At 37.2% G+C, this 288,358-nt stretch overlaps 6 protein-coding genes across 10 annotated transcripts; 4 read left to right on the top strand and 2 right to left on the bottom strand.

Annotated features, from left to right (window-relative positions):
- Positions 1-13,382: 13,382 nt before the first annotated feature.
- Positions 13,383-25,411, top strand: LOC100024986 (interferon-induced protein with tetratricopeptide repeats 1-like). The gene is made up of 3 exons (XM_056802768.1): positions 13,383-13,399; positions 20,166-20,272; positions 23,654-25,411. The coding sequence occupies exons 2-3, from the start codon at positions 20,265-20,267 to the stop codon at positions 25,062-25,064; spliced, it is 1,419 nt and encodes a 472-aa protein (XP_056658746.1). The 5' UTR covers positions 13,383-13,399; positions 20,166-20,264; the 3' UTR covers positions 25,065-25,411.
- Positions 25,412-57,777: 32,366 nt separating this feature from the next.
- LOC100024963 (interferon-induced protein with tetratricopeptide repeats 5) lies at positions 57,778-66,800 on the top strand. Its single transcript, XM_056802757.1, has 2 exons — positions 57,778-58,467; positions 64,506-66,800. The coding sequence occupies exons 1-2, from the start codon at positions 58,463-58,465 to the stop codon at positions 65,941-65,943; spliced, it is 1,443 nt and encodes a 480-aa protein (XP_056658735.1). The 5' UTR covers positions 57,778-58,462; the 3' UTR covers positions 65,944-66,800.
- A 29,019-nt stretch (positions 66,801-95,819) lies between these two features.
- On the top strand, positions 95,820-112,962 carry LOC100024942 (interferon-induced protein with tetratricopeptide repeats 5-like). 2 transcript variants are annotated; one of them, XR_001626747.2, is made up of 2 exons: positions 95,820-96,360; positions 111,828-112,962. XR_001626747.2 is itself a non-coding variant. In XM_007478835.3 (2 exons), exons 1-2 carry the CDS (start codon positions 96,344-96,346, stop codon positions 109,270-109,272), a joined length of 1,458 nt encoding a protein of 485 aa, XP_007478897.2. In that variant the 5' UTR covers positions 96,148-96,343; the 3' UTR covers positions 109,273-110,009. The 2 variants fall into 2 exon arrangements, 1 of the variants encoding a protein (XP_007478897.2); XM_007478835.3 differs by lacking the exon at positions 111,828-112,962 and adding an exon at positions 107,832-110,009 and having other exon boundaries at positions 96,148-96,360.
- Positions 112,963-120,321: 7,359 nt separating this feature from the next.
- Positions 120,322-133,475, top strand: LOC100024923 (interferon-induced protein with tetratricopeptide repeats 5). The gene is made up of 2 exons (XM_007478834.3): positions 120,322-120,632; positions 128,686-133,475. The coding sequence occupies exons 1-2, from the start codon at positions 120,628-120,630 to the stop codon at positions 130,124-130,126; spliced, it is 1,446 nt and encodes a 481-aa protein (XP_007478896.1). The 5' UTR covers positions 120,322-120,627; the 3' UTR covers positions 130,127-133,475.
- Positions 133,476-146,280: 12,805 nt separating this feature from the next.
- SLC16A12 (solute carrier family 16 member 12) lies at positions 146,281-257,396 on the bottom strand. 4 transcript variants are annotated; one of them, XM_007478831.3, is made up of 8 exons: positions 256,966-257,395; positions 234,212-234,306; positions 169,995-170,249; positions 161,406-161,509; positions 157,195-157,338; positions 153,724-154,306; positions 149,319-149,578; positions 146,281-146,707 (listed from the first exon to the last, which is right to left on the bottom strand). In XM_007478831.3, the coding sequence occupies exons 3-8, from the start codon at positions 170,102-170,104 to the stop codon at positions 146,448-146,450; spliced, it is 1,461 nt and encodes a 486-aa protein (XP_007478893.1). In that variant the 5' UTR covers positions 170,105-170,249; positions 234,212-234,306; positions 256,966-257,395; the 3' UTR covers positions 146,281-146,447. The 4 variants fall into 4 exon arrangements, with proteins under 4 accessions (XP_007478893.1, XP_001376002.1, XP_007478892.1 ...); XM_001375965.4 differs by lacking the exon at positions 234,212-234,306 and having other exon boundaries at positions 256,666-257,396; XM_007478830.3 differs by lacking the exon at positions 234,212-234,306.
- LOC130457088 (elongation factor 1-alpha 1-like) lies at positions 173,404-257,492 on the bottom strand. Its single transcript, XM_056815472.1, is given in 4 exon segments — positions 173,404-179,546; positions 179,549-180,067; positions 256,966-257,353; positions 257,410-257,492. Coding segments are annotated over 4 exon segments (1,518 nt in total). The 3' UTR covers positions 173,404-179,018.
- Between the last annotated feature and the right edge of the window lie 30,866 nt (positions 257,493-288,358).

Below are 288,358 nucleotides of genomic sequence, written 5' to 3'. Positions count from 1 at the left end.
GAGCATGTCAAGGACCAGTCAATTTTGTAGAACTGTTTTTGCTAAAGAGTTTTCCTGTAGGAAAGAGATGGCCTTATGAGATGGCTTTAACCATGTCTTAAACTGATCTTTCAAACTCAGCTGAGATATTTCTAGTAGAGCCTATCACTTCCATCATTCCAAACTTTTCCAGGAGTGTCCAGAAAAACCTATATACTGCTGATGAGGATACTACTGAATTTGACCTCAATTTCTTAGGTGTAGAATGTCACCAAGAACCTAAGTTTCTGGCTGTGGACTTATCTATTATGGGCAATGAAATTTGGTTGTTTATCCTTGGTAGAGAAGTTTGTGAATAGGATTTAAGTGAAAAAGAGTTGCACAAAATAATCAGCCTTACTCTCTCTTTCAGAATCATCAAAGACCTCAGATACTTGCCTGGAAAGTCACTTTACCCTGTTTGTCTCAATTTCTTCATTTGTAAAATGAGCTGGAGAACGAAATAGCAAAACACTCAAACCACTCCAGGATCTCTCAGGAACACCTCAAATGTTTCTGGGAAAGCCATTTCACCCTGTTTGGCTCTGTTTCCTCATCTGTAAAATGATCTGGGGGATAAAATAGCAAAGCACTCCAGTATCTTTGTGAAGAAAATCACAAATGGTGTCACAAAAAGTTGGATATGACTGAACAACAGCAATGAAATGTTAACATTTATTAATAATGTAGAAGTCAGGGACTTCCGGGTAAACATGGCTGCAATCTAGACATGAATCACTTCCTCTCCCCGGCATCAAATGAAATAGACTACCTCAAAAGAGCAAAATAATCACCTTTGGAAGAATGGAGGGACTCTCCAGTACCCCACAGAAATGAAGGTATGTGGGGTTTGAACATTTCCACACTATAAGAAGGATGAAAAGCTTGCACAAAAAAGTGAATTGAGCCACCCTTCCCCCCCCCCCAAATCCCCCACCAAACCAGAGTAAGGTATCAGAGTGTTCACTGGGACAGCGAGTGAGTGAGGAACATCTCTGTCTTGGGGGGGGGGCACACCAGGGTCCTTGGGATATAAACACTACTAAGAAACGACCTCTCAGGACAGTTTCATGGGAGAATCCTGTGCTGAGCATAGGGGAGGCCTCGCTGAACACAGAGGTGGCCATGCTGAGCAAAGGAGAGGCCGCGATAAACACGGGAGAGGTTGCACTGAGCACAGGGGCCTTTGCTCTAAGAAACCTTGGAGGCTGGGAAGAACTAGTCTGAGGCAACCTAAATTCACAGAAAACCCACCCATACCACCCAGACCCCAGACCAAAAAGGAAAGGGGAATGAAACCACCAAAGGAATGGCTCACACAGCCCAAAAATCAAGACTCCAAGAAGAAAGGGAAAAAAGTGACTATTGAAAACTTTTATGGCAGGAGTACCCAAGGAAAAGAAGAGAAAGCGGATGAAATTGAAACAAAATCAAATCATGCCTCCCAAAATGGAAACTATCCACAAACTCTAGAAGAACTCAAATTGGAGTTTATCCAAAACCTGGAAACCTTCTGGAAAGAAAAGTGAGAGAAAGAGATCAGCAGTCTGATAGACAAGATTTCACAATTGGAGAAAGAGCTGGAAGCATCTAATAGAAGGGCAGACAAAGCTAAAAAGCAAAACCAGTCCCTAATGACCAGAATTAAGCAACTGGAAGACAGTGAGCTTGCAAAACAGCAAGAATTAATAAAGCAAAGCCAAAAAATTAATGAATTAGAAGAAAACACAAAATATCTCACTGAAAAGGTCACAGACCAGGAAAACAGAGGAAGAAGAGACAGCGTGAGAATTATTGGTCTGCCAGAAAAACCAGAGATAAACAAAAACCTAGATGCTATACTACAGGAGATTACAGAAGAAAATTGTCCACATGTTCTGGAGTAAGGGCGCAAAACAGAACTAGAAAGGGTTCATAGAACACCCTCTATACTAAATCCCCCAAAGACAACCCCCAGGAATGTAATCACAAAATTCAAGAGCTTCCAAGAAAAGGAGAAAATCCTACAAGAAGCCAAGAAGAGGAGCTTCAGATATAGGGGGGCTCCCATAAAGATCACACATGACTTAGAGGCTAACACACTAAGAGACCGCAAAGCATGGAACATGATATTTAGAAAGGCAAGAGAGCTGGGTCTCCAACCAAGAATCAAGTACCCAGCAAAACTGACTATATACTTCCAGGGGAAAGTATGGGCATTCAACAAAATAGAAGATTTCCAAGCATTTACTAAGAAAAGACCAGAACTTAGTGGAAATTTTGATATCCAATCACAGAAAGCAAGAGAAACATGAAAAGGTAAATATGAAAGAAAGGGAAAAGGAGATAAATCTTATCTTTTTCTTTAAGTCAAACCCTCTTCTATAAGGACTGCATTTACATCAAATTATATATATTAATATGTGGGGAAAATGTAATGTGTAACTCTCCAAAATTGTATGCATCATAAGAGTAGTTAGAAGAATCATGCATAGGGAAAGATTGGGGCATTAAGACGATTTGGTGAAAGGGGGGTGCAAAGTAAGAAAAAGGGAGGGGGGAATCATCGATAATACTAAGATTTATTTCAAGAAATAGGGGGGAACTAAATAGAATAATCTTTCCCATTCAAAGATACACATGGGAAGGGGAGGGGAAGAACTCTCATATGAGAAGGAGAGGAAGAGAGCGTGAAGTGGTATTACTTAAACCTTACTCTCAGTGAAATCAACTCTGAGAGGGAAGAACATCTAGATCCAGTGGGATCCTGAATTCTATCTTATCCAACAGGGTAAGAAAGAAAGGAAAATGAAGGAGGGAGGGTGGGAGGGAGTATAAAAAGGGAGGGAAGAAGAGGGGGGAGGTGAAGGGAGCATAAAAAGGGAGGGGCTAAAAAGGGAAGCATATCAAGGAAGGGGACTAGGGTGAATGACCTAAAGTAAATCACTGGTTCAAAAGGATATAGCTAGGGAAGAAAGGTCAGAACTAGGGGAAGATATCAAAATGCCAGGGAATCCACAAGTGACAATCATAACTTTGAACATCAATGGGATGAACTCACCCATAAAACATAGACAAATAGCAGATTGGATTAGAACCCAAAACCCTACCATATGTTGTCTTCAAGAAACACATATGAGGAGGGTTGATACTCACAAGGTTAGAATAAAAGGATGGAGTAAGACCTTTTAGGCTTCAACTGATAGAAAGGAGGCAGGAGTTGCAATCATGATATCTGACAAAGCCAAACCAAAAATAGACCTGATCAAAAGGGATAGGGGAGGTAAATATATTCTGTTAAAAGGCACTATAGACAATGAGGAAATATCACTAATCAACATGTATGCACCAAATGGTACAGCATCCAAATTTCTAATGGAGAAACTAATAGAATTGAAGGAGGAAATAGATAGTAAAACCATATAAGTGGGAGACTTGAACCAACCACTATCAAATTTAGATAAATCAAACCAAAAAATAAATAAGAAAGAGGTAAAAGAGGTGAATGAAATCTTAGAAAAATTAGAGTTAATAGACATATGGAGAAAAATAAATAGGGACAAAAAGGAATACACCTTCTTCTCAGCACCACATGGCACATTCACAAAAATAGATCATACACTAGGTCACAGAAACATGGCACTCAAATGCAGAAAAGCAGAAATAATAAATGCAACCTTTTCAGATCATAAAGCAATAAAAATATTGATCAGGAAGGGTACATGGAGAGCCAAATCAAAAATTAATTGGAAATTAAATAATATGATACTCCAAAATCGATTAGTTAGAGAAGAAATCATAGAAACAATTAATAATTTCAATGAGGAAAATGACAATGGTGAGACATTCTTTCAAACCTTATGGGATGCAGCCAAAGCAGTACTTAGAGGAAAATTCCTATCCATGAGTGCATATATTAAAAAAATTAGGGAGGGCAGAGATCAATGAATTGGAAATGCAAATCAAAAAACTTGAGAACAAACAAATTAAAACCCCCCAGAAGAAAACCAAACTAGATATCTTAAAAACTAAGGGAGAAATTAATAAAATTGAAAGTGATAGAACTATTGAACTAATAAACAAGACTAGAAGCTGGTACTTTGAAAAGACAGACAAAATAGACAAAGTACTGGTCAATATAATTTTAAAAAATGAAAGAATAAAGGCAAATTAACAGCATCAAGTATGAAAAGGGGGACCTCACCTCCAATGAAGAGGAAATTAAGGCAATCATTAAAAGCTACTTTGCTGAACTATATGGTAATAAATATACCAACCTAGGTGATATGGATGAATATTTACAAAAATAAAAATTGCCTAGACTAACAGAAGAAGAAATAGATTTCTTAAATAATCCCATATCAGAAACAGAAATCCAACAGGCCATCAAAGAACTTCCTAAGAAAAAATCCCCAGGGCCTGATGGATTCACCATTGAATTCTATCAAACATTCAAAGAACAGCTAACCCCAATACTATAAAAACTATTTGACATAATAACTGTGAACCTAAAAAATTCTGAGACCCTACTTCATAAGGTTAGGATTGTGAACCTTAAAAATTCCCCATTGGGACCATTCCCCATTGGGACCATTCCCCATTTGGGAAGTGAACTCTACTTAGATCAGGAATGTGAGAACTCTACTTCACCATACTTAAGTATGCCCTAGGGGAAGATAAAGTTGTAAACTCCTTGCTGAACAATGAAAAGTACTTAAACCCATACTTAAGCCATGCCTATTTTAGGACTAATACAAAGGGGTGCTAAGTACCTATAAAGGTCAGGCAACTTGTGAATTTACAAGGAACAGAGGTGAAAATTTATGCAGAGATTCTAGTCTACTCAGGAATGAATTACTCAAAAGATTAGTCTACTCAGGTGTGAACTAAGAATGGTCTGTCCTTTTAAAAATATCTACTGTGATTGGTAGATATAAGCACTTAGGGGAGGTGACATAGGAGAAAATGCCCTTTAAATTGGAGCTCAGATTCATTCAGAGAGTCATTCAGATTGAGGATTGAACTGGTGAAGTCAGCTGAAATGGAGCTGGCCTGGTATCACTAGAATCCATGCTTGGACAGATCTTGTGGTGAGTGATTAAGAACTGACTGATCTCTCTCTTAAGACTCAGGTCTAGGCCATATTGGCTTATGGCCCTTCATACTTATTCCTACTCTTTCTCTCTTTCTTTAATTCCTCAGTGTATTATTAATTAAAATCTCTATAAACCCAGTTAACTTGGGTATATTTCATAATTGGGAATATTTCCCTGGCGACCACCTTATATATTGATTTAAAAACAAGACACTGTAGTGAAAACATATTTTCTGTGGTTACAATTTACTCATACACTCTTTTATCTACAACAATTTATATCTTCCACTATTTAATCACTACAGTTTATGACCTAGCAACTATTCTAATTATTATAGTTTATGGCCTCAACTATTTTAATCATTACAGTTTATGGCGACCATGAGGTTGGTGAGAAAACCCTCAAAAAGTTTCTGTAAAATCTCTTTCCTTTATCTCTTTGCTTTATTACTTGCTCTATCAGTCAGTTTTGTTTTCTTTTTTAACTTTGCTTCAAAAATACAGCTGCAAGAACGGGTGAATAAAAAACCTTTTAATTTTCCTTAAATTAAGCTGTTTTAGATCTTAGCAACAGGGCCCTAAGGTCCTGGCTAGCAACTGCCTAAATTAGGACTAGAAAAACCTGGGAAAAAATTTTGGCCTTGTCCTGCTTCCCATGTGTTTACTTTAGAAATATGGAGTTACAACCAGTTCAGAACTTACCTAACAACTGGCATTTTGGTAAATACTTTGTTCTTTTCTTAGTATAAGCATTGGTCTGCAACTTACTTAACAGTGGCTCATCAGCTCCATGACCAATCTTATAAATACAGAATTCCTTGTCTCTCTGAAAGGGCTCATCCCATGGAACTTATGGCAAAATCTAATTGACATACTACTTTCCCCTGTTGTAATTATAATATTGGATCTTCTTGAAGAACTCATTTCTCAGTCAAAACAACCAATTGTTCCTTCTACTACTCAACAAAATGCAGAACAAAATACTTGGCTTGAACTTATAGAGGAAAGTTTGGGGGAGCTCATAGCTTTTATGAAAAACACTAACCCTCCTAGCCAACCCACCCCTCCCCCTTCCCCACACCACACCCATGCTTCTGACCCTACACAATCCACTCTAAGTTCACACCCTACCCATACTTCTGATCCAAATGCCTCCACTTCACACCTTACTGATTCCCCCAATCCTAACACCTCTATATTCTTTCACACTTCTTCCTTGGTTCCTCCTTCTCACCCTACACAATCAACTTTAAGTTCACATTCCAACCTAAATTCACACCCTAACTCTGATCTTTCTGGCACTATGGGACAACAACAAACCCCCTCCCTCAGTGTGCCCAACTCTTCTATTTCTCCTCCTTACCCAACTGAGAATGGAGCAAGCAGCCTAGAAACAGGAGTACCAAGTAATTCAGATAGCTTATTTCCTTTAAGGGAAGTACTCACTTTTAATAAAGATGGAAACTTGGTATCTGTGAGACATCATACACCTTTTAGCCCTGAGGATTTAAATAAATTGAAGGAAGATATGTCATCATTTGAAGATGAACCAATATTAATTATAAAAAAATAGAGAACATATTCAGAACTTTTGACCCCATTTGGTTGGATGTTGAGAATTTATTAGAAGCATTATTGACAAAGAGAGAGAAAAATAATATCGTCTTTCTGGCTAATCAAAAGCGAGGTAAAAAAAGGAAGTTATTGGACAACTAAAGATCCACATTGGAACCCAAATATTGAACTAGATCACACAAAACTAAACCAAGCCAGAGAAGCATTATTGACAGCCATGAGAGCTTGTTCGGATAGACCTGAAAAATGGTCAAAATATGAAAGAACCCGACAAGATATTGATGAAACACCCTCCAAGTTTATGGACAGACGTATTGACGTAGGAAATACATATATGGATCTTGATTTATCCAGAGAAAGAGACATTAGACAAATACATAGGCAATTCGTGGAGAATTGTTGTTCAGTGGTAAAAGACTACTTTAAAACTAGCTGTCCTAATTGGGACTCTATGGACCTTGAAGAATTGAGGAGAGTAGCAACCTATGTTTATAAAGGTCGTGTAAAAAGAACTGAGGAAGACAATACATCAGTGGAAAATTTAAAGAAAGAAATTGAAATGTTAAAGAGACAATTGAAAAATAAGTGAGAGACTATAGCCCCTTTGCGGGAATTCACAAATAAATCAGTAAGCTGCCACTTGAAGAAGGGTCACAAAATGATGGAATGTAGAACCTTTCTTAAGATGATTGGAAGGAATACACAATTTAATAATAACTTTAAAAATAATAACTATAGAAATGATGATAATGGTCATAGAAACCAGAATTTTAGAAATTTTAGAAATTATGATAATGATTATGGAAATAACTATAATGAATATAGAAATAAGAACTTTAGAAACAGGAATTGGGAAAATAATGACAATGCTCCAAATGAAGAAAATAATAATACCCAACAACAATATATAAGAAATGGTGCTCGTCCAAAACATACTCGAGGTGCTAATGACCCTCAGAGAGGGGCCCTTCAGGAGGGTGCCCAAGGAACTTCCCAGATATAATGAAGGTGATTCTTCTTGGACTCTATTGATTTTGTTGATATTAATTAACCTTTTTCAGTTTTGTCTCCATGCCAAATAGTAGAAAAGGATGAACAAAGAACTAAAAACTAGGATTGGAAAACTATGCACTGAGACACATTTAAAATGGCCTGAAATTCTCCCTCTGGCCCTATTTTATCTCAGAAGCAGGCCTAGAGGAGACCTACACATCTCACCATTTGAGATGCTTTTTGGACATCCGCCTATACAGGCTAAACCTTTTTCCCCTGCATATACATCACTATTAGGGGGAGATACTACTATTGCTTTCTATATACAGGAATTACAGCACAAACTACGTGAACTTCATGAATCCAGAGTATAGTACAAGCTGGACCACTAGACTTTTCTCTTTATGACCTGAACCCAGGAGACAAAGTGTATATTAAGAATTTCAAGTGTACTGGAGCAACTCAGCCTTCATGGGAAGGACCATTCCAAATATTGTTAACTACTCCAACATCTATAAAGGTTGGAGAAAGGGACTCTTGGATTCATTGCTCACATGTGAAGAAAGCATCTTCTGTTGAGACTGATTGATTGTACCCTATCATATGAATTGGAGATAATAATCCATAGACAAATGGATGCTGTTTTTTGAGAACACATTGAATTACTATTTCCTTAATTTTTATTATTGCTTTTCTTTATTTTTTATCAGAATATTTGATTTTTTCTCCTTTCTTGTACTAAAGGTACACATAATTAATATTAATGTTTTTTCTGCAGTAATAGAAGTTTAATATACATATTCTTGCTATAATGTTAATGCATACCAAAAAGCTTTAAACTATGGGAACCTGCCATTTATTGATAAAATGTTATAAGACTATGATCAATGTTTGTATCTGATTCCAGAAAAAAGGGATAAAAAACAAGGAGCACAGAATTAACCTGAAAAGTGCCAAAAAGATCACACAGGAAATACTAATGTGAGATTCGAGGTTGCGATGCTTGACATATGTTAAATCATAGGACTTCCTTGTATCTACACTCTTTGTGAAGTACTCATACAAGTACAAAATTTGACTATCATGCTGGCTCCCTATATCCCTGAGAATGTCAAAAGTCAGACGAGGGAATGATGCTTCCCTATCAAAATAGAATTCTAGTTTTTTATCTTCTTATATTATGGCAACTTCCTGTAGTCTTGGCTACAAATGGCTAAATGAAATATTACTGCATTCTGTCCTAAAGACTTGTGAGATAGAACTTACTTTAAATTGGACCTATACAAGGGCCTATTTTGAATTTTTTCCCTTATGTTTTTTATTGCATTTTTTTCTTCTTTTGATATTTGACTCATATGCCCCAATAACTTAACATTGCAGCCTGAGCTGAACTAGATGTTTTTAACACCTACTTCAGGGGGGGGTTGTATTTTAATTTAAAATCTAAGAATTTTGATTTTTTGTTTGAAATTGTATTTTTATAAAAATCCAAGATTTTGATTTTGCTCGAGAAAAGATCTTCAAGAAAGAAGTTTGCTAATTTCTATATCCAGAGAATGAACTGTTACAGAAAGATGCCAGAAAATCCACACTACATCAAGAAGATCAAGAATGAACTTTGGATATGGTTGATTGAACAGAACTTTGATTGAACATTTATTGTAATTATGCCAAAAGGGACTGCCCCTAATTTGGCTTTCTGTCAATGTGCCTAGCAAAACATTGGTTTTGCTTTTGTTCTTTTTTATTCCTCCCTAACTACTCTAATTTCCTCTTAGAAAATTGAATATTGTGTATATCTGTAGTTAGAAGTGCTTTTAGGACTACAAATTGTTTATGTCAAATGATCAATGGGGAGACTAGTCTCCCAATGATCATCAGGGGGGGATTGTGAACCTAAAAAATTCTCAGACCCTACTTCATAAGGTTAGGATTGTGAACCTTAAAAATTCCTCATTGGGACCATTCCCCATTTGGGAAGTGAACTCTACTTAGATCAGGAATGTGCGAATTCTATTTCACCATACTTAAGCATGCCCTAGGGGAAGATAAAGTTGTAAACTCCTTGCTGAACAATGAAAAGTACTTAAACCCATACTTAAGCCATGCCTATTTTAGGACTAATACAAAGGGGTGCTAAGTACCTATAAAGGTCAGGCAACTTGTGAATTTACAAGGAAAAGAGGTGAAAACTTACACAGAGATTCTAGTCTACTCAGGAATGAATTACCCAAAAGATTAGTCTATTCAGGTGTGAACTAAGAATGGTCTGTCCTTTTAAAAACATCTACTATGATTGGTAGATATAAGGACTTAAGGGAGGTGACATAGGAGAAAATGCCCTTTAAATTGGAGCTCAGATTCATTCAGAGAGTCATTCAGATTGAGGATTGAACTGGTGAAGTCAGCTGAAATGGAGCTGGCCTGGTATCACTAGAATCCATGCTTGGACAGATCTTGTGGTGAGTGATTAAGAACTGACTGATCTCTCTCTTAAGACTCAGGTCTAGGCCATGTTGGATTAAGGCCCTTCATACTTATTCCTTTCTTTTTATTTTTTTAAGCCAAATAGATGATTTTATTTTTTAATTGTCCTTTAAAGTTTAATAACTTATATTTAACATATCACATTGTTTTATCTTGGTTTTTATGGTTTTTTTTTTTAATTTTTATTTGGTCATTTCCAAAAATTATTCATTGGAAACAAAGATCATTTTCTTTTCTTCCCTCCCCACTTCCCACCACCTCTCCCACAGCTGATGCGCAATTCCACTGGGTTTCACATGTGTTCTTGATTCAAACCCATTTCTATGTTGTTGGTATTTGCATTAGAGTGTTCATTTAGAGTCTCTCCTCAGTCATATCCCCTCACCCCTGTAGTTAAGCAGTTGTTTTTCATCGGTATTTTTAATCCCACAGTTTATCTTCTGCTTGTGGATAGTGTTTTTTAGATCCCTGCAGATTGTTCAGGGAAACTGCATTGCCACTAATGAAGAAGTCCATTACCTTCGATTGTACCACAGTGTATCAGTCTCTGTGTACAATGTTTTCCTGGTTCTGCTCCTTGTTATCCTGAGTTTTGCATTATTAATCAGGATAAAAACCCAAACAAGAAAAGAATTTTTCTTTCAATAATCCAGCCTAATCCAACTCATTCACATCCAGAGAATAAAGTAACCTTGATGTGTCTTCTCCAGAGCTACTGGTTTAATTAATCCTTTCAATCTACCTTCCTCTAGAAACCAACACACTAGAGTAACAAAAGACAAACATAAACCAGTTTTGACTGGTTTGACTAGCTTTGCTTAGGCATTCAACAGTAAGGAATTTGCTAGTATAGAATATGTGGTAGAAAAATTCTAATATAGAATCTTGTTAAAAACAACCTAAGAGGTCACTTGGAGTCAAGGTGTCAAACTCAAATAGAAAAGGATGGTAGTGTGGGAGTGGAGGGGGTTAGGGTTATCGTGTGAGTGGAATTTCTTGGATTCTATATTCCCTATTTAATTCTTGAAGTTCAGCCCTGACCAAGGCTTTTTCTTGAACTGGCTGACTGGAAAGTTTGGTATCTCTTAGTTCCAGTCCTAATCTGAATCCTAGTCCTGCATCACTGCTGTCTTTTGTATATCTCCAACTAAATCTCCTCTTGGTATCCAGAAGGTTACAGGAAACATCTCTAGGGTGAGAAGTTTATCACAGAAGGAGTGGAAAATTCCAGAAAATAAAACATGGCATCTCAAAATCAGGGCAGCTAAATGGAGCAGTTGGTAAAGTGATGAGGTCAACTTCATCTTTTTGTCCTTTGAAAGTACAACTGTAATGTCATTGCCCTGGAAGCCAGAGAGTTGTAATTCCCATTAAAGAGGGTCCAGCAACTGACTTCCCTCTTTCAAGAAGATTATATTTTGTCATATCTCTATTGTATATGGCAGATGATATAACCAACCACCCATTCCATATACAGTGATAATAAGGACGGTCAAGGTTATCAGGTGAGGTAATATGACCCCTTAGCTTCAGAAACCCTTGGATATATTACAGGAAGCTGAAGGCATAAACAAACTCCCTTCAGTAAAGTGCCACAGGGAACTTTCCATACTATGTTTATTGATTACTGATTCTCAGAGATAGTTGCCTAATTATTACTTGTAATTATAATTTATCACTAAAATTCTGAATATTTAATAAAATTATATATAGAAGGCATAAAACTAAAGATAGGCATTAAACAATGACTATAAACTGAAGTTGCTTAATTAAATTATCCTTTACAGTGCTTTACAAATATTATCTCATTTGATCCTCATAACAATCCCAGGAGGGTAGTGTTACTATTGTCTCCATTTTATAGTTGAAGAAACTGAGGCAGACAAAGATGAAATGACTTGCCCAGGTTTACACAGTAAGTAAACATCTGAAGGAGGTTAAAGGGAAATCCAGAAGTGGGCAAAGAGGAGCAAAGAGATTTCTGACTCCCCTACAGTGACTAATGGGGGGAGGTTGTATGAGTGAAGTTGCAGCCAGGGCTAGAAAGAACAACCAGAGGTGCCATGTCACAGGAAGGAGACAGATCTCTGCAAGTGAAAGAAGATGAAAGGAGTGAAAAAAGCAAAAAAGATGAAATCAGAATTCTTAACTATGGAGCAGTAATTCTGGAGAGCATAGTGGAAGGGGTAAACCTAGAGGACAATGTTGTAGGGAGTCTGATTGGGAGGAATGGGAAAAAGAGAGCCACATAGTGAGGGACAAAAAAAGATTTATAGAATGACATCCAGGGGTTCAGAATCACTGGGGGTGGGAGAGTAGGACTAATATAGGAAACACTGAGAAATGAGTTAAAGCAGATTATTAGCAACTAGAAAAAAATCAATTGATGGAAGGAGGTGATTAGACTATTCGGGACCCTTTTCAAAATCCAATCTGGTGGCAGGTGGTGATGTTGAGTCTTAGGAGGCCCAAGAAGGTCACTGACAACAGGTGGGAGCATGCCAAGGTACAGTCTGAAGAACTGTACCAAAAAGTAGGAGCTGGCATTTCTAGATGGGTCTGGCCTGACCTTTGGAGCATTAGATAAGGTCCTATGGCAAAGAGAAAAAACAGAGGCTTCAGGCTTAGTTTAGGACTAAGCCAGGACACTGTAGAAAGACATGGGACTAGGAGATCACAGATAAATATGTTGGGTCAAAGCTGGTATAGGAGTGTAGACAAAGGTCACACAGGCAGGCAGGCTGAATCAAGGGCTCTAAGAGAAGGGAAAGGTGTGAGGGGAGAGACCACAGAGGAACTACGGATGAATTCCAGAAGCAGTACCAACAAAAATATGTGAGTTAAAAAAAAACACTCATTTAGATCTCCTCTTAACCTAAACTCTGTCAAAGCTCTCAAAATTCAGTAATCAAGTTTCCTTTTCCCCAAAGGCATTATGAATCAGTTTCACTTTCCAATTTCCACTGCAGTTTTCATTGCCCCAATCCCAGAATACTTAGTTTCACTTTCCAGTTTCTGTTCTGGTTTTCATTGATTGACCCCACACTGTCCCACTCACACACACACACACACACACACACACACACACACACACACACACACACACTTTGTCCTCTCTTTCCACCTTTGAAAAGCACTGAATTCAATTGCCCTGAGAGGTCACCAGACAAGTAAAGTAGGCTTCTGAAGAGAAATCAGATTCTTTCTTATCCCTTCAGAACCACAGAGATATAACTGGGAATCAATGGAGAGGTAAAGAGCGTTCTTTCTCTCTTCCATTGCTTTTGGGATGTTCTAGATGCTATTTTATCAGACTGAAAAGGAGGAGCATCCCTCATTCCACTGGAGGCAGATGTTCCTGTTGCCCAGTTAGGGGAGGGAGATCACCCTCCACGATAGTATATGATCCATGTCACATGAATAACGACGCTAATTGCTAGGGGAGATCAGAGGTGGAAGAGAAAACAGCAGGCTAAAGGCTTCCCAGAGAGTAAGACTCTAGCTGTACTTTGGAGGATGGGAAGGATTTCGAGAGCAGCCAGCTGGGAGGAAGGCATTTGAAGGGGGAGGGATGCAGGCACAGAGACACCATAGAGCTAGATGGACAGCTACAGAGCTTGAGAAGTATGAAGCAAGTTCTCAGCAAAGTGAGTGGGCACTGATTGGGTTGAAGGGCTTGTCTAACAGAATAAGGACCAGGATTTGATGGTCCAATGGAGGAACTTGGCCTTTGCCCTTTAGAAAGTAGGGAACCATTCAAGGCTTTTCAAGTGGGACATGACCTAATGAAAGGGCATGTTAGGCATATTAATCTGGTAGTGGTATGCAAGAAGGACTAGTGGCAGGAGAGACTTGAATCAATTGAGAATGTTTAGAAGGTTCTTGCAAAAGTCTAGGCATGAGATGATGAGTGTCTAGAAATGCAAAGGAAGGGGAAAAATGAAGGATCTGAGGGCCAGAGAGCAAGAGAGACTTGTTAGTTGGTGATAAAACTAGTATTACATCCTGACCCGTTACTAAATCTCTGAACACATTTGTTCATGAATGTATACATGTACAAAGATTATTTCCCCCATGCTCTGCTCATCACAGCCCATTTTCTGATAGCCAGGAAAATGCTGGATTTGTTCTGTGTTTACACTAGTTTGTGTAACTGTCTGGTTCACCAGTTCTTTAGCAGGAATCCCACATCTGGTTGATTCAGCTGCCTTGCTGCTTTCCCCTCTCCCAAATATGTAAGTCTGTATATCCTCCTCAGGTCTATGGTATATGTTGGTAATTTTCCCCACACTACCCAGTAGGTCATTTTATTTGTCCCTAAGAAAACAGAATTTCAGTGGGATGCTCTAGGGTCAGTCAGTCTATGATACAGAAGGAGACTATTCATTCTAGTACCTTAGACTCCAAAAGTCTGACCATATTCGTTTATAATCCAGGAAAGAATGTGGGGTTTCCTTAAAATGCTAATAGATTTTCTGAACTCCTGAATGTCAAATGCAGACACAAGACATTTAATAATGTCAATAATCATGAAGAAAGCTCTTTAGGTTCTATCCTTCCATGTTCAAGAACTCTGAAATTCCCTTTACTCTAATTGGTTGTCATTCCACCTCTCTGTACCTTGCAACACCTTAACCCTATTCTTGGTTCTCACCAAAGCCTCCAGTGCCTTTGTCCTTCAATGCAGAATGTTATATTCCTTCCAAGACACCAAACTCAGCCACCAGCATTGGCTATACTCTCTGCCTTTACCCATCTGGACTCTTTGGTTAACCAGTTCAACTCAACATTGTCTTCTTTTCTTGATTTTTCCTTGCAAAACCTCAACCTTAGATTACTCCCACCATCTACTGCTTTTACTCCTACTCAGAAGCTACAGAAAAAAGCTTTAAAACAATTACAAAGATGTGCTGACTCAACCAGTTCATATTTGTGTTACATAATTTCAATTGAGCACCCCCAATGCAAGGAAGATGTTTGATACTAACTATTCACTATCCTAACTGATCCCTAACTGATTCACTATCCCACTTAGGATGACATTTCTCCAAATCTTTTCATCCCTCCTGAACCTTTTCAGATGAGAACTTTTCCTCATATTTCACTGAGAAAAAAAATAGAACATTTGCCAGGAATTCCTCTTCCTAATCTTCCTCAGCCCAAATCACTCATTCCTTCTACCACTCTCTCCTTCAGGCCATCTCACAAGAAGAGGTGGTAGACTCACTTTATAACTCCCAGATGCCAGATTTCCAATCTCATCTTTTAGCTGCAACTGCTGTCTCTAAAGATACCAATAAATCTAATGACCTTTTCTTAAACTTTATCCATTATGACTTCTCTGTATCCTTTGACATCACAAGTCATCATCTTCTCCTTAATACTCTCTTCCCTCTAGATTTTATTGACACTTTTTTTCTTCTGGTTTTCCTCTTACCTATTTGACTAGCCCTTCTCAGTTATCTTTCCTGAAACCTCATGCAGTTTGTGCCTAATAATAGTGGATATATTACAAAGCCCTGACTTCAGCCCTTCTCTTTTCTTCACTATACTATCTTGCTTGGATATACTGAGTTGTCTATGGAATGTCTGGGTCAAGATGTTTAATAAGAAGTTAGATATGAGAACCATCTGCATTGGGATGACATTTGAATTTATAGGTACTGATGATTATCGTATCTTTTTTTCCATTTCTAGCCTTTGTCCTGACTTCCAATGTCATATTCTACTTTCCCATAGGACATCCCATAGACAACTCAACATATCCAAAAATGAGCTTATCTAATAGCATCATTCTCCCAATCATTAGTGCCTAGGTGCCTAGTTGCCATTCTCAACTCCTAGCTTTTTTCCCCACCCCTCACATATCTAATTATTTACCAACTTCTGTCAACTCTACCTTTATAATTTTTCTCATATAAAACATCTTCTCTTCTCTGAAACTACCACCCCATGGTGGGGGCACTCATCACCTCATACCTCTGGATTGTGGTAGTAGTTTCCAGTCTAGTTCCTGTTTACTCAATTCCCTATACCCTCTAATACATCCTCAACTCAGCTACCAAGTAGATCTGTCTAAAAAGTATTTCTAACTCATATTTGTTCAACAAACTCCACTGACTATCATTTTGTGGATAAAAGATGAAATACTTTGTTTGATATTTAAAACCCTTCCTACTTTCCCAGTCATCTGCTTTACTCCTACTTTGTGGTCCAGTAGTCTGGTCTACCTTCTATTCTATTACATTCAATTTGCTGGATCTGGGTCTTTTCCTTGCCATCCATCATGTGTGACAATCTTTCTCTCTTCATCTCTGCCTCCAGGTTACCATGACTTCTCTCATGTCCTAGGTTAAAATTCTCTCCTATAGGAAGCCTTTCCCAATTCCCTCTTAATTGGAAGTCTTTCCACTCTTGATTATCTTTAATTTACCCTGCAATATCTAATTTGTACATAGTTGTTTGGCATGTTTCCTCCACCATTACACTGTGAAGTGCTTGAGAGAAGAAATTATTTTTTCCCTTTCTTTGGGATAGTCTGGCATAGTGCCTGGCACTAGGTAGGTGGGTCATCTAATCAATGCTTGTTGACTTGCATGACTTTAGGGATTAGGACAATGCTATAGCTTTTTTCTCGTGGCTCATGTCACCTAGAACACTGCTGGGTCTTTGGTAGCAACTTAAAAAGAAACTGAAAGTCTCTCAAATAAATAACTTTGGAAAAAGAATTATTTTGATTAATTTACAGTATATTTCATTGATTTCATTATGGAGCTTGTAATGTTAGATTAGCTCACATTTCACAAAGGAATATAGAACTCTTTGAGGTACGAGGTATAGGAAGAAGAGCATTCAAATTAAACCTTGAGTCTACTAGAGTACAGAGTAGAATCTATTAGTCCAAAGTCCACCCCCTACACCAATTTTGAAGACAAAGCTGCTTTTTCATTTTTGTTTTGCATTTCTACCTTTTAGTATTATATCTTCACATAATAAGCAGTTAATAAAAGCTTGCTGAATGGGATTGAACTGTAATGAACAGAAATAGATTGTTCTGTCATTGCTGAGAGATCCTGACCAACTCACTTAAGCCCAGTGAGACTCAGTACTCTCAAATAATAATAATAATAATAATAATAATAATAATAATATAGATAGTATAAATGTATAGGTTTGGGTGGGATGATATCTAAGCTTCTTCCTTGCTCTAATATACTCTTACTTTTGGCTGGACACAGAGTTTAATGGCATTATAGTGGTATTAGGCATGGAGCATGGTATGTTGAGCAACTAGGTGGCATAGTGGATACAGCATAAGGCCTAGAATGAAGAAGATCTGAGTCTAAATTTGTCCTCAAGTAGTTACAAATTGTGTTACCTTGACAAGCATGTAGCTGGAGGAGACAGGATAGAATGGGATCACCTTTGCAGGCAGAATAGACTTAAACCTTGATAAGAAGTAAGACCACTTCTTCATGTGAGACAGGAATAGAGAAAGGAAATAGAGGCAGAAGGCATGTGAATGATATGAGATGAGGAAAAGAGGAGAAAAGGGAATTCATGGGAAATGTCCTCAATTTTTTTCTGTAAAATATGAAGTGATGTTCTCAGCTGAGTGGGTTGGGGAGGAGAGGAAAAAGAAGGTTTCAGGAGAAATGAAAAGATATGGAAGAATTACTGTGGCAAAATGGGATCATGACCACCTCCTTCTAATAGATTAGCTGAAAAAATGAAAGAGCATCTCCCTAGAAATCCATATGATTTGGTTTTTATGGTAGAGACATGGTGGAGGAAACCAGGTGATACGATACCTTGTGCAAAAGGTTGATCAAGAGGATTCAGTAACAACTTGATACGGTATAAGGAATAAGAACCTAGTTTAGACTATTGATTATATGTAAAAAAATGCCTGTATTAAGGCACACAGTTGTTTCCCTTTGATACAAGAGAGAATCCTAGTGGAATTGTTGACGTTCAATGCTAGATGATTATAGGGATCTAGGCTATGGAGGACTGTGGCTGCCTTGAAAGGGACACTTAGGTGATATAATGGATAAAGCCATGGGCCGAGAGTAGGAAAGATCCGAGTTAAAATTCTGGGTCAGATTCTTATTGGTTATGGGGGTCTGGGCAAGTCACACTTAAGCTCTATTTACCTCAGTTCTTAATCTGTAAAAAAAAAATGGGGACATGTTAGAAAAGGAAATAGCAAACCACTCCAACATCTTTGCCATGGGCAAGTTCATGGGGTCACAAAAAGTCAAAAACTATAAAACCAGATTTGCTCAGTCAGTCAGAAAAACATAAAACTCAGTAAACTCAGGCCAGGTTGAGGACCTGAGTACAGCCAGACCTTTGGTGATTGAGGCTTTTGTCCTCTTGTGCAATTTCCTTATCAAAAAACTTAGCTTTTGAAAATCCCCCAAGGTTCAATCTGTTCCATGTGAACCATGAGCTTTGAGTGCTGGGTCACAGATCATATGTTTATGATGAGGTCATGCATAAAGAAATTACTAAATAAATATTTGTTGAATTCCCTTGATTCTTCTCCTATGTTTCATTATTCTTCTGGCTCCTTCATAGGCCCTTCATCTTCATTTTTACCTCTAAACATCAGCCCTCTCTGTTCTGCCTTCTGCTCTGGGGAGCTTTGGAACACTCAGGGACACACATCTCTCAAACTACATTTCTAAGGAGATCTGTCTGTCCCATATCTCCAATAATAAGGCATTCCAATGGGAAAGTTTTCCTGTCCTTGCACCCTCAGGGCATCCCTTGCCAAATTCATCTTTAAAATGATAAGATGTTAGACCTTAGTCCATTTCGTCCTACATTCCCATTTGTAGGTAAGGAAAATGAGGTGAAATTTCCCAGATCAAAGAGTTGTCTGACTTCCTATTCTTGGTCCCTTACACCAGAAGTGTCTAGCTCACAACCCTCAGAGCCCAGCAAAACTTTCAAAGCATGAACCAGAGTATAACACAGTTGGCAGAGGGTGGGAAAAGAGTAGAATCTAGGATGCTAAGTGAATTAACTAATAGCCAGGCCTAGAGAAAGGAGGTCTTGGGTTCATATATGACTTCAGACACTTCCTAGCTATATGACCCTGGGCAAGTCACTTAACTTACCCCCCATTGCCTAGCCTTTACTGCTCTTCTGTCTTGGAACCAGTTCACAATATTGATTCTAAAACATAAGATAAGACTTAAAAAAAAAACCTAATTAAATGTGTAACAAAACAAATTAAAGTGTAATAAAACATAGATAACATTTGTTTGAGGTTTTCTCAGTCAATATGCAGCCCACAAAAATCCATTTTTCATCTGAATTTTAAGTCCACACTGCCTCATAGCACTTTGTGTACCATTCACCAATCTGGTTTTTTATAAAGTTCTCCTAAACATTTTCCAAATCAGTCTACCTCGGGTAAGAGTCCATAGTCGGCTATTATTTCTTTTACTTGTTTTTATTCTTAGTAACAGGAAATAATAGTTCCCTGGGTAAAAGAAGAGTGATATGGAGGAAGTTGGGATTTGGGGGGAAGTAAGAAAGGACAGAGAATGGGCAAATATTAGAAATAAAGGTGATGTGAAAACAAAAGACAGGAAAGATTAATTCTTTTCCGTTTTTGTTTGTTTGCTTCCATGCCTTTTATTATTTTTTTTTAAATCCTTACCTTCTGTCTTGGAATCCGTACTGTGTATTAACTCCAAGGCAGAATAAGGGTAAGGGCTAGGCAATGGGAGTTAAGTGACTTGCCCAGGGTCACATAGCTGGAAAGCATCTGAAGCCAGACTTGAACCTAGCACCTCTCAGTTCTAGTCCTGGCTCTCAATCCACTGAGTACGCAGTTGCCCAGAAACCCACGTCTTTTAAAGCCCCTCGGTTCCAAACTTCACCACTCCTTCGCGCCAGGGAGGGAGTTACTGTTTAGTTTCCTTATGAGTTTCACTTTCTATTTCCCTCCCTCTCCACCCCCGCCCCCACCCCTGAACCAAACACTTTACCCTATAAAAAGCCCTGCCTCGCTCAGCCCAGAGAAGAAAACCGGCTTCTGAAGAGGAAATCAGACTGTTTTCGCTTTCCCTCAGAACCACAGAGAAATAACTGGGAATCAATGGAGAGGTAAAAAGCGTTCTTTTTCTCTTCCATTGCTTTTGGGATGTTCTAGATGCTATTTTATCAGACTGAAAAGGAGGAGCATCCCTCATTCCACTGGAGGCAGATGTTCCTGTTGCCCAGTTAGGGGAGGGAGATCACCCTCCACGATAGTATATGATCCATGTCACATGAATAACGACGCTAATTGCTAGGGGAGATCAAAGGTGGAAGAGAAAACAGCAGGCTAAAGGCTTCCCAGAGAGTAAGACTCTAGCTGTACTTTGGAGGATGGGAAGGATTTCGAGAGCAGCCAGCTGGGAGGAAGGCATTTGAAGGGGGAGGGATGCAGGCACAGAGACACCATAGAGCTAGATGGACAGCTACAGAGCTTGAGAAGTATGAAGCAAGTTCTCAGCAAAGTGAGTGGGCACTGATTGGGTTGAAGGGCTTGTCTAACAGAATTAAGGACCAGGATTTGATGGTCCAATGGAGGAATTTGGCCTTTGCCCTTTAGAAAGTAGGGAACCATTCAAGGCTTTTCAAGTGGGACATAACCTGATGAAAGGGGTATGCTAGTGACATTAATCTGGCAGTGGTGTGCAAGGAGGACTAGTGGCAGGAGAGGCTGGAATCAAGTGAGAATGTTTAGACTGCAGCAGTCCAAGCATGAGATAATGAAGTTAGAAACAAAGCTGAAGGGGGCAGCTTGGAGGCTTAGTGGTTTGAGAGACAAGCCTATAGATGGGAGGTCATGGGTTTGAATCTGGTTACAGACACATCCTACCTATATGATCCTGGGTAAGTCATTTAAACCCCACTGCCTAGTCTTTAATCTCTTCTGCCTTAGAACCAATATACAGTATTGATTCTAAGACAGAAGGTAAGAGTTTAAAAAAGAAAGAAAGGAAAGAAACTAAGCTGGTCTTGAGTTGCTGGAAATAAGTGCATAGATATATGCTTATAAATATACATATTAATTGCTATATATGCATGCACATGCACATGCACACATTTAAATGTGCATACACAGTTTTGTTTTCAAGATTCATTGTTTCTCTAGTTCTAAATAATTTTCCTTCACTGGAGGTGGCAGGACAGAAAAATATGCTGTCATACCTAGGAGCTCCTAACTCCATTTAACAATAATGATCATGAACTCTTGAAAGCCACAGTTAAAAAGCTGCAGCAATAAGAAATATAAAGTGCAAAGATTTTTATTCCCCACCACCCACAACCCTGCCTCTGCTCACACACAGCTATCACTTCTGATCACCAGCAATATGTTGGCATTTATTAGGTATCATTACACTAAGTGATATGGCTGGCTGTTCCATTCATTCTTTGGCAGGACTCCCACATGTGGTTAACTTACTTTTCTCAGCTTTTCCACCTCCTTCTCCCTGGTGTGGGAGTCTAGTCTCAGACCTGAAGATGCATAGATCATTCTACCAATCTGCCTCAAATAAGTTTGTTTTATCTGTGTCCCTGGGAAAGGTGGCTTTCAGGGGAATGCCTTATGGATCAGTCTATATTATCACCCATTTCCAAAGCCCAAGCCTGAGACTACTCCTTAGAACTCAGAGAGGAATAATTAGCAACAAAAATTAATCATTATCTGCTAACATTTATATAGCACTTAATCTGTGAATCACTCAGCTAAATGCTTTGCAAATATTTCATTTGATCCTTAGAACATTCCTGAGAGGTAGGTGCTATTATTACTTCCATTTTACAGATGAGAAAATAGAGACAAACAGAAATTAAATGACTTCCCAGGGTCATGTAGCTGATAAATCTCTAAGGCTATATTTAATTCTGGTCCTTCTGAATCTAGGTCCAGTGCTCTATGCCACCTAACTATCCCATAGAAGACATATCAGATGTATTTGCTGTACTCCCAGATATAAAACGTAAACTTTTTACATACTTCTGTATACTTTTTATATACTGTCAGTGATCATGAACTAATCTTGAGGGTTCCAGACTATGTTTTATGTTTCTCTTGTAATTCATATCAACAAATACTTTGCTAAGATCACAAAGGGTGCTCAGAAATTCTTATGGATTGAAAGACTCTCAAAAAGTTTTGTGAATTGAAATCTATTTGCCTGACACTGTATACCTCGTGAATTGTGTCATTCATGTTATGAATGGCCCATTTATATAAGTTTTTAGAAATGGTAGAAACAGCCTTGAACTGAAATCCAAGTTGTAATAAGTCATCCAGTCATCTCCAGGCATGTCACATCAAACTCTTCACCTTTAGGTCAGGGGTGACAGTCCATTTTGTCCTTAATGCATATAGTGGATACCTAATAAATGTTGCTCAAGTAAATCAGATTGAAATGTCTCTACCCTATGCTATAATACTTCCTTAAAGCACTCTGGGGATTCACAGCTTTCTCTGTAAACCAATGAGTTTAGGTAAGGTGATGTCTAAGCTCCCATTCTGCTCTAATGCAGGATGACTATGACTACAGTTTGACACCAGATCCATGGTGCTGGATATTGGCATTGGTTTTGTCCCTGAGCATATCTGGAGCCTCTCAGCATGAGAAAGAGCATGGGATGTTAATGCTGGTGTTAATGTCTCAAATTCCCATAAACCCTATCTCTTTGCTATCATCACCAGAGGCAGAGAGCAATCAATTGTGTCTACTTCTCAATGCAGGAGTTAACAGTATTGAAGGGATTGTACCTCCAGGAAAATAGCCATTTCCATTCTATTCCCTGCTCCAAACAAGCAGGCCCAAAAGACATGATACCATGTAAAGTTCTAATGTACCTTGTAAATGTCTGTTATAAAGGGAGGATTACAATGATTGTGCCCTAGTGTGGAGAGTGAGCTCTACTGCGTGCTAATATCAGACTCCGCATAGCCAATGTAGCACAGAAGGGACAGAGGTATCGAATATATCAGGGACAAGATGTCCCCAATGATATCACATAGGAAAGGACAGGTTTTACTCAAATAGCAATGGGAGCACAGAGCCCCAGTCATGATTTTCTAAGAGAAACATGCCATATAATCACCAGAGAGGGTGAGATATCAGTTCCAAGATCAAAGGAGAAAATGAGGGATGAGGAGCTCTTGCTTCTCTCTTTCTGCTACATCCAAGCCCTGAGCAATCTACATATATCTTTAGTAGGGACTCCTACACTACTCCCTTGCCCCTCTTCCTTCCATAAAAAAAGAAAAAAAGAAATTAGACAGACAGAGCAAATTCAGCAGGGATAGGCTTCTTTGGACTCGGCCAAACATATAGATTCTTAGGGAATGAAGAAATGGGAAAATTTTTGAAGGACAAGCTAAATGTTTCTCTGTGGTCAGGGGTGGAAGTAGGTAGTGGTCATTCTGGTTTCTTTTCGGTACCTAATAATGAAATATCCTATTTTTATCCCCAGAGAGATGGACGAGAACACCATGATGGATGCCCTGACTGAGTTGAGATGCCACTTTACATGGGATTTGCTGAGAGTAGACAACATAGATTTGACTGATCTAGAAAACAGAATCCAAGATGAAATTGAATGTCTAGACACAAATTTCAGGATGAGTATTCACAACACATTGGCTTATGTGAAGCTTGTAAGAGGTCAAAATGAAGAAGCTCTTGAAAGCTTAAGAAAAGCTGAAGAATTGATCTGGGAGCATTATGGTGATCAAGCAGAGATAAAAAGCTTTGTGACCTGGGGAAACTATGCTTGGATCTATTATCACATGGGTGAATTCCCCGAAGCTCAGGCTTATCTGGAAAAGGTAGAAGCAGGTTGTAAGAAGCTTTTAAGTCCCTTCCGCTATAAAGTAGAACTTCCAGAAATTGACTGTGAGAAAGGATGGGCATTGCTCAAGTTTGGAAAGGAGTATTATGAAGAAGCCAAAGTTTCTTTCGAAAAGGCCTTAGAGTCAGAGCCTGACAACCCTGAATTTAATACTGGATTTGCAATCTGCATGTTTCGTCTGGATTTACAAGAGCAATATGATAAGAGTATTTCTCTAGAACCACTAAAAAAAGCAGTCAGAATCAACCCAGAAGATGCTTACCTTAAAGTTCTTCTTGCACTGAAGCTCCAGGCCTGTAAACAAGAAGAAGAAGGAGAAAAATACCTAAATGAGGCTTTAAATAGCATGGCATCAAAACCCTATGTCCTTCGCTATGCAGCCAAATTTTACTGCAAAAAAGGGTACCCAGATGCAGGTATTGATCTCCTAAAAAATGCTCTGCGAAGAACTCCAACTTCCAATCTTCTGCATTCTCAGATGGGATTTTGTTACAAGGCAAAAGTGTATCAAATCAAAAGGGCTACCAATTTCAGGCCACGAGGCAGGGATAAACAAAATCTTGAGAAAGCAATTGAATTATCTATATTTCATTTTAAAACATCAATAGAGTATAGACCCACATTTGAGTTAAGTTATTTAGAACTGGGTGACATGTATGCAGAAGCAGGTGACTATAACAAGGCAGAAGAAAGCTACCAGAGAGTTCTAAATCTGAAAGAAATTCAAGATAGGACAAGGCAAGAAGTCCACTATCGCTTTGGTCGCTTCAATGAGTTTCATAGGAGGTCTGAGGTTGATGCACTCAACCATTACTTGGAAGCTTTAAAAATAGGCAAAGGAAAATCATTGATGGGGAAAGGTCTTCCAAATTCTCTGGAGAAATTTGTTAAAAAGCGTCTTCGGCAAAATGAGTCAGATGTGGAGACTTTGAGTCTCTTGGGGTTCATCCATAAAATGAAAGGAGAAACAGAAAAAGCCTTAGAGGTGTATGAGGCAGCCCTGGGATTGGACTTCTCCAACTCTGCTTTCTGAAAAGCCTCTCTTCCTTGAAGATACTGCCCAAGCACCAGATTCCAATTGAAGTCATTTCTAACTCCTTCAGCTGCTAACGTTTTCTTTTCTCTCCAAACACCTTCCATTTATGAGGTTTATTTGTGTCTGTTCTGTTCATATCCATTTGGTATTTTTTTCATATTGACTTGTCTATTAGCATGCAAACTACTTGAGAATAAGGATTATTTCATTCATTGGATTTGATATCTAGCACAGTGTTTGGTACATACATAGGAGGCACATAATAAATGTCTGTTAACTGACTGTTGACTGATTGATTAATGGATTAATTGGCTGTTGGAAATAAAGCCCTCTATCAGCAGTGACATGATAGATTGTTTTCTCTGTAAAACTCCCTTTTGTGAATTCAGTCCCAAGGTGTAAAAATGGCCAGTACCTGATTTAACTACTAACAAAACTGAAAGTCAATATTATATAACTGATAGAGAATAAGTGTGGAAGGCAGTAGCACCAAATCCTCCTCCTGGCACCTATTTCACTTTTCTTTTGGGGGGGGGAGGATCTAGGCCATTCTCCAAGATTAAATGTAGCAGTGAAGATAGTGTATTGATCTGTGTTGGTAGAGGCAGTTTTTTCATCTGGGAGTCTTTTATATTGGTAAAATCATAGGACTAGTCTTTATGCAATAGAACTGCTTTCTATAAATACTTAATACTATGTACTATTGTGTAGCTCAGCACCAAAGACATAGTACTGTGAAAAGTGAGCTAGATTTAAGGAAATAAGAATTGGATTCAAATCCCACCTCTGTAATTTACTATACATATCGGTTCCTCTCTAGGTCTTCCTCAGTGTACTCATCTGAGAAAGGAGGCATTGAGCTAGATGGTCTTTTCAGACTCTTCTAGCTCTAAAGTTTTGTTTCTGTGATACTAATAAACTAAGAGTATAGAGTTTATTGTTCATAATAAATGGCCCTTCAATCACCATTTGAATGCCATGTCTCCTTGCTCCACCTTCTTCCCTAGCTTTAGACACAGACCCAGAATTCCAACCTCCACCCCTGAAACCTGGCTTGTGAGCCATCACTTAATCTTGTCCTGACCTAGACCCTGCCCCAATTCCTGACCACCTCTATGCCTTGATTTTAAAATTCTCCCACCTCCATAAACTTCTACCCCCTGCTTTCCAAGTCTAACTCTGAGAAGAAGTCATCAAATCAACCCTTTCATTTGAAGAAAGGACATGTTGGTGTATGGTCCTCTAAATCTAAATCCCCATTCCCTCTGACTTCCTTGTCTAAAATTCTTCTCCCTGGTTTGTAGCCCAAACATTTAGCACAGTACCAGAAATGTTATAAAATATTGTAAATATTTTATAAAATCTTATACTTATTTTAAAATATTATAAATATAAATATTGTAAAATATTTTATAAATTTTTTTCATTCATTCTAGCCCAGCTCAGGCCCCAAATAAGGCTCTTCAGCCTTTTTTCCTGCCATAAACTCCTACCCACCATCAACTTTTCTTCTCTAGATCTAGAAACAGTAATTAAAACTCCATGTTATCATTAGTACACTCATTTTGACCCAGACTTCCTCTTGTCAGGTTGTATCCAATCCCTTATTCTCACAAAAAAAACCATTCTACAACTTCACCCCTGTGAGTGTGAAGCCCCCTACCCCCTTTTATGATTATAATAATATTAGCCTTTATGATTATAACACAAATAATATTGTTTGCTTTGTATGAATTATAAGCATTAGCTAAGAAAAACACAGCTTAGGATATATTATATCTTGTTGACAGGCATTTTGACTTTAGGCCTGTAACCCAAAAGTTTCTACCAAGCCCATCATATCCTGCTCTATGTATGACAATACCATCAGTAGGGAGGTGGAGGGCTGCTCTTGGATGCAAATATCAGTCATCCAACTGCTAACTCCTAGTATTATACAATAATTGTCAGCAAAACAAACAAACAAACAATTAGACCCTGACCCTTTATTGCAGACCCTTGGAAAAGTCAGTTATAATAATAGACATAGGCTATCACCCATAGTGATTATTTTTGTATTTTCCAGCTGATTCAGCTGTGTCATTGTGTCATTGGTGTGGTAGAGGCATGGAGAGAGAGAGGACTTGTAAGCTAAGCATGCAAGAAACAAGCTGGGGACCTGATGTGCAAAATCAAGGAGAAGGTTCCAAATGGAATGTTCCCAGGAGGAGAAGGCAGTTGAAGCTGGAGGGGGAGGGCCTGATTCTCTGGCTCTGGGAGTTGAAGCTGACCAGGGGAAAAACTGGGACTTCTGACTTGGTTTCTCTCTCTGGGGTTTGACTGACCAAGGAGACTGGCTCTCTGGGATTTTCTGATCAAAGGAGGCAAGCCTAGCTGTAGAGAGAAGAAGCCCTGAACTGATCTTGTTAGCTTTTGTCCCAGGCTGAAGGTCCCTTGGGGGGGGGGGGGAGGAAGGCTTCTGAAATCAGGCTGAGAGACCTTGGTGGCTTTGTGAAGAAGAAAGAAGATTTTTAAACAGTTGTCCTCCATCCATCTCTCTAACTGTCCCTCTGAGTCACAGTTGTAACAAGACTATTTCCATAACCATCCTAAATTCTCCTTATAGTTTAGGGAAACCCTCATCCCTCTTTCCTCAGTTTCCCATCCTGTTGTTTCCCAATAAACCCCTTACCTGAGAAAGAAAACAAGAGTATCTTCATAGCCCACTCAGGGGGGAGGGGTGAAGCCACAAGCTTCAAGAAGATTCTGGGAGGAAGAAACTGGAAGAAGGGAGGGGGTAAGGGAGCTCCTCAGTATCTCTCTATCTCTGAAGTAGTACCTTCTATCTCCATTGTAACTAGGTACCCTCAGGTGTGTCCCCATACTAGTAGTCTGCCAGAGTACATCAGTCACTGCAACAAGAAATAGTCACAACAGATTACCATTTCTATTTCATTGGTTAGGACATGCCTTTCTGACAGATTTTTGCATCCATTCTATTTTAATTTTCACTTTTTTCTGTCACTATACCATCAGATTCCTTGGCATAAAAAAGGCTATCTCCTGAGACTTGAGGTCTTTCATCTTGATCTTGACCACAGTCTGGCTTTTTTATGAGACTGGCTCCCCTCTCAATAAAACCTATTAATTAGCTTGGAAATCGTATTGGTGTGACAATTTTTCACAACAACCCCCCATCCCCTGCTGGCCTCCAGAAAATAGTATATTACAGTATCTCTGACCACCACCCCCCATCATAAGTATAGGGTATGACTTTTCTTATGTCCTATTCTCCAATTCTTTTGGTCAGGATGGTAGACTAGGTATATGCCTGGCTCTTCAGTGCCACTTCCTAACTCCCACTCTTCTGCCATTATGCAAAAACTTATCTTCCTTTGAAATTCAGCCCATCCATCTCCATTGCCCATCCCAATACTGGTGACTCCTTTTTATGTGCTCCCCACTACATCATGCTCCCTCCATTCTCAAAGAGTTCAACTCTGACAGTTTTCCTTTCTACCCTAACTCCTTCCTTCATGCTTGGGACTTCTGTAGATATAATAATATCCCTCTCAAAAATCTGGCCTTTGCACAACATATCTCATAGAAATGCCTCTTCTCTGTTCACCCAGAAGAGATCTGTATATCACCCACATATCAACCTGCTGATCAAAGTTTGATTATTGGCTAGGAATTATTGATTAATAAGCAATTGTACAAATACTGATCAGCCTCTATAGTAAAAGATAGTCCCAGCTATTGACAGAATTAGAAGCTGTTTGGGCAATTCTAATAACTTAGGAGTAATGGTAGGCTAATCATTTAAGATATAATGTATTAACATAAGAAGATAATTATATTAATCATCTAGATATAAAAATGTATATCAGAGTGTCTGTGTGTTAAAAATCCCTATTATCAACAATCCCCCTCTCATCACCCTATTGAAGCTCCTTCTTAGTTTGAGAGCTAATGACCCCTCCCTTCTGAAATGTTCTTCCTTCTCTCATTTAGTTACAAGTCAACCATAACCTGGCCAGGAGGATAGGGATTTTATGTTTCACCTGAGACTTTAGAACCTCTTATCTAGGACTTTATATCTAGGACTATATAAGTCGCTTTTCAAAACAAAATATCCACATGATGGACTTATGTTCTAATCCAGTCCAGTGTTAGGATTATCAGCAATTCTACCTTTCCCACCTTGATTCTCCCTGGACACCCATTCTCCATTTGGCTTTGTAGTTTTGATGTAACCCCCAACTTTATTCCTCTTTTTCCCTATTAAAAATCACATTGATGCTAATGCTCATGTGAGAATGCCTGCAGACTCATTGACTTACAAACATTTTAAAGGCAATGTACTCAGAAGATTTGCTCCCAGTCTTTTTCTTTACACCCCACTCTATAAAATTTAATGATTCTCTAGAGCTTCTAGACAAAGTAACAATATTTTTTTTAGCTTTAAGAGACCTTAATAAGCTACCACCAACTTATCTTTTTAGGCACACCAGACCTTATTTCCTTTCCCTTGCTCTTCCATCCAGTCCAACTGGATTTTTCTGTGTTCTTCACTCAGTCTTTCCCATTTCCCATGCCTGGAAATCATTTCCTTCTTCCCTCTTCTTCATAGAATTCCTTTCTTCCTCTAAGGCATAGCTCAAGTCCTACCTTCTATAAGAAACCTTTCAATATCTCCCCAACTATTAAGACTGTTGCATAATTTTTTCTAACACAGGCACACAAATGATAAGCAAAATGTCCAAGTCATAAAGAGATTTATTATGTGAGGGCCAATCCCACAACAAAGCTGAACCCCTGGTCATGACCAGAGGACCTCAAGCACTGTAAGAGACCTTCCTTTATACCCCAAAGAATTAGACAACTTTTATACCAGTACAAAAATAGTATGAAATAGTCATACACCTCAAAGAATAGAAATACCCAGAAGCAATATTCATTGGTTAGATCAACTAGGAAGCATCCTTATTTGGTGAGATATATCTTCCGACCATCTTTTGACCATTACTTAAGAATCACTTAATGGAAAGGAGGAAACGATGATGCCTGGGCTAAGAGTGGATGGTGATACATAGTACCAGATTCTGAACTAAAGGTCAGGCATCCTGACGTATAACGGATTGCAAGTTAGGGTGCCTGAAATAACAGCATTGAAGTTTAAGGCTGGCACTAAAGCTTTGCAAAGGCAGTTATTTCCTTATTCCAAAATCTTAATACTTATACCAGAATATTCACAAAAGCTTGATAAATTCATGACTTATGCTATCTTAGAATTATAATTATGATTATCTCAGGACTATTGATAACATTAAAATCTAATCTTCATATAAGGAAGGGTGTAGGGGTCTTTTTCTCTCACAAGGCCTACCATCTCTAACTACCTTTTGCTTAACTACCTTGTATTTATTTTATTTAGTAATTTTATATGGGGGAGTGTATGTGTGTGCTTGTTTCTTCCATTAGAATTCAAGTTTTTTTGAGAGCAGAAGCTATTGTCATCTCTGTATTTGTGTCTGCAGTGCCCAGCACAGTACCTGGCAGAAAACATGTACTTAATAAATACCTAGTGATTAATTAATTAGAGTCTAGGAATGAAAATACAATCATCAATCTATTATATATGATTTTCTGTGTAAATCCTAGTCTGTGTAATCAACTCCAAAGTAAAATAAACATGTTCTTACCATAACTGCTTCATACAAATGTCGACATTACTAATGAACACTGACGCGGTACTCTGGATTTGAAGTTGAAGGAACTGGATTCAGATCTCACCTCTGTCACTTGCCATGGGCAAGGTCCTGCCTCACTCATGATTCCAGGGGTTCCCAACAGGGGACAGCTGTATCTTTAAGGCCATGGGAATGCTTTGCATCTGATAGCTGCTACGCCATCCCCAGGCTTGATGTTTACTTTTATACCCATTTTCTTGGCACACAGATATATTACCTAACACACATGTCTAAATGGAGATAATTGGAAGTGATACATTAACTTTTAACAAATTACTTGATTAGCATTCTATATTCTTGTAGCGTAATTATAGATAGCATAAAGGTTTCACATAAGATAAATTATTTTGTCACAGGTGACTTAATTTTCTCATTACCCTGTGAAGAGTTTTGAGCTTACAAACAATCAAGGAAATTTACTTACTAGAAGTAATCAATTAGAAGTTCTTAAAGACAATTCAACAATCATATCATTGAGGTTGAGAGGTACTGGGAACACAATTCAGATTTAATATTAGACTGAGCATTTTTTCAGGGTTTACTAGGGAGTTTCTGAGTTAATGGTTTGTGAAATCGAGCCACTGAGGCATATTGAAGCTTGATGTACCTGTATGTTTTGTATGGGCCTTTATGATTGATTTATGTGCTGGCTTCATGAGAATAGGTTTCTGTAAGTGGGAAAGTTCTGAGCTTGGCGTGTAGCTTTGGTTTTACTGGGAATTGTGTGCCTAAGTAAAAGTTAACCCATGGTAATATTTTAGGACTGGGCTTGAGGGTTTGATCTTTTGGTGATGTTTTAGAGACTTAGGGTACATGTATTTTGCTCTTGCATTATTCCTTCTGAGACTAGGGGGAATAATAATCATGTCAATTACATAGGTAAGGGACATTGATGAGAGAGGTCACGCAAGGGGGACTAAATGAAATGATGTGGAAACATGGGCCCAGTTTCCTATCCAGGAGACAGGAACATTAAGCATGTGACTCCCAAACTGCAGAATCAGTTAAAAATCAGTAAAGTGAACTATGATATAAAGTAGCAAAACTTAGACTTTATCCTATGCAACTGTCCAATTATTATTGGGATCGTACAAGTCCAATGGAAAGAGGATTGTCTCCCTAACAATACCAAGTTTGTTTCCCATTCTAGAAGGTTTCCAACCTTTAGGTTAAAGGTCTTTGAAAATGCCCAGGGTGATAAATGGTACTCATCAGAATGCAAAGGTTTGTCTCTCATCAACCCCAAGTTCATTTCCCTTCCTGGGCAAGGGAAATCCAAGCCTTTAAAACAGTATTATAAGGCTGGATAGCAAAATAAGTCACAAGAGTGGAATGTGGGATTCACATTGAATGTACATCAGATTTTCCACACTTTCTCTTTTTGTAGGGCAAAAGTCATTCTTGGATCCAATAGACAGTATTAACTTGAGAGCTCACAAAACAGCCTTGTCCCTTTCATCTATACCTGTAGAAATGAAATCGTGAGCTATATTTTGAGGCATCTAGCCCAGATGGAACAAAAAAAAATATGACTTTTGAGAATCCTTTCAAGGTAGAACCTATTTAATGTGAGCCATAAGATTTGGGTGCTAGGCCACAAGTCAGATAGGTTTGTGACAATGTCATTCCTGAAAATTTTAATTATTAAATGTCGAATTCCACTAGTTCTCCTCCTTTTTCTCTTTTAATTATTTTAGTGCCTTCAGAGGCTCCTCATCTTTCTTCTTACATTTAAAGACCAGCCTCCTTGTTCTGCTTTCAGTCTTCTCTGTGAGTGAATGCTCAGTGATACCTATCTCTTTCCAATCTACCTCTCTAGGGAATTTGTCAGCATTGTTCTAGTCTCATAACTTTTGGAATAACTCAGGACATTTCAGCTTACATATCTCAGCATAATTGTACACTCAATACACCCCCAAACCAAAGTCATCTTAGGAATTATAGTCCAGTTGGTCCAATGCTCTTTTTTTTTTTTTTACTGATAAGGAAATTGAGGCTTAGAAAGGTGAGGTCTCCCAAGGACAAACAATGACCTCGGTTCTTGTTGAAGTCCATTACACCACATTATCCCTCACTAGTTAGTTTGGCATTAAATAAAATTACTTTCTCCAAAGAGCTTCCAAGTCATTCTGCTGCCAAAGAAGAGTTTATATTATTAACTTCTTTATTTTTATTTTTATTTTTACATTTTGTAATGTTCTCTTGCTTAGTCTTTTTTTTTTCCTTTTAAACATTATTTTATTTGGTCATTTTCAAACATTATTCCTTGGAAACAAAGGTCATTTTCTTTTCCTCCGCCTCTCCCAACACCCCTCCCATAGCCAACTGGCAATTCCACTGGGTATCACATGTCCTTGATTGGAACCCATTTCCATGTTGTTGGTATTTGCATTAGGGTGTTCATTTAGAGTCTCTCCACAATCATGTCCCTTCAAGCCCTGAGGTCAAGCAGTTGCTTTTCTTCAGTGTTTTAACTCCCACAATTTGTCCTCTGCTTGTGGATAGTGTTTTTTCACCTAGATCCCTGCAGAATGTTCAGGGACATTGTATTGACACTAATGGAGAAGTCCATTACGTTTGATTGTACCACAGTGTTTCAGTCTCTGTGTACAATGTTTTCCTGGTTCTGCTCCTCTCACTCTGCATCACTTCCTGGAGGTCGTTCCAGTCTCCATGGAATTCCTCCACTTTATTATTCCTTTGAGCTCAATAGTATTCTATCACCAATATATACCACAATTTGTTCAGTCATTCCCCAATTGAAGGGCATCCCCTCATTTTCCAATTTTTTGCCACCACAAAGAGTGCAGCTATGAATATTCTTGTACAAGTCGTTTTCCTTATTATTTCTTTGGGGTACAAACCCAGCAGTGCTATGGCTGTATCAAAGGGCAGATAGTCTTTTATTGCCCTTTGGGCATAGTTCCAAATTGCCCTCCAGAATGGTTGGATCAATTCACAACTCTACCAGCAATGAATTAATGTCGCTACTATGCCACATCCCCTCCAGCATTAATTACTTTCCTTTGCTCTCATGTTAGCCAATCTGCTAGTTGTGAGGTGATACCTCAAAGTTGTTTTGATCTAATATCTCTGATTGTAAGAGATTTAGAGCACTTTTTCATGTGCTTATTAATAGTTTTGATTTCTTTGGCTGAAAATTACCTTTTCATATCCTTTGCCCATTTATCAATTGGAGAATGGCTTGATTTTTTGTATAATTGATTTACTTCTATAAATTTGAGTAATTAGACCTTTGTCAGAGGTTTTTGTTGTGAAGATTGTTTCCCAGTTTGTTATTTCCCTTCAAATTTTGGTTACATTGGTTTTGTTTGTACAAAAAAGTTTTAATTTGATGTAATCAAAATTGTTTATTTTACATTTTGTAACTCTTTCTAAGTCTTGCTGGTTTTGAAGTCTTTCCCTTCCCACAGGTCTGACATGTATACTATTCTGTGTTCACCAAATTTAATTATAGTTTCCTTCTTTATGTTCAAGTCACTCACCATTCTGAGTTATCTTGGTGTAGGGTGTGAAGTGCTGATCCATACCTAATCTATCCCACACTGTCTTCCAGTTTTCCCAGCAGTTTTTGTCAAATAGTGGGTTTTTGTCCCAGAAGCTGGGGTCTTTGGGTTTGTCATATATTGTCTTGCTAAGGTCACTTACCCCAAGTCTATTCCACTGATCATCCTTTCTGTCTCTTAGCCAGTACCAAATTGTTTTGATGACCACTACTTTGTAATATAGTTTGAGATCTGGGACTGCAAGGCCCCCTTCCTTTGTATTTTTTTTTTCATTATTTCTCTGGATATCCTTGATCCTTTGTTCTTCCAAATGAACTTTGTTATGGTTTTTTTCTAAATCAGTAAAAAAGTTTTTTGGAAGTTCAATGGGTATGTCACTAAATAGATAAATAAGTTTGGGTGGTCATTTTTGTTATATTTGCTTGTCCTACCCATGAGCAGTTAATGTTTTTCCAATTGCTCAAGTCTAGTTTTACTTGTGTGGAGAGTGCTTTGTAGTTGTGTTCATATAGTTCCTGTGTTTGTCTTGACAAATAGATTCCTAAGTATTTTATATTGTCTAAGGTGATTTTGAATGGGATTTCTCTTTCTAGTTCTTGCTGCTGAGCTGTGTTGGAAATATATAGAAATGATTATGACTTTTGTGGGTTTATTTTGTATTCTGCAACTTTGCTAAAGTTGCTGATTATTTCCACTAGCTTTTTGGTAGATTCTCTAGGATTCTTTAAGTAGACCATCATATCATCTGCAAAGAGAAATAACTTGATCTCCTCCTTGCCTATTTTAATGCCTTCAATTTCTTTTTGTTCTCTAATTGCTACTGCTAGTGTTTCTAGTACAATGTTAAATAATAGAGGTGATAATGGGCATCCTTGTTCCACTCCTGATCTTATTGGGAATGCTTATAGTTTATCCCCATTGCAGATGATGTTAGCTGGTAATTTTAGATATATACTGTTTATTATTTTTAGGAATGACCCTTCTATTCCTATGCTTTACAGTGTTTTTAGTAGGAATGGGTGTTGTATTTTATCAAAGGCTTTTTCTGTATCTATTGAGATAATCATGTGATTTTTGTTGGTTTGCTTATTGATGTGGTCAACTATGTGGATGGTTTTCCTAATATTGAACCAGCCCTGCATCCCTGGTATAAATCCTACTTGATCATGGTGAATGATCCTTCTGATCACTTGCTGGAGTCTTTTTGCTAGTATCCTATTTAAGATTTTTCCATCTATATTCATTAGGGAGATTGGTCTATAGTTTTCTTTCTCTATTTTTGACCAGCCTGGCTTTGGAATCAGCAACATATTTGTGTTGTAAAAGGAATTTGGTAGAACTCCCTCTTTGCTTATTATGTCAATTAGTTTGTATAGTATTGGGATTAACTGTTCTTTGAATGTTTGATAGAATTCACTTGTGAATCCATCTGGTCCTGGGGATTTTTTCTTAGGGAGTTCTTTGATGGTCTGTTGGATTTCTTTTTCTGATATGGGATTATTTAAGAATTCTATTTCTTCTTCTGTTAGTCTAGGCAATTTTTATTTTTGTAAATATTCATCCATATCACCTAGATTGGTATATTTATTGCCATATAATTGGGCAAAGTCATTTTTAATGATTGCCTTAATTTCCTCTTCATTGGAGGTGAGTTCCCCCTTTTTATCTTTGAAGCTGTTAATTTGCTTTTCTTCTTTCCTTTTTTTAATTAGATTGACCAGTACTTTGTCTATTTTGTTTGTTTTTTTTCAAAGTACCAGCTTCTAGTCTTATTTATTAGTTCAATAGTTCTATCACTATCGATTTTTATTAATTTCTCCCTTAATTTTTAGGATCTCTAATTTGGTTTTCTTCTGGGGTTTTTTAATTTATTTGCTTTCAAGTTTTTTGATTTGCATTTCCAATTCATTGATCTCTGCCATCCCTAATTTGTTAATATATGCACTCAGGGATATGAATTTTCCTCTGATTACTGCTTTGGCTGCATCCCATAAGCTTTGATTGATTGACAATCTCATGATTGTCATTTTCCTCAATGAAATTATTAATTGTTTCTATGATTTGTTCTCTAACTAACCAATTTTGGGGTATAATATTATTTAATTTCTGATTTATTTTTGATTTGGCTTTCCATGTACCCTTGCTGATCATTATTTTTATTGCTTTATGATCTGAAAAGGTTGCATTTATTATTTCTGCTTTTCTGCATTTGTATGCCATGTTTCTGTGACCTAGTGTATGATCTATTTTTGTGAATGTGCCATGTGGTGCTGAGAAGAAGGTGTATTCCTTTTTGTCCCTATTTATTTTTCTCCATATGTCTATTAACTCTAATTTTTCTAAGATTTCATTCACCTCTTTTACCTCTTTCTTATTTAATTTTTGGTTTGATTTATCTAAATTTGATAGTGGTTGGTTCAAGTCTCCCACTTATATGGTTTTACTATCTATTTCCTCCTTCAATTCTATTAGTTTCTCCATTAGAAATTTGGATGCTGTACCATTTGGTGCATACATGTTGATTAGTGATATTTCCTCATTGTCTATAGTGCCTTTTAACAGCATATATTTACCTCCCCTGTCCCTTTTGATCAGGTCTATTTTTGCTTTGGCTTTGTCAGATATCATGATTGCAACTCTTGCCTTCTTTCTATCAGTTGAGGCCCAAAAGGTCTTACTCCATCCTTTAATTCTGACCTTGTGAGTCTCAACCCACCTCATGTGTGTTTATTGAAGACAACATATGGTATGGTTTTGGATTCTGAGCCATTCTTCTATTCATTTACGTTTCATGGTTGAGTTCATCCCATTCACATTCAAAATTATGATTGTCACTTGTGGATTCCCTGGCATTTTGATATCCTCCCCTAATTCTGTCCTTTCTTCTTTAGTTATAACCTTTTAAACCAGTGATTTACTTTAGATCAGTCCCCCTAGTCCCCTTCCTTGATATGCTTCCTTTTCTAGCCCCTCCTTTTTTGTTCCCTTCCCCTCCCCCTTCCTTTGCTCCATTTTTATACTTCCTCCCCTTCCTCCTCATTAATTTCCCCTTCTCTCTTACCCTGTTGGATAAGATAGAATTCAAAATCCCAAAGGAACTAGATGTTCTTTCCTCTCAGAGTTGATTTCACTGAGAGTAAGGTTTTAGTAATACCAATTCGCACTCTCTTCCTCTCCTTCTTATAGGAGAATTCTTCCCCTACCCTTCCCATGTGTATTTTTGTGTGAGAAAGATTATTCTATTTAGTTTTTTTTCTATTTCTTGAAGTATATCTTAGTACCATCAACGATTACCCCTCCCTTTTTCTTTCTTTCCCCCCTTTCTCCATATCGTCTTGATGCCCCAATTTTCCCTATGTGTGATTCTTCTAACTACTCTAATGATGCATACAATTTTTGAGAGTTACACATTACATTTTCCCCACATATTAATATATATAATTTGATATAAATGTAGTCCTTATAGAAGAGAGTTTGAATAAAAGAAAAAGATAATATTTTTCTCCTTTTCCCTTTCTTTCATATTTACCTTTTCATCTTTCTCTTGCTCTTTGTGTTTGGATGTCACACTTTCCACTGAGTTCTGGTCTTTTCTTTGCAAATACTTGGAAACTTCTATTTTGTTGAGTGCCCATACTTTCCCCTGAAGTATATAGTCAGTTTTGATGGGTGGCTGATTCTTGGTTGGAAATCCATTTCTCTTGCCTTTTTGAATATCGTGTTTTATGCTTTGTGGTCTCTTAGCGTGTTTGCTGCTAGGTCATGTGTGGTCCTTATGGGGCCTCCTCTATATCTGAAGTTCCTCTTCTTGGTTTCTTGTAAGATTTTCTCCTTAGCTTGGAAGCTTTTGAATTTGGCTATTACATTCCTGGGGGTTGTCTTTTGGGGATTTAGCATGGAGGGTGTTCTATGAACCCTTCCTATTTCTATTTTGCCCCCTTGCTCTAGAACATTAGGGCAATTTTCTTCGATGACTTCTTGTAGTATGGCATCGAGATTTTTGTTTATCTCTGGTTTTTTGGGTAGACCAATGATTCTCAAATTTTCTCTCCTTCCTCTGTTTTCCAGGTCTGTCACCTTGTCAGTGAGATATTTTATGTTTTCTTCTAATTCATTAATTTTTTGACTTTGCTTAATTAATTCTTACTGTTTTGCAAGATCATTGTTTTCCAGTTGCTTAATTCTGGTCTTTAAGGACTGGTTTTGCTTTTAAGTTTGGTCTGTCCTTCTGTTTGTGGCCTCTAGCTCTTTCTCCAATTGTGAGGTCTTGTCTGTCATGCTGCTGACCTCTTTCTGAATTTTTTCCCATTTTTCTTGCCAGAAGGTTTCTATCTTTTGGATAAGCTCCATTTTAAGATCTTCCAGAGCTTGTGGGAATTTCCATTTTGGGGAGCATGTTTTGATTTTGTTTGAATTTCATCCTCTTACTCTTTTTTAGCCTGGGTTTTCCCTCCATAAAAGTTTTCAATCCTCACTTTTTTCCCTTTCTTCTTGGACAGTTGATCTTGGGCAGTATGAGCCATCCCTTTGTTGGTTTTCCCTTTCCTTTTTGGTCCGAGGTCTGGGTGATATGTGCAGGTTTTCTGTGGATTTAAGTTGCCTCAGACTAGTTCTTCACAGCCTCCACAGTTTGTTAATGCACCCACCCCTGGGCTCTTCTCTCCGATGTGCAGGAATTTCCTGTAAAACCGCTCTGAGGGGGTAGTTCTCTGGTAGTCCCTGTCAGTTTCCAAGGACCCTGGTGTGCCCCCTCCCTCACTACAGGGAGGAGCAGAGCTTTGACCTCAGGCAGTTTCTACAGTTTCTCGAGACTCCGCGCTGTTCACAGTTTGCAAGGGCCCCTGTGGTCTGCACGCTCTCCAGTGTGCAGAGTTCTTCAGTGAAACTTCCCTGAGAGGAAGTTCCCTAGCAGTCTTCCTTAGATCCAAAAGACCCTGGTGTGCCCCCCCCCCCGAGACAGAGATGTTCCTCACTCACTCACTGTCCCCAGTGAGCGCTCTGAGCCCCTACTCTGGTTCTGTAGGGGAGGTGGGGGAAGGGCAGTTCAATTCACATTTTTGTGCAAGCTTTTACTCCTTCTTATAGTGTGGAAATGTCCACTCCCCATATACCTTCATTGCTGTGGCATACTGGATAGTCCCTCCATTCTTCCAAGGATGATTTTTATGCTCTTTTGAGGTAATCTATTTTGTTCAGTGCCAGGGGAGAGGAAGTGATTCGCATCTAGATTGCAGCCATATTTACCTGGAAGTCCAACTTTTTTCTTTTTAAAAAGAAAATTCTTCCTTTTGGGGGATTGCTCAGTGGATAGGGTAGTAGGAGGGATGTAATCAGAAATGACAATGATTTTTTTAAATATCAATTTAAAATTGATTCAATAGTCTTAACCAACCCTCTTTCACAGCTTTTAGCATTCACTAATTTAAGTGACCTTTGCCCAAGCTCACCTCTAGCTCATGAGTTTCTATTCTAGATTCTTTTTCACTGACTACCCACCCCACTTCCTATGAGTAAATGCTTTGTAATTTTATTGACCATTTTCTTTGACTATAAAAGATTATACTCTATTTCCTTGAGATGTCATAGCAAGTTGCCCAGCTTCTTAAAGAGTAAATCAGACTCTATCCAATTCCTTCAGAGTCACAAATCAGAAAACAGGAATAATGAACTAAAGAGCTTTCTTTCTTTCTGAGCTATGAAATGATTTGCTACATTTAGAATTTTAACTGATTTTGTATTGGTTTTAAGTTGCTACAAATTCTTCATATCACTGATAGTAGATACTCATGTAACATCATTGGGTGAGAAAGTTTACCCGGTAGACAATACATGATCAAACTCAAATTATTAGTGGCATCACCAAGATCCTTTCTACTCTACATCTATTATCCTACATGAGTTATGTAAGTTCAGAGACAGGATAGAGCAAGGAGTCCAAAGGGTTCATACAGCATAAGATTTAAGCTGTCTTTGAGAAGGTGCAGAGAATTAATGTGAGTAGCTAGGATACGCAAAGACATTTGAGGGAGAAAAGCAGCAAGAACAGATACCATAGGTTGAGGCTACAAAAATGAGTAGGAACTGACTGGATTGAAGAATATCTACAAGAATAAGGGTAAGGTATGGAGTGTATAACTAAGGATTTTGGATTGTACCCCTTATAAAGTGGAGAACTACAAAAAGGTTTCTAATTGTGAAATGACTTGATTAAAGGAATTTGATAGAAATATTAATCTGGAAGGGGTTTGTAAGAAGAGTTGGATGCAGGTGATAAGGGTTAGAAAGCTCTTGTTACAGTTTACATGTGAGTCACAGAAAATCAGAATTCTAGTAATGATGGTAAGAATAGATAAAAGTAATGAAGGACAAAACTAAAGTCCAGAGAAGCAAAGAGACTCAATAATTACAAGAAAAACTGATACTAGGTCTTGATAATCTGAATATACATGTATTCATTTATGCATATTAACACATCCATATAGGCACATATACATTTACATATTACTCAATGTTATTTTTTATTCAAATGAAGCATCTTGACCAGGTTATGGAAATATTTTCTCATACTTGTGATATTTAAAATAGTGAAGCCCATAAACTGTAGTGAGTTAAAATGGTGGAAGATATAAATTGTGATAGATATAAGAAAGGGTGAGCAAATTTGACCACAGAAAATGTTTCACTACAGTGTCTTGGTTTTTAAATCAAATACATGTAACAAGGAAATCACTTTAAAAGACTGATATATATTAATTTAAGGTCGCCAAGGAATTCAGCTATGTAATTCCTAAATGAAAACTCAAGTCAGCAGTCAACCTTTTATGGAGTTTAATTACAAACAGGATGAAGAAAGGTATTAGAGATAGAGAGAGAGAGGGAGAGAGAAAGGGGAGAGAAGGGAATAGGGCTTAAATACCCCTTCTGTTTAGACTGGGCCAAAAGGCCCAAGCCCTTAGATAGCTGGGGCAAAGAAAGGAGATCAGTCCCTATTACTCATGTGACCAAAATGGAGAAACAGTCTCAGGGGCCTCCACCTCCAGCTTCCTTCAGAGCCAATCCTCAAAGCACCACCTCTCAGACCAAAAACCTCTCCAACCAACCACCCCTAGTCCTCAGACCCCTCTCTCTTTAAGGAAACCATCCAAGTTCCCTCCCCTCAGTTCTCACATCTACCGATCACTGTCCATGTCTTCCCTGTGCCAATGGTGGCTCTAGCTTAACCCAGGAGGTCTGTGGCTTTGCACATGTATGTTGAAGGTTATATTCTCAATAATTAAATCTTGATCCTTTGCTGCAGCCCTTCCTAAATCCTGTTAGGACTGAGGGGGGTGGAAATTGTATTTTCCAAGACCTGGTTCTGTCATTCCAAGTATCTCTATTGTATCAATTCTAAAATCAATCATGACTCAAAGAAATTCCTGTTCTATGCTTAAGCATAGGTCAAAGCCCTTTCCATTGTTCAGCAAAAGGTTTCTGTCCTAAAGTAATCTTAAGAAGGGAGGAGGAGGAACCTCCCATGCCAATGGGGTTCACATTCCAAGAGTTCCCACTATCAATAGGAAATTTTTCAAGTATGAAATTTCCCAATGGTGAAATTTCCAACATTTATAAGTCTAAGAAATTTTAAGGTTTACATATAAGGTGGTCACCAGGGAAATATTCCCAATTATTCAGATACCCAAGTCAACTGGGTTTTATAGAGATTTTAATTAATACAAATGTAGAATTAAAGAAAAGAGAGAAAAAGGAAATAAGTATGAAGGGCCTTAAACCAACATGGCCTAGACCTGAGTCTTAAGAGAGAGAGATCAGTCAGTCAGTCTTTTAACACTCACCACAAGGTCTGCCTAAGCAAGGATTCTAGTGACACCAGGCCAGCATCATCTCAGCTGCTTCCACCAGCTCCCTCCTCCATCTGAATGTTTCAGAATCAGTCTTCCTCAAAATGAGTCCTCCTCAATCTGAATGTTTCAGAATGAGTTTTCCTCAATCTGAATGTTTCAGAATGACTTCCTCAATCTGAATGTTTCAGAATGATTTCCTCAATCTGAATGTTTCAGAATGATCTCCAGCTCTTCTCTGAGCTGTTATTTTTAAGGGCAAAATCTCCTATGTCACTTCCCCTAAGTTCTTCCATCTACCAATCACTGTAGATATTTTCCAAAAGACAGCCCATTTTGAATTCACAGCTGAATAGATTAATCTCTTTAGTAAGTCAGAAAAAAAAATGCTGCTGTGTCGACTAATTTCATTAAGAGAAAACCTCTGAGTAAGTTTTCAGCTTTTAGGTCTAAGTAGTTTACAAATTGCCCCACCTTTATAGGCACCTAGCATCCCATTGTATCAATTCCAAACATAGGCATGGTTCAAAGAACTCCTTTCCTTTATAAGTATGGTTTTCAAGTACTTTTATTGTTTAGCAAGGAGTTTTCTGCCCTAAAGCATTCTTAAGTACGGGTGGAATAGAGGTCCTCCCATAGCAAGGAGTTTTCTCCCCTAAAGCAGTCCCAAGTAGGGATGGTGTAGAGATCCTCCCATAGCAAGGAGTTTTCACATTCAAGTAGAGTTCTCACTATCTGGTAGGGAATTATTTCAAGTAGGGAATTGGAGGATTCCTCAATGTGGAGTAAAAATTTTAACATTCATAAGTCTATGAAATTTTAAGGTTTACATACTGTAGCTACTTGTCCACTGAGTAGTAGGAATTACAAAGTTCCTCTGTTACCATTTATGATAACTGACAATATGTTAGGATTCATTCAGCATACTAAGTGAAGAGATTGGACAATGATCCTTCAGCAGGACTCCCACATCTGGCTCATTCACTTTTCCTCTTTCTAATTTTTTTAAAATTCAGAACTTAACCTACACCCAAGAAGATGAGCATTTCCACAGTTAAACAGAATAGGAAAAGAGGATTCTAAATGAAACTACAATCTGTATATGTATCTTGACTTTCTTTTTTAGGTACATAATAAATTCAACATGGTTGCTTTAGAAGCTTCCTTGATTAGTTCATATTCACTTTCATTTTATTTTCTTTTTTGTAAAAGATTCAATGGCCCTCTTTTTACCTTTATTTTTCATTTTGTTAATCCTATTGTTAGCCCCATTTCTTCCCCAGTAAAAGAAAGGGGGGGAGAGATAGAATGCGGTCAAGTGAAATAATTTCTCCCATTAACCATGTTAGAAAATACATGGTTTGTTTTGTGTGTGTGTGTGTGTGCCTTCAGTTCATGAACTCCTGTTCAAGAAGTATTGGTACAATATCTCATCCCTGATCCTTTTTCCTGTTCAAGAAGTATTGGTACAATATCTCATCACTGGTCCTTTGGAATCATGCTTGGTCATTGCTTTGATCAGTCTATTTAGATAGCTCTTGGTTGTTTTTCATTGCCATGTTGTTACTGTATAAATTGTTCTCTAGGTTTTGCTCACTTCATTCTGCATTAGTTCATGATTATTCCCAGTTTTCCCTGAAACAATGCCCTTAGTAATTTCTTAAAAGGCAATACTTGTCCATTCTATTCATATATTATAATCTGTTTAACTATTACTAAACTGCTGTACACTCATTTACTTTTTTTGACACTATGCAAAATCATCAGTAAATACTCTTGTACATATGGGTTCTCATCTTTCTTTGATCTCTTTGTGATATAGACCTAGTCGAGTCAAAAGGAATGTACAACTTAGTGCCTTTTGGGGTGTAGTACCAAAAAACTTTACAGAATGACTGATCCAAATAACAGTTCCCATAATAGTACATGTGTATGTCTCATAGTCCCTCTAACAACTCATTTTTTCTTTATTGTTATCTTTGCCAATATGATTATTGTGAGGCGAAACTTTAGTGTTGTTTTTTTATTATTCTCTATTACTCATTAGGAAGATCTTTTCCTATGTCTGATAATAGCTTGGATTTCTACTTTTGAAAAGTAATTTCATATTCTTTGACCTTCTATTATTTATTTGGAAAGACTCATTATATTTGAAATAATTTCCTATATATCTTGGAAAACAGGACTTTATCATAAGGTCTTGTAACAAATATTTTTTCCTAGTAGAATGATTCTCTTCTCATTGTAATTGTATCAATTGCATTTGTACAAAAACTTCAATTTTATGAAATTAAAATTATCTATTTTATCTTCTTTAAACCTCTCTATCCTTCTGTGACATTGAACAAATCACTCAACTTCTGTTTGCCTTAGTTTCCTCAACTCAAGGTTGTTGTGAAGATCAAATGAGATAATATTTTAAGTATTTATCACAGTGCCTGGCACATATCTGACACAAATACTTTTATTAAAATTGATTTATTTGTCTTTTAAATTAGTTTCCTTCATTTCCTATATAAGGGTTAAAATAGGGGTTTTGACAAAATAAGAGAATAGCTTTTAATAATTTAAATTTTAATGAAAATATAGTAGAGTTATAAATTAATATTATCTCTTTAATCCAGAGAAAATAAAATTTCTAACAGCTTTTAACAATTAACAATTTAATTTAATTAAAATAGAGATAGTAAAAGAATATAGTAAATATAGGAAAGAGGTAGAGTAAGAAATTTTTCTGTCTATACTAGTTATCCTATAACTACCTATAATTACTACCTAAAACTGCCAATATCTACCTATAATTGCCTATACTACCACTAATAACAACCACCCTACAAAGATCCAATAGATAGAAAAGAAGGAAGAGAGATTACTAATTTTATACCCTATAAATATTCCTAAAATTCCTAATACTACCTCTAACTGTCTTCTGAGGATAATTTCTTCTGCCTGGCACAACCCAGGCATAATATAACCTACTCTATCTATAAATGATTCACTAACTACCTAACTCCCTAAAATAATGGATAGCCACCACTCACTCACTCACTCCTTCAATCAGTTTTCTATAGCAGCGCAAACTGTCAGTAGCCAACTGGCAGCAGATCCTTGCCTATGAGAAAGACCTCCTGCTCTCCAGAGATCCCAGAGGCAAAAAGCTCTTTTAAGGCTAAAGCCAAAAACTCCATCATTAAGCTCAGGCCCACCTTTATATTCCAGCAACTAATCGCTAACCCACACCACCAGCAACCAACCCCCAACAACCAACTCACATCCAGCAGCCAATATCCACAAAACTGCCATCCCTGTCAGCAACTAACTCACCAAGTCAGCAACTGACAACCTGAAACTGACACTAGCTCAGCAGAATCCTACTTCCTGTAACTGTGGGCTAGTTAATCCCTACACATCTCTATGGTAAGAGGACCTCCAGTTCCCCCATTAAATCAAAGAAATAATAAAGAATTCCTTTTACAGCTATCCACAACTGTATGGTAGTGATTACCTTCATTGGTTCCTATGATTTCTTTGTGATGTAACTTTTTGCATTTAAGCAATATAAAAATTTGGAAAATATGTCTAATCTCTCCCAAACTACTTTTCCAGAGATATTGGTAAAGCAGTTAGTCATTAGCCCAGAATTTGGGATCTTTAGTTTTTCAAAAACTGTGCTGCTATGTTCATTTGCTTCTTTATGTTTGAACCTAACTTTCTCTTTGTCCTTGGAGTCTAAAAGGACTAGGAAGTTTCAGTCATGATACATTGAAATATACTATTCAGGCTCTCTTTGTTGCTGTGGCTTTTTTTGATTCATGTTTCTCAGTCGTCGGCCTTTCTACCCTACCTTTCACTTATAGAGGTGTGTGAATCTCTGTAGCCTCCTTAGAGTTGGGGAGGATGTAGATCATTGCCTTACAAGTAAGATTTTACATCTATATCAGGGTTTCAAAGAGGTGCTTAATTTGTCAGTTCATAATATGTAAGGGAGGGCATTCAGTTTCCTAGACTCCTTCAAGCCTAAGACCACATACTTCTAATATCCCCCCCCAAAAAAATCAATACTTATCCAAAGTATTGCCATACTGCCCTAATTCCCAGATGTGAAACATAGATATTTTTCATTCATTAATGGTAGTCATAAAGTGGTAAGCTCCATACAGGCTGGAAAAATGTTCTCTCTTCTTCATGAAACTGATGACACCTAATGCAATGCTATAAACTTTATGAGTACTAAATATGTGTGTGTGTGTGTGTGTTGATTGGAATCTGTTTAAAAGAATGACTTTGTGTTTATAGCTGCATGCACTATTTGTGGTGGCAAAAAAAATTGCATAATGATGGAGTGTCCATCAATTGGGGAATTCTCTAGATAGACCATCATATCAAATTCAAAGAGTGATACTTTGTTTCATCATTGCCTATTCTAATTCCTTTGATTTCTTTTTCTTTTCTTATTGCTATGGCAAGCATTTCTTGTACCATATTAAATAATAGTGGTGAAAATGGACATCCTTGCTTTATACATAATCTTTTTGGGAATGGTTTTAGTTCATGCAAATTATAGACAATGCTTGAAAATCACTTTAAATAGATGCCATTCATCTCTTTGAAGAAGATTCCATTTATTTATGGCTTGTTAAAATTATTCTTCTAAAACTGGTTTGTTTATATTCTCAAATGTTTGTTCTATTAACCTGGACATTTAATATTTTTATAAATCTTTAAATTAAATATATATTAATTTTATTGGCATATCTTTGGGGAAATTAGTTTCTAATGCTATCCTCTATTTCTCCTTCCTATGTTACAAAAACTGATCATGTCTTAGACTTTAAAAATATCATCAACAAATTCAGAAACACAGAAATATAAATATTATTTAGTGACCACAATTATATAAAAATTATAATAAATAAAAGTTCAATAAAAAGTACTAAAGTCAACTGGAGAATAAATAAATTAATCACAAATAATTGATCAAAGAATAAATCATAAAAATTATAATCTCATTAAATATAATGACAACAATGAGACAATATTCCAAAAACCTTAGGATACAGTCAAAGTAGTCCCTCTATCTCTAAAAATTTTTATTAACAAATAAAAAGAGAAAGATAGGTCATTGAATTAAGAATGTGACTTATAAACACTAAAAAATCAACAAATCCATACACTTTAAACACTAAAAAAAATTCTAAAAGTTGCTGAACATATGAGGAAAATTGAAAAAACCCAAAAACAAATCAATAAAATGATGGACTTTTTTAAAAAAATAAATAAAATTGATAAACAATTATCCAACTTGATAAAAAGAATTAAGAGGAAAACTAAATATAAAGGCTTTTAAGAAAACATTCCAATTTAAATGGAAAATAAATAATTTAATTCTAAAGAATTTGTGGGTGATTAAAAAACCATGGACACCTTAATTTCATTATGACAACAATGAGACAAATTACCAAAACCCTTTAGATTCAGCCAAAAACTGGTCTTGGAGGATATTTTATATTTTATATTTCTTAACATTTTCTAACATCAAAAAAGGGAAAGAAAAGATCAATAAAATAAATGCAATGAACATTTAACTATCATAAAAAGAAAACGATGTGAATCAGCATATCCCAACTAAAAGCCTAAATAAAAATTCTGAAAAATCAAATGAAATTAACAAAACTGAAAGAAAAAAAATCACCAAATTAATAAATAAAACTAGAAGTTATTATATTAGCTAATAAAATAGATATATCAGTACCTAGTCTACCTGATTCTAGAAGGAAAATAAAATTGACAGGATCAAAAATGAAAAAGGAGAAAATACAACTGTGTAATTAGAATCTGTTACCCTAAAAAAACCTATATTTCCCAGTACCCCTACCCTCTTCCTGGTATTATGTGCTAACGTAGACAGGATATAAATTCTGTAAAGTTCTGTCTCTTACTCTCTTTTCTTCCTGTCAAGGTGTTGGTGGAGTGGGCTTTTTGAGCAGATAGAAAAACTTGGTCACATGGTTCTATTTTGTTAGATAATAAACTTTATAAAATATAATACTTGAAGTAATGAACATTAAATTAAATCCTACACAACAAATGAAGGAGAAATAAAGTAAATCAATAGAAATTATTTTTTTCTAAATTATATTCAAGAAAACTTATTATAACAAAAGGAACAAATTTTCATACCAATGTAAACCACTGAGATTAACATAATATTCAATAAAATATTTTAATAATCTAATATTAGAAATATAAATTTAATAAGACTCATGTACAAGTTAATATTTATGAATTTTCAAAGAAAAAGGGTTCCAATTGGAATTACAGTTGAATTCTATTAAACATTCAGATAATAATTAATTCCTTTCATAAACTCTTGCCTAAAGTAAGAAAGGAGCATTTTCTAACAAATTCTTTCTAAAACAAAAAGATGGTGTTGATCCATAAACCAAGGATAAAACAGAGAAAGAAAAGTATAGACCAATAATCTTAGTGAAAATCAACATAAAAATAATAATAGTGAAGTAACACGTTAAAAAAATTTACAGTATAATGAAATTGCATTTTTAACAGGAATGCATGACTGGTTCAGTATTAAGAAAACTATAAAACAATATATCATATCTAATATCACAATAATAAAAACCACATTATCTCAATAGAGACTGAATAACCTTTTGATAAACATAACATTAATTCTTGCTTTTAAAAATATATTTAAAATTACAGAAGTAATTGAACATTTCCTTAACATGGTAAATCTAAAATCAATTGCTAACCTTTCTAAGAAGATCAGGAAAAAACAAGACTGTATATTATTACTATTTTACTCAAAATAGTGAAAGAAATACTAGCTATAGCAATAATATAATCAAAAGAGCTTATAAGCATTGATGAATAACAAAATTATCTTTTTGGTTTTGCTGATGAAATAGATGTTCTACATAGAGACACAACTAAAAATTAATTTAAAAATTACTAAGCAGCAAATTTGCAAAATTTAAAGTAAATCCACAAAAATCATCATTTCTGCATATTACAAATGAAACCCTTAGGAGGACAGAGCCAAGATGGTAGCTTAGTAGCAGTGAAAACTGAAATCCCTCTGACAGTCCTTCAAAACCAATCTTTTAAAAGAACCTCAAAATGATACAAGTCAAAAATTAATGGCAAAACAGAGTGAAGGGGCTCTCCCACTGAACACAACTTGAAAGTAGGCAGAGAGAGTCAATTTTGATGGGACTTTCACAGAATAAGGAAGAACCAGAATCAGAACTGCACATGGAAGAATGTTGGTCTATCATTCCCCCAGTCACTGTGCTAGGTTCCAAGCTTGGGCATAGACCAACTTTGGGATCCTGGGACCCTGTCTATACCACCAACAATAAACCATCCCAGAATCCCACCCCTTGAAATTCCAGGCCCTGGAAGCAGTCCACAGTGAGACCCAGAAGTCCATAGCACTTGCCCCCTTTCAAGCTTTCCTGGTGGTGCAGACATTAGCCCCAGGGCAAAATAGCTCTCAGTGCTAAGATCTGCAAACCATCAACAGAGGAGACTGAATCAGCAGCTGTAAAATCCCACAAGCAAAAAAAAAAAAAGTTGGGAAAATGAGCAAACTGCAAAAGAAAAATTTAACCCTAAAAAATTTCTATTGCAACAAAGAGCAAAGCACAGAATCAACAGGGATGGTGAGATCCAAGTAACGTCTTGCAACACTTCAAAAAAAAAATGAGAATTGGTCTCAAGCTTTGGAAGAACTGAAAAAAAAAACAAATTCAAACGTCAAAAAAGATAGGTCAAAGAAAAATGAGAAGAAATTTTAAAAAGAAATAAAAATAATGCAAAAAGAAAATAATTTCTAAAAAACAGAATTGCCTTACTGGAAAAAGAGGCAAAAAAAACCCAATGAAGAAAAAAGTTTCATGAAGAATCAAACAGCTCAAATGGAAAAAAGAGGATCTAAAGATCATGGAAGAAATTTACTTTTTAAAAATTAGAATTGGGCAAATGGAAGCCAATGCCTTTGTGGGATATCAAGAAATAATAAAAACAAAGTCAAAAGAATGGAAAAAAAATTTAGAAAATCTGAAAATCATTGAAAAAACAACTGACCTGGAAAACAGATCCTGGAGAGGTAATTTAAGAAATATTAGACTACCTGAAAGTCACAATTAAAAATAAGTATAGACATCATATTACAAGAAATTATCAAAGAAAACTACCCCGATATTCTTAACAAGAGGGTAAAATAGAAATTGAAAGAATCCACAGATCACCTTCTGCAATAAATCCCCAAATGATAACTCCCAGAAATGTTATAGCCAAGTTCAAGAGTTCCCAGGCCAAGAAGAAAATACTGCAAGAAGCCAGAAAGAAACAGTTCTAATATCATGGAACACATCAGGATTACACAGATTCTAGTAGTTTCCACATTGAAGGTTCAGAAGGCTTGGAATATGATATTCTAGAGTGCAAGGGAAGTGAGTTTATAACCCAGAATAACCTATCCATCAAAACTGACTATATTCTTTCAGGGGAAAAATGGTCGTTTAATAAAATAGAAGATTTTCATGTATTCCTGGAGAAAAGACCAGACTTAAACAGAAAATTTGATGCTCAAATACAAAATTCAAAAGAAGCATGTAAAGGTAAATAAGAGAGACAAATAGAACCCTGAACTAGGAAATATTCCATTCAATTTAAGGACAGAATGTAAAAAATATTTGGGAGTCCACCTGCTAAGTCATGTGTAAGAACTATAGGAATAAAATAAAGCATTATTTATATAAGGATAGATTTAAATATGGAGAGATGCGAATTACTCATGGTTGGACTGAGACAATATTTTAAAAATGATATTTCTATGATAATTTACTTATTAATTATAATACTAATCAAACTACTAAGGAATCCTTTTAGAGAAGTAACATAAATAATAAATTTTTCTGGAAAAACAAAAACTTAAGAATCTCCAGGGAAATTATGAAAAAAAGTGGAAAGGAAGAGGGTCTGGCATTATCAAAACTCCAATTATACTATTAAGCTGTAATTATTAAAACTATTTGACATTGGTTCAAAAAAGAGAACTGTTGATCATTGGAAGAGATTATAGCATACAGAATCAAAGGAGCATATTAGCATAGTATTCAACTAACTCAAATTCCCCACTTACTAAGGTAAAAACTCAAGTCTGGTAGTAGTTCCATTTACCAGCATTTCACACTATATACCACAGATAGTTCAGAATGGATACATGACATAGATGTAAAAGATCACCTCATAAACAAGTTAGAGGAACATGAGAAGAGATACTTTTTATAAGTGTGAATAAGGGAAGAGTTCATGTCCAAAGAAATTACAGAAAGCATCATACATGATAAAATGGATCATTTGCATTATCTAAACATGAAAGACTTCTGTACCAGGAGAATTGTTATAATTAGAAAGGAAATAATTGACTGAAAGAAAAAAAATTTTGTACCACATTTCTCTGATTAAGGTCAGATGTCTAAGTATTTAGGGAACAGATACAAATCTATAAGACCAAGAGTCATTCACCAGGAAAAAAAAAATTATCAAATATATGAACAGGCATTTCTCAAAAAAATAAATCTAAGCTATCAATAGATGTATGAAAAGATTTCTCCAATTCACTAATAATTTGATAAAGGTAAACTAAAACATCACTGAGGTTCTAAATTACATCCATCAAATTATCAATGATAACAAAAAAGAAAAACAAAATATTAGTGTCTATGGGCAGATGGCACACCCATGCATTGTTGGCAAAGCCCCTCCTTCCCTCATCCCCATAAAAAGAAAGAGTCAAGTCACCTCATCATTAAAATGTTAGTGGAAATGCAACCTGAGAAGTTACAAAAACCTAAGCATTGAACAGAGCAATGTTTATAACTGCACAAAATGAACTATAAAAAGTATTTTTCAAAAGGAACTGTATTTTGTGGGGGATTTTAAACAGTTAGTTTAAATTGTCACTGCTGGTTACATGATTTTAAATGGGTTTTGTTTTGTTTTGTTTCTGCTTAAGTAAATCAAATATGTTGCTAAGCCAGGATCAAAAAAAATTTTTTTAGGGATCTGTCTATTTCTGTGTCTGGACTGCCTCCCTCCCTCTAGTCTGGATCCTCTGGATTCCTCCACTGCCCCAGGCTAAAAAAATTAGGTCTTCTGTTGCTAGGCAACAGTGAAGACAGCTGTCCCTGGAGCTTATCACAGCTGTGTAGACTAAGGAGGGGTTGTGGGATGGTGGCCAATTTTTTCCAGAAATGTGAAACCTAAGAGGTTACAGAATTCTATTTAAAAATAGGGCTTATCCTTTCATTTAGTTGCTATGCAGGATATAAGAAAAAGAGACTGAATATCTTTTTTTACATTATTCCCCAACATTCTATTTGATTTTCTTATACTAAATCTAAATCCCAGGTCAATCTATATAAATGCTTTGCACTCTATGAGGACAGGCAGGAGCCATAACCTGGATATTGAACTACTAACAGTTCCTTGAGGCTGGTTAGTGACAGAAATTCTCTCCATCTCCTTCCCTAACCCTTCCAAAGAGCAGTATGAATTTGGGGCAGGTATTATCTAGTTTTTGTGAAGTGGAAGGCGGCAAGAAAGCTATATCCCACAATGAGTAAAACAGACCTAGGTGCCAGTTTCAGAGATGTGCCATGACACTCTCTCCTCTAGCTAATAGTTATACCTCCCATTAAAGTTTTCAAAGCATATTACATACATTATTTCATCTGAGGTAGGCACTGTTATTATTTCCATTTTACAGATGAGAAAATTTAAGCTTAGAGAAATTAAGTCACCCAGGGTTCTATGGCTAAAACATAGCCAAGGTAAGATATGAACTTCAGCCTTCCTGATCCTGATCCTGATCTTACATGAGGTAAATGTCTCAGAATTTAACTAGGAACCAACTATTCTGGAGAACAATTTGGAATTATGCCCAAAGAGCTCTAAATCTCTGCATAGTCTTTGATCCAGTAATATGACTACTAATCTGTATCTCAAAGAGATCTGAAAAAAGAAAAGGACTAATTAATACAACAATAATTATAGCAACTCTTTTTCATGATGGGAAAGTTTTGAGGGGATGTCCATCAATTAGAGAATGGCTGAACAAGTTATGGTATACCATTATAATATAATAATTATAATTATAATACAATGGTATTATAATGATAAGCAGGATCATTTCAGAAAAACCTGGAAAGAATTACATGTACTGATACACAGTGAAGTGAGCAGAACCAAGAGAATGTTGAACACAGTAACAGCAATATTGTAGGATGATCAGCAGTGAAAGACATATTCTCTGCAATACAATGAGCCAAGACAATTTTGAAGGACATGATGAAAAATGTGATCTACTTCCAGAGAAAGAATTGATATAATCTGAATACAAATTTAAACATGTTATTTTCCATTTTATTTGTGTATGTGTGTGGGTGCTTTGATGGGTGTTCTCTATAACTCTTTTTTTTTTTTTTACAAAATAACCAAGATGGGAAAATGGTTGGTGTGATCACACATATATAACCTAGATCAAATTGCTTACCATCTATCTACATGTTATCAGGGGAAAATAACCTATTTTTTTTAAAAAAAGAATATATCAGAGAAACCAAGAAGTGAATATGATTCACTGGAAGAGTTAGTACCTTACCTAGTGCATTAAAGGAATAGAGCCAAGCCTCATAATCATTAATTTCTTCATGAAAATCCATATCTTTGCACTTGGACAATTCCAAAGCAGAAGACCATATATTAAGCTCTCAAAATTAACACAAGTGAGAACACAGGACTATTAGCATCATAATAGTAACAGCTCAAATGTCTTTGATATTGAAGAGCTTGTTCCTAAGCTCTTTAGCACATCCTTTGATGCTCACAATAATTCTAGGAGACATAGTTAACTGAAGCAGATAAAGAAATAGCCTTGGAGTCAAGAAGACCTAGGTTCAAGTCTTGTCTTTGGTTGATATGGAATACTTAATTCTGGGCATGTCATTGAACCCCCTAGTGTTCCAGGCAGTCCTCTAAGACAATATTGTTGTTCATTGGTGCTGGTCTTTCATTTTTTGAAAAGGACTCAGTGATATCATCATGATGGTATTTTGACTTGCATGTGAATTGGATTTTAGAGAGATAGTATTGCACAAAGTTACCAAGTGTAACTCTCTCTTCCAGAGTCATCAAATTTCAGTGGCAAGACAAAAGTTAAGATGACTGATGATGACTTGGGATGCAGTGGGTTACCTTAAGTTCTTTGGGATATTACCAAGTTCTAAGCTCTCTACAGTACTCCCTTTGGCTGCCATCTTGGCCACTGGAAGAAATTTTTCTCATCTTCTGGAGCTAGTACTCTAACATAATAAGTCTGCAGAGCAAGTGCTAAGCTGAATTAATGGAGGGAATCTCCATAAATGCAATTCCACACCAAACAAGGCACTGGACAAGAAAAAAACAAAAACAAAAAAGCCTCTAAAGTAGATAGTATGCAAATATTTTCATCTCCATTTTACAGATGAGAGAAAATTGAAGCCAGTTGAGATCACACACAGTGATGAAGCTGGAACTACAAAGAATTCAGATATTCATGACTCTAAGATCTTCCCATTTTATAATGCTCTCAGTCAGCACCTCTACCTATCACCTAAAAATCCCAGTCAACAATCTCACAAGAGTAAAGCACAACAGTGTTTTTGAAAAACTCTGAGCCATCACTATATAAATTCCTCTGTAATTTTTGCCCATGATAACTCTATAGTAGTCATGATGTTTGGCTGAGTATTTGGGACCCTGGTATTTTAGTAAATCTCCTAGACATTTTATTTTTTTGAAATTTTATTTTATTTACATATAGGTATAATCATCAGGGGAAATCATTAGGGAAAAAAGACCGGGGGATGGAGCTACACAAAACTTATATCCTCCCTACATTAATATGTAAGGTGAGAGGGAACGTGGGAAGCTGAGATTTAGAGTTCTGCGGAGCAAACCCTAATTACACAGACTAACTTTATGTGGTAGATATGCATATCAATTCAACAATTCAGTTCAAGTCAGTAAAAAACAAAGCATTCTATATCATCAATAAGCTGACATTCTACTGAAGATATAGAACATATACACAAAGAAATAAGGGATAGATCTTTGGAAGAGGTTGAGAGCTTGAAAAAAACTTCACACAGGAGATGACAACTAAGCTGAGTTTGAAGGAAACTAAGGATTCTAAGAGGTAGAAAGGCATTTCAAAACAGAAGATGGAATGTTAAGTTTGGAAAACAGCTAGGAAGCAAGTTTGATTAGAATATAGAGGTTACAAAAAAAAAATCTGAAATGCGGTGAAAGGTGTAGCCTGAGTAGTGTGTATTACATTGCAAAGGCAATATAAAGTAAAAAAAAAATTTTTAAGGGAAGAGATATGTATCTCAAAAAGGTTATTCTGGCTATAATGTGGAAAATAAGCTTAGATTCTATTTAAGAAGACATAAAGAGATAGCCTAGGCCAAAGGAAATTAGAGCCTAAAGTACAGTGGTGGCCATGTGGACAAAGAGAAAAACATGGATACAAAAAAAAAAACTATTGTGAAGATAAAATCAATAAGCATTGGCAAATCATTGTATTTAGAGGAGAAGAAAAAATGAAGAGTTGAGAATAGACTGGAAAGCTCAAAAGAATTGTGATATTCTCAACAGAAACTTGGAAGTTTGGAGTAGTAGTAAACCAGAGGATGAAAAAAAGTGGGTTCTCTTTTGGAGATGCTAACAAATGAAAGAGAGGATATCTAAAACGTAGCTGGTGATGTATAACTGGAATTCAGAAGATATACTATGACCTGACCTAAAGATGTGGGAGTACTATTATCAGAGATAATAACTAAAATCATAGTAACAGATGAAATCACAAAGAAAAGAGAGGTTCTAGTATAAAATCCTATGAGATCCCCATAATTGGAGGATGGGAAATTCATAGTGATTTAGCTAATAGTTGTAGAAAGAGGTGTGAATTTTAAAATCTCCATCTTGCTTGGTCTAGCACCCAGGATTATGCACACCCACACTACAGTGGCATGTGCTAGTCAATGGCAAATCAGAAATAACTAACTGCCCACATGGGCTGTCCTAAGCCAAGCTTGAGCCACTATTGGCACTTGTGAGGCACAGGAAGTGACCTAGAAAGCTGCCCCTGGAATTCGCTGACTTCCTATGGACAGGGCTAGACACGAGTTCGAGTTCGTGCTAGGAGCTTGAGCAGGGTGGAGGCCCACAGACAGCTTCCCCTAAGATCGGTCACATGAGTCAAGGACTGATTCCTTCTCTACCTTGGCCCTTTGGGCCTAATCTCCCTCTGGCCAGAGGTTGAGTAACCCCTTTCCCTTTTCTCCTCTCTCCTCTCCCTCTCTCTTTTCTTACTCCCATTGTGATTAAACCACCATAAATTCCATACTGACTTGAGTGTTTCATTTTAGGAATTTCATAAGTAAATTCCTTGGTGGCCATAGTTTTAATATTATAACAACCTTCAAAGGTGATATTTTCATTACAACAATTGGCAGACCTCGAAGGTTTATCGAATTCCCTCAATACATTTCCTGAATTTTCTTGATTTTTCACCCTAATTCCTCCTCACTCAGTCAGTCCTTTTTACCAGCTAACTCGGCTTAAAGACACAGCTGTCAGAACAGATGAGTATAAAACACTTTTTCTCACTTCTTCCCATCTGTTTTAGAATCATATTGGTTCTGTGGTAGAAGAATGGTAAAGACTTGGCAATTGGGATTAAGTGATTTCCTAGGGACAGCTTTGGCAAAGACCTGACACATATGCAGAGCCCACACTGGGGAGATGCTCTGTTTCCCTGTCTTCCCAACTCTCCTGGACATTTTCTGTCCAGTGGCCCAAAGCAAGCACTAGCTCTCATCTCTCTCTTGGAAATTCAGGGGTTCAAAGGCATCTTGGATTTGCCCTCTGGACTCTCGAATTTGGAAAATTTTGCCAATGCTGGCCTAGGGTCATATAGTTAGGAAAAGTTCAGGTCATATTCGAACCCTGGACCTGGGCCTGGCTCTCAATCCACTGAGCCATGGATTTGCCTCTTGTCCTGCTTTTTTTAATAACAAAAAGACAGAAGGGGAGGAGGGGAGTTACAATTAAAATCCACAGAACCAGAGAAAAAAACATACCAAATAGCCATAATGTAAATACAAGTTGTTGTTTTTTAATTAGTGCTGTGTAATCATAATACCTAAACTTGGTCCCAGTAAAAGATAGACTATTTCTTTGTCCTTTCTTTGAAGAAATGGGAAGATCACATGTTCTGAATACTGCATATACTGACTCCAATTTAGTTTATATGTTGGTTAGTTTGGGGGAAAAGCTTCTGATTCCCCATTCTTTGTTGAGAGAAATGGCACTCAGGGTACAAGATGCAAATGATGATGGTGTAAAAACAAGATATCAATGACACCTTTTTTTTAAAGTGCATCCCTTTAAGCCTCTCTCTCTCTCTCTCTCTCTCTCTCTCTCTCTCTCTCTCTCTCTCTCTCTCTCTCTCTCTCTCTCTCTCTCTCTCTCTCTCTCTCTCTCTCTCTCTCTCTCTCCCCCCCTCTCTCTCCCTCTCTCTCTCCCTCTCTCTCTCTGTCTTATAAATACAGGATACAGGAGGTGGGATATTTAAGTCTGGGCCAATTCAAATTCAATCCCACTCTTGAGAAAAACCATGACAAGCACGAAATCCACTGGAAATGTCTCCATGGCAACATCTTTAGACAGGGAAGATGGATCTTGGACTAGCTGAGGCAAATATCGGTTGGCCCCTCAGCTCTTTTCCGACTCTTCCCCAGCTTCAACTGACACTTGTAAATTTCGCGAGATAACCATAGCCTCGCACTGAAACTTGCAATGGAACACTTGCTCCCTTAAGTTAGCTTGTTTCTTCTGAGCAGCGGCAGGGCCTCTGACAGCCCTCTGCCCAGAGCTCGCCACTCTCGCGTCAGATTCCACCCACCCCCCAACAGGATCCAGCTCACTTGGGAAGCAGTCTCACTTTCCGGTTTCCGTTTTTTTCCACGTTGCTCAACTTTAAACAAACAATAAGAAGTATTTTTTTTTTTAAGGCCAGAACAGCAACAACAACAAAACTCCCAAAAATTGAGTCAGTAACTTTCGTAGCTGAGAAACTGCGCGACGCAGCAGCCCGAAGGGCGGAGAAGGGATCCTGGGGCCACACTCATTCTGCAGCTACAGACCAGCTCCCAGCCAACATGAGGTAAATATACGCCTTTCTCAGCCTCCTTCTCTCTTGTGATCCTCTTTAGTCCCTTGGCAACTTTTCCAAATGAAGATTTCCTTATATTCAGGTGTTTAAGCAAGGAAAAATCTCAATGCAGGCACGGGCCATGGCTCTCTTTAGCTAGCCAGCACCCAGGGATAATGCCAGGCAGGATCACGAATGGCTGCTGTTTCTCATCCGTGGGACAGGAATCTCTCAGGGATCCTCTCTGCGGGATCGAGGCTGTCCAGCTGTCCTCACCATCCCCGGGGGAAGGGTGAGAGGCGAGAAGGGACCAAGTTCATCAAAAAGCCTGGGGAACCAGAGCCAGAAATGGAACTCCTCCCCCGAGAGATGCAGAAACCTTACCATGGGACTTTGGGGAACTTGGATGCTCCTGAAATAAAGTTTTTGGTGTGTGTGTTTTTCAAATTTCGGAGAAGAGTGGGTAACATTTTTGTATTAAAAACAAAACAAAACAAAGCAACTCTTTCCCAAAGGTCGGCGCTGTTTTGAGTTTTAGTAGCAAAAGAAATGCCTCACTTTTCCCAACTTTTGTAGTAATTGGGGTGCAGCCGAGAGTGTATGAGCAAGTAGCCTTGGGCCAGACAGCCTTCCAGCCCAGCTCCTCCTTCCATAGACAAAGAGCTGACACCTCGGGATGGGCAGGAACTGAAGCCTCTGGCCGCAGCCCACCTTCCCAGGCTCGGCCCCCTTGCTCCCACAATCCCTGCTCTCCAGACTGTTTGCATAGGACTCTGAACAGATTCTCTGGGTTGCTCTGGTTCTGCCTTCCCCGGCCGAAAGAAGGCAGCCCTGGGGTTCACAAAAGGGTGTGTGTGTGAGGCTGGAGAGGGAGTGGGGAGGAGCAATCTTGCTCTCTCTTTTGAGATTAGAGACAGCCATCTTTTCACCATCATAAAATATTTCTCTCTGTTCGGGCTGAGGTTGGAAGGAGGTGTAACAACAGCCCACCACCGTTCTGGTTATGTGTGGCTGCTGAGGTGGGGGCCCCCTCCCTGTATCAGGCGATTGCGAGGAAAGAGGTTGAAATCCTGCCCACGTAGGCAGTGTGGAGCCAAGTTCCACACTGTCTGTTTGCTCTCAGGGAGACCAAGCCCTGCTCCTTTGGAAATGAAGGTGCATTTTTGCTCCCCACCATCTCCTATTCCCCTTTTCCTCCTTCTGCCTTCTTCCCCTTCTCTTTTCTCCCTCCACCCCTTTGTCTCCTACTCAGAGTCTAAATACAGGTTTCTGCCACTGCCTGAGAATGAGGAAAGTTTCCAGCAGTCTCCATGGTCACAGAAAAGTTTATCTTAGTGAATGGAATTTAGGGGTGCCCTCCTACTTGTTGACTTTAATCCCATTATTTCAAGGCTTTTTCTGGGTCACCACTGAATGACTTAATGGTTAACCCTCTCACTTTCTCCTAAATTGGAAGGAGCAGCCCCATTCCAGACAAAACTCCCAAGTAAACTTTATCATTGGTATGCTCCTCTCACCCTTTGCTGGATCCCTGCCGTTTACCCATGTCCTGGCACCCCTACCCTCACAGTCCCACTGACACTAGGGTGCCCCCTGACTACCCAAAACATGGGTACAGAGGAAATAAATCTGAACTCTGTGCCCTGAATGAGAGCTTTGTTCCTAATTTACACTAAGCATGCAATGTGACAACACAAATGGGAGGAGCACGATATAGTACAGAGTGAAAATAAGAGAGCTTGGATTCAAACTTCAGCTTTACCAACTCCTATGTGACCTTAGTGCAAGTCCCCTAATCTTTCTGCTTCTCAGGTGCCTGATCTGCAAAATATAATGCAACAAAACAAACATTTATTAAATACCTACTATATGCCAGGCACTATGCCATGCTGGAAATGTGAAAAGAAGCAAAAGACAGTCCCTACCTGAAGGACTTCTAAGGTCCTTTCCAAATCTAGATCTGTGATTCTATGAATCTAAATTCTGTCTTTCCCCAAGATACCCATACACACCAAAATGATCCTTTCCCAATCTCAGGGCCAGCCTCTTTGCAGATTAATAGAAGAGAAGTAAGCCAATCTTGTGTATGAATTTTGAGTGACATCAATAGTAATGAGGCACACAGACATACAAGTTCCTTCCATACTTGGGGAATGGAGGCATCAGATATTCCTTAATGCTGCAATATTGCTGAGAGCCTTTGATCAAATAAACCTGAAAACAGTAGAGCCCATCAGTCAATCAACACACATTTATTATCTCAGTTAGCTCAAAGCAGTGGCTGCTAAGAATCACTAGGCACATTTAGATAGTCAGTCTATAAACTTGCAGGCTAAAGGAATAGTAATGATTTTCTCAATTCTCCCTGTACAGGCAGACCCTTCAAGACTCCTCCTTTGACACTGAACAGATCAAGGGGAAAAGAACTATTGAACTAGAAAGGGCAGTAGAGATTTTCTAGCCTAGTCTCTTCATTTGATAAAAGAGAAAATGGAGGTGCAAAGAGTTTAAAGGACTTAGTAGCCATTCCCCCTGAATAATAATGTCTCCCTGCATGGTGAAGTGGATTGAATGCTAGGCCCGTAGGCAGGAAAACTTGAGTTCAAATTCAGTCTTAAATGCTAGTTGTATGACTTGACCAAGTCACTTAATCTCCATTTATCCAGGTTTCTCACCTGGAAGATAGAGCTAATAATGGCATCTCCCTCCTAAGGTTGTTTTGAGGATCAGATGAGATATTTGTAAAGAGCACAGTATCTGGCACATGGTAGACAGTTAAATGCTTATTTCCTTCATTTGATCCTTAGGAAACAGGCAATCACTTCATGCCCTCAAGGAGCTTACAATGGAATACTGTCATTGTTCAGTTGTGTCCATTCCTTTGTGACCCCATTTGGGATTTTCTTGGCAAAGATACTAGAGTGGTTTACCATTTCATTCTCCCAGCTCATTTTTATATATGAGGAATTGAGGCAAACAGAATTAAAGTAACTTGCCTAGAGCCATATGATGGCTATCTAAATGTCTGAGGCCAGAACTGAACTTATGAAGATGAATCTTCCTGATTTTAAACTGAGCCTGTTATCTACTGCCCTTCTAGTGTGAGGGATTTTTAAGGATTACTCATCTATTTTCAGTGTTGTGACTCCAAGAAGCCACACAGTAGGGCCAAACCCTGTTGAACCATCTTAGCAGATGAGCTAAACCAGATTGAGGATAATCGATGGGCCACAAACCAATTGGTGATTTAGTGGGAGTGTCTACCTAAAACATGTGGAACTTCCTAGATGGAATAAACAGATGAAAACAATTCGTTCCAAGATCCACGAAGGTGGCCGAAGCAGTCTCTCTGGAGGGCTTAGAGTTTGGTCAAATATTAAAGATGCTTAGGGTCACCTACTCCATCCCAGACCATCACCAGTTTTCTTGACTTTTGTCTTGCCACTGAACTTTGATGACTCTGGAAGGGAGAGGGAGGCTGAAGACTTAGTGCAACTCTATCTCACTTAAATTCAATTCATGCACAAATCCAGACCTCAATCTGTGGTCCATTTCACCTATAAAATTCACTAATTCCCAATTTACAGATGGCAAAAAGTAGAGCAAGAGAGGCCTCGTACTTTTACCAAGGCTATAAATTTAATAAATATTAGATTAGAAATAGAATCTAGGCCTCTTGCTTGCTCTCTCATTCCTCTTTCAGTTAAATCAGACTAGCCTTCATGTCTACCTTTTGAACCCAATTCCACCTGTTAAAAAAATGGTAAATAAAGACAATGAATTGCTCAACTCTGCCTGTGTGAATGGCATCAACTATCTCCACTCCACTCCTCTAAGAGGGTTAAGTTTGTTAACCCACATGAATTTTTAATTGGCATAAGTTCAGATGGGCAGATAGGTGACTCAGTGGATAGAAAGCCAGGCCTGGACATAGGAAGTCCTAGGTTCAAATTTGACTTCAGACACTTCCTAGCTTTGTGATCCTGGGCAAGTCACTTAACTTCAATTGTCTAGCCATTACCACTCTTCTGTCTTGGAATTGATAAGACAGAAGGTAAGGATTTTTTAAAAACTTCAGGTCTAGTATAGGATATATTTATATATATATACACACATGTATATATATACACACACATATATATATATACATATTATATAATAAATATGTGTTATGTATGTGTATGCACACACATTTAAAAGTTTGGGATGTAGGATCTTCCATTTTCTCTTAAATTTCCACTTGACTTATCCTATCTATGTATAAGAAAACCACCACTAATTATGGTCACGTGCCTGGTCTCCTCCTCACCCCTACATTCAACAGGTACAACTCTGCTTTAAGCTAAATGGCTTTGAGAGCACAGAGGCCACCCTGTCCTTGTTCCTGACAACTAAGGACACATACACCTGTCATTCAGGAGTTCTTAAACTGTTTGGGCTATTGGCATAACCTGCTAGAGAAATAGTCTTAAGACTCTCTAGATTGCATATCACAGAATCTTTAGAAGGACCTTTAAATATCATGGTCATAGAGATCTCCCTCATATTATTTTGTGAACAGTTGAAGTCCAGGAAGAACTAACATGCCCAGTCCCTTAGGCTCCTTTTCTAGGTACCATTCTCCTCCTTTAACTGACCCCAGAAATACTTGGTTTGACTGAATAAACGCCGTGGCCATTGTACTCATGTACTTGAAGAGTTTAACATTTGTGTGAATTACCATGTCACTCAACAGCAATGTACACCAATAAATGTGTCATTGATTATGTTACAAATTTTATTTGATTACAGCTCTTACCTTTTTCCATACCTTCAGATTTCAACTTAAACTTCATAAAGTTAAATCGTTGGGGAGAAGAGTCAGGTTCTTGGACTATTGGAATCATAATTATATAGGATCTGGAATATAGAAATAAAATGCATTGAGAAGCCATATAGCATGCAAGATTAAAATTAATATCAAGTATTATATTTTATAAGATTTATTAATAATCACTTGAAGTAAAAGAAATAAAGAGAACGAAAGTAAAAACTTGAGTAAAGTTTTCCCAGATGCATTAGTGGGAAAAGAGAGCGAGGGGCAGGGTCACACACAAACTTTATCTACAAAAGGTAAGGACATAACATGAGAATGAAAGTGGCATGATGGGATTTAGAGTTCTAGGGAGCAGATTCTATTATACAAGTATAATTCCCTTCTTTTTAACATGAGGAAAATGGCTTGCTGGTTCAATATCTTGCCCATAGTCACACAGTAAATGGCAAGATGTAAAAATTGGGGTCCAGATTGACTAAGTAACTTCCCCAGGGTTACTCAGGAAGTGGCAAGGCTGAAATTCAAATCCTTGTCCTTTAATTCCAGAATCAACAAGCTTTTTCCATGTGATAAAAAACAAATTAATCCACATTGCTTGCTCATTAGTCCCCATGTCTTGTGTAAATGAATAATTATGTATTTTCTCCCATCCCAAGGAACCCAGAGAACCTTCTTTAAAAGACAGATGATTATGGACTTTCTTCTAGTAAATTACTTGTTAGTGCTTTTTATATCATTTCTGTAGTAAAATTCTAAATAGCTTTTCTACCAAAGACCCAAATCACTAATTAGTAGCTTGCAAAGCAGCACAGTTTTTATATAGATGAGCTGAAATTGGGTGAAATAATAGTTAATAGTATCTAGATTGAGTTTTAAGATTTGCAAAGCACTCTGCTTACAGTAGCCTTTTGGAGTCTCACAATAGCCCTGTGAGGTAGGAACTATTATGAATCATTTTATTGTAGACAAAGAAACTTAGATCCAGGCAAAAAGATCTGGCTTAGATCACAGACCTTGTGTGGGTGGGATTCCTGTTTATTGTTTTGTCTATTACTCCAGTAAGCTACTCTATTAGTTACCAGTTCAGGATCCCAAGAGGAGGGAAAAGTGTTATATGCAGGACAAGGAAAATCATGATAGTGTACATATGACATTTTACTATTGGGATATTTATTCAACCCTTGTCATTTCCATTTGCTCTTCTAAACTGAAACTGATTTTTTTTGTTTTGTAGTCAAATGCCTAGGAATTCCTTGAAAATTATTCTGAGGCAGCTGAAATGCCACTTTACATGGAACTTGCTGAAGGAAGACATTGATCTACTTAATCTGGAAGATACAATAATTGACCAGATTGAATTCCTTGATATGAAATCCAAAGTCACCCTTTATAACCTCCTGGCCTATGTCAAACATCTAAAAGGTCAAAATGAAGAGGCCCTGAAATGCCTAAGACACGCAGAAGAGAGAATTCAGGTGGAACATGCTGACCAAATAGAAATAAGAAGCCTTGTGACCTGGGGAAATTTTGCCTGGGTCTACTATTACATGGAAAGATTTCCCAAAGCCCAGTATTATGCAGACAAGGTGCAGAAAGGTTACCGGAAACTGCCCAATTCATCCCGCTATAAGATCGAGTGCCCGGAAGTTTATTGTGAGGAAGGGTGGGCTCTGCTAAAGTGTGGCAGGAAGTATTATGAAAGGGCCAAGGCATGTTTTGAGAAGGCCCTGAAGATAGAACCTGACAACCCCGAGTTTAATTCTGGCTTTGCCATCGCAGCCTATCGTCTAGACGATAAGGAATATTCGTGTCAAAGGGTGTCATCTCTTGACCCTCTCCGACGAGCGGTTGAACTCAACCCGGACAACACATTTGTCATGGCCCTTCTTGCCCTGAAGCTTCAAGACCTAAAACAGGAAGCAGAAGGAGAACGCTACATCAGGGAGGCCTTAGAGAAGATGTCCTCTCAGCCATATGTCCTTCGCTATGCTGCCAAATTTTATCGGAGACAAAACTCCCCCAGCAAAGCCCTGCAGCTGTTAAAAATCGCCTTACAGGCTACACCCACTTCTGCGTTCTTACATCACCAGATAGGCGTTTGCTACAAAGTCCTGATGATCCTGGTGAAACAGTCCACCAAGAAACGACCCCGGGAAAAAGAGAAAGAGAAGCGGGAGCTGATTCAGTCAGCCATCTTTCATTTTCGAGCAGCCATGGAACAGAATTCCATGTTTGTGTTTGCCTATACAGACCTCGCCAACATGTATGCCGAGGCTGGTCAGTATGAGAAGGCAGAAGATGTATTTCAAAAAGCGTTTCACCTGCAGCACGTGACAGACGAAAACAAGCAACAGGTCCATTTCCATTACGGTCGCTTTCAGGAGACTCACCGGAAATCAGAGGATGTCGCAATCTATCATTACTTGGAAGGCGTCAAGATAAAAGTAGAGTCTTCTATTACCTCCAAACTGATAAGTGCTCTGCAGAGACTGGCCACGCGGCGCCTTTACGAGAATGCCGTGGATGTAAAGAGCCTGGGCGCCCTGGGCTTCATTCACAAGCTCAAGGGACAAAAGAGACAAGCCATCGAGTGCTACGAGAGAGCCCTGAAGCTGGATCCTGAGAACGGGGACTTCATCAGTGCCCTGTTTGAGCTGCGGCTTTCCTTTTGAGCTTCCCAGTTGGTGCTGAAGAACATTTAGGAGCTTTGTTCCCAAGATGAAATGAAAAAACCAGGCAAGCCTAGGAAGTGTCAGGACAAAAGCCTTCGCATTAAATGGGGAGCTGGTGACTCGATACATCCCCTATTTGAGCTGAGGCATTGTCTGAATCCTCCAGTTTGTAGCATGAACGCTAAAAAAAATTTTTAGGTTCACAGAAGAATGTGATATTTCTTGGGGTAGCAATGGTAGCACAGTGTATGGAACACCAGGCCTGAAGTTTGAGGACCTGGGTTCAAATATGACCTTAGTCACTTCCTAGCTATGTGACTGGATAAGTCATTTAACCCTAGTTACCTAGCCCTTGCTGCTCTTCTGTCCTAGAACTGACGCTAAGACAAAAGGAAGGGTTTAAAAAAAAAAAGAAAGTGATATTTGTGATTATCCTCTATTAGGAGCATATGTTTCTACAGTATGAACATACAAAAAGACTAACATGCATGTAGTTTAGACAGTAGTTTAACGATTTCTTTTTAGTTTCTTTCAGCATGCATTTGGAAAAAGTAATTCTTGTAATTATAGATTTGAATAGAATAGACTGTGGAACTTTAGAAGTTCCCTAATACAAAATGCTTTTTTCATAAGGGAGGAAATTGAGACTCAGAGAAATCAAGTGATTGGCTGAGCAAGATAGTGACAGAGCCAGGAACCTGTTAACCCCCAGCCCAGTTCTCTTGTCCTGTGCCTGACTACCTTGCTCCTTATCACTTATAATGACAAGATCTGTGGGATGAAAAAATGCTGCTTAATTCTGCAATCTGTGCCTTGCATATTTCTTGTGTAAATAAAACTGCCTTGCCAACACAAAATCCTACCAGAGTCCATCTGTTCTTGTCATTCTATTTTGTTTACTTATGAAAATAAACCAAAAAGAAACTAAATCTGTTCTTTCTGATTTTACAAAGCTGTCCGAAATCTACATATCTCTCACTTTGAAGCAATCACCTTCTTGACACATGAACGGTATGAATATCATTGCATTGAGAAACATAACAGTGAAGCTTGGGCTTGGAAAGCTAGTGCACACCAGAATAAGAAAAGATCTCGCCAATCGTGTTGGAGCCAAACTGTAACAGACTTGTCTGTTGGCGCTAAAAACTGAGGAAACAGTGGTATGAATACAGGTACAGACATTCTGAAAGAATCTTGTTCTTAGCCTAAGAATAGAATAGAAAAATTGACCAGATCAAAGTTGATAACCTCATCATGTTTAGACTGTGTTGTTAAATCTGTGATGTTATCATTGTGGGTATGATTCAGAGGAAAGCTCAGTTATGCCTTCAATAAGCAATTAAGGACTACAGCATGTCTGGAACTGTGCTCAGTGCTCAGAATAGAAAAAGAAAAAATGAAAACAATCTCTTCCTTCAAAGACTTTACATACTATGGGAGGAAACAGCAGGTACATGGAGAATCTAGAATATCTCATCCTAAATCTATTGACTAGCTCACCTTGGTCACATCATGCTCCCATGAAGGCTCCTCTCCTGATCAGAACCTAAAACCCAAAACTCTTTTCAGGCAGAACCCCAGGCCTATTTTTAGGCTTTTACTGGCAGCAGCTCCTCTCATAGACCCCCTGATCCTCAACTCAGCAATGTCCATGAACCCATAGCAGATAAATTGTGCTATGGAGCAATGGATCAACAGAGTTGCTAGAAGACCACTGTGTGGATACTTAGATGCTAACTCATCAATAAATCCACACTTATTAAATGTCCATTCTGTGCCAGACACAGTGCACAGGGAGCTTAAAAATGAAAAACAAATGAACTTAAAAACTTCTTTAATCACCTGGCACTTGACTTATTGGTCAATAAGAGGCATCAAGGCAGCCAAAAAACTCAGCACCAATTTACAATATAATCTAATTTGTATAGTCTCAGGAAAAAGAGAGGTGGGAGATTATTGCATAATAAAAGTCAGAATCAATAAAATTGGTGGGGTAGGGTGGCAAGTGAGCAAGAGATTCACTTTTTAAAAGCTATCCTGTGGGTATTTAAAAATAAATCTGGAAGGAACAGAATAAAGATGTAAAAAGATTTTTATTACAAAATTTTCCTTCTTAGGGCAGGGAAATCACCACATTTGGATCCTTCTTAGTTCCAGTGTCCTTTTGTTAACTATTTTCTATTTAGCCTGTTTATTGCTTGTTTGTACTTACTCATTTGTTACTTCTCCCATTAGATTGTAAGCTCCTTGAGAGGGAAGATGATAAAAGAAAAACTCTACCCTTTGGATCCTTTTTTAAAATGTTTATTAAAGAAAAAACAAGGGGAATTTCCCTCAGTTGAAATTCACTAACTCTAAACTTTGAATCAAGTTCAGATTCCAAGTTTTTTCCTAGGCGGTCCTTATGTAGACCAATCCCATGCCAAGCAGTTGGGGGGGAGGGGGGGAGGGTGTCGTGGTCCCTCCCCCAGCAAGGGATTGGTCCATTTAAGACCAATCCCACACCAGGAAGTAGTAGGGTGGGACCCCTGAAGGACATTAGGGGATGCAGTTCCCCCAACCACAACATTTTAAAACCCACAAGGGCAGGGACTCTCTTTTACCTGTTTTTGTATCCCCAGTGCTTTGAGCCCCACACACAAAGCACACTAGTAGGTGCTTAATAAATGTGGATTGTTTAATTGATTTGGATGCCAGCACCACAGTGCAGAATATGCTCATTTAAAAAAAATTATTAAAATGGCACCAATGAGAACCAAGCCATGAAAAGCAGCTTCTGTTTATGCATAACCTTGGCTAATTGCATCAGCTTCTGGAAAGTTCAAAGTGGCTAAGCCCTGCCTTCATCCAGCATACAGATGGTATACGCTGAGTCTCATTCAGCTGTCACTCTGTTGAGTGTGGCTACATGGTTCCAACATGGTCCATCACACTGGGGACACAGGCCCAGAAAAGTCACTGACATGTAGTAAGCACCTAAACTATAATGGAACTTTTTGAAAGAATACATTGGGAAACTCCAAACCATCCCTAGAGCTATAAAGTGACCTCGGAAAAGAGTAACAGTAGAAAAGCTGTAGAGAGGCCCAAAAATTAACAGAAAACCATACCTATGAAAGGATCCAGCAAACTTTCAGGTAGCTAAATACAAATTAATAATAGTGAGGGGGCAACTGGAGTCATACCCAGAGATGGGAGACTATGGTCTCATACACTTCCTTGCTATGTAATCCTGGGCAAGTCACTTACCCCTCTTATTCCTCTTCTACTTAGAACCAATACTCAATTCTAAGATGGAAGGTAAGAAAAAAAATAATGAGGTGGGGAAAAAAGAATAAGTATTTGCCAAGTACCTATTATATGGCAGGGCACTGTGCTAAGCTCCTTACAAATATTGTTTCATCATCACAATTGAGGAAATAGTCAGAGGAAATCTGATTTGTTCAGGGTCACATAGCTAGTAAGGATCTGAGGCTGGAGTTGAACTCAGATCTTCCTGATCTCAGGCCCAGTACTTTATCCACTATATTACCTGCTTGTCTGTTGAGCAAACTGAAATAAAGGTCCTAAATAAAGGAGACCAATTTAACTTTCTATTAATCTGAGATTTAGAAGGATAAAACTCATGACTGGAATATGACTGTGAAGGAATTTAACACTCAAAATGAATAAGACAGGTAAAAGTGGAGATATAGGGCAAAGGGAGAGACAGACAAATAGCTCGGGAGACACAGAGAGAGACAGTGAAATGAAGAGATAGAGACAGAGCAGCATGCAAGTAGAGAAAATCCAAGATGTAGAATGAGGAATGTGTATGATAATCACTGGAGAAAGAAATAGATGCAATATATCAACATGTCCCAGAGTTCCTGGGTAAAGGGAAGAAATACATGGAAGAATCAGAGGGGAAGAGACTGTGAGCCTGCCTGAGAGCCAAGAAAAAGTAGTGACTGGGAACTTTGATAATCTCCTAGACAATCTGCTAGAGTGTCCTCTATCAAAAGCAGAAGTAACAATTTCTTGACATGTCTTCAGGACAATCCGTCTTCCAAAAGGTGGAGGCATCAATGACAGGGACTTCTCATTTGGATCTAATTCTTGGCAAAAAGGAAAAACTGCTTACAAAAGGAGTAGAAATGATGAGAAATGTAGGAAGTGATCACTATTTCCCAGATTTTGTGACAGAGAAAAAAGGGAAAGTAGAGTGGAGTCAGATATTCAATATCAATTTTGGAGAGCAAGTTTCAAAACATTCAGAAACAGGCTAGGTAGAATTTGTTGTAAGGGATTTTAGCAGGAGCAAGCTGAAAGCAGGAAGTACAGAGACAGAGAGAGAAAATTCCAGAATGCTGAGGAGACTGTCTCTCTGAATGACAGTTGGTGGAGTTGCTCTCTGAAGGAGATTTTGAAGCTGCCAGGAGACTGGAACTTTACTTCAAGCAAAATCATCTTCTGGAAATGATAGAGGATGGTAACACTCTGAAGAGGTGGACTGTGTGGTTGAAGCCATTTATCCCCTTCCTGATGCTGGAGCTGCTGGTGGTGATTTTCTCCTGGGATTTCTCCAGACCCAAGAGGACATCAGTTGTGAGACTTCCTTTGGCCTTGTTCCTGTACCTACAAGCCCTCCCCTAATCTTAAGTAGTAATTAAGGAATTAATTGACTAGTATAGAAAGTAGTTAGTGGGGTTTAGTACTCTGAATTTGGGGGTTAAGTTTAGATCTTTCCAATTCCCTTCCCTTCTTTCCTTTAGCTTAAATAAACTGTTAGAATCCCTTAGAACAGATCTCATGGACTAAAGTTATACAGCTTCTGATTTCTCATTTGCAAAATGGACCTACTAACAAATAAAACTTATATCTCAGGATTGTTGTGAGAATCACATGAGATTAGATAGATAGATAGATAGATAGATAGATAGATAGATAGAGAGCGAGAAAGCGAGAGAGCAAGAGAGTGAGACAGAGACAGAGAGACAGAGAGATAGACAGAGTGTTTTGCAAACCTTAAAATCCTATATAACTTATTCACCATCCTCATTGACTATAAAGAAAATCATTCTAGCAGGAATAGAAAACTTGCAAGAATGAAATTCTGAAGAAAGAAAGAAAAACAATTCCACTGATAAGAAAAGAATTTCTAAAGAGATAGGTGTGGATTACAGGGAACACATTGTCCAGAAGAGATTTTTTTTTACCTTTACCTTCCATCTTGGAATCAATACTGTGTATTGGTTCCAAGGCAGAAGAGTGGTAAGGGCTAGGCAATGGGGGTCAAGTGACTTGCCCACAGTCACACAGCTAGGAAGTGTCTGAGGCCAGATTTGAACCTACAACCTCCCATCTCTAGGCCTGGATTTCAATCCAATGAGCTACCCAGTTGCCCCCCAGAAGAGATTTTTTTAAGCAGGTGCAGAAGACAGAAACAAAGATAAATGATAGTGACCAATTAATAATATAAAATACTATCACAAGTGGGAAGATTGGATTTATCTATCTCCTGATTGTAACAATGAATATACTTAGCTCTTCCTTTATAGTGAAGCTAGAATTGTAAGCTACAATGTATTCTTAGATTTTAACTACAAAAAGGTATTAAGTAACTTCAAAAGGTGAATAAATCACAAAAAGGTGTTAAGTAACTACAAAAGAGGTATTAAGTAACCCAAAAAGATATAATCTAACCAAAAAAGGGGAGAACTAAAGAATGGATAGTCCTGGAGAAAAGCATCTGCTGTGATTGGTAGACATGAAAATTTAGAGGAGGTAACACAAGAGAAAAAGGTATTTAAATAGAGGGAAAAAAATACTGAATGGAAGCAGTCAGTCACCCGGGCTTGGAGTGAAGGATCAGTCATTCAGAGCTGAAGGGAAGATGGACATTCAGAGATTCAGACAATTGGACAGAGTTGGACTGGAGGAAGTGGACCCCTGGAGGAACTCCTGCAGGAGACCTCAGACTGCTTTCATTTAGATGGTGATCTTTGGTGAGTGAAAGGCTGACTTAGTGACCCCACCTTACCTGGAGGCGTGAAACCTCCAGGTAAGGCCCATCTTCGTGAGACTCTTTTCCCCTGGCGAGGGCTTAGAAATTCTAACTGGTATAAGAAGAAGCAAGAGTTTTCTTGCTCTCATTCCTTAATATCTTCCTTCTATTGTAAATATTGTAAACAAACTACAATAAATTCCATTTACTTTAGTAATGCATTTTGGGATTTAGAAATTAAATTCCTGGCAGCCACCTAATAAAACAACCTAATTAATATATTATCAGTTCAACCACAATTAATTTTAACTCAAGACAAAAGTCTTGTAAGAAAAATGACAGGAAGAATGTTTCCCACTTCTTTGACAGAAAGGTGATGGACTATAAGTGTAGTATAAGAAATCATTTTTCAAACACAATAAAGTATAAATTTATTTTGCTTAATTAACTTTTTTTACAAGGGAAAACTTGGGAGGAATTTATAAGAGATACTGATAATGAGGCCAAATAAAGGAAGGAAAAAAGAATTATTAATGAATCATTTAGAAATATGCAGAAGAGAGCAGAAGGAATTTCAGAAAGGGATACAGAAAGGCACAGCAATATTAAAATTGCCATGTTAAATTTGAAACAGACTTTTTATAAAAGCTATACAGACTGAGGATTCTCAATTTCATATATTCTTTTCTGTTCTTTGGAGAAAAGTTCAAGTTTGTCTATTGTACCTAGTTCTTAGGGTTGTGAGAATTAAATGAAATTAGATAAGTAAACATATTGTGATAATTAAATTAAATAATGATCGACTTAAAGGGGGGAAATTAAAGGAATAGTTTTAGAAATGTAAAATCTTCAAATAAACTGATGCTAGTAAAATTAAAAATCCAAGAATTACAAAAAGGATTGGTTAGATTAGGGAAAGTAGAATGAGGAGACTAAGAAGTGAGCAAAGGCTTTGACATGTGGGGGAAGGAAGATCAAGGAAATAATGAATGGACTCACTGCTCAAAGTGACTCATTACTTAAACCAGAATTACTGCTCAGGAAAGGACTACTGCTAATAACAGGATCTCTACTTAGGATGGGATCACTGTTTAGGTGACTATTCATTTCCCTTATTTGATAGAACTACCATTCTGGTAAATAAGGAGAACTCTGTAGCTATAAATCATCTCTAAGTCATTTGATAAGGTATTCCATATTTTCTCAAGGAAAAGGACAAATGTAAAGTAGATTGTAATACAATTAATATTTATAATAACTTGAATGGCTGGATTCAAAGAGTAGTGAAATAGAATGTCTTGTAGGTTCATATTTGACCCTCTACTCTATAACATTTATAGCAATGCCTTGGGAGAAAGGGCATAGATGGAATGTTAATAAGTTATGCAGATGGTACAGTGCTGGAATAGATAACTAACATAATAAAATTAAGACCCCAAAATAGCTTTAAGGACCAGAATATTGGACTGAATCAAAGAAGATATTAAATATGGCTAAATGCAAATTTTTATATTGGGGGTCAAAAAATCACCTTCACACGTACAAAACTGAAGAAGAATGGATAGAGACTAGTTTGCCTGAAAATGCCTAGGGATTTATGGAATACAAGTTCCTACTGAGTTATTATCTCTGTGATATAGAAGCACAAAAGCAAATACAATCTTGGACTGACTCAAGAATAGCACAAAATTCCAGGAAAATGGAGATGATTATGTCACTATATTCTATCCAGGTTGTATTACACCTGTAGTATTGTGTTTGGTGGTAGACAAACAAGAAGTCAGAGAACTTTACAAGGAGAGTGAACAAATTTTGCAAGGGCTTTGAGTTATTTATCCCAGAGAAGAAAAGACTAAGAAGAACATGATAGCCATCATGAAAAATTTGAAGTACAGTGTCTCATGGAAGAGATATTAAACTTATTTTGATTAGCTCCAAAAGGAAGAAGTAGAAGGTCTCTGCTAAGACAATTTAGACTTAGCATAAGGAAAAACTCTATACAATTCAAGTTATCCAGAAGTGGAATAGAAACAATTGGTAGTGAGTTAGCCCATCACTGGAAGTCTTCTACCAAAGGTTGAATGGCCTCTTCTTGATGTAGCCCCTGGTACATCCTTTCTTGTGGAAAAAAAATACTTTATGGTGTAATAGATGATATTGGAGGGTATATTAGATGGATACTAGATAACTAATGAATCAGGTAGTTATCTTCTTTTGGCCTACCCTCCTTCCCTTTATACCTCCCTTCTTCCCCTCTTCCAATCTTCCTTCCTCCCTTCTTCCCTTCAGTTTCCCCTTCCCCCTTCTTCTTCAGCCACTTTCTAAGTCTCTCAGGGTGACCTATCATGTTTCAGAGGAAATACTCCTTTTTCTTCTTTATCTCAAGTAAGGGTTTATTGGGGAAAACAGGAAAGATGGAGGATAAGGTAAGGGGGGGGGGATTTCCCTATTATCTACAATGAGTCTTAGGTTGGAGGATATTGAAAGAAATGACAATTCAGTCACTAGCATGAAACAGAGCAAGTCAGAGAGAAATATATGGACTATTGTCCTTATTCTTCTGCCTTCAAACCAGCCAGGCCACCTCCAGATTGATTATCCCAAGTCCCAGGGGTAAACCCAGTTTCTTCCTTCAGGGTCACCACCATCAGTGCAAAGCCTTCCACCTCATCCCAGAAAAACAGTCACCATTGGCTTGACTCCAAACTGCTTTTCCTGGTAACATTCCAAATGGAATTTTCCTTTGATTGACAGCTGACCCATCTCCAGCTTCTGTCCTTTGCGTGCATTTTCTTATAATTTCTCTCTTCTCCACATTCGTCCTTTTTTGTCTTAAAAATGGCACCCAGCAATTTTTATTGATACTTACCTTCTAGATATATTTTGTTATATATCTATCTAATTCTTAACCCTGTACTATATTAAATATTCCTTTGCCCTCCCAAAATAACAAATCTTAAACTTATCTTAGCAATTCTGCCTGTCTAGTTCTATGCTAAGTTTGGGTATAGGAAAATGGTTTAGGTAATGGGGATTTTACATGAACATGGTTTTGATATAATAACAACTCATGTAACAATTATAAACAATTTCAACAGTATTTTGAATATGTAACTGTCTTATCTCCTAATGTCTATAAATTCAATTAAGTGTAATTTCTATTACTAACAATTGCTAATCTACAATTTAATGTAATCTAACTTCTATACTTAAGTAGTTTTATGTCTGTCCCTACTTCCCTAAGACTTTGAACAAATTTTCTAAACTGTCCCTATAGTTTAGTCATTAGAACATAAATAAACTATTCTAATATGGGTAGTTTGTTAGTACATTAGTATTTACATGTGCACATAGGTTGTATTTATACAGATTTACATATATACATCCATAATACATTGTTCTAGATTTCTGTGCAAACTCAAAGTATTATTTGTCTGTTTGAATTTTCCACAGAAATTTATATATCAGTGTGACTTTTGTGTTTTGCAACACTATGCATATGTTGTATACTTACCCATTCCATGAAATATCTTTACATTATATTTCTATGTAGCATGTGTATGCATATATGTTATGTTAACATGTACTTCGCATTCTTACATAACCTCATGATCACAAGTCCAAACTTTCAAAGTCCTTCCATGTCCTTTGATTTTTATTGTAGAAACTCTGTGTGTCCTTCATCACCTGATCAGCATACCACTCTTGTCTGCTGTCACTCTTGATTGTAGTCCTATATTCTTCAATTCAGGAACAAACTGGAACATACATGCGTGTAAGCTTTTTACATGTGCATGTATGTAAGATTGAAATTTTCATTATTCATGGAAGTAAGCTATGAGCTCTTCATGTGTGCTTGTCAGAATTCATCAGTTATTCTTCATGTGTGGAAATAAGCATTACATATGTTCATCTTCATGGGTGGGTGTAAGCAGTATAGTATAATTTCTTAGGATTTTGTTAAGAATATGAATTTGAAGTTTGCTTATCTTTTTGATGTTTGAATTTTTCACAAGGAGATTTATTGTATGTTTTCTTTAGTTAGGTCTTGGAGATGGAATTTGGATATAATGTAATTCGTTTGGTCATGGAGTTATATATTCATTTGAAACAATTTTGTTACTTTCTTTTGCTGTTGCTATTGTAGGCAGAGAGTTTTTTGGAATATGTAAGGACTTTTTTCATTGGCGCTAATCTTTTAAATGCATATTTCTTTTACTCTGTTTTACTAGCTTTTGCATTGTTTTCCTTTTATATTTTCTATTCATAGGCTATCATTTTAACATGTGCAATGCTCTCTGTCTGTACTATCTGTTGATAAGTAGTCTTGGGTGGTTTCCTTTGTTTTCCATTCATAGGCTTTCATTCACAAGGACTGCTATTGACTTGTTCTAGGGCTACTTGTGTTGCTGCTCATGACTAGAGATTTTTTTTATCAGATGTCATTTGTATGTATCTTCCTTGATAACATGATCCCATTGTTGTTTCTTGTGAGGTATCTAAAACTATGAGGTAATATCTTCATGGTATACCCTCCCTCTCTTCCTTCCCCCAGTAGAGATTGTTTAAGGTGAAGGTTGAGAGATATTCATAACCTGTTTCAGTTCTCAAATATAACTTGATGTTAAAGTCTTTGATAACAAATTCATCCAATGTGAATCTATGCTTCCATAGCATTCTAGGTGTTTGTGTCTATCATAGTTATGAAGTTGGAGTTTTCTGCCACAAGCTTAGGAGTGTTCTTGTTGTTGTTGAATTACTTAGTTGTTCTTTTGCTGGAATATTTTCTTTTTTACCTGAGACTAGCCTTCATTCTGTTAAGGTCTTGTGTTGTATGTTACCCTATGGAACTCCAACTAATCTTGGTGTCACTCTTACTACATGAATGGTATTTGTCATGTTTTTGAAGTTAGAGAATAGATGTGAAATTGTATATGTATCTCTCTTCCTCTAGTTCTCTAATATGTTCCTTTATATCCTCCTTCCCATTCAAAATCCATATCTGTACAAGCCATGTAATTCAACTTCTCTATAAAGTCATCTTCATTTTAAACTGTAAAATGGAGATTTGAACCCCAGACTTCAATCCCCAGAAGTCTTGGCAGTTCCCAGAATGCCCTATAATCTCCCTGAGTCCTCACCTGAGTGCAATAACACAATTTGTATTTAAACTGACTCTCCGCCTACTTCGGTCTCTTTCTACTTCAGCTTCTAGGCACATGCGGCTCCCTACCTAGCAGGCAAGGTGTAGAGTAAGTGTCTGTGCCTAGGCACATGCTTTTCTTATTTTGTATTTTCTTTATCTCTTAATTCTAATCATCTTTAATAAACCTCTAAAAATATAATACTTTTAGTAGATAAACAAAATTTAATTTTAACACAACTCCTAATCTTGCATAAAGTTCTTCCAATGGTATACAACTTGTTCTGTGCCCAAAGAATATCTCATCATCATAATCTTGGTGAGATTTTGATTGCACTGGTTTCAGGTATTCAATTTTCTCACTTGTGTCCCACACATCCCCTTCTTCGTCTACCTCTTTATAAAGCTTATAAAATTGGTAAGGCATTTGTTCTAAATCATCTTGGTCCATTATTATTATACCCTCTGGTATTTCTTCTGACTATGTATCTGACTCTGACTCACTGAAATCTGCAAGCCTTATATTATTCATTGGATTTTGTTTAGTGCCATGTAAACTGGTGTCAGATGTTGCTAACTCTGGCTTTGTGTGTTTCCCAACTCAGTTTCTGGTTGTTTCTCATTGCTAAGCTTTAGATTTTTGTTTTGAGTTGGTAAACTTGATGGTATGGGGTTAGTTTCTTCTTGCAGATATTCAATGCTGTTACTAATATTTACAAACTCTACTCTATCATCAGCTAGATTTTTTTGTTCATTTACCCTCTCTTTTGCCTGTGTAGAGATAGAAATCTGTCCCTCTATGATGTTATTTTCTTCTGGGACTGAGTTCAGTACATCTGCATGTTCCCCTGCATCATTAGGATATGTGGCTTCATTCTTTCCCACAGTACTACATACATATGTTTCTGGTTTTGTAGCTAAGGTGTTTATAGTTATTGAGTCACTGTTCCTTTCTTTGCTACCCTCTGCCAGTTGTATGTTTGGATCAGTTAACTCTTTTTGATTTAAATAATTTCCTTTGAAGTCTTCATATGAGGCTGATTGTACTATATCCTTTACTACATTGGAACATGAATTTAAATTATAGCTGTTTATTTGGCCAAACTCCCCTTTGCCACTTAGAATGTTGGCTTCAAGTCAGCCATTTTAATCCTTGGTTGTTCTTTCAGTTACTAAGATTTCCATTCCATTCCTCTTTTCAAATTCAACTGTCATGTCACCTTCATTACATTGAATAGGATTATTGTTTTCAAATGTAATGTCAGCTTTATTTTCAGTAAATTTTGTATTATCTAAATCAATCATTGCTGGATGGAAAGTTTCAGCTTCCAGATTCAAAGTAGATGTTTTTCCAAGGGTATCTGTGCCATATAGCTATTTGAAGAATTAACTGAGTTTGGTGGGATGTCATGTAAATCAATAAATGATTTCAAAGTATTTTCATCTTTAGCAACAGTAACCTGTAGGGAATTGAAATTTTGTTTCTCTGTATCTCTCACTAACTCCTCCTTGAGATTTTGTGACTTTGTCTGTTTCTTTTACACAATTCAATCCCTGTTCCCTCTCTGCACTGAAAAAAGTTCTCCAAGAATGATTTGACTTGATTTGCACTTTTTTCCTGTGGTTACTATATAGTTTTTCTCTAAGACTCTTATTTCTGTTGCTATTTGAGAAATGATTTCTCTAACTTCTGCATCTAGCTCTTTTACTTGTCTCTGCCTGTCTCTTGATTTATTGAATTTGCTATCACTCAGAGGTCCACTGTCTTGCACAAATTTTTCATTGTTTCTCATCTTTTTTTCTACTAATTTTAACAGCAGCCTCTTTTTCACCATAACTTCTATCTCAATGTACCAAATTACATACACTATTGGCCTGGCTTCATAATTCTTTCCTAACTATGTCAGAATATTTAGGTTTGACTCCTGGTTTAATAACCTGTTGCATTTCCTCTAGATTAATTGCCAGTTTTGTGGATTTTAGCTTACAATGAGAACAGCAAGTGGAATTTTGCTTTCTGTATCTAGCTTGTGTGGCTTTGTTGTTTACTTCATATTTCTTTTTCAGAAAATAGTCTTTGATCAGGTGTTCTTTCTTATGGCAGAAAAAGCATTGCCTAGTTTCTCTCTGTATTATTTTTGGTTTATAAGTTGATTTTGTGTAAGTTCTAATAGTATCTAGTTTCTTGATTTCCTCAATATCCTTGCCTCTTAAAATTTTCTGTTACCTCTAATTTTTCTTTTAAATCTTGCATTTGTTTATGTTGTTCTGAATGATTTTCATAGAGGTAACTTATGGTTTCATGTAATTTGATCAGACTTACAGTATCATTCTTTGGGAAGTAATGTTTAAAAAGGTTCTTCAAGTGAGGTATGCACCCTTTCAAAAACTGTCTTCTCACTGTAAAAATGGACTGGAATCCAGGACTTCAATCCCCACAAGCCTTTGCTCCGCTTCCCCAGAATGCTTTGTAATCTCACCTGGGCCAAGATAGAGAAGGGATTTAACCTGATTGCAAAGGCTTTTGTGCTCTCTTTTGGACTTCCGTTTTGGGGCAGATGTGGCTCTTTCCATAATGTAGGTGAGGTCTTGTCTAGACCTCTCTGGCCTAGGCACATTTTCCTTATCCTGTATTTTCTTTAATCCCTTAATCTTCAATAAACCTCTAAAAATATAATACTCCTTGCAGAGAGAAACTAATTTCTACCTGCCTCGGTTGCCTAAATTTTAACTGTTACAGTTTTTGGTGACCATTAGATTGGATGAGAACTTCTCAAATTTTTTAGCCTAGATAATGATTTTTTTAAAGCCACATTTCTCCAAGATGCTTTTTTAGAAAACCATCTTGATTGGCTCCTGCTTTTGCTCCTGGCCCCTCACCTGGTGCCAGAGCTCCTGGCCCTGCTTTTCTTCTCTCCAGCTCCCAGCCCTGCCCACCCAGGCAGTCTGTCTCTCGCCCATTAGGTTTTTTTTTACCCTCGCAAAGCTGCTGCTCATTCCAGCCATTAGCTCCCAGCCCTGCCTGCCTGTTTTATGCTCACCTGGCCTCTGCCTGCCACTGCCATCAGACTGGTGAAGTGGATGGCTGCTTCTCCCTGCCTGCAGACCTCCCACCCCAGCTGCCGGCTCCGGCTCCAGGCCCCGCTTGCTTGCCTGGCCTACCCGGGTGTACCCGATCCTTGTTCAACCCAGATCCATGGCTGGTAATAAAATGGGGGGAGGGGTATTGGCTCCATGTGGATGGCCTGGGCTCCATGTGGACTGGGGCAGGAGGAGGGGAGCAGGGGAGAGAGAAAAGGGAGAGGAGAAGAAACAGACTTTTCAAACAGAAACTTAAAGAGCAATGGGCTATTTAAAAGGATACCTTTTGACTGTTCTGGTAATTTCATTGATTTCACCTGCATGCCAGAAGAAAGATTCAGCCCAAAGATTCAACTTTGAATTTGCAAATGGGTGGCACAGGGAACTGAGAGCCAGGCCTACAGACATGAGGTCCTGGGTTAATATCTGGCCTTAGATACTCCCCAGCTGTGGGGCCCTGAACAGATAGATCCCTTAGACCCCATTGCTTAGCCCTTACCACTCTACCTTTGGACAATAGACATTTAAATGGATAATTAAAAACAAAAAAAAATAACCAAAGAACTTTAAAGACTGGAGGTTATAAATTTTAAGGCATTTCAGACTCCAATGGTTTCTAAAAAAAAATTGTAGCAGTCCAGCCCATAGGTATTATGGAGAGACAAGGATTGTGAGTGAGCACATGGCCACCCTGTGCATGGCAATGAGCTCTATTCCCAGCATGGCTGAAGTTTAGGCACGAAACCTTGCTTCCCTTTGTCTCACTCACCTGAGGATAATAACCCCACCTTCGCCTTGTCATAAGTTGCAATTAGCCAATGGCAATACCCTAGGTAACTCATCCATATGTATTGAAGTATCATGTAACTGATCAATATGTATTGAGCTCATTTGTATATCAAAGAGAATAAATGGACGAAACACAGCCAGCCCGCCCACTGGGAGGACACCTACAGGTTTGCAAAGGAGCAACTTCTCCCCTTTCTCTCTCCTCTCTATTTTTCTCCCTGAGGCCTGGTCTTTAGGCCAGGCCTTCCTCTCTCTCTCTCTCTCTCTCTCTCTCTCTCTCTCTCTCTCTCTCTCTCTCTCTCTCTCTCTTCTAATGCTAATACCTAGCATTATCTACCTCCTTTAGTTCCTAATCTCCTTTCCTTCTGAGCTAGCATTATCCTCTGACCAGTGCAGTGTTAAATTGAGATCATTGGATGGGAATAGCCTGAATAGTAACCACCAGTGGTCGGAGCAGGCTGTGGCTCCCAAAAATTAATAATTGATTACTGACTCGATTATTTACATCTCTAAAACCGGCTCGTTCATGCCCTTCGCGGAATCCAAAACTTCTATCCTGTTTCTATCTTCTCTCCTTGAAACCTCTCGCGAGCCAGGAGGTTGTAAAAATCTTTGTATTGCATTTTCCTAATTGTTTTGTTTAAGGTTTAACTTTGTGATTTTAAGTTCATATATTCTGTTATACTGTTCATTTAATGTACTAAGTTTTAAAAATTCTGTTGCTTTTCCCCTATAAACATATATTAAATATATATATCATCGTGATAATTAAACCCATATAAGAAAAAAAACATTTTTTCTATTTTTCACTTTGTAAATTGTCACAGAGGATGGATGGACTTCAGAACTGGTTACATTTGCTTTAAAAACCTTTGGAAAATTTAATATGCTAAATATCTCAAATGATTTTAAGGGTTTTTAAAATATGATTTTTGGATTTTTTTAACAATCTCTGGTTATTTTGCCTGCCCCTACCACGAGGTAAGGCCCATTACAGTAGCTGAAGTGAAATACATTTGATAACCCCCAACCCTTCCGCATTTCTAAATATGTGAATGGAAGTTGGGGCAGTTAATCTCAGGGCATTTGTATCCCTAAAAAGCCTCCAAAAAAGGAGCATCTTTTATTTTTACTCTTCAGCTCACTACTTAACTTCCACCAGAATGATCTCTAGATTTCTTGATTATGTTCTTAACCCAAGATGAGTTTTACTTTGTTTTAAAAAATATGTTTGAATACCAAGGTTGAAAGATTGCTACATTTGTAAAAACTGTGACAAATATCCATCAATTCATAGGCTTTAAAAAATGCCATACAGCAACTTATGTAAAATATGAAAGTGTGTTTGTTTGCTATTGTAATTAATTGGGCTATTGAGAATTTTGGGGATATTGATACTACATATTTGTACTACTATTCTTTAAAAATGAAAAATATACCTTGCTCAATTTATTTGCCTTCTACTCACAGTGATCATGGCCACATGAAGAGGAAATGGATCTCATTTTTGGTGAGAAAGCCTTGTAATCTTTATTTTCTTAGCTGACACAATGTGTCGATGATTATAAGCTATATTTTTTTAATTTTTAAAGCTCTTTTATTATTATATTTTTCTTGCATGTGCAATATACTATTTGTTTTTTCTCTCTTTTTTATATTTCAAGCACATGTCACCAGCATTAAGATTTTCTTTAACCTTTTGATTTTTCAGTACTACAAGTTTAAGATACATTTGCCAGTGCATACCCCCAAAAAGCTAGAGACTATAAAAATGATGCCACTAATTATTTAAATAAATTATGGGACTTTGCTTAATGATTCTGTCTGATTCCAGGACAAGATATGCACAACAGAGCCATTGCACAGGGCCAAAGAAAAACCCAATCCAGGATGGATTTATGCACTTCTAGGCCAATACAAAGGTCTTGAACCTAGTGTGAAGACTCGAGGTTACTGTGTTTAACATTGTTAGACATAGGCTTTCCTTGTGTCCACACTCACTCTGAAGATACTCATAGAGGAGTATCCCCAAATTTGGCTCCTACTTGGCTTCTATAATCTGGTCCCCTTTTCTGCCTTTCATAGTGTGGTAACTTTCTGTAATCCTGGCCACTGACTGAGTAAATGCATCATTGCTTCAGTCATTTTAATTGGGCCCTGATTCAAGGACCTATTATAGATTTATTTTCTTTTTACTTGGAATTTTACAGACTTTGATAGTCTATATTTTCATCCAGAAAACTTTCTTTTTTTTTTGGATTTTTCTGATATCTTTTTAATTTCTCTTGCCAATTGATTCATATACCTCACACCTCAGCCATGCATCCCTAAGTGATTCTGTATTTGTCAATCACCCTCTTAATGGGGGGAATGTAAAAAAATATTATCATTTAAATTGTGAAGTTTAAATTTCTTTTGAGAAGAATTTTAGGTAAAGAAGATGCTACACCTCTCTGAATCCAGAAACTGAACTGTTAGAGAAGATACCATGAAGAAGCCTCCCAACCACAAGTGCACAAAAATGAACTTTGGGTGTAGTTGATTGTACATTTATTTGTATGTATACTTTCCTGCCAAAGGGGACTGCTCCCTAACTGGCTTTCTGTCAGTGCATCCAGCAATTATTGGTTTTATTCTTTTTTTTCTCTTATCCTCAAATTATTGTAATCTTTAAATTGATTATGTTTTCATGATCCTTTGGGAAAAAAATAATTTTTTTCAAAAGATCAAATGGAGAAATGTAAAAATGGACTGGAATCCAGGACTTCAATCCCCACAAATCTTTGCTCCACTTCCCCAGAATGCTTTGTAATCTCACATGGGCTGAGATCGAGAAGGGATTTAACCTGATTGCAAAGGCTTTTGTGCTCTCTTTTGGACTTCCGTTTTGGGGCAGATGTGGCTCTTTCCATAATGTAGGTGAGGTCTTGTCCAGGCCTCTCTGGCCTAGGCACATTTTCCTTATCCTGTATTTTCTTTAATCCTTAATCTTCAATAAACCTCTAAAAATATAATACTCCTTGCAGAGAGAAACTAATTTCTACCTGCCTCAGTTTCCTAAATATACATGCTGGCAGCCCAAAACGAGGAATAATTTCTTTTAAAAGCACTTAGCAACAAAAGCCGCTGTGGCTCGGGTCACAGGAAATGCTTCCGGTCATCTGGTCAGTTGGTCTACTATGACCAGACAAAATTTATATTGTCCAGCCTTTGGCATCGTTATGAAATCTATCTGCAAGTGCTCAAAAGGTGTGTAAACCAGAGGACGTCCACCAAAGGCTTTGCCATGAAAGGCGTGTTGGTTATATGCCTGGCAGGTAGAGCAGGCTGAACACACTTTAGAGGCTATGGTAGTTATACCAGGGGCTATCCATACTCTCTTAACAGAGTCCACGATGCCCTGGGTACCAAAGTGGCCATTATTATGAACAGATTGGCAAATTTGGTGATAGAAACTTCTAGGGAGCAGGGGTTTTCCTTCACATGACACCCAAACTCCATTGATTTGTTTTGCTTTAAATTTTTGTTTCCATTTTTCCACTTCCTTCTCATTATAGGAAAATGATAAATTTAAGTCATCAGTGGTTGTTAATGTTAAAAGTAATTCAGGTCCTTCTATGGCTGCTAGCTTTGCAGCAGTATCTGCTCAGTCATTTCCCCTAGAGACAGGGTCAGAGCCACCTATATGGGCAGAGCAATGAACTATAGCTAGGGCTTCAGGAAGCTGAAGAGCAGAAAGGACTTCATTAATAATTTCAGCATTAACTATAGATTTTCCAGCTGAGGTTAAAAATCCTCTCTGGAACCATAGCATCCCGACTGAGTGACAAATGCCAAAAGCATATCTAGAATCCATATAAATTGTTGCTCTTTCACCCTTGGCAATTATACAGGCATGTTTCAGAGCTATGAGTTCTACCCCTTGAGCACTAATATTAGAGGGCAATGAAGCTGACCACTCAGTGGCAAATTCTGTGACTACAGCAGCTCCAGTGTAGCGTATGCCATCTCTCATAAAAGAAGAACCATTAGTAAATAAGATCAGGTCTGAGTTTTTTAAGGGAGTGTCCAAGAGATCATCTCGAGGCTTTTTTGCCATGGACACTAGTGTTTCACAACTGTGTAATGGTTCTCCTGATGTTGGTAAGTCTGGAAGCAAGGTGGAAGGATTAAGGGTTGTACAGCATTTCAGAGTAATATTTTCGTTGTTTAGCAAGGTTATTTCATACCTTGTAATTCGCTGATCAGAAAATGCCTGTGTTCTCTGTCTTAGCAATAATGCTTCTACCTCATGTGGGCACATAATTGTTAGTGGGCATCCCAATACTAGATCAACGGTTTTTGTCACTAGTAAAGCAATAGCAGCCACGCCTCTAAGGCATGGTGGTGCTCCTGAAGCTATTGGGTCCAGCTGGGCTGAATAATAAGCAACTGGGTGCTGAGACGGCCCCAAAGTCTGAGTTTAAACCCCTGAAGCTACTCCTCTTCACTCATGTACATTCAAAGTAAATGGCTTGTTGTAATCTGGGATGCCTAGAGCAGGGGCAAACAGGATAGCCTTTTTCAGCTCTGATAGAGCTGACAGGTGTTCAGGCTCTAATTTGAGGGGTTCAGGGACCAAATCCCTTGTTAGGGCTATAAGGGGTTTAGTAATTTCCCCATACCAAGGAATCCATTGTCTGAAAAACCCTGTTGCTCCCAGAATTGCTCTTAACTGTTTTTTAGTGGTAGGAGCACTCAATTTTTGAATATTCTCAATTCACTTGGGAGAAATAGAATGGGCACCAGCTGTCAGAATGAACCCCAAATATTCTACTTTGGGGAGACACCACTGAACTTTATCCTTTGAGATCTTATGACCTCTTTTGTGCAATTCCAAAAGAAGGTGTTTACTATCTTCCTTACATGCTTCTGCATCTGCAGAAGCCAAGAGTAGGTCATCTATGTATTTTATTAATTTGCTGTTTTTAAATTTTATATTATCTGTATCTTGTCCCAAAATTTGTGCAAATAAGGTCAGGCTTTCTACATAACCCTGGGGCAGATGACTCCAGGAATATTGGGTGCCATTCCAGGTGAAAGCAAAAATATGCCTCGAGTTCTCATGTATGGGTATGGAAAAGAAGGCTGAGCACAAGTCTACTACTGTAAAGTATGTAACTATGCTAGGAATAGAAGAAATAATAGTATTGATATTGGGAACTATGGAGTGTCTCTTTATAACATGATTGTTCACAGCCCTCAAATCCTGTACGAATCTATAGAGGTGTTTGCCATCGGGCCCCCTTTTTGTTTTTTTAACGGGAAGGATGGGCGTGTTGTATTCAGATTTACAAGGGAAAATTATTCCTTGGTCAATTAATGAGTATATTATTGGGGTAATGCTCTCTGTTGCCTCCTTGGAGAGGGGATACTGAGGAATGCAAGGAGGTGGGCTGGATTTGGTTTTTATTTGCACAGGAACAGCTGATTTAAGTAAGCCTACATCAGTAGAAGATGTGGCCCAAAGAGACTCTGGTATATCTGTAGGTATTTCAAAGATAGGATGCTCCTTTGCCTCCTGGCTCTCTGAGAGAAGTACAGGGAGTAAATTTAAGGTTTCCTCGGGCACTTCTAAGGAGAGAGAGCCGTCTGGGGCGCACATTATTGTGGCTTGTAATTTGCATAGTAAATCTCTCGCCAGCAAATTTGTGGGGGATCCAGGCATTAAAAGAAAAGAATGTTCAACAGTTAGGGGTCCCACGCATACCATGCGAGGAGAAAGTTTTGGGACCTTTAACGGTTTTCCTGAAATACCTACTACATTTAGGGAGCCAATAGAATCACATTTCTCATCTGGTTTGCTTACTAGAACTGACCTAGATGCTCCAGTGTCTATAAGACAGTCATAGAATGAATTTCCTACCTTTAAAGTGACATGAGGTTCCTTACTATTTCGGGGGGGAGTGTATAGGTATTATTGGCATTAAAATATCAGGGTCTGGAAAATCAAAGGTTTCATTCTTTGATTCCAAGGCCCTCACCCCCCCCACCTTCACACCTTCATAAAGATGCTTGGGCAGTTTTTTTGGACCCTCCATGCTGTTGGGGGTGTTCACCCTGAGTGTAGCGTGGTTGAGCTCCATTTCTTATATATTGTTGTTGGGCATTGTGTTGGGTATTATCATTTTCCGTGTTTTGAGCACTGTCATTATTTTGATTGGCATTGTGTTTCCTATAGTTACTATTCCTAAAGGTGTTATTATTTCTTTTTTCCCATAGCCAGCTCCTACAGACCACTGTTGCATGGTCTCTCTTTCCACAGAAAAGGCATATTAAGGGGTATGTTAGTTATTTATCTGTGGATTCCTGCAAAGGGGCCATGGTCTCTCCCTTATTTTTCAATTGTTCCTTTAAAATTTCAATTTCTTTTTTTAAGTCTGCCACTGACTTATTGTGTGTCTCAGGGTTTTTTTTTTTTTTGTATGACCCTTATAGACATAGGTTGCTACTTTCCTCAGTTCTTTGAGGTCCATAGAGTCCCAGTTGGGACAGCAAGTTTCAAAGTAGTCTTTTACTGCTGAACAACAATTTCTAACAAATTGTCTGCGTATATGTTTGATGTCTCTTTCTCTGGTCAAATCAAGGTCCATATATGTATTTCCTACATCAATAAGTCTGTCCATAAAGTGGGAGGGGGTCTCATCAATTTCTTGTCGGGAGCGTTCAAATTTTTCCCATGTTTCAGGTCTATTAGAGCAATCTCTCATGGCTCTTAATAATGCTTCTTTGGCCAGGGCTAGTTTTGTATGATCTTGTACAACATTGGGGTTCCAGTTTGGATCTACAGTTGGCCAATGGTGAGCTCCTTTACCTCTTTTCTGATTAGCTAGAGAGATGACATTATTTTTCTCTCTCTTTGTCAGAAATGTATCTAACAAATTTTCCACATCCAACCAAGAAGGGTCAAAGTTCCTGAATATATTCTCTAATTTTTCTATAGCCAATATTGGTTCTGCCTCAAATGATGGAACATTGTGCTTGAATTTTTCTAAATCGTCAGGTTTAAAAGGTGTATAGTGTCTTACAGACACCAAATTCCCCTCTTTATTAAAGGTGGGTACTTCCCTCAATGGAAATAAACTTCTGTCCAAATTATCTGGTGTTACTGTTTCTAGGCTACTTGCTCCATTTTCAATGGGGTAGGTAAGAGAAGGGGAAAGGTTAGGATTATTGGCTGTTGGGGCATGGGAATTGGGGATGGGAGCATGAGCATGGGTGGGGGGAAGGTCCGGGACAGGAACAGGGGGCGGGGCTAAGGGGACAGGGTATGATGCATGGAAATGGGGAGGGACCAGTGTGGGAGGGGCCGGAATATGGGTCAGGGGTGGGACCAGGGTGGGAGGGGCATGAATGGGGGGCAGAGCTGAAGGGACAGGGAGGGGCAGGAACATGGGTTGGGGGTGGGACCAGGGTGGGAGGGGCATGAACGGGGGGGGGGGGGGGGGGGCAGGGCTGAAGGGACAGGGGGAGGGGCAGGAATGGAGGCATGGACAGGGGCTGGGTGGTCAGGTAGGGGAGGGGCTGGTTGGTCTAAGGGGGCTGCTATTTGAGCCAAATTGTTTAGAGCAGGGTGGGTCAGGGAATCTGATGACGATGGGGAATGGAGAGATAAATCACTCCTATTGCGGGATGTTCTTAACTCTCTTTTGATGTTTTGCAAGAAAGTTTTGATATCTTCCCATCTATCTTCTATAAGCTCATCTTGTCCCTCAAGTTGTTGAGTAAGAAAAGTATTCAGTTCCATAATTTGTTGATTAATAAAAGTATTTTGTTCCTTAATGTATTTATTAATAAAAGGAACAAGCAAGTGTTCTCTCTTAGAGGAGATTATGTATATTATTACAACTACAACAAGTACAATCACAAGAAAAAGGAGTGCAAAACTCATGTAGAGATTAATAGTCTCTGAAAAGAGCCAACCAATAGGAACACCTATTAGGAATCCCATGTACTTGGTTATTGAACTTATAAGACAATTTCTAAGCAAATCATGTACTGGCTGAAGCCACATTTTTTTCTTTTTTATTTATTTTCTTTTATTTATTTATTTTTTAAGGTCAATTACTAAGTTGCCTATAACTTTTTCTTCTTGTCAGTAGGCAGTTCTCTTTACTGCTTACTGCAAAGGGTCTATTCTGTTGTAAATTCTCCTATCTTTCTCTTAGGCTAAGCTTATTTGAAAGGTCTGGGAGGGGTCACAAGAGGGAGGAAGCCAAACAAAACAGTATGCCTGGAAGCAGAAGCTGTATGAAAAGGGGCTGATTAGGAGTGAATAGGCTGTAAACAAAGGATAGAGCTACAACTCCTACTTTTACAAAGTGTGTATATGAGAGGGTCCCAGCAATCTTCTTTAGCCCTCAGGCTAAAACTGCTAAGACCATGTGCTATCTACCTTAAGCAAATCCCACTTAAATTTTTAAGACTAGAAAGGTCAGGAAACAGAAAAATGGGCTTTAAGTTGGCTCCCTAGCTGTACTCAGCTGTTTTTGTTGTGAGGCAGGGGTTCTATTCTCCAGAGTTTCCTCCCTGCTAAGCATTTGATTAGATTTAGCTACCTATCTAGCTATCAGAGTCACACAGCTGGGAAGTACCTGAGGTCAGATCTGAACCTCGGATCTTCAGTCTCCAAGCCTACCCTGGCTCTCAATCCAGTGAGCCAGCCAGCTGATCCCTTAAGATTAAAGTGGGGAAGAAAAGAATAAAGCTACTGACCCCAATTTAAATTAAGGAGAGAAGAGAAGAGAGAAATAGTGTTTTATACTCACCTGTTCTGGCAGCTGTGTCTTTAAGCCGAGTTAGGAGGTAAATGGACTGAGTGATTGAGGAGGAAGTGGGGTAAAAAGGCAAGAAAATTCAGGAAATTTATTGAGGGAATTCAACAAACCTATGTGATCTGCCAAAAACTGTAATGGTGAAAATTTCACCTTTAAAGATTGATATAATATTAAAACTATGGCTGCCAAGGAATTTACTTATGAAATTCCTAAAAATGAAACACTCAAGTCAGAACGGAGTTTGTGGTGGTTTAATCACAATGGGAGTAAGAAAGGGAGAGGGAGAGAAGGAGAGAGGAGAAAAGGGAAAGAGGTTACTCAACTTCTGGCCAAGGCGGAGGGAGATTAGGCCCAAAGGGGCCAAGGTAGAGAAGAAGAATCAGTCCTTGACTCACGTGATCGATCTCAAGGGAAGCTGTCTGCAGGCCTCTTCCCTGCTCAAGCTCCTAGCACGAACTCCGGTCTCACTCTGTCCCCAGGGAGTCAGCGAATTCCAGAGGCTGTTCCATACCTCACTTCCTGTGCTTCCCAAGTCTCAGTGGTGGCTCTAGCTTGACCTAGGACTGCCCAGAGGTCTGTCCTTTTTTTGCACATGTCTGTTAAGGGCCATATTCTCAAATAATTAAATCTTGAGTTTTGCTGCAGCCCTTCCTAATTTCTACCTGAGTAGGGTGGAGACCGCAGTTTCCAAGACCTAACTCTATTACTCCAAGTATCTTCATTGTCATTGATCAGGAAATAGCTAAATCCCATCCTCCAAAGAATGGTCTGAACAGGGTGGAGTAGTTTTTAAATTCACATCACATGACTAGTAGATTCCTCACTATTTGCCTCTAAACCCATAAGTTATTCAGCCATTCCAGAGAAACGATCTATAAGCTGGATGTTCCCTTCTATTTTTCATGAGTTTATCAAATCTTGCCCATGCATTAGACTTTGAGCAACAGAGTTTAATAGCTTGGAGCAAGTCTTCCCTACATTTCCTCAAGCAGGTCATGCTTGTGGGATTTGCAAAATCAATGTCTTCCCTTTGCTCCTCTGTAGGCCAACTAGTCAGGTTGTTTTCTGACCTAGTCTTCTCAATGAATTGGCAATGCTCATGGGGGCAAGAGAAATTCTCCATCTTGGAAATCTGGATCAAAGATCTCAAAAGCACGTTTGAGTTCTTTCTTGGTCTTATAGGGTTGATCAATAAATTTTGGAACCCGTTTCTTCAGGGAATCAAGCTCCTGGGTTGTAAACTGTCTCTACACTTTTGATTGTAACACACCAGCTGTACTTGATAATTTAGTGACATCCTTTAGAAGAAAAATTTTTTCAGGTTCACTATCAGACTTAGTGTCCTTGTCACTGTCATTTCCCTTTGCATTAGCCTTTGTTTTCTTTGCTTTTCTGTCTTTCTCTTTGGGTGCACTATCTGTCTGGCCATTGTTCTTGTCCTTAATCTGGTCTAGCCCTTTAGCCTTGATAAATTCCTCAAACATGGTCTTAATAACATTTTTCAAGTTAGTATCCACCACTATTATCTTTGCTGCCTTTTGGGGGATTACAAATCTATAGATGTTCTTCAAATCAGTGTCTGAATGGTCACCATGGAGATGATATAAACTTAAGTCATAATGAGCCAAAGGACAGTTTCTTTTTGGAATGGCCATTGTAGTATGAGCATCATGGTGTTGCCCAGGTGTTCCACTGAATCAACTACCATGGTGGTCATTTTACTATATAGGATATTGTAAATCCAGTAGGCCATAAAGGCTTCCAGCACAACTACCCCATAGAGCACTTGCTTGAACATCTTGTTGTTTATGTTTAGAGATTGTAAATTCAGTCAGCCCAGGGTACCAAACTGTAGTATCATCTATTACAATGGGTGACTTGCTCTGTGGATTAACACTCTATTAATATGCTGGCTTTTACCAAACAGTCATAGGACATGTTTATTCAAATTAAAAATCAAGCACAGAGTGGATAAAATGACAAAAAAATGTTCCTCTAGAGCATGGATAGAGTATGATCTTTCACAGATTACCACCCTGCAAGTTGGGGTTTGTTACATGCTAAGAACATAAGTGACTGATATGAAGATATGTATTGCCAGGAAATGTATATAGAAAACACACACACACACACACACACACACACACACACACACACACACACACACACACACACATATATATAGAGAGAGAGAGAGAGAGAGAACACATGTATCTAGGGCAAGCTTTATTAAACACATATGTCAGACATTGTACTAGTTCTGGGGATCCAAATACAAGCAAAAAGAAAAAAAGTCCTGAAGAAGCTAACATTTTAATGGGGTAAGAAAAGACATGAAAGGGAGATGAAGACTGGTAGAAGCATGAGGAATAATATTTATGTGTGGACATGGTGGCCAAGTCCAGAGAGTCAGAAGCACAGCCAGGCAGATGGGAATGAAATATGGATGGATGAGGCCTATGGTGGCGACCCTACAGCATGTCTGCCAGAGAAGGCATGCAGCCCTCTCTGTGGGCACACGTGCTGTCACCAGTCAGAGTTCATTCCTGAAAAGGCAGAGAGACCAGGGCTAAGCTGGTCCTTTCCCCCTCTCTATCACTGAGGATATATATTTTTTTCATTTCACCCACTTCTCTGCCCAGTAGCCCAATGGGAGTGCTTCCTCCATTCTCTATCTGGGGTAAGGGGCAGGGCAGGGGGGCAGTGGCACTCAGCCTCTGGGGGATGGGGCATGGCATGTGGTCCAGGGGGAGCATGGAATGCAATCTCTAAAATGTTCACCATCACTGGACTTGGCCCATCCCCCAAATGAAAGTATAAGAAGGAACTCACCAATGGGAGAAGATTGTCAACATAGTATAGTGATGTTCCAAGGGAGGTCATGTCTCCAATACTGAAGAGCTGCCTGCATCCTCCAGATTTGTCATCATGCTACTCTGCTGCTTTCTGCTGGGTTTCATGTCTCCATTCTTCATTGCTTTGTGTGTTGCTTCTGCTACATATCACTTCTCTTCTCAAAATCACTTAACTTCTCTCTGCTATTAGCTTCTGACCACCACAGCTTCAGGGCTACCTGGTTGCCATCTTGGACCCTGTCTGCTAAGATATGGTAACTGGAAGATCTCTCCATGGTACTAACTTTAGTCATAACAAGACTATGAACCAACATATTAGGTAATTAAATAAAAGACAGTGTCAGATTAGATGCAAACCAATTCTTTGAACTCCATGTTTCAGAGGTCAAATGGAAGTCTGTTATACAATTAACTGACCTAAGGTTAGAAATTCCTTGAGACTCTAATCTAACTTTTCCTATATCTCCCTAAACCCATAAGTGGGTGTTACAAATCACATTTTCACTTCCAGTTTATTTTTGGAATGGCATACAAATTAGCTTAAGGAAGGATGGAGCTAAGCAAAGAAATCAAAGCTATCTTCTACTGTCAGACAACATTCCAACCTTTCTTATATAGGTAAAATGTTAGATATATATATATATATCCACATCCATTGTCTAGATGTTTCATACAGGCATCAAGAAATATCTCTAGAATCTCGTCTCTCCAAGGAAGACTATGAGCTTGACTGGAATAGAAGAAGGATCAAAACCTAACCTTTCTTCAACTCTCTGACAGATGTATTAGACTAGAATTACATCTATCTGTTTGTCTCTCCTAAATATTAGTGGTCTAAGAGAATAATTGGTTTAAAACACCACCTTCCTTTTCTCTTTAAATGAGAGAAGGTTGCCCTGAACTTCTACCTTCAAGCTTAATTCCTTTTCACCAAGTGATGGTTACATAAAAGACTATCACAAAGAGTGACTAGCTAGAAAACTCATATATCCAAGAGTTTTGGTAGACAAACTCAAACTATGAGATCTATGCATCTGGGTTTTTTATTTAACAGACACAATCCCCAATTCCCTAATTTCTTTGTGTCTTTGGACAGGAGAACAGAACAGAATTTGAAACTGACTCTTCCCCAGCAACCAGTTAGTGAATTTTGGTTCCTAGTTCAAGGAGATTATTCTATGCTATGGTTATCACTGTTGGAGCATTTCTATCATCTGCAAGGTTCTCATATCTGAGTTAAACACTTGACTTTGTCCACGAAGTGACACATACAACTTTTAAAGGTCTTGGAAAATTTCCAGCAGAATCCTGTTATCTAGGCAAAACAGCATGCCCTGTACCCTGAAGAATGAGTTGACATTTCCAAATGCATTTCGGAACTAGAAATTGAAAACAAATTTCAGTGGTTTCACTAATTGGACTGAAAGATCTAGTTGGATTCCAAAATTTGGCATTCAAATGTTTTGAGAACATGTGTTACATATCATATTCTTTCTCAGATGCTACCTCCTCTAATACCCAGTATGTAATTTTTATATACCGGCTATGCCTAAAATAGAGGTATTCTTTTTCACAATGTTAAAGTCAGGTCTTTTTCTTTTAGTCCTAGTAATTCAGGTACCAAAAGACACAGATAGAGATTTCTTTGGTAGCAGGCTGTATGAAATGTGGCAAATGGTTTAGCCATTCTGTAACCACCTTAGAAAGTTTAGGACTTACACCAGGCTCAGTATAAACCATATATATCATCCAACTGAAGAGTAAAGGATTGTCAGGTTGGACTATGTCCCCTAAGAGGGTGCAAATTAAAAGTCCCCTTAAGAATATTTACAATAGTCTTTTAAACTTAATTTTTAGGACTATAGTATAGTGGTATTTTTAAAAAAAAGATATAAAAAAGGGATGTATCCCCAAAGAGGGAGGCTTGGTCTGGCAAGGTCATTTCCCCCTACTGCACCTGATAGTGTCCCAGTATTAGTATTAGTAAATAAATCATCCTTATTAGTTTGTCCTGTCATGTCCCCAGTCTCCTCGTTGGTTCCCTTACCTATGCTTTGTTTTCTCTGCATTTAATCCTGGCAAATTTCAGTTATAATAGGGATCTGACCAAGCAATGTCTCTAATCTATTATCAATGACTAGAGCATGTACAGTTTTCTTTGGGAATATCAGGTTGGCAGCAGCTTTGATATTCTTTAAGATGTTAGTCACTGCCAAGAACACAACATAGATTTGGAGTATGATTTGCCAGAGGTAATTCATATCTAGAAAATTCATTGGCAACTGTGTCCATCCCATAGTCATATTGGTTAATGTCCCCAGAACATTGTCTATCATCCCTGCCACTGAATTATAAATGATACATTAGCCCCAATCAATGGCAATTATTCCTAGCACAGAAGACCACAGTATTAGTTGTAACATGTTTCCCAGTAGATCTTTTCTAGGTTCTAACTGCCAGGAGTTAACAGTTAGAAAATGGTTGTTTTCCCCTCAAGCTTTGCTTCTAGCTAGATAGTACAGTCTCCCTTTACAATAGCTTCACTCTCTCAGTTTCATAACTGACCAGAGTGGCAGTTGGTAACTGACTTGTTCTCCCCACCCCCCCACAAGGAATCAAGATGTTTTTGATCCTGTGTGGAAACTGCTAGCCAGAGTCAATGGCAAAGGCTGCTCGCCTCAGGAATTGTAATTGACAACTTCAGTTGTTGGCAGTTAGTGACAGTCACTAAAGGTTATTATTTTTTAAATAAATGGGGGTCCTTTTAAATCTGGGTTGTCAACTGTTTATATATATATATATGTATATATATATATATAAAAGGGATGTACCCCCAAAGAGGGAGGCTTGGACCTGAGGTATAGAGAGAGGGAAGAGAGAGGAGAACCCCCCTTCTCAAAGCGGGGTACAGGGGAGACAGCAGATATAATGGGTTGGCTCAGAGAGAGGAGAGGGGGTTTGAAGATTTCCCCCCCTTCTGCCTTCCCTCCTTAGCTAAAGCTGCTCTCCCCAATTCACTCTTGACTCTCTTGCCACCCCTCCACTACTTGAGTTCAAAAGGTCTCCTCTTGATCCGTTTACTCACACTCAGCTTGGGGAACAAATAACTTTTAATGTTAATTCAATCAGGTAATACAAAAGGAATAATAGGCAGGGAAGAATGGGAAAAGGAAAGTGGGAAAAGGGGGTCCCTGTCTCTATCTTAACCCTTTTCTCTCTCTTTCTTTCTCCCCCCTTTTCTTCTCTTTATCTCTTCCTTAGTATTTTCCCTCTACTGTAAAATAAACTGCCACAAATTCCATTCTGACTTTAGTAATTCATTTTTGGGATTTAGTAATTAAATCTCTGGCAACCAATTAAATATATTCAGTCCAACCATAAATTTAACAATGCCCAAACTAAAAAAGAATGGAATAAGTTTGCCTGTAATGCCATATTAAATATGGGACATCTGTGGATACATGGTCACTGGTAGAAGCTAGGAAGTTATAGAGGAAAAGGTATGTGATTAATAATAGGAAATCAGTAATAAGTTTTTCTTTCTAGTTTCCTTTTCTCTAGTCTCTCTTGGGGAGTTCCCTTTTGCAATGTTGGCAAGATTCCCAGGGAGAGATAAGGAACCATGAATTGAGCTCCTCTTCATTCCTGAGAAATCCAGTTCAGCACAGCCCTATAGAAAGCTATCTGAGAAGCAAAGACCAGTTTACAGGTCTACAGGACTGAGGACAATATGGCAACCAATCAGAGGTAAATGGCTCTTATTCTTTTATTCCTCTCTGTGTGAAATGCAGAGCAGTGCATCTGATTACCCAAACAAATTTTTTTTTCTTGAATTCTAATCTTAAAGCAATTCTGTTATTCTCTGAAGGCATGTGACTGTGTGTGTGTGTGTGCTATACCCTCCAATATTTGCTTTGTCATAGTTGAATAACAGAAATAATAACCTAATACCAGGCTGCTTCATAGCTTTTTTTGCTTTCCATCTTCTTTTCTAATTGAGGCTGCCAACTTTCCTTGAGAAAACTAAGAAAACAAGTAGCCTTGACAAGGATAGCTCTAGATTTCAGATAAAGATCAATTTTTGAGAAAGAAAATACTGATGGGACCCAGACCTAGAGACAGGAAGTCCTAGATTAGAATTTGACCTCAGATATTTCCTAACTGTGTGACTTTGGGCAAGTCACTTAAAACCCATTGTGTGACCCTTTCCACTCCTATCTTAGAACCAATACACAGTATTAGATATTAGTTTAGATAGATAGATACTGAGAAGAAGGGGTAGGGGGAGAGAGGAGGAGGAGGAGGAAGAGAGGAGAGGAGAGAGACAGAGACAGACAGAGACAGACAGAGACAGACAGACAGGCAGAGACAGACAGAAACAGAGACAGATAGGGAGGGAGGGAGAGAGAAAACAGAAACAGAGGCAGACAGGGAGGGAGAGAGAGAAAGAGAAAGGGGGGAAGGGAGAGAGGGAGGGAGGGAGAAAGAGGGAAAGGGAGGGCAGTGGAAGAGAGAGAGAGAGAGAGAGAGAGAGAGAGAGAGAGAGAGAGAGAGAGAGAGAGAGAGAGAGAAAGAGAGAGAGAGAGAGAGATTTACTTTAAAAAAAGAAAGTAATGATAGCAGGAGTCCTCTTAGTTCAGGGAGATGTAAGGGTCCTAAATAAGTGTTTGGAGGAATGGGTTTCTGCTTGTTTTTGTTATGAATGATGATTATGATGTTATGAATGAATAAAAGAGCAATGATAAAACTGATTGTCACTATGTCAAAAAGTGCCCCCTCAGAGACTGTAAACCTCTTGGGCTAGGGGATTTGTCTTACATATTTGTATAAGTAGGACTTTGGAATCTTCTAGCATTATGATTTTCCCTTTCTAGCAGTGGTAATCAATGTTATCTGAGTGTAGTGGGAGACAGAGTCATCAGTGTCCCTCCCTGTGATGGTAGGTAAATTCTCATGCCAGGGTAGGTATCTGTGCACAAAGGATAAAGCCAGGACTGCTCAGGGTCATGTCCAAACTCCTGGGATACAGCAGAGAGTTAACAGTTGCCATGTAGTTGTGTGCTGTCAATGCTGTCCTCCCTCTTTTCTAGTCAGCTCTCACCATTGCCTGTTTGTTCTAAGACCTAGCTCCTACAGATTTCTTTGCTCCTGAAAGATGTTCCTGATTAACCTAGCCCTGCTTTGATCTCTCCCTTACTTTGCATCCCATTGGCATAGGCCATTCTGCTTTTGAGGCATGTTGCCTTTTCTTTTCATACCTGCCAATCATTTCTCTCTAATTGCTTTGGAAAACCCTGGAGAGAAAAGAGGTTTTGACACTTTTTGTGTATCCCCAAAGAAGCTTGCATGAGAATTAGTAAATATTTCTTCCTTTCCTTTGTTCTTATCCTCAGAAGACTTTTATTGGTGTAACCCCTGAACACAGGTTCAAAATAAAGTCAAAAGGAAACCATAAGAGGGAAGATGGCTTTCTGGCTTCTTAATCCAAAAGAAGATACTAAGTTTTTTCCAGAATCTTGTGGGCTCTAGGTTTGTGTATATGGTAGCTAATGTTAGGTTTAAAATCTGCCAGTTATATATGGATGTCCCTTACTTAGGGTTGACTCTCTGGGTTCAAGTCCTTTAGCTATTTTACAGCCTATTCTAGACCCATCCCACTTTGATTCAGTGTTGAAGCTGTAAATATCCACTTGTAGGCTGAGGTTTTATGAGGTTTCATATGTCTTCAGAGGAAACACAACAGTGTTTCAGGGTAAGACAGGTTCTGTTTTTCTCCTATAAACCTACATAGCTGATCCCTCAGTATACCCATTCTGCATAGATCATAGGATCCTAGATCTAGAACTGAGCAGAAATTCAGAGGGGACCTAGGCTAATCCTTTCATTTTATATACAGGTCAGAAGAATTGATTGACAGACTCTGCATCACACAGACAAGTAATAGCTGACTTGGTTTTTCCCTCCTTTCTTTTTTTATTCATTATTTCTGGGTTAGAAGTCGGGGGAGGAGATGAAGAAAGGGTATGATTGGAAGTGAAAGTGATGTGAAAACAAAAGATTATTTTTTAAGTGTTGCTAAAAATATCCCAAAATAAAATATTACTCCTATTAGATTTATGTCCTCAGGTGATCAAAGGGAAAAGAAAAAGAACCTATATGTTCTAAAATATTTACAGTAGCTTTGTTGTGGCAAAGAACTGGAAATTGAGAGGATGCTCATGCTCATCAATTGAGGAATGGCTAAATGTGGCTAAGTTGGGGCATATGATTGTGGTGAAATAGTACTTCACTGTTGGAAAAGATAACATCTTAATTTTTTAAATGGACATGAAATTATGAAGAATGAAGTGAGCAGAATCAAAATGGCATTGTGTACAGCAATAGAAATATTGTTTGAAGAATGTGTGTCTGCCTCCAGAGGGAAATCTGAAAAATAGAAATAAACAAGACCTAGTTTTAAATATAAATGTATCTTTTTGGCAAATGATGCCTTTTGTAATGCCTATAGGAATAAACAAATAAACAAATAAATTAATTAAAAAAACAGTACCACTAAGAATATTCAAAAATAAAAATTTGACCCTACCATATGATCTTAGATCAGTGTCCAGCATTTGAACACAGGTTCTATTGAGTCCAGAGCCAAGGCTCTTTTTCACTATACAGTAATAGCAGCAAAAAGTGTATATCTGAATGAAGAAATTTATAGGAAAAATGCTCATTTTTTTCCAAATAATCCTATCCATGATAAGAGTCAGAGGAAAATTTTGTTTTTCTGAGAACTAGATTGTGTCAAAGGTTGATTAGAGAGAATAAATAGGGCAGAAACTGTGGTGTGGGCATCTTAGGTAGTCTAGTGTCAAGTCTAAAATGAAGAACATAAAATAGCAAGAACACCTCAAAGTGGGAAATGTGTCCCCCCCATTCACCATCATGTGTGACCTCAGCATCACCACATCTTTAAATGGTACTGAATCTCTCTTCTTTGCAAGGGTGAGAGTACAGTTATGTAGCATTCCTTATACTGTCAAATGTGCATGATTTGCTAGATAGTTTTCCTGAATTGAGTTTTTTCTCCTCTCTTTTTTATTCTTTATTCCGAGGATGAAGAGATGAAGAAGAAGTACAATTAGAAATGAAAGTGATATCAAAACAAAAATATCATTTTTAATGTTCAATGTAATTTTATTATTTCTGTATTTAATATCATATTAACTATGTATTGTAATAAATTAATTTAAATGCATTTATTTTATTTTTTAGTTCCTCCCCACCTTCCTCATATCACAAAAGATATCAAATGGGAGACTGACATGTTCATACAAATTAAGTCATTCAGGCTATCCTTTTCAGTTCACTTGCTGGAGGTGACATTCACAATTTATTCTTTCAGTATTAATTCTGTAGCTGTGCATTATGTTCTCTTGGTCCTACTCATTTCACTGTCCATTATCCTGTGTAGTTATTTCCAAGAGCCCATTCATCACTTCTTAGGGTGCATCAGTATTCCTTAACAATGATTTGTTAAGTCATTCCCCAATTGATGGACATCCCCTCACTTTCCAATTCTTTGATACTATAAATATTTTGGAACATAGGGATTGTTTTCCTTTTTCCCTGATAAACATGGGAAATAGACTCAGAGATGATATTGCTGAGTCTACAGGTATACACTGTTTTATAATTCCATGGATGTAATTCCAAATTGCCCTCCAAAACTGTTTATAAGTTCACAGTTCCACCAACAATATATTAGTGTCCAGTTTTTTATATTTCCTCAAGCATTGGTCGTTTTGCCTTTTTCTCATTTCGGCCAGTTTGATGAGTAGAAGATATGTCAGAATTGTTTTGTTTTGTATTTTTTCTAATCAGTAGTGATTTAGAGCATTTTTTCATATATCTATATATGGCTTTGATTTTGTAATCCAAAAATTGTGTGTTCACATCTTTTGCCCATTTACAAACTGAGAGGAGCTCTCATTCATTTAAATTTTTTTTATTTTTCTTTAAACCTTTACCTTCCACCTTAGAATCAATAAGGCAGAGGAGTGGTAAAGGCTAGGCAATGGGGGTTAAGTGACTTGCCCAGGGTCGCACAGCCAAGATGTGTCTGAGGTCATATTTGAACCTAGGACTTCCTGTCTCTAGGCCTGGCTCTTAATCCACTGAGCTACCCAGCTGCTCTCTCTCTCATTCTTATAAATTTGACACAATTCTCTCTACATTTTAAGATATGAGACCTCTATCCAAGAGACAATCTATAAAATTCCTCTCCCCAATTTTCTGCTTACCTTCTCATCTTGGCAACTTTGTTTTATTTGTAAAAAAAAAACTTTACAATTTAATATATCCAAAATTATCCATTTTACATTTCACAATGCTTTCCATCTCTTATTGTCTCAAAAATTCTCTGATAGATAGTGTAAATCTTGAAATTTCTCAGACTTGTGAATGTTAAAAATTTCCCTATCAGGGACTTCTCAATTGGAACAATTCCCTACTAGGAACATTCCCCATTTTGACTGTGAGAACTTGCCAGGATCAGAAATGGGAGGACCTCTACTCCACCTGTACTTAAGTCTGCTTTAGGGGAGAAAACTCCTTGCTAAACAATGAAAGTACTTGGACCCATGCTTATGATGAGGCAGGGAGTTCTTTGAGCCATGCCTGTTTTTAGAATTGATACAATGGGATGCTAGGTACCTATAAAGGTCGGGCAGGTTTTCTCTTCATGGAATTAGTCGACTCAGCTGTGTTTTCTCTGGTTCAGACTTACTGAGGGGATTAGTCGACACAGCAGTGTTTTCCCTGGTTCAGACTTACTGAGGAGATTAGTCGACTTAGCTGGAATTCAGATGGGCTGTCTTTTAGAAAACATCTATGGTGAGTGGTAGATGGAAGAACTTAGGGGAGGTGACATAGGAAAAAAACCCCTATATAAGAAAAGGAATCTCTTGAGCAAGGGATTCCTTGGAGATAGATCCTTTTGGAGGAGGCCCTTTGAAGATCTCTTGAAAAGAAGTCCCTTGGGTGGCTGACTCTGGCTGGAACTTCCTCTGGGGAGACTCTGTTCCCCAGACATCCTTGCTTAAGACAAATCTTGTGGTGAGTGATAACTGACTGGTTTCTCTCTTAAGGCTTAGGCCTGGGTTGGCCAGGCCTGCCCTGGGCCAACCTATTCTTTTCTCATACTTATTTCCTTTTTCTCTATTTCTCTCTTTTCTTCAATTCCACATTTGTATTAATTAAATTCTCTATAAAACCCAGTTGATTTGGGCATATTCAAAATGTGGGAATATATTCCCTGGCGACCACCTGATATTTGATTTAAAAACCAAGACACTGTAGTGAAACATATTTTCTGCAGTCAAATTTATTCACCCTCTCTTATATCTATCACAATTTATATCTTCCACCATTTTAACTCACTACAGTTTACAACATCAACCATTTTAATTATTACAGTTTATGGCAGACAACTATTTTAAATACGACAGTTTATGGCGACCACAAAGAGAAGACAAATACGTAGGCAATTTGCTAAGAATTGTTGTTTAGTGGTAAAAGACTACTTTAGAGCTAGCTGTCCTAATTGGGACTCTATGGACCTCGATGAACTGAGGAGAATAGCAACCTACGTTTATAAAGGTCGTGTAAAAAGACCTGAGGAAGATGATACACCAGTGGAAGATTTAAAGAAAGAAATTGAAATGTTAAAGAGACAATTGAAAAATAAGGTAGAGACTATAGCCCCTTTGCAGGAATTCACAAATAAATCAGTAACTTGCCACTTCTGTGAGAAGGGCCACAAGATGATGGAATGTAGAACCTTTCTTAAGATGATTGGAATGAATATGCAGTTTAATAATAGCTTTAGAAATAATAACTATAGAAATGATGATAATGGTCATAGAAACCAGAACAACTATAATGATGATAATGGTCATAGAAACCAGAATTCTAGAAATTTTAGAAATTATAATAATGATTATGGAAATAACTATAAAGAATATAGAAATAAGAACTTTAGAAACCAGAATTATAGAAGTAGGAACTGGGAAAATAATGACAATGCTCCAAATGAAGAAAATGATAATACCCAACAACAAAATATAAGAAATGGAGCTCATCCAAAACATACTCGAGGTGTTAATGACCCTCAGAGAGGTGCCCTTCAGGAGGGTGCCCAAGGAACTTCCCAATATAATTCAGATGATTCTTCTTAGATTGTATTGATTTTGTTGATATTAATTAAACTTTTTCAGTTTTTTCTCCACTCCAAATAGTAGAAGAGGATGAACAAAGAACTTAAAACTATGATTGGCAAATTATGCACTGAGACCCATTTAAAATGGCCTGATATTCTCCCTCTGGCCCTATTTTATCTTAGAAGCAGGCCTAGAGGAGACTTATACATCTCACCATTTGAGATGCTTTTTGGACATCTGCCTATACAGGCTAAACCTTTTTCCCTGCATATACATCACGATTAGGGGGAGATATTACTATTGCTTCCTATATACAGGAGTTACAGCACAAACTACGTGAACTTCAGGTATTCGGAGCTGCAGTACAAGCTGGACCACTAGACTTTTCTCTGCATGACCTGAACCCAGGAGACAAAGTTTATATTAAGAATTTCAAGTGTACTGGAACAACTCAACCTTCATGGGAAGGACCATTCCAAATATTGTTAACTACTCCAACATCTATAAAAATTGGAGAAAAGGACTCTTAGATTCACTGCTCACATGTGAAGAAAGCATCTTCTGCTGAGACTGATTGACTGTATCTTATCACATGAATTGAAGATAATAATCCATAAACAAATTGATTCTGTTTTTCGAGAGACACATTGAATTACTGATTTTTTCCTTAATTTTTTATCATTGCTTTTCTTTTATTTTGATCAAAATATTTTATTTTTTTCTCATTTCTTGTACTAAAGGTACACATAATTAATATCAATATTTTTCTGCAGTAATACAAGTTAATATATACACATATATTCTTGCTATAATGTCAATGCAAAAGCTTTAAACTATGGGAACCTGCCATTTATTGATAAAATATTACAGGACTGTGATTAATGTTTGTATCTGATTCCAGAAAATGGGATGAAAACAAGGAGCACAGACTTAACCTGAATAATGACAAAAAGACCACACAGGAAATACTAATGTGAGACTCAAGGTTGCGACACTTGACATACATTAAGTCGTAGGACTTCCTTGTATCTACACTCTTTGTGAAGTACTCATACAAGTACAAAGTTTGACTATCATGCTGGCTCCCTATATCCCTGAGAATGACAAAAAAGTCAGATGAGGGAATGATGCTTCCCTATCAAAATAAAATTCTAATTCTTTTCTTCTTATATATGGCAACTTCCTGTAGTCTTGGCTACAAATGAGTAAGTGAAATATTACTGCATTCTGTCCTACATACTTGTGGGATAGAAATTACTTTATATTGGACCTATACAAGGGCCTATTTTGAATTTTTTTCCTTATGTTTTTGATTGTTTTTTTCTTTTCTTTTGATAATTGACTCATACACCCCCATAACTCAACATTGCATTCTGAGTTGAACTGGATGTTTTTTAACACCTACTTCAGGGGGGGATTGTATTTTAATTTAAAATCTAAGAATTTTTTATTTTATGTTTAAGATTGTACTTTTATAAAAATTCAAGATTTTGATTTTGTTCTAGAAAAAGATCTTCAAGAAAGAAGCTTGAAACTTTTATATCCAGAGAATGAACTGTTGCAGAAAGATGCCAGAAAACCTACACTTCATCAAGAAGATCAAGAATGAACTTTGGATATGATTGATTGAACTGAACTTTGAACATTTATTGTAGATGTACACATTTATGCCAAAAGGCATTGCCCCTAATTTGGCTTTCTGTCAATGTGCCTAGCAAAACTTTGGTTTTGCTTTCTTTTCTTTACTATTCCTCCCTCACTATTCTAATTCCTCTTAAAAATCGAATATTGTGTATATCTATAGTTAGAAGTGCATTTAGGATTGCAAATTGATTATGTTAAATGATCAATGGGAAGACTAGTCTCCCAATGATCATCAAGGGGGATTGTAAATCTTTTTTTTTTATTTTTGTTTTTAATTTTATAGTATTTTATTTCATCATTTCCATGCATTATTCATTAAAGACCAAGATCATTTTCTTTGCCTCTCCCCCACCCCCGTAGCCGATGTGTGATTCTACTGGGTATCACATGTATTCTTGATTCGAACCCATTGCCATGTTGTTAATATTTGCATTAGAGTGTTCGTTTAGAGTCTGTCCTCTGTCATGTCCCCTCAACCGCTGTAGTCAGGCAGTTGCTTTTCCTCGGTGTTTCTACTCCCACAGTTTGTCCTCTACTTATGGATAGTATTTTTTCTCTTAGATCCCTGCAGATTGTTCAGGGACATTACACTGCCACTAATGGAGAAGTTCATTACGTTCGATTATACCACAGTGTGTTTGTCTCTGTGTACAATGTTCTCCTGGTTCTGCTCCTCTCGCTCTGCATCACTTCCTGGAGGTCGTTCCAGTCTCCATGGAATTCCTCCACTTTATTATTCCTTTTTGCACAATAATATTCCATCAACAACATATACCACAATATGTTCAGCCATTCCCCAATTGATGGGCATCCCCTCGTTTTCCAATTTTTAGCCACCACAAAGAGTGCAGCTATGAATATTTTTGTACAAGTCTTTTTGTCCATAATCTCTTTGGGGTACAGACCCAGCAGTGCTATGGCTGGATCAAAGGGTAGACATTCTTTTATCGCCCTTTGTGCATAGTTCCAAATTGCCCTCCAGAATGGCTGGATCAGTTCACAACTCCACCAGCAATGAATTAATGTCCCTACTTTGCCACATCCCCTCTAGCATTCATTACTTTCCATAACTGTCATGTTAGCCACTCTGCTAGGTCTGAGGTGATACCTCAGAGTTGTTTTGATTTGCATCTCTCTGATTATAAGAGATTTAGAACACTTCTTCATGTGCTTATTAATAGTTTTGATTTCTTTATCTGAAAACTGCCTATCCATGTCCCTTGCCCATTTATCAATTGGGGAATGGCTTGATTTTTTGTACAATTGATTTAGCTCTTTATAAATTTGAGTAATTAAACCTTTGTCAGAGGTTTTTATGAAGATTTTTTCCCAATTTGTTGTTTTCCTTCTGATTTTAGTTACATTGGTTTTGTTTGTACAAAAGCCTTTTAATTTGATGTAGTCGAAATTATTTATTTTACATTTTGTGATTCTTTCTATGTCTTGCTTGGTTTTAAAGTCTTTCCCATCCCAGAGGTCTGACGTGTATACTGTTCTGTGTTTACCCAATTTACTTATGGTTTCCTTCTTTATATTTAAGTCTTTCACCCATTTTGAATTTATCTTGGTGTAGGGTGTCAGGTGTTGATCAATTCCTAATCTCTCCCACACTGTCTTCCAATTTTCCCAGCAGTTTTTATTGAATAGTGGATTTTTGTCCCAAAACCTGGGATCTTTGGGTTTATTGTATACTGTCTGGCTGAGGTCGCTTGCCCCCAGTCTATTCTACTGATCCTCCTTTCTGTCTCTTAGCCAGTACCAAATTGTTTTGATGACTGCTGCTTTGTAATATAGTTTGAGGTCTGGGACTGCAAGGCCCCCCTCATTTGTGTGTGTTTTTTTTTCATTATTTCCCTGGATATCCTTGATCTTTTGTTATTCCAAATGAACTTTGTTATGGTTTTTTCCAAATCAGTAAAGAAATTTTTTGGAAGTTCCATGGGTATGGCACTAAATAGATAAATAAGTTTGGGTAGGATGGTCATTTTTATTATATTGGCTCGTCCTACCCATGAGCAGTTAATGTTTTTCCAATTGCTCAAGTCTAGTTTTAGTTGTGTGGCAAGTGTTTTGTAGAATCTCAGGGAGTTCCCCAAATCAGAGAAGTTTTTGGAAATCCCATAGGCAGCCCACCCACTTTTCTAATCTCTATCAATTTTCTATGTCTTTCTATTAGGCTATCTTTCCCTTCTTCATACCTTGATTACAGTGATACAATCCCACAAATTAGAACTGAAAAGGACTTTAGATTTCAATTAATTTAAACCATTCATTTTACAGATTTCAGTAGAAGCCCAAGAACAGCCTTCTCCCCCCCCCACTACTTTTCATTTCAGAATCCCTTAATATCATTTTCTATTTTCTCCTCTTTTCCCTCAGATAGCAAGCATAGACAGCTTTTCACAGAGGGCATCTAGGAAGAGGAAGTGACTTTGCCTAAATGTCACACAAGTAGTAAAAATATTCATTCTCCTTGTCTCTAGCCCTCCTCTAGTTTTTCCTATTCTTGATTGCCCACAATATAGAATTAATTTTTAAATCATATTAGTTAAATACAATTTTTTTGTTTCTCGTCTTTAATTTTAAAATCCAGTGGGTGGAAACATTTTTATTAAAAAATATTTTTTTCCTTCTGTGACCCACAATTTGTTCATTGGATCATGTGCCCTCAATAGAAAAAAAAATCCACTGTCCTCTCTGTTCCTAAGAATCTTTTGTCAATGAATAATAGGTATTTTATTGAAATATTTCTAAGCAGGAGACAAAAGTAATAAAAACACAATGAAACACAGGATGATAGTGATATGCCTCCAAATGTATTTAATGTATAAATGTTATATCCTTTATATTTCCTATGCTGAGTATGTATGGAATCTCTGACCCTCTCTACCTCAAGTTAAATGTCTTTAGGGCCAGGAAATCTTCACTATTCAATTGGTATCCCCAGAGTCTATCAAAGAAGTATTAGAATTTGCAGATCAAAGCACACCATCTTTCATTTTGTTTTTTATTGTATATGTGATATGTGTTTTCAGTTGTGACACAGGGAATATGAAAATATGTATTGCATTAAAGCATTGATATAAAACTGTATCCGATTATTTTTATTTCTTTAATTTCTTTTTATTTATTTGTTGTATATTTAACATTATTTATTTGGCATTATTTAGGGGGGTTGGAGGAGGGAGGTAGGAAGAGAATCTGAGTTACAAGATATCAGAAAATTTGTCAAAAATTATTGCTACTTGTAATTGAAAATTTTAACTAAAAAAAACTATAAGAAAAATATATAGTCATTTGGAATTACGAGTTCCTAACTATTTCCCCTCTTGTCTATGAAACTAAATTGGATTTCATCTCTTATAGGGAAATAACTAAGAATTATCTTAAAAACTCGCTGCTAGAGCTTGAATGTCACTTCACTTGGAACTTGCCCCAAGAAGCCACAGAGCTGCCTGAAACAGAAGACAGAATTGAAAACCAAGTAGAATATCTATCCATTAAATCCAAAATGACCCTTTACAATTTACTGGCCTATGTGAAACATCTCAGGGGCCAAAACCAGGAAGCTTTAGAAAACTTAGAAAACGCGGAAGAAAGCATCCAACAGGACTACCCTGAGCAAGTGGAAAAGCGAAGCATCATAACCTGGGGAAACTATGCCTGGATCTATTATCACATAGACAGACTTCCCGAAGCCCAGACTTACTTGGACAAGGTGGAAGCAAGTTGTAAGAAGCTGTCAAGCACCTTCCAGTACAAGGTGGACCTTCCAGAAATTGATTGTGAAAAAGGCTGGTCTCTGCTCAAATTTGGAGGAAGGAATTACGAGAGGGCCAAAGCCTCTTTTGAAAGGGCCCTGCAGGCAGACCCTGAGCACCCCGAATTTAACACTGGATTTGCCATCGTCATGTACCGGATGGATGACTTTCATAAAGATGGGACTAGGAGTAAAAGCCTTTCTCTGGGCCCTTTGAAGAAGGCACTCAGCCTGGATCCAGAAAGTACCTTTCTGAAGGTTCTCTTGGCACTAAAGCTTCAGGATATAGAGGAAAGTTCTCAAGGAGAAAAATACATTAAGGAAGCCCTTGACCAGGTGTCATCTGAGCCCTATGTTCTTCGCTATGCAGCAAAATTTTACCGCAGAGAAGACAACCCAGAGAAAGCTATTGAGCTCCTAAAAAAGGCCTTAAAGCTGGTACCAACCTCTGCTTTCCTACATCACCAAATGGGCCTTTGTTATAGGACTCAAATGATCCAAATCAAGAAGGCCACAAGGAACAAGCCGAGGGGAAAGAACAGAGAGGAAGTGGACAGGCTAGTCCGATCGGCTATATTTTATTTTGAAGCAGCCATTAAGCAGAAACCTTTGTTTTTGGTTGCTTACTTAGATTTAGCCAACATGTACTCTGAAGTAGGTCAGCTTAGAGAAGCAGAAGACCTTTTTAAAAAAGCCCTGGGCCTGGAGCCTGTCAGAAAAGAGGACCAGCAAAAAGCCCATTTCCATTATAGCCGCTTCCTGGAATTTCACAGGAGGGCTGGAGATGTGGCCATTCACCATTATTTAGAAGGGATAAAGATAAATACTGAGAATTGCACCAAACTCATAGAAGCTTTACAGAAATTAATTGCCAAACGGATGAGTCAGAATTCTTCAGATACAAAGTGTTTGGGAGCTCTTGGCTTCATCCACAAGCTGAAGGGAGAAAAGGGAGAAGCTTTAGAATATTATGAAAAGGCCCTGAAGCAGGATCCTGGTAATGCTGAATATATCAGTGCCCTGTTAGAGCTGCGCCTCTCCATTTAAAATCCCACATTTTAGAGTATGGAAGGAAGGAAAGAAGGAAGGAAGGAGTTTACATAGGGATGTGAAAAGAATGAGGATAGAGCAAAAAGAGTTTTGGAATTGAGAAAAAAATTGAGAAAGTTTTGATCTCATTGAAATAAAAATAGACTTGAGGAATCAGAGAATGATTGTAGGTATAATGGTAGGACTAAGTATGGAAAATAGAAAAAATTGAACTAGTTGAACTTTGTTTTGAAACAAAATATAAGAGCACTATATAATGTGAAAACCTCATAGCAATTCAATTGAACAAAATGCTCTTCCATTTCACAGGGCTCTCTTCATCATCATGGAATGTTAGCAAATTTGATTATTAGTTTCAGAAATTGAGTGCTACTGAAAAAAAAAAAAACTAAACATCTTAAGGTGCTCTAGAAAACAGGCCTCTTAAATTTCTTTAAAATTTAATATAAAATTGTGAAAAATTGAAAAAACTGTTCAGACTATTTAATTCCCATTTTTATGTAAAAGCCATTAGATCACAAATGTATCTGATACATTTTAGGAGCTCTTGGCTTCATCCACAAGCTGTAGGGAGAAAAGGGAGAAGCTTTAGAATATTATTAAGTGTGTGTGTGGCAACTATGTTTGAAAACTATTAATAGTTCATGAGGTATAGTTTGTTTACATTAAGAAAATAATAATGATGATAAATGACTTTACTGTTGGAAAAAAAGCATATCAAAATCTTTTTAAAACTTTTGGGGGGCAGCTAGGTAGCTCAGTGGATTGAGAGCCAGGCCTTAAGACGGGAGGTCTTAGGTTCAAATCCCAGCTGGGTGACCCTGGGCAAGTCACTTGACCCCCATTGCCTAGCCCTTACCACTCTTCTGCTTTGGAGCCAATACACAGTATTGACTCCAAGACGGAAGGTAAGGGTTTAAAAAAAAAAAAAGACTTTTTTCTGTTTGTGCGTTCCTTAGGACTTTCTGCCTGAGCTAGCAGAGTATGCTGGTTAACACTAAAGTGCTTACAGTTTGAGGAAATAGGACCTCCCCCAAAGTAGGGGAATTTGATTTAAATTTTAAACAATAGGTGATTTTCATCAGAGATCACTCATAAAAAATTGGAAATCATTTCTCTTAATTAGTATTAATACATTTTAGATAACCTGTTAACTGTGCATAAGCAAGTGTTTGCTGTATAAAAGTCCAGGGTGCAATATTTGAGCTACCTGTCCAACTTACCCAACATTCAAACAGCTTGCCTCTTTATCATTTCTTCTGCTAGTAATCTTTAACATCTGTGTATTGACTTCCTATGTATAACTAAGTCTGGTCCTTTATCCTGTCTACAGGGCAGACTAAGGGGATGTCTAAAGGGCATATCTAAACATTAAAACCCATCAAGTATTTATTTAAAAATGCTTTAGAAGCTCCAGGCATATAATGAATTTTGCCTGCAGCACAAGTCATATATGAAAACTTTCTCTGTTACTAAGTACTATAGGTATTTGTACCAACACCATTAAAACTTTTGTCCCATGAACATAAGAATTATGTCTTCTTTAACATATGATTGAAGACATTTTGCTATTTGAATCAGAATATTGTGGGACTTAGTTTGACATACTTTTAAGTTTCAATTTCAAGAATAAATGTTTAAGCTCTCATCAGACCACTCCTGTATCAATCATTCAAGAAAAATGCCGACAGCTCAATGGGAATGGCATCAACAAATTCCTACCAGTGGAAATCCATCCTTGGGAAATAGTTTGGGGAAGTATTTTGGGAAGACTTACATAGCTCTCTCTTGACTTAGTTTCCCAGACACTATTCCACCTAGTGAATTCTGAGTTTGATTGAGACATCCTGTCATACAATTGACCACCTATAACTCATACTTAAAATCATGCAAAACTAATGAACAGTTCTAATCCTGCTTTGCCCCTCTCGTTTGCCTCATATGCCAAATTCCATCGATGAGGGCAAGTGTGTGATAACGCTTCATTTTTTAATTATAATAAACATAAGAGATAAACCCAATGGGTGATTTTTGACTGAATAATATATGAGGAATATGCTACTGATCAAGGAATCATTTTAAACTGTCCTTTGAATTACAAATAATAGAGATCATGAGGTTTTATATTGATGAGGTACTTAGTTTATAGGAGAGCAATACTACAATATCTCATTATGAACATCTTTACATTATGTGAATATAATAATAATATCTTCAAAGGGGGGGGAATTGATGTGATGTGATGCATAGTTTTCAAATTTGAATTAAGAATTTTACATGTAAAATTGAATTAGTAGTTCTGAAGAGGGTGAAATTGTTTTCTTTTTTGAAATATCTATCTGATGATATTATTAGAGAGAAAAAGCTTATTTTCCAGTTTCAATCCTTATGATGTAACAAATGAAATCCTCTAAAGTTTGAGGTGGGTTGTGTGTTCTTAATTTAATATTCTTCTTGCAGCCCCATTAATATTATCTGAATTATTAAGCTTGAGCCAGAAAGAGGTATTAAATTATCTAAAGTTTATATTAAGTCTTCCTATATGCTCTTAGAACCTGAGAGATTGATCTAGAAGAAAGAGCCAATTCAAAGTTATCCTAAACTGTGGATTTGTTCCAGAAATGTACCACAATTACAAAACAGCTTGAAATACCTCCACAGCATGGAAACTTTAATATAGGTAAGAACTTTGAACTTTTTCATTTATCCATCCAACCATCAGAACTCAATAAAGGACTTTGTTCCCTTTTTCACCTTTGTTCTAATGGGGACAATCTCCAGAAAATTTTGTCAATGTGCCAGCCATAGTTACCAGGGTTTTCATCTGAAGAACAATTTCATCATCATGGATCTCTTGGTTCTCTTTCCAGGTTAACTGGGAGTGTCATTTTTTCTAATATACTAAGATGGGTTCTTGTCATTGTGACTGTCATCTTTTTGGTCCACTATTCACTCATATGTGTTCTAAATATTGCATTAAAGTTTGTTCAAATACCATTCCAACTTGACTGTGATAGTAGTTAGAAAGCCAACAGAGAATGAAAATGATATATAATGACTATGAATATCTAAACAATAGTCCATATGATTGGTATATGATCCTCATCATGACAATCCACAGGGTCTGTAGTACACCTATTTTTTCACATGTAACATGTATTCTGTAAGTAAAGACAGATGAATTCTAATCTTTTAACTCCAGACTTAAATTAGAATATTGTTTAAATCTCCTTATTCTCCCAGCAACACCTAGGAACATATCTCAACCATCTGAAACTACAATTACCACACCAGATGCCCTGGCTAGTCTATCAACCCCAGGAGCTTCCAAAGTCTACCCAGTGGAAGAAGCAAAATATCCATCAATTTTGCACTTTAATTTAAAATGTTATGTTTGTGAAGAACTTGCAATAGGCTATCATTATGGTATCATTTAGTTTACCACTCATGTTGTATGTTTTTTAAGATTATATTGGCAGAACTGTATGTTACAATGAGTAGTAAGTAATAATGTGAAACTTCTCTCCAAAAGGTTACATTTCTAGGCAAATCATGTGAGTCAATTTGTCTCTAAAAACATGAAATACATGGAGACATTAGAGACTCTTGCATTTATAAGTAATTCATGAGAAAAATATCAAAGGGGAGGGTTGAAAGAATTAAAATTTAGGAATTGTTAATATTGATTAATTCAGAGGTGGAGTCAAGATGGCGGCCTAGAAGGAGCAGAAGTTCAGACCTCTGAATACCCTTCCTAACTGATCACAAACTGAATGCTCCTAAGGGACTGAAAATCAAACTTAACAACAAGACAGAATCAAGGAACCCTCCTGCTGGACTTAATTCAAAAGGTATGCCCTCCCCCTCCCCCCCAAAAAGCCACAATTCAAGAACACTTAGGTTCAAGGGGAAGACGAAAGGTCCCAAGAGCCATCCCCCCTCCCACCCAGAGCACTGAGACTCCAGCGGTAGCGGGAACTTCTGGGCAGGCAAAGGTGCTGGTCTGGAGGGTGTACCTTGAGGGCAGGGCTGTGCCAAGTTCAGAGCATACAACATAGGCAGTGGGGAAGGAGCTAGAGTGGGAGCATAGACCTGGCAGCCTGGCCAGAGCTGTGGAGATCCATATTTGCTCCAGCCTTCCAGGAGGTTTTGGACTCAGAGCACACCCAGCCCAACTAAGCTGAACTTAATCCCATCAAAAGTCTTCAGAACTCAGGGAAGCCCAGGCTCCACACCCATTCTCATTGACTGCTAGACTTTAATCCAATCAAAAGTCTCCAGAGGACAGGGAAGATCAAACCCCCAACAACCCTCCCTCAGAGACTATACTGAGAGATCTTCTGTTAAAGTTCCAAGAGGAGAGACTGACAGAAGCCCCCAAAACAAAAAAAAAAATGATAGGAGCAAGAGCACAGACAAATGACAGGGAGTAAAGAAGGGATAAATATGAGCAAACAACAGAAAAAGAAGAAAGAAACTACAATAGACAGATTCTACTCAGCAAACAGAACAGAGGGGGAGAGATCAGCAAACAATAAATCAGAAATCCCAGCAAATTGGATACAGGCTGTGGAAGAACTCAAAACACAATTCAGAGAGGCTGAAGACAATTGGGAAAAGAACTTAAAAATTAAGATAAGTCATCTGGAAACAGAGTCACTTGAACTAAAATGAGAAAATAGTGTCTTGAAAGCCAAAATCAACCAGCTGGAAAATCAGGCAAAGGAGATGAAAGATGAGGTAAAGAAGATAAAAGACGACCTTCAAAGAAAATCAGACAAGAAGGAAAAGGATGACCAAAAATCCAGGGATGAAATCCAGTCTTCAAGAACCAGAATACAACAACTGGAATTAAGTGACCTCACAAGGCAGAAGGACACTATAAGACAAAATGAAAAGAATGAAAAAATTGAGGAAAATGAGAAGCATCTCATTCACAAAACACATGATTTAGAAAATCATTCAAGAAGAGACAATTTAAGAATCATTGGACTACCAGAAGACCATGACAAAAGAAAAAGGCTGGACATAATACTACAGGAAATTATTCAGGAAAACTGCCCTGATAGCCTAGAACAGGAGGGGAAAGTGAAGATTGAAAGAATCCACAGATCACTTCCTGTATTTAATCCCGAATTGACGACACCCAGGAATGTTATAGCCAAATTCAAAAACTACCAGACCAAAGAAAAGATATTACAAGCTGCCAAGAAGAAATCATTCAGATACCACTGAACCACAGTGAGGATAATGAAGGATCTGGCTGCATCAACACTGAAGGACCAAAAGGCATGGGATATGATATTCCAGAAAGCAAGGGAACTAGGTCTACAACCAAGAATCAACTACCCAGCAAAAATGACTATATTCTTGCAGGGGAAAGTATGGTCATTCAACACAATAGAAAAATTCCAAGCATTCGTAAAGAAAAGACCAGACCTGAAGAGAAAATTTGATGTCCAAGCACAGAACTCAAGAGAATCATCAAAAGGTAATTCTAAAAGAGGGGAAAAAGAAAAACAAAACAAAACAACAAAAATAATTTTTAAGAGAATCAATAAGTTAAAATGATATGTATCCCTATAAGAAAAGAGGCCATTGGTAACTCTTAAAAACTGTTGCTATCACCTTGGCAGCTAGAAGAATTATACTTAGAGGCAACAGTGACAAACTGTATAGGCTGAAAGGACAAGACATAAATAGGTATATAGATATATGCATGCATAAATACACATATATATGTGTGTGTATATATATATATATATATATGTACACCAGAAGGGTAAAGAGGTTGGATATAGGAAATACTCTACTCTTATGCTCTTTGAAACTGACCCAAAGAGGGAAGAACAATCCAATCCATTGGGGCAGAGAATAGATTTGAGCCGTATAGGGGAGTAAAAGGGTAACAAATGGACTGGTGGGGAGGGAAACAGTACAAGGGAGGGAGAGTGTGGGGAGGCATTTTTAAAAAGATTACAGGAAAAAATAAGGGAGGGGATAAGAAGGGAGGGGATAGAAAGGGAAGTAAAATAAAGGTGGGAACTAGGGGGACTGATTATGAACAAATATTGGTGTATAAGGAAATAGTGAAAGAAGAAAAGGCAGGACCAGGAGTAGAAATCAAAATGCTGGGAAATACACAGCTAGTAATCATAACTCTGAATGTGAATGGAATGAACTCACCCATAAAATGCAAGTGAATAGCAGAGTGGATTAGAATCCAAAACCCTACCATATGCTGTTTACAAGAAACACACATGAGGATGATAGATATGCATAGGGTGAAAGTAAGAGGATGGAGCCAAATCTACTGGGCATCAACTGATAAAAAGAAGGCAGGAGTCACAATCATGATATCTGACAAATCCAAAGTAAAAAAAAAATTTTTTGTTAAAAGAGACAGGGAAGGCAATTACATCCAGATAAAAGGCAGTAAAGACAATGAGAAAATATCTGTACTCAACATGTATGCACCAAATGGCATAGCATTGAAATTTCTAAAGGAGAAACTAGAGGAGCTCAAGGATGAAATAGACAGAAAAACTATACTAGTGGGAGACCTGAACCTTCCTCTATCTGAACTAGATAAAGCAAACCAAAAAAATAAATAAGAAAGAGGTAAGAGAAGTGAATGAGAGCTGAGAAAAATTAGAGTTAGTATACATGTGGAGAAAAATAAATAGGGACAAAAAGGAATATACCTTCTTTTCAGCAGCACATGGTACATTCACAAAAAATGACCATGTGTTAGGGCATAAAAACATTGCAAATGAGTGCAAAAGGGCAGAAATAATAAATGCAACCTTCTCAGATCATAATGCAATGAAAATAATAATTAGTAAGGGTACATGGAGAGGTAAGTCAAAAATTAATTGGAAATTAAACAATATAATTCTCTAAAACTGGTTAGTTAAAGAACAAATCAGAGAAACAATTAATAACTTCATTGAAGAAATTGACAATGATGAGACATCCTTTCAAAACCTATGGGATGAAGCCAAAGCAGTACTCAGGGGCAAATTTATATCCTTGAGTTCATATACTAACAAATTAAGAAGGGCAGAGGTCAATGAATTGGGCATGCAAATTAAAAAACTAGAAAGCGAACAAATTGAAAATCCTCAGATGAAGACTAAATTAGAGATCCTAAAAATCAAAGGAGAAATTAATAAAATTGAAAGTCAAAGAACTGTTGATTTAATAAATAAGACTAGAAGCTGGTACTTTGAAAAAAAAAACAAATAAAATAGACAAAGTACTAGTCAGTCTAATTCATAAAAGGAAAGAAAAAAACCAAATTGACAGTATCCAAGATGAAAAGGGAGACCTCACCTCTAATGAAGGGGAAATTAAGGCAAACATTAAAAACTACTATGCCCAAATATATGGCAACAAATATGGCAATCTAGGTGAAATGGTTGAATACTTACAAAAATATAAATTGCATAGACTAACAGAGGAAGAAATAAATTACCTAAACAACCCCATATCAGAAAAAGAAATTGAACAAGCCATCAAAGAACTCCCTAAGAAAAAATCCCCAGGTCCAGATGGATTCACAAATGAATTCTATCAAACATTCAAAGATCAACTAATCCCAATATTATACAAACTATTTGACAGAATAAGCCAAGAAGGAGTTCTACCAAATTCATTTTATGACACAAACATGGTACTGATCCCAAAGGCAGGCAGGCCAAAAACAGAGAAAGAAAACTATAGACCAATCTCCCTAATGGATATAGATACAAAAATTTTAAATAGGATACTAGCAAAAAGACTCTAGCAAGTGATCACAAGGGTTATCCACTATGACCAGGTAGGATTCATACCAGGAATGTAAGGATGGTTCAACATTAGGAAAACTATCTGCATAATTGACCACACTAACAAGCAAGCTGACAAAAGTCACATGATTATCTCAATAGATGCAGAAAAAGCCTTTGATAAAATACAACACCCATTCCTATTGAAAACACTAGAAAGTATAGGAATAGAAGGACCTCTCCTAAAAATAATAAACAGTCTATATCTGAAACCATCAGCTAACATCATCTGCAATGGGAATAAGCTAGAATCCTTCCCAATAAGATCAGGAGTGAAACAAGGAGGCCCATTATCACCTCTCTTATTTAACATTGTACTAGAAACACTAGCAGTAGCAATTAGAGAAGGAAAAGAAATTGAAGGTATTAACATTGGCAATGAAGAGACCAAGCTATCACTCTTTGCGGATGATATGATGGTATACTTAAAGAAACCTAGAGAATCAACCCAAAAGCTAGTCGAAATAATCAACAACTTTAGCAAAGTTGCAGGATACAAAATAAACCCACATAAGTCATCAGCATTTCTATTTATCTCCAATACATCTCAGCAGCAAGAATTAGACAGATCAATTCCATTTAAAATCACCCTAGACAATATAAAATACTTAGGAATCTATCTCCTGAGACAAACACAGGAATTATATGAACACAACTACAAAACACTCTCCACACAACTAAAACTAGATCTAAACAATTGGAAAAACATTGATTGCTCATGGGTGGGATGAGCTAAAATAATAATAATGACAATCCTACCCAAATTAATTTACCTATTTAGTGCCATACCCATTTAACTACCAAAAAACTTCTTTATTGAATTAGAAAAAGAAAAACATAACAAAGATTATTTGGAAGAACAAAGGATCAAGGATATTCAGGGAAATCATTTAAAAATGCAAAGGAAGGAGGACTTACAGTCCAACATCTCAAACTATACTATAAAGCAGTGGTTATCAAAACAATTTGGTACTGACTAAAAGTCAGAAAGGAGGATCAGTGGAATAGACTTCGGGTAAATTACTTCAGCAGGACAGTCTATGATAAACCCAAAGATCCCAGTTTTGGGGACCAAAACCCACTTTTTAATAAATACTGCTGGCAAAATTGGAAGACAGTATGGGAGAGATTAGGTTTGGATCAATATCTCACACCCTACACCAAGATTAACTCAGAATGGGTGAATGATCTGAATATAAAGAAGGGAACTATAAGCAAATTAGGTGAACACAGAATCATATACTTGTCAGATCTTTGGGAAAGGAAAGACTTTAAAACCAAGAAAGAGCTAGAAAAAAATCACAAAATGTAAAATCAATAATTTTGATTACGTCAAATTAAAAAGGTTTTGTACAAACAAAACTAATGCTTCCAAAATTAGAAGGGAAGCAACAAATTGGGAAACAATCTTCATTACAAAAACATCTGACAAAGGCCTAATTACTCAAATTTATAAAGAGCTAAACCAGTTGTACAAAAAATCAAGCCATTCTCCAATTGAAAAATGGGCAAGGGACATGAATAGGCAATTTTCAATTAAAGAAATCAAAACTATTAATAAGCACATGAAAAAGTGCTCTCAATCTCTTATAATCAGAGAAATACAAATCAAAACAACTCTGAGGTATCATCTCACAACTAGCAGATTGGCTAACATGACAGCAACAGAAAGTAATGAATGTTGGAGGGGATGTGGCAAAGTTGGGACATTAATTCATTGCTGGTGGAGTTGTGAATTGATCCAACCATTCTGGAGGGCCATTTGGAACTATGCCCAAAGGGCAATAAAAGACTGTCTGCCCTTTGATCCAGACATAGCACTGCTGGGTTTGTACCCCAAAGAGATAATAAGGAAAAAAGATATGTACAAAAATAATCATAGCTGCGCTCTTTGTGGTGGCAAAAAATTGGAAAATGAGGGAATGCCCTTCAATTGGGGAATGGCTGAACAAATTGTGGTATATGTTGGTGATGGGATACTATTGTGCTCAAAGGAATAATAAAGTGGAGGAATTCCATGGGGACTGGAACAACCTCCAGGAATTGATGTATAGTGAGAGGAGCAGAACCAGGAAAACATTGTACACAGAAATTGATACACTGTGGCACAATCGAATTTAATGGACTTCTCCATTAGTGGCAATGCAATGACCCTGAACAACTCAGAGAACCTACGAGAAAACCACTATCCACATCCAGAGGAAACACTGTGGGAGTAAAAATACCAAAGAAAAACAACTACTTGAATACATGGCTTGAAGGCATATTGTTGGGGATGTGGACTCTAAATGAACATCCTAGTGTAAACAACAACATAGAAATGGGTTCTGATCAAGGACACATGTAATACCCAGTGAAATTATGTGTTGGCTGTGGGAAGAGTGGGTGGAGGGCAAGGAGGGAAATAATGTGATTATTGTAACCAAGAAATAATGTTCTAAATTGACTAAATAAACTTATTGAAATGGAAAAAAAATATTGATTAATTCAATTTGCTTTGATGGTTTATTTTGGTAAGAGTCCTGGGGAAACTCGGTAACACAATGGTTAGAGTGCCAGATCTGGAATTGGGACGAACTGGGTTAAAATCTGACCTTAGACACTTCCTAGCCATGTGGCTTGGGTAAGTCATTTTACCCCTATAAGACTGGCTAACATGACAAAAAAATCATGTTGGAGGGGATGTGGGAAAACTGAGACACCAACACACTGTTGGTGGAGTTGTGAACTGACCCAACTATTCTGGAGAGCAAAGTGGAACCGTATCCAAACGGTAATAAAATTCTGCATACCCTCTGACAATATCATTACTACACCTGTATCCCAAAGAGGTCAAGGATAAGGGGAAAGGACCTACTCATAAAAAGACATTTATAGCAGCTATTTTTGTGGTGGTAACAACTTGGGGGATGTCCATCAATTAGGGAATAGCTAAACAAGTTGTGATATATGATTGTAATGGAATGGTATTATGCTGTAAGCAATTATGACCAGGACAATCACAAAAAACCCTGGAAAGACTTATATGAAATGATGTAAAGTAAAGTGAGAATTAGGAAAATGTTGTAAACAGTAAGAGCAATAATGTTCAATGATCAACTGTGAAGATTTAGTTATTATCAGCATTGCAAGGAACCAAGGGTTGGAAAAATCTATCCCTTCCACTGAAGGAACTATATGCTCCACCACACCACAAGTATATTTTCTGCCAATGCTCTGGTGACATAAGGCTCGGGGCTCCCTGAACAAGTTAGTCTCAGTTTCTATTTCCTAGTCAATAACCAATTTCACTATCTAGTTTCTGTTTCCCTCCCCCCATGGCTTGTTTATAAGTGACGTGAAAGGTTCTTTTTCTGCAATGCATGCGAGGATCACTCAGAGCAAGCTAAGATTCGACAAAAAGGTGCCCCTCCTCTTCCCTGGGAAACCTCCATTCAGAGCAGCCCAGCAGACCGCTGCTACCTGAAAAGCAGAGCAGAGCAGTCTTCAGGATTGCAGGACTTGGGACCACAGGGCAGCAAACATGAGGTAAATGTCTTTCTTTTTCCTTTGTTTCTCTCTCCCTGAAATGCAAATCACTGCAGTCAAAGATCGTCCAACCAAATATTTTTTCTTGAATTCTAATCTTTCAGCAATTCTGCTCTGCCATCAAAGCAGATTATTGTGCTTTGTACCTTCTGCTTAGTCACAATCCATGAATAGAAACAATAGCCCATTAGCAGGCTGCTTTATGCTAGTTATTTTTTCCCCGTTTTCAGTCATCTTTTCCGACTGAAGCTGTCAGCTTTCCTTGGGCTTGGGCTAACATAGCTCCAGGTTTCAGATAAAGGTCAGTTTTTGAGAAAGGAAATCCTGGCAGCAGGAGTCTTCTTTCCCACTTGTCAGGGTAGCACAGGGAGATGGCAGAGTCCTAAATCCTAAGTCCTAAGGGCAACATTTGGAGGAGAGGGTTTCTATCTGTTTTTGCTACTAAGAGCAACAATAAAACTGATTGTCACTGGGATGTCGAAAAATGGCTACTCAGAGACTGTAAAGCTCTTGGGGTGGGGGACTCGTCTTCCATATTTTTTGAAAGTAGGACTTTGGAAAGCATCTTTCCCATTGTAGCAACCTAATCAATATTTCCCGAGGGTGGGGGGAGGCAGAGCCGTTAATGCCCCTCCCTGTGGTCCTAGGTAAATTCTCGTGACAGGGTAAATATCTGTGCACAAAAGACAAAGCCAGGACTGTGCTCCGTGGCATACCCAAACTCCTAGGACCGCAGAGCGGGGAGTTAACGGTTGCCATGGAGCTCTGTGCTTGCAGCTGCATCCTCCCTCTTTTCTAGTCAGTGTCTGCTCGAAGACCCAGACTCAGCATATTCCTTTCCCCCTGGAAGATTTTCCCGACTAACCCAGCCCTGCCTCCATCACTCCTTGACTTTGCATCTCATCCGCACAAATCATTCTGCTTTGGGGGCAAGTTGCTTTGTCATCTTGTACATACCCATCATGTCTCTCTAATTTTCTTGGAAACATTGGGAGAGCAAAGGGTCTTTGACTGCTTTTGTGTCCCCCAACCGCAGCTAGCATGGGGCTCCTTCCTCTCTTTTGTTCTTATCCACAAAAGACCGTTATCAGGCTATTCGCTCAACGCAGGTTCAATGTGAAGTCAGAAGGGACCTCACAGGAAGGAAGCTTGCTTTCTCATTTCCTAATCCAAAAGAAGAGCTAGAAGGTTTATGCAGGATTATGTGGGCTCTAGCTGTGTGTATCTGGTGAGGGCCCCTCCTCCCACCGGAAGCAGCTAACGTTAGGCTTAAAGCCCGTCCATACTTGGGGCTGATTCTCTGGGTTTAAGTCCTTTAGCCACAGTCGCACCACCTAACCCAGACCTGTCTCACTTGGGTTCAGTGTTGAATTGTAAACATCCACTTGTGCATTGAGATTTTATTATGAGATTTCATTTTTCAGCAGAGGACACACAACAGAGTGTCAGGGTTAGACAGGTGGTGTTTTTCTCTCTTGAACATAGCTGAATCCTTCAATATTCTCATTCTGCAAAAATCATAGCACCTCAGGATCTAGAACGGAACAAGAATTCAGAATTGGACCTCATCCAACCTCTTCATTTTATAGACAAGGAAACCTCAAGCTCAGAAGGATCCACTGGCATATTCAACAATACTCATAAAGGCTGAATTGTTTTTTTTTCCTTTTTTCCCCATTATTCCTGGGATAGTCATCTGTGAAGGAGATGAAGAATGGATAGATACAATTAGAAGTGAAAGTGATGGCAAAACAAAAGCTATCAGCATTTTTAAATGCTACTAAAATATTCAAAAAATTTTAAATTACCCTACAATATAATCTTAGATCAAGGTGTCCAGCATTTGAACAAAGGTCTTTTGAGTCCAGAGTCTTTTTCACTATATAGTAATGACAGGCAAAGAGCTATTATATATGTAGAGATGAAGACATTTCTAGAAATCTGTGTGGAACAGAGGTGCAGATCACCCCTCATGGAGATCTGCTTCTCACAACAAAAGTTCTGAGTCAGAAACTTTGAGCAGAAAACACAGAGTTTATTTCTCTTTCATGAAATAGGGCACCACCCCTAATCATAAGGTAAATGCCCCCTTTTCTGGTTGTACTTGGACTTTTATTGGCTTTAACCACAAGCTCCCCACTTCTCCATCTCCTTTCACTGTCAGCCCTCCAGAAACTAGGGAGCCAAAACCTATGGGCTAAAGGTTTTTTTTGCCCAATCAGAAAATAGGACAGCCACAGTTTTAACACCTATACCTTGGCATAGAAGCTTTTGACCCAGTTAGCAAATAGCATACCCATAATTTGACACCTATATTCAGGGGGCACAGCCTAATAGAAGCAGGGGGTAGAGGTTAGGACTTTCCAGGGATGATACACATGTCAGCATGTTTAAAACCAGCACATTGCTTGGCCAAGGGGGGCTTTTGGAGAACATATTCTGAGGGCCACACATAGCCCACTCCTCAAAAATAAATGCTCCATTTTTTCAAAATGGTCTTGGTCATGGAAAGGATCAAGAAGAATTTTGTTTTTCTGAGCACTAGGTCATGGCAAAGGTTCATTGGAGAGAAAAAATAAGGCAGAAACTGGCACCAGCATCATAGGTAGTCTAAGATCAAGCCTGGATAGGAAGAGTATGATCCACAGTTGTCATGTGTGACCTCAAAATCACTATGTGTTTAGAGTGCTACTAAATCTTTCTTTGTTTTTTTTTTGTTGTTGTTTTTGCAAAGGTGAGATACTATGGCAATAGAACATTCCCAATTGCCTAGTCTTTAGCACTCTTCTGACTTAGAACCAATATTGGTTAAGTTAAGGTCTGGTTTTGTTTTTGTTTTTGTTTTTTAATGCCATTGCAATTTATATTGTCCTTTAAAAAATAAATTAAATTAACATTCTGGTTCTTAGTTTCCATAGAGTTTGTTAGTATCTACTTGAAATAGAGAGCATAGAGATAAACAAAGATGTAAGCCTTTTCTAATCTCATTCTACTCCAGCCATGTGGCGCTCTTCACAAGGCTATCTCAGCTATGGTTCTGCACTGCCACATCCAAGAGAATAGAGAGAGAGACCACTTCCTGGAACCCCCTCTTTTATTTCTTCTCCTTTCCCCCTGGATCCTAACCTGATCCTTTCTATTCTAGATCATCATGTCTAGGCCACTTCTCCCATTACCTATGTTTAGAGTGTCTTCATGTGATATCCACTCATATGACATAAAGCTAGCAGTCAGGGGAAACTGGTAAGAAGACCCCTGTATGTGATTTCTGGGGGAAGGAGTTCCCTTTACACAGTCATTTACTCAGTCTTTGGCTTCCTTTAACCCCTAAGAGCATTTATCACCTTTGACCATTCTTTACTTCATGAAACTCTTAATTCCCATGGTTTCTACTATACCACATTCATTTTCCTCCTCACTCCTAGACTCCTCTTTCCACATTCCCTTCAATGGCTCCCCTTTTTACCCCAGCCCCTAAAGGTAGGCATTCCCCAAAGTTCACCCTTATCTATCAACTCTTAATTCTCTCTAGTTTCTCCTATGGATATCTGACCCATTCCCATGCATCATCTCCATTCTGATGATTACCAAATTCATATCTCCAATCTGAACTTCTCTCCTAAGCTTCAGTCCATTGACTTCAAATCTATCCAGGAAACTTCTACCCATATGTCCCACCAACATAATGTGTATGCTTAAAATGAACTAAAATCAGAATCAACCTATTTCTTTCCAAAATGTCTTCTGTGCACTTCCCCAGTTTTGTCTTCTACTTAATAACCTCGATTGTGAATCAGGGAGTCAGTCTTGATTTTTTTCTCCATTGTTACCAAGTTTTGTTGATTCTTCTTCCATAATGGAAGTAGTAGTATGGTGTTTGTAACCTCCTGCAGTTACATATTAATATTTTCGTGGGCAGACATCTGAGAAGGAGATTGGAAACTGAGGGAAATGGATAGACGAGAGAGAGATTGTGAGATAGAGAGACAAAGGAATAAAGACTCAGAGACAAGGAGTTAAAAAATATTGGCTCCATCATGCATGCCCCTCTGATGGAACTGAGAGAGGGCTCTACACATGTCCTCCAACTTTTATTGGAGAATTTAGAAATGTGGAGTGGGAGGTAGCTAATGAACATGTGACATGGCATAAATTTTAACAGTGGCTCAATTGACAATCATGTAATCAAAGAGGAGGAGGTTAATCAAACATGTGACTTGGTAAGGAATGTGGTCTAACAAGGTGGGAACTAGGACCCTGTGGCAAATAAAGACATGCTCAGAAATTATTTTGTCCTTTAGACTGTAGATTTGGAAATACAATAATCAATAAGTAACATGACCATGAGTCTGGTATATGAACACATAAGATATAATATCAATACACCGATAATACTTTCAAGATGCTAATATACCCAGTATGCTACAGTGTAATAAGAAGATCACTAGAACTTGGAGGTAGAAGACCTTAATTCCAGGCCAGAATGTGCTAATAACCCACTGTGTGACTTAGATAGCCTCAGCTGCTTATCTGTAAAATAAAGATTTTGGACCATTTAATCTGTGATTTGTCTGCCATTATTATTATGCCATGATTCTAATCTATTTCTCCTAAATATGTTTTTTACTCTTTATTCCTAGATCCAGGTCCTCATAGTCTTAGGCATAAACTATTCCAAATTTCCTAACTGGTTCCCTTAGTCCCAATGCTGTATTTCATTCTACATACCACTCTTGGTTTAATCTCTAGAAAACACCATTTCATACACATCAAATGTCTCTTAGTAAAGAAGTTAGATTAGAAGACCCCATAAGATCATAAAATCATAGATACAGAGCTCTATAAGATCTTGGAGGTAGTTAATCCAACCCTTTTATTTTACAGATGAGAAAACTGAGGTTTAGCGAAGTAGAGTGAATTCCCCCAGGGGCCAGTGGTGATAAGTATTAGAAAAAAATTCAAACCTAGATCTTCCAAGTCCCAGTCTCCATTGGACCTTGCAGCTTCTATGGTCACTTCTCATTCTAAGATTTCATGACTTTATTCTAACTACATAGATCTCTGTTACTGATCATGCCTTGATGATCAAGGGCAAGAAACAGAAAAGGCAGGGATGTAATATTAAGAAGTGGTTTATTACCAAAATCTATCAAAAATAAGGTAGATGCAACATCTGTTTTTGCCATTCTCTTACCCCAAAATCCTCGTACCATATAAACTTATGTTCCTCTTTAAACTTCTATTCTTTTGTATATTCAATTGATATAACCACCTTCCCAATTAACCAAGACCCTCTCTTCCTAGGTCCTTTCAAATCATTAGACCATTTCAAAAAGGTCATTATGGTTCCTTAGGAACTTCAACTAAAATGCCATCTTAAAAGCTATAATTTTCAAGTTATTACCCTCCTTTAGGGAATCTTCACATATTTTTCCTATATTTCCATGTATCTGTGATCACATAGATGCAGATATTTTTTACAGCAGTACTATCATAATTCACCCTTGTCTGTTCATCTCTAGAGTTGATTGAGTGGGTCAGATCATGATTAAAGAAAATCACTTTGGCAACTATACGAAGGATAGACTGTAGTGGGGAGAAGGATGCAGCAATAATTTGGCCAGGAGGTAATGAGGACTGAAGTGAAGTGATAGTTCTATCAGGAGAGAGAATGCATCAGATCCAAGTGATACTGTGCAGGTAGAAATAGCAAGATCTACCAACTGACTGGATAGATGGGATGAAAGAGGATATGAGAATAATTCCAGGCTACAAACCATTGAGAATGGAAGAATGATGGTGCCTTTGACAGAGAAAACACTGGGGGTTAGTGTGAAGATATTGTGTTCTCTTTTGGACAGGTTAAATTTTAGATGCCTCTGAGGCACCACCCAGTTGGAAATGCCTATGAGACCACTGGTGATGCAGTGCTGAAGTTAAGGGAAGAGACAGGCCAGATATATAGGTTTGGGAGTCATCTACATAAAGATGACCATTAAATTCTATATCATGGTATCTGATGAGGAGGTCATGGAGAAGAAAAGGTAACAAGAGAAAAGATGAAGGGGTCCAAGGCAAAGTCTCAGGAACACCTAGAGTTAAAGAGATATGATACAAGGATGGGTCAGTAAAGGAGGATGAGGAGCAATTAGACAGATTAGAAAAGACAGAAGGAGGCAATATCATGAAAGCCTGCCTACAGAGAAGAAAGTGTGGTAAGAAAAGAGTTTGGTTAATAGTATCAAACAAGGAAGAGAACTCAAGAAGGAAAAGGAATGGGGGAAAAAATCAGCTAAGTTAAACCATTCATTTTACAGATTTGTAGTAGAGGCCCAGGAAGGACCTTCCTCCTTTTCTTTTCATTTCAAAACCTCTTGTTCCATATTATACTCCAGTCTTCCTTTTCCTCAGATTGCAGGACAGATACATTTTTGGAGAGGAGGCTCAAAGGAAGGAAGTGACTAGACCAAAATAAAATTCAATAATGAAAAATATTCTCTCTCCCTCTCCCCAGCACCCCCCCCAATTGTTTTTCCTTCTTTTGACTATTCATTAGTTCATAACTAATTTTTTAAAATTATGTTTGTTGAATATAATTTTATATTTCTTGCCTTTAATTTTAAAAATCTAGTGAGGGAAAGCTTTACTTTTTCTTAAATAAATAAGCTGTTTTTTAATGTGGTACTCGATTTGTTCATTGGATCAACTGTTCTAACTAGTTAAAAAAAAAAAGGTTCCCCCCAACCCTGTCTACTTCACAAGAATAGTTGGTCAATAAATGTTAGGTATATTTATGAAATATTTCTAAGCCTGAAGTAAAAATAATGAAAACAAAATTTAAAGGTATCTAATACATTCATAATATGCCTCATTTTATTTTATGCATACAAGCTCTAAACTTTTTTTTTCCCCTTGGCTATGAACATATCGAATCTTGATTCTCCTCACCCCAAGTCAAATGCTTCTAGAATCAGGGACTCTTCATTTTTGTTTTTGTATCTCCAGAAACTAGCACAGTAAGAAATTGGCAATAATAATAATAATAATAACAATAACAATAATTAACATTTGCATAGGGCTTACTATTTGCCAGGCACTGTGCTGAGTGCTTTATAATTATTATTTCTTTTGAGACTCACCGCAACCCTGGGAGGTAGGTGCTGTTGTTAACCTCATTTTACAGATGAGGAAACTGAGGCAAGAAGGGATTAGATGCCTTGCCCAAGGTGCTAAATGTCTGAGATCCAATCTGATCTCAGATCTTCCTGAATTCAGACCCAGGACTATATCCAATATGGTCAGAAGTGATGGTGGGAGTAAGGGGGGAAGAGAGGAAAGGAAAGTGTGGAAGGAAATAGAAGGGCAACAATTTAAGGAAAATGGAAATAAGGGGCAGCAAAGTAGTATAGTGGATAGAGTGCTGAGTCTGGAATCAGGAAGGACTGAGATCAAATCTAGCCTCAGACTCTTATTAGCTATGTGATTTGTGGCAAATCACTTAACCTCTTTGACTCAGTTTCCTTATCTGTTAAATGGATATAATAATAATCCCTATTGAGGGGAGCTAACTGGCTCAGTGGATCAAGAACCAGGCCTAAAGATGGGAGGTCCTGGGTTCATGTCTGGTCTCAGAAACATCCTAGCTATGTGACTCTGGGCAAGTCACTTAACTCCATTGCCTAGACCGTACCATTCTTCTGCCTTAGAAATGATACATACTGTTGATTCTAAGGTGGAAGGTAATAGTTTAAAATTAATTGAATAATTACAACAATAATAATAGCCATTATCTTTCAAGGTCATTGTGAGGATCAAACAAGATAATAATTGCAAAGCCTTTAGCATAGTGCCAGATACAGAGTATTACAAAGATGTTAACTATAATTGTTATTCATTAAAATTAATACCATTAATTTTATAATTGTTTTTATATATAATATATAAATAAATTGTTATTAATTAAAATTAGTTAAAATAATGCCATTTGGGGTTATGAGTCCCATTTTTTTTCTATTCATACCTCTGTAACTAAATTAGATTTCTTATCTTATAGTGAAGCATCTAAGAACTCCTTAAAATATCTCTTGCTGAAGTTGGAATGCCACTTTACTTGGAAGCTACAGAAGGAAGACATTGAGGTACCTTATACAGAAGAAAGAATTGATGACCAGCTGGAATATCTGACCATTAAATCCAAAGTCTCCCTTTTAAACCTCCTGGCCTATGTGAAATATCTGAAAGGCCAAAATAAAGAGGCTTTAGAAAGCCTCAAAAATGCAGAAGAAAGCATTGAACAGGACTACCCTGACCAAGTGGAAAAGCGAAGCATCATAACCTGGGGAAACTACGCCTGGATCTATTATCACATGGACAGACTTTCTGAAGCCCAGACTTACTTGGACAAAGTGGAAGCAAGTTGTAAGAAGCTGTCAAGCGCCTTCCAGTACAAGGTGGACCTTCCAGAAATTGATTGTGAAAAAGGCTGGTCTCTGCTCAAATTTGGAGGGAGGTATTACGAGAGAGCCAAAGCCTCTTTTGAAAGGGCCCTGCAGGCAGACCCTGAGCACCCCGAATTTAACACTGGATTTGCCATCGTCATGTACCGGATGGATGACTTTCATAAAGATATGCCTGGGAGTAAAAGCCTTTCTCTGAGCCCTTTGAAGAAGGCGCTCAGCCTGGATCCAGAAAGTACCTTTCTGAAGGTTCTCTTGGCACTAAAGCTTCAGGATATGGAGGAAAGTTCTCAAGGAGAAAAATACATTAAGGAAGCCCTTGACCAAGTGTCATCCGAGCCCTATGTCCTTCGCTACGCAGCAAAATTTTACCGCCGAGAAAACAACCCAGAGAAAGCTATTGAGCTCTTAAAAAAGGCCTTAAAGCTGGTACCAACCTCTGCTTTCCTACATCACCAAATGGGCCTTTGTTATAGGGCTCAAATGATCCAAATCAAGAAGGCCACAAGGAATAAGCCGAAGGGAAAGAACAAAGAGGAAGCGGACAGGCTAGTCCGATCGGCTATATTTTATTTTGAAGCAGCCATTAAGCAGAAACCTTTGTTTGTGTTTGCTTACCTAGATTTAGCCAACATGTACGCTGAAGCAAATCAGTTTAATGAGGCAGAGGAGATATTTCAAAAAGTCCTGGGCCTCAAGCATGTAAGAGAAGAGGAGAAGCAACAAGCCCATTTCCATTATGGCCGCTTCCTGGAATTTCACAGGAAGGCTGGAGATGTGGCCATTCACCATTATTTAGAAGGGATAAAGATAAATACTGAGAATTGCACCAAACTCCTAGGGGCTTTACAGAAATTAATTGCCAAACGGATGAGTCAGAATTCTTCGGATACAAAGAGTTTGGGAGCTCTTGGCTTCATCCACAAGCTGAAGGGAGAAAAGGAAAAAGCTTTAGAATATTATGAAAAGGCCCTGAAGCAGGATCCTGGTAATGCTGAATATATCAGTGCCCTGTTAGAGCTGCGCCTCTCCATTTAAAATCCCACATTTTAGAGTTTGTTTTTTTTTAATTATTAAAAAAATAAAAATAAAAAGTTTTAAATATTTTTTAAACATACCCTGAACTGTGGACAGCTAAATGGTCCAATAGACAGAGCATTGGGCTAGAGTCAGGAAGACCTTAATTGAAATCCAGCCCCAGACACTTATGAGCTCTCTGACACTGGGTAAATCACTTAACCCTATTGGCCTCAGTTTCCTTGCCTATAAAATGATCTGCAAAAAGAAATGACAAACCATTCCAGGATCTTTGCCAAGAAAATCCCAAATGGGATCATCAAGAGTGGGACATGACTGAAACAAATGAACAAAAACCATTTTAAACCTTTTATTGTTTTTTTTTACTTATTACTTTACATGTATAGCATACTATAAGGCACAGATGTTGGTCAAAAATTGGACATGTAGTTTTAGCATCTTGCTGAGAGACAGGTATCTGAGTCTCTTACTGAGAAAACACAGACAACTCCTCTGATTGATCCCGTGACTGGACTTGCCTCCTGATGATTGATTGACTTGGGACCAAGAGACTAGAGGAACTATGGTTCATAAGCATGGCTTGTGGGACTCCAGTCACCACTTGGAATCTTTCCCAGGTCTTCCTCTCTTTTAAGGTTTTCAGATTCCAGTGCATCAAGGTGAGGAGGTGAGGAAGGGCAGAATATTCTCTTCTACCATCTGGTTGGTTGTCAGAGGCATAAGTAGCAATGTACATAATAAGTCTTTAATCTAAGATTGAACCATCAATCAGACTATGAACCAGTGTCAAAATGATTTCAAAACAAACTCCTGAAAATATGAAAGAAAAACTGCCTCTGAGAATTTTCACAGTATACACTAAACCCCCAAATAACAATAAACTGGCCCCCAAATCTACCATAAGTGGAAAGTTGCTAGTGTTCAGTAGAAATGAAAATTTTATATTTCTTTTTACATAGCATTCATTATAAAATAATACTGTATCTTATAGCCAAGGAAAGATAAGAATGAATAAAAACAAGTTATTTCTGGATTTTCTAGCTAGAAAAAAAGGTTTAGCCAGATTCCAGATCAAAACTATTTTTTATCAATTTGAAATATTAAGAGAAAACAGAAGTTTCAGAAGTTGTTGGGCCATGAACAGCAAATAATACTGTATTTGAGCTAATCTGGACCCCTAAATGAGAATTATGAGGTTCAGCCTCAAATGGAATAGTAATCCTACTGTCCTACTTTTTTGGTCTTCAGTCAAATGTATATTTTGAGTCTTGCTGAGAAGTTTTTGAAGTGTTTTTCTTTTGACTAAAGACTTGAAAGGGGTAGCTTGGACCACCTGGGAATCTTCTGGGCTCTTTCAACTTCATAGCTTCCAAAATGCCATCAAGGAGCCAGTTGCTCAAGGGCTCTAAAACACTAGGGACTGCTTAATTCCTGTAATTCTTTCCCTGACTTTTTTTTTGCAATAAAACAGATTTATCTTCATAATCATGGTTGAATACTAGAATATTTAGAAAGTAGAATAACTGCACTTTCTCAAGTGAAACTCTCAAAGAATGAGAACAAGGGAAGCCATAACTAGGAATATTTTCATCTGAAGCCCAGGGGTGAGAGGAAGTTATGGTAGATGGCAGATATCACCAGCAGTGAGAACAATAGGTACAGACATCATTCTTGGATTTGGGGGAGTCCCTGCCTAAGCATTTCAGGGATTGGAGTAGAAGGGGTGCCCTGTGTGAAGCCTTAGATTAGGGGAGATATTATCCCTTGGATTGAGTGGGAGCTACTATAGGACCTTGGGATGAGGCATTCAGACAGCTGTTACTGCCCAGAGGTGGAGTGCTCTTCTAATGAAGAAATGTAACCCACCCCTCTAGATGTCAGTGCCTTGGGGCAAAGCCCCTGCTTTCTACCTCCCCCAACACCAGTTACAACTCTGTTATCAAATAGGACTAATCTTTCCTTAGCTCTAAGCAAGGGTAAGGGAGGGAATATAAGACCACTACTGCCTTTATTCCTTCATATCCATCATTACAAAACTCAAGGTCATCACCCTGAATCCCAACGAAGAAAAGAAAGATCCGTGGGAGACATTCAGCAACTCTACAAAAGGCTCTGGCTGACTAACAACCCAACCTAGAGACTTCAAGCTCATTTTTCTTTCCCTTGATGAACTATTGAATCAATCCAAAGAGAGAAAGTGAATCTGGTCAAACAAACAAAAAAGGTTAAAGAGACAAGGAGAAGGAGAGGGACATGAAGGAGAAGACCATCTATGAACTAGAAGTTCCTCAACAGGAGAGTCATGAGATGGGGGAAAGGAGGATAAAAGCTACTAAAGATAGGAAGGGAGTAGTGAATAGGCCACCAAAGCTGTAAGTCTGTCCATGGTATATGAACTGATGTTCAAATTGGATCTTTGCTGTCTGATAAAAAAAAAAAAAGTATTTCCCCAAAGGAGAATACTCAGCATTTGATCAACAATAGAATTTTAATTTTTCTGAGCTTTTATGAATTACAGCTTATCAGAGTTGGTTTCTATTAAAGTCCTTAATAGCAGTTATGGAATTTAGAGAAGGCTTCACAAAAGAATTAGATCAGCTATGAGTAAAGAAATAACATTGATTAATCCATCAGGAGGGTCAAGCACTACACTCAGAAGCAGGAACGGAAGCATAGAACCCTACAAGAGAAAAATACAGCCATGGTGATGACCACAACTTTGGAGGGACAGAAAGAACTGATAGTGGTGCTTTGGAGAGGCTGTCTTGTCATACCTGCCTCTATCAGACTTGTCATACCTGACTATCATTTTCTCTTGTCAAAGTTCTCTAGCTGAGTTCAGAATTCCTTTCATACCAAGGCAGCTTCCTAACAAGGCTGAAGGTCATGGATTTTGTAAAGAAGAACAGAGTCTGGCTCAGATCTATCTCCTGGATATTTGATGTCACAGGCAAGAAGACACAGTATTAGCTGAAAAAAGACTGGTTGTATCATATAAATAATAGAAGTGTAACAGGTTAGTAATAGAGAAGCAACCCTTCCAGTGTATTAAAGTTATTTGGAGTTTGGAGCCTGACTATACTCACTTATAAGTCTACTCACTCTCAGCTGACTTTTTGACTCATTGTAATATATTTACTTATATTCTCCTAAGCTCCATAAGAATCTGTTAGGATCATTTATTTCTCTTTAATAAACATGTAATCTCTTTTCAGTAAATGAATGAATTATCCAAAGTCCCTACTTTGGTTCATTAAATATGAAATATTTGATAAACTGGATAAACCTTTCCCCTGAATAATTACTCTCCTTTCTCTGTAATTCAATAAATATTAAAATGTTCAACTTGCTTATTTGTTTCTCTTGCTCTTATTCACACCAGTTCAAGCCTCCCCTACCTGGGCCAACTCCATATGCATTTATCCTTCTTCAAGTGCCCCCACATAATCCTTATGAAAGTCGGATAAGTCCATTTCATTGCAAACATACTGGTGTTTGAACTCAATAATTCAACCTCATCTGGCTTTCCTTTCAGAATAATCTTTCTGTTGCAGTTCTCTTAACAGGAGTCTGATCTTTCTCTACTAACAATGACAATTTTCACTAAAGTATGAGGCAACAATATCCAAAGGACTCAAGATTTGGATCTAGGGTTATACTCCAAGGAAGATGGGCTGACCCAGGATACATGGGCGTTGTGGGATAGGAAGGGAATATTAATAATTGACTTTACATAGCCTATTAAGTTTTATTACATACTTTTAATAATTCAGGTAAGTTTAGTACAAGTGCTATTTTCTCCATTTTATAGATGAAGAAACTAAGGCTCAAAAAAAATCGTTTGACTTGCCCATGGTGCCGAAGTTAGAAAGTTTCAGAACTAAATATGGCTCTTCTAACTCCAAACTCAACATACTTTCAACTCTGTCCAAACCAATTCCTCCATAGTTTTATACTGGGCCTTTTCCTACAACTCCACTTGATGACCTCATTTGCTTCCAGGCCTTTGATTATCATCTATATGCATATTAGTCCCAGATCTCTTTAGTAAGTCTCAATGTCTCCCTTGATCTCTGCCTCTGACATATGAAATTCAACATGTCAAAAACAGAAATCATTATGTCCATCCCTCTTTCCAAACTTTCCTATGATAATTGATTATTGACACTAACATTGGTTTAAAAATAAAATTGGGTTTAAAAGAAATCTAATTCTCTCTGCCTGGGATTTGCTGGTATGTGGGTAAAATAAGGTAAACCTCTTAAACTTTAAGTCTATACATAACTGATAAAAGACAAAAATGGTATGTTCAATACTCACTCACTCTTCCCTCTCTTAGCTGGCCACTGAGGCAGGGAAAAAGGGAAAATTAGAATGAGGAAAAAGGGGAATTAATTTTGAAGGTTAATATATATGACTTTGGGGAAACTACTAGTGGTTCTGAAATGTACTTGTAGAATTGTGAAGTAATTCAGGATTTGATTCTGTACAAAACTTAATGGTGAAAGAATTGTCTATTCTCACTAGGATTTTACATGAATATTGGTTACAGATTTGAATGTTTGGGCATACCTAGGATATTTGAGTTAACAGAAACTGGGAATATGACATTTTCTCTAATTGCTATGGTAATTGGTAAAAAGGATTTTTTTTTTTACTTTGGGAAGCAAACCTCTCATAAGAGCTGTCCTAGCCACTTAAGTGAAGATAAGGTCTAATATGATAAGTGTAAAGTGCATAAGAATTAGGACCAGCTTTATGAAAGAAAATGTAATGTAATATGGAGAAAATTCTGTATGATCAAAAATTTGAGTATTTTATTTTAATATGTACTGTTAAAGCAAGCAACAAGTGACAATATAATGAATATTGGGAAAGGACATCTTGCATCCCTCATATGGCCCTTGCTTTTTTGTATCTCTTTCTCTCTCTCAGTCTCTCTTTCTCTCTGTCTCTCTCTGTCTCTCTCTGTCTCTGTCTTTCTCTGTCTCTGTCTCTCTGTCTGTGTCTCTCTCTGTCTCTCTGTATCTCTCTCTCTGTCTCTCTCTGTCTCTCTGTCTCTCTGTCTCTCTGTCTCTCTGTCTCTGTCTCTCTCTCTCTCTCTCTCTCTCTCTCTCTCTCTCTCTCTCTCTCTCTCTCTCTCTCTCTCTCTCTCCCTCTGTCTCTCTCTCTCTCCTTTCAATGTCACACACCACTAACCACTCAGGTTTACAACCTAGGTGACATTCCCAACTTCTCATTCACACTCACCTCACTTTCCAGTCTATTGCCAAGAAATGTCATTTCTAACTCTAAAAGATCTTTAATATATATTCCTTTCTCTCCATTCAACAACTGATACCCTAGTACAAGCCCATCACATATAACTGGGCTACTTGCAATAGCTGGTTGACAGGTTTCCCTATCTCAAGATTTCCCCTGCTCTAATTCATTCTCCACTGAACTATCCATGATCTCCTTAAAGGAGAAATCTAACCACATCACCTCCCTATTCAATAAACTCCAATGGATCTCTTTCTACCTCCAAGGTGAAATATAAAATTCTCTGTTTGGTTTCTAAAGCCCTTTACAACCAGATCCCTACACTATTGCTTATATTTTAGTCCCTCCAATACACATTCTCTATCTTTCTCTGTCTCTGTATCTCTGTCTCTCTCTGCTCTCTTTTTGTCTCTCTGTCTCCCTGTCTCTTTGTCTCTGTCTCTCTCTGTCTCTATGTCTCTGTCTCTGTCTCTCTGTCTCTGTCTCTCTCTGTCTCTCTGACTCACTGACTCTCTTAATCTCTCTCGGTCTCTCTCCCTCTCTCTTTCTGTCTCTGTCTCTCTGTGTCTCTCTTTCTCTATCTCTCTGTGTGTCTCTCTCTGTCTCCCTGTCTATCTCTGTGTTCTCTCTGATCTCTCTGTCTCTCTGATTCTCTGTCTCTGTCTCTCTGCTCTCTGTCTCTGCTCTGTCTCTCAATTTCTGTCTTGCTCTCCCTCTGTCTCTTTCTCTCTCTAGAGGTCTCTCTGTTTCTGTGTCTCTGTGTCTCTCTCTCTGTGTCTCTCTGTCTCTATGTCTCTGTCTCTGTGTCTCTGTCTCTCTCTCTCTGTCTCTCTCTCTCTCTCTGTCTCTGTCTCTGTCTGTCTCTGTCTCTTTGTCTCTGTCTCTGTCTCTGTCTCTCTCTCTCTCTCTCAACAACACTGGACTTCCTAGTGTGTGTCCTACATGGTCCTCCACCTCCTGACTGCTTTTACCCTGGCTGCTGGTCTCTATGCCTAGATTGCTCTCTATATTCACCTCTATATTCCTGGCTTCTTTGGTTTCTTTCAAGACTCATTGTAAATCTTGACTTCTACAAGATATCTTCCTGGGTTCCCTCCGTTGTGCACACAACTTTTTTCATGTTATGTCTCTCATTCAAAGGTGAGTTTTTTGAAGTCAGGCATCATGTTCAAGATAAGTGTGTGTGTGTGTGTGTGTGTGTGTGTGTGTGTGTGTGTGATAACAGGTGGGAACTAAGGGGATTAGGTCAACAGTCGGCAGTACTTGAGGGGTAACATGCCCTGTGCATAGTAAATGTTTAAGAAATATTTATTGACTCACTGACTTTGGTTATTAAAAATCTTCGACTCATATCTCAATTTTGGTATGCATGGCTGAGGTTCTCAACCCCTGTGCTAGCTAAATGACCAAATTATAGATTTTAAAGTTGAAAGTGACCTTAGAGATCACCAAATCCAACACCTTCAAATCATGTCTGAGGCACGCTGTTAAAATTCATTTTACAGGGGGCAGCTGGGTAGCTCAGTGGATGGAGAGCCAGGCCTGGGGGGGGGGGTGTCCTAGGTTCAAATCCGACCTCAGACACTTCCCAGCTGTGTGACCCTGGGCAAGTCACTTGACCGCCATTGCCTAGCCCTGACCATTCTTCTGCCTTAGAACTAAAACACAGTATTGATTCTAAGATGGCAGGTAAGGGTTTAAGAAAAAAGATTTTACAGATGAGAATATGGATACACAGAAATTTTAAGAGACTTGACAAAGTTTTTAAAACCCATCTGAAATTGAAACCTAAGAATCTCCTGATTCTTAAGTCAGTCAGTGTTGAATTGGCCCCAGCACATGACTTCTTTACCTTCCTCAGTTTACGGAAGTCAGCCCTATCTAGCAGAACTGAATCATCAGGTTCTTTTGCCATTGGGACTGGCCAATTCTCAGTGAGGTGACCTCTCATTTCCAGTAGATGGCAGTGCTGCCTCTGATTTGACATGGATTCAGGCATGCCTCCTATTAGAGGATTTGAAATTCTCTCAGAGTACTGGAGAGAAAAAACCAATCCATCTTCTCTCACAAATGTTTCTACTCAGAGGTTGTACATTTTAGAGATGGGGAATATAAATGCAGTTCTTGCTTCATAAAACAAGAAAAACTGACTCTCAGCGTGATGCACTAGAGTTTATTCCTAATCAGAATGTTAGAACTGGAAGGAACTAAAATATCCCTTTGGTTTTGGTGTTAGTAGGTGGAGACACTTAGACTTTTGTCAAAGGATTAACCCCTTACTGTATTGTAGAGGTGACAGTCTGCAAACAATCCTGCTGGGCTCAGTAGCAAAGTCTGAGATATTACCCATGTCCCCAAGGACTTTCAAGGCCATGTTTACCAAGGTGAATTTAAAAATAAATTAATCCATTCCCTTCAGCATTGTCTAATAGTCCATCACTATTTTTGACAAAAGTACGACAGCAAATATAATTTATTCCAACCCAACACAGACTCAAGTTGGAAGAGATTCAGGATGTTATCTGGTCACTGGGGGGACATAAGACAGGAAGTCAGAAGTCTAGACTTGAGTCCCAACCTTGAGAGCTGGTCATGGGAATCTAGATTTACAGCTAGAAGGCTTTTCAGAGATCACCTAATTGGATCCCTTCATTTACAAAAGAGAAAACTGTGTCCCAAAGATTTAAGTAGCTTGCGAGAGGTGTTTCAGCTAGCAAAAAGAAGAGTCAGGATTTGAACCAGACTACTCAGATACCTCCATCCAATATTCTTTCTTCTACACCAAAGGATCTCTCACTGTATGTCTTTCTGTCTCTATCTTTATTCTGTCTTTGACTCTTTGTGTATATCTGTATCTCTGTCTCTCCCTCTTTTCTGTGTATATTTCTCTGTCTCTCTCTGTGTATCTCTCTGTCTCTCCCAGTCCCTGCTTCTCTTTCTCTCTCTCTGTCACTCTATTTCTTACTCTATCTCTGTCTGTCTCTGTCTATCTCTGTCTCTCTGTCTCTGTCTGTCTCTGTCTCTGTCTCTCTGTCTGCCTCTGTCTGTCTCTGTCTGTCTCTGTCTCTGTCTCTGTCTCTCTCTGTCTCTCTCTGTCTCTCTCTCTCTCTGTCTCTCTCTCTGTCTCTCTCTCTGTCTCTCTCTCTGTCTCTCTCTCTCTGTCTCTCTCTCTCTCTCTCTCTCTCTCTCTCTCTCTCTCTCTCTCTCTCTCTCTCTCTGTCTCTCTCTCTCTCCCTCCTTCTATTCCCTTACCTACAAAATGAAGAGATTCAATAAAGCAGGAATACCTCAATGATTTTTTGTGTCTTGGTCCCCTTTGGAAGTGTGATGAAGACTCATTCTCCCTTTTAAAAATAATGTTTTTAAATGCATGAAATAAAAATCAGAGGACTAGAAAGGAAATTCATTTTATTGAATTACAGTTTATCAAAATATTTTAAGACAATTCAATGGACCTGAGGATAAAATTTTCTGAAGATGATCTCTAAGGTCCCTTTCAGCTTTGATATTCTGCAGTAGATCAACCTCCAACCTCAAGGAGAAATTCCTTCTACAATGGTCCAGTGCAGATGTTCTAATTTCTTTATGAAGGAATTTCATTTTGTTTCTGCAGGGTTCTAATCTTTAAGAAGTTCTCTATATTGAGTCACAGTCTACCAACTATATAGCTTCTTCCAGCTCTGTCTTGCTAAATAAGCCTAATCTAAGTAAGTCTAAACAAATAAATAAATAAATAGGCCTAAGCCTTCTTCAGTACAGCAACAGACCAAATATTTTAAAATAGCAATTATGAGCCCCCACATGCTAAATGTATTTCTGTGCTTCAGTTGGTCCTCTTCTGATAAGTTCTCTATCTACAGAAGCTCTCTACTTTGTGGCTACCCTTTGGATGGTTACTAGCTTGTCAGTTTCACTGAAATGTGATGTTCTGAACACAACACCTTCAATGCGGTCAGTAGAGGACAATCCTCCTATAAGCATCTCCCCCATTCTGCACATTCCATGTGCAGATGGAATTTCACAATAGTTTTGCTGTTGTTTCATTTTTTATCAACTGGACCACGTCACATTTTCAGCATACAAAAAACTCAAGAACTTTTTCACATGAATAGATTCAGCTTAATTCCCAAATTCACTATAAACCCTTCTTCACGTATTCAGATATATCATGATCTCTCTCTAGGTCCCAGCAACCTATTACCTCTCTGAACAATATCTCTAAATGAGCATTGTGTAATGGAAAGATTGTTAGACCAAGAATGTAAACTTCTCACTGAATTCTAATCATAATCCCTCGAATCAGGCAATCAAAATAATTTTAAGTGTCTCTTATATGACAGTAATAATAAGTAATGAAGAGATAGATATGATTTCTTTAAAAGATAGTCCTTGGGGGTAGCTGGGTAGCTCAGTGGATTGAGAGCCAGAGCCAGAGATGGGAGGTCCTGGATTCAAATTTGACCTCAGATACTTCCTAGCTGTGTGACCCTGGGCAAGTCACTTAACCACCATTGTCTAACCCTTATCATTCTTCTGCCTTGGAACCAATACCGCATATTAATTCTAAGATGGAAGGTAAGGGCTTAAAAAAAAAAAAAGATAGTCCTTGCCCTCAAAGAGTGTGTAACATAATGGAAAGAATATATACAGAGGGAAGATGATACTAAGTTGCCTTGAGCAAGTTACTTCCCTTTTCTCAGCCCCAGTTTCCTCATCTGTAAAAAGAGAGAGATGAGGGAGGTGATCTTTCAATGTTCTGGCTCTTAAGACTATATAATCTATTCTCTATTCATCCCTAACACATGCATGAACATTTCCCAGAAGATCTTATGCATCAATGGAAAAGAAAGAGGCAGGTAGTCCTAGCTGAATTTTAATTGAACTTAACTAAGGCTATTTTGTAACTTGTATCACACTTCTCAGAGGCTAACATAGAAACCCAGCAGGATATATGAAATTGGGCTGATGCCAAATAACATTCCCTCATTTGGATGAAAGGGCTGCCTGAGGGTCAAGCCTGCCTTTCCTCCTTGCTTCTGCTCTGGTTCCCTCCAAGAACTGGGAAGCAGGAAGAATGTGCATCTCATCTTATGAGTGTTGTGGGTTATTTCTGAAAAAGCCAACTTTTCCCTCTGTTCCCCAGCCCTTGGAGAGAGCAGGAGTATATAGTAACTAGAGAACAAGAAAACTTCTGGAATTAGCCTTTCCAGGTTTGGGCCAGGAGTGCACATTCAATATGGCTTATCTAGTTAAGGGAACTTCAATTTTAAGACATGGTCAAGACCAAATCCTTCTCCTTTGACCCCTCAGGCTGTCTCATCTGAACAATTACCCACCTGCCCCAGTTACAAAGATAATTTCTCCTGGAAAACAGATTGTTCACTAACTATCTCCCACATTTATAACTACAGATCACTTTGACATAGGAAAACCTCCTCTGGACCTCCTCACCCATTGAACCACTTTGGGTGCTGCCATATGAATCTCTTCAGACATGTGAGCTTTAAGCAAAAATAAATACATAAAACTGTAGCTGAGTATCAACTCATCTCATTAACACAGAGGTTAATCCATAAATTATTTCTCCCTCAAGGCAAGTGTTCATCACTGTTTAGGAAGCTAATTATGTATAGAATCTGGGAACTGTACACTGACAGTTTGTCATAAGCAAATCACTACTGCCTTTGACAAATGGTAAAGTGCTAGATTTGGACAGGGACAAGCAGGTAAATGAAATCAAGTCCAACTTTTCAAAAATTACATTTCTAGAGTATTGGAGAAAGGAAGAATAATTCTCCCTTCAAAGATTGATGTCTGTTGGCCTAACTCCTTTAGTTTCCACCTGCTATTATACACATGCACTAATTATCATGTGAACAGATAAACATTACTCTTAAGAGCAAGGAATTTTCCTTCTCGTAGTCCCTTTCCTTATCTGTAAAGTAGGTAAAATACAGTAAAGTATTTTCACTTAAGACCTCACAGAATGCTTGTGAAGAATATGTAAGTAGATAAACCATTTTGTAGTCCTAAAACTATATTGTTATTTATTGTCTTATTATTATTAGTGTTCCTTTAATGCCTCTAGGGTTCCTCTGGTGCTTCATCCTGACATAGTGAAGACTGGAGATATTAAGATATTAAGAGGCTGAAGGGAGATCTTACCAAGTGGAAAAATTCAAAGATTGGTCCAAGGATGAGCCCAGACAGAGAACCTACCTAGCTAAGTTTAGAGATTTTCATCACCAGAAATATGATTGATTTTTTCAATATTAACTCCTTTAATTGTTTTCCAAGGGATGCACTTTGTGTCCAAGGAGTTGTTACCCACAGTGCTTAAGTCACTACTTTTTAGAAATATTTACATGATTTAAGTGTTTTCTGTTTTTCCTATAGATTCTAATTTTTAGTGGCACATACCCTCAGTCACCAAAACCCTTTTTATATATTATATTCTTTGGACCATTGTGGGTTCCCAGGCATTAAGGGGAAAATCGATTTGGGGTTTTCATTAAGAGACTGATGTTAGTGACAGGAGTGGCAATCCTGTCAGACTGCTTTGGGTGGAGCCTTGAGCTAAGGTCTTGCTTAGGAATTCTGTGAGATCTGAGGAGTTGGAAATCCTGTTAAGCCCAACTGTCTCTCTCTGGTGTGCACTCAGAGATCCCCAACCTTGCTCACTGAACTCAAACAAAAATATTCTGTATTGCTGGCTCTCTTTCAGTGTTTCAAAGTCCTTTTCCGTGTTTTCCATTTCATAAGTCCTCAGATGGTTGTGGTCTGCTGGGATGATGATTGGTGCAAAAGCACCAGTTACTAGACCAGAACAGAGCCAGGGAAAGCTTGTCAGCCTGTGATGAAAGAAAGGAGAGATTGATGCTTCTGCCAGGGCTGTGAATTCTAGGGAAATGCCTCTTTCCATACTTCCTTTCACCTCACTTCTTAAAAGGAAGATGTCTTCCATGGTTTATATTCATTATCACTATATGTAATAATTTCTCATATAACACACATTTAGCACACATTGAGAAATTATGTTCTTTTGACTTATTATGGGCAAGGCTAGGCACAGCGGGGTATATAAAAGCTACTACCACTATGTAGCAGGTAAGATGGAATGGATATAATTACATATTAACACAGAATAGAATAGGGAAGGAGCTAGAGTGACAGCTCTAAAGCTGGAAGGAAACTCAGAGGCTATTAAATTCAATCCCCTCATTTTACAGTTGAGGAAAATTAGGCCTAAGGCCCAAGTAACTTGTCCAACATGATATAGACACAAAATACATTTGAACCTAAACATGCTTCCTAAAGAAGACATTGGAGCTGAACTTCAGTGGACAATAAGGTGTATAATGGAGAATCAGTTAAGGAAGAATAAAAGAATTCCTTTACAGCAGTAAGGGCCCAGTGGGAAAGTGAACCTTTTCAGCATAGTTGGGCATTTTCAACATAGTTGTGTAACTTCCTCCAGTTTGGGTCTGAAGCATAAAAAGGGGGTCAGAAGAGGAGCTGATCCTTCATAAAGGGATTCTAGAATCCATGCCATAACTCTCACTGTTGGGGACAATCAATCAACTCAGCTTTGGGACACCACTAAGAGCTAAGCAGTCCTGATTGGCATATTAGTAAGTGAAAAGTCACCTAGACCACCATATTCAGTCAGCCCCAGACCATACGTTATACCCCAACTAGCTCCCCACTCAGATGCCTAGACTTGTCCATTCCCTGTCTGAACATCTTACCATCTGCACTTACACTGTGACCACTTGAGTACCTCCCCCTGCTCCCAACCCATAACCACTGGCACCTGATCTTTAATTTACTCTCACTCCCAAATCAGTAATTAAATCAGCAATGTTATGACTAGGCATCTAGTGAATCACTTTCTTACATTTTTCTACCTATAACTAATTCCATAGTACTGTATACAATGAGATAATGACATGTTTGAGATCAAGAACTCAACCCATCACAAATTGTTTCTAGAAAACCCACATTTCCCAAATGCCCTATGGAATAGCCAAAGGTCAGGCATATAGCAGCATTCCAAGAGTGGAATTTAAGTAATAAATAACAAAATGCCAGAATCATGAAATCTATCATTTCCCATGGAGTTTTTATTATGCTACTCCCCAAATTAATAAATATCAAAATGGATAATTGTTCATATTTGGAATCTACCGGAGGCTTCTGGTTCAGAAAAAGCTCAGAGGTCTATATTTTTCATTAACTTTCCTGAGATTATAAAGCAATATAGTAATATTTCTAAAGCAACATGAGCATTTCCCCTCAATTACTTTATTAAATATGTGTATGCAAAAAGGTTATGAATTCTTAATTCTCTATATATCTATAGTACAAAAACATGAACATTCTAGAAATTATTTTGTGTCCAACATGCTACTGAAAACCATATGTGGGGTTTTAAAAAATTTAACTGTAGGCTTTTACAGACTTTTTTCTCATTTTCAAAAAGATATAAATGTTTCAGTGAATTCATGGTCTCATCAGTCTGTGCTATCTGCTTCAGAGCCGAATGCATTCACATTCTGAAGAATTCTTCCATTTCCTCAGGATTCCTCCACAGAGGATCTCTTTAATGAGCTAAAACATGCCCATCTTTTTTTTTAAATATCTTAGAGACATGAACCGACTAAGGCTGTCAGTGCCATGACTGTCACCCTTTTTCTGTTCTTGCCTAAATGATCCTTTTTACATGCCTTCTCAGGTGCCAGCAGAAGAGTTGAAATCACATAAAGAAAACCAGCCTATGTTAAAGGAAAATTTTCAAATGTTTCCTCTGATATTTCAGCATTGGCTTTCCATCATGTGTAGTTGTTTCATTTTGAAAGCTAAGGAGAAAATATAATTTTTCTTCAATAATACCTTCCATTTATCTAGTATATTTGTAAAGTATTTTACATTCCTTATTTCTGCTGATTCTCACAACAACCCTGTGAGATAGCTGTTATTTTCATTTCCCCTTTCATAGATAAGGAAATTGAAACCCAGAGAAATAAAGTAATTTGCCTCTGATCAATTAGCTCAAGAGGGTCAGAGGCAGATTTGGAATCCAACTCTTTCTGGCATCAAGTACAGCATTCTAACTATGATGATGCCTCAGCTTTCAATCAAGTTTTATTAAAAAGGTATGATCTGAGCATATATACTGAGGAATGTGCATCTTATTCTCTTCTTTACTTGCAAGTATGATTACTTTTTAAATAACCCTTATACTAAAGATGCCCCAAACCTTCTAGAGCAGTGATGGTGAACCTTATAGAGACTGAGTGCCCAAACTGCAACCCACACACTGCATGTGAGCCCACCACCTTACCACAGAAAGGGGAGGGGAGAACCCTCCCATTGGGCTGCTGAGCAGAGGGGCAGCTCATGTGAGAAATATCCTCAGCATATATGGAGAGGGGGAAAGGAGCAGCCCTCTCTGGCATGAGTGCCATAGGTTCACCAACATGCCTCTAAAGTATATGTAAGGATATTTCTAGAGGAGTCTGAAATTGAAAAGGAATCCTTCACAAAATTTTGCTTGGAGATCAGGAATTAATAGTGTGATGAAAAGAATACTGAGCAAGAAGTCCATAATCCCAATGCTGCCATGAGAATTATCTGCATGATCTTAAGAAATAATTCAATCTCTGTGGGTCTTTGTCACTCATTTTCAAATTTACTGGTTTTGACCAGATGATCTCTCTTAACATTCAATTGCCATGCCATGAAATTCAGGTTAAGAATTACACAAATTCACAGAAGACAAGAGTAGAAAGGCAATTTAGGGTTCCTGCCTCTCCAACTCTATTTGAAAGAATTAGGGAAGGGAAGGACAACAGATTCTCCATTTTCTTCTTCCAAGTGAGGTCTCAAAATTTGATTTGTATTCCCATAGAAAATTCATCCTTTCTCTCTTCTTTAGCCAGTGCTGTAACAAAGGAAGCTAACTTGCCATTAACCATTAGCATTTTCTCACTCATTAAAAAGTCTCAGAAAGTTGCTAATATCTTATACACATATAGAAGAATAGCAACGGGACTATTAATATAGCATAAAAGACTTTTGTCTTCAGTATAGCATACCAAAAAAGACAATCTGATGGGAACTACCTAAAATTCTTTGTTTGAGAAGCAATGTGCAGAGCTGAACACACACAAAAATTGCCATAGAAGAGTTCACTAGTTCCATTTAGACCATCTCTGACATTTGGGAAATAAAACACTGCTAAATCATTGATGCTTCTAATGGAATTTCCAGAAATATAAATGAAAGATCTTGATATCTGAAAAGAAGGGGGGAAAGTGTTTTGTGTGATTTTCACATTGAAAGCTAAATTCAGAAGTCCTGAGGTAGATTTTTGCCTACCGCTAACCCACTACAAGTCATTTTTTATGTGTTTAAAGAGAAAGCTTAGCATTGGATAGTTATGGGAAAGTAGCCTTCAAGTTTAAAAGCAAAAGTCATCAACCTGATAGTCTGCAGGCATGGGCAGAAGGGAATGGATGAGAAACAATGAGAGAAAGGATCATAATGAGGTTTCTATTTGGGGTCTAGACCAGACTATATGATCACTCAACCATGAGAAAATTCTTCTCCAAGTAGCATAATAAAGACAGAACAATCTGCTAAATACTTCAGTTTGCCCCTTATTGAGGAAGGTCAAAGGCAGGGCATAAAATAAATCAAGAACTACAGTTAGGAGCACAAACATTACTATACACTAGAGCCCACTTCTTCAGATCTGTGATATTATTTTTTAATTATAAACAGTTATCTTGGCTACTTCCATACATTACCCCTGGGGCAGAGCTGATGAAATAATGAGATTAGAATTGACCAACACATATTAGGAATGTGAAAGAAAAACACCAGATGGATCCAGTTTTCCTTTATCATTTGCCTTTTTATATCCATTATCTTTTCCCCTATAAAAATATAACAGATAATCATTCACTTGAGAGATTGTGATTCAGGAAGAGAATGAATCTACACTATGGCCCCAGTTCTCACACCTCTGAATGGTTCCAGGCTTCATGTGTATTGGTCATGTGTTGTAACTTGGTCCTCCAGTGGTCATCAAGTCCCCATCCTTTTGGTCTACTTCTCCTGCTACGGAATAAGCTACTGTTCCATTAGGCCAAAGCTGCAGTTTGGGGCCAGGCTCTTTGTCAAGAGATTGTAAATGGGATGTTTTCATCTTTTTTATAAGTCTAGCAAAGCTAAGTAATATAGAACTGAAGATCATTGAAAATCCACAGAGAAGAAAAGCTGCAGTGTAGCTTCCAGTGGTATCGACCAGCCATCCTGTTGGTAAAATAAAATAAAACACGGTCTTTATTTAAGCATCAGTCCAATTACTTGCCCTTTCCTATTATCAGATTTGAGGCAATTACTAGAAACTGTGTTATAAGATCCAAACATTACAGAAAATGTAGGTCATTGAACTAAGAAACTTGCTTTAAGACACTGACTCTAAAGCCCAGTCTCTATTATACCATTCATTTCCCCTATTTACTCCAAATCCTCTATAGTTAGAAGATGTTAATGGACAAACTGTTACAAGTCCCAATGAACTTATTTTAATTCAAATTTCAGACTGTTTCAGAACAACAGAACACTAGGGTAGGTTTGGGAGGGAGAAAGGAATGCATTCTTCATGGAGGCCTTCAACTTTCATATATATGCCCCCTGTACATTGTGCAATATAGTAATAGGAAATGTAGGTCAGTCAACTAAGCAACTTAATTTAAGATCCTATCCTTTAAGGCAGGGATTGTTAATGGATTTTGTGTGTGTGTGTGTGTGTGTGTGTGTGTGTTTGTGTGTCCCAGGACCATCTGGCAGTCTTAAGGATTCCTTCTCAGAATAATGATTTTAAATGCAGAAAATCAAATACATAGAATTACAAAAGAAACCAATTTTATCAAAATATAATTAAAATACTTGTTTTTAATAATTAAAATATTTTCTTTTTAAAACAATTTAATACAATTTACAACTCTGAATTTACATTTCAAAGAAATTAATAGATGAAAATATATCCATCTACACTAAGGGAAACATCTCCATCTTGTTAAAGACCAGCAATTCTTTGGCCTATAACTTATATTTAAAGTGTTGCCACCAGACACTATAGACTTAGGTAACTTGTGTATGGTTATACTGCTAATATGAATCAGAGAAGGTCCTTGAGCTGTGGTCCTCCTGACTCCAAAACCTGATCACTCTCTGCTGTACCTCTCATTTCACCTACCCACTCCAAATCTTTTACAAATAGAAATGGTAATGAAGAAACAGTTATAAACCCCCACTTAACTTGTTTCCATTTCCATTCAAATTCCAGGGTATTTTAGAACCTTGGAGTGGGTTCAGGAGGGAGAATATAGAAGAATTCTCTATGGAGACCCTCAACATTCTTATGTATGTCTCCTCCTGTATATTGTGTAATACAATTAATTTGGATGAAAAATGATGTAAATTTTCCAGGTAATATTGATTAGGCAGATACCTTAAGGATTCCTTCTCAGAATAATGATTTAAATGCAGAAAATCAAATACATAGAATTACAAAACAAACTAATTTTATCAAAATATAATTAAAATATTTTCCTGAGTTTCCTGCTTAAGCAAGTGCCCATGGTCAATAGTGGTCCATTTGGGGTTCAAAGTAGAGATCAGAGATATTAGTTCTTTGATGAATTCTTATCCAATTCTACCCCTGATCTATGAATGTTCCTCAAGGTACTGAAGTAGGTCATTTTTCTCATTCTAAAGTGCCCCTCACTTCTAGTGGTTTTTCTCATTTCCTTCACCCATTATCCTTACTTGTCTTCTGAATTCCTTTCTTCTCATTGTATATATCCGCCTAGATGTCTTACTGACCTCTTCATAATTACTATTCTCCTTCCTTAAAAACTCAGCTCTCCCACTAATTTCCCAATTTCTATCAATGATGGCCACCAACTCAAAATTTCATTTTTTCCCTTCTTTCACTTTCAATTGAGGGTGTCCAACCCTTTTTCAGAAGGGACTTCTAGACTTAGCATTTCATAACTCCTTTCTCTAGTGCTCAGGGTTTGAAAACTACTTTTGTTGTTGTTAGTTATGTTAGCCATGTCCAACTTCTCAAGACCCCATTTGAGATTTTCTTGGTGAAGATATTGAAATGTTTGCAGTTTCTTCCTCTAGCTCATTTCACAGTTGAGGCAACTGAGGCAAACAGGGTTACATGACTTGTCCAGGGTCACACAGTTAATGTTTGTAATTATAAATTTATTAACATAGTAAATGTTTGGGGTTAGATTTGAACTCAGGTCTTCCTGACTAGGTGGGGCCTGGCAATGCCCCACCTAGATGTCCCCTGAGCTGGGGGAAGAAAAAAACCTATAAATGATTTTAATGTATTATAGAGACTAGGTAGGAATTCATTTCAATTGCATGAAATTTTGAATTACTTATATCAATGGCTCCCTTTATCAATTATAATTATATGCATAATTAATAATGATAATATAATTAAGAATGCCCTCTGGATGAAATTATGTTGTTAATGAAAATGATTTTATGACTTAAAGTGTATATTATATAACTACATGTACATTTTTATAGATGTGTGTATCATGCATGCACATATTTAATGAGAAGAGGGAAAGAAAAAGAAGGGGGAGAATAGGGGAGAGGAGAGAGGAGAAGAGAAGTGGGGGAAGTAGAGAGAGAGAGTAAATACTAGAATTTCTACTTAGTTTAAGAAAAGTCTATAAGTTAGGAATGTTCCATTTCATGACTATGTCTCTCCCCTATCCTAAATCTTCTGGCCCCTCCAATTTTGTGTGTATATGTATATGACTCCCAATTGTTCACCTATAAAAAAATTCATGGTTTAAGGCAATGGGGAACAGCTCTCTGTGAAACTGACCTGCAATGGGTGGGCTCACTAGGTATGGGACTGCATGGAGGAAGTACACCACACCAAGAGCTGATGACAAGGAGGTGGTCCCCACCACTTCGGCAGTTACTACAGGGATCAGGGTCACATAGGCACCATCAAAGTAGCCAAAGGTACAAGAAAAAGGCATGAGCAGGGGGAAACTTTGGAGCATTGGAAGGAAGAGGTAACAGAGACCATCTAATCCCACAGCAAAGAGGTAGCAAATGTATCGGGAGTTCTTCAGGCACCTGTGGATTGGAAGAACAAGAGTGAGCATGGCAGACAAGGATGTTGCTGTTTCCATGGAGGAATTTTTTATTATTATTTTTAATTCCTGAATTGTAAACTAGCAAACGCTGCAGTTACTTCTGGAGGCAACTTCTCTTTCATTTTTCTACCAAAAAAACAACAACAACAAAAAACATCAGTGTACATTCCTTTGTGTTATCTGATTTTCCCTCCCAACTTGTATGTGTGTGTGTGTGTGTGTGTGTGTGTGAGAAAGAGAGAGAGAGAGAGAGAGAGAGAGAGAGAGGCAGGTGGGACAGGAAGACTAAGGTATAAAAAAGAGGAAAGAGATTTGCCATCCATTATAAATAGACATTGGCACTAGCAGCAACTCATGCTACTCATGATATTATGCCTGTTATTAATGCCCCTTCCCTTATATTTTCTTTTGTTTCTGTGGCTTTATTTGTGATCCTACTTGAGTTACAGAGTCAGGTTAATGGAATTCAATTCAAGTCAACACACAGTTATTAAAACACCTACTGTGCACAGGGCTCTTCACTGGGCACTGAGGATTCAAAGATAAAAAAGAAACAGTTCTTGCCTATAAGGAGTAACATTGTATTTGAATTAGAGTTCACATGGACAAATTCACTGCAATTTGCCTAGCACGATACATCTACATCTCATTTCACTTTCAGCATCCTTGGGAATTTGGTGTTGATAGTATAATCTTCATTGTATAGAAGGTGGCTTATATATAGGGTCACACATTTTGTTGACTGTCTGACATAAGACTTGAATGGAATCCTTCCTGACTCTGGGTCAGCACTCTCTCCACTCCATCCTGCTGCCTCTGAGGTGGAGTTTTACTATGGTGATGCAAAATGAACAGAGACAAATAAATACAAAATGGATCTAAAGAGTCTACAAAACAAGTTCAAGTACTGAGAGCTAGGAGGGGTTCAGGGGATGGGGCAGGAGAAAAGGAACATCTTGGTTTAGAAGACGGACCCCAAGATATACTTTAGGAAGATTGAGTTAGGCCAATATGGATACAATAGAGAAGGTCCCCAAAGTCTTAAGTTTTAACCTACTAAAGGAAAGAAAAGCATAGAGGTGAGATAAATGAATCAGCTGTCATGATAGTCTGGTCAAGATCATCACTATTTATTACTATTTTACTATACTACTATTCATTATGTAACTATAATACTATTACTATTATATTATTAATAATTAATTCAAGATTCAGAACTTTCACAATCATTCATCACAAGTCATTCAAGGGCTCATCTCCCAAGCAATTATGCTACTTTGTCTTTATGTGAGGCAGAATAATTGATTGATTGAATCAAGGGCTGGTTTCAAATCCTCAAATACTTCTTAGCTCAGTGACCATGGACAAATCAGAGACTCAGTTTCCTCACTTGTAAAATGGGAGTGTGTTTCTCTAGTTCCCACCAAATGGGATTGTTGAGAGAATCGAATAATATATAAAATGACCTGTTAAGCTAAGTACTATACAAATAATGGGTATTGTGTTGATATTATTATTATCATTATTCAGCACTCTCTTCATTGAAAAATATTTTCCTGTCCATTATTTCATTAGCTCTCCACAACAAGCCCAGCTTTATGAGGTAGAAAGGGACATTCCTCTTTATCCAAGGATATTTGGTAACAGAAAAAAGTCACTTAAAGTGAATCTATTCAAAACTGGTACTACCATTTATTTCATAGTAAATAATGGGTGGGGAGGGAGAGTTAATTAGAAATTTTCCTTTAAAACCAAATCTAAAAATTATTTAAAAATTAGCTTATTCCAATTGATGTTCAAAAAATTTAGATTTAACTCCATCTATTCATATTCTTAGAAAGAACAAAAAATGTACCACATTGCAAACACTATACATCTACATTATCTCATTTCAATCTCCTTTCATTTTCAGCATCCTTGGGAATTTGGCTTTAATAGTATTATCTCCATTGTACAGAAGGTGGCTTTGATATGATTTTTCTGTTAAAATGATATGATAGCAGACATGATATCCTTCACTTCCTGGCTGAATATACCATACATTTAAATGAAATCACTGTTGAAACAATATTTGAGGACTTCATCTCTTTGACTAAATGCCTGACTCGATTCTTTGAGATTCAAATCGGTCTTCTTTGAAGCACTTCCAACAATCAAGGAGACTGCTCATTTTAAGTATGGATGGCTCTTTAGGGAAAGGAAAGAGTCAATTTGATAAGTAGTCAGTTCATTATTGAATATTTTTATGTCATGATGACTTTCGCTTCTCTAACTTTAAGGGGCCTCAGAGGAAAACAGATTTGGTGCAGTAGACAGATAATTGACCTTAGAATTAGGAAGCATTTAAAAAGGTTCCTCCAACACCTCCTTTGAAACACACTGGCAAGTCACTGAAACTCTGAATCCCCCAGGCAACTCTCTTAGACTTTAAATTGCTGGACACTTGCTGATGTACATTGGTAGAAGAAATTTCTTCAGTGATTAAATCACATACACATACAAGTCCCAACCTAAATAAAATGTGTTACTCTGGACACTCGGATATTAAGTATTCAGATAATGAGGTCCCTATCTTATTCCCTGGGGAAACTGAAATTTTTAACAGATAAATTGTCCAGATCACATGGCAAATAGCAACTAGGTCGCATGGCTAGAAGGTGATAAAGCCGAGTGAGAATACTGGTTTTATGATTCAATCCGGTTCCCTTTACACCTCTTTCTGGTGTTAGAGTTAATTATACAGCCCTAGCCCTTTCATGTTTATTATATATTTACCTATTGCATATATTTTTTTATTTTTATTTTCTAAACCCTTTACCTTCCATTTTAGATTCAATTCTGTATATTGGTTCCAAGGTAGAAGAGTGGGAAGGGCTAAGCAATGAGGGTTAAGTGACTTGCCCAGGGTTACATAGGTAGGAAGTGTCTGAAGCCAGATTTGAACCTCGAATCTCCTGTCTCTAGGTCTATCTCTCAATCCACTCAACCACCCAGCTGTCTCCTGCATTTTTAAATAGAAGGTTAATGTAAAGAAATCTTACACTGGTGAATGATAGTAAGTCCCTGCTAAGTGACAGATACAAGGATGACACAAAATAAGAAGCAATAAAAATTAATTTCCCTAACTCTTGGTCTTTTTCCAAAGGGGATTATTATTTGGATTTTTGGTTTTATTTTTTCAAGATAAATTTCCAATGAACTCTTTCCCCTGTTATTTTCTGTGAAATAAATATTGGTCCCTGTTTTAAGTGAACTTACTTTAAATAATCTTTTTTCTGCTACCAATATAAGAACCTGGGAGCAGCTGGGTGGCTCAGTGGACTGAGAGCCAGGCCTAGAGAAAGGAGGTCCTAGGTTCAAATCTGGCCTCAGACACTTCCCAGTTGTGTGACCCTAGGCATGTTATTAACTCCCATTGCCTAGACCTTCCCACTCTTCTGCCTTAGAATCAATAATATTGGTTCTAAGATGGAAGGTAAGTGTTTTTAAAAAATAAACAAAGAAAGAAACAAACAAATGAATGAATGAGTGAATGAATGAATGAATGAATAAATGAATAAATAGGAATAAATAAATAAATAGGAATTTCCTATATATAATCCTTATCCTTCCTACCTTATAAAACTGGAGTTGTTATGAAGATTTTATGAAATAATGGAGAAAAAAAGTATTTCGTAATGAATAGTGCTAAATAATAAATAACTGGATGAATGGAGTTTTTTTTCATGGCCTGAACTAATAAACTTCCATCACAAATTATATTTGCTTCTCACTCTTATGCATAATGAAGTAACTGCAGCTTAGGGAAGTTAAGTACTTTTATATCATACCTGTTTCTAAATGTCTTAAAGGTAAATAGTCTTATGATCACAGGATTTAGAATTATAAGGGACTTTGGAAGACTCATAATCCAATTCCATTTCACAGGTGAAAAACTAAGATTAGAGAGATGAAACAAGTTGTCCAAGGTTACACAAGTAGTAAGTAAGAAAGGCAGAATTTGAGCCCAAGTTTTCTTACTCCATATGTAGTGTTCTCACTACAGGCTCCCTATATGGGTACCTGGAAGAAATGGATTGTGGGTGTCCCCTAATAGACATAAAATTGTTATTTCATTTGTTTTACCTTCTATCTGTCAGCCATCCAAAAGTAACATTGCCAACAATGTTAATCACGCCAAGTATGGACATGAGAAATGCAGCTTGCTGATGACTCACTCCAACACTCAGAGCATAAGGCACCAGGTACACAAAGAGAGGGCTGCAGCCATAAGCCATGAACAAGATGGATGTGGCAAACACCACAAAGTCAGCTTTGAGTAAGAAGTGGTATTCTTGCTTCAGGGAGCAGCACAAACAGGGCTGAGTACATTCTTCCAGTAAAGGTGAACAGAGCGACAAAGGCAGTAAGTCCCCTTTCGGTGTTTTGGAGGAAGAGTCCTGTTCAGGAGGCTTTTTGTGGTCTTCCTTCAGGGTGATGGGTCGCATCAAGGCACCACAAACACAGAGGTTCAAAACAAAGCCTCCAAGAATGAGTAATGCCCCACGCCAGGAGAACTGCTCGATCAGAAGCTGAACCACAGGGGCCAAAATAAAGGTCCCAATTCCACTGCCTGACATAGCTATGCCATAGGCAAGGGCTCTCCTTTTGTTAAAATACTTGCCCACCATGGCTATGGCTGGAGAATAGCAAAGTGCAAATCCAAGACCTGGGAAATAAAGAAGATTCTGTTAGTACTGTTATACTATCTTTTTTTTCTTTTAAATTCAGACAGATCTATGATTTTTATCAGAATGGGAGAACTCCCAGTGTAGATTGAAAATTGACAACTTATCTACCACTTAATGATAGAAAGTTGCCTATGGCACTTGAGATCTTAAATTTCTTGCCTATGGACACACAGTTAACAAAAGTTAGAGGTATGGCTTGTATTCTGGTCTTCTTACTGGGGCAAGTAGGTAAAACAATATATAAAGTTTAGTGTCAGGAACACCCAAGTTCAAATCCAATCTCAGATTCTTTCTAGTTGAGTGGCCTTGGGCAAATCACTTAACTTGTTTGCCTCAGTTTCTTCATATGTAAAATGAAGATAGTAATAACACCTACCAGCCAGGGTTGTTGTAAAGATAGAATGAGATGACATTTGTAAAACATTTAGCATAGTTCTTGGTACATAGTGAACACTACATAAATGTTAGCTATTATTATCATTAATTATTATTGTTGCTGTTGTTCCAATACTACCAGACTCCCTCTAGTTCTACAAGCTATGGAAAAGAAAGGAAACAAGTATTTTTAAGGACCTTCTATGTGCCAAGCATTGTACTAAGCACTTTACAAACATTATCTCATTTGATAATTTAATCAAATAATACTATAGATAATTAAATGCAAAGTAATCTCATGTGACAACTTTCTTTGGGATAAAGTAAAAATTGATCTTTCATCTGTTCCCTATGTTATAGCTGTTTTCCACAACAACCTGAAAAAATTCTCCCCAACTAAAATCTAGCCTCCCCACAGTAAATAAGTATTATTCTTCTCTTAGGAAAAGAAAAAAAAATTAAAACTCTGACTTTGGAATCAACAGTAAAAGAAAAGACTTTAAAAATAATGTATTTATTTAATTGAGTCTAGACAAACTACTTGAATACTTCCAGTAGAAGAAATGTTTTCTTAAGGAGTTTTTTATTCCCTCAGATGATCCAGATATTTACTTCATTTCCCACTTGGCTTGACCTAAGAAGAGAGTCCTAATGTTCTGGACCTTTCTAGAAACCACATTGATAAATAGAATGCCTTTATTCCATATGCAATTAAACCAAAATTGAATACACACATAGGTGGAGATTTTCTAATCTGAGGGTTAAAAGTAATAACTTCATATTTATTGACTTATAGTTACTGCAAACAGACATTAGAAAAGAGATCAGGGAAATCTTTAGAATTCCCTCCTTCACTCCATTGACATTCTTTTTTTTTAACCCTTAGCTTCCATTTTGCTATTAATTCTAAGATAAAAGAACATCAAGGATGTTCTTGTTTGAGTATTTCTCGGCAGTTTTCTTTGATAATTTCTTGTAATTTGATGTCCAAGATTTTTTCTTGATCATGGCTTTCAGGTAGTCCAATAATTCTCAAATCGTCTCTCCTAACTGTTTTCTAGGTAAGTTGTTTTTTTCAATAAGATATTTCATGTTTTCCTCTGTTTTTTTTTTATTCCTTTGATTCTGCTTTATTGTTTCTTGATTTCTCATGAAACCATTAGTTTCTAGGTGGTAAATTCTGCTTTTTAAAGCCTGGTTTTCCTCTGTCAGTTTTTGGTTCTCCTTTTTCAATTGGCACATTTCTTCTTTTATCAGTTTCATTTCTCCTTGCAACACTTTCTTTTCTTCTTGTATCACTTTCATTTCTCTTCTCCACTTTTCTTCTGCCTCTCTTAATTGGTTTTTGAAGTCTTTTTTATCTTTTCAAGAATCTTTTGTCCAATCCATATTTTTCTTTTAGAGTTTGCATGTGTTTCCTTTGCTTTCACTGTCCCCTTCTGTGTCTGTAACTTGCTCTTTATCACCATAAAAATTCCTTAGAGTTAGGTTCTTTTTTGTTGTTTGCTCATTTTTTCCTATCTAATTATAAGTAGGCTCTGTTTTCTGGGAAGTTGGGGTACCTCTTAAACTTCCATCCTTGCTTGATGTTATTCTCAGCTTATTTTTTGGGTTTGAGAGCTGAGAGCTCTGGGAGCCCCCACTCCTTGCTGATTCAATTGACCTTAGCTTAAGGACTTGTCTCAAGCTTGAACATAAGCTTTTGATCTCACTCTGACATTGATCAGATCAGGGACTGGTCTAGCCCCAGACTTAGGCTCAAGTTTTTAGTCTTGCTGTGTATTTTATCCAATCAGGCATACCCTTGATTGTCCTGTCTTGGAGCTCCACCCTGAGCTTTAGGCAGAAATATCAGTACTTTGTACTTAGTACTATCAGATATCCTAAACCATGTACTATGTCATTATCCCAAGCCCAGACTGGAAATCCTGGCTTCACTATAGGCCCACATGGATCACTTCAGTCCAGAATGCCATGGACTGGGACTCCAGACTTCTCTACCGTTGAAAATTTCAAGGGGTGTGGGTTGGCTTGTACCACTATTTGCCCAGACAGGATCTTAAAATCTGAATGTTGGCTTGAACTTAGGTTCTGAACCTAGGATAACAGATGTAGGGTAGGGTAGGGGGTGGGTGACTTGCTCTTTGCTTGCTCTTCCCTCATATAGCCTTTTGCTGACTCTGCTTTCCTCTCACTCCAGTTGCCCAGATGATCTCTGCCTACCTTTTGAATTTTTCCTTTCTTGAAAGTTGTTTCACTCTGTCTCCTTATTGGTTTTTTCATTCCTATATTCATTTTCTGGCAATATTTTAATCTTGGTCAGAGAGGATTCTCCTCTGATCTTTTTCTTAATTATTAAATATGTAGAAATGCCAGCTGCTGTATAAGTTATCAAAGTAATAAGGTAAATATTTCATGAATTGTTTCTCTGATAATGTATTTGTCGAGCCCTAAGTGGCATGGGGAGAAAAGTGGGATGAATTGCCCTTACCTGTAAGAACTCCAAGAGTGAGGTAGAGGTGCTTCAGGCTGGTGGCAAATGAACTCAGGATGAGACCAGTAGAGGCAAGCAAGCCACCCAGCATGATTCCCACTTGACAGGATAAATGGTTACTGACAACACTCCCAAGTGGAGCTTCAAAAATAACAATAATTATGGTCATTATCAAGGGTATTTTGAAATGACAGAAGCTTTGAGTTAAAGGACCCATTCCTCCAAGATCTTAAAGCAATTTCCAAAATAACTAATTTATCTCTTGACCAGTAATGCTGCTAAGTTCTGTACCTCTTGTACTTTATGTTAGAATAAAATTCTTATACTGTTGGCAAAAAAGTGTCAACACCAGAATGATGAGAAAGATGTAGGGGGTACTATATGGATAGCTCAAGATTATGTAGGGAAAAAATACATCAAGGAGAAAACTTCAGTGTTGTATATTTTTCTTGGTTTGGAAGCAGCACTGTTTCTTCATCTGTAAGACAGGTATAAAAACACATGAAGAACGTACTCAAAAAAAATGGTGTAAGGCACAAGAAAATATATGTAAAGTATTTTACAAATCTTAAAGTACTTTGTGTGTTTATTAGTAGCATTTAGTACAACTTTCATATTTTTCAGTATGGGATAATGAGAAAAGCATTGGATTTAGAGTCAAAGGACTCTAGATTTGTATTCTGGCTTTGCCCATTATCATGTGTGTGTTCTTAAGTGAGTGATATCACCTCTCAGGGTCCTTGATTCTCTGCTATACAGTTAGGGCATAGAATTGCATTTACTTCCCAGGATGGTTACAAGGATAAAATGAGATAATATTTGTAAAGTATCTAGCACAGTGGCTGGCACTTAGCAGGCACTATATAAGTTATATTATTATTATCTCTAATGGTCCTTCCAGTCCTAAACCCTATTATTCTAAAATACATGGTCAACCAGAAATCAGCATTAAAGTCACTCAAAATTCCCAACTCCCAATAAATTGTTTAATAGGGATATAAGCTTCCCTACTATACCAAAGATGGTTGAGATTGGAGAAAAGGTCTTATTTATCTTATTATGTCCCAAGACATATTTTTTATTACCAAATATCTTTATTTTTTAAAGGAAGTTTTGGTTTTGGTTTTGCATCATTTAAGACTATTTTTGATGTGGTCAAAATTGAGATTAATAAAATTAAAAGAACCATTGCTCTTGACATTATACTAATATGACACTTTTAATATGTAAGTGATCCTTTCTTTAAATTTGTCCCAATACTCTTTTTGGAACGTTACTTTGCAGTTAGGACATTCTCTCTTTTATCATAAGTTTTTGTACACAAATCTTTTCCATAAATATTAAATGGAAATTTCATTGCTATCAGAATCTGTTTCCTATTTTTCTTTGTATTCAGAGTCCTTTCCCTACTATGCATTGAGTAGGTGCTTAATACAGATTTCTTAAATTAGATGAAATTATACTGCTGCTGCTAATATGGTCATATCCCTTTGTACAAAGTCCAATCAGAGTTTGAGCAAAAGATTCTATTGGTAAACTTCACTTGCCACAGTTGAAAAGATTGAACTGATATTCCTAGGTTATTGCCCACTTGAAGCTTTGTAGATGGTCTGTGAAGACTGAGGACAAGCATGTTGTTGTTTTATTCATCTTTGCCAAGTTACTTCAGCTATAGTAAAACAGTCAGGATTGCCAAGACTTTCTAATTTAAAGAAGATTTGCTCTTCTCATTTCTACAAACCTGGAAAATCACAGGCAAATGCCACAATTTCCAAAAGCACTAACTCTTCTCATTTGCTAAATGAAACATAACCATCGGCCATTTATCAAATATATATATATATATATATATACAGTGTAAAAACATTGGTCATACCTAGATGTCATTTTGGAGATGTATTTTCCCTACTCTTAATTTCCCTATTGTTAACATGTGATTATACCAAATTAAGTATAGCATGCCTGACCCAATGCCATACTGTAGAGTCTGAAGATTCCACTTACAAAATCATCTTACTTAACCTAATGCCTCAAATTAGCATTCTCATCATTAATGGTCACCAAGGGCTATATACTCCCAAATAGACCTTTCTTGAGCATGCTGTGCATCAATGGATATAACAGTGATGCTATTCATAGAGGTCACAGAATCTCAGTTAGAAAGTAGACCAGAGGCCAACTAGCCCAAACCATAACTGAACAATCATCCCCTCCTCACCATACCAAACATCTGTATGGATGAATGAATACATGACTGGAAAAGCATTTATTAAGCACTCACTTTATTGCAAAACTCTATACTGAATGCTACAGATACTCAAAGAAAAGCAGAAATCCCTCTTGCTATCTAAAAGTTCATATTACAATGTCTGCAGGCAACACAAATAGAGGCTTTAATCACAAATCAGTTGAAAAGATTCCATGATCCTTAAGGTGAAACAGCAAAGCTCACTGAAAATACTAATACAAAGACTACACAAGAGTGAGGAGTATCTTTTATTTGCCTTTGTAGGTCCCCTAACCTATTATGTTTTATATGTAATAGGCACTAAGTAAATATTCATTGAATTAAAAATCTCACTAAAAATATGAAAACAAATTACTATGGTAAGGTGGGTGGCATTTTTTCCTACAAAAGAAAGGCCCAGTAATGCTTATGTTTTAATAGATTTCCTCCCTTAAATTCTTTCAGTATTGTCCATGAAGAGGTGTTACCCTGTCCTCCTGAAACTCATTTTTAGACCCAAAATTGCCATCAAATTTCTTTACTAAAATAACCCATGTTTTGGTGCAGGACAAATTGTTTCTTGAACATATTTATGTTTTTTCTAAAGATAATAGCAGACTTGGTGCAAAGGACTCTACTACAAAAATTTTGTGAACTGCTGAGTTAGAGGTTACTTCTGCTAACAACAACCTGTGAAAGCCTGGTAAACAAGGAGATCTGGTGATTCTTTGCTTTCTTTTTTATGAAATGATTACACAAGTCTCAGGAGATCAAAGAAAAAGAAGGACCCAAATGTACAAAAATCTTTTATAGCAGTTCTTTTATGGTGGCAAAGAATTGGAACCTGAAGGGATGCCCATCAATTGGGGGATGGCTGAACAAGTTATGGTATATGAATGTGAAAGCATATTATTGAGCTATAAGAAATGAGGAAGGGTCATAGTTTCAGAAAGACTTGGGTAGACTTATATGAAGTAATGCAAAATGAGTAAGCAGAACCAAGTGAATAGTGCACATAGTAACAGCAATAATGTAAAACTGGGAAACAAGGAAAGACTTAGCAACTTTGATCAATGTAACAATCCATGATAACTCCAGAGGACTCATGATGAAAAATGCAATCTACATCTAAGGAGAGAATATATGGACTCACGGTACATACTGAAGCATATTTTTTCTTTTTATGTTTTTAGAACATAATTAATATAGAAATGTTTTACATGGTTTCATATATATAATGGATATAATATTTCTTATTTTCTCAGTGAGTCATGGAAGAAAAGAGAAAATTTAGGACTTAAAATACAGTTGAATTTTCAAAATATATTACCATAAAGTATGAACCTAATAGACCAGGAAGAAATTTAAAACCATTTGAAGCTCATTTAATTATAAGCTTCAATAAACTTTATTAAATTAATTTTGAAGCTTATTTAGTAATGAACTTTAAATTTAATTTTATGATGAACATCAAAGATAATTTAAAAATACATGGAAAAGAGGAGTTAAACACCTAATGGCATCTTACTTTCAAGATAATATATAGTCCCCAAGTCAAACAATTACTAGCATTGAGTCTCTGTCTCTGGAAGAACCATATAGTCTATATGTTTTTTTCTTATGTATTAACCACAAGGACACCAGCTGGCTTCAGCTCATACCTTATTCATAATAAGCTTCACTGAGTTTAGATGAGATGCAAAGATCATTGCTATGGAAATATGTTTTTCATGACTTCACATGTATAATGAATATCATATTGCTTGCCTCTTCAATGGATAGGAGAAGGACTGGAGGGAGGAAGAGAATTTGGAACTAAAATTTTAAATTAAATATTGAAAGATCATTGTTCAAATTCCCTTTATCAATTCTCAGCATAATCCTTATACTTAGAAAAGTCCATAATGAGAGCTGATGGGAAATTACTACTAGACACAATGAAATATTAGCCAGTTCTTTCTCCTTAGAGGGTAACACTCACCACAAAGCATGGTGACACAGTCTACAATGGAATGGATCCATGCTGTTTGTGCATAATCCTGAGCAAAATATGTCTGGAACTCCACAAAAAAAATGGAGATACATCTGAAAAACACAAAGCAATTGTTTTATGCCAAGGGTGGATTTCATGGGATCATAGACTTGAATTGACCATGACCCAAAGGTTTGGTGTAATTGACAGTTCAAGTCTTCGTGGATCTGAACTGGCACTCCCAGAAATTCTGACTTTGATTACCAGAAAAATAAAAAATGGAATAGAAGTATCTGTTCATATAAATCTCTAAGTTTACAGGCACCAAGCACTATGGCTTGGGCACATATAATGAACTTTTCACTGCTCATTTGTTTCCAGTGTTCAGATTCATGTCAACATAGACTAAAATAAACAGATTAATTAAAATAATAATAACAGCATTTATATGCTCTTTAAATTTTGCAAAGCACTTTACACACATCATCTCATTTGATCCTTATATTAACCTTGTGTAAGTATTACTTAAGCAATGTAAGTATTATTACATTGGGATTCAACTGGATAAAACTGGGATTCAGAGAAATTGTGACTTGTCCATGGTCACACAGTTGAGTGTCAGACTTAGAATCTGAACTCAACTGTCTCTTGACTCTGAGTCCAGCATCCTTTCAATGACATTATACTGTCCCTCTCAATAAAGAAATTCATGTATAGTATTTGTACTAATGAGATATACTAAGGCACTGAGGCATGGGGATAAAGCAGTGTGACCACTTGGTATTTATTTTTTACACACCTATCTTCATCCCACTTTAACAGTCCAAAGCATCATAGAATAGTCATTTAACTCTTTATCTTCACTTCAAGATGGAGTTAGCAGCAATCAAGGGCTGCAGCAAAGAGTAACAAAGTGGAGCAAGAATCTAGATAGGTAGGTTTGAGTGATCAGGATGATCAAGATAATAGAAAGAGGACACAGAGAAAAGCTCATGATCCTTTCTTCCTCCACTTCTAAGTGGTATTTGAAATAAATTTAGTCAAAAGATTTAAAATGTGGTGCTTTACCCCCAGATGAAGTCATTGTTTACCCAAGGTCTAATGCTGGAGATCCACACCATTACCATTACAGGAAGAAACAAAGTAAGGAAATAAACCAAGGCCATCTAGTTAGAGTTGGAGTGTTATCACACACAGAGCTATAGCATAACTTTCTTTGTCAATTGAACTAATTTAAGTTTAATTTAAAATATTTTTATAAATTTGAACTTTTAAAAAAAAATCGATGGGCAACTCCTTTTTTGTTATTCATTACCGAAAAGGTAATATATTGCAAAGGATATAGTGTAACAACTCTATGGAAAACCCAGGTTCAAATCCTCCCCATTCATACATGCTAGTTATGTGGTTGTCATTCAGTCACATATGACTCGGGATTTTCTTGGAAAAGATGTGGAGTTATTTGTCATTTCCTTCTCCAGCTTACTTTATAGATGAGGACGTTGTAAGACTCAAATGAGATGGCATGTTAAGTTCTTTGCAAACTTTAAAGTGCTATATAAATCTGTGTGTGTGTGTGTGTGTGTGTGTGTGTGTGTGTTCCTGCTCAGACCTATGATTTCATTAGTACAGAGAATTCTTGGTGAGGAAACTCCCTCTACCAATGAAGATCAGAAACTGGTCTGCAAGTTAAAATCTTAGGTTGTTTCCCAAGACATTTAAGAGATAAATGATTTACCCAAGGTCACACAGCCAGGCAGAACTTGAAACAAGTTGTTCCTGACAGAAAGGTCAATTCTTTAATGATTTCTCTTATATTGCCTTTCAAATGTCAGCTATTTTTACTACTAAATATTATTGTCTTTCCTAAAATATGATGCTCAGAACAAAATTAAACATTCCAGATATTGCCTGATAAGGAAAGAATACTGTGGGACCTTATATTTCTATTAATACAGCCAGAGATCAAAGTTACCTTTTTTGGAAACCAAGCCAAAAAAACTGAGACAATACCTATTTCTAAAAAGACAAAACAGGTACAAACCAGGGGGTGATTTTTCTGGCCAGAGTCAAGATGAATGATTTCCAATAACCCTTTTTCACCTGGACTTTTTCTCATTCTTATTCCCGAATCCCTAAGTAAGGTATTTTTTCATGTGATTATCTTTTTAAAAATATTATTTATTCATTGTTATTTTGAACTTGATAAATATTATCAAATATGATCATTTCCATATAAGGATGCAAAAAGTTCCAACTCTCCATTGTGCACAGCTCTTTAAAGTATATAAGTTCACCACATTCATTTACAAAACTGTCCAACTGGTTCTCCTATTCTTTTTGGTACATTTTCAAAAAATGCTTCACTGATTCTCCTTCATATGACTATAAATCTGGGATAACCCAGCCTTGGTTGGGCCTGACAGATCATATCACTGTAGAACATTCATGGACTCTTAACTTGAAATCTTTTTTACTTTGCACTGACTCATTTTGGGGAAGTTTGGTTTTTGCATCTGGCAAAGTAAACACATTTTCTTCACTCTTTTTATTTTTTCACTCTTCCCCCTCACAATACTCAAGATAATCAAACCAGTACATGTGACAATATATATAAACAGGATTCATAAGTTCATAACCTTTTTTGTGTCATAGTGGCTCAGTCTAGTGAAGCTTATGGATTCTTCAGAATAATGCTGTTAAAGACATGAATAGGATTTCCAAGGGAAACAATTATATCAAAATAAACATGTATTTCTTCCATCTAAATTCATAGATTCCCCCCAAATCCCCAGGGATTCCACAGGGGTCTATAGACCCCAGGTTAAGAACCCCTGGCTTGGACTAACTTGAGAGAAAAAATATATTTCAAGAACAACACTTGACCTTATCACCTACATATACAAGAATCCTAAGAACAAATCATTGAAATGTCACTGGTTCATTTCTTTAATGTTATAGTTTAAGGGAGCAGGAGAGAGGAAGTGCTATTCCTCTTTTAATTTGACTTCATGGGGAGAAAATACATTACTTTCTGAACAATGTTTTAGACATATGTTTCTAAAAACAAATTAATACCTCAAAGCTAAAAAAAATAACAAATATGTGCACACAAACATATGTGGATCTATTGATCTCTCTCTATAATATATGCATATTTATATCCACCTTATAAAATGGAAGGCACACAAAGCATACACACATACACACACACATACCCATACATATGTAAATATATAAGCAAGTGTACCAGCTCTCACTAGTTTGATATAGTAGACAGAGAGCTGGCTTTGTCAAGTCAGTAAGACCAGAAGTTCAAGTCTTGCTTCAGAAACATGGTGCCCCTAAATAAGGTCACTTAACATCTCAGTGTTCTAGGGAAACAACTCTCTAAGACTATAAGTTGCAGAGAAAGTGCCAGCCTGTACTGGAAGAGGGCATGTTCTCATCCAGGTATTTCCTGTGCCAACAAAATCAGAGATCCAGTCCTAATTACCATCTTTTAACTGAAGGGATCAGACTGACAGATCTTGAAGGCCCCTTTTGGTTCTCACACTCTGTGTCTCTAGCACACATAATGACTTTCAAATCTTCATGTATTTCACAACTGGCTGCTGCAGGAATAATCTTTCAAAACACTCAGCATATAGTGGTAATCAGGTATCTATGGCCATTAAATTTATTAGAAACAGTGGGAAACCTACTTGGGGATCATCACCTCAGCATCATTTACAAGGATTCTCCTACCACATTCATTACCATTTCTGTTGGTCAATTGCTTCATTGTGTGCCTATCTACAAATGGGTATAACAATACCTACCTCATAAGATTGTTTTGAGGGACAAATGAGATTATCAGTGTAGAGCTCTTTGAAAACCTTCAAGTGCTCTATAAAGGTGACTTTGTTATTTTTTATAATCTCAACACCAAGAGTTTTAGCAAAAGCTGAACTAAAGAGACATGTTAAAATAAAGTTTCTTTTCAAATATCAGTCATTTACAAAAAAGTGAATTTACAACTTACAATTGACCTTATCACCTAATATACAAGACTCCTAAGGACAAATTATAAAAATGTCACTGGTTTATTTCTTTAATGTAATAGTTCAAGGGAACAGGAACAAGGAAGGAAGGGAAAGTACTACAGAACTTTTTGAACAACAATGTTTTGGATTTATGTTTCTAATACAAATATGTACCCCAAAGCTAAAAAAATGAATATACATAGACATATATATGTGGATTATACATATGCATAAATATAAGATATGTTAGCCAGCTTCCAAAATCAGAAGCATAAAACACACACATATGCATATATAAATCTATAATCAAGAGTTCCAGCCCTTACTACTCTGATATGGTAGACAAAAATCACAAAGTAGAACAAAGTGAAAAAAGTATCTCAATTTTTTTCTTTTTTTAAAAGATAAATTCTATTCTATTCCCAATCAGTTCTTTCTAGATAGCTATCATATCTAGCTTGTGTATTTTATTTAACTCCCTGACTTCTTCTGTACTTATTTTTAATTAGATTTCTAATTCTGAGAGGGAAAAATTGAAATCTCCTACTATTATGGCTTTGTTTTTTATCCCCACCTATGATTACTTTAGCTTTCTTCTAAAAATTTGGATGCTATAATGTTTGGTGTAAATAGTTCTTGTATTGATAATGCATCATTATCTATGGTAGCTTTTAATATAATGTAGTTTCCCTATTCATCCTTATCTTTAAAATTATAATTTTTAAAATTAATAATTTTTACTTTTAACTTTTAAAAATTCAGCATGTAGGAACCAAGGGAGGAAATAAATATAATGTCTCAATAGTTTTCTATTACTTTAGAGTTCCATACACATTGTGTCCTGAAAAAAAGGTCCCCAGTGGAAGAAAGTACTTCATTCCATTATCTGATGGATAAGAATAAGAATCTGCTCATATAAACATATGAGCATGTAAATGAGATCATGGGTCCATTGATGTCATATTCAAGTAAGATCAGAATATTCTTATACAAAAATTTACTTATCTTTTGTACTGACTCAGACCTTTTTATTTGTATCATCTTATTCAATAAGTAGTAATCACCTTAAGTGGAACATTGTGTCTGAATTTTAGATTAAAAGACAAAATTTTTTTAAGGGTGGAGGAAAGGGCACAAAATTTAACTAGACTAAAAACTAAAATACTATGCCATAGTTTGAAAACCATAGCCATTAAAAGCCAAGTATAAGAAAACTTCATCTCATTGATGTGTCTGAATTTCAGTTTAATTTCATCCAGCATCTAAAACACAGAGAATCGTGGTATCATGTATGTCTATAGTTGTGAAAATGTAATATAATTTCCAAAAATCAATATAAAATACTAACATAAAAAGTGAAAAGAAGAAACCCTTTCCAGGAGAGGAGAGAATAGATTACCATTTCTTTGTATGGTGATATCAACTTTATAGAGCATGAGAATCTGTTAGAATCCATTTCCATAAAAGATTATGTATATGAAAGATTCCTGTGCTTTTAAAAAATAAACCTTTTAAAACTTTATGATAAACTGACAATATTTACCAATATTTTTCATATAAATTAGTATATTTTAAAAAAACCCTTATCTTCTGTCTTACAATCCATACTAAATATCAGTTTCAAAGCAGTCGAGTGATAAGTACTAGGTAACTGAGGTTAAGTGACTTGCCCAGGGTCACACAACAAAGATGTGACTAAGTCCATATTTGAACCTGGGACCTTTCACCTCTAGGCCTTACTCTCTATCCACTAAGCCATCTAGCTGCCACTAAATAATCCTATTTTTTAAAGATTATTAGTAAATAAATTAGATCTTTGCTTTTTAGTGCTTCGACCAATGATGAAGTCGTAAACCTCTTCCCTCTTTTTGCCCCAATCCCCATCTCTAACCCTATTACCCTCTTAATTTCTAGAAGTACAGAATCTCAAAGTTTGGGAGGAACTTCTGAAATCATCTAGCACAGTCAGTATCTGAACATGAACTCCTTTTGTAGTATCCCTAAGAACTGGCCACAAATTTCTCAAATTAGTCCATCCATGACACTTAGAGACAATTCTAACTGTCAGGTAGCATTATGTTATGCCTGGTTTTTCTTTTCTTGGCTCTTCTGCTTGTTTCTCCCAACAAAAACAATCCTAATTTCTCTTGCTGATGTTAGTCCTTTCAATTGTTGATATCAGGTCAAATGATCAATCAAAAAGCATTTAATGAATGTTTTCTATATGCCAAGAACTGTACTGTCAGCTAACAAACACTTATTAAACACTTACTATGTGCCAGATCAATATCCCTTGCAAAGATTTCTCTCTAGACTAAACATCCCCAGTTTTTTCCATGGATCTCTTGAATATGTGGTTGAAATCCCTTAATATTATGATCACCTTCTGTCTGAATATACTATAGCTTGTTCTTCCCAAAATGAAATGTCTAGAATGGAACGTAATATGCCAGATGTGATCTAAACTATATCTGCATAGACATAAAGACATATATATAGATGTATATGTTGTTGTTGCTTAGTCATTTTTAGTCAAGTCTGACTCTTCATGACCCCTTTTTGGAATTTTTTGGCAAAGATACTAGAGTGGTTTGCCATTTCCTTCATATATATGTATATATATGGAGGGATATATATTTATATCTGTATAGACATATGCATACATATATGTACATATACATGCACCTTTCAAAGCAGTATAAGATTATATTAACTTTTTTTGCCTTCTAAATCCAATAGATGATGCACTATTACAATTACAATCCACTCCCAAATTAAGCTACTAGTGAAGGTTGTCAGAAGTTATAACATCGTAAATGTATTTTCCATGGGGAAGGAAAATCCTATCCCTGGCAGTAGACAAGAGAAGAGAGGGTTAGTGTGCTCACTCTCCAGTGCTGTACAACTCCACCAGGTAATATGTTCAATAACTTTCCTTTCATTTTTCTAGGCTGAAATCAATGTTGTGGGAATGTGTCTATATACAAAGCTGTGCATTAACTCATTAACTTTATCCCCTTTCATTCTTGAAGAAGTGAAGAGTTGGAATGCATGAACTTGGTATCCTGATGCTTTTAAGGAGACTTTATGACCAAATGAATGCTTGATTGTTTTCAATCCTCTTACTACTCATGTAACCTCAGACAGTTCATTTATCTTCTCATTATTATCTACAAAATGAATGAGTTAAATATATGATATCCAGGATCCCATGCAGCTCTGAAACTTTGGATCCTAAATCCTTGAAAAGGGATTAGCAATGAAGTCATCAATAAAGTTGTAAGACAAAAAAAATCCTGCTTGCTTCTCTGCATTTCTTATTGGAGAATGTCTTACTCCTTCAAATGAGGATGCCATCAAATAATCTTCTCATTAGAGCAATCTAATTTTATTGCCAAGGTTATATCCAGTCAAAGACAATGAAACTTTTATTTCAGCTACAGCACCAGAAGGGAAAACATCTATATAACATATCAGTAGTCTAAGCATATATAGACTGCCTTTTTCTATTAAAAAAATCAGTCTTTGATCTGGTCCTCCCTTTTCACACATGTCTTGACTTTGGAATGGAATATCACAACAGCATTCTGACCGACCAGCAGCTTGTTTTCCCTTGGGGGAAGGTAGGGTTGAGAGTGTGGGTCCAGAGCTACACATTCAATTCACTCTCAGAGTCCCATAAAGGATCACTGAGAAAATTTTGAATGAACAAATAATAAATCAACTCTAATCAGAGGTCAATCTATCCATCCATTTGGATCTAAATAAGTTTTCACATATAATTTATCACAAAAAGCAAATGATTGCCTTTCTATTCCTAAAAGCTGTTCTTAAAGAGTTCTGAGAGACTGTAACAAGTCACTTCCTCTCTTTAAGTCTCAGTTTCCACATTTGTAAAATGAGAAGGTTGGATTAGATGATGTTTAATGGACCTTCTAGCATTAAATCTAAAGAACACACTTCCTATTGTGGGCAGCTGAATACTTCAGTGGATTGAGAGCCAGGTCTAGAGAAGGGAGATCCTAGGTTCAAATCTGGCCTCAGATACTTCCTAGCTGTGTGACCCTGGGCAAGTCACTTAACTCCCATTGCCGAGCCCTCCCACTCTTCTGCCTTAGAACCAATACATAGTATTAATTCTAAGACAGATGGTAAGAGTTAAAAAAAATATACTTCCTATCAAAGAAAATAATATGTAAACTCTATTAATAACTAAGAAGTTTATTCCTTTTTAAAAAGTACTTTCCTCATTTGCTCAGTTAATTGGAGAAAGGAGTGTTTAAACTATCTTTCAAAATATTGTCTATTGCTAATGAAGAAAAAAAGCTAAAATAGCCTCAAAACTCCAGTGTCTCTAAATACTAAAAAGTTTAGACTGAATATAGTTTAAATGGAATCAACTCAAGAACATTTAAGTAAATGTAAATATTTGAGAGAATAGGGTGCCTATAAGAAAATAGTTTTATTAATTGACTCAGTCTAAAAATCATGTGAACCTAGAGGGAAAAATAAAACAATAAGAGCCACTGGAAAATAAGAAAACTACCTTTAGGAATCAAGAATTTCTACCTACCTTGTGACTGCCCTGGTGCAGATGGTGACAAGGAAACAGCCAGCCACAATCATCCAACCCCACCCTCCATCAGGTGGGGAAATGTACAAAGTTCTCTTTGGTGCTGCCATATTTAGGACTGATGACTTCTATCCTTTGCCAAGTTACTCCAAACAACTCAGTTGTAGTTTCAAAGATGATTCGCTGTCCCAATGAATTCCTGTTGGCATTCAAGGGTGGCATGGAATGCTACCTGGCACACTGGTCACTGGCCATCTGAAATCAAAATTAGTCAAGGTTGCATTTAATCATTGCTAAATGATTAAATTCAGCTAAAGCTGAATTTCCTAATCTTGTAAAATTCCATTGCATCTTATATGTATTATATGATATGTACTTAGTTATTCCACCATGGAGAGGCAGTGTGGTATGGTGGAAAAGACACTGACATACAAGACAGGAAATCAGGATTCTAGTACTAGCTTTAGCTAATGACTTGAACAACTAAGCAATGAAAACTTTGACCAAGTCACTTCCATTCCATGGGTTTTGGCTTCTTCCTCAGTGTTGCCACAATGAGAAAGGCAATTTATCTGAATTATAGCAGCCATTATCACTAACCCTAATGAGGATACCATTCTCCTCCTAGTTTTTACCTTCCTATCAGCAATAGATAAATGCATAGAGGGCCTAGGAGCAGTTATTTAAGCTTGACTTTTATACTGGGGGTCAGAGAGCTGCATAACTTGCTTGGAAGGAAGGGGGAAAAACCAAGTAAAACCCCATCGTAGTAGATTATGGCTCTGATTACCTACATGAATTTTCCTGCATACTGATATTTATGTGTGTGGGGGGAAGGACTGAGTGCTTTGGGATGTGCTATGAACTGTACGGGGTCTTGGACATTGAATGCATTAAGGCGGTGATGCCAAATTCAGATAGAAAAGTGGGGTCAAGGTAGTACCCTGTATATAAAGACCATATGATGACAGTTTTAAAATGCAATATTCTCTGTTTTTGTTATGTATTAATTTATTTTGTTAATTTTTTTCCAATTACATTTTAATCTGGTTCATCATATAGTTGTGGGCTATATGCATATGTTTGATCCCTCTTGTGAAGATTGGATTTAGCTCTACCCTGATTGTAACAATGAAGGTACTTAGCTCTTCCTTTATTGTGAAAATTCAATTGTAATCCCCTGTATATTTTTAGATTTATGAACTAATCACAAAAAGGTATGAACTAACCACAAAAGGTGTGAACACCCATTTTATATATTGAGTGAGAAATCTATGACCCAGGTGTGAAAGAATGGGCAGTCCTGGTGTGGAGCATTGGCTGTGATTGGTAGACGTAAAATTTAGGGGAGGTGACACAAAAGAAAAAAGGTCTTTAAATAGTGGGAAAAGAGACACACAGGGAATGATCACTCATTTGGAGTTGGGCTGGAAGAGAGTCACTTGGAGTTGGAGTGAAGAGAGTCACTTGAGGAGATACTGGAAGATAGACACTCAGGCTTTGAGTGAAGACATTTGACTGTGGAACTGGACCCCTGGAGGAGTTCATGCAGGAGACCTCAGGCTGCTTTCCTTTTAGATGGTCTCTGTGGTGAGCATAAAGGCTGACTTCCTTCCTTGCCCTTTTTGGAGGAAGTGTGAATCTCCGAGAAAGGCCCATCATCTTGATACGTCTTTCCCCTGACTGGTGCCTTAGAATTTTTAACTGGTTCAGAGGAAGCTGGAGTGCTCTCTCTCTCTCTCTCTCTCTCTCTCTCTCTCTCTCTCTCTCTCTCTCTCTGTGTGTCTCTCTCTGTCTCTCTGTCTCTGTCTCTGTCTCTGTCTCTGTCTCTGTCTCTCTCTCTGTGTCTCTCTCTGTCTCTCTGTCTCTGTCTCTGTCTCTGTCTCTGTCTCTGTCTCTGTCTCTCTCTCTCTCTCTCTCTCTCTCTCTCCCCTTTTCTCTATTCCTTAATATCTTTCCTCTATTGTAAAATAAAGTACCATAATTCCATTTACTTGAGTAATTTTTACTTTAATAATTCATTTTGAGATTTAGTCATTAAATCCTTGGCTACCACCAATATAATATTCAGTCCAACCATAATAAATTTAACACTATGCAGTAAGGGGATAGGCAATGATGACTTTGACACAAGACTTATGAGAACTGTTGTTGACAGCATCTTGTGGAAGTTATAGAGACTCAGAATTTGGTTTGATTTAAGGAAAAGCTTATTAAAAATAAGAGCTGGTCTGCTTCAAGCGGTGGTGGGCACTAGATGTCTTTCTAGGAAAGACTACACCATCATTTTTTGTTGGTTAGTAATTTTCCAGTCATGTCCAACTCTTCATGACCCCATTTGGGGTTTTCTTGAAAAGATACTGGTTTTCCATTTCCTTCTCTCATTCATTTTATGGATGAGGGAACTGAGACAAACAGGGTTAAGTGACTTATCTAGGGTCACACAGCTAATAAGTGCCTGAGTCCAGATTTGAACTCAGGAAGATTAATCTGCTTGACTCCATGCTCAGAACTCTTATCTGTTGCAACACCTAGCTGCCTGCATGGCTACTTACTATTATTAGAGATATTATAGAAAGAAATCCTGTTCACATATGGGTTATAGAGATAAGTTCTGCAATTGTTTTGATTCTTAGCCCTTCTTTATTCTTAGTCATGCCTTCCTCAGAGATAACCTGTTGCAAGATCATTACCTTTTTTTTAAATGAGAAAAATGGATTTCTAAGGGTCCTTCCAAGACTTCCAGGACTTTAGAAACTTCTGACTATATGAGAATTGCCATCTCCCAAAGTGACCTTGTTTTTGTGATCATATTTATGTTGGTCATAATGTTAACAAGGGGAAATATTCTTCAAGTATAAAAATGTTATCAGCTCAACATATGGTTAAATAACATACCCAAAATGTACTGCCTTCAGAACTGGCAATTAGATGCTACCATCTTGTGAGCTTAAAAGTCAAGAGAGAGAATTATCAGGTCTAAAGAGGGAATCTATGCTGGAGTTTGTACTCAGCAATTATGCCACATTTGGGTGTGAATCTGTTGAGCCTAATGCTATGTGGAGAGTGTAGTTAGTCTGAACACATCCCCAGAAACTAAGAATGGAGAAAGTATATCCCTGAAGTCTTGGGAAGAAACATTTATAATTCCATCCTTATTATATCTTTTTTCCTCTTTTTAACATTTAAAAAGTTTTCAAGCAAGAGCTAGAGAAAGAAATTTCATTTAAAATATCTTTAGACAGTATAAAATTCTTAGGAACCTATTTTGCCAAGACAAACAGAAATTATATGAAAAAAATCACAAAACATTTTTACATAATTAAAGTTAGTTCTAAACAATTGGAAAAACATTAATTATTCATGGGTAGGCTAAGCTAATATAATAAAAACAACAATTCTACCTAAATTAATTTACTTACTCAGTGCTATACCAATCAAACAACCAAAAATCTATTTTATATAATTAGAAAAAATAATAACAAAATTTATCTAGAAGAGCAAAAAATCAACAATATCAAGGGAATTAATGGGGGGAAAATGTGGACAGTGGCCTAGCAATCTTATATCATTCTATGAAGCAATAATCATCAAAACAACCTGGTACTGGCTAAGAAATAGAATGGTGGATCCACTGAATAGATTCAGAGTAAATAACCTTTGCTATAATATAGTGTTTGAGAAATCTAAGGATCCAAGCTTTTGGTATAAGAACCCACTATTTGACAACAACTTTTGGGAAAACTGGAAAACAATATGGCAAAAATTAGGTATAGGCCAAGATCTCATGCCCTAAACCAAGATAAGGTCATAATGGGCATATGATTTAAACATAGAGGGTGATACCATAAGTAAATTATGTGAACATAGAATAGCTAACATATCAGAACTATGGAGAAGGGGAGAATTTATGTCTAAACAAGAGATAAAGAACATTACCAGATATAAGATAATTTGACTATATTAAATTGACATGTGAATAAACACTTTTCAGATGAAAAATCAAAGCTACCAATTATCATATAAAATGTTCTTAGTCCCTCTTGATTAGAGAAAAGCAAATTAAAGTACCTAAATTAACACCTAGTATCTATCAGATTGGTAAATATGACAGTTAAAGAAAGTGATAATGCCAGTAGAATTGTGTACAGATCCAACCATTCTGTAGGGCAATTTGGAACTACGCCCAAACAATACATATCCTTCCTTTGACCCAGTAATACCACTACTAGATCTGTATGCCAAAAAGAGAGAAAAGGACAAACTTGTACAAAAATATTTACAACTGCTCTTTTTGTGGTAGCAAAGAATTGGAAATTGAAGGGATGTCCATCAATTGGGAAATGGCTAAACAAATTGTGGTAGATTATGGTGATGGAAAACTATTGTGCTATAAGAAATGATGAACAGGATGATTTCAGAAAGAGCTAGTAAGACCTACATAAACTGATGCAAAGTGAAATAATCAGAATCAAGAGAATTGCATATAGTAACAGCAATATTATAGAATGATCAACTGTGATTGATTTAGCTGCTCTCGGCAATATAATGATCAAGACAACTCTGAGAATTGTATGAAAAAAGAATGCTATCCATATCCAGAGAAAGAACTGTTGGAGTCAGAATGCAGATGAAATATGTGATTTTTCACTTAGTTTATTAAGGTTTTTGTTTTATAAGATTATTTTCTTATAAAATGATCAATATAAAAACATGGCTTGCATGATAATACATATATAACCCAGATCAAATTGCTTGGCAACTCCAGGATGCAGGAGGGAGAAGGAGACAATTTGGATCATTTCAGAAAACTTATGTAGAAATTTGTTACATGTAATTATATGTAATTGATAAAATAAAATATCTTTATAATAAAAATAAAATTCTCTCCCTCCTTCCTTCCTCTCCCCCCACCCCATGCTGAGATGGTAAGAAGTCTGATACATATTTTACAGGTGCAATTATGTAAAACATTTTTCAGTATTATTCCTTTTATGGATGGAAGCCAGAACAAAAAATTTAAGGTCCTACAAGCATTAAAAGTCATAGATGGGATTTGTACACAGGTCTTCTGATTCTGAAGTCAATGCCCTTTTCACTGTATTACATGATCCAGGAATATTGGAGGAGAGAGATAAAACCTTCAGCTAAGGTAAAGGCTTTATTAGGAGGTGGCAGCTGAACTGAGCCTTTAGGGAAGATGGGGAATTTGAAGGTGGAGATGAGGGAGCAAAAGACAATTACAACTATGATGGTGGTCAACCTGTGTAGATACATTAAAACAAAAGATGGTCTATTAAATAAGGAGAACACCCAACAATCTAGTTTGTGAAGTAATAAGATAAGACAAGTATGTTGGATACTGATTGTAGTGGGTTTAAATGCCAAGCTAAGACATTTATATTATTTATTTTAGCTCACTATCAGCTTTTGAGCAGATAAGAAACCTAATCAGACATATTTTAGGAAGTTATTTTTGAAATTGTGTGAAGGAAGTAGGAAAGGGAAAGGAATAATCATTTAAATAGCACCTACTGTATGCCTTCTAAGCTCCTAGCATCTATCTCCAAGGTGCTGTTAATATCCCCATTTCATGCTTGAAGAAACAGACATAGAGGTTAAGTGTCTTGCCCAAGATCAAACAACTAGTGTATGAAATCAGAATGGAATTCAGATCTTTCTGATTCTAGGTTTGCCACTATATATGCCATAACCCTTAGCTACCCTAATGGATATGTCAAAGTAGAGAGAAACTAAAGGCAGGAAAATCATTGATTTTCCTTTTATGGGATGTTCATCTTTAGTTATTTAAAGGCAGAAGAGATTCAAGTCTTTCTGCCATATAGTAATACTAGTAATATGTTTACACTAAAACTATGGGAAGAATGGGATCAGTAAAAGTGTCTTGCAATTTCTCTAAAGCAATCTAGCCTGTTCACCTTTTCCTTTTTCAACTCTAGGCTTAATCTACTATATTTCTTACTCTTTACCTAAGATACTAGAGGAATGCTCTAGAGGGTGTCCAATCAGATCCATATTAAAAATGGACAAGAGATATTCTTCATTTATTTAGTCTTTCCTATGTAAATGGACAGACCAAATTCTTTTGAATGTTTGGACATTTCTTCAAGGAAATTCTATATTATCTTAGAGCTTAAAGAAATAAATAGAATGTCATCCACAAATGAACATCTGAAAAACCTTACTGTCTGCCAGGAATCCTTTCTCATTGTGAACTCTGTACTGTTTCTCCTCCATTTCCATAACTTTGCCAAATACTTTTGACAAAAACATGCATCTATCTCCCTGTATCTTGCCTAATATTTATTATCAAAGAGTCTCCAAATAGGTTTGTTTCTGTTATTACACCTTCCAAGAAAACCTGAATGATAAATGGTTGAGAGACTCTTGTGTTATAAAAGCATGTATAAGGCATCATCTTGTACTATCCAATAATTTTTTTCATAATCAACAATAAGCACAGAGTGATGCTATAGTATATTCTAAACTTTTCAGCCACTAGAAAGATGGCAAATATGTGGTTCATTATTGATATATTTGTATATTGATTCTCCACTAATTATCCTCTTCAAGGATGTCCTCAATTGGTATCTACATGAAGTAACTAAAATGAACTAGGAAAGACATGACCTTCAATGATTTTGTATAAATGGGAGAGTAGAGATATAGATCAATAGTAACTGATAATCTAAGTTCCTTTTTTTGTTTAATAATGTCCAAGATTATTTCCATGCTGTTTGTTATCTTCTCCTCCTTTAGATACCCAGGATTTATTGGTTCCTCAAAACTCTTCCAATTGTAATATCTCCAGCATGAATCTCTTCTTTCTTTACTTGATCAATGACTTTCTAATCTTTTTTCTCTTTAGTGCTACTTCTACTTCTTCTGTAAGCACCTCAAGGACAGTGAATTTTGAGGTCCAAGTATGGTGGTTCCACCAAACTTGATAAAGAAAACAATTATAATAGTTTTCCCAGGCTTTTCCATTTTTCTTCTGTCTGTAGTTTCTTTTTTTCAACTTGGAGTGACTCTACTTACTAGATATCTTGCCAAGCTTCTTTTAGACAATTATTGCCTTCTAATATTCCTGTTTTGTGATTTGAATAGAGGGACGATCTTTAAGAGTCAGGAAAACAAGAGTTCAAATCTTGCCTCTAACACCTATTAGTTATATGACTCTGCTTAAGTTACTCCAGTCTCTCAATGCTCCAGACAAAGCTCTAAGACTCTTAATTACAGATGTTCTACTAATCTGAGCCAATGGTGAGAATTTCTTTCTGAGGAATGCCCTGCATCATTGGCATCATAGGACCAGACCCTCATGTTCTCTTCCCCTACCCTCAAAATAAAACCAAATACAAATGTATCTATCATGAAGGCAAGTTTAAACTATGCAAAAGTAACAGAATTACAAATATACTTGGAAAGGAACAAACACAAAATATTTTTTTTCTTGGTGTGATAGAGGCATAGAGAGAGAGGGGACTTGTAAGCCAAGATGGTTCTTGCATCTTGGCTTACAAGTCCTCTCTCTCTCTATGCCTCTATCACATTGGTTAGTTTATTAAGTCGTTTGGCAACACTTTTAAATGATAAAAACTTTACTCCCTATTTTGTATTTTTATTTTGTCTTTTTTAACAGGTAAGTCTATTTTAAAAAAAACAATATTTGCATTATTTGGCCAATTTTGATCACATGGCAAAAAGCATCCTGCCTAATTTAGGAGAAAGACAACTTAATAAGACAAAATGGAAAACTTACACCAACAGCTATAACACATATAAGTCATCCCAAAATAAAGTCTAGGTGCCATGGAAAGCAACATTTTCTGGCATCACAATGATGTCCATTAATTATGCTGGCAAACCTATAAAAATTTTTCCTTTTACCTTTGAAGAAGAAAGATATCACTTCAACATTCTTCACAATCAATCAGTTAGTCAACTTGTCACTTTTCTAAGTAGGTGCTTGATGTCCAAACTTCTATGTGAAGGAGACTTCCATCTTGCAAAGTTTAGCACAATAAAAAACAACCTTCTAGCAAAACATCAATCAATATTTATGAGTATAGATAGTCATGGCAATGCCAGAGGACTTCTGCCCTGCCTCTCAATTCAATTTTCAGCTTTATTGCAAAGCACTTATTTCTGTCATCTTGGGGGGGGGGGGAGGTTTCTAGATGAAAGCAACCTGGTGGACTGTCAGTCATTTCTAGTCATGGGGAAACAACAAAGAGCCTAGAAAGACTACATCAGGTTTTGTTGCTTTCTTTTGTTTTGCTTTTGTTGGGGTGTTGGGAGAGAGCAATGTGATCCAAACCTGCAATTTTATCCAAATTGGAATCTCCCTGCATAGGCCTCTTTGACAAAAAAAAAAAAAAAGAATCCTAGAAGTTCATTCACAATACTTAAAGGTTAAAAGACTTGCACATAGTCATAGCCAGCAATTGTGGGAAGCAAGATTCAGATCCAAATCTTCTTGTCTACAAGGACAAACTTCATACCCTAAAAACTTCCTTTAGAGCAGAGGTTCTTAATATTTTAGATGGTGGTGATGTTATAACTCTCTAGCCTCCTATCCCCTCACTTCTCTCCAGTGGAGACTTTAATTTCTGCCAAGAAGGGTTGCAAAACATTGAGGCCAAAGGCTACTCTGTCTTTCCCAGAGAGAAGATATACCAGCCTAGAATTATGTCTATCTCTTAAATATTATTATTAGTGGAGGATACATAGTCAGAGTCAAGAAAAGAACTTTACTTTTTCATTTTGGGAAGAATAGAAGAACACCAACCTCTATATTCAAAGCATGACCCTTTTCGCATCTAATATAAATTCAAAACCAATTATGACCAAATATAGCAAGTAGAAAAGAAACTCATTTGTCCAAAATAGCAAAATAGATATCTGAGGAAGTGGTTGTACGTGTGTATGTATGTGTGTGTGTGTATACACACATATGTGTGACATCCTGAGACCCTTGGATCCAAAGACCCTCAACAAGACTTAGGCCCATAAAAAGCTCCCAGCCACGTTTCCATGGTGGACATCTTTGACAGACATGTTCTTAACATTAGAACCAACATTATCCCCAGGCAGAGCCTCACTCCAAACTTCATGGTGCATTTCAAGAAATTTTACTTCAGTTGTAACATTGACTAGGGCAAAGGTGACCACCATTCCTGGTTTTAGAACACCAGTTTCCACATGGCCAACAGGTACTGTACCAATATCACCAATCATGTCGACATCTTGGAGGGGTAAATGAAGGAACTTATCTGTTGGACAAGTTGGTGGAAGGATGCAATCCAAAGCTTCAAGTAATGTAGTTTCATTAGCATTGTCATCCTTACAGGTGACTTTCCATCCCTTGAACCAAGGCATATTAGAGCTTGATTCCAACATGTTATCACCATTCCAACCTGAAATTGGCACAAAAGCTACTATGTCAGGATTATAGCCAATTTTCTTAATATAGGTACTAACTTCCTTAACAGTTTCCTCATATCTCTTCTGGCTATGGGGGGGGGGGGGGGCTCAATAGAATCCATTTTGTTGATGCCAACAATTGGTTGTTTCATACCTAATGTATAAGCCAGAAGGGCATCCTCATGGGTCTACCCATTCTTTGAGATACCAGCTTCAAATTCACCCACACCGGTAGCAACAATCAGAACAGGACAGTCAGCCTGAGATGTGTCTGTAATCATGTTCTTCATAAATTCTCTGTGTCCCAGAGCATCAATAATGGTCACATAATACTTGCTGATCTCGGATTTCCACAGGAAGATATCAATAGTGATACTATGTTCATGTTCAGCCTTCAGCCTATCTAAGACCCAGGCATATTTGAAGGAGCCCTTTCCCATCTCAGCAGCCTCCTTCTCAAACTTCTCAATGGTTCTCTTATCAATTCCACCATATTTGTAGATGAGATGACCAGTAGTGGCGGACTTGCCAGAGTCTATATGCCCAATGATGACAATGTTAATATGAGTCCTTTTCCTTGTCCATTTTTGTGGAGGTTTAACAATGGTTTTCACAATACCTGTGTTCTGGCAGCAAACCCATTATAAAAATGAAAATATATACCAGACATTACAGAGAGAAGAAGCTCTCCCACTGGGAGTGAGATAGCTTGGTTCAACCAAGAGAGACTCCTTGGTCTCATCCAAGGGAAAACTCCCCTTCAGTCTCTAAAGTAGCAATCTGGGCATAGAGAAATTATGAAAAACACCAATTCCTTCAATGTCTTCCCAGGGTCCTTTCCTTCAGCAATCTAGAGTGGGATTGGCCTCCTCCATTTTCCCTTTCAAAGCTAGGAGACTTAAGCAACTAGAAACTTTGTGTCCCACAGAAGACTTGAAGTTCTAAGTTTTCTGAAGAGGACTGACTTGAAAAGACATCCAGGAGGACTGAAGAATATTGGAGCTCTTGGAGTTAGCCAATAGCTCAGTGGATTGAAAACCAAGCCTAGAGATAAGAGTTCCTGGTTTCAGGTCTGGATCCACATACTTCCTAATTGTGTGACCCTGGAAAGTCACTTGACTCCAATTGCCTATCCCTTACCACTTTTCTGCCTTGAAATCAATGTTGATTCCAATTCAGAAGATAAGGGATATAAAAAATAAAATAAAGAATACTCTCACATCTCTGCCTCACCCCTAATGCAGGGCAGGATATTTAACTACACCAATAAGAAAAGAATCCTATATCAATATGTTTTGGAGCAGGGCCTTTTTTTGTGTCATGGACCCCTTTAGCAGTTTTGTGAAAGCTATGCTCTGTTTCTCAAAAGAATTTTTTTAAAATACCAGAATAATATGTTTAAATTCATATAACAAAATACATAGGATGAGAAAGGATTGATTATATTGAAACACAGTTATAATTTTTTTAATTCAAGTTCCCAAATTCCAACTGGCTATAAAGTCAGTCTCCACCCTGCCTCATCATCTTTTCCTGTTCTATGAAGATAAAGAAGAGACAGAATATCTCACATCTACATGTACATGTTTGTCCATCCTTCATTTTCAAAGAGCACCAATGACATCATAAGGGTGATATCTTGACTTGCATGTGAGTAAATAAGGCAAAGTTGCAGGGTACTCAACCTCACTCTCTCTTCTAATCACTGAAGTCCAGGGGCATGTCAAAGTCAAAATAACTGGCAATGGTTCTGGACACAGTGGATAACCCTGAGGTCTTTGATGTCTGACTAAGCACTAAGTGTTCCACAGTGCTTACTTCAGCCACCTTCATGGCCATTGGAACAAATTATTCACATCCACCCTTTCTGCCATAAGTTTTCACACACTTGGAACAGGCCTTTCCACAAGTCATCCAATGGATTTGAGGACTGTCAGTTACCCTTAATTAGGTTTGGTTTATCTGCTGAGATAGTTTACTGCAGTGTGGCCACTGCAAATGCTTCAATTTTTTGGAGTCAGAGGTGAGAAGGAAATACCAAAGTAAATGAGCAGACCTGAACAGGAGTTGGCAAACCCTAAGGCTCCTTGAACAACCCATACACCCCATGAGTATGCAGAACATATTTATTATTAAACTCCTTGAGGGGAGGGATGGTCTTTCCCCTCTTTTTGTGTCCCCAAAGCTTAACACAGTGATTGGTGCATAGCATATACTTAACAAATGCTTATTGATTGATAATTTTGTTTTCAATTCATTCAAAGGAAGGTGAGAGAAAAATCTAATTGAACCAATTACTAGACCTATTGACTTAAAAATAACTGAATCAACCAGTGAATCCCATCAAAATTACAGGATGAAGCACATCTCAACAAAGCCATAGATTATATATTTTTTTAAAGTATTGGCCCCAATTCTGGAAAACTTTTAATTGTATAAAATAAGCCTGGGGTAAGGGAAGGGTAACAGAAGATGGGGAGTCTGTCCAGATCTGAGGATGAGGAACTCTCATCATGTAGAAAAATTTCTCTGTAGGTAAAATTGGCACCCTTTCCATAACTTGAAGTTTTAGAGAGCTGTCTAGGCACATACACTGATGGCCCATTGTCATGTAGCCAGTAACTCTGAGAGGCAGAATGTAGACCTATCATTTACAGACTCCAAATCTAACCCTCCATCTAATTTTCCACCCTGCTTTTTGCCTTCATATTTAAGTAAAGTGATAAAATAGAGGGGAAATAAGCTAAGTTTTATGATTCACAATCTAAATTGCAATAATGCAAAGGATAGGAATAAGTAAATAAAAAGACTACCCCTTATGACATATGATGTGCATTTACATCTAAGAAATCCTGTTTTTAGATAAATGTAAGAAAGAAAAATTGTGGAAATTTTCCCATGATAAATTAATCATACCAGATTAAATATGATTAGTCAGAATTATGAAATTATATAATGTAAAGCACTATGCGGACAACAATCCCCTGCCCAAAGAAAAACATTTTCTTTTTTTTTTCCAGGATGAATCACACATTGTTATTCTTATTTTATTCTCTGCTCTGGTCTGATGATTTCTTGCTTTTTGTTTTAGGTTAGTGTGGAATTCCCATATTTCATAAGCTAATATTTAGAAAAGAAATATCATGTGAGGTTCTCTAAGCAAAATATGCAATTTTACAAATCCCAAAACAAATAAAAGATGCAAGCAACAATCACAATCCTAGTTATTGTGGTAAGAGAGTTAGAAGCTCAATTATCCTTTGGGTCAGAGAGCATATTTTTGAAGGAAGCCTTCATTAAAAAATTTCCAGAAGGTGAAAATGCCTTCTTCTAAAGCACTTAAGCAATACACTTCAATCCAACAAGCATTTCTTAAACCCTTGCAGTGTGCCAGGCACTGTGCTAAGTGGTGGAAGTACAAAGTCAACAATAGCCAGCTGCTGTTTTGAATAGCACCATTATTAAGACCTTGCATTTTCAAAGTCTTGAAAACACTGTTCACAAGTCTGATCCTGTTTGATCCCCTTAATTACTACCAAATAAACAGGAAATGAAGTCCTAAGGAGCTTAAGTGAAATTAGGCAAGTTCAAATTTATCCAGCAGCCTCTGGTAGGAGTGTCTAGGTGTCCTAATAATTGTTTCCTTCTACGCCCTTTTAATAGAAATGGTATGTCATGTTAAAGCTTACAAACCAGCCATAAAAACTTGGGAAACTCAATATAAAACCAGAAAAATAGAGTATGGTTTTCCATTTAAACAGATAATGTCATTCAAAAATGCAAGATCTCACAGATTTTTGTTGCAATGGGAGATGATGTTGGGGTAAGTTAATACTATTTTAGTTACCTCAATATATTGGAGTAGTTGCCTTTTCATTATTAATAACCTGAGTCTTTGTGTAAAACAGATAAATAAGCAAATCTATATGATATTAGTTGAACATTTTGGGAGCATCTTGGTTAAGTTGCTCTACTGTGCTTATAGTTATAATCAAGGTACACCCCACCCCTGTCAGTGCATCAAAGAAATGGCCAATAGAAACCCATTCCTAGAGTTTGTAAATCATGTTTTGCCTACCATCAGCCCATGTGGAAGAGACTAGGATAGGGAGGTACAGGAGGGACAGCTAGGAGTCAGGAGAATCCAGGTGAAAATCTGGCTTCAGATACTTCCTAGCTATGTGTGACCCTGGGCAAGTCACTTAACCCCTCTTTGCCTTTTGTCCTTCTGTCCTAGAGTTGTTAATAGGAAAAAAGGTAAGGGAGAAGGAGCACAAGGAAGAGAAGGAAGAGGAGAGAGGAAGAGAAGACAGTGGCAGTGGCAGCTAGGGAGGCTTCACTTAGGAAGGAATAATAATGTGTAAAAGACACCTCACCAATTCACTTATAAGCCAGAACAGGAGTATAATCAAAGACACTCCAAAGGGAAGCATTTTCTTCCTTCCTGTTGGCAGGGGTCAGGAGAGGAGGCAAGGAATGCTATAAGCCTTTGGTAGTTTTGTTGATGCCTCCACCATATGACCTATGAGAACATGGCCTTGATGTGACTTCTCTCTGTTGTCTATTGTTTCTGCTTTTTGATGAAGATGTTTTGGAGATATCAACAACCTTGTAAGCTTCAAAAGGTCAGAATATTAGCCCCCAGAAGTCCAGGAGCTGAAGTCCATGCTGAAATTTGCCAGAAGCCAAGGTAACTGAGCTATAGAGATTCATCCATATGCTAAGGCAAATTTGGAAATGAATTGGGGGGGGGGGTGCTATATAGAAACCATTTAAAGTTTGTGTCTAGTCTCCCAAGGATCCAAGGTGGTATAGGAGAGAATATGTCCATGTAATGGGGGAATATATTTTGTAGCATCTGTTTTTGGTGTATCTTCAGAGTGAATACCACATTCTGAAAGCTATTTACGTTTGACAGACTAAATTGATTCTCAACTAATAATATAGAGAAAAATACAGAAGAATGGAACTCTAGCCAATAGCATTTTAAAAAGACAGAATCCCTCTTGGTCCCTCACAGGTACTACTGAACTTTAAGGGGGATTTTGTTCTGGAAATTAGGTCAGCATATGGGCTACAACAGGTAAGTGATTCCTTTACAGTACTAATTACAAAGTCTTTTTTTGTACAATTTGTACAAAGTACAAATTACTAATTACAAAAAATTACAGAACAGAGTTGAGAAGAATCTCAGAATCCACTGAGTCTAATCAATGGAGGAAAATATGTATGTCAGCTAGATGTGCATACACATCCAGTCACTCCATCAAGCATTTATAAACCACATATCTTATGCCAGGTATTGTGCTAAGCTTTGGAAATACAATAAGGAAAAAAAAGCATAAACCTGGTTCTCACACTTTAAGAGCTCACATTCTAGTGGGAGAGACAGCATGCAAATAACTATGTAGGTACATACAGTATGTAGACAGTGCAAATGAGAGGTAATCTCAGAGGGAAGTTACCAGCAATGCAGGGAGCAGGGAATCAGAAAAGATTTCTTGAAGAAGGTGAGATTTAAGTTGTCTCGAAGGAATGTAGATAAATCAGAGTATGGAGACAGAGAGAGAGAGAGATAGAGCTCTCCAGGCATGAAGAACAACTAGTAGAAAGGGGGAAAAAATTGGTAGATGATAGTCGTGTTTGAGAAACAGGAAGACCAAGGTCATTAGATCATAGTATGTGGAGGAGGAATAAACTGTATAAGACTGCAAAAGTAGAAAGAGGCTAGGCTATAAAAAAAAACTTGACAAGTTAAATGGAGTTTTGTTTTGTTTTATCCTAAAGGTAATAGAGAGGCATTGAAGTTTGCTGAGTTAGAAGTGACCTGGTCAGAACTGTGCTTTAGGAAAATTACTTTGGGAGCAGAGTGAAAGATAGATTGTAATAGGAAAAGACTTCAGGCAAGGATTCCACCCAAAAGACTATTGCAATACTTCAGGTCTAAGATGGATTAATGGTAGTGATTAAGGAAGTAAACATGTTGTAAAGGTTGAAATAACAAGACTTGGAAACAAGATGGACATGTAAGATACAAATAAGAGAAAAATCAAAGATGATGCTGAGGATTGTGAGCTTGGGCAAATAGCAGGATAGGATGGCAGTGCTTTCAACAGTAATTTCAACAGTAAGAAGCTGGGAAGAGAGGAGGGTTAAGTAGGAAAGATGAGTTCTGCTTAGATACGCTGAGTTTGAAATGAAAATGGGACATTTAGTTTGAGAATTTCACTAGACATTTGATGACATGAGACTGGAGATCAATAGATATGTTAAGATAGATAACTAAGTCCAACAATAATCTACAGACAGATGAAATTGAATTCTGAAATACCAAGTGATATAGTTACAGGGAGAAGAAAAAAGGGCCTAGAACAAAGCCTTGAAAGCATCTTTGATTAGTGGCTGGGATACAGGGAAGTTCAGGTGAGGGAGATCTAACAAATGAGAATAAAGAGTGGTCAGATCAATAGGAAGAGAACCAGGAGGGGATAGGTTTTTGAAATTCTAAAGAACATCGAGTATCTATGGTCAAGAATGATTGACAGTGTCAAAGGATAAAAAAGGGTAGAAAGGATGAGGATCAAGAAAAGGCCCATAGATTTGATAATTAAGAGATCTTTGTTAATTTTCAAGAGAGGGGTTTCATTGAATGAAGAGGTCAGAAGCCAGACTACAATGGTGACAAAGTGAAAGGAGGCACTGATTAAGGCAGGAGTTTAGCCATGAAAGAGAAGAAATATAAAATGGCAACTAATGGAGATGGATGAATCAAGTGGAGGGTTATATAAGGAGAGAAATAGGCATGTTTTTAGGAAGCAGGGAAGGAGCCAGGTGGCAATCTGCTAGAGAAGATAAAATGAAAAGAGATCAGGTGTGCCTGTAGAAGGTTTTACCTTGTCAATAAAAGTACTACCTGTTTAAAGAAGACAGTGATGAAGGAGAAGAGGAGATAATGGGGGGATTATCTGAGTGATCCAAGATGAGGAGGAAGGAAGATAAGAAAGCCCTCTGCAAATGACACCTTTTTTTTTTTGCATGTCAAGTATGAGGATAAATTTTCAGCTGAGAGAGTGGGGTGAAGGTATGCCATGAGAGATTTGAAGAAAGATAAAAAGGTCTATAATAAACAGTTGCTGTGGTGAGAGGGATAGCAAATCCATTAAAGAGGTATAAAAAGATTTCCTTGTCAGTAAGGGCCCAGTTGAAGATCATATAACATAAATTTGTAGTGAAACCGGTCAGCATGGTTTCATGATTTCCCTAATTATTCAACAACAAATGAATAGAAATAAAGTCAGTTGATGGAATGGATAATATAAAGTTAGGCAAGGAATGATAGGATAAGGGGAGCTAGAGACTTGAATGTTGAACTGGTTTCTCCAATGGATCAAGACAGGAAAGAAAGAAGATTGCAGCCAGTTTATGGATGTTAGCCTGGAGAAAAATAAAGGAGGGTAGAGAGATTATAGATCATAGTGAGGATGAATAATATGGCTTGGATTATGATCACATAAAAGAGTTTTGGAGTCCACTCACTATCCTGGGTATGGAAAATTTGTGGGTGATGGCAAAACCAAAGGTATGACCAAGAGTATCTGTAACTGAGGTGGATTGGTGAAGAAATTTAGAATTTATAACACTAAAGAACTAGAAATGCTTGAAGAACTAGGAATATGAATGATATATATATGTATATATATGTATATTTATATATATATATATATATATATATAGTAATGGAGGAGATAAAAGGAAGGAGGGAAAGAGGGGAGAGAGAGTGAAGGGATTTTTTCCTTTCTCCATTACTTATGAGGAGAGGTAAGCCAGGTACTGTCTCCTTGGAAAGGATGTGACTCCAATGAGATGTTGTCTTGAGAAATGGAGGGCAGGAGACTGGAGAGGGATGATTCAATGAGGTGGTACTATGCCTCTCTCAGAGGAGCTCAGGGCCCCTGAAGTCAAATCTGTCTCTGTGAGACAAGATTGTCATTTCCACCTCCCAAGGGGGCATCAACTGTCAGCCCCCAAAGTTTTAGATAAGGCCAACTGTCAAGGAAAGAATGGCAGTCTCCTTGGTCAGAGATACTGAGTCACAGGGATTTGGAATCAACCCCCTCCTTTTGAGAACCTGATTCCCTTGTTTGATATCTAAACAGGCCCAAACCCCAAATCCAATTATTTCCAGAATGGTGTATTTGGGGTTAAGTGAGGCAGGTAATGACAGAGGTATGAGGGGAAAAAAGGGAAGTGGGTGAAGGGGAGCCCTAAGAGTTGCCCCTCTTGCAGATTGGCTTTCAGATTCTGGAGGTCAGAGGCTTTTGGGGCCCTGGCCTCTCCTTTTGCCAACTGCTTCTTGATCTTGTTCTTAAAGCAAACTAAATCCTAAGGTACAATTCAAAGAACAAGTATGGGAGAGAGATATCCCAGGGAAGGATCTAGTTGGCTCTGACCAGAGAGAGTCCAAACTAAATCCTTCTTGAGAAGTTGTGTAGCTGTTGTTGAAGAGTCTCAGTGTAGGTATTTTGGGGACCGAGAAGGAAGACAGGTCCCAAACTGGTTGGGCTCTTGGCTCAGCTTCCAGAAAATCCACCTTCCTCCTTCACTTCCTAGGCTGGAAGACCTCCTGTCCTCTGGCTTCAAAGTTCTATGCAGCTCTCAGAACTGTTGGCATTCTCCTGACCTTCCTCAGGCTAAATCTGTCAATCAGCCTTTTGTCCCTCATCCTTACCTTTATGTATAAAATAAATATATATAATTGGTGCTAAAGAAATTTTAAGCTAGTTACACCTGTGCTAGTACATATATTTTGGTTAGTTAATTTAATTAATTTGAGTTAATATAACATAATAGCTTAAATATTTTTTCTAGATTAAGGCTTTTTTATAATGCATATGTATAGACAAAGAACTACCAAGAAAGCCACTAGTAACTCTTATAGCCTTCTCCTATTAGTATATTAATAAGATGGATATCCAAGTCACCTTGGATAGCAGGGAGAGCTTGGCCCTGAGGAAATGAGCTACAGGATAAAAGGTTGCTGAATTAGGAGAAGTGTCTGAAGAGGAGGAGTAGAAAGAGGAAGAAATTCCATAATAGATATAATAACTAAGAACAAAAGACTAATTAAGGCATTGCTGTGAGGTTTCTGTGATTTATGGGAGTAGAAAAGAACAAGAAAGAACCAGGCCTTAACTCTACTGGACCCAATTCATTGGTTGAAGTCTATAAGGTGTTTGATAGTTAATTAGAAGAATACGCAAAATATGGCATTGGTCTCATCCATTCATGTTGACTAAAAGGTGCATTTAAGTTAAAGTTAGTGTCCTTGAGGAAAAGGGAAGTGACTTGTGTGCTCCTGGGATGCCCCTCTACATACCCAGGAACAGCTGGATCAAAAGGTAGCTGATTATAAAGACATTTCTTTAGTTTAAAAATAAAAACAAAACTTTCTGTCCTAGTAACAACGCTAAGACAGAAGGGCCAGCGCTAGACAAACAGGGTTAAGTGACTTTCCCAGGGTCCCAGAGGCAAGAAGGGTGAAATCATATTTGAAATCAACTCCTCCCAATTCCATGCAGGGTTCACTACCCACTATGTCACATAGCTGCATCATACTGGCACCTCCACAGCTTAAGAAGCCACATCATGATGGTTGGTTAGTAGGTTCATCTTGGTCTTGGTATACTTAGTGATGAAAACATGAAAATAAGAGCGAACAAATATAAGAATGAGCCAGGTTTGAAATGGAAAGTGTATTTATTGTAGATAAAAATCCTCAGTAATTCATCCTGAATCTCCTTATTTGTTATTTGAATGTATGGAGGTATTCAGGTGTATCTATTAGTCTGGAACTATTTACAATGCTGCCCAATATTTCCCCACAACCATACCAGTACTGAAGAAATGAATGATAATTTAAGCTGGAGGTTATATCTAGTCTAGAGCTGCCAAGCTGAATTGTACTAACTTAGTTGCCCTACACTTTCCATTCCTAGAAAAACATTCTTAGCAACAGGTACCAACTGTCATATTTTCTCCACGTTAACTAAATATCCTGGTCAGATTCAATTCAGACACTGCCAGTGCAGCTTGAGGAAAAGGTGAACATTATCTTATCAGGAATTCCTATTCTTTTAACACATGGAAGGTAAAGAAATCCATTAAAACCTAGCAACTGACATCTATACATAACAACCAACCCTCATTTTTAAAACAGCAGAGTCTATTAATCAACAGGTACCCATTGAATATCCACAGAAAGCCCATTTGGGTACCAGGAAATGATGCCAGTAACTACTTAAAAGCTAAGGTCTTTAATTCATAGACCAGGTGGGAAATTAAGATACACCTTTTGTGGGTATAAGCCAGGGAGAAAGAATTATCCTCAAACCTTTAAACAGTGATGGCAAACCTTTTAGAGGCATGTGCTCCACCCTTTACCAAGGGAGGGAAGAAGCTCTCCCATTAGGTTGCTGGGCAGAGGGGTGGGTGAAGTGAAAATATGTCCTCAGGCATACTTGGAGATGGGGAGCAGAGTGGTCCCCACACCCCACTCCCCTCAAGCTCTGCCCAATGTGAGCAGTTCATCTTACCCCAGACAGGAGGGAGGAAGTGCTCTATTGGGCTGTTGGGCAGAAGGGCAGGGAAAGTAAAAAAATGTCCTCAGGTATGATGGAGAGGGGGAAGGGAGCAGCTCAACCAAGTCCTTCTGCCTTTCTAGTAATAAACTCTTGGCAGGCAAAGGTGCACATGCCCACAGAAAGGGCTTTGCATGTCCTCTTTGGCACACATGCCACAGGTTTGCCACCATGGTCTTAACCAAAGGGGTCATCCCAGGGTTACAACCTCATGTAATAGCATGGCCTGGGAAAATTATGCAGGTTAGTGGGCAATCTTAAAATAATCAGAAAGGAACCCTATTGAAGAACTTTGAGTGTAATGCAGCAGAAAGAGCGTTAGATTTGGAGTTAGGGAGATCTGGGTTCAAATCCTATCTCTGATATCTATTAGATTTGCAACCATGAACAAGTCACTTAACTTCTGTGAACTTCAAGCTCCTTATTTTTTAATTGAGGATAATAGGGACAGTTAGGTAGAATAGTTGATAAAGTGCCAGTCCTGGAGTCAGGAAGACCAGATTTCAAATCTGGTCTCAGACCCTTCTTTCTTGGAATTGAACTGATACTAAGACAGAAGGTAAGGGTTTAAAACAAATAAATAAAATGAGGAAAATAATTCCTATAATACCTAATTTTTGAAACTGTAAAACTCAAATAAAATATTTCACAAACCTTAGAGGAGAGGTGTTAGCTCACTCTTGAATATCTTACATCAAAATGTAACTGAGAAATTTTTAGCAAAATAAATACAAATACAATAAAGCATAGGTAATATTGTATTTTAAAACTAAGTTAATACAGACTCATAAAGATTTTTATGTATGGATTAGTGGCCTCTATTTCTGAGTTTGATACCAATGCCTTAGAGCACCATAAAAATATGTAAAAAAGGTATCCATGGTGTGAATTTTAGATTTTCTACTCCCTGATTAGTTTTTAAAATCCTAACAAACAAGAATGTCTACACCCCTACTTAAGGATTAAGTGTTGAGGAGGATGGCCTATGACCAACATGTGCTAGCAAGTGATAAATAAGAAACAACTGACAGACCTTCTGGGCTGTCCTAAGTCAAGCTTAAGCTACCATTGGTACATGTGAGACACAGGAAGTGATGTAAAAAATGGTCTATATATTTCGTGTCACTTCCTCTCTCCAGCCTCTCTTGAGGAGACATGGCTCTCGCTCTGGCTGGTGTGGCTTGTGGCAGTGTGCTGGGCATCCTGGCGGTTTGGTGGCTTGAGGCTTGCTGGTGAGGTAACTGGGAGAAACTCTGTAGCGTGGGTTAGGTGAGGCATCTTCCTTGAGCGACCTGGGAGAGTGTTTAGGCTGATTCCTTTTTCCTTTACCTCCTAAAAATCTATCCTCCTAGGAGACCCCTCATCTCGGAGGAGGCCTTGTGGCTGAAAGCCGAGCTAGATTATATCTTCTGAGGAGGCCTCATGGCTGAGTTCACTGAACTTGCCTTAGCTTAGGCTAGGTTGGTGAAATCTTATACCCCATTTCTCTCTCTTCTTCTTCTTAATTCCTTCCCTCTATATTAATTAAACCACCATAAAATTCCCAAACTTACTTGAATATTTTTATTGGGATTAGAATTAATCCCTGGCGACCACTAGTATAATATATTCAGTCAAAACCCCCTAAATTTACCCCTAACAATGGACAGACTTCATTTCTCACAATGCAGGTGACAAAGAAACCATCATTCAGTGGACTGCCTTTCTTAATAGGCTGTGCATCAGTTCAAAGTGTGGCAACATCACCTTGCATATATTCTGATTGAATCAGGAGACACCAGAACATGAGAGGTTTTAAAAAAGAAGTCTCAAGTAAATTAAATTAAAAAATAAAAAAGCAGCATGTGTAAGAGAGATGACCACAGTGGGGAGAAACATGAAGTAAGGTATGTCATGGTGTCCCGAAACACCAAATCCAGATTCTGATAACAGCTGTCTTCCTCTGCTACCAAGAGAAGTCAACACCATTCTCTAGCTCCAGCACCAAAATTGAAAGTCAAGGGATTAAGCAGGGTGACTTCAGACTGGGTTTTGAGACTGAGTGGGCCATAGTTGCTCTCCCACAATGCTGAAGGAACATACACAGATGCATTAACTGGAGTATTTAATTAGTGCTTCCCTGGAGGTTTAGGAAGAGGATCTGATATGGGTGCAGAGAACTTACTCAGCCAGAACACAGGAAGATTCAGTTCCCTGTTGTTTACTTTGCTGTTCTGCTTCATTAAATGCCTTTTGCTCTGAATTCATGTGTCATCTGGCATGGTCTGACATAAAGATGCATTAGAAATGGCTTGGAGCCATGGTTTAAAAAAGACTATTATCCAAAGCATTCTCTGAACCTAGGCATAGCCAAGAGGGATGCTATAGTTATCAGCTATTATTATCGTCCTTCTTCACAATAGTATCTGAAAGTGTCTGAGCTGGCTGGTGGCCATGTAGAGGAACATTCAGGGGGAAAGCAAGTCTCTCTAGGAGTCAGAGTCAAGCAATGATGTAGGAAAGCACGTAAGAGGTGAACAGAAGGGAAGTGAATCTCTTTCCTCTCTGCCCTCATGGAAGCAAGGGACCCAAACAATGTGCATTCTCTCCTAGATGTGTAAAAATGTATGTATATGTGTAACTTGTTGTTGTTCATTTTGATTCAATCATGTCTGATTCTTCATGTCCTCATTTTGGTTTTCCTGGCAAAGATACCCTGTTGGTTTGCCATTTCCTTCTCCGGTTCATTTAACAGATCAAGAAACTGAAGCAAATGGGATCAAGTGACTTGCCCAGGGTCACACAGCTAATAAATGTCTAGTAGGAGATTTGAACTCAGAAAAATGACTCTTCCTGCCTCCAGACCCACTATTATATCTACTAAGCCACCTAGCCGCCCCACCTATGCAAAAGTTGGCATTTATACCAGGCTTTTAATGTTCACAGACACTTTACCTCATTTAATCCTCACAACGACACAGCAAAAGTAAGTGCTATCTTTACAAAGAGCTAAATCAATTGTACAAAAAACCAAGCCATTCTCCAATTGACAAATGGGCAAGGGACATGAACAGGCAGTTCTCAGCCAAAGAAATCAAAACTATTAATAAGCACATGAAAAAGTGTTCTAAATCTCTTATAATCAGAGAGATGCAAATCAAAACAACTCTAAGGTATCACCTCACACCTAGCAGATTGGCTAACATAACAGCTACGGAAAGTAGTGAATGCTGGAGGGGATGTGGCAAAGTAGGGACACTAATTCATTGCTGGTGGAGTTGTGAATTAATCCAACCATTCTGGAGGGCAATTTGGAACTATGCCCAAAGGGCGATAAAAGACTGTCTGCCCTTTAATCCAGCCATACCACTACTGGGCTTGTACCCCAAAGAGATAATAAGGAAAAAGACTTGTACAAGAATATTCATAGCAGCACTCTTTGTGGTGGCCAAAAATTGGAAAATGAGGGGATGCCCTTCAATTGGAGAATGGCTGAACAAATTGTGGTATATGTTGGTGATGGAATACTATTGTGCTAAAAGGAATAATAAAGTGGAGGAATTCCATGGAGACTGGAACAACCTCCAGGAAGTGATGCAGAGCGAAAGGAGCAGAACCAAGAAAACATTGTACACAGAGACTGATACACTGTGGTACAATCGAAGGTAATGGACTTCTCCATTAGTGGCAATGCAATGTCCCTGAACAATCTGCAGGGATCTAAAAAACACTATCCACAAGCAGAGGATAAACTGTGGGAGTAAAAACACCGACGAAAAGCAACTGTTTGACTACAGGGGTGAAGGGGATCTGACTGAGGAGAGACTCTAAATGAACACTCTAATGCAAATACCAACAACATGGAAATGAGTTTGAATCAAGAACACATGTGATACCCAGTGGAATTGCGTGTCGGCTGTGGGAGAGGTGGAGGGAGGGGGGGAGGGAAGAAAAGAAAATGATCTTTGTTTCCAATGAATAATGTTTGGAAATGACCAAATAAAAATTAAAAAAATATATAATAAATAAATGAATGAATAAAAAAAAGAAAAAAATCACTTTTACTGAAATATGTAATGATACCTAGATTTGCAAAAATGAAACATGAGACTAAAAAAGAATTAGAGTCCCTTTCCTGTTAATAAATCTTGATTGGAGTTGTTAACTCTCAAAAAAAAAAAAAGTAAGTGCTATCATTAAACTCATTTTGCTTATGAGTATATTGAATCTAAAAAAAATTAAGTAACTTGCCCAGGGTCACAAACTAGTCAGTACAGGTATATCATCTATGTCCCTTTCCCCACCAATAACCAAAATGTTATTCTTTAGAAAGGGTCATTGCTTCCTTTTTTCCTCCTCTACTAATTCAATTTTTTTTCCCCACAATAAGCTGTTTTTCCCAGCAACAGTACAGTAAATAATTACTTGCTTCATCCGGAAATTTTTGGCTGTCAGTCCAAGACCTTTGGGCCCAAAGCTACATATTGACCTTTGCTACAGAAGCTGCCATAGTCTCCACATTCTGTGAGATACTTACTAGAGGAGAGAAGGATAATTTACATAAGACCCAGAATAAACAGCCCAGTGATTTATACAGTATTTTGTCTGCAAAACGTCAAGGGAAAGAAAGTACGGCTGACAGTTCACAGAGCAACCAAAGACGTTAAAAGTTCCCAGTTTCCTCCTCTGTAAAATGAGGAGGTTGAACTAAAAAATTTCTAAAGTTCCTTCAAGTCTTACAAATTTATAAAATATATTAATTGTGTTCTAATCCATAGAACAATGAATCCTAGTGAAGTTCAAGAAAATGCTAATGTCTTAATCTGGCAACTTGTTGACAATGCCATTAATATCCAGAATAAATTCCCTTTTCCATTTTTGCTTCCCATTACATTTGCTAAGTAAAACTGAGCCCCATTCACTGTCTTAAAGAGTGAGCACAAGAGTGTACATGCCTGCACTTATGTGTGTGTGTGTGTGTGTGTGTGTGTGTGTGTGTGTGTGTGAGAAGATCACTTGGTAGGATTGTAGGGAATAAGGTTATTACACATGTGTTTCCACCACCATTTTCTGGAGCCTAACACATCTGTTTCATTACCTTAAGGATCTTATCTTACATGCCTGAAGGACATAAATGAATGAGTAAAAATATGTTTATTAAGCACTCACTTTCCAGCCCCCAGAGCAACCTTGAACTCTACTGTGAGTCCCCAGGCTCTGATAAGTGGATTTCCATCTTATCTTGCCAGGAAGCAGTCCTTCACATCATTTTCTGGGCCCTCTCTAGCCACATGAGGAGGGGGGAAAGGTCCACTTCTCTCTTATTTAAGCTCCTTATTCATAGGGAATTTTTTAGTTTCATTATATTTATGTCAACAGCACTTAGTACAGTGCCTGGAACTTAGTAAGTGCTTAATAATGCTTGCTCTGTCTTTCTGTCCTTCTATTTATTTATCTATCTATCCATCTACCATTTGTCTAGCTGGCTATCATTTATCACCTATCTATTATCTATTTTTTCTATCTATCTATCTACCATTTATCCATCTCTCATCAATCACCTATCTATCATCTGTCTATTATCTAGATATCTATCCATTTATCTATCTGCCAAGAATTGTGCTAAGTGATAAGGATACAAATGCAAAAGTTAAGAACTTACATGCTAAGGTGACTCAAAACCTAAAGAGTGATAGCCTGGATGGGCGAGGCAGCAGGGAGGGAATGCATGTGGTGAGGGCACAGGAAATGGGAGGAGGGGAGATAATGAAGCATGACCCTACAGAGTATAGAGCTAAGTAGTTTAGCTCCTCCAGGGCATGTTCTCTGAAAGAGAGCAGCAGGATGGGAAATAACATTAGAAAATTGAATACAAATCATGCTGGGTTCTATGCTCTTGATTACTGAACATAAAATTCATAAAATTCATTGTATTAATTACTTGATAGAGAACCTTTTAATTCATTTTAAAGACAACTATTGATTAAACATTTGCTGTGTGTAAGGTGATATGCTAAGTTCTAAGGGAAGGGGACAAAAAGAAACAGGACCTGCCTTCAAGAAGCTTACATTTCACTATGACGATATAGTCTATACACAAATAAGTCTAAAGAATGTTGAGGAAAACCAAGTAAAATCTTAAAAGTGGGATGTCATGAAAATCTCCAGGAAAGTGACATCAGAGCTGAGAAATGAAGGAAGGCAAGGATTCTGAGAAACAGAGTGAAAGAATGTATTTCAAACAGAGAGAAAGCATGTTTGATTGCCTTATGTCAAATGAATGAAAGGGAGGATATAACATAGGAAAAAAAAGGTTAGAAAGGAAGGTAGGCACCCAATTATGGAGGTTCTTAAATGCCAAGCTGAGGATTGTGTATTCTATTGGGGAATGGGGGGAAGACTGGCCAATGAGAACCCAGTCTTTAAATTGTACAATCAAAATTTGCTCTACCTAGTGCCAACAACTTATATGGAACAGGTCCAGTCAGCCTCTGGAAGTACATGATGGCACTAAACTGCTCCAATTCAGGGCAGGTATAGGTATGCTATGACTGTTTCCTTCCAGGTTGCTTAATGGTAGAGAAAAGTCTTTTAAATGATTACCAAGCCATAACTGATCATTGTTTGAACTTCATTTCAAAGAGGACCAATGACATCTTGGGGTCCTGTCTTGACTTTCAAGTGATATTGGGGGGAAAGGGTATATACAAGAATGGGAGCTTGAAATGAGAGCATTCGAAAGCCCTCCAAGGCACTCAGCATTCTGAGAGGAAATGGAATAATAGCTGGTTGAAGGACCTGAATTCCCAGAGGAGCTCAGGGTAGGAGAGGGACCCCTAAATATGACAGCCACGTGTATTTCTATAAGCAAATGCCAGTCAGTGATGGGTTTTGATGTAAAAGAGTCACATAGTCACACTTGTGGATTGACAAGGAAAGAGAATAGAAACAGGGAGGCCTGAGGAGAGGTTATTCTTGTCTGTATCCTTAACATTAAGTTAAATTTTGAAAAAAAAATCTGCTAATGAACTACCATACAATAGATAGCTATAATAATGGATCACTAAAGTAGTTTACATTTTCTTTGGAAAGTGATTGAATTCCCAGGCCCTTGCCCCAGCTCCAGCCTCATTCAGTCTTAGAAAAAGGCTGAATTGTTACTCATGTTTCTGGTTACTGTTTCAGAAGAGAGAGCAAAAGAAATACTGAATTCTACAACTCTGAAAGTTTTAAAGCACTATGTAAATATATGCTATCATCATTATTGATTACTATTATCTCATTCTCATCCTTTTTAATGATGTTCATAAATAGTTTGGGGATAAGTTGCCATTCTATTATTCTTTTATATATGCTGTAAGGACTACTGCACAGGTAATGAGAATAACTGCTTTTTATACATCAATAGAAGTATTCGGATTTAAACTCATCTTCTGTAGGCTCACTGAGAGCCTAAACACAGGGCAACAGAAACAACACATATCTCATACTCTTCTCATATTTTTTTAGATTTCTTTTGTCTTGTCTCTATGCCTAGGAGGCTTTTAAAACACCTATTAAAAAGCAACGTCCTTGTTTTTATGAATCAGTGTTATGACTGGGAGACTTGGGGCAAAAGTTCAGTCTGTAACAATTGTCTGGTTCTAATAATTTATTGTGGGATATTTGGGGATCTATATTTTTAAATGGGGATTTGTCATCTTTTAGTGAGCTTCTAAGACATACTTCTAATCACTTAATCACATCTTCCTAGGTAGTCAGTGGATAGGAAATAATGAATGATGCTTTGCATTATCTCTATCTTTTCCTTGCATGATCTACATTGATCATTAAGTGTGGACTCTTTGAGGACAAACTTTCATTGCTGTTGCTGTTCAGTCATTTCAGTCATGTCCAACTCTTCCTGACCCCATTTGAGTTTTTCTTGGCAAAGATACTGGGGGGGGGGGTTGTCATGTTCTTCTCTAGCTCATTTTATACATGAGGAAACTGAGGCAAACAGGGTTAATTGACTTGTCCAGTGTTACACAGCAAGTAAGTATCTGAAGTCTGAACCTTCATTAATTTCATGTTATAATGACCTGTTCCAGAATTACATCAAAAATTCCCCTTTTTCTATAAACATTAAATTGAAATGAGAACCATTTGTATGTATTTATGGCTAACTTCAATCATGTAGGTTTTATCCACAGAGATGTATGAAATCCAACCTTTTTATTCCACTCTTTGATAATCTCCATCCAGAGGTAAGTCACTTTAGGCTGCATTTAACAAATCACCCTCATCACTTCATGCCTATATTATACCAATAGCCTTCCATATGGTCTCTGAGCCTTGAGTTTCTCCCAACTCTAGTCCATCCATCACCACACTGATTTTCCTTAAACATAGATATGACCCAAAACACTTCCCTATTTGATCCATTCCATGACTTCCTATTGTCTCTAGGATAAAATATAGACTCCTCCATTTAGTTCTTAGAGATCCTAATAATCTGGCCCCAGTCTATCATTCCAGACTCATTACATACCACTACCTGTCCTATTGGCCAGTCATATTGGCCTTCTTTTTGCTCCTCACACGTGGCACCCCATCATCAGTCTCCATGCTTTTGCAACTGTCATTCCCCATGCCTGAAAAGTCCTCCTTTCCCAGATTCATCTCTTAGAATCCCTCTAATATTTCAAGACACAGTCGAAGTACTATTTTCCTGCCAACTCTTTCTTGTTAGTACCTCTCTCCCAGGTGTGAATTTTAGATTTTCTCCATTTTGCTTAGTCTTAGAATTCTAGCAACCAGGAATGTATACACCCTCACTTAAGGATTAAGTGTTGAGGAGTATGGCCTATGACTGACATGTGCTAGCAAGTAACAAATAAGAAACAACTGACAGACTCCCTGGTCTGTCCTAAATCAAGCTTAAGTTACCATTTGGTACATGTGAGACACAGGAAGTGATGTAAAGAACTGTCTGTATATTTTGCATTACTTCCTCTCTCACTCTCACTCTCTCAGAGACATTGGGCTTGCTTGTGATGTTGGGCTCTGTTGGCAGCATGGGGAGTGCTGAGCAATGTTTTGGCATTATTAACATTTTATTCATCATTTTCTTAAGCCAGCTCAATCAACAAAACAATAAATCAAGCCCTAATTTGTAGGGCAGCTATCCTACTCAAGTCCTAGCTGTAGTTAGCACAGTGGACAATGTGCCAGGTCAAGGGTCAGGAGGAGTCATTGTACTGAGTTCTTATCTAGCCTCAGACATTTTCTAGGTGTGTGATCCTAGCTGAATCATTTGACTTTGTTTGCCTCAGTTTCCTTATATGTAAAAATGACCTGGAGAAGAAAATGACAAAACTCCTCCAGTCCATAAAAAACATAGGCAGGCCTAAAAATCAACTAATATAACAATTTGTAGTATTTGCCAATTTCCAAGATGTAAATGTTCACACTGAAAATCTAATAGTCAGCTCCATCATATATTTCCCTCCCAAACTAATTTCCTATATGTGCACTTCTTGTCTCTCTGTATTAATATATAAACTAGTTAAGATCAGGAAATGTTTTATCCTTTGTATTTGTATTCCTCATTCTTAGCACCATGCCAAGCATAGAATAGATAATTATGAGCCAAAATACTGCTAGAACTGGAAGTGTATGAGTTATACTCCCTTCTCCCTTATACACACTTTCCTACAACCCCAGCCAGAATTGTTGCAAACAAGGAAGTTGTGATACAAAAGTAGGCAAATTTGAGTCAACTTCACCCTCAAACTTGTATTTATTGGAGACCCAGGTACGGGCCCTTTGGACAAGAAGAGTATAAAAGAAGTTTTTCAGATTTGGCAGAGTGCACCTGAGACCTCTAGGGACCTGCTCATTGACTATTCTGTAGCCTTGCTGGCAGTTTTTATCTTCCTGATCTGTGTTTTAGAAATCTTGAGAACTGTTTATACCTATAAATAATGTAACATTATTTAAATAAAAGGACTGTTTGAACCCTCAGGTTCTGAGTGATCTATTGTATCAGATGAGGTATATCTACCAGAGTAAAGACACCTAATGAACACTCATTGATTGATTGAGTTTTGTAATTCTGAAAATATTTTTTAAGGCTAATGTTTACACTTTTGCTTTTACTCCTCCACATGGCCAGTAGAGATCTCTGTCTTTAATCTTCCTGTGAAAAGTAGAGAATAAGAACTGTCCTACACACACACACACATACACACACACACACCCCCCATACCCCAACTCTACCCTTATTCTCTCTTAGATCATCAACTCATATAGACAAGATTGTACTTGGATGCATGGCTGCCTTTTTCACTTTGTTTCCATTTCTGAGCAGGTGGCCAAACATTATCCTCTTGGTGGGTATGTGAGGGCAACCTCATGAATCAGAAAAGTCTAGAGATCCTACTTGACACCAGGAGAAATTTCTGTTAGAGATGACAGTCACCAACAGGAAGACTGGCCAAAGGAAACAGCAAGGGGGCTCAGTAGATTGAGAGCCAAGACTAAAGAAAGGAGGTCCTGGGTTCAAGTCTGGCCTCACATACTTCCTAGATATGTATCTCTCAGCAAATCACTTAACCCCCATTCCCTTGTCCTTATTGCTCTCCGACTTTGGAGCCAATAAATAGTATTGATTCTCAGATGGAAGATAAGGCTTTTTAATAGAAGACTGGCCAAAGATTGGTTATTTTAATAGCTGACAGTGAGGGTTGTTTAGGCAGTACAGAACTAAGGTGAAATTTATCAGAACATAATCCCACAGGTTTATGTTCTGATAAATTTAAGTATCAGCCTCACAAAAGGCTGAGAATACAGCTGTAGTTATAAGTTGTCACTGAATTCTATTTTAAGTTAGTTGGTGCCTGCTTTTGAGGGAGTTATTGTTTTAGCATTTCTTACATCCATAGGAAATAAATACATGCCCCATACCTTTTCTTCCAATTCAGCTTTGATTTCAGAGTGCCTGTAAGTCTCTTAATATTTGGTTATACCTTATTTTTTTCTTGATATCGTTATGCTTAGAGAAATGTTTTGCCATTATTTATAGGTATTAACTTGATCTGTTAGTTCAATGTGACCTTTGTATTCTGAATAACAATAATTTAATAACAATAATTATCAATGTTATCAAATGTTCTAGTTGGTGGTACATTTAAAGGAGCATATCTGCCAAAGTGGGCAGAAATGCAAAATTTTCAGGCAAACATGGCAATTCAAGGAAAGGGAAGAATTGTGGTGTGGAAAGAATTTGTCTCTGTGACAGTCTATTGTTAGATCCACTGCACTCCCCTTTCAGTGAGGAGATTTTAATGAGAAACAATATTTATCCTCTATAACCCTGATGATACATCAATCTTCCCAAGAAATTGAGCAGAATCAGAGGTCTTAGCAAGCAATAATGACGTGAGCATGGAAACGGAGCTAGAGAAGAATCAGTGCCCTGCCTCTGCAATTATACTCTACCCCAACTAGATTTTGACCTTTTTGGAAGCCATGAGCAGAAAAGCAGATGGGAAAGCTGGCGGGAATACTTGCTAGTTCCCAGAAGGAACATATAGTAATAATAATTATAGCTAACATGCATTAAACACCTACTATGTGCCAGGCACTTTACAAATATCTCTCTTGACCCTCACAGGAAATTGTGATTTCAGAGTGCCTGTAAGTCTCTTAATATTTGGTTATATTACAGTTTTTTTACAGTTGAGGAAATAAGCAAAAGGGAGTTAGGTGATTTGCCCAAGTTCACAAAGCTAATATTTGAGACTAGCTGTGAACTCATGTCTTCCTAATTCCAGGTCCACCACTCTAACCACTGTCTCACATAGATGCCATATCTGTTGGGGAAGTCTGAGTCTAAGTGCATGATACATATTCTTGGAACTCTTCAGTTTGAAGTATACCTATAGGATGGCTGAGAGATTCCTGGGTATTGGTACTCATACCACATAATCACTTAAAAATACATTTAATTTTAATCCCTTTGCTTCACTGATTTTTAAGAAAAAAACTATATACAGTCGAACTGGGCTCATGATCCATTTCTTCATACATGCTCAGTTGATGAAGGGCCTCTGAAATGCAGAAGGAAAGAAAGAGAGGTAGAACTTCCAGTGGATGAGATCTGCTCTAAGAGTTTAATTGGGCAATGGAAAAGAAACACATTTGTGAAGGAGAAGTGGAGACCCTTTCACTGAGACACCCTTTGACTGAGATGATCACTACAACCCAGGAAGAATCAGAGCTAGGAGACAGAGGTTGTCAGCTCTCTGGAAACTCATAAACAGTCTATTATTCCTCTTTGGTCTCTGCTGGAGTAGATAACTAAAATGACCACTTGGGCAAGTAAGGGAGGAAGAGCCTTTGATCCTCATCTTCAAATAGTTAGAGGAGGTACCTGGGCATCAGCAATAAATTATGGTTTAAAAACTCCAGAAGTGTTAAACAAAGTCCAAACAGTGGTTTTTCTATTCCTATGCAAGATTTATCTTCAGAGTTTTCTTGTAGTGCATTCTCTGCCCCCATGGAATGTAGGAAATCAAATTAAATAATGATTTATATAAATAATTATTTTTTTGTAATTTTTAGTTGGTTCACAGTGTTTGTCATGTCAATTGGAACATTTCCAAGACAATTGATTTAGCATACTTGCTATTATAAAATAAAAAATCCAAATCATCCAGAAACTTTCTTTTTGGTATGAAACATGATTCTAGAGCTATTGTGAAAGATAGCATAAACATGAAAATATTTTTATAGTGACAAAGCATTAGAAACAAAGTAGACATCTTTGAATTGGGCAATGGCTAAAACAAAGTGTTGTATGTGAAAGAAATGGAATATTATTGTGCCTTAAGTAGTCATAAATATGATGAATGCAAAGAACTATTATAAGACCCAATTGATGCGAAATATGAAATACAACCAGGAAAACAAAATACCCATGACTACAACAGCCTAAATAGAAAGAATCACTGCAAATAATTGAAAATGACCTCTGTGAGGCAGCTTAGGGGGCTCCATGGATAGAAAGCAGGCCTAGAGAGGAGAGGTCCTGGGTTTCAATCTGGTCTCAGATACTTCCTAGCTTTTCAACCCTGGGCAATTCACTTAACCTCAATTGCCTGGCCTATGTGGCTTCCACTTGGAACTGATACTTTATATCAATTCTACAACAAAAGTTAAGGAGAAAGAAAGAAAAAAATTACAAAGAATGATTCTGACCCCCAAGAAAAGAAAACCTCCACCCTCTAAATCTTGCACAGTTAGGAATACAAAGATAGAGAGTATCTCCATTTTTATCTGGTTTTTCCAATATGTTATTCAGTTTTGCATTTTGTTTTTTTTCTCTTTCTCTTTTTTTTAATTTATTATTTTGGGATGGGAAGAAGGGGACAGCAGAAACTTTAGGCAATGTAAAACCAAAGGATATCAATAAAACTTTATATGTAAAAAAGATTATTGCAATAGATGAGAGAAGTGGTAACAGGCTAAACTAGAATGATAGCCTTGTTAAGATAAAGATTATTGTAGAAACAAATCACAAGACTTAGAGTCAGAATCATAGAAGCATAGAGTTAGAGCTGAAAGAGACCTTAGACCAGGGGTCCCCAAACTTTTTACACAGGGGGCCAGTTCACTGTCCCTCAGACCGTTGGAAGGCCAGACTATCAAAAAAAAAAAAAAAACTATGAACAAATCTGTATACCGCTGTCTGGGATAGAGGAGGCTGCAGTGCTGGCTGTGATGGGCCTGTCACACCTTGCACAGGCTCATCACTGCCACCACTATATCGGGCAGCAGCAGTACACAGTGCAGAATCACCTCCCCCAGTTCGCCTCTCACCATGCTGATGTCTTCCATTGTGCAGCCACATAATCTTTGTGTGGTGCCTCGTTCTTATTCAGTTACTCTCAGAACAAGGCGCCATGCAAAGGATTATGTCACTGGAAGTAGTAATGTATGTGTGGGATGCCATGCTTTGCAACAGCACCACATACAATGCTCCTCTCTCTGACCACAATGAAAGAGGTGCCCCTTCTGGAAGTGTGGTGGGGGCCAGATAAGTGGCCTCAGGGGGCCACAAGTGGCCTGCAGGCCATCATTTGGGGACCCACACTTTAGTCCCTTAGTCATTTAGTCCAACCACCTACTTTTAGAGATGAAGAGACTGGGCCAAGGGAAATTAGTGACTTCTTTAATGTTGCAAAGAGAGTAGGCAGAAGAATAAGAATTCCAACCCAGACCTCTACAAGCAAAACCATCTCCCCTTGCAACATACCATTCTGGCCTCCAATTGGGCTTGAGGAGTGACTGGGAAAGAGAAGAATAAATGGGTGAATGAATGAATGAATGAATGAATGAATGAAATGTTTGCTATGTAAGGGCCAGACATTATTCTGGTGCTGGAAATACAAATATAAGAATGCAAGACAATTCCTGCCCTCAAGGAGTTTGTGTTCTGAGAGAAGACAACTCATTAAAGGGAATTCTTAAAGGAGAGGGTATGGGGCACAAAATAGCATGATTTAGAAATGTTTATCAGGGCAGTGATTAAAAGGCTTATTCCAAGCAAAACAGACTAAGGCTTACCTATTCATATGCAGAGCAATTCCAGAAGAAGAGTCCAAGGTTCCTGTGGGACAAGGCTAAGAAGGATGATGGCCAAAGTGATCATTAAACCCATAGGAATTGATAAGGTTCTCAATAAAGTATGGAAAGGAAAGATGGCCTAGGATAGAACTTTTGGGGTTTAGTGGGTATGATATGGATGATAAGCCAACAAATATGATGAAGAAGGAAAAGAACAACAAATAGAAAAAAGAATAGTGCCACAAAAACCCAAAGAAATTATCCTAGGGGAGAATGAGGTCAGCAGTGTCAACTGCAGCAAATGGGTTGAAAAAATATGAAGGCTGAAAAAATATCACCAGGTGTGGCAGTTAAGAGACTGCTGGTTACTTTAGAGAAGGCAGATTTAATTGAATTATGAGGTCAGAAACCATATGGCAAGGCACTGAGACAGGAGAAAAAGTGGAGGTATTAGGGATAAATAGTTTTTTTACTAGTTTGGCTAAGAAAGGGGGAGCGTACAAAGGTAGATAGTTTGAAGAATAGTAGATTCTAATAAAGATATTTTAAGGAAAAGGGAGACTAGATGAGGCATTATGGTGCATGCCAAAATCCCAACTACAAAAGAAACGAAGGCTAGTGGATCACTTGCACTTAGAAGTTATGAGCTATAGTTTGCTGAATGGACCAACCTCTGAACATGGAGGCTGGCACCATGGGTGAGATCCTGGGAACAAAGGACCATCATGCTGCCTAAGAAGGGGTGAACCAGTTCAGAGTAGAAATGAGAAATATCAAAGTTCCTGTGTTAATCCATGCCCATGAGTGGCTGCTATACTTCTTGCCTGAGGGAAATAAGACAAACCTCAGAGAGAGACAGAGACAGAGACAGAGAGACAGACAGACAGAGAGACAGACAGAGACAGAGAGACAGACAGAGAGAGAGAGAAAGAGAGAGAGAGAGAGAGAGAGAGAGAGAGAGAGAGAGAGAGAGAGAGAGAGAGAGAGAGAGAGAGAATCTAATTGGGCATGTTTGAAAACAAAAGGGGAGAAATCAATAGATAGGGAGATGTTCCAGATGAGACAGATGGAGAGAAAGAACAACTAAAAAATGCTTAATCTTTTTTCCCCTCCAATCCATCCTATGTTCTCTGCTAAATTAACCTTCCCAAGCTCTATTATATCACTCCACTATCCAAAACCTATGGTAGCTCTATCTACTGAATAAAAGCTAAAATCTTTAGTTTTCAAAAGCTTCCAAATTTTTGTGACAAACTAGCTTTCCAATGTCATATCTCACCATACTCTAAAAAGGCCTCGATGAAATGGTATTTCCAGAATGATTCAGATTAGGGAGATCAAATTCATCTGCTAATGACTGGACCCTACTTAGATTTAGTAATGTCATTGTCGGAGTCACTGAAAAAAACAGGCATTGATAAAGGGCAGCAGGAGACTTGGTTATAAGATTCTGATGTACTATGCCATTTGAATGATATTTTCCTTTCTAGTAATTGTTTTTTATGATTAATCTACTTTGTAATTTTCTAATAATTATAAATGAGAGATAAACAACCATAAGATCATAGGTTTAGAGCCAGGAGGGATTGTAGAGGTCATCTAGTCCAGCTCCCACATTTTATAATTATCTGTGCTTTAGAGAGATCCAGAGAGGTGATGTGACTTGCTCAAAGTCACAGAGGTAAGAAGAGGCAGAGCCCCAGTTAGGAGTTAGGGAGCTGTGGGAGTGGGGAGGCAGTGTTACACTGTCACTGGCTATGCCCACCTATTATACTAGCACTTCTCTCAGGCTCTGGGGTGACCCGAATTAATCCTGAAGCTCTTCTCAGAGCACTTCATTATTAGTTTGTGAGTAAGTCCTACTGCTGCAAAGTGGGATATCACCCCTTCTGGGACCAGGTCAGTGTATTCTTTTCCCAGTCACCAGCCCCACACCAGCTTTGAATTTGAATTTCATTGCTGCTTTTAAAAATATGATTATTTTTTTAAAGTTAAAATTAAAACTTGTGGAGGGGGTGTTGTTTTGTTTTGAAATAAAGATTTCTGCTGATATTTGTTTATAGTTTAAAGCTGGTTATGAGAATGTTTTGAAAGGCCATTTTTCTAAGAAACAACTTTATTTTCTACTGAAGACCTTCAACCAAAATCCTTTATTAACAAATAGAATTCAAATTTGACCTCAAACACTTACTAGTTGTGTGACCCTGGGCAGTCACTTACACTGTTTGCTTCAGTTTCATCATTTGTAAAATGAACTGGAGAAGGAAATGCCAAACCATTCCAGTATCTTTGCCAAGAAAATCCTAGATAGGATCATAAAGAATATCTGGACCTAAATAAATACATTCAGAAGAAATCTAGGCAGAAATATATTTTCAAAGGCATTCAGGGATCAATATTAAAAAGATCTCAAAGCAGGTAAGATCCTAAAATAATTCAACAGACATTCATCAATATACCAGGGATAAAAAGAAAAATCCAGTTCCTGCCTTCAAGTAGTTTACATTCTACTAGATGAAATAATGTGTACAGACATAGGTAAATAAGTAACTTAAAGAAAAAGAAAGAGTGAGCACTAAGAACTAAGAAACAGATACTCTCAACAAATGGGAAAATGTGAAGGAAGAATATATAATATAAATTAAAATTAATATAAAGGTATTAAAAGCCTACTAATTTGTGCTAGGCACTAAACTAAGAATTTTACAAAATTATTTTATTTGATCCACACAATCACTCAGAGAAGTAAGTGTTGTGATTATTATCCCCATCTTACAGTTGAGGAAACTGAGGTAGGTGGAGATTGTGACTTACACAGGGTCAGGGCTAGTATGTGAGGCTGGAATTTAACTAAATTCTTTCTGGTCTTGAGCTCTATCCCCAATACCCCTTAGTTGTCTCTATAAAATATGGCCATCTGGTTTGAAAATGCAAATGGAAATCACAAATTTTATAATTCCTCTTTCTCCCTCTTTCTAGTAGCTCCTGGCAAACTTCCTAAGTACAGTATATTCATAGATCATAAATAGATAACAGCAAAAAATATTTTAATATTTTTTAAATTATGTGTGGATTTTTTTCTGTATTGGTACAATTATAGAATATAAGGATGCCAAAGTCCCTTCATCGCAACTACTTAGAATCATATATTTATCATACAGGGCAGAGAGGGTAGAACTCATAATTTGTGGATTGCCCACAAAATCTTTGCTTAAAGTTGGATTTTATAAGCTGGAAAGGCCCTTGGGGATCACCTAGTTCAATTCTCTCATTTTACAGATAAGGAACTGAAGCCTATAAAATCTTCCAATTTCCATCTACTCTAAGTAAGGCTTTTGGTGTCATAAAGGGAATGTCATTTACAGTAATCCAAAAAGAATCAATAATAAACTACTTGGAACAGAATGCAATCTTTGTCTACACTTACCCCCAAATCTACTTAATCCTCTCAATTCAGTCAATTAATGTGGTGAAAAAATACATCAGCCAATTGTTTGGCAGAACATACCAGTCCAATCAAAACAGTTCATCTAGACATTACTTTAATTTCATAATTATATCCCCCTAAGTAAGGTGACAGCTATCAACTTAACAGAGAGAAGCCAGGTCTCTTCTGTGAATATGTGGACTATCAGATAAAATTATTATTAGGGATGAGAAAATGGGAGGAATAAAATTGTAAGTCTAAAACATTCACTGTATGGAGTAAATATGCCAAAGTGCCCAGGCACACTGTTGACCCTTGCTGAGTAGGACAGTACTGCATCAGTGCTCGTGATATGGAGCAAGAAAGAAATTGTGTATTGTAGCCTTTATTCTCGTAACACTCTTAGAATGTAGTTCTCAGAAGAAGCAAGACTCAGTGATACAATGCTGTTTGCAAAAGACATCATACATTAATTTTAACTGGTAAAAATGGGTGATTGACAGACTGTTTCCTAATACACTACCTCCATGTATGTTCTAGTGCCTTATTTTTTTAAATTTACTTCTACATTTTTGTTATATGACATACATGTGAGTATTTATTTTTAATTTAGATGGCTATACGTACAAAGATGTATGCAGTCAAACCCATCAGATCAAACTGTTGTATGCTAAGTTTGGTACTGATGGTGGTTTTTTCTCTGATCTTGTACAAAAAATAAATATAATTAAATTTTCAAAAAAAAAAAAACGCATTCACCATATGTCCAACCTGAACTTAGTTGTTGTTATCTGCAGATATTTGACTCCAAGACTTTTAAGAGTCATTTATCTCAAAAACTGTATTCTAGCTAGTGAAAGGGAATGAATTTAGCAACCTTTCTCTAGAGTATTAGTAAGATTAGAAAAATAGGAGGGGAATCTTACTAAGTACAATGGAGAAAGCACTGGACATGGAATCAAAAAGACATGAACTTAGATTTGACCTCAAATATATACTAGCTGTGTGGCCCTAGACAAGTTGCTTAACCTTTGCCTCAGTTTTCTTGGTGGTAAAAAAAGGATATTAATGGCACCTGCCTCCCAGAGTTGTTAGGATCAAATGGAATAATACAAAATCCCAAAAGTTATATTGCAGTTTTAAACTCAAATAGCTAATGAATTAAGTGTAAAACTATATTTATTATTATATCATTATTATTAAATTAAGTTTCAAACTTTATTATTTATTATTAAGTTTAAAATTTTTAACTATTATAACATAAAACTATACTAAGGCTTTTGGAACACCCTATATATGTAAAACGATTTGCAAACTTAAAAATACTATATTAGTGCTAACCACCACCATCATCATTATCATCATTATTATTATTATTAATTGGGGATTTTTATAGAAACTTCAACACTTTGCAGAGGACAAGCTTTCTTGGGAATTCTTTCCCTTTTTTAATTCATGCTCCCTAAAGGGGTCAAATTATCAGCTCCATGAAGATGACTCCAGAAACTCGACAATCTACTAATCTCTCCTCTTAGCACCAGTCCTATAGATATCTTCTCCTGTTGTCAATTCAAACTCAATATTCTGAAAAACAGTTCATCTTTCTCCCTAAGCTAGCCCCTCCTACCACATACTCCATTTCTGTTGGGAGCAATAACACACTCTCAATGAGTCTTGAAATATCCATCACTTCTAGCTCTTCCTCTCACCACCTACCCCAATATCAAAATAGTTTCCAAGTCCTCTCAACTATAGTTCTGTGGTGTCTCTTACATCTCTTATTTCCTGTTTCATGTTCTTGTCACCTGGATAGTTATACTGCCTTTCTAATGAGTCTCCCTGACTTCAGCCTCTTTGCTTTCCAATCCATCCACCACACAGTTGCCAAAATCATCTTTCTAATCCACAGATCTGATCATGTTACTATCTAACTCAAAGACCTTCAATGGTTTCTAATGACAATATAATAAAATTAGAGTGCCTTTGCCTATCATTTAAGACTCTCCACAGAGGGAGTCAAGATAGTGACTTAGAGACAGCAACAGTTCAGACCTCCACAACCCTTCCTCACAGATCAAAAACACAATGCTTCGAGGGGACTGAAAACCAAATCTAACAATAGGACAGAGCTAGGTAAACTTCCTCCGAGACCCAATTTAAAAGGTATGCCCCCCAAAAGCCTGAATTCTAGAACACACGGGTTTAATGGGAAAGAAGAATGAAGGTCTCAGGACCCCTCCCCCACCTACAGTGCTGAGCCTCCAGTGGTGGTTGAGAGAGTACCTTGCTGGCACAGCTATGACAGGCTCAGGGTGTTGAACACAAGAGGTGTAGAGGCAGCTGGAGGAGAAGCACAGAGCAGGCAACCTAGTCACAGCGAAGATACTCCATCTTCCTTCCCCTCTAGGTTTTGGCCTCAGGGCACATCCAGCTTTGCAAACCAACTCCACCCTGGCTCAATCTCATCAATAGGGCAGATAAGAAACCTTCAGAGGGCAGGGAAGCTCAAGCTTCAATACCCCTCTTCCACAGACCAATCTGATAGCCTTGCTGACCAAACTCCAAGGGCAAAGACTGCAACAAACTACAGGCAACAACCTTGACAACAGAGTGGGAAGTCCAGCTCTTTTCAGATTCTGCTGTCAGCTGGGGAAGATTTGACTAATCTGATCAATCAGCAGAACATAGAAGGTGCCCCTTTAGTACATACAGCGGAAACCCACAGATCTAGCACATAATGAGAGGAGCAAGACTACAGGCAACTAAGCAGGGTAAGAAGGGGAAATATGAATAAACAATGGAAAAAGAAAAAAAATACAATCAACAGCTTCTATCTAGGCAATGAAAAAAGAGAAAATTGAACAGAGAAAGATCAAGGAATACCAAGCAAAAGCACAGAAACTCCAGCAAATTAGACCCAGTTTTTGGAAGAACTCAAAATACAATTCCAAAAAAAAAAAAAATTAAGAGAGGCTGAAGAAAACTAGTAAAAGAACTTAAAAAGCAAAATAAATCATCTGGAAATTGAAAATAGTGTCTTGAAAGCCAAAATTAATCAGCTTGAAAATGAGGCAAAGAAGATAAAAGATGATCTCCAAAGAAAATCAGACCAGAAGGAGAAGGATGACCAAAAAGCCAGGGATGACATTCAGTCATTAAAAACTAGAATCCAACAACTAGAAGCAAACAACTTCACAAGGCAGCAGGAAACTATAAAACAAAATCAAAAGAAGGGAAATATTGAGGAAAATATGAAACACCTCATCCATAAAACAGAAGATCTAGAAAACAGATGCAGGAGAGACAACTTAAAAATCATTGCCCTACCAGAAGATCATGACAAAAGAACAAACCTGGATATCACTCTACAGGAAATTATCCAAGAAAACTGCCCTGACATTCTAGAGCAAGAGGGAAAAGTAGAGATTGAAGGAATCCACAGATCACCCCCTATACTTAATCCTCAATTGACAACACCCAGGAATGTTATAGGCAAATTCAAGAACTATGAGACCAAGGAAAAAATATTACAAGCTGCTAAGAAGTAATTCAGATACCATGAAAGCACAGTTGGATAACACAGGATCTGGCTGCATCTACACTGAAGGACAGAAAGGCATGAAACATATTCCAGAAAGCAAGGGAACTACGTCTACAGCCAAGAATCAACTACCCAGCAAAACTGATTATATTCTTGAGGGGGAAAGTATGATCATTTAATAAAATAGAAGACTTTCAAGACTGGACTAGAACAGAAAATTTGATGCCCAAACACAGAACTCAAGAGAATCACCAAAAGATAATTAAGAAAGGGGGAAAAAGAAAAAACAAACTTTTTTTAAGGAACCCAATGAATTAAAATGATTTGTATACCTATAAGAGGATATTGATAACTCTTAAAAATTGTTATTATCACCCAAGTAGCTAGAAGAATTATACTTAGAGGGAACAGTGATAAATTGTATAGGATAAAATGCTAAATATACATATATATATATATAAAACTAGAGGTTAAAAAAGAGGTTAATACTAAGAGAAATGGGAAAAGAAACAAAGTTGGGTAATTTATATGTCATAAAGAAGTGCATGGCAGGAGTCGGGAAGAACATCAATACACTGGAAGGATAAAGAAGTTGGAGATAAGAAATACTTAATTCTTACATGCATTGAAATTGACTCAAAGAGGGAGGAACAATCAGATCTATTGGGGTAGAGAACTGATTCCCACCCTATAGAGAAGTAGAAGGGTAACAAAGAGACTAGTGGGTAGGGAAGCAATACAAGGGAGGGAAAGGGTGGGAGGGATAGTTTTAAAAGACCATAAAGAAAATAAGAGGGGAATAAGAAGGGGGGGGGGGGTAGAAAGGGAAGTAAAATGAGGGTGGGAATTAGGGGGACTGATTAAAAACAAAACACTGGTGTAGGAGGAAATAGTGAAGGAAAAAAGGGCAGGACTAGGAGTGGAAATCAAAATGTTGGGAAATACACAGCTGGTAATCATAACTCTAAATGTGAATGCAATGAACTCACCCATAAAATGCAAGCAAATAGCAGAGTGGATTAGAAACCAAAATCCTACCATATATTGTCTACAAGAAACACACATGAGGAAGGTAGACACACAGGTAAGGTAAGTGGAATGAGTAAAATCTATTGGGCATCAACTGAGAAAAAGAAGGCAGTAGTTGCAATCATGACATCTGACAAAGCCAAAGTAAAAATATATCTAGTTAAAAGAAAAAGAGAAGGTAATTACATCCTGATAAAAGGCAGTATAGACAATGAGGAAATATCAGTGCTCAACATGCATGCATCAAATGGCATAGCATCCAAATTTCTAAAGGAGAAACTATCAAGGATAAAATAGATAGAAAAACTATACTAATGGGAGATTGAACCTTCCTCTATCAGATCTAGATAAATCAAACCAAAAAATAAATAAGAAAGAGGTAAGAGAAGTGAATGAAATCTTAGAAAAATTAGAGTTAGTAGATATGTGGAGAAAAATAAATAAGAACAAAAAGGAATAAACCTTCTTTTCAGCAGCACATGGTAAATTCACAAAGACTGACCATATACAAGGGAATAAAAACATTGCAAACAAGTTCAAAGGAGCAGAAATAATAAATGCAACCTTTTCATATCACAATGCAATGAAAATAACAATTAGTAGGGTACATGGAGAGGCAAATCAAAAATCAATTGAAAATTAAACAACATGATTCTCCAAATTCAGTTAAAGAAGACTCTCCACAATCTTGTGTAATATACCTTGCTAACATTATTTCACATCCCTTTCTTTCACACGCTCTACAGTTGAGTTAAATTAGACTTCTAGTTTTTCTCACTGCTCACCTACCCACCCCTGTAGTTGAGACCTTCATCATCTCTTTCCTAAAATATTGCAAGAGACTCATAATTGGTCTCCCTAACTCATTTCTTCTCACATCAATCCATCCTCTGAAAAACTGCCAAACTGACTTATGTAAAAGCAAAAGTCTGATCACACCACTCCCTTACTAAGGAAATTCTAATGACTCTCTCTTGCCTCTAGAAGAAAACTGAAATTCTTCTGACTTCGTGTGTGTGTGTGTGTGTGTGTGTGTGTGTGTGTGTGTGTGTGTGTGTGTACATGTGTGCATGCTTTCATCTCTGGGAGAATGGAAGCTACTTGGAAGCAGAGTATTGTTTTCATTTCTGTATCCCCAGTACATAGTACTGATACATTTTTAAGACTAAAATTGTATATGTGAAACTTTTTTTGAAATGTATAAAATATTAATAAATATATGATATTACTATAGAGAGTGCTACATTTAATGGAACTTAGTACTAATTGTAGAGTAATATCTAATGCCTTAATATTACTAAGATTTGTCTTCATGCCAGAAATATGAAGCAAAGACCCCAGAATTGGAAATGATTCTTCTTGCTCTGTCAAGACTCAGCCTTGCATTATTCCCACATTCCTCTGTATAATGGATAGATTCATTTTCCCCATTCATGTAAAGCCCCATGACAAGACCATCTATAACTAGTGCCTCTGCTCCCTTTTCTCTCATTTTGTTTTTAACTTTCTGCATTCTGGATTTTCGCCTCATCATTTAACTGAAACTGGTGTCTCCAAAGTTACCAATAATCTTTCAATTGCCAAATCTAATGGCCTTTTCTTATCCTTCTTGACTTCTTTGAAGCCTTTAACAATGTCAGTCACACTCTTCCCTTTAATATGATCTTTTCTGCTCTCTCCCCCTGACTTCTTCTCATTCTCTTTTGATGGATTTTCATCCAGGTTGTACCCAATAACTGTGACTTTTTTCCTAGATCCTCTTCTCCATAGCTTGTAAAAATGAGAGATGACAAGTAAACACTAAAAACCAATCAACGAGAATTCATTACACATATTCTATGGTATTTAGCTTGTTGATTCCATCAGTTCACATGAATTCAACTGCCATCTCTATGCATATGATTTCCTTATCTATTTGTTCAGTCCTAATCTCTCTCTTGCCTTCCGATCTAATATCTCCAACTATCTACTGGGCATTTCCAATTGTATATCTTATACACTGTCCAAAATCCTCCCTTCTTCCTAATTTTTCTGTCATTGTCAAGAATATTGCCAGCCTCCCACATCATTCTACTTGAAAACTAAGGTGTCATTTTTGAATTCTCACCCTCACATCCCATAATCAATCAGTTGCCAAATCCTACTCTACCTTCATAGCATTACTTGAGAATGTTCCCTTCTCTTCTCTGCCATTTCCACTACTATTGCTAGTGGTCTCCCTGCCTCAAACCTCTCCCTACTACAGACTATCTATATTCAGTTGTCAGAGTGATTTCCTAGAGTGTAGATCTTGCCATATCATTCTCCATTCAATAAATTTCATTGGGTCCCTATCACCACATTACCTAGTCCCTTCTTACTTTTTGAATCTTTTTATACCTTGCTTCCTTCTATGTATTCTATGACCAAGTGACACTGGCTTCCTTGCTGTCACCCCCACAATATATTCCAATTCCTGACACTAGCCTTTTTCCTTGGCTGTCCTCCATTACTGGAACTCTCTCCCTACTGATCTCCACTTCTTGGCTTCCCTGACTTCTTTCAAGTCCCACTGTCTGCAAGAAACCTTTCCTAATACTCTTAATCTTTGTGCCTTCCCTCTAAAATTATATATCTTTTATATATCTTGTTTGTACATAATTATTTGTATTATGCCTTACAATTAGATTCAACACTCCTAAAGAGCAAAGACTATTTTTTCTCTTTATTTGTGGCATATAGTAGGAGTTTAATAAATGTTTGCTGACTTGACAACTCCATTGCCATCTGACCTACACAGAACTTTATTTGAACTATATAGAGCTCAACTCTTCTCCCCACCCCCAGCCCAGCAGGTGCAACAATATACCCTCTTAAGCCACAGAGGGTAGAAGGGTCACCCTCTCCAGGATTCCTGGCTTTTCTGAGACAGCTGGACAGCTTTCATCAAAGCCTCCTTGCTAGGAGCCAAAACCAACAGTTTTCTGTTTTGCTTTGTTTTCTCAGTTGAAAATCTGGATAAAGAAAAGTCTGCTCAAAGGCACCTTGAGAGAGAACATATTGAGAAAACTGTCCTAGTATGGTGCTCCTGGGACCTCAATTCATCCATTTTCAAATCCAGTACTGCCAGGTTTATAGGTGAATAGCACATATATGACAACTTGATCTCCTCCCATCATGACTAAATAAGGAAAAATAAGACTTCAAGAGAGCTATTTCAAAAGGTCTTATTTAGATAGTCTATCAAACACCCCATTTACTCACCCCTAATTTTATTTTTTTCTCTCTAGAAATCCACATTCTTTTTCCTCTTTCAAAACCTGCCTCACAATTAATCAACTTTAGGAAGGCTTGCTCAAGCCTGTTTGAATAACTTCTTTACTCTCTAGTGCTAATGCTTTAAATACTATACCATTGTTGTTCTATGCTATGCCATACTTTTATTTTATAAGAAGGATCAAAGATATTTGTAGGTGGAATGGGGTTTAGAGATCATCTAATCCCAACCCCTTGCTTAAAAAGGATAAAAGAAAACTAAGGTTCCAAAATATTACACAAAGTCACACAAGCATCAAGTATATGTTAAAATAGTATAAAATAAAATTGTGGAGCAGCAGAACCAATAAAAAGACAGAATGAAACAAAATTTTAGCCCAGGAAAACTAAGGTTAGCAGGAAATGTCTGTCTCACTAGGTTGAGAGTTCAACATAATCCAGCATAATCCACATCAGCATAAGCAGTCAACAACAGGCCTTGGGAGCAACTGAATCAGTAGTATTAGTCTCTGAATTACCCATCAGATGGGAAGGGGGTCAAACAATTGGTCAGAAGGGCATTACAGGGGATTCTTGCTTGCATTAGGAACAGGACTCTGGTACATTGTGCATATGTGGTTCCAGTCTGTGGTCCCAGGGAAAGGAAAAGCAATAGTAGGAGTGGTGACCCTGGTCACAATTATATAGTTGAAAACAGTGCTCATATTCACTCAAAGACCAGGACACAAGTCAGGAGAACAGTAACCACACCTATTCTTATATCATGCCACCTTGGAAGAACTGAAAACTTATATAAGTAACTCTGAAAATAGGAGCATGGAAAACTTGAAACATGTGAAAGTGCCCCCCCTCCATCTCAAGAACAGAGCCCAACTTTAAGATAAAGTTAAAAATCAAAAAATGGGCTGATGGTGGGAATGAACAAACAACAACAACAAAGAACCTGATCACAAAAAGTTCCTATGGTGATGGATAAAATCAAAACAGAAACTCAGAAGACAACAATGTCAAAACAGCTACATGTGGAGCCTCAAAGGAAAATATGAATTGGAGTCAAAAGCAAAGAGAATTTCTATAATTGTTTAAAATGGATTTTGGAAATCAAAAAACAAAGGGAGAGGAAAAATCGGAGAAAGAAATTAGAATGGTAGGATGAAATTATGGGAGGGGGAGAATCAATAGCTTGGAAAAGGAAATGCAAGAAAATTACTTTCAAAATTAGCACTTTAAAAAACAATAGGCTTGTTAGCAAAAGAGACACAAAAATCAAAAAATTCACTGAAGAAAAAACTCCATAATGGAAAAATAAAATAAAAAAAACTCATTGAAGAAAATAAATCCTTAATAATTATAAATGGATATGTGAAAGTTAATAACTCCATAATATATATCAAGAAGCAAACAAAATCAAAAGAATGAAAAATTAGAACAAAATGGGAAGTATATCATTTAAAAAACAACAGAATTGGAAGTTAAAGCCAGGAGAGATAATTTAAGAATTATTGAACTACCTGAAAACAATGATCAAAGAAAGAGCCTAGACATCATCTCCAAGAAATTAGCAAGGAAAATTGTCCTGATATCACAGAATGAGAGGATAAAAAAGAAGTTGAAAGAATCTACCAATAACCCCCTGAAAGAGGTCCCAAAATGAAACTCTCAGTAACAATATAGTTAATTTCCAGAGTTTCCAGGTCAAGGAAAAAATATTACAAGCAAACAGAGAAAAACAGTTAATCATAGAGACACAATCAAGATAACACAAGATTTAGAAGCTTCTCCTTTAAAGGACTGGAGAGCTTAGAATGTAATCTTCTGGAGGGGGAAAAAAAGATAAGATTACAACCAAGAGTAATCTACCCAGAAAAACTGAAAATAATCTTAAGGGGATGGGGGGGTCAATATTTAATAAAAATAAATAATAAAATAATAAATAAAATAAAAATAGAAGAGTTTTTAGCATTCCTGATGAAAATACCATATCTGAATAGAAAATTTTACTTTCAAATACAAGACTCAAAGAAGCATAAAATGGTAAACATGAAACAGAAATTATAAGTGAATCAATAAGGTTAAACTTCTTATATACCTACATGGGAAAATGATACTTGTGAATACTAAGAACTGTATAATTATTAGGTCAATTAGTAGGAGTATCCATAGGCAGAGGGCACAAGTGTGAGTACCCTATGATGGAATGATAGCCAACAAAATAAAATTATGGATTGAGAAAGATGGACTCACTGGGAGAAGGGGGAAGGGAGAGGTAGAAAAGAGTAAATTATCTCACACAAGAGAGGTGCAAAAGAGCTTTTACAGTAGAGGAGAAATGGTGGGGCAATATTTGAACTCGACTTTCATCAAAAGTGACTCAAAGAGGGAATGGCATATACCCATGATGGAGAACCTATGACATGCATGTCAGAAATTTTTGATAACACATGGCCTCATATGAGCTCAGTGCACCTCGTGGCCCAGGAGCTGCTTCCCGGCCAGGCATGGGTAGGGGGCCACTGCTCCACTTGCTTCCTGGGGGCAGGGGATGAGCCACCAGTGGCAGGCCCCAGGAAGCTGGGGCATGTGGGGTTCCCACAGGGACAGGGAGGAGGACCATGCATGCCCGCAGGCAGTTAAACAATATCAAAACCAACAAAAGAAACAGATTTACAGATGAAGTTAGTAGCACTTCCTTGGGCTTGAAATATACAAAATACCAACCTTCATTTGAAGATTTAGCCAATGAAATTCAGCAACAAAAAGTCACTAATAGGAAGGTTAAAGAATTCCCCCTCCCCCTCACTTATCTTAGTTCACAGCACCCCACACAAGTTTAATAATATCAAGACCAACTAAAGAAACCGACTGACAGATGAACAAAGAAGTGACTAAGCAGGTAAGTTAAATAATTAGGTTTTGATTTATTAAATACAGTTATATATTACAATTATACATTTTTGCTATTTAAACTATAAATATCATGAAATTATGGTGTTTTTTTTTTCTCAAAGTGACACACCACCTGAGTGATGCTTGGTTTTTTAGTGAATTTTGACACACCAAGCTCAAAAGGTTGCCCTTCACTGGCATATACTGTCAGATGGATGTAAGAATCTTTCTTACCCTACAGGGAAGAAGGCCAAGCATGGGATGGCACTGATAAAAGAGATGGTGGAAAAGTTTTTGCACAAACAAAAGCAAGGTAGTCAAGATTATAAATGAAGCAGAAAACTAGGGGGTGGAGATGTGATGAAGGTACATTTACAATAAGTTCCTTTGATAAAAAAAAAAAAAGATTCATTTCTCAAATAGAGAACTTGGTCAAATTTATAAGAATACAAATGATTCCCCAACTGATAATAGTCAAAGGATATGAACAGGCAGTTCTCAGAAAAAGAATTCAAAAGTATCTACAGTCATAAAAAATGTTCTATATCACTCTTAATTAGAGAAATAGAAACCAAAGCAACTCTGGGGTACCAACTCACAACAATCTCATTGGCCAACATGACAGAAAAGGAAAATGGCAAATGTTGGAGGAGATATGGAAAAATTGGGATATTTATGTACTATTGGTGGGGTTTGTGAAGTGACCCAACCATTTTGGAGAGCAATTTGTAACTAAGTCCAAAAGGAAATTTAAAAAAACGTGCATATTCTTTGACCCACCAATACCATTACTGGGTCTGTAACTCAAAGACATCAAAAATTGGGGAAAGGAGCTATATGTACAAAAATATTTATAGCGGCTTTCTTTGTGGCAAAAAAGAGTTGGAAATCAGGGAAATAGCTATCCATTGCAGAATGGCTAAACAAATTTGTGGAATATGATTATGATGGAATAGTATTGTGCATTAAGAAATTATGAGCAGGATGGCTTCAGAAAAACCTGGAAAGACAGCAGAACTAGAACACTGTACATAGTAACAGAAAATTTAAACAATTATTGATCACCTGTGAATGGCTTATTCTCAGCAATAAAATGATCTGAAAATTCTGCAGGATTTATGATTTTAAAAAATGCTATCTACATCTCAAGAATGAACTCATGGAATCTGAATGCAAACTGAAATATACTTTTTTTTAAACCATTTTTTTGGAATTTTTTTGGTGGGGGAGGGGTTGTGTTTTCTTTCACTGCATGACTAATATGAAAATATATTTTGTATGACTTCACATAAATAACCTATATCTGATTGCTTACCTTTTAGATGAAGGAGGAAAGAAGGGAAGGAGGAAGAAAGAGAAAGAACTGGGACTCAATTTTTTAAAAAAGTGTTAAAAACTATTTTACATATAATTGTAAAATATATATTAAAATTCTCAATGAAAAAACTGCTTAGTATTGATAAGAAAGAGACTGTTTTTGCTTTGCTGCTGCTTTCTCCCATATAGACTCTATAGCCTCTTTACTTCCCCCATCATTCTTATCCCTATTTCTGTCTTCTCAATGTCAGGGCTGCCTTGTATGTTTTCTGTAGCATCCTCCAATTCTCTTGGATATTCACAACATGATTGTTCATCCTTTCCTGTACTGTTTTGTTTTTTTCATCATAAGCCCCATAAGGTCAAAGTCCCCAGTGTAGTAGAGGGAGCATTTAACTAGAAGTCTAGAGGTCAACTATATAGAAAAGTGGACTCTGCCACCAAGTCCCTGTGTGGTCATGACCAAGGCAAACCCCTTTGCTGGGCTTCATTTCTCTCATCTGTTAAAGAAAAGAGTTAGACTACATGATCTCAAAGATTCCATCCAGCTCCAATTTTCTGGGACATTGTGACTTATTTACTTTGGCTTCCCCACACTGTTCCTCAAACCTAATACTAGGAAAGGAAAGCACAGTTAAATTAAACTGACTACAGGAGATGTGATAACCATGAACAAATATCAGGAAGGTGTAAACAAATATAGGGAAGGAAAGAAGCTGCCTGGAAAACTATGGAAGTGGAGAGAAAGAAGAGTAATGATTTTACTATAAAATGGGAACAATGTTACCTGCAATATTATACCTTTTTCACACACTTATGATATTCAAAGTGATACAGAAATAGCTTGACAAGTTCAATAGAACCATATAAACTTGTTATTAACATTAGGAAAGTTTTTTTTTTTAAGTTACCTTTTTGCGCATCAGCTATGGGAGGGGAATGGGGAGGGGAGGGAGGAATAGAAAATGAGTTTTGTAACCAAAGAATAATGTTTGAAATTGGCCAAATAAAAAAATTTTTTTAAATGTTACCTTTTGTCTTGAAATCAAAATTATATAATGGCTCCAAGTCAGAAGAACAGTAAGGACTAGGTAATGGGGGTTAAGTGACTTGCCCAGGGCTACATAGCCAGGAATTCTCTGAGGCCAGAGTTGAACCCAGGGCTTCCCATATCTAAGCCTGCCTCTCAGCCCACAAATCCACCTTGATGCCCCACAGGAAAGTCATTTTTGATATTGTAGATCAAGAGTTCATCTTGAAGGCAGGAAGATCTGGGCTCCAGCCCTGCCTCTCACACATCATGTCTATGTGACTCTGAATAAGTCACATACCTTCTCAGAGTGGTCTACAGATGACTAGAGATCTCTGAGACCTTCTAAAGGGCCTCTGAGGTCAAAAGTATTTTCATAATAATACCAAGGCATTATTTGCCTATTAAAATGCTCTATTTTCTAACTATAGTTCTGTGAGAGTTCAGATGTTCTTCAAATACAACTAAATCAACAGATTGCAACAGATTGAATACATAAGAAGATATGAAAATCCTGCTGTCTTCTATTAAGTCAGACAATAGAGATTTGAAAATATGCAAAAAAATACCATTCTCATTAAATTTACTTTGTTTTGGAAAATATTTTTTCACAAAAAGTTATGTCCATGTGTAACTAATTTGTTATGGTTGTTTTTAACTAATCCAATATTTTACATTTTTATTACTTTCTAATATGTTAAATACCAATAGATATAACATATGTAAACACAAGCTCTTTGCAATCCTCCATGGTCTCTTCTTTAAGAGAATAAAGGGATTTGGAGGCCCAAAAGTTTGAGAATCACTTCTCTAGGCAACCATCTAAGACTAAAAATTCCAGATTAGGTGGTAACCTACACTGATAAAGGGAATGTCCTCTCCTAGGTGTTCCTTATACCAGTTAAATCATTGGTCCAATCCCTATTTGTATTACTATCTAAGTGCATCATGTGGTAGGGTAGACAGCTTTCAGATGAGACATGGACAAATAGCTTAACTCTTGGTCAACAAATCAAAGTTGGTCAACTAGGACTTATCATGCATACTTTGTGCCAGGAACTGTGCTAAGAAAAAAAAAGTGTGCTGCATTATTTCTAAGTGCATCAGGCAATTCAATCGACTAATTGAATCCTCAAAGTGAAAGAGTTAACCTCAATTACCAGGGTTGAACCCTCACTGACCAGCTTCAGAAATGTTCAATACTACATTGAATTCAAAGAAACTATCTGGTACATAGAGCACTCGGCACAATGACGAGGCACATAGTAGGTTTTTAATAAATGATTATTCGTGGTTGTAGAGCCTGCTTTATTTTAGAATTCAGCATAGCTTGAAGCCCACATAAATATTCCCTGTATAACTAAGAAAGAACTCCTTTTGCCCTAATCATTCTCTCCTGGGTAATGTACTTAGAGGCGATGGCACTTTTTTGGCAGGTGAAGTGAGTATTATGTTAAGTGCCTTGAGCCCTTGGGATAAGAGATTCTACCATATAAACACCAGTCATGACTGCATGCGTGTCTCTGAAATTGTCAATGGTAATGCTCCTTCCATAAGCAGTACACATTAAAGTTCCCAGCTGTCAGTTCCTCTGGGCAGCTACAGGCTCGAGAGTAATATGATTGTTTTAAACTTGCACCTGGCAGATCAGGAATCCCCAAGCTCCACATCAGCCTGGCTCTAGATCTGGCCAAAGATAAGACAACAGAGTATTCTCTCTCTTTTATGCCTCTCTCTCAAAGGCTGCAATTATAAGCAAGAGCAGGAGCCCCTACTCACCACCTCCCCGAAAAAAAAAATGTTTTCAGGACCAATATTCTGTCTAGCATCAAGAAAACAGAAGCCAGGAGGTACCTTGTCAAAGCAGAGAAGAACTTTGATCTTTCTTTTCCAGGTACATTTTCAAGGAGCCGGCACTGAGTTAAAGAACAACTGACACACAGAAGATGAGCCAGCATGTTCCCTTTGTGCAATGTCTCCTTTGGTCTAATATTAAATTATAGATCTATTTCTCCATTAACTAGTTTCTATCTTTTTAAAATTACATTTTATACCCTCATTATAGAGTCTAAGCAACAACCGATTTTTGCAAAACTATACTTGTGGGAAGCAACAAAAGGGACAGAAGTGGATCAGAAGGTGGAGGGTCCTCTGGGCTCCCCTATCTTAAAGGGAAAAAGAAAATCTTCTCTTTCCTACAATGAAACAAACACTAATAAATCTACAAATTCAATTCAATAAACGAATTGCCTGTTATGTATCAAGGACAAGAGAAAAAAACAACAATCCTGCCCTCAAAGAGCTTGCATTCTACTTAAGAGTAAAAACCTTCTTTGCCACTCTAATCTCTTAATGATAGCAAAGATTTTTAATCATTTTTAGTCGTGATTTTTTTTGGGAAATCTGGTAAATCCTATGTGCCTATTCTTATAACAATGTTTTGAATAATTGAAGGCCACACTAAATTTCACTTAGAAGTTAGTAAAAATAAAGATGAAAAAAATTCCCCTCAAAATTCACATACCCTGTGAAATCTGGGAGTTTGTAGACCCCAGGTTAAGTACCCCTGGACTACAGTTTGGTGAGTCAGGATATATATGAATCAGCAAAGGTTAAGTGCAGATTGTGAGATAAGTAAGTGAAAAGAGAGATCTAAGATTTGTGTGGAAAAGGTGGAATTACAATAGTTATTTAAATGAAAGAAGAGAGAGGAATAGACAGAGAGGAAGCACCTTGGATCAAACCCAACATTATACTGGCAAGCCAAGGAATAGTTCTAAAGAGAGGATTGGCAGGGTTAGAAATGGGAAGTCCTGGGTTCAAATCTGTCCTCACACACTTCTAGCTGTGTGACCCTGGGCGAGTCACTTAACCTCCATTATCCAGCCCTTACTGTTCATCTGCCTAAGAACCAATATACACTATTAATTCTTAGATGGAAGGTAAACATATATTAAGAAAAAGAGAATTAGAATGATCATAGCAGTGGTATGACAAAAACAATGAAAAACAACTTCAATAGCACATTTAGGAAATAACTAGAGAAGAATGGAGAACAATGCTCATAGTTCATTATCGGTAGGAGTATGTAATATACCAAGACAATGATGATGCAAGTTTAGACACAGTTCTGGCTTACTTTCCTTCTAAGAATCAATACTGTGAATTGGTTCTAAAGCAGAATAGCAATAAGGGCTAGGCAATGGGGGTTAGGTGTCTTGCCCAGTATCACACAGCTAAGAAGTGCCTATCTATGGATAGATTTGAATCCAGGACCTCCCATCTTTGGGCATACAGCAATGGGAAAATTCAAGAGATATTGTAAAGAGAAAAGTAAGCTTTAGCAATAGATTACATAATGGGAAACAAGTAAGGACAATATAAAATCCAAAGTTACTTTGGGCAAATGTTTTTGATACAGTGAAATAACCCAGCATAAAGTCTTCAAAAGTAGGGCACAATGTTTTTGGTTTTAGGTACCAAACTGAACAATTTGAATTTTATCCTAAAAGTAAGGAAAAGTCACTAAACTATTGAATAAGGAAGCAGCACAGTCCATTTTATGGTTTAAGAAGATAATTTTGGCAACTTGGATGAAGAATGAATTGGAGAGGCAAGAGCCTGGAAGGAAGGAAACCAATGAAAGGTTGCTCCAAGAGTCTAAGCAATAGGTGAACTAGGATAATGGTCATATGAGTGAAAGAAATGGACAAAAGAGATATGACAGTAGAATTCAGAAGATTTGGCCACAATTTAAAATGTTGGGAATGAGGCAAAGGGAAAATTAAGAGATAATTCTGAGATCAGAACCAGGATGACTGAAAAAAAAAAAACTATGATGCCCTCAACAGAAGCAAGGGACAACAGAAGCAAGGGAGTTTCAAGGAGGAAAAGGTTTATGAGAAAACATTCTGTTTTAGACATGTTGTGTTTAAGATTCTGGTTAAACATCCATATGGAACTGTGTAAAAGACAAATGATGATGGAGAAATGGAACCTGGAGTAAAGATTAGGGGTAGACACACAGATTTAAGGGTCATTTTTAAAGAGATAAATAGCTAAAGAGGTCAACAAGAGGATGTAGAGAAAGAAGAGAAGGCCTAGGACAGATCTTAGATTGACATGTACAGTTAAGGGGCATTCTAATTTTAATAAATCCCATTAAGTTCAGTCTGAAAATGAATCTTATGAAGTCACATTGACAAACAAACTCTATAACCAGTGACCATTTTTCCTCTAGGGACCTACTCATACTTTTAAAAGCATTTCATTTATGAGCTGTTAAACTCATTTAATACAGCTGTCATAAACTAGAGTAGGATCTCATTAACTAGGCCTAATTGGGCAAAAAAAAAATACTATTCAATAGAAAGTCTCAATCATAATATTTTTTAAATGAGATTTTAAATGTAGCTAGCACTAGATTAAGCAAAAATTTTCTGGTGGGGATTATGCTTGAACATTTAGTAATTCAAAGAACACTTGAAATGTCTACTTTGTGCAAAGATTATAGAAATATAAAAGGTTTTTTAAAAAATAAATTGAGATGCCAGTCTAACCAAAGTACCTAATCTATGTTGACTATATTACTTTAGTTACCTCATTAATTATGTTAATACTTCATCTATCCAAAAGGCTCTTACCCAGTGACCAAAAAAAGCCTCTGAACAGTCAAAGTAAATGTCACAAAATCTATTCATTTTACTATATGAAGAGCCCCTCAAAGTTCTAAGAGCCTTTTAATTCTTATTCTTAACATAATTTCAGCTCTTTTGTTTTTCTTGTATAACACCCAAAACAAATTGGAAAAGATAACTTAAAATAGAAGATGCTTAAGAAAGGCACTGACAGCAGCAAGAAGACTCAACAGTCTGACAGTGAGAGATGAAAGAAAAACTTTAACATTCTGACCTGATAACTAAAAAGGCATAGAGGTCTGGGAACTTTTAATGTAGGGATAAATATCCCTCCAGGTTGTTAGCCCCTAGGATTTAATAAGTATAGTGCAAAAATTAATGTTGGTAATACTAACTCTTAGTTCATAAAATGTATAGTTATAAGGGAAATTAAAGATCATCTTCTAGACTATTCATCTCCCCATTTTACAGATTAGAAAATTCTATGTGACATTTTAAATGACTAGAAATATGTGATAGAATAAAGTTATTCTTGGGATCTCAAATTTAAACCCCAAATATCTTAAAATATATTATCATTGCCTCTGGTTTTACCACTATACTCATGCACAATTAATATACTGAATCATTCAAATGAATTTAAGGCCTAAAGGTCTCCAGTAATAGCCTACAGAGATGTTAAGATTTTATGTACTTTCTCTGAACTTTAGTAAAAGATAGTTCCAACAAGAAAGGTAGCCTGAATAGAGGACTGATAATGCCAACATATGTATTCCAATAAAAACCTGAAAAAGGAACTTATCAAAAAAATTAACATAGACAAAAAACCCAGCCTTTCAGTGCAACTGGTGATGAGCTGGAAATATGTTCAGTATACAAATCTCTGTTTCCAAAAACAGCAAGAATAGGGAGTAACTAAAGAAAGACTCAAGGAGGTCAGAAAATATTAGGATATTCTGAAAGTCCCCTTGAAAGTTCCAGGGACAGAGCAATGACTAGAATGATACAGGGGCATTCAGACAGCACCAGCCCAGGCGAGGAGTACTATCATCTCTATCACTCTATCTCAAGAAGACACAGAAAGCATGAAAATCTGAACATGCAATGCTTTTAAACTTCAAAAATCAAGAGACCTAACTCCAGGAAATGAAGATCAGTGGAATCCATTAATTTGAGGGTGAAACCAAAAAAGTCCACCAACTCACCCAAAAGTACAGCAGGAAGCAGAACCTGGCCCTGGCTCAAAGTCAGAGAAATGAAGAAATCAAAGAAAACTATGATCATCCCCAAAAATTATAATAAATTGAGAGATCCCCCAAAAAGAAAGCAAGAACTTCCTCAACAACTGTAATAAGACACTTAAAGAAAAGATACATTTTCTGTAGGGATAACATAGATAAGCTAGAAGAAATGAAGCTCAAGACAAAACATAAAATAAAATCTCTTGTGGAAAGAACTAAAAGAAAACTAGTTTAGAAGAAAAAAGAAACAAACATTCAAATAATCCCATCAAATTAGAATAGAATAATGAAACAATTTACATTAGAATAAAATCAAAAGACTGAAAAAGAAGCAATATATCTGATATCAAGAACCAACCTGGGAAATATGTCAAGGAGAAGTAATTTAAGAAACATTATAAATCCTGAAAATAGTGACTTCAAAAAAAAAGCTTAAATACCATATTTCAAAAAATCATAAATTTAAACTATCCAGATTTATTTGAACCAGAAACCAGCATAAAGAAGAGAAAGAACCCCCAACTGGCTGAAATAAATCCCAAAATGAAAAGTTCTAGGAATGATATAACCAAAATTCACAACTTCAATGTCAAAAAAAAAAATAGTGCAAGTATCCAGAAAAGAGTTCAAGTCCCAAGAAGTCAGTTTGTATCACAAAAGTTCTGGCAACTTCAACTATAAATAAAGGAAGAGAGATAATGGAAAGCAATATTCCAAAAAGACAAAAGAGATAAGCTCATAACCAAGAATATCTTACTGATCAAATCTTATTTGAATGTGTGGGGTGTGGGGAATGAATTTCTAATGAAATAAATACTTCTGATGAAAAGATCCAAGCTTAGTAGGAATTTCCAAATATAAATACAAGACTCAAGAGGAACCTATAAAGATACATTTATTTGAGCAATTAGAAAAAATTATGTGATAATGAAGTACTGGCATTATAATAGGAGGAGAAAAAATAAGTGTCCTTTTAGAAACTTAATTCCTTCAAATAGTAACAAAAGAGTAAATTTTGTAAAACATAGGATTTGGGAATGAATTGGTTCTGTTCTAAATGTCTGAAGAGGTCAAAAACAAAGAGTATAAAAGGAATGCAATAGTGCAGAAAAGAAGAAGAAAGAAGTAAAACACACTTCTTATAATTGGGTTGTGTGAAAGAGTGCACAACAGGGAAAAGAGAGAGCAGGCATGAAATGAACCTCATTCTTACCTAAAATGAATGAAGAAAGGTTGAACACATACACATAAAACAGGTATTGAAGAAATACCTCAAAGGTAAAAGGGAAGTAAGCAGTGATGGGGAGGGTGGATTATAGAGGGAAATAAGGAGAATAAGAGACTATGAAAAGAATAGCCTTAAGCAAAACAAAATTCTTGATCTTGATGGGGAAAAGAAAAAGAATTAGAATCTAAGGGCATTTCTATCAATTTGGGAATGAGTGAACAGATTGTGGTGTATGAATGTAATGAAATATTATGAAGGAGAGAAGTACAGAGTATTCTAGATACAATGAAATAATGCAGTTAGGTAAATAGAGCCAAGAGAACAATGCACAAAAAGACAACACAGTAAAGAAAAGATCTTTGAAAAATTTAAGAATTCTGATTAAAGCAGTGATCTGCCATATCTCCAGAAGGCCTGTCATAAAGCATGCTATTTGACAGAGCATTGGTTCCTGACAGAGAAGTAATGAACTCAAAGTGCCCAAATGGATATATGCTTTTGGACATGGCCACTGTATGGATCTATTTTGTGGGACTAGTATTATTATTTCTTAGAAGGTTTTTTTTTTCTTTCTCAGTTTTTAATTGGGGTAAGGGTAAGTTTGGGAAGAAATGGGATACAGCAATTGTGATATAAAAAAACAGATGGTCACTAAAACATTTTTTAAATGCCCAGAAGGTATCTGAAGGAAGTTCAGAGGGAAACAAACATTTGAAATGAACATGTGAAATTCATAATTATGAATATAATTAATGTAATAATATCATAACTATTAATTACACATAGTAATATATAAGTATAGGTCTACATAGATTTAAGCATATGCCTGTATGATAAATATTCTTTTAAAAATATAAACTTTTTTTTTGCTATAAAATGTAAATGTTCTTTTTTGGATCTTAAGTTTAGAATTTTCTTAATTAAAAAATAAAAAGTGTTCAATGTTCTCTTTTTAAGAAATCAGGAAAGTACATGATACATTTGTTTATTTCTGTTTTTTAAAAAAAATCTTGCCTTCTGTCTTAAGACAGAGGAGCAGCAAGAGCTAGGCAATTGAAGTTGTATATAGCTAGGTAGTGGTTGAGCCCAGATTTAAACCCAGGTGCGGGTCTGGCATTCAATCATTTACTGTGCTACCTAGTTACCCCAACATGATGAATTTATAGATTTCCAGATAATAATTAATATAAAAGTTTGTACTACTAAAAAGCTGTTTAAAGGAGTTAATTTCCTTATGTAAAATTGTTAATTGTATAAAACATCTCATTTCCCAAAATGCCAGCTAAAAGTAGGTTTTTTTTAATCTTTACCTTCTATCTTATAATCAATAACATATTGGTTCCAAGATAAAAGAGCACTGAGGGCTAGGAAATGGAAATTAAGTGACTTGACCAGGTTCACACAGCTAGAAAATATTTGAGGGTACACTAGGACGCAGGACCTCCCATCTTACTCTCAATCCACAGAGCCATCTAGCTTCCCCTGTTAATGTAGTATTACTTTAGACTTGTGTGCAAGTAAATGCTACCCAAGTGATTAAATATGATGATCTTAGCCAAATAAAGATATAAATTAATTAAATAAATAAAGCCAAATAAAGAATAATCCTCCCCCTGATATATTCTAGCTTTGTGACCATGATCAAATCACTTAGCTTCATGGTACCCCAAGGAACTCCCTAAGATTCTAAGTTACAAATACATTACCCATCTGCTCAGAGATCTGAACCATCCTTCACTCTTACCCCTCAAAAAGAATTTTTTTTGTTTTACTTATTTACTTATTAACAACTGCATTTTTTTTTCTATTTTAAACTAACTGTAAAAGTCTACTCATCCATCTAGCTCTTATTTAATTAATATCAATGAATAGACTTTCACCCTATTCCCCTTCCTAGTATGGTATTTATTTGTTTAGTTCTGAGTTGATTAGTCCCTGTCATTTACATTTAAATAATTGGACAACTTTGTTAATTCACATTCTATTCTAGGCATTATGACTGTTGCAACTAATCTGAGCATTCTTTTAAAGAGAAGTCTGTGAATCTTCGTGAATGGGAAAAGAGATGAAGTGACAATCTTGAGTCCAGTGTCATTATTTTATTATGTATTATCTAAAACATTATTCCTTTATCACATTATATAATTTATCTTCATCAGTTTCCTTATGAATCTAAAGCTGTTTTATATACATCCCAGCTATTATACTTTCATCATACTCTATGATGCCATCATACCATCATGATAAGATTTCTATGTTTGAAAATGTTCAGTGCTGATACACAGCACTAACAAAAAAAAAAATGCAAGTCACACTAAAGAGTAACATTATGGAAAACATGTAGTCTTCCAGAGAAATAAGATCAATCATAATGGCAAATCATAGAGGCAACAAAGAACTTAATTTAAGCAATTAGCATGTTCATTTTCTATAATTCTCTTTTTTAACAGAAATGAATGTAGGAAAATGAAACACTAGAGGAAAAAAAGGTTCTAGAGGCAACCTTTATGCCATAAACCATTTGGCATGGTTCAAAGGAAACTTCTTTCTTAAAAGCACTGACAAAATAGAAAGAACACTTGAACTTTTCTAACACTGGCAGTACCAAATGAAGAATAATCCATGAGTTTCTCCTCAGATCCTCCAATGCCATGCACCAACCTTGATCAATCTTTTTGACTGGGAATGTTAAAGGAATAGAGTTGATGGATTCTGAAAACAATTTAGCAAAATACAATCAGCAATTATAGTTCAATTCAGCAAATATTTATTGCATGTTTCCTAAATTCAGAGCCTTTTGCCAGACACTCGAGGGCAAGATACAGTCTGTAGGCGCAATGTAGTTCTTACCTTTATGGAGTTTACAATCTAATATTTCCATGTGGGTTCATAGGGTCACATGTGGTCTACAACACTACCAAGTGTAGCCCAAACCAGATTAAAGTGTAGTTCCTATCTGATTTTTATGTGTGGATATAGTAATTGTGAATCTTGAAATTTCTCAGACTTGTGAATGTTAAAAAATTCCCCATTTGGGCAGTGAACTCTACTTAGATCAGGAATGTGAGAACTCTACTTCACCTACTTAAGTCTGCCCTAGGGGAAGATAAAGTTGTAAACTCTTCTCTGAACAATGAAAAGTACTTTAACCCATACTTATAAAAAGGCAAAAAGTTCTTAAGATAAGTACCTATAAAGGTCAAGCAACTTGTGAATTTACAAGGAACAAAGAGCTGAGAAACTTACTCAGAGCTTTCCTGGTGTGAATTACTCAAAAATTTACACCTTCTTAGGTGTGAACTAAGAATGGTCTGTCCTTTGAAAAATGTCTACTGTAATTGGTAGATGGAAGAACTTAGGGGAGGTGACATAGGAGAAAATTCCCTATATAAGGAGAAAACAGTCTCTAAGGAGGCTGTTGGGAGAGAGCTCCGGAAACAGGCTCTTGGGACAGTCTCTGGCTGGAACTCCCTTTGAGGAGGACTCTGGCTGGAACTCCCTCTGAGGAGACTCTGTCTCTCTCAGGTCTCCCTCAGGACAGTCAGCTGGGAAAAGCTGCCTTGAAGGGTCCCTCTCGGGGACATTCAGATTCACATTCAGTGTTGAGCTGGTGAAGTCAGTTGAGATGGAGCTGGCCTGGTATCACTAGAATCCTTGCTTGGACAGATCTTGTGGTGAGTGATTAAGGACTGACTGATCTCTCTATTAAGACTCAGGTCTAGGCCATGTTGGCTTAAGGCCCTTCATACTTATTCCTTTCTTACTCTTTCTCTCTTTCTTTAATTCCTCATTGTATTATTAATTAAAATCTCTATAAAACCCAGTTGACTTGGGTATATTCATAATTGGGAATATTTCCCTGGTGACCACCTTATATTTGATTTGAAACAAGACACTGTAGTGAAAACATATTTCCTGCGGTCACAATTTACTCATCCACTCTTTTATCTACTACAATTTTTAAGTCTTCCACTATTTTAACTCACTACAGTTTATGGCCTCAACCATTTTAATTATTACATAATAAAAAGAAAACATATATACATACATATGTGTGTGTGATTTTCTATGTCAATATAAAGTCCACAGGGATCCTTATGTATGGTTTAATGACTCACATTTCTATTTGAATTTGGCATTAATGATTTAAGACAGTGATGGTGAACCTAAGGCACACATGGCTGCAGTCACCCACCAGAGTTCATTACTACAAAGCCAGAGTAACTCAGGGCAGAGCTGTTCCCCTCACCCTCTCCATGCATCTGAGAGCATTCCTCACTCCACCTGCCCCTCTGCCCAGGAGCCCAATGGAAGCATTTCTTCTCTCCCCTGTCTGGGATAAGGGGGGGGGAGGGGGAAGGATTCACTACTACATGAGGGTGCAGCACAGACAGTAGCCTATTGAATCTGTGGTAAAGGTGATTCCTATGGTGTGGTTGGAGAGAAGCTAGGTTTGAGGGAAGCATAGTTCATGGTGTGGCACATAGCTGTAGGGGAGCAGAGTGCTGAGTCCACTCCCCTCCCCCTCTCCACATGTGCTTCTCATCACCTGCCCCTCTGCCCAAAAGCCCAATGGGAGTGCTTCCTCCCTCCCCTGTCTGGAGTAAAAGGGGGTGGTAAAAGGTGGGGGTAGAGAGGGAGATGGCACTCAGTCTCAAAAAGTTCACTATCACTGGTTTAGGAGATTCCTGGCTTCTATGGCTTCCTTAAAGTCTCAGTTAAAAACTTACCTTCAATTGAAAGTCATTCTTAATCCCACTAAATCCGAGTTGCTTTATATGTTGATTATTTCCAAATTATCCTATTTATAATTTGTTTATACATAGTTATTTGTGAGTTGTACCCCCAGTTAGATTGTGAAATCCTTAAAAAACAGGAACTATCTTAGTAGGCATTTAACAAATATTTATTGACTGGCCACTTTCCCCACTACTCACTACTACTTCTGCCATATACTCAGAATTTATTCTATGTTTATATCATATTACTAAAATGAAAATATGGTATAAAATTATATGTAATATATTGTAATAATTAGTCTCCTACCTTAATTCCCCAGTTATAGATTTTAAGTATTATCTGCAAAATGATAACTATTGCAAAAACTAACTTGGAATCATGGGAATATGTTATCATAACCATATCATGCAGTGAAATTAGAAAATGTATACCACTGCCATATTCATCTTCAAAAATTCCACTTTCATCATGATGTACCCTTCTTCAGAAATTTTCTATGATTCCCTCTTATCTACAGAATAGCATATAAACTTCTTAACCTAGCATTAAAGATTATGTCAATTTACCCTTCAAATCTTGACTCCTATTACTTCGCTGTACAAACATGCCTCTCTAATCAGAATGATCTATCAATAAATGGAGGAAGAAAGGAATGAATGAACATTTGTATGAATTAATTCATTCATTCTTAAGACCATTTATTATGTACTATGTGCCAGGAACTATGCTAAGTACTGGGGATACAAATACAAAAATACAATCTTGCCATCAGAATAACCAAATGACAAATTAAAGGTTACCTCAGAAGCCATGTAATCCAACCCCCACAACAAGAAGAACTTACTTTCTAACATAAGGATACTACAAATAAATAGTAAGGTAGTGAGGGAGCTGGATGGCTCAATGAATAGAGCCATGCCTGGAGATGGGAGATCCTGGATTCAGTCTGACCTAGGACACTTCCCAGCTATGTGACCCTGGGCAAGTCACTTGACCCCAATTGCCTAGCTCTTACCACTCTTATGTCTTGGAACCAATAAAGGTTTTAAAAATAATAATAATGGTAGTCTGGGAAAAGAGCGTCTGGAGAATAGTGTGTTGAGTGGAACCATAATATAGTCAATTGACACACCATTATAGTAGTGTGGCAATACTGATTTGATTGCTGAGCCCACAGTAAAAAGAAGGAGAGGGAAGTAGGAAAGTTACTCACAAGATGGCTAGATGGGCTGAATGGGCAGTTGGATGGGATATGAAATGAGCCAGTTGGCTGAATGAGTACTCACTCCTCAGTTAAGACAGCTCAGCCTAGAACAGAAGATCCAGAAATAAGTATATCATCTCTCTTGGGAATTAGTGACATGTTTTCAGAGTCAGACTTGAAGATACTGCCCCTTGTAGGGAGAAGTGGCATTATCTCAATAAATATTCACTAATCGCATGTGCTGAGGAGATCTTATCCCCTCCCCCTCCTGAGTAGCCAAACTGGTCAGTCAACTTTTTTACATGCTAAGCTTGCATGAGAGTTATGTCTGTGAACATCTGTGAACATGCTGTACATGAATAAAAGAGAGGGGACAGGAAATCACAGGGTTGTTGGAGCAGACAGCAGAGGCTAGAAGAGAGAGGTGAAGGAGAGAGAAAGATGCCAATAGAATAGAACATGTGGTCTGAGAACTTAGAGTAATGAAGGGACTTTAACTCTATGCCTACCTACCTTTTCTAATAAACTTTATGAAAATTAATAACTGGGTAGATATATTAATTTTTACTTATAACAGACGGTGAACCACATTAGTTTTTTAGGACCTTTACTTTTCTTCTGAGACAGTTTTGCATTTTTGAGTACAGCATTGGGTTTTATTTGGAGAGTAGGGGTTTCAGTTTGCTCCTCTGCTTTCATATGGGAAATGAACCCAGGCGGAGACAGGGAAGAGGCTGCTGTTTTTCCCAGATTGCATCAGATCTGACTGGTGAGAGAACCTCCCACCCCTTCTTTTGGCTTGAGTGGGGAGGGGGGGAGAGGAGCCTTTTTGCCAAAACTGGACCAGGGGCTCTAGAACCTAATAGGAACTCCTCCCAGCCCAGTCACTTCCTACATTGCCAAACCTGTAGGGATGCTGTCTCGGTCCCATTTCTCTCAGCACAGTGCAGCCTGGGGGCTGAGCACAGCTCTTGGGAGTAAGCCCCTCCCCCATTCCAAACAGGGCTCTGAGCCTTTCTGCATAGAACAAAGGGGGTTTTAGGACCCAGTGGGACTTTCTACAGCGCCAATAACACAGTGAACCTGATGCATGGTCCTAGTGCTGCTTTGCTCAGCCCAATGCAGTAAAGAGTGGAGGAACTCCTTGACTGTATCCTAGGGATCCTTCCGGGCTGGGGAGGATTAGAGTTAGGAGCTCCCTGACCCTAAGACCCAGTGCAACCCCTCCAAAAAAAAAAACCTACAGTGAGGGGCTGGAGCAGAGTGCCTACAGCAGTTGGGAATTCTCTAGCTCAGCAGATTGAGAGCTTGACATGGCTTTTACCTCTGAGGAAGAAAAAAAGACTGCATTTTTACAAAAAAGTTCTCTTTTGAATTTTCTCTTCTCCCTTCCCCCATTTTAAACATTCTTTCTGGGATTTATCATCTCTCTAACTGCTTTTAGATAAATGTCTACCCTCTAGTGCTTTACACTCTATGCGCTAATACTGCCGCCTACTGCCTACTGTCAAGAAGTAAAACTGCAGAAAATTTAAAAGAAAATACCTTTCCTGTTACTCTTAGTGATCGAAAAGAATAAAATTAAATTGAATATATTTAAATACAAGGATTATTAATAATTAAATATTAATAATATTGAATTAAAATTAAAACCAAATTTCTAAAATTGAACAAAGCCAAAATTAAATCAAATTAATTAATAAAATTTTAGAATGCAATTGTATTAATAATATAATCAATAATAATTATTATTTTTAAACTATTATTAATTATTATTGTTGATAATTGATACTTGTTTTGTTATTGTTTGCTATTGTCAATTATTAACAATAATTATGATAAATACATATTATTAATTATTAATAACAATAATTATAATAAATACACATTCACTATTAGTACTATTGCTGTGCAACAATTATTTCGTTCCTTATATTATCTTATTTGTTTTAAATCTACTCTCATTGCCTTCCACAATAACTTTGAAGAAATTTGCGTCTCAATTTTTTTTTTACTGACAAACTAGATATTATGGGAAATATTGCAACAAATCAACAGAAATCAGGAAATATTCCTCCAGACTCACCCCTGCATACACTTTTTAACTCTTGGGGTGATCCTAATCTTCCTAAGGAGAATTGGATGACAAAGAAAGAAGCTAGAAAGCTTTGTAAGGCATGGATGGAAAAATCTTTTACATGGCCAAAATATGGCTCCTTTGACTTCAAGATTTTAAAGGATTTGAAATTAGCCATTACAAACAAAGATTCCAAAGATTATAAATACTGGCTCTTGTGGGCTTATCATGTTGATAAATCAACCATTCCCTCCAGTAGGGAAACCATTCTTTCTTTGGTACCAGCCCATTCTGCCTTAACTCCTTCACTTCCTCTTCCTGAACCCTTGATTAGATCTAGGAAGAAACACATCCTATCATCCCACCTGGATTGTGAGGAGGTTTCTCCTCATATTGACCCAAACCAGGACTTGAACCCTTCAGCTCCTCTCCCTGTCAGACCTCACTCATCCCCTACTCCTCCCATCCCCTTTCCTGCCAATCTACCTCTCTACCCTCACTTACCATCCCACTACTCATACCCTCAAGAGTTTCCTTCTTTTCACTAATCAGTGCCCACCCATCTCTCCTATCACCACCTATACCATCCCAACCTGCCTTATCCTTTTCCCTACCCCCTCTTCCCCTGACCAATCCCACCTACCTTACTATGACTCCTCCTCTAGATTTCATTCATCCTATTCCTTTCCTCCCCAGCCCCACCCCAGGTCCTCTCCACCCTGCCCCAGCCCCACTCTTTCATTCTGCCTCCCAGCCCCCTGACAAGCCCCTTCCTCTCCATTTGTTCACTTCCTTCCTTCCCCTAGTAGCCTCACTACAACCCACTCCATTGAACTCCAGAAAACAGGTCAAGCAGCAGTTACCACAGATGATTCAAATAAAGGTCTAGTTCCAACTTATAATAGTTCCAACTTATAATAGATGGGGAGATTTAGTAAACATTAGACATCATACACCTTTCTCTGCACCAGATATTGAGAAATTCAAAGAAAAATTACCTTACTTTGAATCAGAGCTTATACTGCTCACAAATAAGGTTGCAAGCATTTCCCACACATCTAATCCCACATGGATTGATGTGGAAGATTTGCTCCAGGCTTTGCTAATGGAAAGAGAAAGAAATGTGATTCTTTCTCTTTTTAATTAGGTCTAGGGAGAGGGAACACCTAGTTGGCCAACTGAAGGTCCTAAATGGAACCCAAATTCAGAGCAAGATTACTTACAACTATGCCAGGCTAGAAATGCATTGCTAAAAGCTACGAGAGCTTGTTCTGACAAGATATTAGACAAATCAGAATACAGTTTATAAAAAAAAAACACTTGTAAGATAGTTAAAAATTATTTTATGACTAGTTGTCCAAACTGACCTACTATGGACCTTGAGGACTTAAAAAGAGTGGCAGTTTATGCTTTTGAGGAACATAAGGAAAAGGAGAAAGAGAATGCCAATTTAGTGGAGACATTGAGGAAGGAAATGAAAGAATTAAATTAAATAGTTGGAAAGGTAAAGCAAGAAAGGTCATAGCTCCCTTACGAGAATCCACAAAACAACTACTAACATGTTATTTTTATAGAAAGGTGGCCCATGTAATTATGAATTGTAAGAAGAGGAATCAGGAAAATAGAAATAGAAGTTTTAGGAATAATGATATTGATAGGAGGAATAGTTATTTGAATGAGGCAAATCAAAACTCACATCCAAACATTTGTACTCAATGTGGGAACTACCCTCAGTAAGGGGGGACCCCAGAGGTGTGGACAAAGGAATTTGAATGAATGATGGTACTTGGGAGGGGAAGGAACCTCAAGAAGTACAGAGGTGAATTTTAAGTCTTTTCAGACCTCTTTGCTTTAATGATGTTAACTGTTTCAATTTGTTCCCCTCCCCAGAATGAAGAAGTCTCTGCAACACAATTCTAAATACAAGATATATGTAATTTGCTGTTAACCACTTCATAAGTTACCAAAATTGATTTATTCTGTTACATTGTCTTTATTTGTACCCCCCCATGTCTGTACTGAAGAACATATCATTGTAAAAAAAAAAAAAAAGCCCATACACAGCATTTTGTTCTTTTATTTTGCCTTTGTTAATTGTCACACAGAGATGATGGATGGACTCCATTAAAATGGTTTCAACCTGTATACAAGCTTTGGAGAATTTAATTATTTAATAACTTAATTTGATTTTAACAAGTCTTCAAAAGTGATTTTTAGATATCTGGTACCATTCCTACTTCTGACTGATCATTTGCCTGACTTTGAGTTGTTTGTAACAAGAAATAAAGGTCCTTTTGTAACTGAAGTTCAATGCAATAGCACTGTTGTATTTTCCCATCTCTGCATTTATTGAACATGTACTGAATGAGACATCTGAAGTGATTTTCACTATTTAGTCCTCAGCTTCATGTGAAAATATGTGGGACATATTGGAGACAGTTCTTACACTGTTACAGTCTCATACCAAGAGGGAGGAAGGTGCCCAAGTGGATTAGTTACCCTGTGATGTGTTATAATCTCATCCACGAGGTGGGAATGATTTTTCCTGTGAAGCCTAGTAGCTTCAAAGTAACTCTTCAATTTATTCTACCATTCCACCAGAATAATCTGCATTCTTGTTGACAATTTTGGACCAAAAAGATCTTCATCAACAATATAAAAGTTTTTTCTGGGTTTCTCTCCTACCAAATTTTGGAATGATGGTAACAATAGACTTTATTAAAAATATCTCATCAAAAGTTGAAAGACTAGCTAAATCTGTAGAACTTGTGACAAGTATTCATATGTTCATATGTTTTTTGAATGTCACAAACTCATGTGAATTCTAATGATAGTGGGTTTGTTTACTATTGTCATTAGAGAGTTCTTATAATTTGGGGGATTTTGGTACTTCTTAGAATCTGTATTAGTTGTTGTACTACTGTTTTTAAAAGGCTTTTACCTGGTGAAAAAATTAAGTACACTCACATTATGGATCCTGGCCAAGCTATGAGGGATATAAATCTCATTTTTGAGTAAGCAACCTTTGTGTTGTGTCCCTGCTTGGCTTCCATATTGTCACATGGAATATGCACTACAGAATTATGATTTTTTATTATTTTTTCTTTATATTTACAATAGAATATTTGATTTTTTCCCTTCTTTTTTCCTTTCCTTGGTAATACTTGAAGTACATGAAATCAGTATTAATTTTTTTTACTTGAAGGATAAAGTTTACAATATAAGTTTACAGTATCTATTAGCCCTAGTAACTATGCATACCCAAAAGCTTTAGACTATGAAAACTTGACATTTATTGATAAATGCTATGGGACTTTGTTTAATGATTGTGTCTGATTCCAGGAGAAGGGAACAACAGAGCCAACATACAGTTCCAAGTAGCATGAGGTCAAAAAGGGCCAAAACAATCCAGGGAGGATTGTTGAATTTCTACGTCAATACAAAAGGACTTGAACCTAGTGTGAAACTCAAGCTTGCGATGCTTGACATATGTTAAGACATAAGACACTTTGTATCACACTCCTTCTAAATATTTTGAGTCAAGTACCTCAGTTTGGCTATCATCCTGACTCCACTTATCCCTGACAGTGAAGGTACAATCAGACCAGTGAATTATTTTTCCCATTTGCTGCTGAAACATAGTCCTTTCTCTTTTATAGTTTGGCAATTTTCTGTAGTCCTGGCTGCAAATGGGTAAAGTGCTATATTGCTGCTCTCGTCCTACAGGCTTGTGGGACATAAGTCACTTTGATAAAAACTTGCTGTGATTTAAGGACCTGTTACAGGTTTATTATTTACTCAGAATTTTATACCTGTAGGATTTTTATTTTTTATCATTTCTGTACTTCTTATTATTTTTATACAGAATTTAATTTTTGTTTTTTTTATTTGGAATTTTGGGGGGCTTGTTTTTCTTTTGACAATTGTTTCATATACTTCATAACTCATCCATGTATCCCAGGGTGATTCTGGTGTTTGTCAACACTCTCCACAGGGGGAGAAGAGGGGATTGTGTAATTATCCAAGATTTAAAATTTTTTGGAGAAATTCAGGAAAAGAAACTTGCCAACATCCCGAATCAAGAAAATGGATCCTTTTGGAGAAGGTGCTGAAAATATGCCTGCAGAAGCCACACACTGCATCAAAAGATACAGAATGAACTTTGAGATATAATGAATTTAACTGAAGGGGGTTGAACATACTTATTCTAAATGTAAACTCTTATGCCAAAGGGGACTGTCCCCTAATTGGCATTTTGTCAATGTGTCTATCAATCAGTTTTTATATTTTTCCTGTGGAAAGGATACAAACCTCCCTATTTATCCCCTATTTTTCCAATCCAATTTCCTTTCACAATAAATATTACATTCCTCTCATATTTCCCTCTTATCTCTAACTATTATAACATCCTCTTAGAAAATGCAATATTGTATGTACTTTTAGCTAAAAGAAATTTAGAGGTTTAAAAATAGTTATATTTAAATGATCCATTGAGGAGACTGTTCTCCCAAAGGATCACGGGGGAATTGTGCCTAGGGGATCTTATCCCTTCCCCCTCCTGAGTAGCCAAACTAGTCTGTCAACTTTTTGACATGCTAAGATTGCAGGAGAGTTATGTCTGTGAATGTCTGTGAACATGTTGCACATGAATAAAAGAGAGGGGACAGGAAATCACAGAGTTGTTAGTGTAGACAGCAGAGGCTGGAAGAGAGAGGTGAGGGAGAAAGAGAAAGATGCCAGTAGAATAGAACATGTGGTCTGAGAACTTAGAGTAATGAAGGGACTTTAACTCTGTGTCTATCTGCCTTTTCTAATAAATTTTATAAAAATTAATAACTGGGTAGATATATTAATTTTTACTTATAACACCCATAAAAATGTCTCCTCCATTTCTAAAGTTTTTTCCCCTCAGGTTGCTTGCTAGTTTTCAAAGTTTCTACCTATCTCTTCTCTATTGTGAATCCTACTAAATGTTAGCACCAAATATAAAAGCAGAGGAGCACAGTTGAGAGAACATAACAGAAAAAGGAGTTTACACAAATTCCCTCAGTCTCATTTATTTTTAAAAAGCAGCTAAAATTGATTAGGAAACAAATTAAATTATTATTTTTTTTAAAGAGCAGCCTTTCCCAGTTACCTTTGTTACCACCTTCTTTGCTGAGTTACCATAGTAAGACTGGTCCAATCTATTGTGATGTCTATAGATTAGTGTATTGAAAACTACGGACATGATAATGAGAATCCAAGAAGCTTACAATGGTTTCAGTTATAGGGGTCTGAGTTTTTAATCCTATCTTCATCAGTCTTGCTATGTGTGGCCTTGGTGGCAAAATCTCTAGGGAAAAATGTCTTCGTTATCTTTATGGTGTGTCTGTACATGGCCCTTATTGAGTCCAGAGATAGGACACAGGACACTGTATACACATAAAAGGGAATCTGAGCAATGATGTGGACTAGCCTTGAAGTTTCTGACTGAGAACCATGTACCTGCTCCTCCATAGATGGTCTCAATATCTTATCATGAGAAAAAAATTATCCAGCTACATGCACTTTTATATAGTAGCACTAAAGAGTCTTTTCCTTCATACAAATTACCCTTGAAGTGTTAGAATAGACAATAAGTAAATCAGGAGACCAATTTTTAACATCACTGAGAGTAATATCTCTGTGGTGAAAGAAGATTAAATTTCTGATGACTCTGACTGCCTCCCAAAGCAACAACTCCCCATTGGCCAAAGCTTACTAGAATACTCCAAACTAATTGAGGAGGAAAGAAAGGGGACATGCTCACTTGACTTCACCAGTGTAGTCTCTAAGACAGTACCAGTTGTTTGCAACTAATGAGGAGAGCTATAAACCTTGGAAAACAAAGGGATGATACCCTTATTCAACAATGGGATTGAGTTTCAGATTGCATAGGAAGAAAAGTTCTTTATTAAAGAACTAGAAGCATAGCTGCTTGCAGTCTTTGGTTATATTCAAAAAAAGCAGGATGTTGCAGCTTTGATCGTGAAATTAATGAAGCTTTAATTGAACACATTCATAAATTCACAGGGAAAACAGGATTTGAACCCAGATCTTCTCACTAATTGTATGACCTTGAGCATATCATGTAACTTTGCCTTTTCCCTATCTGTAAAATGAATGGGTTCTACTAGTTTTGTAGTCTATAATTCTAAAAAGTTCAGTATCAGTCATGATAGGTAGAAAACAAATGTCATGAGAATGAAAATAATCAAGTTAACTACCCTTTACATAGATTAACTCATTTGATCATGAAGACTATAATCAGTCAAGTAATCACATGTAATTCTAATTATATATCAAAAATTAAATCAGTAACAATTTGAGGACAATTATTTGTCAAAGCTACTTCTCTGCCAACATTATCTACCTGCTCACTCACACAGAGGATCCAGTATAGGATTCCATTTTATTTCAATAACATCACAATTATTTTGGGGGTTGAGAAATTATTTCTTAGCCCACTGTTACCTTCCAATGAGAACTTATATGGACCGTCCTATCAAATGAGGCACCAAAAAACTGTACCTGACCATGAACCAGTCAAAGCCCTCACTCAACCATGTAATGAGATGTTCTGGAACTATATCAACAGACTATTGTGGGAATCTCTTCTATGTCAATCAAAAAGGATGCCTAGCTCAGGCAAAAATCAAGGGCTCTATTCCAGTAAAGGCTATTCAAACCAACCTAATTCATTGTAATCCCAATCAATCAACTATTATCTATTAAGCACCTCCTACTATGTGCCAGGTATTATGGTAGGTGACAGAGATACAGAGAATGAAGTTGGTGATTCATACTTGGAAGGAACTTACATTCTAATTAAATTTAAGTATATACAGAATAAACATAAAAATAAATAAAATAAGTACAATAAAGGTAAATTTCAGGTAGTTTGGGAGGGAAGGCGCTAGTAGTTGAGGGGGACCATGTAAATCAGGGGTTCTTAAAACTTTGTTTCATGGACCCCTTAGCAAGTCTGATGAAACCTAAGGACTCCTCAAAATTATGTTTTTAAGATTATTGTATTATTTATGTATAATTATGTATAAGAAAGATTTTATTTATGATTACAAAGAAAATAAAATATACTGAAACAGTTACCAAAATAAAATTTTAAAGCAAATTAAAAGACATATGTAAATAGTGATGCTTGAGGTATGTCATGAAGGAAGGCTGAGATTCTATGAGTCAGATATGAGGAGGGAGTGCATTTTAGCACAGAAGATGACCTATGAAAATGCAGATATGGAAGATAGAGTTTTGAGAACAAAGAACATCAAGAAAGATAGTTTGGCTGAATCACAGAATATAGGAGAGGTAGTAATATACAGTGAGATTGGAAAGATAGGTTGAGACCAAGTGGTGAAGGACTTTAAAACCTAAACATAGAAAATCTGTATTTAATTCTAAAGAAATAGAGAGCTACTGGAGTTTTTGAAATTAAAAAAAAAATGAACATAGGGTGGTAAGTGGTCAGTGGATTGAGAGCTAGGCCTAGAGACAAGAGGTCATGGGTTCAAATCCAACCTCAGACACTTCCTGGCTATGTGACTCTGGGCAAATCACCTAATGCCTATTGCCTAATCCTTACTCTTCTCTGCCTTGGAATTAATATGTATAATTGATTCTAAGATGGAAGGTAAAGTTAAAAAAAAAAAGAATATATTTTCCAGACCCCAAAACAGGATACATGGCCTGACACTAACACATATTCCTTTTATAAAGCCTTCTCCCAATAATGTATGAGGTATAAGACGTGCTAAATGCCAGGGACAGCATGTTCTAATACTGTACAATCCTTGCATTCAAGACTGTTCTACACAAATTCAGGACATATGGTTGCCATAACTATAACCCAAACTCTGAGCTATACATGTCTGAAACAAAGCACACGGAAATTCTGAAAGGCAGTGCTTGCCTTGGGGAGAAGTGAATGAGGTCATGTTGATGTTCTTACCATCTTTCTCTCACTTCCCCTTAGGCCTCTCATTTACTCTTTTTTTTAAATTCTCATTGGATATGCTTGTGGTGAGCAAATGAAGTGCCAGGCCCAATTGTTCCATAGCACATCTTGCTTGATTTTTCCAGTTCACTCACAGGAAAAAGAAGAATGAGCTGAATCTCCAGACCATAGGCTTCTGAAATCCTCTGAAAAGAAGCTCTCTGAAGCATACTATCTATGAGAAGGGAATATGCAATGGAATTAGAGGAAAAAGAGACCTTGGAAGTCATCTAGTTTGGGGACTTCCAGTGTAAAGTGATCTGTCTAAGGTCATGAGATAAGCCAATTTGATCTAACTACAAATTTATTTCTCTCTCTCTTCCTTTTTCTCGTTCCTTTTTTGTCTGTCTCTCTGTCTTTGTCTCTGTCTCTATCTGTCTCTGTCCCTCTGAATCTCTCTTACTGCCTGTCTGTCTCTGTCTCTCTGTGCCTGTCTCTGCCTCTTTCATACCATGATATGCTACCCTGGATAGTCACATCATAGAAGAACTTAATTTCTAACTATTTCTTAATACTTTTTTTCCATATTTGCCCAATGTGGCAGTCATAAGCTTCTGATTAAGGGATAGAAATTCTCCCACAGATAAAATAAGACATTTTTCATGAACATATAGAAAGAGAGGTTCAAAGTAATCAGTGTAAGATTTCCTTCCCCCAGAGAACTCTGAAAGGCACATGGTTAAAACAATGTTTAAACACCCTTACAATTAACCCACTATAATTATTCCTTTTTTAAACCAGAAGGAAAAAAAAAAGTTTAATTGATCTAATTTACTCTCTATGGACCACTGGTTTTCTACCACCTGGAATCCAAGAACTCACCTTTATCCTTTAGGCATTACCAAAAATAGCAATTTTTTACCCATTAATTATTAACCAATTCTTATCTCCTAAGAGTTTCTAAAGTCTAATAATGAGGAAAACACAAATGATCCCACCTTCCAGTCAACTTGACATAATCAATAGCATTCAACAATTCAGATGAGCTTAAATGAAATACCTACTCCGTTGTGTTTTCAGAGAATATGTTGCCATCATTGGAATTGAAGAGGGATCAGAAATTGTAATGTAGAAGGACTGCCCTCAGACACTTCCAGGTTGTGTGACTGAGCAAGTCACTTAGCCCTCATTACCAAGTTCTCACCACTCTTCTGCCTTAGAACCTATCCATAGTATTTATCCAAAGACAGAAGGTAAGGGTTTAAAAAAAAAAAGTACTGGTTCCTGGGAAATAAATAAGCTTCATTCTTGATGGTTAAAGCAAGTGAAGCCATGCTTCAAAACAGAAACCATTCATTCCTATCTTTCATCAAACCAGGTATTCTAGCACCATCAATGAACAGTGTAGAGAGTCTCCATTGCTCCACCTTAAAACATAGCATAAATAGCTCTGCTAACTTGTAGTCTAAGAGGACAAGATAATGGACTCTTTTCCTGCCTTGACCTTCCCTCCTCTGGGATCTCTGAAATCATGTATGATTTTAAATTCTGAGTCCACCTCTTCCTGAATAACATATATTATGAACACATATCATAATACTTTTTCATTCGCTTTCTGATGCTTATTCAAATATGGATTGGAGTAGATGGCCCTTAATAACTCCTTCCAACTCTGAAATCATCTGGTTCTTTGATTCTGCTAAAGTTTAACTTCTCTTTTTCATTTCATTATGGATTGACTCAAGTGGAAATGTTTGAATGTAGGTTTCAGATCACCTTCCTCTAGTCAGATAGTTGACCAGAACCTGGTTATTGGGAGGCCAGGTCATAGCGGGAGGTAAAATCCCTTTATGGGCAATTATTTTCTCATACATTTAAAGTCCTTTCTGCTTATTTCAGAAGGACTTAACAGTAATGACAATATATCCATTAGAAATCTCTTGTAGGCAGTCTCAAACTCAGAATTTAGAGGAAATGAGATGCAGGGATACTCAATTCCGAAAATGGAAAACAACATTGCTGCCCTCCTGAGACACAGCTAATTTCAGAGGCTGCTGACACTACAGTGTGCCAAATCGAAGTCTTCTTCAGCACCTCTCCCATGACCCACACCACCCACATGGATTGTAACAAAGCTACACATCTGGAATCCTGATGATCTTCAGCAGCCCATTTCAAGACCCAGAAAGGCTTATATCACACACTTGCAGAGGAAAACAAAGAGGGAAAACTTGCAGGAGAAACCTTCATTAAAGCAGATACTTCCTTCCCAGAGTCACAATTGAAAATTTGCTGATGGAGCCAATAATTCTGCTTACAGAATTATTGTTTTGTCATATTGCAAGTCAGGCAAAAGCAAATTAATAGTGTTTAGCTATTCTTTGATCTGACTTCTGAATTTATATCTTTAAGGTAGATGCTGGGTTTTATATTAGGTAATTAATAATGACATATTGCATTTGCAGTCTTCTGGATACCATCTCTATATGGTATGGCCATGGTGTATGGTCAATCTGACTATTTCAATTAATTTAAATCTTCACCTAGATATAGGATCATGTAATTTGGAAGGGTATTTATTTGTTATTTACTTCCATATTCCTCATTTTAAGGATGAGTAAATTGAGGCCCAGGTAGGTTAAGAGACTTTACCAGGGTCATACTGGAAGGGACAGATTTGAACTCAAACTTTACTCTTACCATTACACATGAAGCTATGACTACACACTAAATTGTTAGTAGGTTAAAGGGAAAGTTGAAAAAATTAGACAAAAAGGGGCAGCTAGATGGTTCAGTGGCTAGAAAGCCAGGTCTATAGATGGGAGGTCCTAGATTCATATATGGCCTCAGACACTTCCTAGCTGTGTGACCCTGGGCAAGTCACTTAACCCCAATTGCCTACCCATTACCATTCCTTTGCCTTGGAACCAATATTTAGTATTGACTCTAAGATAGAAGGTAAAGACTTTTTTTTAAAGAAAAGAAAGAAAAGAAAATATCAGATTCCATAATCATCTTTTATATTTTAACAGAACTATAAATATGGCAGGGTAGCCAGAGGTTTGCCCTAGAACACTAATTTGAAAGAGAAGTCCTTCTGAGGGAAACTTTTCTTCCCCAAGGGACCTCCTCCCTCTATGAGATGATCACCTAACAGCCTTGTAGCTTAAAGTTTTCTATCTCTCTCCATATCCCTACTCTTTAACCTAGTTCTACTCGCAGGCTTCTATCCATGCAGTGCCCTTTCCCTAAACTTCAATAAGAGTATGAGGCATTCTCTGTGCCCATAGTCTCATTGTCTTCTGACCCCTGCACTGCCATTCTCTCCCTCCGAGTCTCCACTCCATCTCTGAAGTGGGTTCTCCTCTGAACCACTGCCTTCTCAACTCTCTATCTCAACCCATTCCCTACTTAACTGTTTTTGTCTAAGGTAAAAAGATGACTAATTATGGCTCTGGGCTGTACCATATAGACATACCCACTACCAGTCTCAACTGCAGAAATTCAGGTCAGTACCATTTATCTCTCTTACTCTATAGGTTTTTCTAGCATTGGCAGAAAACGAAAGTTGAAGCATGCCACCCAAAGCAGAGTAAAAGGTAGAATGGAAGAAGAAATTATTCATAGCACCCAACGCTATCATCTGACCAATTCTATTGCTTTTAAGCAAGGTTATACTAAGTCTGATGTAGTTCTTGGTATCACATGTCACTTTTCAAGTAGAAGCATAAGACCACTGGCCACCTTGAGTATGCTGAGATTTTCTAAGCATGATGATGAATGCGTTTGATCTACTCACACTCTTACTAGCTGACCATGCTTCTAAAAATACAGACAGGCAAAAAGGGACAGACTATGACAATGAAAATTTGGAAAGTTAACAAGTTGGTGTAGAGTAAGGATTTCCTACCCTAAGCCTCATGTGTTCTATCCTACTATCTAAACACTGAGAAAGCCAGTTACAGATGATAGGCTTTTTCTACATGAGAAATGTGAAACTTATTTTACATGAATTTGAAACATAAGAAATTTCTCTTGAAACAAAGAGCTCTATCTCACGAAACTTCTTTAGGCTGCTTGACTATAAGGTCAAAACTTACTGGACTGTTGACTGCTGAAGTCTCCCATTACTATCCCTGCTATACAGAGAAGTAGCCTGTTGTTTTGTGCTGTACATGGAATTTCTAGAAAGGAATCCTCATGGAAAAGCTTCCTCAGCTAGTTTCCAGGCCCTGGACTGTGCCCTCCCTAACTCCTATGAGAAATGTGTAAAAAAAAACATGTGGGAAAAGTATTTCTCATCAAATCTCGATGTGGATTTGTAGTAGTAACTAGAAACAATCATGAGCTTTGTCAACCAAGACTATAATGTATATTTTGAAAATAAAACTATTTAGAAGACTATCAGTCAATAAGAATGCTGATTTTATACAAAAATAATAAAGTATAATGAGAAAAAATGTTAAGGGGAATAGAATATGAGAGATTTTTTCTGAATTTGTATGAAGAAATGATCAGAGTAAAGAACATTTAAAGTAAGAAAGAGGCTACAAAATCAAAGAGATGAAATATTAAAGACCATAACCCAATTACCATATGGTTGATCAGATTTTGTTATTATGCTATAAAAATTTTTAAATCATTTAACTCAACAAATGTACTAAACACGTATTCTAGGCTAAGCACTATAAAGATTCGCTCTCCTCAAAGGTGTTGACATTCCACTGGGAAGATACAAAATATACATAGATAAGTAAAGACAAATATTGGTAGAAAGGAAAATTCTAGTAACTGAGGAGAATGCAGAAAGGCCCCCTGTAGGGGGTAGCACTTGAGTTATCTTAAAAGGAACTTGGAGTAAGGGAGAGCAACTAGATGGTTCAATAGATTGAAAGTCATTCCTAGTAATAGAAGGTGCTAGATTCAAATCTGGATTCAGAGACTTCCTAGCCATGAGACCCTAGGAAAGTAATTTAACCCCTATTGCCTAGTCCTTACTGCTCTTCTACCTTGGAACCAAAACATAGTATTAATTCTATGACAGAAGGTAAGGGTTAAAAAAAAAAAAGAGGAGGGAAAAAAGACGAGAGGATGAGGAGAGAGGGAGGGAGGGAGGAAGGAAGAGAGAGGGAGGTAGGGACGGAAGGAACGAACAAATGAATGAACGAAAGAATGAACAAACTACAGGAATGACAGGAATGACAGGAAGGAAGCTAGGGATTCCAAATAGAGCAATGGAAAAGGAGGGTAATCCAGGCCAGAGGGAAAGTGTGTGAAAAGATAAAAAGGTTCCCAACAGACAATTGGGTATATAAAATGACAAGTAGGCAAGTTTTATCTCAGCCACAGAGCATGTGAGAGGAAGTAATGATGAAACAGACTATATATTTTGGGGGCCTTTTCAAATGAAAAGCAGATGCATATGTACATATAAATATATATTATATATATCAAAAATCAAATGAATCATTCTGATTGAGTTGATTAGTAATGTAAGCATGCTACTTAAATCATATTTCTTTTCCAGACTAAAGCCAAATACTGTCTAAACATTTTAAATTTCTATCTTTTTTTCAAAAGTATCTATTAGCAAAGGCTCTAGGACAAGGAAATTAAAATTTTTGGCTATAACAATTCATAATCTGATTCTATCCTACCATAAATATTTGACTCACATTACTAAAACCTGGCACATTTTAAATTCAAGCCAAATTAACCTATTTGATATGCTTACATTACATTTCCTACCCTCGTGCCTTTTATAGGCTTGGATGGGGGAAGTCTAATTATTCATGCCTTTTCTCTCTTCAAATTATGAAGTTTTCTTTTCTTTGGATATTATATCACTCCCCATAGGATATAAGCTTCTTGAGAGCAATGATGAGGCTTCATTTTGTCTTTACATCTACAGCACCTAGAACTGTGCCTTAACATACAGTAAGCACATTATTAATGTTTTCTGATCAAATGAATGAATGACCCCATAAAGACTATAAAAATTAAAAAAGACTATAAAGAAATATTATACTCACTAATGGTAGAGAGACCCATAATGATTAAATCACTTGTATAATTGAATACAAATAGTTGCAAATGCTTTAAAATATCTCAGAAAATTTTAGCAGTCATGATTAATGTTTTTCCTTCAAAGCAAAACAGTTGACCACTTTATCAACATAAAAAAATTAAGAATGAGGACATACTAATATGACAACAACCAAATGGTTAAAGATTAAAAAGAAAAAAATATGGACTTGTTTGTTGATGGGTTGACCCAGACAATAACTCTGTGATGCCAACTGATAGTGTGGTTGAGTCAAAAAACAAATTAATTGACTCTTCTAACTGACCTGTTATTTCATTTTATTTTAACATTGTATAAGCACGACTTCCATTAATTTGGTACTCCTTCAAACTAGTGAGTTGACCAAGTTTTTCACATCTTCCTATGACTGGTGATAGAAAGTGAAAATGTCAGACATCATTGCAATTCCATTCAATGAACGCTTGTTACATGTGCCAGATGCCATTGGATATTTGAATTTTTTAATTCAAATACTTATTCAATCAATGAGTCATCTCTAAATCTCCATATTTGTGTTACATAATACAGTTTTAATAATCAACTGAAAATGGAATTGGGGAGAAATCATTTATTTAGTTTATTTGGTTTTTTTCCCTACTGAACTAACTGAAGTTATGTTGTCACAGCACAACTCAGTCTAATCAGTTAGAAAAATCAAATAGTCATGATATAATCAAATAACTCCAATGATTGGCCAATTTTCCACTTTTCAGCTAGTTTGATAACCAGCCTGAACTAAGTTTGATACTACACAATCTTATAATAAATTCATCCTTCTCTTGACCTTAACCTCTGTTCAATATGGTGCCAGTGATTTCATTCATTCTGATCATCTGATGAATAGGTAAGACTGATACCTACTTGCTTGACTGACTTGTCTTTGAAAACTGGAGAAGCTATTGGCCTCTTCCTTTAAAAAGATTTTACCTTTTTTTTTTAAAGCAGCTCCTAGTATGTCTTCTGGCCTGTTTATTTTTGAAGCCACAGCTTCAAAGAGATGAAATTACTAAATCAAATGATTCAGCTGGTCTGGAATGGGGTCACTCATGCAGCTGTGTGTTTTCTCAGGCAAATCAGTTCACCTACCCTGCCATGTAGATTGACAAAAACTACCAATTGGAAACAGGACTTATCTGCTACAAGTAGGTAGGTAGACCTTAAACTGTTTCGTGGCTGGAATAAAAATAAGGAGTTATAAAATAGATTCACACCTAAAAATTCCTAGAAGTTACATAAAATCAACTAGAGTCTAAGGTAAGTAATGACAATGTTGAAAACTCACACTTTAAATAGATACTAATTTTCATGGTGATTTTAGTATATGTACTGTTCTTCAGCATTAAGATTTAAAAGTTTGTGTCTTTTATACAATCAATATAATGACTGTTAGTACTCCATGGATGCTCATAAATACTAAGTACTATTCTTTCTTCCATGTACAGGGATCATTTTGTCATACCTGTGATTTGTATGAGGATTGGAGGAATGGATCACCAATTTACAAGAATATAAGGGCATTGGCACAAACTCATAGGAATGTGTCCACATGTACTCATAGTTACGATCTTTGCCAGAGGTATTGTCAGACATGATCTATCTATCTATCTCTGTCTGTCCATCCTTCTGTCCGTCTATCTATCTATCTCTATCTATCTATCTCTATCTATCTATCTATCTATCTACCTACGTACCTACCTATCTATCTATCTATCCACTCTGTCTCTCAGTCTGTCTGTCTGTTTCTCTTATCTGAATCTACATTAATTATATTTGCCTATATTTTACTTGGAGGAAGGAGTGGTAGAGCAGTGGTATATAACATGGTCACAGAAAAGTAAATAAGGTAATTAGGTTAATAGAAAACATTAACAACTGGGGAGATGGATATCGTTGTCCCTTTACTATAGCTTTAGCACCAATATGTAGCTTGCTGCAGCAATTCATGTAAACATAAGCCTGGATAGTGGGGAGAATCCCTGATGAAAAAGGAGTGTAAAGGGAGAAAAGTCTCATCTCCTGGATGCCTAGGCAACAGAGCTAGTGATCTTTTGAGTAGGATTCAACAGATGGTAGCAATTTATTATGAGGCAGTGGAAAGCCTGGGACTCACAAGAAACCATACTTAATATCTGTGTTACCATGAACAATTCATTTAATTCCTGTCAGCCTCAGTTTCTTCAGGTAAAATGGAGAAGATAATACCTATATTATCTATCTCATCTATCTCTTAAGGTCGTTGTAAAGATCAAGTGGGGTTATATATAAAGAACATTTTAGAAACCTTAGAGTATAATAGAAATGTCAGTTACTATCATCATTGTTATTTCCAAAAGTTTCCTAGTTTTCACCTATTCACAGTCATGCCAAATGTTAAACAGATACCAAAATAGAGTTTCTTGCTTCTCTGGATACAAGCCATACTAAAAGACAGACTGAGGTTAAATATTTTTGAATTATCCAGTCTCTTCATGACAATTTAGTTTTATAAATTAAACAATTATTTTTTTTACTTTTAATTATTTTAATGCTTTTAAAAGTGAGCTGTAAGGGGAAGTTAGGTGATTCAGTGGATAGAGAGATCTGGGTTCAAACCTTGCCACAGACACTTCCTAGTGGTGTGTGTATGACACTGGGTAAGTCACTTAACTCCAGTTACCTAGCCCTTGCAACTCTTTTCCCTTTGAATCAATAGTGTGAATTCTAAGACAAGATAAGGGTTAAAAAAAAAAAGGCAATGTCCATCTACTTGCTTCCAAAACAACTATTCCTTTATACACACTACTATATACTATAGATGCAGGGAGAAAAATAGCAATGAATATGAAATCTGAGTGAAAAGTGTTGATATGCAGCATAATAGAAGTATGTTTAAAGAAATATGCTTTGTTGTATTCTCAAGAATGATACTAATGAAGTCAAAACTGTGATCTCTAAACCCATCAATATGCTGAACTTTTTTATAGTCTTGCCCCTAACCCTCAGCAGTCATCTCCTGCCATGATGTCATATTAAGAGACCATAAGCCTGGTCTCATTTAAAACTTTCCAATGTCTACCATCTATGGGAAGGGATCAACATCTGCATCCACATTGTTTTTGCAAACCCAGTTCATCTCAGGGATCAGTGTTTTAACCTTCATATAGGAAATATGAGCGATAGGGTAGAGAGGTAGATGGAGAACTGAACCTGAAAGGCTTCTATCTTGCCTCTGACACATGGGATTTTGTGGGTGTCACTTAAACTCACAGTGTCTCAGTGCTCTCTAAAACTGTAAATTGCTATTCGCTGATTTGCACTAGTAGAGGGAGTTTCCTATACCACTGTAATCATAAGATCAAACTACTGCCTCCTCCCTCCTAAACCCCAACAGAATATATAGGATCATATATAAACTATGGGTATGGTTTAGAATGATTCTTCTTAATGCTAGGCAGAAAGTCATATTTGATGTTTTCAAAGGCCCTTTCCAACTTTGAAATCTTAAGATTCTGTATGGTTGTTATCCTTCAAAGTTAAAGTTAAAGTTAAAGAGGGCCAAAATGACATCACTATGACAAGGTCAACATATAGAGTGTCCAACTGTGGTTCATCAGACCAGTATGAGCTCAGGTTGGAAACAAAAGTCCATATGAATATTTGAGGTAGAGATGTCTCCAAATATGTGGATCTCACAATTCTTTTGATCTAATGAAATTCTGCTTTGCTCATAGAGCATGGTGCCTTCTTTGGATACAAATAGGAAAATACTATATGATAGCAAGAACAATGGACAAGGAACTCATATTTCCTGAATTCTAGAACCAATCTTCTCACAATCTATCTATATGAGTAAGGCAGAGTATTTGAGAGAACCCTAAATTTGGAATCAGAGGAAGTGGGTTCAAATCCTATGTAGGCTACCTGTGAGATCTTAGTTATATATCACTAATCCATCTAGTCCTATTTACCCATCTGTAAAATGAGAAAATGTACTACATAGTCCCTTTCTAGTTCTATATCTTATGATTTTTTTGGCAATTCACTTCTCTTTGAAACTCAATTTCTTTACCCACATAAATAAGGGATTTGGATTAGGTGACCTCCAGGTACCCTATCTCCAATTCTAAATCAATTAAAAACATTCCCCAATTTGTATGAACAGGCAGCTTTCAAAGGAAAAAATCCAGCCTAGATATAGCTATATGGAAAAAAGGTCTCCAAATTGCTAATAATTATAAAATAAAAATTTTATAAAATAAAAATAAAAATTAAAGCATTTCTGAATTTCTACCTCATACCTATCAGATTGGCAAGGTTAGCAAAAAAAAAAGGAAATGACAAACGACAAATGTTGTAGGGGCTCTGGGAAAATGGGCATATTAATGCACTATTTGGTAGAGCTGTGAATTGGTCATGTCATTCTGAAAGTAATGGGGAATTATGCTTCAAAAGTTCCTAAACTCTTTATGGGTACCCTTTGACCCAGAAATACTGCAACTAGAACTATACCTTAAGGACATCAAAGCAAGAGGGGAAGTGTGCTTAAAATATTTAAAATATCTTTTTTCAACTTATGTGCTCTTGGTAGTAATCTATGGTCAATAGTGACTAGTATAAGTGAAGAAGCTATTTCTGACATGGTAGTTTTGTTTCTGTTTTTGGTTTTTATTTTTAAAAAAATCGAGGTACAGGCAAACTACATCTTTCTCATTCTAAGAAGCTGCAGACTCAAAAACTAACCATTCCATATTGGAGGATCAAGTCTGTATCTGATTTAAGTAGGCCTGGGGAATTATTTATGTGTTTACATGACATTTCACAACCTTTAACTTGTTCTACTCAAAATACAATTGTTTTACTAAAAGCTTGGCAAGGTAGGAAAGGTGATAAACTTGGCATTATGGGGCAAATTCAAGTCTCAGGTTCTGCCTTTTACCCTCAGATAAGTAACTGTATAGGGCACAACAAACATAGCACTAGGTCTAGAGTCTAGAAGATCTAAGTTCAAAGCTACCCTCACACCTTTACTGACTGTGTGACCCTGGACAAGTCATTTAATCCTGTTTGTCTCAGTTTCCTCATCTGTAAAAGGAGTTGGAGAAGGAAATAGCAAACCAAGATAGTATCTTTGTCTAAAAAACCCTAAGTGGGGTCACATTGGATAGGACTGAACAACAAAAAAGTAACTGGATAAGAAGTACTCTCTGGATCTCAGTTTCCTCAACTGTGAAATGATTAGATTCCAGCTCTAAAACTAAGATCTTATAATTTTGAATGACTAAAGATGCAAAAAAAAATTATTTTTAAATTTAAATTTCAGAATTGTAAGAATCAGATTGACAAAATTTTAAAACTCCCATTACATAAGGAAAAAGCATGCCCTACATGACCCATTGTAAATATTGTTCATGCATCCATGAACCAAAAACTAAGAGTCAGCTATGTGAAAGCTTTATGCCAATTGGTGGGAGGATGGTTAAATAAGACACTGCTCTTGCCTTCATGGAGGTTACATTCTCTTTCAGAGTTAAGACACAAAAGTAGATTCTATAATACACAATAGCAAATGATAAATTCGCCAAACAATTGCAGGTCCAAGTACTTTATGAGACCTGAAAGGTAAGGTCATTTTTTCCCAGTCTGGCAACATCTGAGTTATTACTTCTGAAAGAATCGAAAGCATCGTAGATCACTGCCCTAAAGCAACTGCTGTCGAAATAAATTCAATCAAGGAATAATGAAACTTTTCAAAGTTTAAAACATTTTTAATATAGTTCCATTACCTCGTATCACAAGCAAAGAATATCTCTTTTTCTCGAGAGAAAAGGACACAACTACGAAAAGAAAGAAGAAGAAATGAGGTTGTGCATTTGGAACTCCCAGGGAACGAGAAGATCAACACGCCCAGGCTACATACAAGCCCCGTGAAAATACAGAGTAGTCAGCTAAGGAGGGTGCTTGCCCTTCCCACATCGGAATCACTACTAGCAGAGTCCTGTTTAGTCCGATTTCTAGTGAAACCGGGCACCGGTTCCTCCTTCTGGACACAATACCGAGCTAGCAGAAATCTAGGTCAATAGAAAGCTGATGGTCCAATTCACCTTCTCCTAGATGCGCTTCTTTCTCGGAAGCGCAAGTTGGCCGCCAGCTGCAGCGGAGCCTCGGGGGACCGCTGAGCCGAGTCCAGAAGACGGAATGAGGAAGGACCCGCGTCTGAAACCCAGGACTCCTCTCTCTCTCTGCGTCCTGGTGGGCCAAGCCGCCCAAGAGTCCTCTGTCCCTCCTGACAGGGAACGGGCCCTCCCTCTTTCTCCAAATTCCCCGCGAACCCATCACCCGCAACAGGTTACCTGATCACCTAGGCTTTGAAAGTCTCTCCCCTTCCTCCTCTCAGCAGAGGAGCAGCAGGGTCGGGGTCTGATGCCTTCTTGGGGGAGGAAGTGAAGGAGAAGTTGGATTCACTTTTCTCGGATCACCAAGTTAAAAATCTCCCATCGGCTAGTTCCCACCTGGGAACTTGATCCCTAAGACTCCTCTGTCAACCGGCCACCATCACCCCCCATCCCCATCTAAATGCATCTTCCAGCGCTCCAACCTCTTCTAGGAGGAAACTCAGCTCCCACCCCGGCCCAGCCTTGGGGCTCCCTCACCTCGCAGGGGCGGTTGCAGCTTCGGGGCACTTGTAGCTGGACTCGGACATGCCACCAGCTCGGCTCCCGCAGCGCCTCGTCCCTACCCTCTGGGGCCACGGGCTTACTCAGCGCTTCCAAGGAAAGGGGGAGGGGGTTGGGGAGGGAGGGGAAGGGGCGGGCGAGGGGGGAGTGGGAGCCGCTACACCGGGAGTCCTCGGCCGAAAAGTGGGGCCGCAGCTGCAGCTGCCTACAGTTGAGCTCTGGCCATTGGCAGCGGAGTCCCTGAGAAATCCTGGATCCTCGGTCCCTAGAGATCGAATTACACATTGCTCTCGGAACTCCAGACACTTTTCTGTTGGGTAGGGGGTGGGGTGGTTTGGGGGCTCGAAGGAGCTCTGAAGTTTGGCTTTGACAGAAGAGAGGAGAAAGTATTCAGATCTAAAGGAACTGCAGTGGTCACACCGTATGCTCCGTGTGTCGCTGACACAGTGGAACTGACCTACGGAGAGGCAGGCCAAAAGAACACCCACTAAGGGCAGCTCCATCAGCTATGCCAATCAGGCCCTCTCGGGCAAGGTAGTGGCTAGAATCCTGGAATTAAAGTTGAATGGGACCAAAAAGGCCAAGTAGTTAGACCTCCTCATTTTCCAGCTGAGGAGCCGTCTGAATACTGAAGAATTTAATAACAGGACAAAGTAAATAAAACGCAATAAAGTGCTCATAGTGCTTCCCCCGCCCAGATGCTAGTGTCTTCCCTTCAGAATTATTTTCTCCAATTCTATACGTTGTATATAGCTCTCTATATAGAAGTATATACATAATATATACGTTTATGTGTGTATGTGTGTAGATATATATGTATACCTATATACGTGTATATATAGATATATAGATACCCCCCTTTTTAAGGTGTAAACTCCCTGAGCTTAGTTTATAGCTTGTTTTTGTCTTTGCATAGCCTTTAATTGGTGCTTACTAAATGGTGGTCCAGCAATGCTTGTTTGACAGCTGGTTTTTTTGTTGTTGTTGTTGTTGTTTTGTTTTGTTTTGTTTTTGTTTTGTTTTTTTAAACCCTTACCTTCCATCTTAGAATCGATACCATGTACTGGTTCCAAGACAGAAGAGTGGTGAGGGCTAAGCAATGGGAGTTAAGTGACTTGCCCAAGGTCACACAGCTAGGAAGTATCTGAGGCAGATTTGAACCTCAGACCTCTGATCTCTAGACCTGGCTCTCAATCCACCCAGCTATCCACCTGTCTCCTTGACAGCTGTTCATATAATAACTGAAAGAAAGAGATCGTTTTTTTTAAGTAATTAAAATAGGAATGTGACTATTGACTTTTCCATTTTACAGATGAGGCAACTGAAACACCCAGATGTCATGGAGATCATCCAGTCAGGAAGAGGTAGACTTAACTCTATGAGTGTGCTTTGTTTGAGGCCACAGGGCAGAACACAGTGTCCCTTGAGCTTTGATCTCAACAGCTGCCTTCAGTCTATTATACGTATATACCTTTCAGAGAGACTAGTCTCTGGACAAATATCACCTAATGCCAAACTCTTTGGGCCTGATAGGCAACGTGATGGCATTTTGTTTTTCTTTTTAAATTGGAGTTGGAAGAATTAGAGCTGAGAGGGAAGTTTTATACCCATTTCTAAGACAAATTGGGGTAGTTTAAGAGACTGATTAGTAAAGTCATTAATCCCCCTTCCTCCACCTCTCCCTCCATAAACTCTTGGGTCTCCAGGCCATTAAATTATAAATGTAAAGCCATGTCTTCAAGGCTGTGCCTAGGGCTAGTTTCACATGATGATTAACTAAGGGCTGTCTGAAACATCAGATTTTAACAAATATTATTTGATGGAGGTTTCATTAAATCATTGCAAATGAGCCTATAAATTGAGAAGCAAGACATGAGTCATGATATGCCCCTAAGAGATGTTCTTGAGAATTAGCTTCTGAGACATTTCCTTTTCAGCTAAATGTTTTTCTTTGTTAAACACTTTTAAAGTGGCAAAAGGCCACTTTGCTGAGAGGTAAATATTTGACCATTATAGTAATGTTTAGCAGCTGGCTTCTTTAGAAATTATTTGAGGAAAAAGAGAAGGCAACATAGTCCCTCTTAACTGACTACATTTTCCACTTCAGTTTTGGAGATATAGCCCAAGAGAGCAGTTTAGGCTGCTGCATAAAACAATTCATTGATCATTTTTAAAAAATAAATAAATGGCTTAGACATTTGGCCTCTGTTTGTATGAATCTTTGAGAATACTTCTTGGCACTCTGGGAGTTCAATAAATACACAAGGCTGATAACACTTCAGTCCTCCCTTGCAATTATAAGTCATCAATTGGATACCCCCTCCAACTCTTTCCACCTTCATCATCCCTGTTGCTCTTTTTGTGGATAAATAGAAAGAAGAAAGAGATTTTTTTTTTTCTCACTGAGAGGGTGGGAAAGGGGAAAAAAGCAGAAAGGATGCTTCTTTGGAGAGGTAGAAGAGAAAGTTCCTCTAATCTGTAAACAGAACAAAGGAAAGGATTCATTTCTAGATTATTTGTAATCTAGATAATTTCTAGAAATTTCTAGATACTTTCAGCAGAAGGGGACTTCTATGACTTCCAAATTCTCCAGCTGGAATACAGAATGGAGGCAGCTAGATGGACCTATGGATAGAGAGTAGGAACTGGAGTCAGGAAGACCTAAATTCAAATCCTGCCTCAGACTCATACAAATGACTTTGGGTAAGTCATTTAACTTCTTTATACTCTATCTTTAAAATGGGAGTAATAATACATTTACCTCCCTGTGTTGTTGTGATGGTCATATGAAGTAATAAATATTAAAGGCTTTGTAATACAAAGCACGATCTCAATGTTAGCTACTAATATTCTTCCAAAGAAACAATATAGAACTTCAGAGTGACCTTTGAAAAGCATCTAGACTATCCCATACGTGATCAACAGTCCCTTCAACATCCAGATCAAGAGCTTATCCAAACTCTACTTGAAGACCTCCAGTGAAGGAAAGGTCTATAATGTAAATTCTAGAATTAGAAATCCTATAGTTCACCCACAATATGTGTATGAGAGGACTAAAGAATCATAGAAATAAGTCTGTTCAAATTAATCTGGACTCCTTTCTACCAATAGTTGTGATATTTCTATATTTAAATGCATTCCAGGATCTACATTAAAGGCTTATGCACTAAATTATCAAAAACAAATTAATTGCAATTTCTTGATTGTCTCTACTAGATTTACAACATATCTGGTTAAGCCCCTACCTTCTTTAGAGTCAATGACAAGAACTGTAACAAAAAAACACATTGCACCATCATTTAATGGAATTTATTTTCAAATTAATTTCTCAGAAGTGTTATACAAGTACATTCATTATAAATGGAATCACTTGTTCCTGTAGCTGCTCAGAAAAAGATGTGTGGATTCAGCACACACACACACACACACACACACACACACACACACAAAAGAATTTGTTCCAGATGAGTAATAACTAGGGTATTTTACTCCAGATTGGAACAGATAAAGAAATTTTTAAAAATATATAACATTGAGCTAGTTTAAAATTTATCATCTTGGTTTGTCCAAGTGGATATGCAGTATTTCCTACTTACTTGTGCTCCTCCATTCACAAGGCTAGCTTCTATACAAGGATGAAGAGAAAACAAAAAAAGGAAGGAAGGAAGGAAGGAAGGAAGGAAGGAAGGAAGGAAGGAAGGAAGGAAGGAAGGAAGGAAGGAAGGAAGGAAGGAAGGAAGGAAGGAAGGAAGGAAGGAAGGAAGGAAGGAAGGAAGGAAGGAGTTTATCTTCATGTTTGATGAACATTTCAAAAGTTTCATAAACTTAAATGAGTAAAATGAAAGTAGTTGTCAGTGTCTGTCAAGCAGTGGATTAAAGAAAAAATTAGACAAGAAAATCAGGAGCTAGTTTCTTTCCTGGTCGCTATAGAACATGTGTTTCAAACCAAATGACCTTTGAAATAGCCAACTCCTTAAAATTCCTCCCTTTGCTTCTATGCTTCCAAATGCCATAGCTTATTTCCTGTAGCACTGATGTGTTTTAGTCTCTTCTCAAGCATGTCTTCCTCTTTATTTTCCTGACCTCTCATTCTCTTTCTAATCTCTGTTTTCTCTCCCCCCTCTCTTATCTCTCCTTCCTTCCCTCTAGTCCCTCTATCTCCAATCTCTCTTTTCAATTTCTTTATTGCAAAACTGTCATTCTCATAACTTCAGTTATCATCTTTATACTAATGACTTCCAAATCTCTCATTCTAATTCCTCAATTCAATTCTTGTTTCCCCAGCTATGTTACCTATTTCTATTTAAATACCCCCATGTCACTTCAAACTCAATATGCCCAAAACCAAAGCCATCATCTTCCCAACAAAACTGGTTCCCTCTGACAGCATTCTATCAAAGGTACCACCATTTCCCAATCCTCTGGGCTAGAAACTTTGAAGTCATCTTTAACTCATTCCATTCCTAAATTCATTAAATCCTGTATATTTGAAATATTTCTAATATCCTTGCTTTTCTCTCCCTTCCCACCATAGTTGCTTTAGTTAAAGCTCTCCTCACCTCATGTCTAATTTATTTTGATGACCAATTAATTAATCAACTTCCTTGATTCCCATCTCCCTTTCTTCCAATTCATTTTGCATAGTGCTGACAGACTAATGCTCCTTACACTGATTTCATCAGGTCACTCCTCTGTTTAAAGACAACAAAAGCTCTCTGATACTGAGTACATAAATTCTTCTTCCTGCCTATTAGAAACCCCATTATCTTGCCTTCTTGCTCCTCACTCCTTACTCCCTCCCACAATCTGTGTCCTCTCTTCCAGTCAAGACAGGTAAATCATTCTCTTTTTAATTTAGCATGGTCATTTTCAGTTATACACTTTTGCTCATAATCTTCTCCCCTCCCAGTTCTCTTCCCTCCCTCCTCTACCTAAATCAGACCCATCCTGTGAAGCTCATCTAACCCTACTTCTCCAGAAATTCTGCCCTCCACTACTCCAGTTCCCCCTTTCTTTAAACTGGGAGCTGTGAGCTCTACAACACAATTTAGTACTTAAATACACACAGGCCTATATTTTCTCATGTTTTCATGTATGAGATAACCTGGCCTCTCTAAATAGACTGACCCATCCTGTGAAGCTCATCTAACCCTACTTCTCCAGAAATTCTGCCCTCCACTACTCCAGTTCCCCCTTTCTTTAAACTGGGAGCTGTGAGCTCTACAACACAATTTAGTACTTAAATACACACAGGCCTATATTTTCTCATGTTTTCATGTATGAGATAACCTGGCCTCTCTAAATAGACTGATAAACAGAATAACAGAACGGGAGGCAAGGCCAGGGTAGTCCGACATCAAACCCAGGACTCTGAACAGCATGATGAAATAGGAGTATTGAACTTGGAGTCAGTAGACCTAGGAGGTAGATTTGGTTCTACTCTTTATTTCTTATGTGAACTTGAGCACATATGACCCTGGTTAGGTGGGCAAAGGACCCAACCCTATGTGCCTTAGCTCCTCATCTGTAAAATGAGCTGGAGAAGGAAATGGTAAATCATGCCCATATCTTTCCTTTAAAAAACACTCAAATAGGGTCATGAAGAATGTCACACAATTGAAAAACAATTAAAATGGCCATCTATAAGTAAACCCCAGCTGTGATCACCATACTCTTCCCTAAAAGAAAATGTCATTCTATATATTTGTAAAATTGCATCACATCCGTAACGTTGACTGACTAACAAAAAAAAAAATCAGCAACAGTCCCTATGAAAGGAAATCACACTAGTACATATGAGAGTACGTATCAACAGAAAGTACAGACAAGAGAGCATTGCACATGTCAAAATGACAACAGAAAAGCTCTGCTAAAGCAAATAAAACAGCTCCAGAAAGAAATATAGCCAGTAAAGTAGACGAAAAGAAAAAGGTGCATTTTAGAAGTAGCTCCAAAGAAAAGTCTCTACATAGTCTATACAAAGTCTCTGCCAACAACAATAGTAACAGCAAAGAAAGTAACAAAGTTATTTAACATGAAAACATAACTCCATGACCAAGCGAAATACATTATATCCAAATTCTATCTCCAAGATATATCTAAAAGACCACAAACAATAAATCCCCTTGTGAAAATTCAAACATCACAAGATAAGAAAACTTCAAATTCATAGTCTTAACATATATCTAAGAACTTATACATACTGCATACACCCACTCATGAAGATGATCATATGTAAAACTTACTTCCACACATGAAGAACAACTCATGAATGCTGACAAGCACTCATGAATTCATATCTTACTTCCATGCACAATGAAAAATTTCAATCTTACATGCATGCATGTTCCTAATTGTTCCGGTATGTTCCTGAATATTAAAGACAGTACTACAATCAAGAGCAGCAACAGACAAAATGTGGCATGCTGCACAGACGAAGAGAGACCAAGACACATAGTTTTCTACAATCAACATCAAAAGTCATGGAAGGACTTTGAAATTCTGGACTTGTGATCATGAGGTTATGTAAGAATGTGAAATACATGTTAACATCACATAAATACATACATATGTTACATAAATACAATGTAAGAAGAAATCTCATGGACTGGGTAAGTATATAACATATGCACAAAATTCACACTGATATAAATTTCTGTGGAAAATTCAGACAAAAAAATTTCTTATCTGCATGAGTTTGCACAGAAATAAAAAACAATGTATTATATTTGTACATATGTAAATCTGTATAGATATAACCTATGTACATATGTGAATATTAATGTATTAACAAACTAACTCTATTAGAATAATTTATTAATGTTTTAATGACTAATTATAGGGACAGTTTAGAGAAATTTGTTCAAAGTCTTAGGGAAGTAGGGACAGACAAATACTTAAATATAGAAGTTAGATTACATTATGATTTCAGATTAACAATTGTTAGTAATAGAAAAATTTACTTAGTTGAAGCTATAGACATTAGGAAATAAGAGTTACATATTCAAAATACTGTTGGAACTGCTTAAAACTGTTACATGATTTGTTATTATGTTCAAAACTATATTCATGTAAAATCCCTATTCCTAAACCATTTTCCTATACCCAAACTTAGCATAGAATTAGGTAGACAGAATAGCTAAAATAGATTAGGATTTGTTGTTTTGGGGGGTAAAGGAATATTTGGCATAGTACAGGCTTAAAAATTAGATAGTTAGAAATATAGAATATATGTCTACAAGGTAAGCACCATTAAAAGATTCTGGTTGCATCTTTTTTCCAAAGATGAAAACGGAGGATATTGTGGAAGTGAGAAATTGAGAATCATTTTGTAGCAGGAGTTTGGAGCATCTGAGACTTATGACTGATGACTCAAATGAGAGTATTCTATTTAGAATGTGCCCTCGAGAAGCATTTGGAGGAGACCAACTACATGCTGGATCCTTTTGACTTGAAAGAGGGAAGAAAGCTGTTCTATCTTGAATTTTTGGAGATTGAAGCCTGAAGGTTGTTTTGGCTGTGAAGACAGATGAAAGGATGACAAATGTCCAGCTCTCTCTCTCTCTGATTAGCTTTGTTGTGATAGTGACTGAACTTCCAGACCTATCAGCCCATCTCTCCAAATTGAAATATTCTACCATACTCCAATATAAGACTCATTGTAGTATTAGGGAAATCTCATACCCTCTCTCCTTCTAATTTGATCCTTCCCTGTCTTCCCCAATAAACCCTTACATAAAATAAAAAAGAGAATATTTCATTTGAGACATCATAAAACTCACCCAGAGTTGATTTAGAGGAACCAGAAGAAGAATCAACAAGAAGAAGGGAGACTGATGGGTGGAGGAGGGGGATGCTGAAAGGAGGGAAGAAGGGAGGAAGAGAGGAATAAAGTAGATAACAGACTGATCTGTTAGTTATCAATTACCATTCAAAATAGTCCCTTATTACAGAGAATAAAAAAAGTCTAAGGGAGAGGTATCTAATGTGATAAAAACATAGACTATGGGAAGGGGAAGAGTGTGAAATGAAGCCCAAAGGGGAGATTGGGTTAGGGTGTGAAATATAAAACCTAGAGTCAAATATCTTGTATATTTTCTTCTGGTTTATAGTTGATTTTTCTAATGGGTAAACCAGATTATTTCTAAAATCCCTCCTATCGCTCAAATTCTAGAATTCTAGGATTCATCTTTTATTACTAGTTTTACATAACACAATAGCATTCAAACAGGTTTTGCCTGCCTCCTTACTTTTTTTTTCCTTTTCATTCTTTGCTCATCATTTCAATTTGGAACTAAAAAAATTGTTTAAATAACTATTAAACATTTTTTTATATTTATGAAAAAAGTAAATGTAAAAATAAATGTAAAAAAAAGATCAATATCACAGATTTTCCTCAGGAATCAGAAGATCCCTTCTCTGAAGTTTGCCACCTATGTGACCTTGGACAAAATGACAAGTACCTGGGCCCTCAGTTTCCTTATATGTAAAATAAAAGAGTTGAACTAGATGCCTCCAAGGTGCCTCCTAGCTCTAGATTTCTAGCCTGATCATCAGATCATCTTTTTAATTTAACTTTTTTTTAGAGAAAGAAAAGGAAATAAACATTTATATAGCACCTGCTACTTGCCAGGCTCTATGCTAAGCATTTAATAACTGTCCCATTTGATCTTCACAGCAACCCTGTCATGTAAGCAATATTATTTGCCTCATTTTACAGTTAGGGAAACTAAGGCAAGCAGAAATAAAGTATCTTATCCAGGCTTACATAACTAGAAATTCTACTTGAATTCAGGTCCTGTAGACTTTAAACCCAGGTGTCTATCCACTGGACAATTTATACCCAAAGATAAACTTAAAACACAAAGAACAAGTATTTTATTAACAAAAATTCACACACAGAAAAAGGGGGAGGGGGTAAGTCTCATTGGAACAAAGGTGAATATTTTGCTTTAATGCTAACCCACAGCAGTTAAACCTTAACAAAACTCAGCACATTTATACAAGGCAAATATTTTCAAACTGCACCATATTGCTTATTCCCACCATGCATCTGCCTTCTACACACACACCTTTTTGGTTTGTATTTTTTTATACATAAAGCTATGGAGGATACTTTACAAAGCTCCTGGCCTACTCACAGTGGAAGTATATCATTTCCCAAAAGTTCCTGATTAACTGATTCCACCCAGAACCTCCATTTTAAGGAAAGTGTCTAGGTCAGCAGTGTCTTCATTCCTCTCCAGACTCTCCTCTTGACTTTCTATCCTTTTCTCCATCCACCATGCCCCTGGAAGGTAAGAGGGTTACCTTCACCCCACAACCTCATTTTCCTCTTTCTTCTATGTGCTTTCTTCTCCTATGACAATGTAAAGTCTTTGAGAAAAAGGACTGTCTTTCTGTTTATATTTCTATTTCTAGTGCTTACACAGTGCCTAACATATAGAAAAGACTTAATAAACAGCTGTTGACTAAGTAAATTAGGAACTAGAGTTAAACATCTACTTGAAGGGGATTGCATATTTTTCTGGTGACTACAGAATTTACTTTTCAGCAGATTGAGATCCAATGGGATCCAGCACAGATGGGGTGGTAAATGTTTAACAACCAACTCTAGAAGAAAAAATGTATTCTGAGGCATATGCACTGAGGTAGTTGGTCACACAATGGATAGAGAACTATGCCTGGAGTCAGGACAACTTGAGTTCAAATCCATCCTCAGATGTTATCTGGCTGTGAGACAATGGGCAAATCACTTAACCTCAGTTTCATCAAAAAATGAGGATAAAAAATAGTACCAACCTTATGAGGTTGTTGTAAAAATCAAATAAGGAAATATTTGTAAAAACACTTAGCACAATGCCTGGTATGCTAGTTCATACTATATAAATGTTTATTCCCTTCTACTTTTAAGTTTAATCTGCATTATTAACATTTTCTATATTACTTTCTTAAATCTAAACAATCCACAAAAATAATCAATCAAGTCCTGATTTGTAGCATTTTCTGATGTTCTGAGGTTTAAATGCTTGAAGAACTAAATATAAACTTAATAACCAGCTCTCCTGAGAAGGTTAAAGTTGACGCTAGCTAGCTGACTCCTTGTTAATTCAATTTTGAACTCATCCCAAAGCAATGTTTAGGTCTCACTGAATTATAGGTTTACCCTAGTCTATGGTGTGAGCTATGAAAATACAAAAGATGCTTCCAGCCTTCTCAATGTTATTTCTTTACTAAAGGAAAGTACAGTGGGAAAAAATGTCACGACACTTAAAACTTTTCTAACCATTATAGGAGTTCCTAACAATAGCCTTATGAAATAGTAATAAACATTCTTATTTCTCTTTTTATGTTTTCTTAAATAGGAATCTTTGGGGTGGTATTCTTTTAAAATATGTATTAATTGAGTGTGTCAGATGAGGAGAAAGCAGGCTCAGAAGAGGAGATGATCTTGAAGAACATGTAGAAAGGGAATGGGAAAAATGCATGTCAATTGCTAGTCAAACTAGCTCATCTGGAAGCAGAGACAAGTGGGGAACAATAGAAATTGAAGAGAAGAGATGGGTTCCATACATTACAGAGGAAGGATATCCATATTGCTGTTTTTATTCACTTTCATCTGGACGGAGGGAGCACTGTGATAACAAAAACATATATAGTAGGGTCCCTAAGTTTAAGAACTCTAAAGTTTGGAAAAAGAAAACAGATATGTAAATAACTATAATGCAAATTAGAATGAAGTTGTGGATTCCAGGCTCATGGGAAGTGAATGAAGCAGCCTAAAGAAAAAAGGCTAATGTTATCTTAGTTGCATTGAGAGATTCAGTGCCCTAAATGAGAGTGGTGATAAGTTGTATGATATTCTTTACTGGATGAGCCACCTCTGGAGAACAGTGTTCAGTTCTGAGCATAATCTTCTAGGAAGGACATTTGTAAGTTGCAATGCATCTGCACAACATATATGAGGATGTGAGACAAAGCCATGCCAGGATTAGTTATAGGACTGAAGTAATTGATGGTTATGAAGGGTGGAGGTGATGGTGAAGGTGATAGTGATAACAACCATGATTAAGGTTATACAAGGAGACAAAGCAGTGAAAAGAAAACAAAATAAATAGTTCCCACATCCTTCAAAAACCTCACTTCAGTTGTGAAAAGGAAATCAATTAAAGATTAAAGAGAATTCCCAAAGAAGGAGGATATGGAAAATTTCCAAAAATCAAAACTGTCCTAAAGTCTATCTCAATAAAAATGTAAGGTGGATCAAATGAGAAACAGAAATCTTAAACATTGATAATATAATGAATAATAAAACAGCTATGTCAAGAGAGGTGCTGAATTAATATTATTAAATTAATTAATTTGTATATTATATACATACATGCATAACATATTTAAGTAAAATAAATTAAAATGCTAGATTTTCTGCAAAAACTGGAATGTAACAGATTTGGATAAAATCTCTGTTATTGATTTAAATGCTTTATGCATTACCAGCAAAACACCTTACCAGATCCCTTTTCAATGAAAACTTGATTCTATCTTTCTCAAGAAAAGGCAGCAAATATCTAGTATAAAAAGATTAAAGGGGGCAGCTGGGTAGCTCAGTGGATTGAGAGCCAGACCTAAAGATGGGAGGTCCTAGGTTCAAATCTGGCCTCAGACACTTCCCAGTTGTGTGACCCTGGGCAAGTCACTTGACCCCCATTGCCTAGCCCTTACCACTCTCCTTCTTTGGAACCAATACACAGTATTGATTCCAAGGTGAAAGGTAAAGGTTTAAAAAAAAGATTAAAGCAATAGCAACATCCATCTCACTGCCAAATATATATATATATATATATATATATATATATACATATATATGTCAATCATCTGTTTATGTGAAGGACTTATAGCTTGTATCACTTTTAAAAATGCTAAAAGCACTTATGAGAAAAGCAATAGGGGGAAACTAGGTGGCGGGGTGGTTGAGAGCCAGGCCTAGAAATGAGAGAGCCTGGGTTCAAATCTGGCCTCAGACACATCCCAGCTGTATGACCCTGGGCAAGTTACTTTAACCCCCATTCCCTAGCCCTTACTGCTCTTCTGCCTTGGAATCAATACACACTATTGATTCTAAGACAGAAAGTAAGGTTTTTAAAAACTATATACATAATATATATGTGCATATATATTGCCTAAGGAATAAAAATGGTATGCCAAAAATGTCAGGGGACTAAACATCATCTAATTCCTTATTCCATAATAAACAAATTCCCTGAAATCAATATAATATTTACAGTGCCTTTGTAGATTACCACAAAGTCTTTGACTCAGTTCTTCATTCATGGCTTATTCATGTGCTACAAATACACACACACACACACACATACATTACATATTCAGTAATGAACAAACTCTCTGGAAATTTATGTAAAATTTATAGGGCTTTTGTAGATTAGCACAGTCTTTTAACTCAGTTCTCCATTCATAGCTTATTCATGTACTGTAAATACACACACACATTACATATTCAGTAATGAACAAACTCCCTACAGGTAATGAGACATGCTGCTTTTGTATGATCACAGAACCTTTGACTCAGTTCTGTACTCATGGCTTAATCATGTATTGGGGGGAGTGCCATGCTGTTTTGTTTTTGTTCATGTTGGTTATGTATGTCCACATGAATCTGTCTAGATTTGGCTCATAGGCAGGCAAGAATAGATATCTTCAGGATAACCTCCTTCCATCTTTGTCCAAGGCAGGTTTTGATTCCTACCAGAAGGAGAAACAGAAAATGGGCTCCAAGAGCCTGGTGATTCTGCTCTCTCTAGAGAGAGGAGGTATCAGGTAAAATCATATCTATTTGTCCCCTGAAATATTGTTATCCTAGGGGAAATAATTTTTAGGTTCAAGCTGCACTTATTTATTGCTTTCTCTTAATAGGGAAGGAGGAGCCCATGCCATATATTCAAGACTTGACTGCTTTTCCACCAAATGCCAGTTCCATAATGAATATCTAAAGCAAATAGCATATAAACTAATTTCCCCAAGCTGATAATAAAACAGAAATCAGAGAAAGTATACAAAGAAAAATGCCTAACAGATAAAACAGAGAATGAGCTCTCCTGTTGAAAGTGAAATAACTTAGCCCAACCTAGAAAAAGAATCTCAGATCTCCATCAAGAGGAAATCACCCAAAGGCTCTAGTGTAATATGCTGAGGATAAGGACAGGATACAGATTATCAGCTCATTTATATGTTGACTTCTCAGGGTCTTTCTCTCCCTTCAGGGATCTGAATAGAGGTTTGAAGCGCATGTCTTCTTTCTCAAAGCTGAAAATCAGAAAACCAGGATTTTTCTTCTTATTAACCCTCATCAACTCTATCCCTCTTGCAGTCATAGAGCACTAAGTAATAAAATTTCCACTAATGCAAATAGTCTTATGCAACTGACCCTTTGATGCATCTGGATTATGTTGGTGTTCCTGCCTCAAGCCTCTCCCCACCACAGTCCATTCTGCAATCAGTCATTAAAGTGATCCCACTAAAGCATTATATGACTATGTTCCAACCCTTCTCAATAACCTCTAGTGACTCTTATCTCCAGAATAAAATCTAGAATCTTTTGTTTAGTATTCAGAGCTTTTTCAGAAGTCACAATCCCCATTGATCTTGTTTTTTTGATTCCAAGACAGAGCTGCCCAAAAGGATAGAACTGTTCCCATTAGTTAGTGGTCTCTCTCTCTCACAAAGGCAAAACAGATATATATTTATACTTTAATATTTTCGATAGTTAGAAGAACTTACCAACAAAGCATGAACTAATAGGTCACTAGGGTGGAAATGATGGGAACATTGAGGGGAATGGCCCATACATCTAAGAAATGGTGATAAAGGAGAGGAAAGTCAGAAATACTGAAGCCTGGAATACATCCTGGATTTTAGGAGCAGCTTTCAAGGATAGGTAGGATTCCATGGCATAAAACTACAGGGGAAATCAGTCCAGGGAGGAATTCTGAAGATATAAAAAGTAATAGTTTAAATGAGGAGAAAAACAGGAAGAAGCTGAAAGATCTCAGAACATGGGGTGACAGGGTTCTAGACTGATAGGGGAATGGGGAAACTGATTATTATAAAACTGTCTTTTCATTACACCAATGAAATCAGGAGTCTGAACCATTTATATATACAGGGCAGCTAGGCAACACAGTATACAGAGTACCAGGCCTGGAGTCAGGAACACCTGAGTTCAAATCCAGCCTCAGATACTTACTAGCTGTGTAACCTTGGGCAAATTACTTAACTATTGCTTGCCTCAGTTTCCTCATCTATAAAATGAAGTTGCTGATAACAGCACTAACTTTTAGAGTTGTTGTGAGGACCAAATAAAATAATAATTGTATAAGGTACTGCTATCAGTTCCTAGAATAGTGCAAATGCTATAAAAATGCTAATTATTATCTGAAAAATGGGGATAATAATAGCACCTTCCTCCCAGCATTGTGGTAAGGATCAAACAAAGTAAGAATTGTAAAGTACTTAGAACAATTTCTAGAACAGAGTAAAGGCTATATGAATGTTAGTTATTATTATTATCTGTAAAATGGGAAGAATAATAGAACCTTCCTGTATTATTGTAAGGATCAAATAAGAACATTATAAATCACTAAGCACAGTGCCTAACCCATAGAAAATGATATATAAAACTGGTTATTATTAATTATTTTACACATCTATTATGTATAACAGTATCACTCCCTTCATCCCATCCCATCCCCTCCTTTAGAAGAGGTGCAGGTATCTTCCAAATGTTTCATGTCGGTTATGAGGACTCTTTTAATAGGTTGCTGAGTGGAAAAATGATGTGGAAAAATGGGGACATTAATACATTGTTGGTGGAATTATGAATTGATCCAACCATTTTGCAGAGCAATCTGGAATTATGCCCAAAGAGTTATAAAACTGTGTATACTTTTTGACCCACCAATACCGCCCTTAGGTCTGTTTCCCAATGTGATCAGGGGGAAAAAAAAAACCCTATGTATTCTAAAATATGTATAGCAGCTCTCTTGGTGGGTGGCAAAGAATTGGAAATGGAGGGAATATTCATCAATTGGGGAATGGTTAAGCAAGTTGTGGTATATGATCATGATGGAATATTGCTGACCTTTAAAAAATGATGAATAGTTTGGTTTTAGAAAAACATGGAAAGAAAAATAACCGTGAATGTTACCGCCAGTGAAAGGACTGATAAAGAGAAGAATGTATGATATGGCTTTATATATATACATATATATGTGTGTATGTGTATCTGTCAAATTGTGCCTTCTCTAGTTTGGAGTGGGAAGGGAGGGAAGAAGTCAACTCAGAATTAAAATGCAACAAAAAATAAATCAAATTATTTTTAATTAATTGGTAATACTCTCTCATACTAGAAAAAGAAAATAATTAATAAGTGGAGAAGATTAGATGACCATAACATACATATAAATGAATTTAATAAACTAATCTTTTTGAAAAATCAGGACCACAGATCACTGGGGAGACAACTTAGCACCTTTTTTTTTTTAATTCAAGAAATTGATAGCACTTTGACCAAAAATGAGAGTAGACTCACTTTTCACACTATAAAACTATACTTAATAATATAATTTCAAATGGATCTATGATCTAAAATTTTTTAATATAAAAATACAAATTAATGAAAGGTGATATATGTGTTTATGTGTATATACATATATTCATAAATATATTTCTTAACTAGGGAGAGGTAAAAACATTCATGATTTAGAAGAAATTATTAAGGACAAAATACATTAATTTGGTTATATAAAGCACATGAAGTTTTTTTTTTTGTACAACAGAACAATGTATGGAGAATTTAATTATTAGAAAGAATATTTGCAATAAATATTTCTAATACAAACTCAAATCCCCTTCCCTGGAAATTTTTCGCAATAGATAAATCAGTGGTGTAAAATTCAAACAAATGAGATCTAATAACTATTCATAAGGATCCCTGTTGGACAAAATATGATGACATAGAAAACCACACACACACACACAAAAAATTGTCTATGTCTTATTGTATTATTTATTTTGTTCAAGTTTGGGGAATGTTATGAGAAGTATGCTGCATCTCCCACTGCCAATCTTTCCCAGTATTTGACACCTCTGAGCTAGATGGCTATAGATGAATGGCATAGAAGATAGTGTTGTATTTGAAATCAGGTAAACCTGAATTCAAATCCTACCTTAGAAACTTACTAGCCGTATGACACTGGGCAAGTCACTTCTTTTAGCCTCAGTTTCTTCATTTGTAAAATGAGTTTAACAATAATACCTATCTCGAGGAATTATTGTGAAGGTCAAATGAGATAAAACAGGTGAAGTGCCTTGCAAATTTTAAAGGGGTACATAGATCATGGGAGAGAATTCTATTTGAGTAGGATTTGAGCTAGTTAATTTCTGAGATCCTTTCTACTTTTTGACCTAGTCATGTGTTTCCATTAAAATCTATAAGGAATTGATTCAAAAGTATAGATATAGGTTTTTTTTTCCATTCTCCAACAGATACTTGTCCAAAACACATAAACAGATAGTTCTCCAAAGAATACTCCAAAATATACACAATCATATGACAAAGTGTTCAGACTCTCTAATAATCAGATTAATACAAATTAAAACAATTTAATACCTACCTAGTTAACAGAGACACTAAAAGACAATAAAGATTTCATTTTTACAGATGAGCAAACTGAGACCCAGAGTTTCAATGAATGAATGCTTTCTTTTCATATTCTCCAAACTCTCAGTTCTGTTGCAGACATTAAGACATCTTTTCAGCTTCATTAAGATTATATGGGCAGCCAGATGGCACAATGGATTTAGACCTGGTCAGGAAGATTTATTTTGCTGAGTTCAAATCTTACCTCAGACACTTACCAACTGTATGAGCTTGGGTAAATCACTTAACCCTGTTTGCCTCAAGTTTACTCATCTGTAAAATAATCTGGAGAAGGAAATGACAAACCACTTGAGTATCTTTATCAAGACAACAATAAATGGGGTCATGAAGAGTCAGCCACAACAGAAAAATAACTGAACAACAACATTATATTATCTCAATGATAGCTGGAAATAGCGTCTAGTCTAAAAATCAAGACTCATATGTTAATACATAAAGGACCTATCATTTGTCTGTGTTAAGTCTCTCCTACTTGAAGGCAATTTGTCTAAAACTAATAGTCTTAGAGAATATACTGAGGCTTACAGAGGTCATGAGAATTACTCCATTGATCAAAGTCTATTTGCATAAAACTCTTCTCATTGGTGGAGAAAGATTGCTCAAAGGAGGTAGTTGGTAAAAACTTGTGGTAGAAGAGAGATCTTGGTCTTCTAGCTTACAGTTTTGAAAGAGAAGACAGATGATTCCAGATTCTCTGGAATGCTAAAAAGTCCACAAAGGGAGAGAAAGACTGGAAAGAAACTGGTATGGAGAACAGCCAGTATTTCAATAATACTCTGATTCTTAGCTTACATCTTTAGAAACTTTCGGGAATTTCCACTTGAATGAGATCTAGAGTTTTCTCTTTTGGTTGAGCTGAATTATTTTACTCCCAGTGGGAGAGTTCATTCAGTCTATATATGGTCTGTTATGTTCTCTTCCTTCTACTTTCTCTGATTTCTGTTTGCTATCAGATTGGATAAATGGGTTTGTTTGTTATTTAATATCTATGTTCATTGTGGAGTTGGATTTTGATGGCAAAGGAGTTAAGCACTGATGATTAGTTTTAGACACTCCTTCACTGTTAAGGGATAATGATTACAAGGTCATCTTGAAACTAAAAATTATTTCCCCTTGCAATATTTAGGTGAACAGATATATAATTCTAGCCTGGCATAACTTCTCCCTGAGGAGAGGAGAATGGCCAGCCTCAGGGACCCATCTCCTGTTTCCCCTCCTGGAAGGAATAAGTCTTCCTTGGAAAGGAATGGGTAAAACTCATCCTAGAACCATGGTGGCAAACCCACGGCACATGTACCAGAGAGGGCACACAGAACCCTCTCTGTAGGCAAGTACACCTTTGCCTGCCAGTTCATTACTAGAAAGGCAGAGGGACTTGGGTAAAGCTGCTCCCTTCCACTTCTCCAAGCCTAAGGACATTCCTCACTTTGCTCACTCCTCTGCTCAGCAGCCAAATTGGGGGTGAGGGTGTAGCACTTGGTCTCTGGAGGGGTAGGACATGACACTTGATCTCAGAGGAGGGGTATGGCACTTAGTTTCTAAAAGATTTGCCATCACTGCTCTAGAGATACCTATTGATGCCTCCTGCAAGCTGTATCTAGATAAACTCATGTAGACACATATAACATATAGATAAAACAGCATCCTACCCCTTCTATAAATAAGAATTGTCAAAATTGGTATTGAACTCAGAACTTTCTAACTTCAAGTCAAGGACCCTCCTATCACTATAGTGATTCTCTTCCACATTGAGAAATTGCTGACTTATTTGCAGCTGCCATTACCATCAGAAAAAAAAGAAAATATACTTTCTCTGACATATAAAGCCGCTGAATTCTAACTCCTAGAACCCTTTAATGGCATAGTATCTATTTTTAGCAGATTGTTGATCTATATATTTTATGCAAATTTGCATTTGAGCTCAATATTTGAGGAAATAGTGGTTTTATCTCTGTGGACAACAACCTCTCAACACCTAGACAGTTCAGTGAGTCTATATGGCCAAAAAAAAAAATCATCAATTTTCCAGTGAGGAGATTCTCTATGTTTCACCAGATTAGTTCTTAAACAATAATTTGGTACTGCTCTATATTTCAAGCCTTCCCAATATGTTCTCTGCTACTCTGGAATCTGATCACTTATGCTCAGATGAGGCATTTAGAGTAATTAATGATAAGTTCGGAGCTTCAGAACTAGAAAGGATTGGGGGCAGCTGGGTAGTTTAGTGGATTGAGAACCAGGCCTAGAGATGGGAGGTCCTACATTCAAATCTGGCTTCAGTCACTTCCCAGCTGTGTGACCCTGGGCAAGTCACTTGACTCCCATCGCCTAGCCCTTACCACTCCTCTGCCTTGGAGCCAATACACAGTATTGACTCCAAGACGGAAGGTAAGGGTTTAAAAAAAAAAGAACTAGAAAGGATCTTATAGGTCATCAAGTTGATAACTTGGAAATAAATACAGAACTTCCAAGTAGTTAGAAAAAACATACTCTTTAATCAGGAACAAGTGATAGGCTTATCATTTGGTCATCACACAAAGCTAAATACCACACAAAACCAAAGGCTCTGGGAACTGTACCCCTGGGAGAAGTCACAGCTCAATGCCCCCTCCATGGTGGAAGAGAACACCATGCTAAGTATCAACTCCAAAGAGATCCTGAGCCTGAGAGTCTCTTTATACCTTTTGGGAAGCCTACAAAGACTAACCACAAACAGGTGCCTAAATCTCTTTGTAGTCAATAGCTATGGGATAAGGGAATGGTCAGCTGTAACAAATTAAAGGCAAAGGTAGAAATCAGGAGCTGGGCGTCCTGAAAGGAAACTTTTACCCAATAGAGAAGCCTTTCAAAACAAGCAGGTACTTAACTTTCAAACAAAATAGGTGTGCTTAGTACTGGGGTTTCTCAAAGTACAGAGGTAAACTGAGTCATCCAAATATTCACATTGACAAAGTCTAACCTCATTTCACAAAGATACGCCCTTATGGGGCAGGTGGATGGCTCACTGGATTTAGAGCCAGGCCTAGAGATGAGAGGTCCTGGGTTCAAATTTGACCTCCGACACTTCCCAGCTATGTGACTCTGGTCAAGTTACTTAACCCCCATTGCCTAACCCTTACCACTCTTCTGCCTTGGAACCAATACACAGTATGGATTCCAAGATGTAAGGTAAGAGTTTGAAAAAAAAATACATCCTTAAGCTGGGAAGTGACTTGTTTAAGGTCATATAGGTAGAAATTAGCAGAACCACCATTCAAAGCTAGGGTGTGAGGGAGAATTTTATTTACAATGCAAACTTAGTTTTCATATTTGAAGACTGGTTTTTTTCACCTCAGACTTGGCCTGAATCTACACTGTTCAAATAAAACTTCCGTTTCAAAAATAGTCCTCTATGTGAAAGATATTTAATAGCAAAAGTGAGAAGACGAATATGGACATGTTGCCACTCTACACCCAGAAATACTGGATTTTTTCTCAGAAACATCCCTTTACATGATGTCAACACAGCCATAATTACTACAAATAATGATCTGAGGCCATAAAAAATAGACTTTGGATTATTTTTATTACTAAGAAGGTCATGGAGTTCCCAAGAATTGGGAATGTATGGTTTCTAATTCTGGCTCAGTGACTAAAGAAATACATGCCCTGGAGAAGTTACATTGACTCTCTGGGTCTCGTTTCCCTCATTCATAAAATGAGACAGTTGGGCCAGATGGTATTAAAGGTCTTTAGCCTTTCTTGCAGTTCAGACATTCAATGAGATCTGTTGGTACCACATGTCAACATCTGCAACCAAGGAATACTCTGTATTGTACTGCCATCCAGTGGTAGAAATAAGAGCAAACAGGCTGCTGTACCCAACAGACTTGACCTTTCTGTTTGCTGAAGTTAATCTTGCAAGCTTCAGCATAATATTCTAGTCTCTCACAACTTTTTTGAATCTTAATTTAGTCATAGAGAGGAATAATGGGACCTTAAACTTCCCCACTCCCACTCCCTTTTCACTTTAGAAAGCAATAAACCATCTGGGTAAATATATATTTATAACTGATCTCTGAAGAATACTTTTAATTCCTTAAAAACTTCCCCTTCAGCCATAGCCATAGTCAATAAACATTTATTAAGTACCTAATATGTGCCAGGCACTGTTCTGAGTACTGAGGATACAAATAAGAAAAAGAAATATAGTTCTTCCCCTCAAGGAACTTATAATCTAATTTGTTGTTTAATCATTTCAGTCATGTCCTATTTTTCATGACCCCATTCGGGGGTTTTCTTGGCAAAGATACTGGACTGGTTTGCCATTTCCTTCTCCAGTTCCTTTTATAAATAAGGAAACTGAGGCAAAGAAAGTCAAGTCACTTGTCCAGGGTCACACAGCTAATAAATTGAAACTAGATTTTAATTCAGGAATATAAGTATTCTTGACTCCAAGTCCAGCTCTTTAACCACCATCTTAGCTGCCCTGGGGAGACAGTAGATAAAAGGAAACAGAAAAACTTAGGGGCATAATGTTCCCAGAGTCTGAGTTTAATAGAGCAGCTGATGAGAAATTAAGTTAGCTGGAAATACTTTTAACTAGACAAAGCTTGCATAAAAAAATTTTGTGACTTTTATTTATTTTAATTTAATTTATTTATTTAGTCAATTTAGAACATTATTCCTTGGTTACAAGAATCATATTCTTTCCCTCCCTTCCCTCCACCCACCCTTCTCATAGCTGACATGCAATTCCACTGGGTATTACATGTGTTCTTGATCAGAACCCATTTCCATGTTGTTGGTATTTGCATTAGGATGTTCCTTTAGAGTCTACATCCCTGATCATATCCCCCTCAACCCATGTAATCAAACAGTTGTTTTTCTTCTGTGTTTCTACTCCCACAGTTTTTCCTCTGAATGTGGATAGTGTTCTTTCTCATAGATCCCTTCGAGTTATTCAGGATCACTGCCTTTCCACTAATGGAGAAGTCCATTACATCTGATTGTACCACAGTGTATCGTCCCTGTGTACAATGTTCTCCTGGTTCTGCTCCTTTCACTCTGCATCAGTTCCTGGAGGTCATTCCATTTCCCATGGAATTCCTCCACTTTATTATTCCTTTGAGCACAATAGTATTCCATCACCAACATATACCACAATTTGTTCAGTCATTCCCCAATTGATGGGCATCCCCTCGTTTTCCAATTTTTGGCCACCACAAAGACTGCAGCTATGAATATTCTTGTACAAGTCTTTTTCCTTATTATCTCTTTGGGGTACAAGCCCAGCAGTGCTATGGCTGGATCAAAGGGCAGACAGTCTTTTATCGCCCTTTGGGCATAGTTCCAAATTGCCCTCCAGAATGGTTGGATCAGTTCACAACTCCACCAGCAGTGAATTAATGTCCTAACTTTGCCACATCCCCTCCAGCATTCATTACTTTCCTTTGATGTCATGTTAGCCAATCTGCTAGGTGTGAGGTGATACCTCAGAGTTGTTTTGATTTGCATTTCTCTAATTATGGATGCCCTCTTCTTGATGCTCTCTGGTTTAAGGATGTCCTTTTGGGGGAAGGGGGATTAGGTAAGGGTTTTTTTATTTCAATTTTTAAATATGTTTACATGTTTACATGATTCATTTTCTTTCCCTCTCCTCTTCCCTCCCTGCTCCCAGAGCCAACAAGCAATTCCACTGGGTTGTGTAAATATTATCACTTGATACCTACTTCTATATTACTAATTTTTGCTATAGAGCAATTATTTAAAGCCTAAACCCCAAATCACATACCCATATATACATGTGACAAGTGATGTCATATGTTTTGCTTTTGCATTTCTACTCCCATAGTTCTTTCTCTCAATGTGGTTAGCATTCTTTCCCATAAATCCGTCAGGAATTTCCTGGCTTGTTGCATTACTACTAGTAGCAAAATTAAGGATGTCCTTCTTAAACCTCATGGCCAGGAACTGTACATGATATTCCAAATGAGATCTGACAAAGGACGAATATAGAGGGACCACCAAATTCTCTATTCCTGGAAACTACACCATTATTAAGCAACCCCAGAGGCAGCTGGTGGTACAATGGATGGGGTGACAGGCCTAGACTCAAGAAGACCTAAGCACAAATCTAACATCAGACTCTTACTAGCTGTGTGACCCCTGGGTGAACCCCACTTAACATCTACCTACCTCCATTTCCTCATCTGTTAAATGAGAATCATAATAGCATTAACTTCATTGGGATCAGAGAGCATTAAATGATATTTGTAAAATGCTTTGCAAACCATTAAATGCTATATAAATGCTAGTTGTTATTAATATCCTTGTAAAGTTGTTTTTCTTATCTAAGTGCAAAGTTTTACATTTATCTCTATGAAATTTCATTGTATTAGATTCAGCCCAACTCAAGAACCTCTCTGATCCTTCTGGATTCTGATTCATCATCCAGTGTATAACCTATCTCTCTGTTTTTATGTCCTGTGAAAATTTGATGAGCAAAGAATTTAGTTCTTTATTTAAATCATTGAAAAAAGTATGAAACAATAGAGGCAAGCACAGATCCCTAGGGTATTCCACTGGAGAACTCCTGCCACATCGCATCGCAAAATTACTCTTTGTGTCTGGCCATCCAATCAGTTCTGAATCTATCTCTCTCTATTACCATCTCATTTTCCATTAAAAAGCATGAAATGCTTATTTAATTTTTTTCTAATGTACATAACATATTCATGTGTAGTCCCCTTTCTCTGTTGTATTATGGAATGTATATGGAAATACCCATTTTATTTGTTAAATTCAGATTTTTTTCTAAAAAATTTAAGTTTTGCTAAAATCTAGGTGCATATCTACACCATTCCCTCATCTTGTAGTTTAGTAATTCTGTCTCCAAAAAAAGGAAATCAGGTTAGTTTGGCCTGCTTTGTCCTTAATTAAATCATATTTAATTAAGTCACACACACTGGATCTTTATACTCATCCCTTTCCTTTCTAGATATTCACCAGTTCTCTCTCTCTCTCTCTCTCTCTCTCTCTCTCTCTCTCTCTCTCTCTCTCTCTCTCTCTCTCTCTCTCTCTCTCTCTCTCTCTTCTCTCATTCTCACTTTCTATCTCATTAACAACTCTTAGACAGAAGGGCAAGGCAAACAGGTTAAGTGATTTGCTAAGGGTTACACAGATAGGAAGTATCTAAGATCGAATTTGAATCCAGATCCTTCCAGGTCTGGTGCTCTGTCCACTATACCACCCCACCGCCCCGTCTCTTTAATAAGATTTTCCCAAAAAATTTTCCCCCAAAATCAAAGTCAGTCCTTTAATTCACAGACCATTTGCTTCCTTTTTTAGAAAATCAGGGTGATATTGCCCTTCTCCAATCTTCTGCTATTTTTTTTATGATTTTTCAAATAATACTAATGGTCATTTAATAATCATATCTGCCAGTTCTAACAGAATCTGAAGATACTCTCCAAAAGGACCAGGAAATGAATTCATCAAGGGCAGTTGAGTACACTCCTTGCTTATTTAGGGTATCAGCTACTTTTTAGTCATTTTTGGTCTATCATAACTAATAAAAGTCATTCAGAACACAGAAACAATATAAGAATTGAATAGTCCTATTTTCTTTCTGTTGTCAATTACTATTGCTCATCTACCTTAAGCAAATATTCTAACATTTCTTTAAATTTTCTTTTTCTCCTAAAATACCACAAAAACAATAATACCAAACTCCTTAGCTTGGTACTCAAGATCCTCTACAATCTAACCCCCTACGTATAACTCTAACCTAATCTCCCATTACTCCCCTACACAAATCTTTCCCTGGTTCATTCCTATTCTTGCTTCCCTCAGAGAATATTATCCCCACAAACTCTCCTTTCTGGGACGCCCTCTCATTTCCACTTAGGTAATTTCTTTCCATCTCTAAGGCCTAAGTCAAAATTTCACTTCTGTCATAGACTTCTGGACTGTCTCTGCTTTCTGGGATCATACTCTCTTCTAAATGACTATCCCTCAGACTTGACATTTAGAATACACTATGTTCTGCTTTTACTCATGTAGTAGTTATATTCTGTTATTTTATCTATGATCTGTCTTTTCTGCTAGACTAGAAGAACTTTGCGGGCAGAAATGTCACTGCACCCATGTATCCATCATGTGTTACAGCACAAGTGGCTATTCAGACTAGGTAAATGCTCAATGAAGGTCTAAAGATAGTGATGATATATGCTAATGTTTGATCTCTTTCTTCTCAGTCTGACAACACATAGACCAAAAGATGAAGGGAATTTGAGGTGGAGCTTTTTTACATCTGCAAAAATAAGTAACTTGTGTTGCAGAGAATCTAGTGAAAACTAACTAGAAAATTATTAATCAAATGCCAGTAAAGCAGAGATTCTTAACTTGGGTCTCTGAAATGGTTAGTTTATATATGCACATGATGTTACTTTGAAGTAATTTGTTTCCTTTGTAGCCCTAATTTAAAAGGATGATTCCAAGGAGTCCAAGATCTTACCAGACTGTCAAGAATCTGACATACATACAGAAAAGATTAAAGATTCCTGTTTTAAAGTCACAGTAAAGCTTCCAGTACATGGTGATTGCAGCCACAGGGACACAGCAAGTCTCCTTTAAGTCAAGTAACATTCATTTTTCATCTTTTCTAAAAAAGGAAATCATAATAGGCTTAAGAGTTTGGTAAAAGTGCCAGGTTTGAGCCCATAAAGTGCCAGAAAAGCAAGTGTGTCTATATAGGAAAGGGTACAAATAACTAAGCAGGAGGCCCCTTATTCTGATGTGTGCATTCCAGTCCTAGTTGGAAGCCTGGCAATCACGCTCCACTGCTCTCACAATTCTAATGTGTTCTGAGGAGGCAAAGAGCCCTGGCTCAGCAAGCAGGAGGAGATTCTTGTTTAGCAATGTTGCTAATGGCAAGCCAATACTTTTCCAAAACTCAGTTTCTATATCTATAAAATGAAAATCTGGACTAGATTAGATGATCTCCAGTCCTGTCCAGCTCAACAAAGTCTGCTTCTGCTAGGATCTTTAACTCCTCAGGATGCATTCAAATTTGGGGATCCCAGTTTCCTTTCCAGATGTTACGTCTACTCCCCTAATGTTCGGAGGAAAGAGGTGTAGGGAAAGGAGGGAGGGCAGAGGGAATGAAAGGAAAAGAAATGTTGCCCAATATCATATCAAAGCAACAAGACTTTCAGAAACGCCATCATCTCATTTTGTCTCCTTGTCTATAGGATCAATGTAATCTTACCACTGGTTTTAAATCACCAGTACTAAAAGAATGACAAAGTACCCTTCTAAAGTGATTGCAGCCAGTGGACTAGATGGAATTAAAAGGACTATAATTTCAAAAAAGGATCTGAAACAAAAAGTTAACTTTGAATTTAATAAAAATATTTTCTAAGCAAAATGGAATGTAACAGTCAATTCATTCTTAATTCATGCCACTCATGAAACAACAAAAAAAAAATCTATCCTTTAGAAGCTCATTTCATCATCATCATCATCATCATCATCATCATCATCATCATCATCATCATCATCATCTTTATTATTATTAGGTTTGACCAGTCTATTTTTAATCACCACCATACTCTGATTTTACTTATAAACTAGAATAGAGTCTGGCTCCACTCATGGTTTGCACTTCTTACTCTGTCCCATTTGCTAAATGAAAAAAAAACAGTGCAAACTTTATTAGAAAATAGAATTTTCCCTTTTTATTCCTGTACTTTTGGTATTGAGAAGAATTGTACATAAAAGGAAAAGAAAAATGCTAACAAATAATTGCCTTGAAAATTAACCATGAAAGAAGTGCAAGTCCCAAATGTCTTGACTTTAACCTTCCCTCAATAGGAGGTGAGGGTAAGTAGCCATTAAAGCAACTCCCATGAAAATGAATTGTTGATGGGCAGTAATAAAAAATAATGAGTCTTGACCTAAATGATGACTGATTCAAATGTCAAAATCTTTTCAGGATTTTGTATATCTCCTACTGATTTCAGTTTTAAAGGAAACAAAGAAGCAATGGAGTTTCAAAGGAATTTAAAACATGAAACAGAGTCATTAAAATTTAATTTGAAGCAGGATTCTAAAAGAATGCATACCCTTTGATCCAGCAATACCACTAGTCGTTTTGTACCCCAAAGAGATAATAATGAAAAAATGTTTGTACAAAAATTTTCATAGCCATGCTCTTTGTAATAGCAAAAAAAAAAAGGAAAATGAGGGGGTGTCCCTCGATTAGGGAAAGGCTGAACAAATTAGGTATATGATGCTTTGCTACCACAAAAAGAACCGCTAAAAATATTTTGGTAAAGGTATGTCCTTTTCCCTCATTTCTGATCTCTTTGGGATATAGACTCAGTAGTGGTATTGCTGGATCGATGGGTATACAAAGTTTTGTGGCCTTTTGATCCTAGTTCCATATTGCTCTCCAAAATGGTTTATCAGTTCACTTTCTACCAACAATGTATTAATGTCCTAATTTTCCAACATCCCCTCTAGTATTTATCATTTTACTTTTTGGTCATATTAGCCAATCTGATAGGTGGGAAGTCATATCTCAGTGTTGTTTTAATTTGCATTTTTTCTAATCAATAGTGATTTGGAGCATTTTTTCATATGACCATGGATAGTTTTAATTTCTTTCTTTGAGAACTGCTTAATGATCCTTATATTTTCACCATGGCTGGTGACAAATGTGCTCTTGAGGGGAGAAGTGAACCATCTTGTAAGAATAAGTCAATAGAAATGAAAATAATTAGGAAGTATGGAGGAAAATAAAAATTGTCATTGACAGCATAGCATATGAACTTCATATTGGAAGTGTTGACTGTGGACACTATAATGACAGATGCTGCTGGAAGGATCATACAAAAGGCAATGCCAACAAGAAATTGACTTACCTGTTGAAACACAGGGAAGTTGCTGTTCTGGAGATGGAGAAATTATTAACTATGTGAGTAAAAATCAAACCCAGGAAAACATTTCTTTAAGCTTTAATGACTGTTCAAGCCAAGACTGGAAGCCCTTTTGAAGATATAAAAATAAAATACACTAAAGGAAGCAGCTAAGTGGCTCAGTGGATAAGGTGCTGAGCCCAGAGTCAGGAGACCTAAGTTCAAAGTCAGCCTTAGATACTAGCTATGTGACCTTGGACAAATCACTTAACCTCTGTTTGCCTCAATCCTCAGGAGAATGAAATGGTAAACCACTCCAGTAGCTTTGTCAAGAAAATCCTATGAATAGTATCAGAATGACATGGGCCACAGGGTGACAAAGAGTCAAACACAATTGAACAATTAAACAACTACAACAACCCTAAAAGAACACAGGAATTTATAGTAAGCAGTAGATGGTTCACATGATTTTAAAATTGGGCTGGATTTCATAAAATACAAGTATCAGGAGAGGCTGCTAGTATAGCTATCTAAGCAACAAAAAGTCCCCAGAGTTCCTGAAAAAAATATATAATGGATAAAGGTCTCTACTTACTGGAGTAAATCTTTACTGTAGACATAACTGGCCTATTTTATCAAAGAATATCATCTCAAGTCCACATCTCAGTGGAGAAAAAAACTATGGTAAGGCATAAAGCTTCAAAAATTAGAAATTACTTGGAGAGACTGCATCTTGGACTTGTAAGTTAAAACCTACACTTCTGCACCACTCAGAAAATACCAGAACATTGAAAGGATCAGCAAGGCAATAGTACCTGATCATTACTTTGCTGACTTAAAGACCTGGATAACCTTTATCATCTTTGAACAATTGTTTGAAGTTGAGAAGTTTTGTAGTGATAATGACATTCCTTCCAAGATCCTGTTTATTTGGGATAATACCCACATCACCCTTCCCATCTGGATGATTTTAATGAAAACATTAAAGTGGTCTTCCTTCCTCCTAAGAATACCTCATTTTTATAACCTATGGATCAGATCATTGCAAATGTCAAGGTGTATTATTTAAGAACTACATTTGTCTAGGCAATTACAGCTTTGGATGCAGATAAGGACTTGACATTGAGAGATTTCTGGAAGTCCTATAATATTTACCATATAATCCAGAATGTTGCTAAGGCATGAGAAGATATAAGAACATGGAAATTCACTAGACTCTCATCAAATTCAGGCCTCCTTGCCTTTCTATGTGACTGAAATTCAGTAGATGTCAAGGGTCATTGTTCACTCCCAGATGCCTTTGCCTTTTGACCACAGCCTGAACTATATTGTAGCTGCAACCCTGGAATTCACCTAAATCAGCATCAAATAGATGAGCTTGGTTTAACATTTATTTACCTTTGGTTTTAGCATTCCTGATTCTCTGTGTACCAATCTTTACTAGAAGACTATGCCCCTCCCTTCAAAAAATCCCCTTTTGCCTAGTTTTTGCTCTAGTTTGCTGTCCAAAGTCTAGGTCACTCTTTTAATCCCATGAGATAAGGAGAGTAGGCACAATGCTAGCCCCCATTGCCCAATTTCCAACCAATCATTCTGTATTCATTTAATGTTCTATGCTTTTTAACCTTCCCCTTTAGGATTCTCTGTTATAAAAGACCCCTATAATATAAGGGGCATTGGGCAATTTTAATGTTCTGGCAATAGACTGTCCTCAAGCATGAAATTTCCTAATAAAGATGCCTCCTTTGCTTCTTGATTTAGGAGCTCTAGAATTTGATTATAATATTCCTGGAATTCATCATTTGGGGATCTCTTAGGGGGAGTGAGGATGACCAGTAGATTCTTTTAATTTCTATTTCATCATCTGCTTCTAGAATATCAGGGCAGTTTTCTTGATAATTTCCTGAAGGTTGATATCTAGGTGCTTTTTTTTAATTGTAGTTTTCAGGTAGTCCAGTAATTCTCAGATTATCTCTCCTAGATCTATTTTCCAGGCCAGTTGTTTTACAATTCTATTTTTCACATTTTCTTCTACTTTTTTTATTCTTTGGGCTTTGATTATTTCTTGATATTTCATTTGATCATTAACTTCTGCTTACCCGATTCTAAATTTTAAAAAATTATTTTCTTTAGTGAACTTTTGTACCTCCTTTTCCATTTGTCCAATTCTATTTTTTAAGTAGTTCTTTTTCCTTGGTGAATTTTTGTACCTCTCTTTCCATATGGACAATTCTGCTTCTTATAAAGTTCTTCTTTTAAGTAGATTTTTGTATCTCCTTAACCAGTTGACCTATTCTGTCTTTTAAGATATTGTTTTCTTCAGGGATTTTTTGAATCTCTCTTACCAAATGTGAAAATTTTCATATATTGTATTAAATCTTATATCAGGGCCCTGGAGTAGAAAGGTCCCAGTTCCTGGATATTAGGGGAAATTATTGTGTATTCCTGTGTCTGGGATATCGGTCAAGGATTCTATCCAGTCTACTGCTTTTTGCACTTTCTTTGTTCTTTGTCCCCAAAGAACATCCTCCTTTTTAATAGAATTTAGTTAATAAATGGAGAAAATTTGGTTAATAAATGGAGAAAAAGATTCTTTTCTGACATGCATGCAAACTTTCACCTGTCCATCTAATTAGTTATACTTCAATTAAACAAGTATTGGTATGATCAAGGGAAGGGTTAAATGATGATCTCCTAAAACTCTATTTATCAAGCTGTATGTCCAAGATTTGAGATCTCTGGTTATTCAAGAGGGTCATTAACTATATGTTACTTTATTCACATATTCACTATATGTCACTATATTGTTTCTTAAGGATGCTGGCTTAATCAGTAAACAGATATAATTGATAAGCTGATATTATTACCCAAAAATAAGTATCAATTTCAATCATAACACACTGTGAACTCTTTTTTCAGGATTTTTCTGTATGACTTGTTTTTTCCCAACTTTTCTTCTACCTTTGTTATTTGATTTTAAAAATCCTTTTTGAGCTCCTCCATTAACTTTGTGGGTGGGGCTTGAGACTAATTCATATTTTGCTTGGAGGCTGTAGATGTAGATTGCCTGTTTTGCTTCCAAATTCTGTTCTTCTGGGTTTATATTTGGTATAAATTGTAGTCTGAATTAGTTTGCAACAAAAATGTATGTGAAAATATTTTGCAAGAAAGTCCAGTACTGGTTTTTATAGATTTGAAAAAGATGAAACATTTAAAGAAGTAACAAGATTATAAAATTGTCACAAGAATTTGAATTAGAAGTGAATGGAACTGATATGGAGGAGTTGATTGAGTCTCATGGAGAATTCTCAAATGAGAATCTGATGGACCTGCTAGCTACAAAGATTGATGAAGAAGAAAGGTAAACTTTGTAACAATCCAAAATTGAGCTTTGAAGTTCAGAAGCAGTGGCAGAAGCATTTTATTGTTTGAATGAAATTTGCTCTTGTATTGAAAATATGGATCCAAATACTTTAAGATTTTTAAAAGTTCAAAGATTAGTTGAGGATAATATTGCTTGTTATCATCAGATATACGGGAAAACCATCCAAACATCTCTTGATAGCTTCATAAAAAAGATTCATGCAGCCAACGACCAATGATAAAGGCTAGATCCAGTGGATAGGGAAGGGGCTACATATTGTACATCTACACTAATTTTACTTTCATTTCACAATTCTATTTATTATCATGCTATAGTATTTAATATATCCATATTTCAGTACATGTTATG

The sequence above is a fragment of the Monodelphis domestica genome, chromosome 1, assembly GCF_027887165.1.
Source record: "Monodelphis domestica isolate mMonDom1 chromosome 1, mMonDom1.pri, whole genome shotgun sequence".
In the NCBI taxonomy this organism is placed as follows: domain Eukaryota; kingdom Metazoa; phylum Chordata; class Mammalia; order Didelphimorphia; family Didelphidae; genus Monodelphis; species Monodelphis domestica.
This window is presented reverse-complemented; position numbering and strand designations above follow the sequence as displayed.

Excerpts from the sequence above, each read along its gene's own strand:
- SLC16A12 (XM_001375965.4), bottom strand. The coding sequence starts at position 170,104 with ATGGCAGCACCAAAGAGAACTTTGTACATTTCCCCACCTGATGGAGGG. Across the intron at positions 157,339-161,405 it reads CTGTGTCACCATGCTTTGTG|CTCCACTTGGGAGTGTTGTC; the intron begins GTGAGTGTTACC and ends TTATTTTTGAAG. Across the intron at positions 154,307-157,194 it reads CACTCTTGGAGTTCTTACAG|GTCTTGGATTTGCACTTTGC; the intron begins GTAAGGGCAATT and ends TTTATTTCCCAG.